Raw genomic sequence first — 288,358 nt, forward strand, 5'->3', positions numbered from 1 at the left:
CAACGCTCAGCAGAGCACCAGGAGAGCGAAACAAGTCCTGTTCTTCCCTCCCATCCACAGTCCGCTAACTCCACAACAAAACAGCTTCTTCAGCCTCCAGTAGACTCAGGATTAGACCCAGACGCGCGGACATTTGTCCACATCCTCGGAAATGCCCCCCTCCTCTTCCAGCAGCCCCACCCACACTAAATAACTCCTCCAACAGGAATCATTTTAAACAAGTGTCCCTGAAATAAAACGGACTAATTCCATGCCCTACGTAACTCTCAGGCTGAACCCTTCCGTTGGTCAGGGTTAACTATAGGTGGTGCGTCCTAGCTGTCTACGTTGCAGCATGCAAGCCAGTGTAATCGATATGAAGAGCAAGCTGTTGCCTATCCAACAGATTCCACCTCGCGATGCAACTGACAAGTCCAAAGGAACAGCAGAAGTCGATACAGTTCGGCATCAGTGACATCACAGGAGTTACCAGTCAGCGTTGAACTGCCTTAGGGTCTCCAACTCTGGATTTTTCCCTCGGGGTTTACTTTGGAAACCTTCCCCATGAGTGGGTATAGACACAAGGAAGTGCAGGTTTGAAATCAGAGTCCAACCATGGCTGACAAACCCCATCTGCCTGCAGCAAATGGTTTCAAAGCACCAGTAACCCAAATTTGCCCCTTCTCATTAGTAGAAATGGTTCTGCCATGGTAACTAGCTAAACCACGCAAAGCCCAGGAGCTAGACTTGGTTGTCAGAGGCTGTTTGAGACTCCTGCGTTGGGAGCATTTAATAGGTGGTGGGAGTTCACTCCTACTACCCCAACCTTCCCCAGCTACGACAGCCTTCAGGAACCAAATACTAATATAGCATTGAACACTTTCTTTCTCACTGTTATAAGATTACTGAACAATCCCCTAGCACAATAAGATGGACTCAAGACTTCACAATCTACCCTGTTACTGCTTTGCACCCATGGAAGGGAGAAGCGAAAGTCAGATGCATCAGAAATACAGTGAAGTTTAAAAAAAATTATGATTGAGCCCCATTCGGGGATCAGCTATTCTGGATTAGGAACTGTGAAATGAATAGGATTTGATTAGAGAGCTTAAGGTAAAGGAACCCTTAGGAGACAGTAATTATAGTTTGGTAGATTTATAATATAATAATGTTATAATAGAATTTAAATCATGATGAGAGATTTGTAATATACAGTGATCATAATATGATAAGATTCACCCTGCAATTTGAGAGGGAGAAGCTAAAGTCAGATGTGTCAGTGTTACAGTGGAGTAAAGGGAATTCCAGAGGCATGAGAGAGGAGCTGGCCAAAGCTGACTGGAAGGGGACCTATCAGGGATGATGACAGAGCAGTGATGGCTGTAGCTCCTGGAAGCAATCAGGAGGCAGAGGATAGATACATTCCAAAGTAGTATTCTAAAGGCAGTATGACCCAACTGTGGCTGACGAGGCAAGTCAAAGCCCACCGTGAAAGCAAAAGAGAGGACATACAATAATAGAGAAAATATTAGAGGGAAATTAGAGGATTGGAAAGCTTTTAAAAACCAACAGGAGACAATTAAAAAGCCATTATGTGGGAAAGCATGAAGGTGAGCTAGCCAATAATATCAGAGAGGATACCAGAAGTTTTTTCAGATATATAAAAAGTGAAAGAGAGGCAAGGGTGAGTATTGGACCACTGGAAAATGACGCAGGAGATACTGTAATGGGGGGAGGGGGCAAGGAAATGGTGGACAGACTGAGTAAGTATTTCGCATCAGTCTTCACTGAGGAAGACACTGGCAGTGTGCCAAATGTTCAAGAGTGTTAGGGGACATAACTGAGTGCTATTACTAAGGAGAAGGTGCTTGGGAAACTGAATGGTCTGAATGTAGATAAGTGAGTGCTGAAGGTAGATGAACGGAGTCCCCCAGTTTCCTCCCACAGTCCCACAGCCAGTTGATAGGTTAATTGTCCCGTGGTTACGCTCAGATTAAATGTGGGGGTTACTGGGTGGCGTGGCTCAAAGGGCCTATTCCACACTGTACCCTAATAAATAAATAAACAAGTCACCTGAACCAAATGGACTATGCCCCAAGGGTTCTGAAACAGGCAGCTGAAGAGATTGCAGAGGCACTAATGATCTTTCAAGATTCAATAGATTCTGGAATGGTTCCAGAAGACTGGAAAATTGCAAATGTCACTCCGGTCTTCAAGAAGGAAAGGTGACTGAAGAAAGGAAAATTACAGTCTGACCTCAGTGGTTGGAAAGATGTTGGAGCCTCAAGTACCCCGATGTTTAGGGTACTGGGAGACACAGACCATAGTCACCTTAAGGGAAGATCTTGCTTGACAAATCTGTTTGGAATTCTTTGAGGAAGTAACAAGCAGGATAGACAAAGGAGAATCAGCGGATTTCCAGAAGGTCTTTAACAAGGTGCCACACAAGAGGCTACTTAGCAAGGTAAGAGCTCACGGTATTACAGGAAAGATACTAACATTTGCTGATTGGCAGGAGGCAAAGAGTGGGAATTAAGGGGACCTTTTCTGATCGGCTGCCAGTGACTAGTGGTGTTCTGCAGGGTTCGGTGTTGGGACTGCTTCTTTGTACATTAGATGTCAATGATTTGGATGACCGATGGTTTTGTGGCCAAATTTGTGGACGATGCGAAGATAGGTGGAGAGACATAGTGTTGAGAAAGCAGGGAAGCTGAAGGACTTGGACAGATTAGGAGAATGGGCAAACAAATGACAGACAGAATCCAGTGGTAGAAGGAACAGTGTGGACTATTTCCTAAATGGGGAGGAAATTCAAAAACCCAAGTTGCACAGGGACCTGGGAGTCCTCCTGCAGGATTCCGCGATGGTCAACTTGGAGGCTGAGTCGGTGGTGAGGAAAGCGAATGCAATGCTAGCTTTCATTTCAAAAGGACCAGAATATACAAACGAGGATGTAATGCTGAGGCTTTATAAGGCCCTGGTGAGGCCTCACCTGGAGTATTCTGAGCAGTTTTGAGCCCCTTATCTAAGAAAGGATGTGCTGACATTGGAGAGGATTCAGAGGTGTTTTCAGGAACAAAAGACTTATCATTTGAGGAGCATTTGATGGTTCTGGGTTTGCACTTGCTGGAATTTAGAAGAAATGGGGGGGGGGGATCTCATTGAAACCTATCGAATATTGAAAGGCCTATAACAGAGTAGATGTTTCCTACAGCGGGGGAAGCTAGGGCCAGACGGACAGCCTCAGAACTGAGGGATGTCCACTTAAAACAGATGAGGAGAAATTTCTTTAACCAGAGGGTGGTGAATCTGTGGAATTCATTGGTACAGACAACGGTGAGGACCGAGTCACTGAGTTTATCTAAAATGAAGGTTAAAAGATTCTCAATTAGTCAGGATGTCAAAGATCACAGGGAGAAAGCAGGAGAATGGGGTTGATAGTTATGATGGAATGGCAGAGCGGACTCGATGAGTGCAATGGCCTAATTTGCTCCCATGTTTCATGGTTTTAAAAATTACACAAAAATTGAAAATCAAAAAAAAAAATTTGGGACCTCAGACAATAAAATTGCAGATAGCTGAACCCAAAATGAATTCACAATGGTGAAAGTCAACATGAAGGGGCTGAGCAAAGAGACTTGTCTGCCCACATGACATTTACAACACAGAAGCTACCGATTGGCCCATCGAGCTCATACTAGTGCCCAGAGCCGTCCCAACAGTCCCACTTAGTTCCCCCCGAAAGTGAATCTCTTCCACACGGCAGTCGCTGCCCCATTCCTCCTGCCCCTATGTACATTAGGGGCAGCATCCAATGAGTTTCCCAGCGTGTCTTTGGGACGTGGACAGAAAGCAGAGCACCAGGGGTGGGAGTAGTGTGGCCCACGGAGTCACAGGGGGGACAGGACAGAGAACCTGGGTCCTAACAATCCACTACTAACCTGTCTGTGACATTGGGGGTTTGACAGGAGGTGAGAGATGGAGTGTAGAATGTTAACAGTTACTGTCTGGACTAGGGCCCTGTAACTCCTTGTTCTACACGGTTCCTGAAGGTTGTTAGAGCCGGGGTGGAAACGGGGACAAGCTCCCAACTGTGTGTGTTTCAAACGGCCTCTGATAACCAAGTCCAGCTCCCGGCCTTCACGTGTGCTTAGTTACTAGGCCTGGCGGAACTCTTTCCACTGACAGGAGGGGGGCACAGGTGGGTTACTGGCGCCTTAAAACCAGTTGCTTCGGGCAGATGGGGCTTGTCAGCCATTGCAGGTAAAGTCTCTGATCTCAGACCTCTGCTGTCCTGCACTGTACCGCTCATGGGAAAGGCTTCAGGAGCAAACCCAGAGCAAAAACCTGGAGCTGGAGTCCCTAAGGCAGTCGTACATCGAGTTCAACTCCTGCGACACTACTGGTGCCAGACTGTATCAGCTTCTGCCATTCCTTTGGATTCATCAACTGCGTAGAGAGAAGGGAGCCTGCTCCAAGGGACCGGCTTGCTCTCCATTATCGTACTGCCCTGGACTGTGTGCCGACTTAAGACAGCTAGGACACAACATCTGTGGTCAACATTGACCAAGAGAGGCCTCCATTCTCGAACATTCCCCACCCACCCCTCATCCCCCGAACCGGGTCTCCCTGTGAACATCCCACCCTCAGTTGTCTTATGTCTTCCCATAATATAACACCTCACACTTACCCAAATCAAACTGCAGGGCAGAAATGGCTAATACCAGGGACATCATTTTAAGGTGATTGGAGGAAAGCATGGGGGGTGGGGTTGGGAAAGATGGCAGAGGTAAGTTTTTTGTTTCACACAGTAAGTGGTTGATTCGCGGTAGTTAAGGGTGTTTCAGATACATTCCCAAATCAAAAGCCATGCATGAACCAGGAGGTCTGTAGTCTGCTGGGGGGCCAGATCTGTGGCTTTCAAGCCTGGGAATCCACGACTACACAAAGAGGCCAGGTACAACTTACACCAGGCTATCTGAAACACAAAACAATTCTGATCGAGGTCAGAGGTGGAATCGGATGCACGTCAACTCTGGCTGGGCTTGCAGGCCTCACTAACTACAAAGCAAAACCTATCATGATGCTTTAATCCCAGATGAGCCGAACGCCTTTTATACTTTGAAAGGGAGAATAAAACTACAGTCCACCCTCCTTATCCGCGGGGAACTGGTTCCAGGACCCCCCCCCCCCGCGGATACCAAAAAACTCTGATGCTCAAGTCCCTTGTTTAGCCTGTCTCAGTGCGGTGGACTTTAGGACCTGGCAACGCAGCTCTGAATCCGCAGTTTCTGTTCACGAAAATAATCACGATCACTATTGAAAATAAAGTGGAAATAATAAAGCGATCGGAAAGAGGTGAAACGCCATTGGTCATTGGAAAAGCGTTAGGCTACAGTGGATCAATGATCGGAACAATTTTGTTGAAGCATGTGAAAGACCCTGCCCTGATGAAAGCTACAATTATTACTAAGCAATACAGTGGTTTAATTATTGAAATACATACGTTTCTTAAGTGTTTTATCTGCATAGAAAGGTAACATATTTACTATATACTAAGACAAACATTTGACTAACTGACGCTAAATAATACCAGATGTACCTGTTCCGACTTAATGAAGAACACAGGAACAGAACTAGTTCATAACCCGGGGACTGCCTGTACTTTAAAATCATCTCTAGATTACTTATAATATCTAATACAATGTAATAACGACAAGAAAAAATAGTCTGTACGTGTTCAAACAATGAGTGCCGGAGAGAGAACTTGCGGGTTTTCCCGATCGGCAGTTGGTTGAACCCGCGGATAAGGACTGTACAGCTATAAGAGTTCCTGCAGCATCTGGTGACCGTGACCTCTGTCTTGGAGGCCTACGTCAGAATGTCCTTCAAGAGTGTGAACCCTCGCAGGGCATCATGCCTCGATAGACTACCGGGTACGGCTCTGAAAACCTGCACTAACCATTTGCCTGGGGCGTTCAACCTCTCACTGCTACAGTTATACCAGTGCCCAGGAAGAACAGGGTGAGCTGCCTTAACCACAATCGTCTACGGTCATGACTTGAATGAACTCCTGACTCAGCAAGGACCTGGACCCACTGCAATTTGCGCATCGTCACAGAAGGTCTACAGCGGATACGATCTCATTAGCTCTTCACGTGAGCTTGGATCACTTGGACAATACGAATACTTACAACAGGTTGCTATTCAGCTCAGCGTTTAATACAATCGTTCCTACAGTCCTGATGGCAAAGCCTCTGCAACCAGATCCTCGACTTCCTAACTGGAAGACCATAATCTGTGCGGATTAGTGATAACGTCTCCTCCTCACTGACGATCAACACTGGAGCACCTCAGGGGTGTGTGCTTAGCCCACTGCTCTGCTGTCTCCATACCCATGACTGTGTTGCTAGCCAGCTCAAATGCCCTCTATAAATTTGCTGATGATACAATTATTGTTGGCAGAATCTCAGATGGTGATGAGAGGAGCGAAATAGATCACATACACAACATCAGTAATACCAAAGAATTGATTGTGGACCTCAAGAAGGATAAGACGAGGGATCCCTCATCAATCAAGTCATCATTTTGTATTGTCATTTCAACCATAACTGCTGGTACACAGTAAAAACGGGACAACATTTTTCAGGACCATGGTGCTACATGAAACAATACAAAAACTACACTGAACTACGTAAAAACAACACAGAAAAAAACTACACTAGACTACAGACCTACACAGGACTGCATAAAGTGCACAAAACAGTGCAGGCATCACAATAAATAATAAACAAGACAATAGGCACAGTAGAGAGCAGTAAGTTGGTGTCAGTCCATTCTCTGGGTATTGAGGAGTCTGATAGCTTGGGGGAAGAAACTGTTACATAGTCTGGTCGTGAGAGCCTGAATGTTTCGGTGCCTTTTCCCAGACGGCAGGAGGGAGAAGATTTTGTATGAGGGGTGCGTGGGGTCCTTCATAATGCTGTTTGCTTTGCAGGTGCAGCGTGTAGTGTAAATGTCCGTGATGGCGGGAAGAGAGACCCTGATGATCTTCTCAGCTGACCTCACTATCCACTGCAGTGTCTTGCGATCCGAGATGGTGCAATTTCCGAACCAGGCAGTGATGCAGCTGCTCAGGATGCTCTCAATACAACCCCTGTAGAATGTGATGAGGATGGGGGGTGGGAGATAGACTTTCCTCAGACTTTGCAGAAAGTAGAGTTGGATCAGAAATGGAAAGAGTGAGCAGTTTCAAGTTCCTAGGTTCAACATCTTTGAGTATCTAACCTGGGCCCAACATTATCAAAGAAGAATTGACAGTGACTATATTTCATTAGGAGTTTGAGGAGATTTGGTAAGTTACCAAAAACACTGAAATGTCTATAGATTTACCGTGGAAAGCATTCTAACATGGGGGGGGGGGGGGGGGGGAGGGGTGTCGCTGCACAGGATCAGAATAAGCAGCAGGAAGTTGTGAAATCAATCAGCTCCAACATGGGTACTAGCCTGCCCAGCATCCATGAGATCTTCAAAAAGGTGGCATCCATCATCCAGGGCATTCCCTCTTCTCACTGCTGCCGTCAGGGAGGAGGTACAGGAACCTGAAGGCACACACTCAGCGATTCAGGAACAGCTTCTTCCCCTCCGGATTTATGAATGGACATTGACCCCATGAACACCAACTCACTATTGTTTCCTTGTTTGCCCTACTTAACTTTTCATATTTCTTACTGTAATTTTATAGTTTTATGTATTACAATGTACAGCTACCGCAAAACAACAAATTTTGATTCTGATAAAGAGATCTGGACAAATATTTTAAAACTGATGGCCATTACTGGAAATGGAGTTGAAGTATAGGTGGACCGACTACCTTCCCCCCCCCCCTTGCCAACAGTCATCAGAAACGTGTCTCTCTCCCCCCACCCCCACATACACAACCTCTTGCCTTCTCACGCCCTCCCCCCGTGTTCCTGTGCTCACAACCAGCCGTCTGTCCGTCCGTCCGTCCCCCTACACGCCCTGAATCCCCTGTTCCGGTTCCCTACCCCGTCTCCTTGATCCCCAATCCCAAAGCTATTCCTGATTACTTTTCCTCCCACCTGCCCTCCCCGGCTACTTCTAAACCTCCCCCCCCAGCTCCTCACCCTCCTACACCTAGTTCCTTGCCCCTCTCTTCAAACTTCTCACCCCCTACTGCTTGACACCGCCCCTCTTCACTTCTATTCCTCCTTACCGTTGGGCCCGGCGCTCCGGGGAATTCGTCAGGTCGCTTCAGCAATCCCGAAGGCGATGTAGTGGAGGGAGGACGGTGGGAAGCGTTCGGGGTAGGAGACAAAGTTGGTCCGGTACCGCAACTTCGGAAAAAGTTCAGAAATTCCAACGCCCGACGGGCAACTTACCCGGAAGTCGGCCGAGGGTCCGCTCAGTGACGCCAGTGCGCCGCCTGCTGGTCCCTGCCGCAGTTGCACCACACCGCACTGAATAGCAAGGAGCGCGTCAAAGTCCAAGTCCAGTTTATTGTCAAATCCGCAAAAACATGTCAGCACAGGTGCAACTTGCATCAGCACATAGTACCAGATGTACAACATTTAAAAGAAAACATAAATTAAACTAATTTATACTTTTTACTCGAACAAAAAAAAAACAAAGCCCACGATATCTGGTAACCACGATACCAACTGAACGAATTCCCTGCACATGGTCCCTCTCCCTCCATTCATTGCCTGTTCATGTACCTGGCTAAATTTCTCTTAAATGTTGCTATCGAATGTGCTTGTATTAATGTCTTCTTTTGCACAGCATTTACCTCAATATCTAGAGTAATTTATGTATAATTTATGTTATGTGTTGTCTGACTTACGCCTATGACACCGCTCTAACCGTACCTCGCCGTACTTCTGCACAAAAAACAATAAACACTCCTCCCGGACAGCACAGGTTCCGGACTCCTCCTATTCTGTGCGGCATACAACAAAACATCGTGCTTTAAAACTACACCCTCTACTATTTGACATTCTCACCTTGGGAAAAAGTCTCTGCCCCAAATGTGCGTCTCATTATTTTATAAACTTCTGGAGTCAGAGGACAGATATGTTCTCTAGCTCACCCCGTCCATCCGAACCATCAAACGCGCATTAATGACACTCGATAATCCAAGATCTCAGCTTCAGAATAGAAGGGCGTTCCTTTAGAACAGAGATGCGGAGGAATTTCTTTAGCCAGAGGGTGGAGAATTAGTTCATTGCCACAGGCGGCTGTGGAGACCAAGTCACTAAGTACATGTAAAGCGGAGGTCGATGGGCTCTTGATTAGTAAGTGCGTCAGAGATTCTGGGGAGAAGGCAGGAGAATGGGGTTGAGAGGGAAAATAAATCAGCCAGGATGGAATGGCGGAGCAGACTCGATGGGCCGAATGGTTTTTGGTCTTATTCCAACACTTCTCGCCGCCCTCGTAACCAACCACCCCGCCCGCAGGCAGTAATTTCATCTCAGCTCCTCTCCTCTCTCCCTCACAAACACGAAAAAACTCCGCAGATGCTGGGAATCCAAAGCAATCCACACACAGAATGCCGGAGGAACTCAGCAGGTCAGGCAGCGTCTATGGAAAAGAGTAAACAGTCGACCTTTCAGGCCGAGACCCTTCATCGGGACCGGGAAAGGAGAGAAGTCAGAGTAAGAAGATGGGGGGGGGGGGCAGTACAAGGCGGTAGGTGACGGGTGAAACCAGGAAAGGGGGAGGGAGAGGGGTAAAGAGCTGGGAAGTTGATTGGTGAAAGAGATAAAGGGCTGGAGGAGGGGGGATCTGATAGGAGAGGGGTAGAAGATCACGGAAGAAAGGAAAGGGGAGGTAAGGAGATTAGGTGAGAGAGGGAAACGGGAATCAGGGATGGGCAATGTAGAGGATGCCATGGACTGACGTGTCGGAATGGAAATGCGAATGCGAAGTAGAATAAAAAATGGGTACCCACCGGGAAGTCCCACTTCTTGTGGCCGGTGGAGGGAAGCGACCTCCCGATATACTTCCTAATTTTAGGCACCTCTCAACCGAAAAACGTTTCTTACCATCCTCTCTATATACCTCATAATCCGTTATACTTCCAATCAGATTCTCCCACTGACAAAGGTTCGCCATCCCGAGATGTTCACTTTCCATATCCCACTGATGTTTGTTCCAGAGTTCCAGTATCTACATTTAAAAAAAAATTGTTCCTCCTGTGCTCCGAGGAAAAGGAACCCGACCCCTCTGTTCCCTCCGGGCAGCGGACGCGTTCCCCCTCCTCATTACATTTCGGCCCTACCCGAGGATCGTCACCTTGTCTGGTGAAGAGGCTTGTGAGTTCCAGCGATCTGGCGCTTAGCTCCTGGAAGGGTCACCCAGGGATCCACCAACGGTGGAGCTGGCGGAAGATGACACATTAAATGCAGGGAAACCTCCTCGGGTCAACTTGCCACTAGACCCTGACCCTGGTCTGTCAACGACCCCGCACAGCCCTTCTCCATTAGCATCCCGGTTATGTCGATCCCGACCGGGCTCAACAGCCACTAGAGCACCCAGCAATAGACAACCCCCTTGGAACATCATACTCGACCCGAGTATTCCCTCTGCCGCGCTACCACATCCACTCATACCACGCTAGCGTGGTGACCAGAACTGCGCACAATGCTTCGACTGTGGTCTAATGTTTTAGAAAGTTGTACTATAACTTCCCTGCAGCTGCACTCTATCCCCGGCTAATTTCATCTACCCTCAGGGATCGTTGGACACCAAGTCCCGGTTCTTCCTTAAAGCACTTTATTGACCCGAGTGAGAAATTCTTTCATTACAGCAGTAAAACACATTTAGCAGTGTGCAGACTTAATAAAGTACATAATAATATACCAATGTGCAATTATAATGTATGAAGTAATCAGACAGAGACTATTGCCCTCTGATGTGTTCTCCTGTCGCACAGAGATAACTGTATATGCTTATTGTAACGATCCTTGTGACAGCGGAGCTGAATGAGTCTGTTCGCTCCGCCGCTTATTCAGTCTGTCATGGAGAGGATGTGCCTGATTGTCCATCATGGATGACAGTTTGTTTAGGGACCTCTCCATCACTAACTCAAAACAGTCCGGGTTGCATCCAAGGACGGATGGGATGAGTTGTTATTCCCTCTGGTCCCGCCAGGTTCGGACAGAGACAAGTCCCTTCAAATTCCATCACTTCACACTGAACAGAATTACCCCTATTATTGGTAATTTATTAATGTTTATTAACTAATGTTTTTAATTAATGGTTTATTGTCGCGTGATACCAGATACTGTAGAATCAATAAAAGACCGCGCCCAAGAGGACGGACAAACTATCAATGCACAAAAGACAACAAATTGCAAATCCAAAAAGGAATGATAAATAAGCAATAAGTATCGAGAATAAATACTCAGGGACCAAAGAGCTTTAACGTGCGCGGCTATTCCCTAAACTGCCAACCCTCATCCTGTCCCGTGGGAACGCATTAGGCATATTGGGTATTACGAAATATGGTGGATTTTGGCCCAGTTGTGGAGAAACCAAAAAAAATGTGACTGGCAAGTTCCAAAAAAACCAAATGTACAGGTAGATTTTCTAACAGGAATACAAAGAAACAGCGCCACCGGCTGTCGGGAGTTGCATTGTATTTAAAATGTACAGTGCGCTGGGGCCTCATTTCACCATGAAAGGCGCTACAGAAATGTAAACCTTTACATAACACGTTGACAAAATATACACCTCGGCGGTGAGAATTATCACACAGAATAGGACGGCCATTTGGTCCACGACGCCGTGCCAATTTATACTGAATGTCCTCCTATACATCATCCACACTCCCCATTGTCTTCACATTCTTAAATTTCACCCAACTGCCTGCTTCTACCGCTCAGTAACCTATTCTGCACAAAAAAAAACCTTGCCCCTCACGCTGCCTTTAAATTTCCCTTCCCTAACTGATTTTTGACACGTCTACTCTGGGGAAAAGATTCTGTCTGCCTACCTTATCTATACCTCTCAATTTTAAGAACCTCAGCCAGGTCTCTCAGCCCCAATGCTTTAGGGCAGGAGTTCCCAAACTTCTTTATGCCATGAACTCCTACAATCAACCGAGGGGTCCCTGAACCCCAGCTCTATGGCGAACCCAAGTTTATTCATATTTTTATTATAGCTCTTACCCTTTAATCCAGGCAACACCTGGTAAACCTCAGAATTAGCTTTACCTCTGACATGAAATTTGCTGTTTCGCTTGACAGTACTGTGAAATACATCACAGCTCAGAAACAGGCTTTTTGGCCCTTCTTTTTTCTGCCTATCCCACTGACCTGCACCTGGCCCATATCCCTCCACACCCTCTCATCCAGGTACCTGTCCAAGTTTTTCGTAAATGTTAAAAGTGAGCCCACATTAACCACTTCATCTGGCAGCTCATTCCACACTCCCACCACTCTCTGTGTGAAAAAGCCCCACCCCATCTTCCCTTTAAACTTTTCCCCCTTCACCCTTAACCCATGTCCTCTGGTTTTTTTCTCCTCTAGCCTCAGTGGAAAAAGCCTGCTTGCATTCACTCTATCTCTAGCCATCATAATTTTACATACCTCTATCAAATCTCCCCTCATTCTTCTACACTGTATTTTTACATAACAGTAAAAATATTTTAAAAAAACTAATTCAAAAAGAGAGCAAAATAGCGAGGTTGTGTTCAGGGACCACTGACAAATTTAGTTGTTCCTAAAACATTGAGTGTGTGCCTTCACTCTCTTGTACCTTTTCCCTGATGGTAATCTTTGGCAGTGTAGTTGTTAGCCCAATGGTTTACAGTACAAGTGACCCAGGTTCAATTCCTGCTGCTGCCTGTACGTGTACCATATGGGTTTCCTCTGTGTGTTCCAGCTTCCTCCCACATAAAGACATATCAGTTGATAAGTTAATTGATCATTGTAAATTATCTTATGATTAGGGTAGCGTTAAATTGGGGAATTGCTGGGCAGCCTGGCTCCAAAGCTTATGTCTCAATATACAAAATTAAAGATGTTTAAAACTTCACATCTCAATTCTGAACGGATTCCACAACCCAAGAACTCACTTGCAATGACTCTACAACTCGTGTTCTCAATTTTATTTATTTATTCATTACTGCTTTCAGCTTTTGCATCAGTCTTTGCTTATGTGTAGTTTTCATTGATTCTATTGGACTTCTTTATTCTACTGCAAATACCTGAAAGAAAATGAATTTCAGGTTTTATGGTGACAATATACTTTGATAATAAATATAATTTGAACTTGCTTTTTTGTCAGCTCCGTAAGTTTTTATTTTGGAATACCAAGGCCACATGTGGATGTAAATATTGCTAATATTTATTTCCTCTAATACACATTACTGATGAGATTCAGTTGTGCACACAGTAGTAATGCACGGACGGCCCCCGGTGAAGTATTGAACTGGCTGGAATGTGTATTGGAATAGCCAGGGCTCATGTAACAGTAGAGAATGTGAGGTATCCACTGTCCCGAGGTAGGATGTAGAACATTTACAAGACCATGCAAAATTCCCCACAGTCCTGGCTTCAGACAACCCTCAAGAAACAAACCAGTCATTTACTGAATTGCATAATGGTTCAGATGGATTGCTGAGCTTTTCAAATGTTTAGAAAGTTCTGGTCACCTACCTACAGGAAAGATGTCAAGTTCTGTTCATTTAGAAATTCAACTATATAAGCTACAAGGCTGGACAAACTTTGTTTGCTCTGGAGCACCAGAAGCTGACAGGTGAACTGACAGAAGTTGTAATGAGAGGCATAGATAGGGTAGATAGTCAAAATCTCCATATTTGGTGTATTGAGAGATGTTTTGGGCCCCATATCCAAGGAAGGACGTGATGGAGTTAGAGGTGGTTTTTGAGAACAATACTGGGAATAAAACAGTTAACGTATGACAATCGTTTGCTGGCTCTAGGCCTGTACTCACTGTGGGGGGTGGGGGAAGAGAATCTCATTGAAACCTATCCAACATTGAAAAGCTTGGATAGAATGAACACGGACAGGATGTTTTCAATAGTGGGACCAAAGGGCACATCATCAGAATAAAGGGATGTCCCTTTAGAACAGAGATGAGGATAAATTTCTTTAGCAAAAGGGTGGTGATTCTGTAGACAGAGATCTGTGAATGTCAGTTATTGGGTATATTTAAAGCAGAGGTTAATAGGTACTCAAGACAGCAAAGGTTACAAGGAGAATGGGACTTTGAGGGGACTGATGAAAGCGACTCAATGGCCTAATTCTGCTCCCATGTCTTATGGTCTTATTCCCAAAGTAGAAACGGCAAATACCAGAGAGCATAGCTTTGTGGTGAGAGGGAGGGTTTGACACAGATGTATGAGGGAAGTTTATTTTCTACAGAGAGGGGTAGGTACCTGGATCAGGTCAGGGCAGGTGGTGGAAGAGGGTACAACAGAAACACATGAAAGGCTCGTGAAGGTACAGACTCGTGAATAGCAGGGAAGGTGGGATAGATCATATGCGGAGTTTAAATTGGCATCGAGGTCAGCACAAACACTGTGGGCTGAAGGGCCTGTTGTACTCTGTTCTATGTAATACTGTATTAATTTGACAGAAACGCTGAGTGTCTCTCTCTGCAGGTGCTGCCCGACCTGCTGGACACCCACAGCACTGTCCAAATTTCTTGCGGATTTCCAGCATCCACAGCTCTTAAATTGTCAAACAGTCTTCTTCATACAGATTGTTAGAAACAGTCTTCACCTGGTTCCTTAGCTGAAAAACCAGCTTCGAACTGAAAAGTGTAAAAGAACTGAAGGTGTCCAAGTCTGAAACAAAATTCAGAAAATTCCAAAAGTGCTCAGGTCAGACTTCATCCTTGAGACAAAAAAAAGCCTCCCCACCTGAAGCACAGCGGGTTTCTCTTCCAACAGAAGCAGCCCGACCCACTGAGTATTTCTAGCTTTGTCTATTTAGTTGCAAACAAGGGCATGCAGCAGCCAACTGTAGGTGAATTTCCTCCAACGGAGTTGCTTCCATGTTACCGTATCATTCAAGTATTTCCATAGGTAGCAGTCCAAATGCCTCAACATCAACCCAGTGTAAATCTCTCGAGATCTCAGATTACGCAGGAGGCCGTTCAGGGAGGTTTCTGGTCCGATACTGAGCCAGCCTGGTCCACAGAGTGCTTCCATCAATTCCAGAATCAGCTCACCAACTCTTTTAGTTCCTAGATCAGTTCAAGCTGAGGCACCCAGAGCCACGTTGAGGCCCCCAAGTTCAAGCTCAAAGGTTGATTGATATAATTTATTTACACATCTCCACACAGGATGGTCCAGCCTGTGTATTTGTCTTGGAGTAACCCCGGAGGTAATGTTTCCTGTCTCTCTACTGATCTTTTAGCTGTCCAGATGTTGATATTATTTCCAATTTACGGCGAGTGAAATATTTTCATCAGGAAATTCCCAATTGTCGACAGTGATCCAGGTCCAGACAGCTTCATTCCAAGATCAACAACAGTGGACGAGGGATAGAGGGGACAGCCAGTGCTTTTCTCCCAAGGAAGCAGTAGCCAATACCAGAGGACATCCTTTTAATGTGAGCAGAGGACAGATTAGGGTAAAGGTCAAAGTAGTTTTCTTTTTAAAACACACAGAAAGTGGAAGGCATGTGGAATGTACCACTGAGGTAGTGGTAGGGGCTGATATGGAAATTTAAGGAACTCTTGGATAGGCACATGGACCATGTGAGGGAAGGGTTAAATTAATTGTGCAGTAGGTTAAAAGGACAGCACAACATGTACAGTTCTATTCCAGCAGCGGGAGAGGAGGCATGCCAATCACCCTGGAAACACGTGAGATGGCTGATAGTGGAAATATGGAGCAGAGAGCAGAGGCGCTGGAGGAACTCAGCTGGTCAGTCAGCATCTGTGGAAGGAAATGGACAAAAGAGATCTTGACCTGAAACGCTGACTGGTCATTTCCCTCCACAGACGCTGCCTGATCTGCTGAATTTCTCCAGCACCCTTGCAAGTCACAACAACCACTCTGACTGTTTGGGGTGGGTGAGACTAGCGGGGGAAGTGGTTTTTCTGGAGGAATATGGGGATGGTGATAGGAAAGCGGACAGGTTCATTAATGATTTTCGAAATATAGCGAGCAGTGCAGCAACCCACTGATTTTACCCCAGCCTAATCGCGTGGCCATTTACAATGACCAATTAACCTACTAACAGGTAGGTGGGAAGAAACCAGAGCACCCGGAGGAAACATGCACACGGATAGAACAAGACGTATAAATTCCTTACAGAGGACGCCAGGATTGAACTCTAAAGTTCCAAAGTGTAATAACACCACGCTAACCACAACACTAATTGGCACCCCATACCTTACAGTGGCGTGGGACAGGATTAGACGGGTCGAGTGGCCTCATCCTGTTCCCCTTTTGCTGGGGGGCCGGGGGTGACAGGATAACATGAAACAGGGTCACTCGTGTCGGTCTGGCTGCACTGTGGGCTTCAGGGCAGCGGCAGCGCCGCTATCTCGGCGCAGAGCCGTGAGAAGTGCTCGGCCGGCAGCTGCTGCTCGCCGATGGTCCGCAGCGCCGACTCCTCGGTCAGGCTCTCGAAGTGCCGGGCCGTCTTGACGGGCAGGAAGCCGGCCAGCTCGCAGACGGCCACGTTGAAGGCCGACTCGTCCTTGGCGCCGAAGCAGGGTGTGCGCGGCCACACGATGAGCCGCACGCCGTCCCGGCTCTCGGGCTCGGGCGGCCGGCGCCCCAGCGGGCAGCCGCGGCTCACCAGCAGGTTGTGGGCGAGCGAGCGGCGCAGCAGCAGGTCGCTGACGGCGAGCAGCGCGTCCGCCGCCTGGGCACGGTCGCGGGCTCGGCCGTCCGAGTAAAGCACCAGGCCCCGGGTGTAGTGGCCGCACAGCCGGTGGAGCCGGGCCCCGACTCCGGCCTCGCCCAGCGGCTCGGTGGGCACAGACTCCACCTGCAGCCGGTGCGGCAGGTAGAAGCCGTGCAGGTGCAGGTGGTTGACGGAGGCGAAGGCGCCCAGGCTGTTGAAGCCGACCCGGAAGGCGGGCTCGGAGCTCAGGAAGACCAGCTCGAGGGCCCGGAGCACCGCGGCTCGAGTCTGGGCCTGCGGCAGCAGCAGCTCGGGCTCGGGTAGCAGCAGGACGTGGCCGTAGGCCAGGGGGCTGACGTTGATTATCAACAGGGCCTCCGCACCCAGGTCGGAATCCCCGCCCGCCGGCTCGGCATCCCCGGCCTCGGGACTCCGGCTCCGGCGCAGCCGGAAGAGGAGCTCCCGGCGCGGGACGCGGCTGAAGTTGAAGCGCTGCGGGTCGAAGGGCTGCCGCACGCTGAGGATCTCCTGCGGCTTGCGGCGCTCGGTGGCCCGCCGGACGTTGAGCTGCGCCAGCAGGCGGCACCTCCCCGGCAGCTCCCGGACCGGCAGCTCGGGCCCCCACAGCCGGTAACGGAAGCAGCCGGCTCGCATCCTCCGCTCCCAGGCCGAGCGCAGCGCCTTGTCGAGGCGGGACTCGGGCCGCGCTCCATCCCAGCGGATGCCGCTCCGCAGCAGGTCTCGCTCCGTGTAGACGAAGGCAGCCTCGGGCTCCGGCTCAGGCCCAGGCCCCGGTCTTTCCTGCTCTTCCTCTCCCATCAGAGCGGCTCCCGGACCGGGCTCGCAGCGCGCCGCCAGCCCGCGACGTCATCGCCGCGCCGCCAGTTTCCATAGTTTCCAGGTTCGCCCAAGGCAGCGCCTGCGCACTCTCCCAGCGGGAATTCAAACTGTTCGGGGTTGCGTCGGACAGAAACGGACCTTCGGCCCTCCACGTATGTGCTAGTCTCTCCCCTCTACATCTGCTTTTAAATGTCTGTCTGACTGTCCCTTAAACGCAGTGACTACCTTTCAGTTACTCCGTGGAAAATAAACTTCCCCTTCAGATCCCTCTTAAAACTCCTTCTCACCTTAAACTTATGCACTCTTGTTACTGATATCCTCACCCTCCTTGTCTCTTATTTTATAAACCTCTGTTAGCTCTTCCCCTCAGCTACAAGGAAAGCAACTGTAACCTATTCGGGCTCTTCTCGGAGCTGAAAAACTCCACCCCACACTCTCTCTAGCGCAGGGGTTCCCAAACTGTTTTTATGCCAGTGAACCAATACCGTTAAGCAAGGGGTCCATGGACCCCGGGTTGGGAACCCCTGCATGCTGACATGCGGTGGGTCCTCTGCACTCTCCCTCAATATCGAACAGAACATGGTGTCAGAAACGGTGTTTGTCGAACTGGTGCTCGTTATTGGTTACAGCTCAGCATTTAATACCTTCATCCCCTCAAAACTAATCAATAAGCTCCAAGACCTTGGTCCCAATACCTTCTTGTGCCACGGATCCTCAATTTTCCTGTTTGCAGACCCCAGTCAGTTCGGATTGGCAAAAACATTTCCTTCATGGTCTCCATCAGTACTGGTGTACCACAGGGCTGTGTGCTTAATCCCCTGTTCTACTGACTTTACACTTATGACTGTGGCTAAGCACTGCTCCAATACTGTATTCCAGTTTGTTGACAACACCACTGTTGTGGGCCGATTCAAAGGTGGTGATGAATCAGCATTCAGGTGGGAGATGGAATATTTGGCTGAGTGGTGTCATAACAACAACTTCTCACTCAATGTCATCAAGACCAAGGAACTGATTGTAGACTTCAGGAGAGGGAAACCAGATGCCCATGAGCCAGTCCTCATTGGAGGATCAGAGGTGGAGAGGGTTAGTAACTTTAAATTCCTGGGTGTTACTATTTCAGAGGTTCTTTGACAAACTTTTATAGATGTGTATTGACTGGCTGCATCACAGCCTGGTGTGGAAACACCAAAGCCTTTGAGTAGAAAATCCTACAAAAGGTAGTGGATTCGGCCCAGTACATCACCGATAAAGCCCTCACAACCATTGAGCACATCTACATGAAACACTTGTAGAAAAGCAGCATCCATCATTAGAGATCCCCACCACCAGGAGGTCATCACTGGTTTCTCAATGGTACCATCAGGTAGAAGGTACAGGAGCCTTATAACTCTCACCACCAGGTTCAAGCACAGTTACCACCCCACAACATCAAGCTCTTGAACAAAAGGGGATAGCTACACTCAATTGCTCATCCACTGAGATTGAGAACCAATGATCTCACTTTAAGGACTCTATCTCATGACCTCATATTATTTATTGCTATTTATCAGTATTTGTATTTGCACATTTTGTTGTCGTCTGCACTCTGGTTGATCTTTCATTGGTCCTGTTGTTACTTTTCTATAGATTTGTTGAGTATGCCCGTAGGAAAATGAATCTCAGGGTTGAATGTAGTGACACATTTGTACTGTGATAATAAAATTAACTTTTTATTACTTTTTGAATGATGGTTGGTGCCAGATGGGGTGGTTTGAGTCTGATTGCCTGGGATTTTCATGCACAACTGTGTCTTGAGTTTACAGAGAATGATGCAAAAAATACAAACATCCAATGAGTGACAGTTCTGTGGGTACAGGAGAGAGCTAATAAAGTGGCCACTGAGTGTCCACTCTCTCTAAATGATGCACACACGTGGAGGCACAACCACAACCACACACAGTCTTACCCACATCCTCTTCCTCCTGATTCCAATCCCTTCTGATAATAACATTTACTTTGAAGTGAGATCCCCAACAAGAATTTACTGTTCTTGTTCACTGGCATCTATGAAAAATATCCAGAGACTTGTCAACATAAACTGCCTATGCTAGTACACAACCATGGGGAGTGAGCTGGGAAAGGGACAGGGTTGCTAGGCAACACCTTTGAATTCCATCCAGAAGTGAATAGATTGTAATGATCTGCAGGCCACTAGCCTGGAGAAGGGGGTGGGGGGGGGGGAGGAAGAGGGGGAGAGAGAGAGGGATGGAGGGGGGAAGAGAGAGAGGGAGGGGGAGGGAGAGAGAGAGAGAGGGAGAGAGAGAGAGACAAGTCAGTCAAATTCTCAGGGAGAGAAAGGAAGCCTTTTGTAATCCAAGTAAATAACTAAAAAAAATAGGAAAATTGAACAAATACCTTCAGCACCTACATCTACTTACATAATAAAGCCCTGTGAGACAGTTGATTTCTCTGAACCAGGGGACTTTGAAAGATTTAGGATTTCAAGCAATCTCACTCAGGCTTCAGAAGAGCATCAAGTAAGCACACTGGTATACTGCATAGGTGACAAAACAGATGACATCAAGGGTGGATTAGGACTGACAGATCCTCATAAAAAGCAGTACAAAACAGTGCAGGACAAATTCAAAGACTATTTCACAGGAAAGTGAAATGTGACATTCAAGAGGGCAAAGTTCCACTCCAGAAAACAGGGGCCAGATAAAAGAGTAAGTGAGTTCATCTCAGCATCGTACATCCTGTCAGAAAACTGTACATATGGAAATATGAGAGATGAACTCATTAGAGACAGGACTGGTGTTGGGTTACTTCAAACCAAATTGTCAGAGAGACTTCAGTTACAGGTAAATCACACACTAGAGAAAGCTATTACTATGACCAGGCAGAGTGAGAATGTCACTCAGGCACGAAAATGATGCTGAGGTAAAGCTAGAGGCTGTACAAAAAGAAAGCTACAAACAAGGTGCACTCTAAAAGAATACAGAAAGATGCCAATAGAGTTCAGCTCAAACAAACAGACAAGCAAAACAAAGAGCAAGTAAAATGTCCATCTGCAGTAGATTCAGCAAGTCTCCATTCCACATTGAAGAGCTCTGTCCAGTAAAAGAAGTGAAATGACTCCAAAGCAATAGAATTGGTCTTTTTTTAAAAATCAGTGACACTCAAAAACAGTTCTTCAGGAAGTCAAAGAAGATTCTTCTTCGGCTGTCTATCGATTTTTGATGATGACTGAGGCCTGGGCAGGGTTGTATGGGAGACCGGCAGTTGCCCAAGCTGCAGGCCTTCCCCTCTCCACGCCACCGATGTTGTCCAAGGGAAGGACACTAGGACCCACGCAGCTTGGCACCAGTGTCGTCACAGAGCAATGTGTGGTTAGGTGCCTTGCTCAAGGACTCGGCACACTGCCTCAACTGAGGCTCGAACCAGTGACCTTCAGATCACTGTCTGTAGTGAGATGCTGAAGATGTTCTATAGGTCGGTTGTGGAGAGTGCCCTCTTCTTTGTGGTGGCGTGTTGGGGAGGAAGCATTAAGAAGAGGGACGCCTCACGTCTTAATAAGCTGGTAAGGAAGGCGGGCTCTGTCGTGGGCAGAGTACTGGAGAGTTTAACATCGGTAGCTGAGCGAAGGGCGCTGAGTAGGCTACAGTCAATTATGGAAAACTCTGAACATCCTCTACATAGCACCATCCAGAGACAGAGAAGCAGTTTCAGCGACAGGTTACTATCGATGCAATGCTCCTCAGACAGGATGAAGAGGTCAATACTCCCCAATGCCATTAGGCTTTACAATTCAACCGCCAGGACTTAAGAACTTTTTAAAAGCTATTATTAATGCTTTTTGAGATAGTGATTTAGATGCATATCATATTTTTTACTGGGTTAAGTATTGTATGTAATTAGTTTTGCTACAACAAGTGTATGGGACATTGGAAAAAAAGTTGAATTTCCCCATGGGGATGAATAAAGTATCTATCTATCTAAACCGATGCCTTAACCACTTGGCCACGCACCACTTTCCTTGGCATGGTAAACTAGCTGGGAAAGTTCATTCCAGATTTGGCAAAGAAAACAAAGCCACTATGTTACCTCCTCTCTCAGAGAAACGTGTGGACCTGAGACGCACCACAGGAGAAGTCATTCTCATCACTTAAAGCAGAGCTTATTTCTCTGCCAACATTAGCATTCTTTGATCCAAACAAAGCAGCCAAGGTCTCAGCAGGCAAATTGGCAGGAGTTTGGGAGTGCTCATGTGAGACTGCAGTGGTGTATGGAAACCTGTAGCATATGCATCGAGACCACTGAGTCCTTCTGAACAGTGTTGCATCCAAATCGAGAAGGAGATGCTGGGGGCTTGTGAGAACTTCACCTGCTACTTAATAGGCAATAATTTCCCATTTGAACAGACCACAAACCACTTGTCAGCCTCCTCCACTCAAAACACTTGGATGACTTTCCTCCACGTCTGCAAAGATTCAGAACGAGTCTTAAGTGATACGTAATGATGTTGAACATGTCCCTGGCAAATCTTTCATTACACCAGACACTGTCGAGGATGCCATGCAAAAGACAGTGGACAGAAGCTGACTCTGTCCTCATGGAAGACACCAACATCTACTTAGCTCAGCTACGTGAAAGCTTTCCTGCAACACAGAGTAAACTGGATGAAATTCACGCTGAACTGAGAAAGGACCAAATCTGCAGCAAGGTCGTGCAATACAGTGAGCATGGATGGCCAGCTGTTCCAATAGGAGATCTCGAATCAGACCTTACTGGCTCGAAACCATTTGCTGCTAAAAGGCTCCTGACTCATCATTCCTGCTTCTATGCACAGCTAACGTCATCAGTCAAGTCCACCAAGGACATCAAGGCATTGAAAAATGTTGCCTAAGAGCAAGAAATCCGTGTGGTGGCCTGGTGTGAGCTCACAGCTGGGAGATGATGTAATGTGAAACATGCAGAAAACTGCACAAAATCATGCTGAATTCCCACAGAATTCCCAGACTTCCCACGGAAAATTGCAGGCACAGACAAAAATCTTCTCACTGTGGATTACAATTCATGGAATGTTGAGGTGTCCAAGCTGTCCTCTTCATTGTCAGCAGGAGTTATACAGCACCTGAAAGCCATATTTGTTCACCATGGAATACCAGAGACACTTGTATCAGACAACAGTCCACAGTTCAGCTGCTCAGAATTCGAAGCCTTTGCTAGAGACTATGAGCTCAAACTCCAGACAAGCATTTCACAGTACTTACAGGCAGATGGAGAAGCAGAAAGAACAATGCAAAGTGTCTCCTACTGAAAACAAAAGCCCCTACAAAACAATGCTAGCTCAATGCTCCACACATCTGTGGTGAACTACATATACCTGTCTGGACACGCCCCCTGATGACTGCTCCTGTGGCTCCTCCCACAGACCCCTGTATAAAGGTGTTGGAGGTCTGAGCCCGGCCTCTCAGTCTCCAGGATGTAGTATGGTGGTCACTCACTGCTTGTTCCTTCTTCCAGTCAATAAAAGCTGATACCTCGCTTTTACGTCTCAGAGTGAGTTATTGATGGTGCATCAACATCTTGCGAAATGTTACAGTCCATCAGAGCTGTTGGTGGGCTGGAGAATGAGAACAAGCCTGACTTTTCTTCCTTCCCTTTCCAACCTCACTTACCAGACTTAGACAAAGTGAGAAATTTTGAGACAAAATTTTGGGAAAACAAAGAGCATGTACGATCTCAGATACTGAGCAAAGTCTTTGTTGCCACTCTGGAGAGGTGAAGCTGTTTGGGTTTCAGACAAATCCATCAAAGGAACAATAGTCCAGCAGCATGATCGTTTGTGGTCAGACATCACAAGGTGAAATCAGGTTGAACACGCGTGCGCTTGTGTGCCTTCAAAGTCCACGAAAGGTAAAGGAAGAACTAGAGTGGCCTGATCTTTATGACAAGCACCACGTGGCAGCACCTGTTCAAGGATCTCCATCCACTCCAACACTTCCAGAAACCTACACCTGATATGGTCATTCACTTGTCCCACCACAGACATATTCTCCATAGCCTAACAGCTTAGAGCAAGTGACTAATAATCCTCTCACTTTGCCCGAGTGTTCAGGCAGTCCACCCTGACCTCCATTAGATTTTTTTAAAAAGAGTTCTAATGTTGAAAACGTTCCTGAAACTGAGATTGTTCTTTAAAAGATGGTGAAAAAGGAGGATAACAAAGAGAGCGACAGTTATAATGTTAGCAATTCTTTATAGTTTATGTAAGGAACATAACCAGAATCAGATGACGTGAATTTTGTCCAGTTCCGTGCTCTGGTTAAAGTGAACTGAATCGCTCAATTTCAGTGACTATAAATTCGATGCAGTTCAAGAAGTACGTACCTAGTTTTTCTTTTTTTCGTGGGTGGGGGGGGGAAGGAATTAGTGGTAGTTAACATAGGAGGAGTTCACATATTGTACAAAGACGCTATGAGGTTCAGTTAGGTTCCTGCATACTGGCGTCCTTGTGTGCTCCGTACGATCCCTCAATAACAAACACCAGTTTGTTGTATTCCATATACCTTCACCACTTTAGCACGATGCATGAAAAACTTACTTGTAGCAGAATCATCGGCAGTTTACATTCACGAAATAAATCTTTACAACAAAACGCAATTAGAAGAGAAATGTTCATTGTAATGCAAATTGTTAATGTTTGCGAGCAGTATATCCTATATATATAATATATATTTTAGATATATATATATTCTGCATATCCTATATTTTAAATATAGTGAATAAATGACCCGATCAAAACCAGAATCGGTCTGGGTCAGTAAGCTTGTGTTCAATAGGAAACTCCCTTGAACCAATGGAGATCGACTTGCTGTGCAGCAACCAATAAAAACGAGCTTCACCTCACTACGTATGCAATTAACATACCACGCTCAAGACCACCAATGAAAAAACGAAGCCCTTGGACTTGATCAGACTGAGCGTCCGGTTGTCATGGTTACGAGAGGAGCCGCGGCTGCGGTGAGGCCTGGTCGGTGGGGCGGGTGAGTGTGCATCAGGTTAGTGTGGTCCGGGTCTCCGTTAAACCCGGAGATCGGTGCTGGGTGTCTGCCCCGCGGAGGCCTCTGCGGTTCCCCGTCTCCCGCCTCAGCTCCACGACAAGGCGGCCCAGGGAGCCCTAGCAACCGACCTGTTAGCTGGACCGGGTTAATTACAGCGGATAAACCAGTAAACCTCCCAAAAGATTTAATTCTTGTACGATAACAATTTCGAAGAGGTTGCTATGGGCTTTAATATTCATTATGAATGCATATTTCAACATGGAAATCACTGTCTCCGCGTTAAAAAAAAGTCTTAAATTGGGTAGAAGGGGGGAAAACGATCAAGCACGGTCACATTAAAACAGATGACCATAAAATGCAGTGTAAACACTGGTTAGAAGCATGCAGATGATAACGAGATTGAATCTTCAATTTACACATGTTCAAATTTGTAAATCAAAAGTTACAGAAAATGTCAGACATAGCAGGTCGGGCAGCATCTATGGAGAGGAATAAGCAGTTTATGTTTTGGGCTGAGTTCTGATGAAGGGTCTCAACCTGTAATTTTGACTTTATTCATCTCCACTGGTGCTTCCTGACCTGTTGACTTCCTCCATCATTTGAAATATGAAAGGATTTGAGAACTTGGTCAAGAATTTTAAAATAACAGCATTTTGTAAGCAGAAGACAATGTGGTCACAAGACTGATGGATGAAAATTAGCCCAGTGTCGAAAATACATCCAGCTTATAAGAAGGATGTGTGTTGGGTGTGCAGTGCAAATGTCAGGTCTAAGGAATTGTTCTGCAAGTTAGGGAGTTGCACAGATCTATAGGGGAGGACTGGAGCTCCCTTGGTTATGAATGAAGGCCTATTGCTCAAACATCTATATCAGTTGGATTTAAAAATAAATCTCAGGGTATTACATGGTGATCTATAAATAATAAATTTACTTTGAAATTTGAAAAAAATCAACAATTACAGAGAAGAGAGAATTGTATAAAAATAAAGTTAGAAATATAGATATAGAATAACTGTGGAAAAAATACAGGAACACTAGCAAGTATTTATGATGTAAACAGCTTTATAAAAGATCTCCTTCTTCTTAGCCCATCACCCCTTCTAGGGCACAGGCCGCGACAGCAACTTGTCTTGAGTCCTCTGTCCTGGGCCAGTCTTTCAAATTATCCCCAGGTATAAAGATCATTCCTCTGCCATGGAAGAGGTCTTTGGAGCTTCTGTTGGCATTTCTGTAGCACTAGCTTTTTACGGGATGAGGTTGCTGACCCCATGCACAATCCTCCTCCTTTTGCAGCTGGGTTGGGACCATCCAGGGTGGAGTTATTATAAAAAATAGCACAAACAAAATGTGGGAGGAACTCAGCAGGTCAGGCAATGCCTATTTAAAAGAATAAGCAGCCAAGACCCCTCATCAGGACTGATGCGTTATGAAAGGTACACCTAGCTGATTAATCTTAAGTCAGAGGATCCTTATGTAAGTCTTTTTACTCTCTCTTACAAAGCCACCATGAATGCACCTGGAGGCAGGAGTGATTCTGAGGGAGATTCTGTTGAAGAAGAAGCAGAAAATGAAGAAGAAAGTCTATCTGAGGGGTCAGAGGATGAAACTGAATCAACTCCAAGTAAAGTAGATGTGACTAGAAACAGCCCAACAGCTCAGGAGTTGCAGCAAGAAGTGAGGGACGAAGAGGATCTTCACAAACAGGAACTCGACTTGCCCAAACAGAAAAGCAAAGAGAAGAACGTTAAAGAGGAGCCAGTCAAAAAGAAAAAGAAGAGGCGAAGGTATAGTCAGAATCAACTTTTATGAATACTTCATCAGGTCTTTTGTGCTTTTACCAATACAATTAAATGTTCCCCATTGATCTGACACTGCGTGAAATTTGTGAACACACCTCACATCAACTAAACACCAAACACTTAATCAGCACCAAACACGAGCAGTGAGGTAGTGTTCATCCATTCAATGGCCATTTAGAAATCAGATGGTAGAGGGGAGAATGCTCTTCATGAATCACTGACTGTGTGCCTTCAGGCTTCTGTGCCTCCTACCTGATGGTAACAATGAGAAGAGGGCATGCCCTGGGTGCTGGTGGGTTTTCAAAGGTTTCAAAAGTACATTTAACATCAGAGAAATGTATACAATATACATCCTGAAATGCTTTTTTCTTCACAACCATCCACAAAAACAGAGGAGTGCCCCCAAAGAATGAATGACAGTTCAATGTTAGAACCCCAAAGTCCTCCACAGCTCCCCTCCCTCCCGCGCATAAGCAGCAGCAAGCAACGAACACCCCTCCCCCCACAGGCAAAAAAAAAGCATCAGCACCTGCCACCAAGCACTCAAGTGTGAGCAAAGCTACAGCAAAGACACAGACTTGCAGTACCCCAAAGACTACTCGTTCACCTGGTATTCAGCATACCACAGGCTCTCTCTCTCCCTAATAAGGGAAAAAGAGATATCTCTGTTTCACAGTGAGAGGGGAGACATAACAAACAACTCAATGGTTTACGATGTTAAAAGTCCGTTGCATCGCTTTTTCTGAGCTCTGTGTGCAAAGATCTTGGGTCTCTAGGTGCACAGCTGTAGATCTTCTGAGTCTCCTGATGACACACTGATCTCCTGCTTTACACCTCTCTGCAGCTTACTGTGATGCTGTGCAGTACCACAGCGCCCCCCCCCTCATACCAGACAGTGATGCAGCCAGTCAGAATACTCTCCACGGTTCAGCTGTAGAAGTTTTTGAGTGTTTTAGGTGACAAATCAAATCTCCTCAAACTCCGGATGAAATATAGCTGCTGTCTTGCCTTCTTTATAGCTGCATCAATATGTTGGAATGAGGTTAGATCCTCAGAAATCTTGACACCCAGGAACTTGAAATTGCTCACTCTCTCCACTTCTGATCCCTCTATGTGGACTGGTATGTGTTCCTTTGTCTTATTCTTCCTGAAGTCCACAAACAGCTCTTTCGTCTTCCTGACGTTGAGTGCAAGCTTGTTATTGTAACACCACTCAACTAGCTGGTATATCTCGCTCCTGTATACTCTCTTGTCACTATCAGAGATTCTGTCAACAATGGTTGTATCATCAACAAATTTATAGATGGCTTTTGAGCTTTGCCTAGCCACACAGTTGCGGGTATAGAGAGAGCAGAGCAGTGGGCTAAGCAAACATCCCTGTGGTACGTCTGTGTTGATTGTCAGCAAGGTGGAGAAGTTATTACCAATCCGCACAGATTGTGATCTTCTGGTTAGGAAATCGAGGATCCACTTGCAAAGGGAGGTACAGTGGTCCAGGTTGCACCATATTTCAGTGATACTCCCTCATGGCAACCATTATAACTCGGATACACTATTTAAACCAGGCAGTCTATCACAGGGTTAATATTTCCACCGATGTGTCTCACTTGGGGCCACTCTGTTGCATAGACTAGCACAGCTTAGGGTCCTTGGGTTAATGCTATTGTCTTTCACTTCCTATCTCTTCTCTTTTGCAGGTCAATTGGCATCAATCTAATCAATTGCAAGTATGAAAGTGGTAAGTTCTAATGTAATTAAAATGTAATAGGCCAGGGAGACTTGCTCAGACCAGTTTTCTCCCTCCAATCTTATTCACCCTCCCTAGACACCATTTTAGGGTGAAATTCCTTTAGCATCATTCCATCTTGTGTCTGATGCACCATCGATAACTCTCGGAGACAGGAAGTGAATGATAGGCTTTTATTAGCAGCAAAAGGGAGCACGACATCTTGGAGACTGAGGGAGGAGCAGTGCCCCAATCGCCTTTATACAGGGGTCTGTGGGAGGAGCCACAGGAGCAGTCAGCAGAGGGGCGTGTCCAGACAGGTATACATAGTTTACCACAGTGTCATTAATCGTATGTGAGTTTTGATAGTGTGTGTCAATTAGCCTTTTCAACTTCGAGCTATTTTGTGAATCCCACTCCACATGTGGTGTTTCTGATGTCCAATGCAAGGACTGTTTGGCAAGAAATCATAATCTGCAGTTAATTCCATCACATCCACACTTCTCTGGCCAATAGAGTATCATCAGATAAAGAAATTTACAACTAATGTCTCCTGCTGGCTGCCACGGCTGTACTCTGTAAAAATTCAACACAGACCTGCAGATGTTTTGGTATCTAATTTCTAAACGTCCATTTTGGTTAGTATTCTGTTTCGATAGTTAAATCAACTTACCAAATGTGATAATGACTGATTCATTTCCATTGCTTAGAATTACTAAACCAGCTAGTAAATGCTTTAATGACATTTTCTCTTCTTGTCTCCTCCTTTCTTTACGCTTCAATCTTATGAGTATTTTGTTAACCATTTGTCTTTATTATTCCTTCACTTTTTGTAATTCTCTTTTTAGCTTTGTATCCTTCCCCAGTTGTCTGTGCCTCTCTGTCTGTGCCTCAACTGTCTCTTCATTACGATAGTTGGTTTATGTCTCCGCCCTGTATTCTAGTCCGCCGTGCAGCTCGTCGATATGGACTGAAGGAGGTTGGAGAGGATGAGGAATGGATATTGTACTGGACTGACACATCTGTTTCTCATGAGAGAGTTATGGAAATGAAGCGGTTTCAGGTCAGTGCACTGGGGAGAAAAAGAAGAAATTAACAAAATGTAATAGCAACACACACAAAATGGTGGAGGAACTCAGCAGCCCAGCCAGCATCTATGGAAAAGAGTAAACAGTTGATGTTTCAGGCTGAGACCCTTCATTGGGACTGGAAAGGAAGAGGTAAAGAGTCAGACTAAGTAGGTGGGAGTGAGGGGAGGAAGAAGTACAAGATGGCAGGTGATAGGTGAAACTGGAAGAGAGAGGGGTGAAGTAAAGAGCTGGGAAGTTGATTGGTGAAAGAGATAAAGGGCTGGAGGAGAGGGAATCTGATAGGAGAGGGTAGAAGACTATGGAAGAAAGGGAAGGGGGAGGAGATCCACAGGGAGTTGATGGACAGGTCAGGAGATAAGGTGAAAGAGGGAAATGGAAATAGGGGAAAGTTGAAGGAGAGGAGAAGGGGGCAATTACCAGAAGTTCAAGAAATCGATGTTCATGCCATCAGGTTGGAAGCTACCCAATAGGAATAGAAGGTGTTGCTCCTCCAACTTGAGTGTGGCCTCTTCGTGGCAATAGAGGAGGCCATGGACTAGCATGTCAGAATGGAAATGGGAAGTAGAATTGAAATGGATGGCCACCAGGAAATCTCACTTTTTATGGTGGATGGAGTGAAGGTGCTCAACGACGTGGTCTCCCAATCTACGTCAGATCTCACCGATATAAAGAAGACCAAACTGTGAAAACAGTTACAGTAGATGACCCCGACAGACTCGCAGGTGAAGTGTCGCCTTACCTGGAGGGACTGTTTGGGGCCCTGAATGGTAGTGAGGGAGGAGGTGTAGGGGCAGGTGTGACACTTGTTCCGGTTGCAAGGATAAGTACCAGGAGGGAGATTAATGGGGAGCGACGAGTGGACAGGGAGTCGCGTAAGGAGCGATCCCTGAGGAAAGCGGAAAGTGGAGGGGGGGAAGGGAAAGATGTGCTTGGTGGTGGGATCCTGTTGTAGATGGCGGAAGTTACTCTTTGTTGAACATCTTCTCTCCATCCACCATAAAAAGCAGGATTTCCTAATGGCCACCTATTTCAATTCCACTTCCCATTCCTATTCCAACACGTCATTCTACTTCTGCCATGATGAGGCCACACTCAGGTTGGAGGAGCAGCACTTTGTATTCTGTCTGGGTAGCCTCCAATCTGATGGCATGAACATTGATTTCTCCAACTTTCAGTAATTCTTTTTCCCCTCCAACTTCCTTTTTCTTCAATTCTCCACTCTGGCCTCTCACAGCACCCCCTGTCTATCACCATTCCCCATTCCTATTTCCCTCTCTTACCAACTACCTTGTCCTTCTTCCTCCCCTTCCCCCACCTTCTTAGTCTGGTTCCTTACCCCTTCCTTTCCAGTCCTGATCAAGGGTTTAGGCCCAAAACATTGTCTCTTCCACAGATGCTGCCTGGCCTGATGAGTTCCTCCAGCATTTTGTGTGTGTTGCTTTGGTTTTCCAGCATCTGCAGATTTTCTTGAGTTTCAAATGTAATAACTAATTTCAGATTAATGAGGTGTAGATATAGCACAGTGACGAGTGTCCCTCCACCTTCTCCTTGACCTGTAGTCTGAGCTATTATTAATGCTTTTTGAGATAGTGATTTAGATGCATATCATATTTTTTTTACTGAGTTAAGTATTGTATGTAATTAGTTTTGCTACAACAAGTGTATGGGACATTGGAAAAAAAGTTGAATTTCCCCATGGGGATGAATAAAGTATCTATCTATCTATCTATCTATCTATCTATATAAATATGGTCTGGGTTCTGATCATAGCTGATTTCTTCCCAGCCTTTCCTGCTCTCAATTCCTTTTATTTTTCATTCTCTGTTATGTGGTGGATGCAATCACTGATCTGTTTCAAATATTTCAATTTCTGCAGAAAATTAATCACTTTCCGGGAATGAGTGAGATTTGTAGGAAGGACCTACTGGCCAGGAATTTGAACAGGATGCTGAAACTCTTCCCAAAGGAATATAACATCTTCCCCCGTACATGGTGTTTACCTGCTGAGTGAGTGATCTTAAATGGGGTGTAGGTGATCTTCTAAAAGTTAAAGATCTGTGGCTAATTTTTTTAATCAAAAGAACCTTGTATTTATCCAGCGTCTCATCATATTTCTCAGCACACCTCACAACACTTCACAGACACAGAGAATTGGAAGCACACTCACCATTTTGTTACGTAAGCAAGTGCCCTTCAAGGTACCACAGAGTATCCAGTGGTTCACTGGGTCTTGTACTGGTATTTAAGGAATACAGTGGATTTCAGTTAATTGGGATACATTGAAACCGGTACATCTCAGCTTAATTAAGTGGTTGTCCCAATCAGCCGAAGTTTCATGGAAATGTTAAAAAGGTATAAAAAAGACAAACTACCATTGAACAGGGTAACAAATTATGTATTTAAATTAAATACACTTCAAATTAGAACACTATCAATACTACCATAGTACTTACTATGAAACTGTGTATTAGTTCCTAATGATTATCAACGGAGGAATTCATCCAGTATACGCTGCTGTATTCTTGTGATTGGCTGTTAATGAACAAAATCAGTGCACATAATGAACTGCCTTCATACAATGTTTTCGACAATTGTATCCTTTAAATCTTTCTTTTTGTTATAACATTCAAATGATTGTCAACACTTCCAAATTCTTCATAGTTCTTAATTTTTTGAAGTAGTGAAATCATTTAATTTTAACTCACAGCTGTTTCTCTCATCTCAAAGCCTGAATGCTTGAAACCATAGTGAGCAAAACGGTTCTGAATTGTCTTACAGCTTATTTCTTGCCAAGTATCTGTGACAAAGATAATTGCTTTTTGAACACAAACACATGTAACTGACGCTATTTAAAACTGTTCTCTGTAAGCATGGTGTAGAGTCTAACATCCACACAAATGCATGTGAAATGCTGGTTAGAAACTGTTCAACAACAGTCTCCTGTTCTTATTAAGTGGCATATGTTCACATAAATGATAGGAATCCCAACTATTTTCTTGATTAGTTTATGTTCTATAAGAGTTGTCCAAATAAACGGCTGTCCCGATTTAACCAATGGCCCACTGTATTGATCACCAGTAAACCACTGTATTGATTACCAGTTTTGGGAGCTGTTCCTGCTGATCATTAACCAATCACAATATGGCTGTGCTTGGGGGCAGTGTTATATTTTGTTGGAGCACCTGGGTGAGAGATATAGGTGGATTTGCATGATTCACTTCAGGAGAACTGATTGTTGTTTGACTGAACTGGTGTTTGATCCTCCTGGTTAGTACTCATCACATTTAATTGTGACCTACATCGATATTTAGACGTTTGTCACATGATCTTTGTACATTTTGTTTATATTCTGCACAGTTTTGGCGATTTTCAGGCCTACTGCAGGACGAGGAAGCCCAAGACGTATATATGTAAACCAGACTGTGGATGTCAGGGCCGCGGGATTTTCATTACCAGGAATCTAAAGGAGATTAAACATGGGGACCGAATGATCTGCCAACATTACATCTCCAAGGTATCACATTGCAGTAATAGCATAAAAGTAGGTCAGAAAAAGAGCGAATAAACATATTACTTCCACTCACCCCACAAACCTCCACATTTTCAACTTTCCTCTGTTGGTACTTAGTAATGAAACCTTTTAAATAACACAACATCGAAGTTTTCTACAATTAGAAGCCAGGAAATAGGATTAAGGTACACAGGTTTATTTCAAGAGCTATTAATGACACCAATGCCATGGGCCAGTGACTTCCTACAGTGCCTGTGATTCTGTGATCCTAACTATTACAAATATTAATTTCATGTCTCTATTCCAATAATGAATTATTCAAAATTCATTTTATTTCAATTTGGTCATTCATTATTCCTCCTTTGGATAAAATTGGATTCACTGTTCTTTGTAGCCTACTCTTCCCCTTGTCCTGCTGATGAAGTGTGGCCACTAGACCAACACTCGATGAACAGAGCAACACACACAAAATGCTGGATGAACTCAGCAGGTCAGGCAGGATTTTTGGAAATGTAGAAGGGTCTCCGCCTGAAACATTGATTGCTTATTGATTTCCATAGGTGTTGCCTGACCTGCTGAGTTCCTCCTGCATTTTGTATGCATTGCTGTGGATTTCCAGCATCTGTAGAATCTCTTGTTTACTGTTTCTGCAGGGCAGAAGTATTTTCTCTGTCATTTAAGCAATGTCTCTTATTATATGCTGTGGAGATGGTTGACAACAGATTTGCACTGTTAATCACTCTCTTAATAAAGTTTCTGTTGTTTCATTCACAGCCTTTCCTCATTGATGGTTTCAAATTTGACCTCCGTATTTATGTCTTGGTTACATCCTGTGACCCCTTTCGGATTTATATTTATAACGAAGGTCTGACAAGATTTGCAACAAGCAAGTACATTGAGCCCTCTAGCAACAACTTGGTAACTCGATTTCTGCCTTCATCATATTATGTCAAAGCATAATTTCTTTACTGGGGAGTTTTGCTTGTGTCCAAGCCTTCTGTCACAGTAAAATGACATTGCAGGGGAAAATAGACAATTCCTTTATTTTCCTGTGCCTTTCATTTTACAATAACTTATCACTGCTTTAAGATAGAAAATGTGCAAGCAAAGTGTGTCTTGCAACCTCCCACAAATACTGAACAGCACCTTTGGCCAAGAAGGGAAAAATGACCAAGGCACAAGATATTTCCTCTGCAATACACACAAAACGCCAGAGGAATTCAGCAGGTCAGGTAGCACCTGTGGAAATTAATAACCATTTTGGGCTGAGACGCTTCATCAAGTCTAGAAAGGAAGGGAGAAATGCCAGAATAAGAAGGTGGGGGAGGGAAAGAAGGCCAAACTAGAAAGTGATGGGTGAATCCAGGTGGGGTGGGGGGATGAAGGAAGAAGCTGGGAGGTGATGGGTAGGAAAGGCAAAGGGTTGGAGAAGAAGGAATCTGATGGGAGAGGAGAGTGGACCATGGGAGAAAGGAAGGAGGAGGGACACCAGGGGGAGGTGATCGGTAAGTGAGGAGAAAAGGTACGAAGTTTGAGTGGGGAATTGAAGAAGAGAGAAGTGGGAGGGGAAAAAGAATTACTGGAAGTTGGAGTAATCAGTGTTTATGCCATCAGGTTGAAGGTGCAGACGGAATACGAAGTGCTGCTCCTCCACCATGAGAGTGGCCTCATCATGGCAGAAAAGGAGGCCATGGACCCACATGTCAGAATGGGATTGGGGACTGGAAATGAAATGTTTGGCCGCTGGGAAATTCCACTTTTCTCCCATGTTTTGCAGCTTTGTGGTTTAATGTATAGAGTGACACCTCCATGAGTGAAGTAGTTTGGAAGTGCATCTTGGTGTGGGCCTAGTGGTGAGTTTGACACGTGGTAGAGACAACTACTTGAGATTTTCTTCTCAAGTTCAAGTTCAGATTTAATTGTCATCCAACTGCATACATGTATACATCTAAATGAAACAGCATTCCTTGAGGGTCAAGATGCAAAACACAGTACGTAGAGTCACACACAGCATGTAGTTACGGTAGCACATACACTCACAAAAGAATAATATTAACACAAGTCCCTGAGTGTCCTGGCCTGAAGGTTGATCGTGTATGGAATGTTGTCCTGGATCCATGTTTCTGCAAGAACAAGTACACAGCAGTTCCTCAGTTCGTGCTGGGTCAACTGCAAACAAATGCAACCCAGCTTGACTTTTAAAAAAAATATTTGTTTAGAGATACAGTGGGAATAGGCCCTTTCAGCCTTTTGAGCCATACCACCAGCAACCTCAAATCTAACCCTAGCCTAAACATGGAACAATTTACAATATCCAATTAACCTACTAATGGGTATGTGTTTGGACTGTGGGAGGAAACTGGAGCACCCAGAGGAAACCCACACATTCCATGGGGAGGACATACAAATTCCTTCCAGTTGGCACTGGGATTGAACTCCAAACTCTGACATCCTGAGTTGTAATAGCATCATGTTAATTGATGTGCTAACATGGCAACCCACAGAGCAAACACTGGAGAGCAGCATGGACAGGAGAGCTGGCCTGCGGGGGCTTTTCCCCAATCCTCTGTTCTCTCCTCGCCTGGGCTCCATTGCCTTTATTTTCATCTGGAAGATGGTAGATGTTACTGAGTAATTAGGCCACATGCTGTTGCTAGTTATCCCCCTTATTACAATATTTGGCCAACTGAAGATCTTAAATAATCCTGGAATTCTGCCAAGTTTTAATTTCTAACTCACTAATTTGTGCTCTCTATACTTTAGACCCCAAAAGTTTGGGAAGGTCTCTTTGAACTACTGTCACTCCCTTGGTGCATAAACTGTATTACTTAAAGTAGTTGATGGCATATGGCTTAATGCCGATGCAGTTAACATATCAGTTCGTGTTGTTTTTGGTTTGAGTGCAGCATTTGATACTGTAGATCACAGCTTTCTTGTAAAGCACCTCAGTGGGACAATGGGTAGGTCCTTCTGGTACCACCTTAAGCTAGCTTCAATCTCGTATAACAGGAAGAAAATTAAAATTCTTTTGTTAGCTGAGGTGATTATATGTCTAAAATCCATGACACTGTGTTTGGCGTGCTACAAAGATCAATTCTTGGCCCGTTGTTGTTCTCACTCTACGTGCTCCCAATAGGTCAGATTATTTCAAAATGTGGGGTGAATTACCACAGATATGCAGACAACACATGACTGTATTTGTCTATAACACCAGATGACCCTGAGGCTCTAAACTCTGGTCTGGTATCTTGCTAGCATTACAGAATGGATGAGCTCAAATTTCCTTAACCTAATTAAGGGGAAAAAAACAGAAATTTTGGTTATTGGTAGTAATAAAAAAAAAAGAATCTTGGAAATAAGCTTGATCAGCCAGCCTTCCAGACCAAGCCAGAAGTAAAACAATTTAGGCATTGTTATTGACTCTGAGCTAAATTATAAATCACATATTAACCATATTATTAAGACTGTGTTCTTTCATTTAAGAAACATTGAAAGAGTTTAATTTCTTATAACATCTCAAGATGCAGAAAAATTGATAAGCACTTTTGTTTTTAGCCGATTAGATTACTGTAACACACTCTTTTTAGGACTGCCAAAGAAAGCAGCTTGTTCAAAACACAGCAGCAAGAATCTGAATTTAATAAAAAATTGACAACCTTTTATCAGTTTTAGCATCATTACATTGGCTGCCTGTGTCCTTTAGGATCAACTTTAAAATACTCTTAATTGTGTATAAGACTCTGAGTAATCTAGCTCCTCTGTATATTTTGGAGTGTCTATCCCCTTACATCTCTAATCATGATCTTATATCCATGAATACTGATTTGCTTAGTGTTCCTACAGCCAATGGTATAAGAACTGGTAACGTGACCTTTTGCTCTTAAGTACCAAAAATCTGCAATACTGTACTGACTGAGAAATGCCGGGCTTGTACTGTGGATCGTTTCAAAATATTTCTGAAAATCTACGTTTTCAATGTGGCCTACTTACAGGATTACTTGGTGCCTGTTGATGTTGATTACATTTATATAATTGAATATATTCGATTACATTACATTATATAATGTTTGCCTTTACTTATGATTTTAAATTTTGTATCATATTTTTATGACTAATTTAGCTTTACAATCTATGTAAAGTACTTTGAGCCTGCATCTTAATGTATGAAAGATGTTATATGTATAAAAAAACTTATTGTTATTATTACTAATATTAGACAATGCATTCCAGGTCTACAGACAAAGATTTCCAGTTGCTACACTAGTGACTCAGTGGGAACATAGATTTAGCAGCTTGCATCGATAATAATTTACACTTTTATAGTTTGAATGATCCATGGTTTAGTCATGGTGCTGTCAGCATCACAATGAACAAGAATCAAAAGAGCTGGGAGCTATGATTCATTGGTGAAGATGCCCAAAGATAATCTCATTAGGACAAAAAGGTCATTAAGCTGAAACCTTGTGTCTTTTTTTTCAATCTCCACAAATGCCGTCTGATCTGACCAAATCCAGGAATTTGTGTTTTTTTTCAGATTCCCGGCATCTATAGAACAGGTGTATCAGTAGTTTGTTGATTTATAAATACTAGAGGTTATTTCATCACTCCTGATGAAGGGTCTCTGCCCAAAATGTTAATTATTTGTTCCCTTTCATATATGCTACCTGACCTGCTGAGTTCCTCCAGCATTTTGTGAGCGTTCCTCTAGACTTCCAGCATCTGCAGAATCTCTTGTTTTGAGAGATTATTTTAAACTGGCATTGAAAGAGATGCTAGGATAAGTGACCTAAAACATTGCAGACCCATTCCCCAATGGCAAAGGTGTGTAAGAGACTGGAACTGGAGGCATGCAGACATCTCCAAAGGTTAATGGACTGGAGAAGGTTACAGTGTTTGTAAGGAATGTGGGCATGAAGGGTGCTTGTAAAATACTTGTTTCAAATGATTGAAGTATGTTGTTGATGACAGGATGACATCTGTATGCACTTGACAAACTATGCTATCAACAGGCATAGCAAGAATTTCATCAGAGATGGCGACAGTGGCAGCAAAAGGTACTTAAATGGGTTGGGGAAAGAAATCTTAAAGTAAACCTTGTTTTCTTCACTATCGATATGTAGCATCATTATTGAAAACACTGGTTAAGGTAACTGGGCAAGTCATTGAGGGAATATGTGGCACCAGGTATCACTAATGACTGATTTAGACAGATCCCACAACACTTGTGGGCAACTAGCATAACACTTCAAAGCACCAATGATCAGGGTATAATTCTTGCCATAGTCTGTAAGGAGTCTGTACGTTCTTGCCGTGACCATGTGTATTTCTTCCGGTTCAGTTCTACATTTCAAAGATGAACGGGTTAGTAAGCTGTGGGGATGCTATGTTGCCGTTGGAATCAAGGCAACATTTGCGGGCTGCCCCAGCATGACCTTGGACTGTGTTGGTTGGTGACTCAATGACATGTTTCACTGTAGTATGTTTCAATGTAGATGTGACAAAAAAGGTAACCTTCATATCACTTAAAGTACAAAGTTTTAGTATTATTAAAGGAACTTCTGATAAATCTTAGGGTATAAATATGATGTTATTGTCCTATTTTCCGGTAAACCAATACAAATACCAGTTGTACTGTTGGTGCAATATGTTTCACAATCAATCATTCTTGTAATAGGAATTGTGTGACACCAGCAGTGAAGCCATGACAGTTTCACCTGGGTCACCTGGGACCATTTTATTCACCAATTGTAACGTCTTCAAAATAATTCTCAGTGGGAGCATAGCTGGAGTCTTTTAGCTCATTATAAAGATTAATTTATTTGTCACATGTACATCATAATATACAGGGAAATGCATCATTTGTGTCAAAGCAAATCAGCAAGGATCATGCTGGGGGAAGACTGCAAGTGTAACCACACTTCCAGCTCCAACATAGCATGGCCACAGCTCACTAACCCTAAACTATGCACCTTTGGAATGTGGGATGAAACTGGAGCACCTGAAGAAAACCCATGCAATCACAGGGGCAGCATACAAACTCCTTTTAGACAGCAGAGGGAATTGGCGATTGCGCTGGCGTTGTAATAGCATTACTCTAACTGTTACGTTACCTGCTGCCCCAAATCAGATAAAATTAAAAACTGGTACCTTTTTTACCAAACAACTGACCTGTAATTCCAGTCATACACTTCTTCTTCTTAAGCCCATCAACCCTGTTGGGGCCTACACCACCGGCAGCGGCTCACCAGAGTCCCCTGTCCCAGGCCATTCTTTCCAAGTGATCCCCATCTTCTTAGGTCCCTCCATTGCCAGGAATGAGACCTTTGGTGTTTCTCAGGATGGGATTGCCAGCCCCATGCCTAACCCTCCTTCTTTCGCATCCAGGCTTGGGACCATCCATGGAAAAGTTGCTCACACAGTTAGTTAATATCAAAAATATACCTATTGGTGCCTGATCTACAAGTTAATCATAGTGCAATCTTTATCCAGCTTTGTATTAATTCACCCATTCTGTGTTCTTTGTTGTACAGAAAGTTGTCTTCACTTAATAAGTGGTTGACAGATCATGGGTACAGCGTGCCAAAGGTCTGGACGGACATTGAGGATGTCATTGTTAAAACTCTAATCTCTGCCTACCCGATCTTAAAGCACAATTACCGAACCTGTTTCTCCAATCATTTCTGTGGCAGCGCCTGCTTTGAGATACTAGGGTTCGATATTTTGATGGACCGTAATTTGAAGCCGTGGCTCTTGGAGGTGGGTTTTAAGTGTGATAAACATGCACAAGCAATGTAAAATCTTATCTTATGGTGACCATTTTTGATTATATCAGATCAGAAATCAGACGTAGTAGAAAACAGGGTCTGACCTCTTACCTCTTCTCCTTACCTGCCTATCACCTCCCCCAGTGTCCCTCCTCCTTCCCTTCCTCCCATGGTCCACTCTCTTGTCAGATTCCTTCGTCTTCAATCCTTTTCCTTTTCTAACTGTAACACTTACCCAACAGGCTGGTATATGTCTAGGGGAAAAGGAGATCCAGCCACACACCAACCCCACCTCCCGTACACGCAAGGTGCTGTGGGAATCAAGTTTATGCCGCGCGTACCACACAATATCAAACTCACACCAGATACCGTTATGAAATACATTTTAAAGATTTTACTAAAACTAAAAGAGTACTATGCAATACAATATATATGAAAGAAAAGAAAAAAGTAAAAGGTGCCAACTTATCGAAGTTCAGTCAGTTTAGTGCACATCGTTGGAGCTCAACCATCGAACCATTCGACCCCTCGTCACTTTCCTCTGACCTCCACGTCCTCGCACCTGGGACCACACCAGTGGTCAACCAAGCAGTGCAGCGCACGTCCACCATCCTTGGTGTCTTCTTTCCGACTCCCCTGAAAAAACCGCGAAAACCCCCAAGCTCCCAACCTCACCAGACAAAATAACATTCCCCATTGGTTAACAAATGAATACAATCCCCATATCAGCAAGTCTAAAGCTAAATAACTGTGAGGCGAACACTTATCAGACAAAGAAGCATTCCCACTCTTAACAAACCAAAGAAGCCATTTTGAGTAACATACACAGGACATTGTACATAACTATCACCTCCCAGCTTTTTACTTTATTCCCCCCCCCTCCATCACCTACCAGGCTTCATCTATCACCTTGTTCTCTTTCCTCTATCTACCCCCACCCACTTACTTATTCTGGCATCTTCCCCCTTCCTTTCCAGTCCTGAAGAAGGGTCTTGGCCTGAAAGGTCGACTCTTTATTTCTCTTCATACCTGGTGAGTTTCCCCAGCTTTTTGTGTGTGTTGCTCTGGATTTTCAGCATCAGCGGAATCTTGTGTGTTTAGGATTATTTAGATATCCACAGACGCTCGTTGAACATACATTTTGTACTTCACCTGTGCAGTACTCTCTCAGTACTGCAGTGTAAGTCTGAGTCAAGTGCAATAGAATTGGTTTATTATTGTCACATGTAGCAAGATACAGTGAGGAGCTTGTCTTGCATACTGTTCCTACAGATCAGATCATTACACAGTGCACTGAGGTGGAACAAGGTAAAACAATAACAATGGAGAATAAAGTGAAACAGTCACAGAGAAAGTGCAGTTCAGGTGCAAGATCATGACAAGATAGATTGTGAGGTCAAGAGTCCATCTTATCGTACTAAGGAGCTGTTTAAGTCTCGTAATAGTGGGATAGAATCTTATCTTGAGCCTGATGGTACTGTAGGGTAATGTAATTGGTGGAAATGTACATAATTCACAACCACTGACATTGAGTTGGGGTTCACTTTAAGAGGCTGATCTGATGTGATGGCATAGTATGTGAAGTTCTGTTACTGGGCTTTATGTGTTCAGTGTTTCGAGTACAATAAATGTATTACATTTTTTTAAAAATATATAAAATGCCTCACATTGTTTTATTTGTGAAAATCTACATTGGTGGCCATGATGGAATTGTCCTAGAGCAGAGTTATTGGACATGTCAGCCAACAAAGTTGTTTTGAAACTGCCAGAGTTTTGGGAGCAAAATGCCGTTGCTTGGTTTGTAAAATTCCTATTGCGAGAAATCACTGCTGACAACACCAGATTTCTCTACGGGGTAGCATCGCTCAGCAACTCCATGGCCACCTGCCTGAACTTGATAAATACTGATTGCTGAAAACTCTCCTTGCCTGGCCTCCACAATGCTAAACTGTTGGAACTAATGGACTACATGCTGTCTCTCCTGGGAAATCGCCATCCTCATTTTATTTCTAAAGAACTCTTCATGCAGCAAATGCCTGTGAAGTTTGCATAACTCTTGCTAATGCACCCATGATGGACTATAGGGAGCTTGCTAAAATGGCGGATAGTCTGTACTCAGCCAGGCAGTGGTGCAACATTCCTCCTCCTTTTCCTGCCTCAATAAGCCCAGTCAGAAGGCCCCCAACATATGGATACCCACGGCTGGGAAACAGACAATGCCAGGCTCATTTTGGTACGAACGTGAGGAAGTGCAACTGCCTTGCAGCTTTGACAGAGCCAGTGCATCGGGACATCAGAGGTCTGTGCAGCTGCCAGATTCACCTGCTCTTCATTACGGACACCCTTTCAGGACGACGCTTCCTGTGTGACACGGGTGCTCAAGCGAGTGTGCTGTTGGCATCACCTACTGCTGAGAAGGCAAAGAGCAATGAAGCCTCACTGGAAGCCACCAATGGCAGCCGGATCAAGACCCACGGGACACGACAGGTGATGCTCTGCTTCAGTGGACGAAGTTACACATGGAACTTTGTCCTTGCTAAAGTGGCTAGACCTCTGCTCAGTGCAGATTTCCTGTGTGCCCCAGGACTATTAGTTGATCTTAAGAAATGCTAGTTTATTGATGTCAAGGGCTTTGGGTCGTCACTTCATTCCACGAGCTGCTGAACTTGTACTCCCCCTGTATAGTGTGCTTAAAGGCTATACCTTAATCAAGTGCTTGATTGATCAGTGGACATGACCAGTTTGATGACCCCAAACAAGCTCTTTCTAACGTGACCCTACTGGTGCACCTGCTCCCCAATGCATCTGTAGCCATGACTACTGACTCTTCAGACTATGCTGTGGGTTCTGTGCACGAGCAGCTGATCAGAGGCCTCTGGCGGTTGCTCACCTTCAGCCAGCAGCTCCATCCTCCTGAAAGTAAGTACAGCACATTTGACCGTGAGCCTCTCGACCTCAGTGTGGCAGCCCGCCATTTCACTGTGTTCATTGACCACAAACTGCTCATGCTCACAATGGCTAAAACAGCAGACCCTAGTCTGCACGGCAGCAATGCCACCTGGCCAACGTATCAGAGTTCACAACTGAAGCACAATATAACCAGGGGAAAAATAATGCCATGGCTGATTGCCTCTCACAGCAAGCCATTGAGGAGTTGACTATGCCAGCAAGGCAGCTGACCAGCTACTGACCCAGAGGTCTAGGCTTACCAAAAAGCAGTCACAGGCCTGTGGTTGGCTGACACTAAGTTTGGGGAATCTGGAATTTCTCTCCTGTACGATGTATCAACCGGATGCCCTCACCCCAAAGTGCCTGCAAACTGGAAGCGGACTGTTTTGACTCCGTACATGGCCTCCTGCACTCCAGAAGGCCTCCCAGAAACTGGTTGCATTAAAGTTTGTGGGGCACAGCCTTCGTAAGGACACGTGTGATTGGACTACTGCCTGTGTGGAGTGCCAACGGGCAAAAATTAACCATCATGTTCAGGCGCCATTGGCAACTTCTGAGATCCATGCGTGATGGTTTGACCACGTCAATGTGGACCTTGTTGGTCCTGTTTTATCTCCCTCTTCCCCCCCCCCCCCCCCCCCCAGCAGTTTCATACACCTCCTTACCACTGGGTGGCCAAAGATTGTCCCCCGAGCATCAATGACGGCCCCAGATGTGGCTCAGGTGTTCATCAGCACCTGGGTTACTCGTTTTGGCACCTCATCTGATACTTCCTGACTGTGGTCCCCAATTTATTTCAGACCTCTGGGCTTCGCTTGCCCAGAGCCTCAGTGTTAGGCTACATCACACAACGGTGTATCACCTGAAGTCCAATGAACCTATGCAAGCAGTTTCACCACTCTTTAAGGGCTGCTCTGAGGGCTACCCTGACAAATGAGTGTTGATCGTCTCCCGTGGGCCCTGCTGAGGCTTTGAACAGCTCCAAAAGAGGACCTGCATTTGTCCGTGGCTGAGTTGGTATATGGGCAGCCATTATGAGTGCCAGATGATTTTATTCCCAATGCCATGCTTGCCTGGTCAGCCTCTCACAGCAATCTACCCTCCTCAGTAAATTCAATGCCCTTTCACCTATTCCTACCTCCCGTCAGGGCACATTGCACTCTTGGGTTCCTGTTGACCTACATTCCGCCTCACTTGTTTTCATCTACCGTGAGGTATACCAATATCCCCTTAGGCCCCCTTATGATGGCTCGTTCCACGTTTTGGAACAGAGAAAAAAACTTTTATCATAGATAAGAGGGGTAAACTGAATGTATTTCGATAGATAGCCTTAAACTGGTCACCAAAATTTGGAGGAATCCACTACTGTGCCCCTGCCATCAAGGCATGACCATAATTATGTCTACACACATCAGGATGAGTCAGAGGCACCTGCTGTTCCTCCACCCGTGGAACATTGGATCTGAGCCAGGCAGCTCAGCCGAGCTCCAGACAGGCTCATACTATGGGTGTTAGTGAATTCTGGGGGCTGTGTAGGGTAATGTAATTGGTGGAAACGTACATAATTCACAACCATTGACATTGAGCTGGGGCTCACTTTAAGAGGCTGGTCTGACATGATGGTTTATTATGTAAAGTTCTGTTACTGCACCTTTTGTGTTCAGCAATGCAGTTACAATAAGAGTTGTTACAGTTTTTCTTAAACATAAAACACCCCACATGGTTTTATTTGTGAAAACGTACCATACTTGCTTTGAGGCTTTTGTATCATCTGCCCATTGGAAGAGGGGTTGAGAGAGACTGTCCAGCGTGAGTGAGGTCTATGATTATGCTGGCTGCTTTGCTGAAGTAGCGAGAAATGTAGACAGAGTCCACAGAGGGGAGGATGGTTTCTGGTGAGGGTCGACAGGGGCATGCCAAATTCCCGCATGCTCCTGACCGGGTAGAGGTGTTGCTAAGTGTTCTGGGCCGTGGTCTTTACGTGGTTCAACCAGGCCAGGCTCTTGGTGATGTTCACTCCTAGGAATCTGAAGCTCTTAGTTCTCTCAAGCTCAACACCGTAGATGTAGACAAGAGCAAAAAGTGCTACAATTTCTGGAGAAAACCCAGAACCCCATAACCTTAGCTCTTCCTGAGCCAAGCTGGTTTTGAGACCCGTGTGAATGATTGAGTCTTGGTTAAAATTATAATTTTTAAACAGGGAGATGAGGTCTATGGCTATCATGCATGCTTTGGGCAAATTAGGACATAGAACAGTTCTTTTAGCCTACAATATTGTGCCAAACCAATTCAATTTGGATTCAAATGGCTAATTAAACTAATCTCTTCCTACACAATGCCCATATCTTTCCATTTTCCACACAGTCGTATGTCTCTCAAAAGTCCTTAATGTCTCTGCTTTTACCACCACCCCAGGCAGTGCATTGCAGGCACCCACCACTCTCTGTGTGTTTAAAAAAAACTTGCCCCTTGCATCTCCTTCAAAGTTATACCTTCTCACCTTAAATGCATGCCCTTTGGTTTTAGACATTTCAGCCCTTGAAGAAAGATACTGTCTGTCTACTCTATTTAATCTTCTAAACCTCTGTCAGATCTCCCTTCAGCCTCTGCCGCTGCAGAGAAAACAACTCAAGGTTATCCAACCTCTCATTTTAGCACATCTGCTCTAATCCACACAATATTAATGGGGTAACCAGAACTGTATGCAGTACTCCAGATGCAGCCTAACTAAAGTTTTGTAAAGCTGCAACATAACTTACTGACTTTTGAACTCAATGCCTTGACTAATAAAGGCAAATATGCCATGTGCCTTCTTAACCAACCCGCGTAGCCACTTTCAGGGAGCTATGTACTTGCACTCTGCTCATCAACACTCTTAAGGATCTTGCCCTTAGCAGCGTACTGTGTCTTTGCATTTCACCTACTAAGGTGCAACACCTCACATTTGACGGGGTTAAGCTCCAAATATTCTAAAATAATAGAGGGTGAAAATTGAAGTTACTAATGCAGGTGCCAATAGGCCTTGGAGAGATTCTCAGTCTTGGAAAGAATTTTTTTGGTTGGGTAAAATTTGTTTGAGTAGAAACAAGAGCCATGATTTATTTACGTTGTATTGCAAAGGGTGATCGTTGTCCAACCTAAGGTGTAATGCTTAACGTATGCTAAGTCAATCAATCTTTTTTCAAAAGCAAAACAGCAAATACTGGATAATGATAATAAACACAAGGGATTCTGCATAGCTGGAAGTCCAGAACAACACACACAAAATGCTGAAGGAATTCAGCAGGTCAGGCTGCATTAATGGAGAGGAACAGCCAACGTTTCAGACTGAGACGCTTCTCAGTAGGTCAGTCAGCATATGTTGTGTGAGACATAGAAGTTAACATCTCAGATTAATAACATTTCAGCAAACCTGGGAAAACTAGTGAAGTAAGCAGAGAAGAGGCAGGAAGGGAAAACATTTTTAAAAAATACCTGTAATAGGATAGAGAGTGAGCACTGTTCCTTCTAAGGTGCGTGGCTGCGCAGTAACTGAATGCTCACACACACACATAACCTTTGTTGCTACGCAGCTAGAAAAGGTTTATAAAACATGAATGATTCTCTTTGTTGTACCGTGCTTCATTATACTCTTCCAATTAATAAATAAAATCAAAAGTGTGATTCTTCAGTTTTCATTCTAAATATTCATTTATGCATATTACAAAAAAAAATTTAATTTGCACTTTTTCAGGCCGTGTAAAAATTTCCTGTTTAGAGCAATGTCTTTGCAATGTTGGTCCATGCAGCTGTAAAAAAAAATAGAGGAAATGTTGAGAGTGAGGTAGACTGAATGATGCAGATAATGTTGGTTCCAGTTGAAAGAGGGTTCTGAAGGCTTGATACTTGCTGTTTATCTGTGTTACTTACTTAAGGCCATCAACCCTACTGGGGCAATGGCAGCCAACAACAGCTTGTCACAGTCCTTTGTTCGAGCCAGTCTTTCAAGTTGTCTCCCAGGTGTAGGCCATCTTAAGATTCTAACTCTCCCAGGGTGAGGTCTTTGGAGCTTCTGTTGCCGTTTCTGTATCTCTGGATTTTTATGGGATGGTATTGCTAGCCCCATGCTCTTTTCACAGCCGGGCTTGGGACTGTCCATGGTGGAATTAGTTAGTTTATCTGTCTGGTGGATGTTTTGAGCTGGGTGAGGATGGAGGAGAAAGGAAACAAAACAACACTGGAACTGTGAGGTGCATCTCTGCAGTGGTTGAAAATCAGAGATGGAAGAGAATGCTGCAAATATCCAACAGGTCAGGCAGCATCTGTGGAGAGAGGAAGAACTTGCACAATGATGATTTTTCATCAGAACTGGATAATTCTGACTATCTGAAGTCCATTGTAGAGTTTTTGGGCCTGGGGCATGCCTGGTTGAAACATGAGAAACTGTCAAACTTGCTTTGGACACAAACTTGCTGGAAGAACTCAACAGATCAGACCTGCTGAGTTCCTGCAGCATTTTGTGAGCACTGCTCTGAATTTCCAGCGTCTGCAGAACATTGTGTTTAAAACTTGAATCAGGTTTTATTGAAATAGAGTTGGAGGTCAAGAACAAGGATGTCAGAGTGGGAGTGGGATGGGGAATTGAAGTGGCAGGAATATTTGAGCCTTTTGGAGCAGAAACACAGAAATATAGAAAACCTACAGCACAATACAGGCCCTTCAGCCCACAATGCTGTGCCAAAAATGTCCTTACTTGAGAAGATACCTAGGGTTAGCCATAGCCCTCTATTTTCTGAGCTCCATATACCTGTACAGGAGATTCTTAAAAGACCCTATCGTATCTGCCTCCATCACCGTCGCCAGCAGCCCATTCCACACACTCACCACTCTCTGCGTAAAAATCTTACCCCTGACATCTCCTCTGTGCCTACTTCCAAGCACCTTAAAACTATGCCCTCTTGTGCTAGCCATTTCAGCCCTGGGAAAAAGCCTCTGACTATCCACACAATCAATGCCTCTCATCATCTTATACACCTCTATCAGGTCACCTCTCATTCTCCGTCTCTCCAAGGAGAAAAGGATGAGTTCACTCAACCTATTCTCATAAGGCATGCTCCCCAATCCAGGCAACATCCTTGTAAATCTCCTGTGTACCCTTTCTATGGCTTCCACATCCTTCCTCTAGTGAGGCGACCAGAACTGAGCACAGTACTCCAAGTGGGGTCTGACCAGGGTCCTATATAGCTGCAACATCACCTCTTGGCTCCTAGACTCAAGCCCACAATTGATGAAGGCCAATGCGCAGTATGCTTTCTTAACCACAGAGTCAACCTGCACAGCAGCCTTGGATGTCCTATGGACTCAGACCCCTAGATCCCTCTGATCCTCCACACTGCCAAGAGTCTATACTATATTCTGCCATCATATTTGACTTAGCAAAATGAATCACCTCACACTTACAGGTTGAACTCCATCTGCCACTTCTCAGCTCAGTTTTGCATCTTATCAATGTCCTGCTGTAACCTCTGTCAGCCCTCCACACTATCCACAACACCCCTAACCTTTGTGACATCAGCAAATTTACTAACCCATCCCTCCACTTCCTCATCCAGGTCATTTATAAAAATCACAAAGAGTAAGGGTCCCAGAACAGATCCCTGAGGCACTCCACTGGTGACCAACCTCCATGGAGAATATGACCCGTCTACAACCACTCTTTGTCTTTTGTGGGCAAGCCAGGTCTGGATTCACAAAGCAATTTCCCCTTGGATCCCATGCTTTCTCAATAAGCCTTGCCTGGGGTGCCTTGTCAAATGCCTTGCTGAAATCCACAGGCACTACATCTATGGCTCTACCTTCATCAATATGTTTAGTCACATCCTCAAAAAATTCAGTCAGGCTCATGAGGCACGACCTGCCTTTGACAAAACCATGTTGACTATTGTGCCTCTCTAAATATTCATAAATCCTGCCTCTCGGGATCTTCTCTATCAATTTACCAACCACTGAAGTAAGACTCACTGGTCTATAATTTCCCGGGCTCCGTTACCTCTCCCATCCCCATTGATGATGCAAAGATCATCACTGGAGGCTCAGCAATCTCCTCCCTCGCCTCCCACTGTAGCCTGAGGTACATCTAATCTGGTTCCAGTGACTTATCCAACTTGATGCTTTCCAAAAGCTCCTGCACATCCTCTTTCTTAATATCTACATGCTCAAGCTTTTCAGTCTGCTGTAAGTCATCCCTACAATCACCAAGATCCTTTTCCATAGTGAATACTGAAGCATTAAGTACCTCTGCCATCTCCTCTGGTTCCATACACACTTCTCCACTGTCACTCTTGATTGGTCCTATTCTCTCACGTCTTATCCTCTTGCTCTTAACGTAATTGCAGAATGCCTTGCGGTTTTCCTTAATCCTGTCTGCCAAGGCCTTCTCATGACCTCTTCTTGCTCTTACCTAGCTTTTTGAACCTTTCATAAGCTATTCTTCTTGACTAGATTTACAACAGCCTTTGTACACCATGGTTCCTGTACCCTACCATCCTTTCCCTGTCTCATTGGAATGTATCTATGCAGAACCTCACGCAAATATCCCCTGAACATTTGCCACATTTCTTCTGTACATTTCCCTGAGAACGTCTGTTTTCAATTAATGCTTCCAAGTTCCTACCTGATAGTCTCATAATTTCCCCTTACCCCAATTAAATGCTTTCCTAACTTGTCTGTTCCTATCCCTCTCCAACGCTATGGTAAAGGAGATAGAGTTGTGATCACTATCTCCAAAATACTCTCCCACTGAGAGATCTGACACCTGACCAGGCTCATTTCCTAATACCAGATAAAGTACAGCCTCTCCTCTTGTAGGCTTATTGTGTCAAGAAACCTTCTTGAACACACCTAACAAACTCCACCCATCTAAATCTCTTGCTTGAGGGACATGCCAATCGATATTTGGGAAATTAAAATCTCCCACCATGCCAACCCTGTTGTATCTTTCCAGAATCTGTCTCCCTATCTGCTCCTTGATGTTTCTGTTACGATTGGGTGGTCTATAAAAGAAACACTCAGTAGAGTTGTTGACGCCAGAACTGCAAAGTGTTTATATTGTGGAAAACCAAATGCCTATCGGGTAAAAACCAAATGTATAACAGATTAAAAAAAACAATTCATATTGGGTAAAAAAAAACAAATGCATATTTGGTTTTAAAAAATGCATATTGGGTAAATAAACCCAGACTATGGGCAGTTCACTAATCTGAAAGAAGCAGCACTAAGTCACTGAGTTTTGAATCACTGGATGTGGAAAGGGAAAAGATAAAGTTGCATTCTGTGATGTTGCACAGAAAGGTGCCATCACACGGTGAAGGTGTGTGATGGAAATGATCGGATAAACCGGGGGTCATGGAAAAATGCCACATTTGGAGTGGAGGGGAGAGGAAGATGAGTCTGGTGGTCTTGTCACCGATTAACTGGACTCATTTCTCAATCACACTTTATTTACTTGTGCACAAGGAGAACAGCACGGCCTCTGTCACCCACACTGTTCTGAACTCTGAACAGAGAAATGCTCTTTTTATACAGAATTGACTAGGAGCTACAGATATTTACCATTCACAATACTGGTGTTAAAAGTCAAAAGAAACTACAAGCCAACAACCGATAATACTTTGAAGTTAGTAAAGTAATTATCCCTTGGTGTGTTTTCCTTAAATCCTTCTGGTGCATTCTTATCTTGTCTCAGTAAGCCAAATGACTCTGGCCCCCTTCTATGAAAGAGGAAGCTATGCTCTTGAAAAACCTGTCTTAAAAGATGTTTCTTACCTGGGCTGACTGCTTAACTCTCGACTTGCGTCAACTTCCACAGTGGCCCCTTATTAAAAATTAGCATAAAATATGTATGATATTATGATTTAAGATAAGATTAGCATTATTTATCATGCATACATTGAAACATACAGTGAAATGTGTCGTTTGAGTCAAGAACCAACTCAGTCCAAGTATGTGCTGGGGGCAGCCTGCAAATATCACCGTGCTTTTGGTGCCATCATAACAAGCCCATAAACTTACTAACCCTAACCTGTGTGTCTTTGGAATGTGGGAGGAAACTGGAACACCAGGAGTAAACCCACAGGGTCATGGAGGGAATGTAAAACTCCCTACAGACGGCAATGGAAATTGAACCGTAATCGCTGACATGGTAAGCCATTGCAGAAACTGCTACACACCTGTGTCGAGTCTGCAGGCTGATGGGGTGGAAGGTGAGAACAAGTGGAATCCTTGTTCAGGGTGTGAAGTAGTGAGAGCTGAAGTATTGGGAACAGCGATGATTGGAAGCACTGTTGACTATGATGGATGGGAAGCCATGGTTAAGGGAGAGTGCACACATTTCAATAGGATTGCATTTGACAAGGACTGGTATAGGAAATTTCATATGTACTCATAATGATCAGCCTATTAATTATGTAGGTTGCTTAAGGGTTTATAGCTGGGCGGGGTTAAACTCCCACTACCTAATAAATGCTCCCAAAGGGATGTGTTTCAAATAGCTTTAGACAGCCAAGTCCAGTTCCTGGCTTAGTAGCTAAGTAACTCATGGAACCATTCCTTCTGACAGGAGAAGGGGCAAAGGTGTGTTACTGGCACCTTAAAACTAGTTGCTTTGTACAGTTGGGGCTTGTCAGCCGTGGTTGGAAGCTCATCTAGGAGAAGGAAAAGTCTGATCTCAAATCTCCACTACCTTGCGGCTATACCCACACATGGGGAAGACTTTGGGTGTAAACCCCAAGGAAAAATGCAGAGTTAGAATCCCTAAGGTAGTCCTATGTTGAATTCAATGCTGTCTGGCAACTCCTGCGATGCTGCTGGTTTCAAACTGTATCAGTCTCTGCCGTTCCCTTTTCATTCATCAGCTGCGTGGAGAGAGGGAGCCTGCTGCATGGGCAACAGCTTGCTCTCCAGATCATACCACCCTGGCTTATGCATCATGTGAACAGCCAGGACACAACATACAGAGTTAACTCCGACCAACAGAGGGTCTCAATTAATTATATATCAATGCCATGCCTATATTTTGCTTTCCAGGTAAACCACTCTCCCAGTTTCACTACTGATTCCAGGCTGGACAGAGAGGTGAAGGATAATCTTCTGTATGATACAATTTCTTTGATAAACCTTGGAGCAAACAACAAGCAAAAGGCGACGGAGGAAGAGAGGCGCAGGGTGCAGGAGCGCCTGTGGCAGCGTCACTTAACTCGTGAATCAAGGTAGAAAATCAGGAGTCCAGTGGGACCTGCCTTTTTTCACGTCCCCAGCTTCTTTCAACAACTAGGGCTAAAGTCAAAAGTTGAGAGACTTGGGGATCCATGTCGTTAGTTCCCTGGAAGTGGTAACATGGGTGGATACTGTGGTGAAGGTATATATAGTATGCTTGCCTAAAGAGGTTTACATTTAAAGTAAGAGCTAGAATGTTAATTTCGAAGTAAGTTTGTTATCAAGGTATGAGGGGTGATTGATAGGTTTGTGGCCCAAGGTAGAAGGAGATGAGTTATACAGCTCTCATTATATGCGCATGCAGTTCAACTGTTTGAGTGATTATGCAGAGAGTTTGAAGTTAATAACTCATCTCCTTCTACCGTAGGCCACAAACTTATCAATCACCCCTGATGAGTTATTAACTTCATAGTTCCCTGAAAGCAGCAACATAAGTGGATAGGGTGGTGAAGCTATATGGCATGCTTGCCTTCATAGCTCAGGACATGGAATGTAAGAGCTGAAATGTTCTGTTTAGGCCTTACTTGGTGTATTGTAGTCACCACACTAGAGCACATGTTTAAGGGACATTGAGACAGACTCTTAAATGAGCAAGATATAGGAAATGACCCTATGTGGGTAAATAGGGTTTATGTTGCTGAGCAAAGAAGATTGGATCTAGAGTGCCAAAACCCTGTTTCTGTGCTGTATAACCAGTGAAAGGTGCCTTGGCTGTAAGCTCTGATGTTTCTGAGCATTTCCTCTGTGCTCCTTGCTTGTTGGCTGACATGAAACCCCATGAAGAAATGTGAAATAAAATTTGATTTGGGATGTTTTGCAGTTTCAATGTCCAAAATGCCTTCCAACCACAAATTTTGAATTATAATTACTTCCATAATGTACATTGTTTGCGAGCCAGCTAGTCCAGATCTTTCATAGTCCAGTATCTTCAGTCAAACACTAACTCTCACCCTGGAGGCAAAGTGTCCTGGGGAGGAATTCTAATTATGTTTGCAATATTTTGGAACCAACAAGGTGAGATTAAAAGATAGAAAGATCAGGTTTATTTGTCACATGAACTGCAAAACATACGGTGATATGTATTGTTTGCATCAAAACCAAGGATGTGGTGGGGGCAGCCTGCAAGTGTCACCATGCTTCTGGCACCAGAGTAGCATACCCACAACTCACTAACCCTAACTCGTACATCTGGGAGGAAACTGGAGCACCTGGATGAAACCCACACGGTCACAGGGAGAACTCCTTACATATTGCAGTGAGAATTGAATCCCAATCAGTGATCACTGGCACTGTAACTAACCACTATGCTACTGTGCCATCCCTTTCCACTGCTATGTACCGTGTACCATGGAACATGGGTGCCTTGTGGAACTCTTTGCAGAAGCTGGGAGGAGGCTAACAGGGAGAGAGTTGGAGAGAGGATTGGCGAGGTGTTGCGTATATCAGGAATTACAGAGAGTTTGAGTGGCAGCTAACACGTCGTCTTCTCATTGGTGTATTGTGCTTTGAGTTAAAACTGTACATGCTACATTTTACTTTACATATAAATCATAATGCAAGAATTAAAATCCTGCAGTAGCTTTCCTGACCAGATATTCATGAATCAGTTGACTGGATGACACAGTCATTGGTTTTAATCTTACACAGATTCTTTATGTTCCTCACCTCCCACCCTAAAGGTGTAGCAAGAGCAGCAACTGTGTGCAACTTTCCCCTCCGTTTGACCACTTACACACGCCCTCCCATCCTCTCCCACTCTACTCCTTTAGTGGAAGACAAACATCAATAATTAAGAGATTTTGCAGATACTTGAAATCCAGAGCAACACACACAAAATGTTGAAGGAACTTAGCAGGTCAGGCAGCATCTATGGAAAGGAATAAACAGTTAACGTTTCAGGCCCAGACCCTTCATCAGGACTGATGACAGTCCTTCAGGAGGACAAACTGGCAGGTGATAGGTGAGACCATGTGAGGGGGAAATTGTTGGGTGGGGGGGATGAAGTGAGCAGCTGGGAGGTTGAAGAAGGAATCTAATGAGAGAGGAGAGTGTACCATGTGAGAAAGGGAAGGAGGCACCAGAGGAAAGTACATGAGGAGTCATGGTTTATTTTTTCATTTAGCGATACAGCGTGGAATAGGCCCTTCTGGCCCTTCGAACCACGCAGCCAGCGACCCTACAACCTGATTAACTCTAGCCTAGTCACGGGACAATTCACAATGACCAATTGTGACTCAGTCTTTGGACTGTGGGAAGAAACCAGAACTCTTGGGGAATACCCACAGATTCCACAGGGAGGATGTACAGAGACTCCTTACAGACGGCGCTGGAATTGAACTTCATACTCTAGAGTGTCCTGAGCTGTAATAGTGTAACACTAACCACTATGATACTGTGGCACCTTCTTATAGAACAGTACTGTCAAAAGTGTGGGGTATATGTATATAGCTAGGGTGCTTAAGATTTTTGTACAGTACTGTAGTAATTTTCTGTATTGCAATGTATTGCTGCAAAATAAAAAAAAATTCTTGACGTATGTGAGTGATGGTAAACCTGATTCTGATATGGGAAGTGGGCAGGGAGAGGTGTATCATGGTTGGGGAGAGGTGAGGGAATGGAAAACATCAGAGAGACATTCTGTAAACCAATTTTTGGGAATCGAATGACCTTGCCTGGTGTCTCAGGGCTGGGTGAGTCTGTACCCGTGCCACCCTGGCACTCCTTCTCTACCAGCTGTCCCACATCCCTCCCGCGGCACTCTGCCTGCATCATTCCCAACATCCTTTGCTCCTGCCAGATTTACAGACCTGCTCTCTGCTGCATGTTGACAAACTCAGTACTGTGTGAAAGTCTGAGGTACCCTCGCTGTATACATGTGCCTAAGATAGTTCCTAAGACACTGTGAAGATAGTTCATCTTCAATGCACAAAATCATTCTTTACAAACAGCTGGAGCACAGCTATCTTCAATATTACAGAAATGTACAAACTGATAGGAAGAATTTTTATGTCTATTTCAAAAAGAAAAAAAATTAAATTGAGTGTTGGTCCCTGCGGTGAACTACATATACCTGTCTGGACCCCCCCCCCCCCCCGCCCCCGGCTGACTGCTCCTGTGGCTCCTCCCACAGACCCCGGTATAAAGGCGATTGAGGCCTGAGCCCGGCCCTCAGTCTCCAGGATGTAGTATGGTGGTCAACTACTGCTTGTTCTTTCTTCCAGTCAATAAAAGCCAATATATTGATGCACCATCAGTCCCATAGAAATTAACACTGGAAATTAGTATTGGAGTAATGGAAATGAGTTGGCAGGTGAAGTAAACGGATGATATATTACTCTTCACTGTGGAGGTTATTTTCCCCTGTTGTCTTTGCTATAACAGCAGAGGAAATTAAACTTATTGCCTGAATTTTAATTCTGTATGTTAAAGAAGGGTGTAATAGATTGGAAAATAGCAAAGGCAACAGAGGAAATGACCCTCCATAGTGAAGAGTGATATAGAACCAATGGAAAGGAATAAACAGTTGATGTTTCAGGCCAAGACCCTTCCTCAGGACTGGAAAGGAAGGGGGAAGAAGAAACATTAAAAATTGTTATTCAATGTTATCTCAATTTCTACTTTCCAAATAGTGTGTGATGGCAGGCTGTTCAGTGATTTGTGGTCAATGTATAAACAATGCTGCTGAATCAAGAGAGGGAACCCTGAACCATTTTATCTTCCCGTCCCAGAGGCATTAAAGCCAATCGTACCTTCATTTATGCTGTTAACCAATTATACATTGTTCAGTAGATTATCTTGTAACCTGTCCAAGTAAAGATTTGAGATTGTTTAATGTTGTTCTTCAGTACACAAGTGTAATGGAAAAGAAAATGATGCAGCATAAAAACACACAATAAAAAGTAATTTTAAAAACATAATAAGTAACGTGATTGGAGTCTCCTGCAATTATGAAGAGACTGTACGGATGCTGCTTTGTAGAGAACTGATGATATTATAAAGCTCTCCCAGTGCGTCCTTGGTGTTAGCGCTTGGGAGGGGGAAGTGGATGGGGGGGGGGGTGCAGAATGTAGATGGTGATAATGAAACACTTTAAAAATAGTGCAATGAGCTGTTGCGCTTAAGAAAGAGTTTATCTTGGTTTTGGGGCGGGGTGGGGTGTGGGTATTGAGACAGCCAAGTAGAAATAGTGTAAATGGCTGAAATTGTTGACATGTTAGTGATGGTTGCAAGACAATGCTGTTTGACTCTATGACTATAAAAATATTTCAAAGCCTTGCTGGAGTTGATGAGAAAGCTGTCTTTTCCTCATCTCCTCATTTAACATCTTTTACCTCCACAGACGGGAGCAGTATGAAAACCAGCAGTCAGCCTGGCTCCAACAGGTGGAAAAATATGAGAAGCAACACCTGGGAGGTTTCCGTTTGATTTATCCACTGTCAGACTCCAAGAAATACGATGACTTTTTTAAACAGAGTGGATCACTTTTTCAGGAGACAGTCGCTTCCAGAGCAAGGGAAGAATGTGCCAGGTACTCCCAGCACATTAGAGGACAAAACCAATTGTGAGCAAGGAGGCATATGGGTTAATCGTCGATAATAGCTGGAAATATGGTGGGGTTTAGTTCTTTGGCAACAATAATGTTATTTGTATTCAATTTTAATTGAAGTACTGTAATTTCTGGACACTGGCTACAGATGTTTAATAATTAATGCAAAGACTCTCCAACCCAGTAGCCTTACAGGGTTTAGCGGTCTTCATCATTGCTATTCAACCAAGTACATATACTTATCCAGTGCCACAGATTCTCTAGAAATGGCTCATTTCCCTAATTATAATGCCCATCAAATTAGATACCAATGCCATTTATAGGACAAAATACTGTTTGTAACCAATACAAATATCTGCAGATCTTGGAAATCTGAAATAAAAACTCAAAATGCTGGAAATATTTAACAGGTCAGGGCAACATCCCTGGTGAGAGAACCAGAGAGAACACCTCAGGTTGATATGAACTCAGCAGGTCGGGCAGCATCCGTTGAAAGGAGCTGTCAACGTTGACTGAAACGTTGACTGCTCATTTCAACGGTTGCTGCCCGACCTGCTGAGTTCATCCAGCTTGTTTGTACGTCTTGATTTGACCACAGCATCTGCAGTGTACTTTGTGTTTACCTCAGGTTGATAAACTTTCGTCAATACTGCCCAATTTAGACTTGCTGCTTGTTCCTTTCACTCTGTTCTCCCTCCAGAGTGGTTCCTTTTGTCCACAATGTCACTCTTTTATCCACTGAACTGTGAAGCAAGACCCTAGAGCCCACTCCTACCCTTGAACAGTATCCGTGGAGGTCCATATTTCCATACATAGGATCAGAAGCAGGAGTCTTGGTTGTACTTTTAATCATAAACTCCAACTGTCAATTTTAACTCAAATTCAAAGTAAATTTATTGTCAAAGTACGCATATGTCTCCATGAACTACCTTGAGATTCATTTTATTGTGGGCATTTACAGAAAAATAAAGAAATACAATATAATTTATGAAAAACTATACATAAAGACTGACAAACAAATAATGTGCAAAAAAAGAAGTCAAACTGTGTAAATAAAACGTAAGTAATACTGAGAACATGGGTTGTGGAGTCATTGAAAGTGAGACTGTAGGTTGTGTGTAGTCAGTTCAGTGTTGAGGTCAGTTGATGGTTACCCTGCAACCATCAGGCTCCTGAACCAGTGTGGTAACTAACCCTGATGGCTGCAGGGTAATAATTTTTTCTGAACCTGGCGGTGTGGGACCTAAGGCTCTGCTCAGTCTGGCTGGGGCCAGTGACTTGTACATAGAGTTGGCTGTGGCAATGTGTCACATGCAAACTGTGGAACAGAATATGTCACAGAATTAGTTACCGGGTTCTGTGTGCTCAGGCAGCAGCTTGAAGAGATTCGACAGAAGAATGAACCCAAGGAGCTGGCAAAAGGAAGAAAAGTGAAGGATCCAAAGGACATCCATCTGCACGGCGAGTCAGGGGGTGAGGCTCCCGCACTGGACCGAGGCTTCAGGAAGTACAATCATTGCTTATCCATAAAGAAAGAGGTACCGTTCTTTCTGTTTTCCATTCTCAATTATCACAGTTTATTTCTTGTTTCCTCAATTGCTGTGCGTCTATGGTATCAAATTCAAGTTTATTGTCAGTCAGCTGTACACATGTATACAGCTAAATGAAACAACATTCTCCTGGGACCAAGATGCACAGCACAGTACATATATACAACACACAAAATAATATTAGCACAATAATATTAACAGATAATAAAACACATTCTGTAGATGTACAAGTTGACATAAAGTGCATATATTACATATAGTTCAGAATCACAGTTATTATCACCGGCATGTGTCGTGAAATTTGTTAACTTAGCAGCAGCAGTTCAATGCAATATATAATTTAGAAATAGTAATAATTGTAATAAATAAATCAATCAATTACAGAATATGTATATCGAAAAGATTAAAATCATACAAAAACTGAAATATATATTAAAAATTGAGGTCGTGTTCACAGGTTCAATGTCCATTTAGAAATCGGATAGCAGAGGGGAGAAGCTGTTCCTGAATCGCTGAGTGTGTACCTTCAGGCTTCTGTACCTCCTACCTGATGGTAACAGTGAGAAAAGGGCATGACCTGGGTGCTGGAGGTCCTTAATGATGGACACTGCCTTTCTGAGACACCGCTCCCTGAAGATGTCTTGGGTACTTTGTAGGCTAGTACCCAAGATAGAGCGGTCTAAATTTACGACCCTCCACAGCTTCTTTCGGTCCTGTGCAGTAGCCCTCTCCCCCCCCCCCCCATACCAGACAGTGATGCAGCCTGTCAGAATGCTCTCCACAGTACATCTATAGAAGTTTGTGAGTGTATTTGTTGACATATCAAATCACTTCAAACTCCTAATGAAGTATAGTCGCTGTTTTGCCTTCTTTATACCTGCATCGATATGTTGGGACCAGGTTAGATCCTCAGAGATCTTGACACCCAGGAACTTGAAACTGGTCACTCTATCCACTTCTGATCCCTCTATGAGGATTGGTATGTGTTCCTTCGTCTTACCCTTCCTGAAGTCCACAATCAGCTCTTCTGTCTTACTGACGCTGAGTGCAAGGTTGTTGGTTTGACTCCACTCCACTAGTCGGCATATCTCACTCCTGTACGCCCTCTCATTTCCATCTGAGATTCTACCAACAATGGTTAATATATAACAGTATAATGCTACTGACATTACACCTTGCTTGCAAGTGCAGGTTTAATTGTCATTCAACCATACACATGAATGCAGCCAAATGAAACAGCATTCCTCTGGGGCCAAGGTGCAAAACACAGTACCAACAGTCACACACAGCACATATAGGACATGTAATTACGATATCAGAAAAATATACAGTTACAAAACAAATGTTCCTGAGTGTTGTGACCTGTAGATTGCTGGTGTATGGATGCTGTCCCGGAGCCATGTTTCTGCAAGGACAGTCCATAGAATTTTCTTGTATCACACAGTGCAGCCACAGATGAACAAAATCCAGTTGGTCTTCCACTTGACTTTATTCACAGGAAGTTCAGCCTCACTAATTTGATTTAAGTCTTTGAAGAAGTAACTAACTATATTGATGAGGACAGCGTTCTCTACATGGTCTTTAGTAATCTCTTTGGCAAGGTTCTGCATTGTAGGCTGATCCAAATGGCTAGAGTCCACGTGATCCATGGTAGACCGATAAACTGAATCCTAAATTGGCTTGGTGATAGGAGGCAGAGTGTGCAACCATCGGTGTAATCCAAAATTGGTACTGGGACCCTTTACTTCAGTGATAGGCTATACATTTGCAACACTATTACTCCAGAGTTTGGAGTTCAATTCTGCCACCATCTGTAACAAGTTTGTGTATTCTTCCCGTGAATGCATGTGCTCCAGTTTCCTCCCACAGTACAAAGACGTACTGGGTAGTAGGTTAATTGGTCATTAGGCTGGGGGTAACTAGGTGGGTTGATAGGTGTTATGGTTCATTGGGCTGGAACGACCTGTTCCACACTGCGTCTCTGAATAAATAAAAATAATATTACACAACTTGGATGTGAATGTAGGAGATATGATTAGCAAGTTTGCATATGACATGTAAACCACAAGAACAGAGACATCATATTAGAACTTTATAAAGTATTGGTTATGCCGTGCCTAGAGAATTGTGCCCAAACAGCCTGATGATATTGTGTAGGAGAGTGAAAGTCATCACCAATTAACTGGACTCCCATTCGTTTCTCAATCACACTTTATTTTACTTGTGCATAAGGAGAAGAGTGTGCCTCTGTCACCACATTGTTCTGAATTCTGAACAGAGAAATACCATTTTTATACAGAATTGACTAGCAGGGTCAGATATTGATCATTTGGTAAACTATATGTCTGAATTCCTTAGCCATTCACAACTTCATGTTAAAAGCCAATACTGCAAGTGGACATCGATGATACCCTGAAGTTAGTAAAGCAGTTGTCCTTTAGTTGGTGTGCGTGTTTCGTATCCTTCTGTCTCATTCGTATCTTGTCTGCAGTGAGCCAACTGGCTTCGGGAATCTGCTGTGCAAAGGGAAGCGGTGCTCTTCGAAGTCCTTTCTTGCCTGGGTTGTCTACATCCTATCAGCAGTCTATCCTTGCCTGGATATTATGTTAACCCTTGCCTTAGCACAGCTTCCACATACTGTAAGCAGATACCATAATGTTATTGTGTTAAATCAAGTTGCATTAGAAGGAAGTAGTTGAATGTATGAAACAAACACTGGAGTTTATAGCTAACATTTGATTTGCTCTATCCTTGCAGAGTTAGTGCAAGTAGTCACATCCACAAACTTGTGAATGAATTCCCAAAAAGTGACTATCATGAATGTCTGCAATTCATGCCTGTTGCTGTTGAGGCTAATGTTATCTGATTTTAGTTAATTGACCTGACATTTTAATATTTTCCAGTCCTGAAACCTGTATGAGTGATAAATGATATGTGAACATGCCATATTGAAACAGTATTTATGAATGCTGCTGGTGTATAGGCTATCTACCTACCACTAGAAAATGCATGACCTGTAATTTTGCCTTGGTCTTTACCTGGATTGAGATCTTAAAGGCTTTACTTGTTACACGTACATTGAAACATACAGTGAAATGCATCTTTTGCGTCAATGGCCAGCACAGTCCGAGGATGTGCTGGGGGCAGCCTGCAAGTGTCACCACACTTCTGGCGCCAACATGGCGTGCCCACAACTCATTAACCCTAACCTGTACATCTTCTGGAACATTGGAAGACCCAGAGGAAGCCTGCATGGTGTTGTGGAGAACATACAAACTCTTTACTGATAGCGGTGGGAATTGAACCCCGATTACTGATCACTAGTACTGTAAAGCATTGCACCAACTACTAGGTTGCCATGCCGCCCTGAATCCATAATCTAAGCTGACTCGCTAGTACAGCACTGAAGGGGTTTTACATTAGAAGTGGCAGCTTTCTAATATTGAATTAGTTAAGGGACCATTTACCCTCTCTGATTCAACTATATCAGAGAAGATCATGAGATACCTCCTGATGTCCTGATCAACAATCAGCCCCTAATCACCATCACTACTCGTAGCCATGACTTTGCTGCTGTCTGTGAGACCTTGCTGTGTGAAAATTGGTTGCAGCATGTCCAGCATTACCACAGCAACCACATTTCAAAGATGCCTGTACAGCTGGAACGTTACAGAGCAGTGAAAGGCAGCACTGTGACTATAAGATAATACTTGCTACCTTTATTCTGCACCTGGATCTTGATCTCTGTGCTCCTGATGTGTTAATATGTGTTGTAACCATTCTGTTAGTGCCATGGGATTTATCTTGTCTATTTGGTTTGAGAATGATAGTTGGTGGGAGAGTGGTGTCATGGGCCATCTGCATTCAGTCATACCTGTCTCTCACCAGCCACAATGAAGGAAGGGTTGTTAACTGGGCAGATGGATTCTCTTCCGTTGTTGCTCTGCACTTTCTAGCAGGAATTGTTAATACTGATAGAAGCCGAGAATCCTGAAGCCTTTTTACTTTTCTTTCTTACTCAGTCAACTGCAATGGCCCAATTGAAATAGCTCATTTGGAACAAATTGGCTAGATGATAAAGTACATTTGGTCCCAGGACAGGTAGATCTGAGCTTTGCTTCATTGAGAATAAACAATAAAGCCTTGCACAAACTTTTTAAATCCATGTTTGTATGATCTCAAGCTGTAGATATTCACATATCATGTTCTGAGATTCCGGTGACATCATCGTCCAGAATGGCAGCTTCAGTCAATAGCTCCTTCGGAAAAACGCATATTTTGCCCCGTTAATCCATCAAATATAAGATCTTTAGAAAACATTTGAATTGATAAGGGGGGCAAGAATGGGGAAAAAGAATGGAGATAAAAAAAGCATCATTGTGGAGCCCATGGACGAGAGGGGTGCAGCGAGTGGCTCTCCTACCCGAACGTGTGGTAGTGAGGCTGACGATGAGCCTCATTCAGGCGAAGCGGCAAATTTGATAAAAATTCTGGAAGAGATACGGGATTCCAAAAAGACATAAAACAGCAACTAAATGATATCAAGTCAGAGCTCGCCAACGTCAATCAAACAATAGCGGTGGCAGAGACACGAACTGAGAAGGTGGAAGATAGCATGCAAAACATGGAACGGATACTAAGTAAGACGATAAAAATATTAAATCAACAAGAAAGAAAACTGCTTGACCAGGAGGGAAGATCATGGCGGAAAAATATCAGGTTATATAATATTCCTGAAGGAGCGGAGTGTTTGTCTATGATGGAGTTTGTAGGAAAGTTGCTGCGGGACGCGCTGGAGATTCCTTCGACTATGGAGCTTGAAATTGAGAGGGTGCATCGTGCGCTGACCCCAAGGCCTACTGGAGACAGAGAAGATAAGTCACATTCAATAGTAATTAGATTCCTTCAATACAATGCCAAGGCAGAGATTCTACAAAGGGCCTACGGAAAGAAGAGGCTGTTTTTGGATGGGAAATTAATATATTTCAATCAAGATTACCCCCTGGCAGTCCTGCAGAAATGTAAAGAATACTCTGAAGTAAAGCGAATATTAAAGAAAGGAAAGATTAGATTCCAAACTCTGTACCCTGCTAAACTGCGAGTGTTTTATAAAGATGGGATCCAACTGTATCAGACAGTGGAAGAGGCGACTACAGACATGAAGGCCACAGGGTTGCCCGTCAGTGTGATCAAACTGAGGGAAAGCCTGGCTGAGCAATTATCCCGCTCTGCTTGGGTAATAGTGAGAGAATCAAGAAAGAAGGGGACGGGAGGAGGGTGAGAGAAGTATATCAGGAAGAGACTGTGAGTTTTCCGAAGACAGCCCGCATCCCCTCCAGAAGAGCCATAAGGTTTGGCTAACTTTAAAAGTGATGATAAGCTAAACAGAAGCGAAAATAGATGGTGCTATACTTATCTGAAGAAATACTTACTATAATGTGGATTTATATTACTCAATTACTCTTTTTTATTCATTCATTCACTCCTTTTTCTCCACCTAAACGAGAATATATATATATATAGTAAGAATGTAATGGACATAGGTTTGTTCACTTACTTTTATGGGTACTGCAATGGGGGCCCTCAACTCACAGGTAGGAGGGGCTATCCCCCACGGCTAGACGTTTCCTCTAGCTCAACCCAGGGTCATCTACTAGAGACCTCAGCCTTGGAATCACACCTTCGTTGCCTTTTTTAAATTATTTGCGTTTCTTGGTTCTTATTTGTTCAGGGAGTAGATCGATTAAGTTTTATTCTGCTAATTTCAATGATATATTGACAGATAATTACACATGGCTAAGGACAAAGTAAAATTAATTTCTTTTAATATCAATGGATTGTTAAATCCAATCAAACACAGTAAAATTCTATCCAAAATGAAAAAAAGAACAAGCCCATGTAGTATATTTACAGGAAACTCACTTAAGTGATAATGAGCATGGAAAACAAAAGCGAATGGGCTTCACTAATTTGTTTTTCTCCTCATATAAATCAGGACATAGCAGAGGAGTTGCTATTCTTATCTCAAGCAAGCTAAATTTTGAAAAAGGATTCTAAATGGGAGATAGAGAGGACAGATATATCCTGGTAAAGGGGAATATAGACAGAATTTCATTCAGTTACTCTATTGAATATATACGCACCCCCAGGAAGTGATACTCGTTTCTTTCAGAAAATTACTAATATTATGGTAACGGAAACAGAAGGTCTCTTGATATGTGGGGGAGACTTAAATTTACAATTACAACCAAAGTTAGACTCTTCCAATAGAAAAACCTATGAAACAAAATCCTTACATAAGAAAGTTAATACGCTTTTTGAGGATATTGGTCTAATTGATATACGGAGGGACCTTTTCTCCAACAGAAGGAACAACAGAACAACTCATTATTCTGCCCCCCTTTCTGTATATACAATAATAGATTATTTCATAACATTTGGAAAAGACAAAGACAAAATAAACACCTGTGAAATTGGGACAACAGATGTAAGTGACCATGCACCTTTTATTTATCTGTTGATTTTGACCTACAGCCAAAGAATACTATTTGGAAACTAAATTCAAATCTACTCAATGATCCATACTTTAAGGAACAAACTAAAAAAGAAATTGGTCTTTATTTAGAATTCAATGATAATGCAGAGGTTTCACCTCCCATTCTATGGGATATGAAGGCTGTCTTAAGAGGGAAAATTATAGCGGTATCTTCATATAAGAAAAAAAAAGGAATAAAACATTAGAGGAATTACAAAATAGGCTGAAAGAACTAGAAAAAAAACACAAATTGAATTTGGCACAGAGATGCTCTTCTGTTGTAACGCATGATTATCTGAGTTACTGTTACGTTCCTGTCAGCTTGAACCAGTCTGGCCAGTCTCCCCTGATCTCTCTGATTAACAAGGCATTTTTTGCCTAATGAAAGCCACTCACTGCATGTTTTTTTTGTTTTTTTTTGCCCTAGTCAATGTAAACTATAGAGACTGTTATGTATGAAATTATCAGGAAATCTGAGGTACTCAAAAACAATCATTCCATGGTCAAAGTCACTTAGATCACATTTCTTTCCCATTCTGATATTTGATCTGAACAACAACTGAACCTCTAGACCAAGTCTGCATGCTTTTATGCATTGAGTTGTTGAAACATGACTAACGAGCTGGTGTACAAGTGCACCTAATCAAGTGACCACTGGGTGTAAATGTGTCTTTGAGGTGTTTTTGGTTGCCATGTGTGTTCTGAATGGGAGTACTTGTATCCAATAACCTCGCCCACTATGGGTAAAATAATTGCTGGAAAACTCCATAAAAGGAACATCAGGAATAGATTTCTTCCATGAAAGATGTTAAATGATACCTTTTTAATTCTGTTGTAGGTCACACAGCAATGGTTGCCAATGCGTGCTCATCTCATTCACCTCTGTCGACTGACTTTTCAGGATCTCTCGCAAGCCAGACTAATTTAAATGCATCTGCTCCTAGCCCTCCATAATAAAGATGTTTAATAAAGAACTCAATGAGTAGTAGTTCTATTTTAAATTGTTCTGTCTTTCACATTGACCAAAATGTCAGCAAACACTTGGAAACAACCTAATGATATGATGGCAACACGAGTGAATCTGCAGATGCTGGAAATAAATAAAAACACAAAATACTGGCAGAACTCAGCAGGCCAGACAACATCTATGGGAGGAGGTAGTGACAACATTTCGGGCCGAAACCCTTCATCAGGAGGGTTTGACTATATGATGAACTATATGAGACTCCTAATGAAGGGTTTCGGCCCAAAACGTTGGCACTACCTCCTCCCATAGATGCTGTCTGGCCTGCTGAGTACTGCCAGCATTTTGTATTTCTAATGATATGATATTTGGATTAGTATATCCAAGTTGAATTGTATTTCAACATTTTGCTTAACATCAACTAGGAGACTACCTCCATTGGTACCACGTAAAACCCGTTAAAAAAAGTCGTATGTTAGGATTCACACCAGAACTTTCCGAAGGTCATTCAGAAGTAAATGTCTCAAGGCATTTGAAAAGGGACTGAGTAGACTAGGTTTCTGTTCTCCAGAGTTTAGAAAGCTGGGAGGTGACATGGTGGAAATTCTTGGAGTATTCTTGTATTCTTGGAGGGTCACTGGGGGAGAATGTTTCTCTTGCTGAAAGAGTCTCAAAACTGGGATAAGCCATTTGGGATTGGGGTCCAGCACATTTTCCATGGAGAGGGTGGCAAATCTTTGGAATTCTGTGTCCTGAAGCACTGTGGATGCTTGGCCACTGAGTGCATTCATAACTAGAATCAAAAGATTAGGAATATTGGAGGAAACAAAGAATTTTGGGATGAGACAGATGGTACAGTGGATTCTGGTTAATACAGGCAGCCGCTTATTTGGGACAACTATTAAAGGACAAAAACTAATTGAGAATATAACTGCGATTCTCTTAATTTGTTTGGGACACTATGCTGCTTAATTAGGCAGGAAACTGTTGCTGAATAAGTTTTAACTAGCATTAGTTGTATGTACTTGTGTGGCTGTTAACACTATACCGTGCTTAGAGTGAACAGTTTTAAAATAGCATCAGTTACGTGCGTTTGTGTTCAAAAAGTAGTGATTTTTTTGTCACTGATAGTTGGTGAGAAATAAGCACAAGTTGATTCAAAGCTGCTTCAACAGGTTAGGAACTACAAAGATTTTGAAGGTATCTACAATCATCTTGAATGTTACAATGAAAATGAAGATTTGGAGGATGCAATCATCAATAGCATTGTATGAAGACAGTCCTTTAACTGCACTTGATGTCTGGGCTGATGTTATTCATTGAGTACACTGGATGAATTTTTCTGTCAGTAACTACCAAGTGTTCTAATTTGTTCTCTATTTCATTGTAATACATAATTTGTTACTTAGTTGGTCCTTTTTAACTATTTTCATGAAACTTCGACCTGTTGGGCCTCCACTTAATTCAGCCAAAATGTACTTGTCTCGATGTGTCCCAATTAACCGAATCCACTGTATTTGAGAGAGGAGATCTTGTTGAATAGCAGAACAGGAATGAGGGGCTGAATGGCTTATTCATGCTCTTATTCTGACCCATTCATGAACTGTTCTAAGTGTGCAGGCTATTGATACCTTTCCTCTAACTGAATTCCTAGTGACTTGTTGCACCTTGTTTGGTGGCGTAATGTTCTATTTTGTTGCACATTGTTTTTACAGGAAGCCATAGACAGTATGAAGCCACTGGAAATCATCGATGAGGAGGAGTTGCAGCGACTCAGTAGTCTGCTGCACCGGGAGAACCTTCTCCGGGCTCTGGGTGTCATCGAGCAAGTTTACCGGGTTTTGCGGAACACTTCGGGTGTTAGTGGAACCGTTCAGACTGCCCCTTCAGATGGTACTAACAAGAATAAAGTGAGTTGCACTGTGTGAAAGAGTTAGTGGTTAACCTTTCAACTTGCTGACCTTGGTCCTACCAGACATCTGGGTGTGTGGTGCCATGAGTTTTGGGGATGACGGTCTGCGAGCGACTGCATTATTTGACACTTTATTTGTGTTAACTTGCCGGTTGAGTCAGTGGTAAGAAAGGTTAGCATTCATTTTGAGAGGAATAGAATGCTAAGCTGAGGCTTTATAAGGCACTGGTGAGGCCCCACTTGGAGTATTGTGAGCAGTTTTGGGTCCCCTATATAAGTATGGTTGTTCTGCCATTGGAGAGAGTTAAGAGGAGGTTCACGAGAATTAACATTAACGTATGAGGAGCATTTAATGGCTCAGGGCCTGTACTCGCTGGAGATTTAAATAATGAAGGGGAACTCATTGGAACTTATTTAATATTGAAAGGCCTTGATAGAGTTGACATGGAAAAGATGATTCGTATAGTGGAGGAGTCTAGCATCAGAGGACACACCCTTAGTAAAAAAGGATGTCCCTTTAGAACAAGGATGAGGAGGAATTTCTTTAGCCAGTGGTGAATCTGTGGAATTAATTACCATAGACAGCTGTGGGGGGGGGGGCCCAAGTCATTTGTGTATATTTAAAGCGGAGGTTGATAGGTTGATTAGTAGGGTTAGGGGAGAAAGGAAGGAGAATGGGTTTGAGAGGTGTAATCAGTCAGCCATGATGGAACAGTGGAGCAGACTTGATGGGTTGAATGGCCTACTTATAGTGATAGTGCCCAACAGTGGTGTTAAGATTGAAAATAGATTTATTTGACGTTAGTTGTGTTACTGCAGGTAAAGCTAATTCTAGTTCCCTGCATCCACTCCATGTGCTAAATGTCATTGGTGTGACTGCAGACCAGGTTTTAACTGGTTCTTAAGGATGCTGACAAGATTCATACCATGCTCAATCCTAGTCCCCTTTGAAGATGACTGAGGACAGTTTGGCCAGCATCCCAGTGTTCCAGGCTCCAGGCTCAGTTAAAATGAGCACCCATACCCTGAGCCTATCACAGCTAAAATTGATTCTGGCCATTGATAGAGAAAAAGCAAGTAAAGGTGAATTTCTCTTTTCTTTCACGGTGCAAAACTCTTCATACTTTTTTCAGGAACATCCTAATATTATAACGCTCCAAGAGGACCATAATCTTGTGGTTAGGTTTGGAGGCTTGTGTGCCTCAATGGCCTCGAGAGCTACATTGGCTAGAGTCAGGGCCAACCAGATACCAGACCATGATGCAATTAGTCAGGATGCTTCCAACAGTACATCTGTAGAAGTCTGAGTATTTGGTGACAAGCTGAACATTCTTGACCTCCTAAGGAAGTAAAGGCATTCGACAATAAGATGAACAAAGGGAATAATTTGTAAATAGCACCTTGGATAATTACAAGTAGCTGTATCCATCTGGTATGGAGGGCCCACTACACAAAATTGGAAAAAGCTGCAAGAAGTTGTAAACTCAGCCAGCTCCATCATGGACGCAAGAATGTAATGTTGAAGATTTATAAGGCATTGGTGAGGCCTCACTTGGAGTATTGTGAGCAGTTTTGGGCCTCTTATCTAAGAAACAATGTGCTGATGTTGGAGAGAGTTCAAAGGAGGTTAACAAAATGTTTCTGATTGAAAGGCTTATCACATGGGGAGTGTTTGATGGCTCTGGGCCTGTACTCACTGGACTTAAGAAGAACCTCATTAAAACCTATTGAATATTGAAAGGCGTTGACAGAGTGGATGTGGAGAGGGTGTTTTCTATGGTGGGAGAGCAGAGGACACAACCTCAGAATAGAAGGACATCCATTTCGAATGGAGTTGAGGAGGAATTTCTAGCAAGAGTGATAAATCTGTGGAATTTGTTGCCACAGCCAGCTGTGGAGGCCAAGTTATTGGGTATATTTAAGGCAGAGTTTGATGATTCTTGATTGGTCAGGTCATGAAGAGATACAGAGAGAATGCGGGAGACTGGGACTGAGAGGGAAAATCGATTAGCCATGGTGAAATGGCGGAGCACACTCAATGGGCCAAGTGGCTTAATTTGGCTCCTATATTTTATGGTCTTCTGGTCTTCTCATTGCTACCATTAAGGAGTTTCTGCAGCATGAAGACATACACTCAGTGATTCAGGGACAACTTCTTCCCCTCCACCATCAGATTTCAGAATGGACAATGAACCCATGTATATTACCTCAGTATTTCTCCTCTTTTTGCACTACTGATTTAATTATATATATATATATAATTAAATTCTATTAAATAAGTAGTGCAAAAAGAGGAAAAAATACTAAGGGAGTGTTCATTGTCCATTCAGTAATTATAATATACTTATTGTAATTTATCATTATTATTATTTATTGCAATGTACTGCTGCTGCAAAACAACAAATTTCATGATATAAGCCAATGATATTAAACCTGATTCTGATTCTAGCTTTGGTTTGATTTCATTTAGTTTGTCTGCAGAGTTTGTTTGTTTATTGATTTTGCTCTTTCTACATGTTTCTTTAATTTTTCAGTCTTTAATTTGCCCGAGCACACAGCGATCCAACCAGATGATGGAAGAGCTGGAGTACGTCAGCTCCAGTGCCTTGACAGGAAAGAATAGCACAACAGAGCTGGGAGTTCTCAATCCCACAACAGTTAACTGGTCGACACTGCTGTCTCCCCATGGCCAGGCTCCTGGGAATAACAACCGGAAAGGGACCCTGAATCCTGGAAATGGGTTCCCACTCCACCGCTTTCAGAATCGCTTTCCTGTCCGTAGGGGTCTGACGTGGGTGGGTGGAAATCAGTTACCAGTGTCACTTGAAGCCATTGCAGTGAGGACTGCTAGCTCCTCGGAGTTACGGCTCAATGCAGTTTCAGCCTATCCTCGTTCAGTGAGTGCCAAGCTAGTACCTGGTGAGAAAGTGATGCCTTTGTTTTCATATGAGATTGTTGCATAGACTGATAGAAAATTTATGACAGTCCATTCAGCCCATCATCTCTGTACTGGTTGGAAAGAGCTCCCAGTCTGATCTCAACTCCAGTGCTTGGTCTGTGGCACTGAAAGTCACAGGTTCTTGAATTGGAAGGCATCAGAGGTTATGGGGTCGAGAATAAATTAGCCATGATGGAATGGCACAGCAGACTCAATGAGACCATCGTTCCTATGTCTTATGGTTTTAGGTTCACAATTTCTGCCACCTTCCTGTTTCAATATTTCAAAAGGATAACATTTTCTTTGTGACTCTGTCTTTTTCTGTAATTTTCCTTCTTACAGCACTTCCCAGAATATGTAACACCCAACCTTTCACTTCTTCCATTTCCACTATTCTCACCCCAAACTTCACTATTAGGCACTTTGCCTCAGTTATCTGAGAGCACTAAGACCCTTATTCCTGATGCTTCTTTAGTGACACTCTGTCTTGAAAAACATGTATACACTCTTAAGGTGCGATGCCAGCTATGGTCAAATAGCCCACTACTTCCTTTACACCAGGTACATGGGGAGGATGTGGAGTTACATGCTGGATATTTGGTACTTCAAACAGTATGGAAAACTGAGAAATGTTCTAGGTCTGACAATTAACCAATGGTACAGGACACTGATCCAGATATTGGTCTCTGTGCAGATTCAGTGTGGAACTGGGAAAGTAGTTTTTTTAAGGTTGCTCATGACAATGACTCTTTCTAGTTGGGTGAAACGAGTGTAAATGAAAATTTTATCCTTGGTGACGTACACGGAACATTAAATACAGTAAAACTCCAATAATCTGTTATCCAACTGTTAAGAAATCCAGATGGTTCGGCACTGAAATCACCAGGCAGGATTTCTGTGCTCCCTTTAAACTTACTCTGGGTGGTGGGGTGGAGAGGCATCTCTGCCAAAGGAGGTGTAAGGTGCTCCTTCCCTCTGCTAGCCTACAAGTCACCCTTGTGCAACATGTAGCAATTACTTAGCACCCTCCACCCCCAAATCAGGATCACGTGAAGCCATGGGGGCAGGTGGTGGATGGTTGTATGAGTAGCTGGTGCAGATCATAAGTCCTGGTTATGTGACCACTGATGCCAGTCAGACAATCTCTGAAGAGCATTAATAACGTCTGGGGTCACCCATCTTGTAATGACACTGCCCAGAAGAAGGCACTGGCAAACCACTTCTGTAGAAAAATGAGACCATGATTGCCTAGGTCATACAACATAACACATAATGATGATGATTTGAACTTACTGGTTTCACTGGCAAATTTATTATACTACTACAATGCATTTTTAAAAAATTAATTTTATTTAAATAGTGCATTCAAAATATGTTGGAATATTAATTGGAATAGCATTGAGGAACTCAGCAGGTCAGGCAGCATCTATGGAAATGAATAAATAGTTGACATTTCAGGCTGAGACCCTTCTTCAGGACCAGATGAAGGGCAGGCCAGCCCCAATGAAGGATCTTGGCCTGAACCATAGAACATTTCGGCACAGAAACAGGCCTTTTGGCCCTTCTTGGCTCTGCCAAACCATTTTTCTGCCTAGTCCCACTGACCTGCACCTGGCCCATATCCCTCCATACACCTCTCATCCATGTACCTGTCCAAGTTTTTCTTAACTGTTAAAAGTGAGCCCGCATTTACCACTTCATCTGACAGCTCATTCCACACTCCCACCACTCTCTGTGTGAAGAAGCCCCCACCCAATGTTCCCTTTAAACTTTCCACCCTTCACCCTTAACCCATGTCCTCTGGTTTTTTTCTCTCCCCTAGCCTCAGTGGAAAAAGCCTGCTTGCATTCACTCTATCTATACCCATCATAATTTTATATACCTCTATCAAACCTCCCCTCATTCTTCTATGCTCCAGGGAATAAAGTCCTAACCTATTTAACCTTCTCTGTAACTCAGTTTCTCAAGTCCCAGCAACATCCTTGTAAACCTTCTCTGCACTCTTTCAACCTTATTAATATTCTTCCTATAATTCGGTGACCAAAATTGCACACAATACTCCAAGTTCGCCCTCACCAATGCCTTATACAACCTCACCATAACATTCCAACTCTTATACTCAATACTTTGATTTATAAAGGCCAATGTACCAAAAGCTTTCTTTACAACCCTATCTACCTGTGACGCCATCTTTAGAGAACTTCATATCTGTATTCCCAGATCCCTCTGTTCTACTGCACACCTCAGTGCCCTACCATTCACCTTGTATGTTCTACCTTGGTTTTTCCTTCTAAAGTGCAATACTTGTCTGTATTAAACTCCATCTGCCATTTTTCAGTCCATTTTTCCAGCTGGTCTAAATCCCTCTGCAAGCTTTGAAAACCTTCCTCACTGTCCACTACACCTCCAATCTTTGTATCATCAGCAAATTTGTTGATCCAATTTACCACATTATCATCCAGATCATTGATATAGTTGACAAATAACAGCACTGATTCCTGTGGCACACCACTAGTCACAAGCCTCCACTCAGAGAAGCAATCCTCCACTACCACTCTCTGACTTCTCCCATTAAGCCAATGTCTAATCCAATTTACTACCTCACCATGCGTACCTAGCGACTGAATCTTCCTAATTAACCTCCCATGCGGGACCTTGTCAAAGGCCTTACTGAAGCCCATGTAGACAACATCCACTGCCTTCCCTTCATCCACTTTCCTTGGAATCTCCTCAAAAAACTCTAATAGAAATGTCAACTGTTTATTAATTTATAGATGCTGCCAGACCTGCTGAGTTCATCCAGCATTTTGTGTGTGTTGCTCTGGATTTTCAGAGTCTCCAGAATCTCTTGTGTGCAGAAATCCTGCCTGTTCAGCACCACTGGTCCCGAGGGTGCCAGATTTCATTGTGTACCAACAGCTGTATTTGGCAAAGGCTCTGGGCTTTGGAAGTGGAGTACATTGCTCAAGCAATTTTCTCATCCCCTACCACCACTGTTCTCCCACCCTCCAACTTTTCTACCATATTTATGAAGATTTCTATCTTGTTGGGTGCAATGGCATCTGATATTTTGTGAGTATTAATTTATTTCAACCAATTTCCAAGCAGGAATGAGATTAATATGGCTTCCACCCACACCACAATTTTATTAATAACAATGGCAGAGTAGCAGTTAGCATAACACTGCTATAGATCAACCTGGGTTCAGTTACGCCATATGGAGTATGTATGTTCAACACGTGACCACTTGGGTTTCCTCTGGATGCTCCAGTGTCAATGTTCAAAGTAAATCTATTATCAAAGTACATATACATCACCATACACAATCTTGAGATTCATTTTTTTGTGGGCATACTCAGTGAATCCAAGAACCACAACAGAATCAAGGAAGACCGCACCCAACAGTGTGGACAAACAACCAATGTGAAAAAGATAACGAACTGTGCAAATACAAAAGAAAAAAAGTAATAATTAAAAATAAATAAACAATAAATATTGAGAACATGTTTCCTCCCACATTCCAAAGATTAATGGATTAGTAGGTTAATTGGTCACATGGGTGTAATTGGGCAACAGTCTCGTTGGGCTAGAAATACTTGTTACCATGCTGTCTCTAAATTCTTGTATTTACAAATCCAAGTACTACCTGTCTTTGTTAGCAATAAAAGTAACAAGAAAGATTTATCTATTCATTTGGTTGTTTTATTCCAGCCCTTCGAGCCACACTCACCCCAGCACTCCGGTTTAGCCCTATCCTAAGCATGGGACAATTTACAATGACGAATTAACCTACTAATCCGTACGTCTTTGGACTGTGAGGAAAACTTGAGCACCTGGAGCAAACCCACACTTGTCACAGGGAGGACGTAGACTCCTTACAGATGATGTTGGAATTGAACTCTGAACTCCAATGCCCCAAGCAGTACCCTTCGACTGAAGAGCAACTATTTCCTGCAAACTGCAGGTCCAAAGCAGAGGAGAAGGTGAGATGAGGTGAGGATAGAGGGGAAAGAGGATCCCACTGATTACAATATGCTTTTGTACAGAAAACTCTCTTCTGCAATCAAAAGTCTCGCGAGGGAGTGCCATGCTTTTGGGCTCAGGAAGCAGCCACAGCAGTGCGGTGAATGCAATGCGAGTGAATGGCATGGGCAGGGGTACCAGTGTGTGGCATATGAAGATGAATGCAGCCAATCCTAGCCCAGAGCTGATGGTGGTCTCAGCCCAAGCTCCCATGAACCAGCGAGCTCACCTAACAAGAAGAGCAAATCTCCTGAGCTTATTCCAGTCTGATAGCAGAAGGTAAATCTAAATGGTTTCAGATTCTGATTCATTTACATGGAAACATACGGTAAAATGTGTTATTTGTCTTAACAACCAACATAAACAAGGATGTGCTGGAAGCAGCCCACAAGTGTCCCCACACATTCTGGTGCCCACATAACATGCCCACACAGAACAACATAAGCAACAACAACAAAGCAGCAGGCAGCCCCTTTTCACCCCACCCACTGGCCATCCCCAGGCCTCCAAAGTGCAATGTGGTGCAGTGGTACTTGGTATAGACTGCCTTGAAGCTCTTTGATATCTGTGTTGGTTTATGTTTCTATTGTTTAGAAACATAGAAAACCTACAGCACGATACAGGCCCTTTGGCCCACGATACTGTGCCGAACATGTATACAGGTCAATCTTGGCTGTGTGGGAAAACAAACATGAAACGATGACCGCGACATTCAATTAATTCCGAGGTAGGTATAGATGTGTATTCTCATTATGGTATTCAGACTGATACAGGATACTAATAGAAAGATGTGGAAGTGGAAGGTATTGTCTAAGGTTAAAGCTTAAACAGTCATCTCCCCCACATGTTGACAAATAGAAATTAATCAAAAATATTGCTTAAATAAAGGTACAAAACAACAAAAGTAAGCATCTGCATTTTGTGTGTGTTGCTTCAGATTTCCAGCATCTGCAGAATCTCTTGTGTTTATTAGATGCTGGTTTTTTCCCCCTGGTAAGGAGAACTATAACCAGGGTCATAGTCTTAAAACAAAGGCATAGCTTTTCAGGGTTGAAATGAGAAGAAATGTCTTTACCCAGAGGGTGGTGAGTGTTTGGAATTCTCTATTCAAGGGCCTCAGTAACTTAAAGGAAGACTTTATAGATTTTTTTGATATTTGAGGAATCCAGAGATATAGAGTAGAAAAGGGTGCGAAGGTGAAAGATGGGCCGTGATGTTTTGAATGGTGAAGCAGGGATAAGATATAGAGATATAGAGTAGAAAAGGGTGCGAAGGTGAAAGATGGGCCATGATGTTTTGAATGGTGAAGCAGGGATAAGATATAGAGATATAGAGTAGAAAAGGGTGCGAAGGTGAAAGATGGGCCATGATGTTTTGAATGGTGAAGCAGGGATAAGGGACTGAGGAAACTACATTTTTTAATTTCTCTGTTCTGAACTGGAAAAACCATGTAAAATAATGGATCAGCTGTAGGTTTTATGGAGTAGATCATCAACAATTGTACTTGAAAATGAGTTTGACAAAGAGTAGAGGACCATCAAAACCCAGGGGAGACAGTAGAGGCTGATATATTAGAGATACTTAAGGGACTCTGAGAAAGTCACATGGATGATAGGAAGCTGAATGGTTGTGAAGGAAGAATTAGGTTGATAGTAGGTTAAAAGGTTGGCAGAACATTGTGAGCCAAAGTGCCTGTACTGTGCTGTAATGTTCTATGCCCTATGTACTTTAGGACATTGGTTGGTGGGTCACTGATAGATGGGCAAGGAGAGGTAATGAGGAGGAAAGAAATGTTACAGATCCAAAAGCTGGTAGAATTAAACTACCTTGTTTATTGTAACTATTGTTTTAAAAAAAGAAAATAAGTATGATGGATTATATTAGCAACTAGAGTTCCACACCATTGATCTGGAGACTTGAGACCCCTCATTGCAGTCCCATAGAGCCTGGCGATATTACTGCTGAAATGTTCTTTTTAGAGGTTTCTGCTCCCAATCCAAGGAATGATTATACACACACCCACAAAATGCTGGAGAAACTCAGCAAGTAGAGGTTGGCATGCTAGTGTAATAGTTACTATAATGCCTTACAGCACCACCTATTCTGGCTCAATTCCCACCACTGGTAAGGAGTTTGTAAATTCTCTCTGTAACAGCCTCCAGGTCTCCCATTTCCTCCCACATTCTAAATATGTACGGGCTAAGGTTAGTAAAATGTGGGCATGCCTTGTTACTTGTCAGCTGCCCTCAGTACATCCTTGGATTCTGTTGGTTCATGATTCAAAAGAATGCATTTCACTCTGCTTCAATGTACATGTGACAAATAAAACTAATAATTAAAACTACCTGCAAGAAAATTCTTTAATCAGGTGGCATCTATGAAAGGAAATAAGTAGATGGCATTTTAGGCTGAGACCCTTCATTAGGGCTAGTGCTGCTCAAGATTTCCAGCATCTGCAGAACCTCCTGTGCCACAGAAGGATGTAGCTGGGATAAAGGGAGGACAGCAGAGGTTCTCAGATTCCTGGGCTGGCAGATTTGTCGTATAAGGAGAGTTAAGTCTGTACCCTCTCGAGGTGGCTACACCATTTGTGAAGGTGATGCAGAGTTGGTATTTCCTCTGGGTGTGATGTACAGAATCAGCGGTTGCTGTCTCAAAATAAGGAGCCAGCCATCCAGCAGAGGATAGTGAATCCCTGAAATACATTCAGAATATATTTAAGTTTGAGATGTGTAGATTTTAGATATTAAAGGAATCAATGAGACTTGGGGGCAGTGCTGAGAGGCAAGAGTTCACCTCCCCCCCTCCCGTCCTTGCCTTTTTCCCATGGTCCACGCTCCTCTCCTATCAAATTCCTTCTGCTCCAGTCCTTTGCCTTTTCCACTTGCCATCTCCCAGCTGCTTACTTCATTCTCCGTCTTCCACAAACCTGGATTTACCTATCACCTTCCAACTTGTCCTCCTTCCCTTGTCCCCACCTTCTCATCTTAGCATCTATCCCCCTTCCATTCTTGTCCTAACAAAGGTCTTGGCCCAAAATGTGGACTATTTATTCATTTCCATAGATGTCGCCTGACCTGCTGAGTTCCTCCAGCATTTTTGTATCTGCTGCTCTAGATTTGCAGCATCTGCAGGATCTCTTGTGTTTTTGAGGTAAGAGTTCAAATATTATTCTGTCTGACACCAGAGTAAACATAAGGTACAATGTGGCCTACTTCTGTTCTCATTTCTTCTGCTGTTGTGAACTTTAGCTGCGAGTTGATCTGAACATCTTTGACCACCAGCCCCAGTTGTGTTCACACACCACTGAGATCAACTGCTCAGTCGTGACTCTGGCATGAGCAACTCTTCCAACCTGCACAGCCCATGGATTTGCCGATCACTAGTGACTCTGAACCTAGCGCAAAGAGTTTGAAGTATATTAGTCTCCTTACTGGGCTAGAAATCCCAGGGCAAAATGTGCTGATGAAGGGGCTTGGATTGACAGTTCATTCCTCTCCATAGATGCTGCCTGACTTACTGAGTTCCTCCAGCATGTTGCATGTGTTGATGGGTTTGGGTCTGTCTGGTCACTTGTGGCATCTTGTGGGGATCAGCATTCATGCATGTTTTCTTCTTGTTTGTGTAAGAATCTATGAAGAACAAGGTGCGGTTTTTCAATCCAAGTCTATTCTAATGTTCAACATACAGATTGGTTTCATAAACTTTAGTAGCCTCACATAACACACTTGCGGATAAAAAAAAAAGAAATTTCTGAATGATTAAAGTCCCCTTAAGATATAGGAGCAGAATTAGGCCTTTTGACCCATCGAGTCTGCTCCTCCATGCCATCATGGCTGATTTATTAAAGCCTCATCCTTGCTTTTATATTTTAGTTCTCTTTACAGGACAATTCAGCTGACACAGTGAGTGATGTTGGAGCTTTGGAAGGGTGCCAGAGTTTCCAAGTCAGTCTCAGAGCTGGGGCTAATCGCAGCCAGGTCCACAACACTGAACTACTCATAGAATGTGGCAACTAAATAAGTCGGGGTGTTGTTGGGGTCACTGCCTTTAACGTTGAGTCACATTCCCGGATCTGGCAAGTAAGACAGAAAACAAACTGTGCATAAATACATAATCATTTATTTACAAACAGACAAAAATGATCAAACATTTATGCTCCCCAAATTACAGAAACTACACAGTTAAATATTCAACAAATATGCTTAGTTAAAAGCATGCGCAGAGCATACCTTCCCAAAGGTTATGTGCATTGAACAAAGGAAGAGAGAGCAAGCCCCTTCCACGTGCTGTTTTATACCTGGGACATTTGAAACTACACACTAGGTGACTAAGCAATGGGAAAAGCAACTGCAGTTTCTAAACTAACCAATCAACAGAAGTGAGTAATGACGATCAAAAGAAGGCACCCCCCCCCCCCCAACCTAGTTTTTCATCTCATAAGGTGAGACACTGAGTGCCCAGTGGTAGGATAGTGGTTAAAATACTGTCCGAGCAGCCAGTGTTCTGCACTGTTGATCCAAAGGCGGGTTCAAATGCCTTGGTGGGAGCTCAGTAACTGAACCAAGTAATTGAATTAGTTCCAGTTTTGAAAAAAAACTGGGTTGCTGTCTGCCTTGCAGAGTTCCTACAGCATATTGTGTGTGTTGTAAATAATATGTTTAGGGGGATTTAGATTGCTGATGAGAAATTAACTCCCATTTTATTTTTAAAACAATATGGATGCGTTATCATAGTGGTTGTTAATGCACAGGAAATCCCGAGACCAGTTAGTATTGGAGGTCATGAGTTCAATTCCACTGCATCTGGCCAATTCAAGTCCAAGTAAACGTGGAAGAGAAGTCAGAGTAAATTTATTATCAAAGTATGTACGTGTCTCCATGGACTATCCCACAATTCATTTCCTTGCAGGCATTTATAGGAAAATGAAGAAACAGAATTTATGAAAATCTAAATAACAAAAACTGACAAACAACCAATGTGCAAAAGAATAAAATGTATGCAAATAATAAAAAAGAAAAGTTTTAATTTTCTCTACAAAGCTTGCCACTGGAAGTAGTGGCAAGTTCCCCAGACACCAAACCCAGCCCTGACTGTTGGCATCAGGTTTTTGTCCAATCTGTCTCACTAATATTCTGCAGGGAAAGAAATCTGCTCTCTTTACCAATAATCTACTGAAGGAACCCAGTGGCCAAAGCAACATCAGTGGAGGGAAAGGAATTTTTGATGTTTTGGATTAAGATTCTGCTTCAGGACTTGACCCCCACACATTAACAATTCTTCCTGCCATCCGCCACAGATATTTACTCAACCCACTAATTGTTGCTTCAGGTTCCAGCATCTGCTGTCTCTCATGTCTCCTGCTGTCTTTACCTGGTCTGACCTGCATTTGACTACACCATGTCCTGCTTTAATTTTAATTATCTCAGCTTATTCTGCAATAGTACCAAGATGGCCAAATGACATCTACATTCTATAACTGAATACATTAAACAAAGTGAAAGGTGTTTCTCCTATAGCTTCCCTGTACCATCACCAGCTTTTTAGGTAACATTTCAGTGACTATGCAACTACAGGATTAGCAAGAGTCAGGGCTGGATTTGGCTCCAGGGAACTTGCTCTAGTTGGTTCATACTTCCAGCAGAGCAGTGGCAAAGTAAAGCCTGGCAGAGAAACCTGGTCAAAGTAAATATATTATCGAAGTACATATACAGTACCTATAAAAAGTATTCACACTACCCCCCCAGACATTTTCATGTTTTATTGTTAAACAACATTGAATCACAGTGGATTTAATTTGTTTTTTTTTGACAGAAAAAGAAAATAGAAAAGCTCTTTCATGTCTAAGTGAAAACAGATCTCTGCAAAGTGATCTAAATTAATTACAAATATAAAACTCAAAATAATTGATTGCATAAGTATACACCAAATTATTACTGGTGCAGCCAATTGGTTTTAGAAATCACATATTTAGTTAAATGGAGTCAAGGTGTTTCAATTGATTGTAGTAAAAGTATATCTGTCTTTGGAAGATCTAACTGCTGGTGAGCCAATATCCTGGCAAAAACACATCACAAAGACAAAAAAAACACTTCAAGCAACTCTGCAAAGAGGTTATTGAAAAGCACAAGTCAGGAGGTGGATACAAGAAAATTTCCAAGTCACTGGATGTCCCTTGGAGTACAGTTAAATCAATCATCCAAAAAATGGAAAGAATATGGCACAGCTGTAAATCTGCCTAGAGCAGGCCGTCCTCAAAAACTAAGTGACTGTACAAGAAGGGGACTAGTGAGGGAGGCCACCAAGAAACCTATGACAACTCTGGAGGAGTTACAAGCTTCAGTGGCTGAGATGGGAGGGACTGTGTATGCAACAACTGTTGCCCGGGTGCTTCACCAGTCACAGCTTTATGGGAAAGTGGCAAAGAGAAAGCCACTGCTGAAAAAAACCTCACATGAAATCTCAGCTAGAGTTTGCCAGAAGGTATGTGGGAGTCTCCAAAGTCAGAGGAAAAAAGGTTCTATAGTCTGGTGAAACCAAAATTGAGCTTTGTGGTCAACAGTCTAAACGCTGTGTTTGGTAATAAGCCTCGTTATCAAGTGTGCTCGATGAGGGGTCACCAGTTGGGGGAAAAATACAGATGGTAAGCTGCAACAGCACATTAGTGCAAGGTATTTTGTTTAGTGCCAAATGAAAAAAATGCATGTTGTGAAGAAAATAAGTATTTACAAATAAACAAATGAAAACAAACGTACAAAAATTCACAAATATGCTGAGGTTTTCTCCAGGGCACATATGTAACTATTCACCAACCGTAAAATCCAACCTCCATTAGCAAAGCTAGACTGAAGGTTTAAAGCCGGTCTCGGCCTGAACCGTTGACTGTATTTTTTTCCCCATAGATGCTGCCTGGGCTGCTGAGCCCCTCAAGCATTTTGAGTGAGTGAGTGAGTGTGTGTGTGTGTGTGTGTGTGTGTGTGTGTGTGTGTGTGTGTGTGTGTGTGTGTGTGTGTGTGTGTGTGTGTGTGTGTGTGTGTGTGTGTGTGTGTGTGTGTGTGTGTGTGTGTGTGTGTGTGTGTGTGTGTGTGTGTGTGTGTTTGTGTTGCTGAGGGTTTAAATCTGCCTCCGCCTGGTCTAGAAGAAACAGAAAATTCTACTGTTGGTCTGGTGGGGGGGGGACATCACATGACTGGACCATAATTGTTTCAGATGCAGAATTAGGATATTTTAAACAGGGATTCTAACATGCTACTGTTTTGTTCCACAACAAATGCTAGTTAAACCCATACATGAGGTGTCCACATGCTCAGATGAATATAAAATGACAATGCCTCCCCACCAGTGGTGTTGTCTGTGTAGGGTGTATTGCGCCTGCTCCCACTAACCCAAACATTATTTTAGGACACCGCCAACTGTCCCTCTGGTCTTTTAGGGCCTTTCTCAGCAAACCGATGTAATGGTGTGAGTTAAAATAAATGAAACTGTTTGGAATGCCGGTGTCTAGAATCCTTATTTTTGTGAGTTATAAGCCAGTAGAGCACGTTAACTGAAGGGATTATTTTGAATAGCCAAGCTACTGATTGTTTTACCGTTGGGGTGTGTAAATGGTGAACTCACAAGAACTGCAGAACGGGAGGGCCAAGTGTGTGAACTACTGGGGGAACTGGACAAGGGACAGAATGAGGAGTGATTAACCTGCAAAGGGGCAAGATTAGCGGGAGAACTAACATCGCCAACCTGTTCTGTCACAACCACACATCATCAAAAACAGACCACCCCTACCGCGAAGCATGGTGGTGGGCTACATCATGCTGTGGGGATGCTTCACTGTAGCAGGCCCTGGAAGGCTTGTGAAAGTAGAGGGTAAAATTGATACAGCAAAATACAGGGAAATGTTGGAGGAAAACCTGATGCAGTCTACAAGAGAACTGCGACTTGAGAAGATTTGTTTATCAGCGAGACAATGACCCCAAGCATAAAACCAAAGCTACACAGGAATGGTTTAAAAACAACAAAGTTAATGTCCTGGAGTGGTCAGACCTCAATGCAATTGAGAATTTGTAGCTAGACTTGAAAAGGACTGTTCCCTCGTGATCCCCATGCAATCTGACAGAGCTTGAACAGCTTTGTAAAGAAGAATGGAGAAAAATTACAGTGTCCAGATGTACAAAGCTGATAGAGACCAATCCACACAGACTCAAGCTGTAATTGCTGCCAAAGGTGCATCTACTAAATACTGACTTTAAAGGGATGACTAATTATGCAATCAATTATTGAGTTTTATATTTGTAATTTATTTATATCACTTTGTAGAGATCTGTTTTTGCTTTGACATGAAAGTATTTTCTGTTGATTAGTGTCAAAAAAGCCAAATTAAATCCATTGCGATTCAACGCTATAAAGCATGAATACTTACAAGTGGGGCTGAATACTTTTTATAGACATTGTATGTCACCATTTTCAGCCCTGAGATTTATTTTCTTGTAGGTATTTCAGAATCAGAATCAGGTTTATTATCGCCGGCATGTGACGTGAAATTTGTTAACTTAGCAGCAGCAGTTCAATGCAATACATAATCTAGGAGACAGAGAGAAAAATAACAATGTTAAATAAAATAAAACATAATAATAAATAAACAAGTATATCAATTCTGTATATTGAATAGATTATTTAAAAATGTGCAAAAACAGAAATACTGTATATTAAAAAGTGAGGTATTTACAGGAAAATAAAAATTTACAATAGAATTTGTGGGAAAAATCTACATAAACACTGGCAATCAACTAATTTGCAAAAAAAGACAAATTACACAAATTAAAAGCGTGTGTATATATTGAGAGATAGATAGATAATACTGAGAACATGAGGTTTAGAGTTGTTGCTAGGTTGAATGAGTATATAGGTCATAGATTTAGCTCAGAGTTGTAGTGAGTGAAGTTATCCACACCAGTTCAGAAGCCTGATGGATGTAGGGTAATAACTGTTCCTGAACCTTGTGGTGTGGGATCTAAGGCTCCTGTACCCCCTTCCTGATGGCAGCAACGAGAAGAGAGTATGGCTTGGATGGTGGGGGTCCTTAATGATGGATGCTGCTTTCTTGTGACAGTGCTCCATGCAAATATACTCAATGGTGGGGATGGTTTTGTGGTGATGGACTGGGCTGTATGCATCACTTTCTGTAGACTTTTCTGTTCCTGGGCATTGGTGTTTCTATACCAGGCTGTGATGCAACCAGTTAGGATGCTCTTCACTGCACATCTATAGAATAACACTTTGAGATTGTCAGTAACAAGTTTTACCCATTCTTCCTTATCAGGCGGCTGAATTAATCTCAAGTAGCAGATCACTGCTGGATTCCCTTTCCATTTTCTTCAAGTCTGAGAACTTTTCTGCTACCTGATGAAGTTTTTGCCATTTAACATTGCCTCTCTGCGGGGAGGGTTTGAGGAAAAGTGCCCTGGGATTTGAGCATGGACTGAGAACAGAATAAAGCCTTTCCAGTTGGAGAATACGGCACTGGGTCTACAATGTGTGGCTGATGGGGAAGATGCAGTTTGTCTTTTTGTTAAGCAGAATCTATAATTGTTTTTCTAAATGTTGAACAAAAGAAGCTAATGAAATAAAAATGGTATGTTTTTTAATTGAAGTCTAAATAAAGTACTTGTTCTAGATTTTGGCTGTTCCCAGGCAAAGCATGAATTCTACTGCCCTCACTGTGCAATGAACTAAACAACTTCTCAACAATCACCTGAGATGGAAGCTTTGGTCAGGGTTTTTAATTAGGTCTTTTTATTGTGAAAAGATTTTAAGATAAAGAATGGACGGAGATGGGCGTCTTTCCACCATGCCTAACATTAAAAAAAAATCTAACCTACGCAGGAAACTATGCAAAAACAGCTTATGTATAGAAGTGATGTCCATAGAAAATGAGAGGCCAGAACACAAATCTTAATTCTGATGTATGGTAACAGAACCTGTAGCCGCTGTAGTGAGTTGTCATGAAGATCCATTCTTTATCCCTCAGGTAGTGGTGTTATCACTGTAACAGGGACATCATCAAGATGCGAGAAGATTGCAGTTTGATTCTTGCCTGTAAATCATAACCTGAAAAGGTTCTGCCGATGCTTGAAATCCAGAGGGGGGAATAAAACACAAAATGCTGGAGCAGCTCAGCAGGTAAGGCAGCATCTATGGAGTGGAATAAAACAGTTGACTTAGCAGTCCTTGTGCAGGATTCCCTAAACTTTAATTTGCAGGTTGAATCTGTGGTGAGGAAGGCAAATATGATATTAGTATTAATTTCAAGAAGACAAGGATGTAATGTTGAGACTTTATAAAGCACTGGTGAGGCCTCACTTGGCGTATTCTGAGCAGTTTTGGGCTCCTTATCTTAGAAAGGATGTGCTGACACTGGAGAGGGTTCAAAGGAGGTTCACGAAAATAATTCCAGGATTGAATGGCTTGTCATATAAAGAGCGTTTGATGGCTCTGGGTCTGTATTCACTGGAATTCAGAAGAATGAGGGGCGTCCTAATTGAAACCTATTGAATTGTGATAGGCCTTGATAGGGTGGATGTGGAGAGGATGGTTCCTATGGTGGGAAAGTCTAAGACCAGAGGGACAGACTCAGAATAGAGAGCCATTCTTTTAGAACAGAGATGAAGAGGAATTTCTTTAGGCAGAGAGTGGTGAATCTGTGGAATTCATTGCCACAGGCAGCTGTGAAGGCCAAGTCATTTGGTATATTTAAGGCAGAGGTTGATAGATTCTTGATTAGTCAGGGCACGAAGGGCTACGGAGAGAAGGCAGGAGACTGGGGTTGAGAGGGAGAATTAGATCAGCCATGATGAAATGGTGAAGCAGGCTCAATGGGCCAAATGGCCTAATTCTGCTCCTATGTCTTATGGCCTCAGTAGCATAGCTGTTAGCACGATGCTATTGTAAGGAGTTTCAGTATGCCTGTGTTATGTGGGGGTTTTCTCTGGGTACTCCAGTTTTCTCCTACAGTTCAAAGGGTAGGTTCATTGGTCATTGTAAACTGTCCTGTGATTGGGCTAGAGTGAAATCAGGATTGTGGTGTTTCTGGGTGGCTGAGTCCAAAGGGATGGAAGGGCTGTCTCACTAAATAAATGAAATAAACGTCAGGGCTGAAAACAAAGGGGGAAGACACTAGAATCAGAAACAACAAATCCTGCCCTTGTAAAGTCCAGATTCAAAATTATCCAAGGAACATTCATAAACACAAGAAATTCTGTACATGCTGGAAATCCAGAGTAACACAAACGAAATTCTGGAGAAACTCGGCAGGTCAGGTAGCATCCATGAAAAGGAATTAACAGTCGGCATTTTAGGCCGAGACTTTTCATTAGAATTGTTTATTCCTTTTCATAGATGCTGCTTGACCTGCTCAGTTCCTCCAGCATCTTGTGTGTGTTCATCTCTGATTCTCTATTTATATATAAGTAGCACAGGAGAATTGTAGTTTGGCTGTTGTGGATGACAAGATTGGACTTGGTTGGTGTCACTACTAGAGTACAAACCACTGTAGCTCTCTATTGGGGTTCTCACACAATTCAACTGGAGCAACAATAACTGACTGTTCCTTAATAACACAATAAATGTGAGAAACATTAGAGAGAAATAAATTAGTTTTGGCTGACTTACTGAGTACGTCCAGCATTTTGTGTGTGCTACTCAAGATTTCCAGCATCTACAGGATCTCTTGTGTTTTTGAGGTAAGAGATCAGCCATTATTCTGTCTGACACAAGAGTAAACATCAGGTACAATGTGGCCTACTTCTGTTCTCATTTCTTCTGCTGTTGTGAACTTTAGCTGCGAGTTGATCCGAACATCTTTGACCACCAGCTCCAGTTCACACACCACTGAGATCAACTGCTCAGTCGTGACTCTGGCAGTGAGCAACTCTTCCAACCTGCACAACCCACGGTTGGTGATCACCAGTGGCTCTGAATCTAGCCCAGAGAGTTTGAGGCATTAATCTCACTGTAGTGTTAATGTGACTCGGACACCGCAGTATATTAAACACACACGTTTATTCACCAGACTTCCATTTTACAAAACCCCCACGTTCTGACATCATACGCACTCTGACCTACGAATACTCACATAATACATTACATCCCCCTTCTCAAGTTTTTTTTTACAATACTGTGAATTACCAAAACAATGCCTCTAGGTATGACTTTCTAACAGTACAACAGCCATGACATAAACTAATAAAAATCTTAACTTCTTATACTGTATTTTACATTGTATCTTACAATACTAACAGCAGTATATTTTCTTTTACTAACATAGACTAATAAACCTTTTATTTCACACCTTGGAACTTATAACATGTGATTTTGTCTCAAACTGTGCAAGACTGTAGGTAGATCTAGTCTCTGTATCTAGCTGGAAGTTTGACTTGTCTCCCAGACCTTGTGCGATAGAACTGTGACTGTGCTTGTCCTTCAGAGTCAGTCTCTCGAGTAACCTTTGTGTCTGCATTTCCACCTCGGTCTGTCTGCGCCGAACTTTCACCGTCATTGTGTCGTGGGGTTTCGTCACACCCCTCACTCTTGGTGTCGTTTGTTTCCATGTCTGTATCCGTGGAAATGTCCTGTGTATCTGTACGTGGAAACACCCTCTCACCTGTCTTCAGCAGATGCTTCCTGATCCTCCTGTAGACTCTTCCATCCGGCGTGTGAACTATGAAGGATCTTGGTTGCTGATGCCTGTTCACAACCACAGCTGGCTGCCAAGTGTCTCCTCTCTGTATTCTGACATTTTCACCTATATGCAGATCTGGTAACTATCTTGTATGTCTGTCATAGTAGCTCTTTTGCTTTATTTGCTTGTACTTTAGCTTGTCATGTACTTGAGCATTACTTTCAGGAGTCAGTAGAGTTGTGGATGTTGGCAGCTTGGACTTCAGACGACGTCCCACCAACAGCTGTGCAGGAGAGAACCCCACACCCTCAATCGTTGTGTTGTGGTATTCAAGCAGAGCAATGTACGGGTCACTGTTGCTGCTTTGTGCCTTCTTAAGCATGTTCTTCACAGTTTGTACAGTTCTCTCTGCTTGTCCATTAGACTGAGCGTGCCCAGGACTGGAAGTAACATGTTAAAATTCCCAGCTTTCTGAAAACCCTCTGAACTTACCACTGGCATATTGTGGACCATTGTCACTGACGACAATATCTGGAATACCATGTCTTGCAAATGTCGACTTCATTGCGGTAATGACACCTAGACTGGACGTGTCAGTTAACTTGGTGATTTCTGGATATTTTGAATAGTAGTCCACACAAAGCAGATATTCTGCACCATTGTAGTGTAAGAGATCTGTGCCAAGCTTCTCCCATGGTCTTCCTGGTAGTGGGTGGGGAAGCAAAGGCTCTCTTGGATTGCTGTTTTTATTTTCATTACAGACAGCACACAGAGACACAATGTCCTCTATCTGAGTTGACATACCTGGCCAATAGAGAATGTCCCTTGCTCTTTCTTTACATTTCACTATCCCCAGGTGTGACTCATGAATTCTGTTGAGCATTTCCTGTCTCATTTGATTTGGTACTATGTTTTGCCGCTTTGAACATTAGTCCTGATACATAGCTACTTTCCTCTTTAAATGTCCAGTATTTTTGTATTTCTTTTGGAACATCTTTTCTTTCCGTTGGCCATCCATTCATTGTAATGTCTCTTAGCATTTGCATTTCAGGATCTTCTGCAGTCGCTTTCCTGAACATGTTCAACTTCTCCTCAGAGATGGGAAGCTGAGGTGTAACCCAGTTGACCTCCAGCTCTCTTCCTAGCAACTCTTCCTTTTGCTCTTTGAGGTAAGCACGGCTCAAAGCATCAGCGATGTACAGTTCTTTTCCTGGCTTATAGGTGACTGTGAGAGTGTACCTCTGTAGCCTGAGAAGCATCCTTTGTAGCCTCATAGGAGCTTGGTGAAGTGGCTTTTTGAAGATGCTCTCAAGTGGTTTGTGATCACTCTCAACCTGGATTTCTTTGCCATATACATACTGGTGGAACTTCTCACACCCATAAACTATGGCAAGTAATCCCTTCTCAATTTGAGCATATCGGCGTTGACAGTCTGTAAGTGCTCGTGACCCATACAGGCCTCCCATCCTGCAGTATAACAGCTCCTATTCCTTCCGAACTGGCATCCACAGACATTGTCACCGGTTTATTGACATCATAGAACTTGAGTGCTGGTGCATTGGTAACCAACTGCTTCAATGTGTCAAAACTTTTCTTTTGTTCATCTTCCCAATGCCATTCAGTGTTGCTCTCTAGTAGCTTTCAAAGTGGAGCACTGACCTCCAATAAGTTGGGAATGAACTTGGCAAGATACTGTATCATGCCCATGAACCTCAAAGGTCCTTGCTTGTCTTCAGGTGGTGGTAGCTGTACCACAGCCCTGACCTTTTCATTATCTGGTTTTAGCCCATCAGCGCTGAGTACGTGACCTATGTATTTGATCTCTGTAGTTCTGATCCTACATTTGCTTTAGTTCAGTTTTAGGTTGTATTCACGTGCTCTCTCCAGAAGCTTCCTCAGTCTCTGATCATGTTCCTCAATTGTGTCACCCCATATCAGCAAATCATCAATGATACTGACCACTCCATCCAGGCCTTCAATCATTTGTGCCACTGACCTCTGGAATACCTCTGATGCAGAAGAAATCCCAAAGGGTAGACGCAGGAAACGACATCTCCCTATGGGCGTGTTGAAAGTGCATAGTTTGGAACTTTCTTCATCCAGCTTGATCTGCCAGAAACCTTGATTTGCATCCAATACTGAAAAGTATTTTGCATTAGGCATGCGGGAGACAACCTCTTCAACCGTGAGCAGCGGACAGTGCTCTCTTTTGATGGCTCGGTTGAGATCTTGTGGATCCATGCAAATCCTAATCTTTTTCTCTGTGACCACTGTCACCATACTATTCACCCAGTCGGTCGGTTCTATTTCTCTCGTTATGACTCCCATCTGTTCCATTCTGTGTAGCTCCTCCACTACTCGATCCCTGAGAGCTACTGGAATCTTTCTCGGAGCATGCACGACTGGTGCAACAGTTGGATCAATCTGGATATGGTGTTCCCCTGGTAAACATCCTAGTCCAGAAAACAAGTCGGCAAAGTATTTGAGAAAGTCATTTTCTTTCTCAACACCATAGATTCGCTTCACCAGGCCTAGCTCTATGCATGTTGCTCTGCCTAGTATTGCCGAAACATGCTGTTGCACAATCTCACACTCTATCTTGTGTTTCTGTCCTTTATACACACAGGTGAGTGTTTTCTTTCCCAATGATGCTGTCTTGTGGCCAAAATATCCAACAAGCTTGCAGGTGGATTTTCCAAGTTTTCCTCTGATGTCCAGTGAGTTGAATGTTTCTGCTGACATTACATTGCACTTCGCCCCAGGGTCAAGCTTAAATGTCACATTCCTCCTGTTTATTGTCAGATCTTGAGTCCATTCATCTTCAACATCCATCTCTGCATTATTAATATTCTTGATGCATTCCTCCTGTTCCACTTCAATTGTTCCAATGAACATGTCACTGTTGCACTCACTCTGTTCCACAGCATGCATTTTCCTTGCTTGCTCCTGCGATTTGCACATCTTTGCAAAGTGATTTTTCTTTCTGCATAATTTGCATGTCTTACCAAAGACTGGACATTTTCTGTATCCATGTTTATAACCACATCTGTTGCAGTTAACTTCCTTTTGATTATCCTGTGGAGCTGGCTTTGTCCTACTCTTGTCAGTTCTCACAGCTTTTATTTTGTATACTTCAGTCTCTTCATTAAGCATTTTAACCTGACTCGACGTGATCTCGCTAGCACGGCACATATTAATCGCTTTTCCCAATGTAAGCTCCGCCTCTCAACAGCCTGCCTCTCACATGATCATCTCGTATGCCGCATACAATCCTGTCGCGTATTAAAGAATCATGCAGTTGTCCGAACTCTCAGTTTTTTACCTTGTTCTGCAAATCTGTTATGTAGGTGTCTATAGTCTCTGTCGGTCCCTGAGCCCTCGTAAAAAATGTGTCGAATGTACAGTAGGTTTTTTCTCGGTTCGCAGTAATCTTGAAACTTTTTCTTCAACACTTCAATTTTATCTCACTCACCCTCTTGGAAGACAAACGTGTTGCAAACCTTTATTGCCTCAGCTCCTGCTACATGCAGAAACGTAGCACATTGCACTTTCTCCGTCTTGTCATCTACGCCACTAGCAGTGCAAAACAGCTCAAACTGCTGGAGCCACACCTTCCAATTCTCAGCAATATTCCCTCGTAGGCTTAAACTCGACGGTGGCTGTAACTGTGACATCTTTTTACGTGTCTTCTCTTCCTTTCCTTTGCGCTTTCTTCTGACACCATGTAGCGTTAATGTGACTCGGACACCGCAGTATTAAACACACACGTTTATTCACCAGACTTCCATTTTACAAAACCCCCGCGTTCTGACGTCATACGCACTCTGACCTACGAATACTCACATAATACATTACACCCACTGGACTGAGAAATCACATGGAAAAACAGTGCTGATGAAGGTCTCAGCCTGAAATGTTGACTCTTTATTCCTCTCCATAGATGCTGCCTGACTTGCTCAGTTCCCCAGCATTTTGTGTGTGTGTTGCTCAAGATTTCCAGCATTTGCAGAATATTGTGTTTGGGGTTCTGTGCTCAGTGTAAATATTGTCAGCTAGCTGCCAAATGAACTTGAACTTGGGAGCAACATCCAATCTACTGGAGCAACTCAGCAGGTCAAGCAGCATCTGTGGGTGAAATATACCTGATGCAAGGGATTTTAATTCAAAACATCAACAATTCCTCCATTGCCACCCCCACAGATGCTGCTCAGCCTGATGATTTCCTCCAGCAGATTGTTGCTCCAGATTCCAGCATCTGCAGTCTATGTGTCTCTGGTTTAAACCTGGAGTGATCTCTTAAACAGCAGTGTTTGGGAAAGGGGCGACTTCCCGATAAATAAAAAATCTGATCTTTGTTTCTGAACACGTTGACCAGAGCATTTGCTACAATGGAAGTCAGAGTGGGTGGGTTGTGGGCAATCAGCCAGCTATCTGCTGATAAATGCAAATGTCTAATGGCAACAGGCCAGTGTCTGTGTTGTTTAACTGCAACAACATTCCGCATTCATGCTTTTTTTTGTCCTACTTATGTATCGCACGATCGGTGTGGATGGCACACAAACAAAAGCTTTTTCCTGTATTGTTAATACATGTAACAATACCAAACAAGTCAGTAAGGGGATTTGGGTCAAATTGGACCCTAAAAAGTTGAGAGAAGGTATGAAATACTTCCCGCCAAAACTTTTCAATTGTAGGGCAAAACCAAAACATATGAATTAAAGAGGCATCAGCAGAGTTGCATTTATTACAAAGTGGAGAAACATTCGGGTAAAAACTGGAGAGCTTCTGTTTAGAAATGTAAGCTCTATGAACCACTTTAAATTGTAGAAGAGAATGACGAGCACAGAAAGATGATTTATTAACCCGTTTAAGAATTTTATTCCATCTATCATCAGAAATCTGACAATTTAGGTCATCCTCCCAAGCATTTTTTATTTTATCTAAAAAGTCTTGTCTAGAATCAATCAACAAGTTATAGATACCGGTAATAGAACCATTAACAAAAGGTTTTAAATTTAAAAGATCATCCAGTAAATTTTTATCAGGACCTATAGGACTTTAAATACTCCTAACCTACAGGTTTTAGTTTTTACCTCTCTTTTAGCAAGAAGAGCAATCTTGCTTAAATGGAAGGAGTCTACCCCTCCTACACATCTTCAATGGCTACGTGATATTATGTCTTATTTAAATTTAGAAAAGATCCGCTGCTCAGTCTTAAATTCGAAACAATCTTTTTATGATATTTGGGGACCTTTCCTAAATTACTTTTCCAATTTATAAAGTTTAACAGTGCACAGACTTTTATGTATTTTATCTTCTCTTCTTAAGTGAATATGTTTTTTTTTCTAATTATCCATTGTCATCCATCAGCTTTTTTCTTTGGTAGTTGGTAGGGGGTTGACTTTTTTTATATATAAAAAATTTCTTTTATGATGTATGACCTATCTTTAAATTTTTGATTACAGAGTGGTATACCTTTATGTGTTATGCTATAACATTTTGATCAGTTTTATTACAATATATGAATGTACACAAGTTATGTTGAGATGTATCTATGTGTTGCACTCTGTAAATCTTTTTTCCTGAATAAAAATATTGTAAAAAGAAAGAAAGAATACATGTAACAATAATAAACTATAGCCAGTGCTGTGATCCCTCCCACCCCCAAATCCAGCTAATGAAGAGTGGCTACCTGGGGGACTAGAACCTCAGCCCGGTGGAGTGCCACGGCAGTGGATCTGGGACCAATTGAGCAGTGGAACGAATGTGCGTGGAGATTTGTTTCCCTTCTCTCGGCGGCTCAGTTCGAGGATCGGGCCAGATCCGGTCAGGGCCCGGTGTTGGTGATGTTGGTCTGGGCTGCGGTCCGGTGCGGAGGCCGGACGGGTGTTCGTGTTCCGATTGCCCGGCTCCGGCCCCAGGCGCAGTCTTCCCCCTTCCTGCGGGGTCTGGTGCCGAGCCGGGCGTTTAACGACGGGGAAAGAGAGGCCGAGCCTGCGGAGCAGGAACTGGAGGAGTTAATCAGGTTACAGTTGTCCCCAGTGCTTAACTACCTAACTAACCCATAACCAAGTTTAATAATAACTGCAACCAATGTTGACAGTAATTAATAATTACTGATATGAACTAATGGTGCATCCACTAATTAACCAGTATAATTAACTAATTAATCAAAATAATAATTAATCATTGATTCTGATGTTTTGATGTCGTTGAAAGGAGAACATTTAAAGAAAAACTTAATCACTAATAAACTTTTCTCGGGATTCCAGCTGGGTACTCGAAAAGACTTTCTTCGTCATTTACGCCGGGAAAACACCAGATCGTTTTTCGAAAAGACTTATACTCCTGTTTTTATGTTAAAAATTAAGCAGTGTATTAGTCTCCGGGGCTTTTTACCTTTGCGTTCTGGATGTGGATGAACTGCAGACACAGTTAAGGGTCAGAGATATTGTTAAGAGGCAGGATCAGATGGATTCAGACTGTCCCCAAGAACTGTCGCCCCTTGAACCCATTAACATTTTCTCCTCTCTTGTATATGTGTGTATATTGCAGAGAACACTTCCCAACAACGTGGTTAATTGGTTGCTGTAGATTGTCCCGTTATGTGAACTAAAAGGCAAAAGGAAAGAGAGGGGAGTTGATATGTGGGTGGGAGGGAATAAGTGACAGGGATATAGAGAGATGAATTGGATTATATGTTTGTTGTAGGAAGCCAGCAAGACCTAATGGCTCCAATTGTTTCTATTGGATTAAACTGTAGAATTGGTATTTTTCTTGTAGTTTCTTTCTTATGTTTGATTTTTTTTATATAATCACCTATATACATGTCATTGTTCAGTGAATTTTCCAGTAATCCTAGTATAGCTGTTTTTGTACTTCCCTGGAAGCTTCTTAAGTTTTGTTTTCTGTAGCAGGTGTCACCTCAGTTGATTCTGGCTATTTCATAGGTTAATTCATTGAGGCCTCTCTCGGTCAGGGTCGACCATGGATGTTGCGTCCTGGCTGTCTAGATACGCAAGCCTGGGCAGTAGGATATGGAGAGCAAGCTGTTGTCCATATCTCCATGCATCTGATGAACCCAAAGGAACAACAGTCTGGCACTAGCAGCGTCATAGGTGTTGCCAGTCGGCATTGAACTCAATGTAGGACTGCCTTAGGGACTCCAGCTCCGGATTTTTCCCTCGGGGTTTACTCCCTAAGCCCTCCCTGTAAGTGGGTATGGCTGCAACAGAGGTTTGAGAGTAGAGTTTTCCTTCTCCTAGATGAGCTGCCAACCATGGTTGATGAGCCCCATCTGCCTGAAGCGACTGGTTTTAAGGTGCAAGTAACCCACCTTTGCCCCTCCTCCTGTCAGTAGAAATGGTTCTGCCAGGCTTAGTAGCTAAGCCACACGTGGAGGCCAGGAGATGGACTTGGTTGCCAGAGGCTATTTGAGGCACACACCATTGGGAGCATTTAATAGGTCTTTTAAGCATTTAATAGAGCTTGTCACTATTACCACCCTCCCGGCTATAACAATCTTAAGGAACTGGTTAATTGTTATCACAAATTACTTGTGGTAATTTATACTATACTTCATGTATTATAAAACAAATTTCATGACATACATCAGTGATAATAAGCCTGATTCTGACCTTTGAAGGGCAGTAATGAACCAGATATGGTTTTAATGACACTCTAGTAGTTTCAAGGTCATTCTCTGAGACTGGCTTTAAACTCTTTCATAAACCCAATAGGCTCCTCTGAACTGCCAAAGTGTAAACAGTGGTAACCATGATAGGAGAATCATCCAAATGCATTCACTTAATTGCTTGTATAATTTATAACATTTGCAAAAGATGTGTAAGTGTATCTTTGAAAATATCACGCAGAACATTTCTCCCTCAACTTGCAGGGCTGAGAAGAATAAACAAAAAGCTATAAAATTCCGCCGGATTCAGGCGGAGTTTGGGAGTCGTGGAGCTCCGCCGAGAACTCTAACGACAGAAGCCCTGCAGCAAATCAGGTAAAACATGACTTGGCCAGTGCCTCTCAGTCAGGTTCTTGGATCTGGTGCAAATGAAAAGAGGTTAGGTTTATTTGTCACATATCCATCGAAACATACAATGAAACACATCATTTGTGTCAACAACCACCACAAAGGATTTGTGTATGGTACGCGCAGTATGGTAGCCTAGCAGTGTGACGTTAAAGTAAGTACATGTTTGGCACAGCATTGTGGGCCGAAGGGCCTGTATTGTGCTGTAGGTTTTCTATGCTATGGGCTTGGGTTCATTTCCTGCCGCCGTCTGTGAGGAGTTTGTACCTTCTCCCTATGACTGCACAGTTTCCTCTGGGTGCTCTGGTTTCCTCCCCATTCCAAAGATGTACAGGTTAGCAGGACAGTTGGTCACATGGGTGTAACTGGGCAGCATAGGCTCGCCGGGCTGGAAGGGCCTGTCACTGAGCTATATCTCCAAATAAATAAATAAGTGGTCAGGGGCAGTCCGCAAGTGTTGGCCATACTCCCAGCACCAACACACTAGCCCTAACCTGCATGTATTGGAATGTGGGAGGAAAGCAGAGCACCTGGAGGTAACCCACACAGTCACAAGGAAAACATACTAACCCATTACAGACAGTGGCGGAAGTCATCGGGGTCGCTAGTGCTATGCTAACTGTTACTTGGCTAGTGTCTCTCAGTCAGATACTTCAGAAAAGTGCAAGTGATATTTTGAGGCTTATTGACTAAGGTGAGGAAATATTCTGCTTGTTATTTTAGTACATTATGTCTGATCAATTTTGAGGGGTTTTTTTAGGTGTAAATGGAAAGGACTAACTAATGGAGAGAGGAAAACAGTAAAGATTTGCAAGGAGAATGGCTAGGTTCAATTCTGACCTCAGGTGCTGTCTGTGTGGAGTTTGCAGGTTCTCCCTGTGACTCAGTAGGTTTTCCCCAGGTCCCATAACCCATCAACTTGTGAGTTGGTGGGGTAATTGGTTGCTGTACATTGTCCCGTTATATGGATTAAAAGGCAATAGGAAAGAGAGGGGAGTTGATGGGTGTGTGAGAGGGAATAAGTGACGGGGATACAGAGAGATGTTTGTTGTATAGGAGCCAGCAAGACTCAATGGCTGCAATCTCCCCCTTTTGTGTGGTAGTAAGTGGGAAGAATGGGCAGTAATAGAACATTGCTGATAGATACATCTGCCCACTTAATCAATCCCTACCACTTAATCCCTTTATTTACATGAGACCATTCAATCCATCTTGTCTATGCTTGCTCCTAGCACAGCTGTCCATTGTCCCGTTCCTACTGTCCCTACTGCCTTTCATGTGCCTATCAAATCCTCTCATTCTTTTTGCCACTTGTTTACATTAGGGGTTAATTTACAGCAAGAAATTAATCTACCTCTAACATGCCTTCAGGATGTGGAGGAAACCAAAGCACCTGTTGAAAATCCTTGCAGTCGCGGGGATAACCTGCAAACTCCAGAGTGCACAGAAGATCACGTTTGAACTGTGGCTGCTGGAGGGAGCAGCCCTGCCTGCCGCATTACCACAGGGTCCCATATCGGTTTTTTACTCACCAGGTAACAGAGGCAGCAGACGGCATGTTAGCGTAGCGGTTAGTGCAGTTGCTTTATAGCATCAGTGATCAGGGTTCGGTTCCCACTGCTGTCTACAAGGAGTTTGTATGTTCTCCCCATGACTGTGAGGGTTTCTTCCAGATGCTCTGGTTTCCTCACACATTTCAAAGGTGTATGGTTAAAATTAGTAAGTTGTAAGCACGTTATGTTGGTGCCACTTGCATGGCAACATTTGCAGGCTGCCCCCAGCAAATCCTCAGGCTGTGTTGGTCGTTGACAGAATTAACACATTTTGATGTATATGACAAATACAGCTAATATTTGATAATCTTTACCAGTGTGATTAACCGATGGACTGATTCTCATGCATGCTGTCTGTGAACAATGTTAGTTTTCAGCCAGTGTAGATTACCTTCTGATGTATTTCAGGTTTTTGAAAGCGAGGTTTCCAGAGGAGTGGACTGTGTCTCAGCTGGCCGAGGGGTTCTCGGTGAGCGAGGATGTTATCCGTAGAATACTGAGGAACAAGTTTATCCCTTCGCCGGAAAGAAGAATGAAACAAGATGCAAAAGTAGCAGCAGCGATGCTGCCCCTCTCTCACAGAACAGAACAACCCCCTGTCAGGTTACCGGGCCCATCAGACCCAGGCAGATCCAAACTAGTCACGGATCAGCCACCTGTGCCCAGACTCTCTCAGGGGGCAGTCACACTTCCCGTACTCCCTGGCACCAGAACCAGGGAGGAGGAGGTGGGAGAAAGCAAACCCATTCAGCAGAGAATTAGTACAGACATCACTGATCAGGGTGTAATGAAGGTCAAAACGCAGAGGAAGGAAGCTGCTCGCAAGGAGAGGGACAGGTGCGGGAAAACCAGTGACATGTCTGATGTGGAGCAGCTTCCAGCTGGTGGAATCATGGATGAAGAATTGGAGAAATTCACAGCTGGAAGGCGGGAAAATCAAATGAACATTATACAGAGGGGCCGTGAATTTTATGACCAGGAAGGCAATTTCCTTTACAGAATTGATGAGCACCTGACTAATCCCAAACAGGAATCCTGACTTGTGCACTTGGTGTGCATCTGAAAGGGAGAGACCTGCCTGCCCATGGGGGTGTTCCCAAGTGGTTTACGACCAGTCATGTGATTTTTAACAATCATGCTGTTCTGTAGGAAACAAAGCCACCAATCTGCATTCAGCAAGATCCCACTGCAGCAGCAGCATGGTAATGAGCAGGTTATTTGTTAGTGATATTGTGTAAGGGGTAGAATTTCTGGACTCCAATGAAAACCTCTGTGGGATTGTAACGATGGAGCTTTATTTAGGTCTCAGACTGTGTGCCATAGACGTTTGGACCCACGGCAGCCTTGATTCGGAGGTAGGAGTTCTAATGCACAAATGAATCATCGAGTGACTGCTGTTTCTTCCTGATTCCCCCACCTGAGCAGCTGTCCACTTGATTGTGACCAGCTCCATAGTCGTGTTGAACGGACAGTTATTTTGTCACAGGTGTCTGGTCAGGACAGACCCAATCAGAAGGGTGGCCCCCACCGGGATGGAAATGTGGGGTCAGCCTTTTTCTGGGAATGACTGCATTGATTAAGATGGTGGGAGTTTGAACTGGCAAAGCAACAAATGTGCTGGGTATAAGGTGTGGAGACTGGGTAATGATATTGTGTGCTGTTTTCATTGCGAATAACTGCCTCACCCTGCACGCACCTGTAAACAAGATCATCTGCAATAAAAATCCTTGAAATGTTTCTGCTAATGTTCTCTGGTGAGTGTAATAAACTGAAATGAAAACCAATTCTTTAACAGCGTGGGCTCGTATTGAACAGGTTCTGTCAGAGTCTGTAGTGAAAAAAAGTTGTACTGTCTTGTCCTGTTCTCCGAAGTAGGCAGGTCCACAGACTCTGCCAGAGCAAACTGAAAGATACATGGAGTTGGTGTTCGAAATACCAGGCGATTTATTAAAAACTGGTGTGCAGCAGGAGGCCAGTCAAACCTGATCTACTTTAGTATGAATTTGGTACAGCTTTTACATTCTCAATTGACAAATAAAACTACATTTTGATAACAATGTGGCTACAGGAAGACTTAATTCAGTAATGGACTAGATCCTGATTGTAGAATAAAATGATTGTCTACGGATCTAACAGTAAATCCAGTTTTCTCATAGAATGGGTGCACTTTATAACAAAATTAACAACCCCCCCCCCCCCCCACCCCCGAGCCTTGGAAGCCATCACTGCCACATTCCATGTCTATATTTCCAGGCTTTATCTGCAGTTCCCTGTTACCACATTAGCACAACTCACATTCCCATTTACTGGTTACTAACCCTCACTATTCTTTCCTCTACAACAGGCTCCCACACTTCCTGCTTTTTTTGTGTCTTGGATGGGATGGCATGAGCCTGCAACTGCAGTTTGGATATTTGCTCCTAATCAGTGCGGATGGGGGCAAGTCAGTCCTGTGACCTCCATATTGGTATTCTCCTGGGTCTGGTCCAAGCCAAGTTTCTGTTCATGTCCAGGTGTCCCTGGAGAGGGAGAAGGTGGGCTCATTGGATCCCTTTCATGCCCAATGCACTTGGATAGTTGGGTTTGCATAAACAATAAAAAAAATTCTACAGATGGAATTACAGAGCCACACACACAAAATGCGTCAGGCAGTATCTATGGAGAGGAATAAACAATTGATATTTCAGGCCAAGACCCTCCATTTTGTGGAATATGCATTCAAGATGGCAATGGCACTTGCAGTAGTTGAACAGGATGGTTGAGTTGGAACAGGGACACTAGGATGTCGGATATTCAGTTTATGGAGTGCAGAATGAGTGAGGGTAACCAGGAACGTGCTGGAGCTGCCAGGTTTGCAGCAAATGAGGTGTGGGATGTGTTGGGGTTGTCAGTATTAATGTTAGTATGCTTTTTGTGTTATGCATTGACATATGGAGTATCTTCGCAGGTACAAAATAGCAGATTCAAGTTGCTTGGGAGCAGTACATTGCATAACAGTTAACACAAGACTTTACAGCACCAGCGACCACCAATCAGGGTTCCATTGCCACCAATATCTGTAAGGAGTTTGTACACTCTCCCCCAACCAGGTTGGTTTCCTCCCAAATTCCAAATGTAACTCTTGGTTCGGCTAGCTGCTTAATTTAGGGGAGGACAACCCTCGGCCTGGCCAAACTTAAGAAATCTTGTTTGGGTGGATCCTGTGCAATGTGTCCCATTACAAATCAATACCACGAAATAACAAACAGTGCACAATGTGATTAAATGATTGAGCTTTATAACTCTTAATTTGACTATATGGTTAGTAAAGAAACAAAAAAAAGGGCCCGTTCTCATGAAACAGTCTAATGAGCAACGTTGGAGCTCACGGATCAGTCCACTGGTTTCCTGTCGACCTCCTCAGAGCGTAGCCGACTCTTGGACCCTCGCTCCAAGTCCACTCCGTCTGGCAGTCCACTAACTCTCAATTTGCATCTTCTCTTTTCATCTCTCCCCGGCAAAAGACCGCAAAATCCTGCCTCCCAGACCCACAAGAAAGAACAACATCTGTCTCATTGGATAGCCCACATTCCAAAGCCCCATTATCTCTGGTCATTACCCAAACACTGCTGCTACAGAGAAACCATTACATTAGCAATGAAACCTTACAGTGCGTTACATAAAGATGTACAGTCAGGATCAGAGTTGTGGGCATCCTATTTTGGCGCAGGAAGCATGGCAACATTTGCAAGCTGCCTTCAGCACAATCCTCACTGATAAGATTTGAGGCAAACAATGCATTTCACTGTATGTTTCAATGTACATGTGATAAAGCTAACCTTTAATGCTGGCCTGGCATTCAGCAAGTCCATTCCTAATCTGGTTCTGGCCACAGCTCAATTTTCCTGCCTGCTTCTGTAACTCACCAAAAGAATAAACACAACATGCTGGGAATCTGGAGTGACACACAAAATGCTGGAGGAACTCAGCAGGGCAGGACTTGATGAAGGGTCTTGGCCCTCTCCATAGATGCTGCATGACCTGCTGAATTCCTCCAGCATTTTGTGTGTGTCACTCTGAAACAGAACATGTGGGAGATCTTCAGCAGGTCAGACAATATAAATGGCTAGAGTTAAAATTTTAGGTTGACTTTTCATCTGAACTAGAAAGTCAGAAATGTTTAAGTTGTAGAAGATCAGAGAGAACAATGGGAATTCATCTATGAAGGTTCTTGAAATGTTAATATCCTTTCTCTCCAAAGACACTACCTGCTCTGCAGAATGGAGCATCTGCATCTTTTGAATGAACCACCCCGGTTTCTCAGCTCTTTGGAGAATTGCAGTGATTCACGACCCTCACAGCAGAACTATCACCACATCCACGTTTTGATTAGCTGAAACCTTACTCTAAAATTTTCAAGTTTATAGTCACGGGCACACAGGCGCTAGGTATAAATGCCAATGAAAAGTACCTTCTCGCCGCAAATTAAGCACAATGTACATGGCAAAATGAACAATTTAAAATCATAACTTCGACTACGTTGCCAGCTACTCCCGCGGGGAACATCGGCCTGTTTCAGAAACATTATTTAGCACGGAAACGGACCAGCAGCCTAACCTGTCCAAACGGTCCATGTTAACCCGTCCTGTTATGTTTAAACAGAACCACTCTTCTAATCCGTGAGTATTTGTCTTTGCGGCTGCCCAATTTGCCATCTCCCACAAATGCCCTAGCAGACGCTGAATTGGCCGGTGTGCCGGTTAGGGAACAGAATGGAAATGCACCGAACCGCTGGTACGGGAGTGACCCTGTGATTCCCTGCACCGGATATCGGATACCACTGGCTCTCTGCTCCTCCCTGATGCTGGGCTCGACATGGCCTCGGACGTACATCGAATCCTCGATGCCGCCGATTTCGCAGCGAGAAAACACAGAAAACAGCGGCGCAAAGACCCGGAACAAACTCCATACATCAATCACCCCCTGGGTAAGGAAAGTGGGGCGGGTTCCGGCCCTTTGCAGACTCGCCGCCCTCGGCCAATCCCTAGTCACCGTTCACCCACCGTGGCTACAATTCATTTCCTCTTCCCCAAACGCAGAGGAGGCCCCCGCCCCGAGCCGTGTACTTACTCAAATTTTCGTTTAAATGTAATTGTACCTGCTTCAACCACTTCCTCTGGCAGCTCATTCCAGATTCTCACCACGCAACACCTAATAAAAAATTTTAAAAACACAATAAAAGGTGGACTTTGGGTCCCATTTAACTATTTCTCCTTTAACTTTAACCCTGTGCCATCTAGTTTTAGACTCCCCTACCAGGGATAAAGTCAGCAAACATTCACCGTATCTACTCCCGTCATGATTTTAAAAACCTCTAAAGTTATCCCCCAGCTTACAACGCTCCAAGGAAAAATAGTCCCAGCCTAGGGAAATTGCTGGAGAAAATTCTTAGGAAGAGGATAGATGAGCATTTGGAAACCCATGGTTTAATTAGGGAGAGCCAGCATGGCAGGTCGTGCCTTACCAACTTGATTGAGTTTTTTTGTTAAGGCAACAAGAGAGATTACCTAGCCCTTGCTTCCCTAACTTTGGGGAAAAGTTTGTGTGCATTCATCCTGTTTATGTCTCTCATAATCGTATGCACTTGAAATCACTTCTCAGTCTCCTATGCTCCAAGCAATAAAGTCATAGCTGTCCCAACCTCTCCTTTGACCTATTTCCTCAAGACTTGGCAACATACGTGTAAGTATTTTCTGCATTCTTTCCAGCTTAATGGCATCTTTCCTATAGCGGGGTGACCAAAACTGAACACAAGCCTCACCAACATCTTGTACACTTGCACTATAACATCCTAACTTCTCTACTCAGTGTCCTGACCAATGAAGAACAGTGTGCCAAAAATAGCAGATAATGAAGTTTCTCTAGAAATATCCTTTTTTCTTCTTAAAAATAATGAACTGGGAACTGAAAAGATAAAGAGGGGTTCCGTATAAACAGTGTAGCCTTTCCACATTATTATTCTTCGAAGAGGACCTTGAACCTATAACCCCTGCCTCAAGAGGTTAGCACTAGTGACCTACTTTAGAAGAGCTGTTGTTGTCTTAAGAGATGCAGTAAAGTTGTGCAGATCCCAGAGACAGTGAAAGCCAGGTGATCTATTTTGGCCACAGGGGTGATAAGCTGAGGGGCTCTCAGCAGTAACTCCTGCTAGAGAGGGAGCTTAACGTGTCTGGTTCAAGCACCTTTACAGCATTGGGCTAGAACTGTGATAGCTCTCCTGATTGAAAAAAAAACAATTATTGCCAGCTCTTTAGACTCCAACTGTGAGAGTGACAATTTGAGGGAAATTCCCAGAAAATACATGTGATTGTGAAATGATACACAAACTTTTTCTATCAGGAAGTTTTGATGAAGGGTTTTGGCCCAAAATGTCAACTGTTTTTTCCTTGTCATAGATGCTGCTCGACTTGCTGTGTGTTACTCTGGATTTCTGGCATCTGCAGAATATCTTGTGTTTAAGGGATTGCGAGTTTTTGTAACTCCCTATTTCAAAAGGCAATGGAAATAGTCTTTACATAATTTTAAGACTGAGGTAGATACCTGGTGTGGAAAATTACTGAAGGTAGGTGGAATTCAGTGCTGATGTTAGTCAGATCAGCCATGATCTTATTAAATGGTGGAGCAGGTTTGAAGGACCAGTTGTTTGTATTTTGGAATAAGTTTGGAGCTGTAGCAGATGAGATGGAGACTTGCTGAAGTGGTATGCAGTTAAATTTTCCCTACTGTATAGATTAGAGATAAAGGTTAGCTTTGTTTGCCACATGTACACAGAAACATACAGTGAAATCTGTCATTTATGTCAATGACCAACACAGTCTGAGGATGAGCTGGAGCAGCCTGTAAGTGTCACCATGTTTCCTGTGCCAACATAGCGAGACCACAATTTTTAACCCTTACCAATCCATTTGTGGGAGGAAATACACGCAATCACTAGCAGAACGTAGAAACTCCTTACATTGAGCAGCAGAATCTTTCAGCTGGTGCTGTAAAGCATTAGCACTATGTTAACCACCACACTACTGTGCTGCCAACACATTTGTCATATACTGTACATACAGAATGTTTACTTCAAGCAGTGAGATGTTAGCCCAGGCAGCGAGGTGTTAGCCCAGGCAGCGAGGAGTTAGCCCAGGCAGCGAGGAGTTAGCCCAGGCAGCGAGGAGTTAGCCCAGGCAGCGAGGTGTTAGCCCAGGCAGCGAGATGTTAGCCCAGGCAGCGAGATGTTAGCCCAGGCAGCAAGGTGTTAGCCCAGGCAGTGCAGGTCCCTTAGACAGACATGCTCATTTAGCTCATGAAATGAATCCCAGCTCACTGAAAAACTCTCCAATCAAAGGATTTCAAAGTACATTTATTATCAAAGAATGTATAAATCATACAAATTCAAGATTTGTTTGCTTACAGGCAGCCACAAAGCCCTCCATATTTGCAATTCTTTCTCCTTCACACATCCAGACTGATCCTGTCAAAGATTCGGCATATCATCTAAAACTTTGACCAAGTTCTATGGATATGTGGTGGAGAGTATATTGACTGGGTGCACCACAGCCTGGTAGTAGAAGCACCAATACCCTTGTATGGAAAAGCTTACCAACAGGAGTGGATACAGCCCAGTCCATCATGGGTAAAGCCCTCCCCACCATGCATCCACCATCAAGGAACCCCACTATTCAGGCCATGCACTCTTTCTGCTGCCATCAGGAAGAAGGTCCAGGAGCCTCCGGACCCACACCACCAGGTTCAGGAATATATATTACCCTTCAACCATTAGGCTCTTGAACCAGAGGGTATAACTTCACTCACCCCAACACTGAACTGTTCCCACAACCTATGTTCTCACTTTCAATGACTCTCCACCTCGTTATCTTGATATTTATTGCTAATTTTTAAAATTATTTATTTTTTTCTTCTTTTTATATTTGCAGAATGTTGTCTTTTACTCATTGGTTGTTTGTTTGTCCTCCTGGGTGTGGTATTTCATTGATCCTTTGTGTTCCTTGTATTTACTGTAAATGCCCACAAGAGAATGAATGTCAGAGTTGTGTATGGTGAAATATATGTACTTTGATAATAAATTTACTTTGAATTTTGAATTTTGAATGATCCTTGCTTCCATTGCTCTTTCTGAGTCCCAACCCACAATCTCAGTGTACTTCACAACTGCATAAGTTGAATAGACGATGTCTTCTACAATGATACTTTAACATTTTTATACCCTTCTCATTGTAATTTGAATGCCTGCCAGTGAGATTGCTGAGATTTATTTTTCTATCTGTTTAAAGGTGTTTCCCGAATCCTGTCACATGAAGCTGGAGTTACAGATGTGGTCATCTTGCAGGTAAATGTATTGCAGGTGTTTTTTACTCCCACTGAGCCCATCTTGGCTGCTTAAAGAATTTTAGAAGACTGTTGTCCAGCATTGACAAACAGCTCCCCTTATAAATTACAGAGACATTTTGGCAGAGTAACAGGCCATTCACTCCAGAGGTCTCTGCTGTGCACTTGCAAGTTGTGCCTCACACAAACTTCCCCTCTGAGCCTAAAGATCTGTGATTAACCTGATAGAAACTACTTTATGTATTTCATGCTGCTGAATTGTTTGGTAACATTTTATTGTAAGACTCAATCCTGGGAAGTTACAGTCAATCGTATCACAATCGTCTCTAACTTCAGTATCATGATATCATAGCAGTTGGTGTAGCACTGTTACAGTGCCAGCGACCCAGGATCAATTCAGCTGCTGCCTGTAAGGAGTTTGTATGTTCTCTCCATGACCACATGGGATTCCTCTGGGTGCTTTGGTTTCCTCCCACATTCCAAAATGTACGGATTAGGAGGATCAGGCAGGTGTAATTGGGTGATGCGGGCTCATTGGGCCGGAAAGGCCTATTATTGTGCTGTATCTTTAAATAAAATAAAAATAATGCAAGGCATTACAGGATAAATAAATGACAGTGTTTGGAGCAATGAACCTCTCATCAGAGCTGAATGTGTCACCAACCATGCGTTAACCGGGTTGGGACTGGGTTGCCTGTCATTGACTGAAGATAATTCAGCTGGCAGGACCTTCTTGTGCTCTTTCTCAAGGCGGCACTTCTCCATGACACTGTTGAGGATACTGACACCACACTAGAGGAGATCGAGGAGCAGTTTGGAGAGAAGGTTCGGAGTATCGTTGCTGAGGTGACGGATGATAAGTCACTTTCGAAGGCGGCACGGAAGAAGCTTCAGATCCAGCACGCACCTCACTGCAGCCGTGAAGCCAAACTGGTGAAACTGGCGGACAAACTGTACAATCTGCGGGATCTCAAACGCTGCACACCCAAAGGTCAGTGCCATTCTAACTCCGACACGGTCTGGGTATAAGTCTGGATCACTGTCTCTGAGCATGTCTCAATGAGGCCACTCTCAGTTTGGAGGACCAACACCTCATATTCCATCTGGGTAGCGTCCAACCTCACAGCATGAACACTGATTTCTCTAACTTCCAGCAATTTCTCCCCCATCCTCCTTTTTCCACTCCCCATTCCGGCTCCCCTCTTAGCCCTTCTCTTCCCCTCACCTGCCCATCAACTCTGGTTCCTTTTCTCCCATGTTCCACTCTCCTTTCCTATCAGTCCTCTTCTTCAGTCCTTTACCTCTTTCACCCGTCAGCTTCCAGGTTCTCATTTCAACCCCTCCCCCATGCACCTACCTTCCCCCTTGCCTGGTCTCATTTATCACCTTCTAGCTTGTACTCCATTCCAGCCCCCACCTTCTTATTCTGTTTTCTTCCCCCTTCTTTTCCAGTCCCGATGAAGGGTCTTGGCCCGAAACATCGACTGTTTATTCCTCTCCATAGATGCTGCCTGACCTGCTGAATTCCTCCAGCATTTTGTGTGTGTGTTGCTCTGGAATCTCTTGTGTTTAAGCAAAACAGGTTGGATTTGTCCACAGAAGTGTCCCTGCAGCAAAATGTCTAGCACAGAGCAGTGTGATAATATGGCAGGGGGCCATTCTGAAAGGAATGGATTGTACCAGAGGGTTAAGGAACCTCTATCTCACCTGACTTCCGTTGAATCATCATTCAGGGTGGACAGAGGAAAGAGTTGAAGAATATTTCATCTGGGCTTCCAAAGTAGTTGCTGGACTCCGAGGAACCAGTCAAGCCTTAGAAAGCAGCTTGGACGCACTGTTCAAAGAAAGAAACATTTTTACTCGGTAATGGGCCCTGCTGTCTTTTTCAGTGAACATACAATAAGGATCGTTTACTGTAAGATGAATAAATTAAAATATCTATCTTGTCCTGAGGTAAAACTAAATATTGAGGAATGTGCATGGTCTCAATTTTTCTTCCTGATGTTTGTCCTTAGACTGAGTAAACTGGTACTGTGAATTCTTCTCTGCTAAAATCTATTTGAAATAAATGTTGGTTATTTAGTTTGACTCACTGTGTTGTGTCGTTTCACTGAAATGATTCTTCATGATTTGATTGTAAAGAGTAAATAAGTGGCCCCTCTTAAAAGTTTATCTTTCATTTTTCACCATCAAAGATCTCGGTAGGTGGGTGTTATTTGACTGGAGGGCTTTTCAGAAACTATTTCTGTAAAGCTTTAAAACCTCTCCAGGTTTGATCTTCCTGTGGTAAACTATGTATACCTGTCTGGACACGCCCCTCTGCTGACTGCTCCTGTGGCTCCTCCCGCAGACCCCTGTATAAAGGCGATTGGAGGCACTGCTTCTCCCTCAGTCTCCAGGATGTTGTGTGGTGGTCTCTTGCTGCTAATTGTGGTCTCTTGCAGCTAATAAAAACCTATCGTTCACCTCCCGTCTCCGAGAGTTATTGATGGTGCATCACTTCCACACAGTCAATTTTCACACATAAAAAATCAAAACACTGAAGTTTCTTAACAGTTTTTTTTGCTTTATGTGGAATGCGTTGTCTGCTTACACCCACATACAGTTGGCTGTGCTTCCTGATGCTCCTGTCTGCCCAGATGACATAGATTGGTGGAATGTAGTTCAACAAGGTTAGAGTGGTAGTTATCATCTTTCTCAACTTTGGGCCACGTGGTAGGTTAGATCATGTGGGATAAAAATTAGCTTGGTGGTGAGAGTTAGAGTGGTGGGGAAGGACTGTGCTGCAGACTGGAGGTCTGTGAGCAGTAGTGTGTTGTAGGAACTGGTGATGGGCCCACTGTTGTTTGTCATCCACATTAATGATTTGGTTGGAAATGTAGCTGACATGGTTAGTAAGTTTTGCAGATGACATCAAAATTGGTGTTATAGTGAAGAAGGTTTGCTAAGATTCCAACAGGATATAGATCAATTATGAAAATGGGCCAAGGAAGAGCAGATGTCCTTCTGTTCTGAGGCTGACTCTCCAACAATTGGAAATAAATAGATTTACAGTGCAAATTAATAAAATCATTCTAGGCATTCTTAGAGTAGGTTACATGGTTGGCACAACATTGTGGGCCGAAGAACCTGTAATGTGCTGTAGATTTCTAAGTTCCATGTGCATTGGAACATTAACTGTGTGTACGTGTCTGTTTCTCTCTCTCGCCTCAGTTGCTGCTGCGCCCACTCAGCTTTTTGGCATTTTCAAATTTTATGATTTCCAGCATCTGCAGTTTTTCTGAGAAATGTTGGTGACAGGGTAGAAAAAAATCAGTAAAATTAAAGATCTGGATTCTATGGCATCATTCCCACCCCCTTTTAGACATCACAAAGCCTTTACATCCAATTAAGTAGTTCTAACATGTAATCACTGACATGTGGGAACCTTAGAGATTAATTCAATTCTTGTGAAGAATTAACTGAAATGACAATGTTTTAGGGTGATTGAGGGATAAATACTGGCAGTTCACAGAGATATCTCTGTGAGAGATTAATTGGAAGTGTTGTGCTCCTCTCTTTGCAGTTGCTGCCTGACCTGTTGAGCATTTCCAGTGGGGTTTTTTTTCAGTCAGAGTTCCAGTATTTGCAACACACACAAAATGCTGGAGGAACTCAGCAAGTCAGGAAGCATCTATGGAGGGAAATGGTCAGTCGATGTTTTGGGCCAAGAGCTTTCTTAATGATTGGAGGAGGAAAACTTTCCTTAGGGAAGGCAGACCTTGAAGAGTCTTTGCATTTCAGCAGCAAAACTCCTGTCCAGTGCTGATGAAGGGTCTAAATCTGACATGTTGACTGTCAATTTGCTGTCATAGATGCTGCCTGACTTGCTGAGTTCAAGAGTGCATGGTAACATTGTGGTTTGCATAATGCTTTGCTGCGCCAACAACTCATGTCCAATTACCACCACTGTTTGTAAGGAGTTTGTACGTTCCTCCTGTGACTGTGTGGGCTTACTCTGAATGCTCTGGTTTCCTCACATTACAAAGATATACAAGTTAAGGTTAGTACATTGAGGGCATGCTACGCTGGCGACACTTGCAGGCTGCTCCCAGCACATCCTTGGCATGAGTTGGGCGTTGATGCAATGACACGTTTCAACCTACATGTGACATATGCAGCGAATCTCTTCTCGTTCTCCAGCATTGTGTGTGTGTGTTGCTCAGGAGTTTCGGATTTGCAGTTTTTTGCTCAAAACCTGAATGTACTGCGTTCAGTGGTGGCGTGGTAATTTTGTTCCTCCTCCACAGAGGCTGCCTGACCTGCTGAATGTGAAAGATGGCTTTGACGGCGGGAGAGCAATCACTGAAGATGAGGCTGAGCCCCAGGCGAACGTGCAGCGGGAGCAGTCCATCCCACCGTGCTGGTTTACACCGGGCCTAGGAGAAGCCTGTTGCTAGGAGATGGGCGGCCGGAAGCGACTGCCGTAACCCGGAAGCGCTTTTGCGGAAAGATGGCGAGCCGCCGCGATGCCCCAGACCTGCCGGACTTTGACTTCTTGAAACGTCTCGCCCGGGACCAGTTGGTCTACTTGTTGGAGCAGGTGGGTGGAGGGGAGAGGGCAGCCGTCTCAGGGGCCTCGTCCGGTCACCTGATTAAGTGTGTCAGGAGAGGGGGAGTGTTGACGGGCAAAGGAGGGAGAGTGACAGGTACCAATCGGTCTGCGGTTAACGGAGGAGAGGTGTAACGGTGCGAGACGGGGTGATGGGAGAGAGTGGCAGTTTGGGGAAGCCGGGGATGACGCATTGGTGTAATGGAGGGAAATGGATGAAGGGAGATTAACGTGGGATGTAGATTACGGGGCATACTGACGGCAGCGAGATAGGCGAAGGGCTTGGTGATTGAAGGGAGATGGGTTGACTGGGAAAGAAAGGCGGGCTGGTGTAATGAAGGGAGGGAGAGTAACGGGTACTGATTTGAGCAGACTCATGAAATCGTTCACAGAGATAGAACTTTGGTTTCTTTGTCTGAATATCTGAATCACTCAGTGAGTTTCTTTTCTCATGGGATCTGCTTACTGTCAGTTACCGGGAAAGAAGGATTTGTTCATTGAATCTGCTCTGATGAGCCCACTGGACCGGATTGCAAATGTCTCCATCCTGAAGGTAGGGTGAAATCAAGTCTGAGACCCATCTGTTATCTCTGTACAAAAACATCATTTGTGACTATGACGCCATACCTTTCATGACCCATTACAACCAATTGCACCATCGTCTTCCCCTGGGATCCATCTATTTCAGCTTCATATCTTCTCCATTCCTCTCCACCATTGCTATGCATTTGGCTGCCTCTCCAGTACACCACTGGGACAACAATCTTTGCCTCTGTTGCTCTGTTGTCTGAGCTGGTCACCTGGTAAGTTGTGTATTAAAGACTGAAAGCATCCAGTGTAATGACAGCATGGAACAAATAGATCATCTGGCAATTGAATCCTCAGAAGCATGTAGATATTACTGCTTAACATTTGCCTCCCCATCAGCAGTTACAATTTATTTATTTAGTTAGAACTGTGCGGAACGAGCACTTCCAGCCCAATGATCAGCACTGTTCAGCAACCCACTTATTTAACCCAAGCCTAATCACAGGAGAATTTACAATGACCAGTTAACCTGCTAATCGGCCAGTGGTGTAGTAGCATCTGCACTGGACTTTGAGGCGAGTGGTCCTAGGTTTGAATCCGGTCAGCTCCTTGAACGCTTTCCGTCCCTGCTGGGTTGAGTGTCAAGCTGGCAACTTGGCCTTGTAGAAACAGACAAAATTGTTAAAGAAATGGCAAAGTTGTTGCCCGATGCGCCACAAGGCACGGAAAAGGACAACAATTAACTTACTAACTGGTATGATTTTGGACTGTGGGAGGAAACCTTAGTACTTGGAGGAAAACGACAGGGTTCACAGGGAGAACATACAAACCCCCTACAGGACACATTGGAATTGAACTCTGAACTCTGACGCTCGAGTTGTAATAGCTTTACACTAACCACTATTCTTCCATGGCTAATCCATGGTAAGAGACATATTGAGTGATGCTGACCTGACAGGGTGCCAGCTGAACGCACAAATTGATTTGTTGGTTTGATTTAATATTTCAGACATCAGCAAATGTCTGTGATCATTGTTGAATCGTTCCTTGCGTTTATTTCCAGGGTTTTCTAAAAGCAAAATATCATAGGTGCCGAAAATGTCAAATAAAATCAGAAAGTGTTAGAATTACTCAATATTTTAGACTGTTACGTACCTCGTAACTGGGTGTCTGACCAGCAGAGAAAGAAGAATCCGTTGGAGTCTGGTGGTACTATATTCAAAAGTGTTTATTAGTAAAATAAGCAAATCAATACCAATAATGCAAATATATAGATAACACACATTAGCAATAATAAACCTAAAAGTGTAGGAATAATAATAAGCAATAATAAACAAGCTCTATCGATGTCTGGGGGATAATGAATTGTCATAGAAAAGTACAAAGTTCAGTTCAGTTCACGCGTGCTGAGGTAGATATGGTTGTTGTGTTGTAATCGTTGGAGAGAGAGAGAGCAAGCGAGATGTAACAGCTACAGTCAGGCAAACCTTCCTTTGCGTTCTTGGTCCGTCGCGTCGTTGTGGCCATTCAGTTATGACCCCTCTGTCCTTCAGCTAGACCGTTCTTCTGTGGTGGACTCGTCACTCTGGCATGAGTGGACACACACACAAGTCCCCACCGGCCCTGCTATAACACTGTGAGTTTAACTGACCGGTCTCCAATGCCCCACACCTTCCCGTGGGTTCCAACACTCAATCAGTGTCCACTAGTGTGTCTCCTGGTGTGTCTGAAGGGTGTCTCTCCAGACCTGACTTTTATCCTTACTCACAGGGTCTCAGCTATCAATCAGTTTTGAATGGCTGTGTCCATCAAACCAGCCCATTCCAGCTGTCCACTGAGGAATGTTAATGAACAGAATGGTATAAGATAAATAACCCTCTCAGAAGTCATAATACGGTGAATCAACAAGACTCTGTCCCCTCTCTTATCTGTAGCAGATGTTCTTGCATGTTTCCTCCTCTCTCTCTCTCCCTCTCCCTCTCCCTCTCCCTCTCCCTCTCCCTCTCCCTCTCCCTCTCCCTCTCCCTCTCCCTCTCCCTCTCCCTCTCCTCCCCCTCCCCTCCCCTCCATAGCAACAGTAATGGCTTGTGATTCTCCCGGGGGAGGGGGGGGGAACATGGGCAACTCTGCACCCTTCTGCCCATCAGAGCTGTTCATCCTTCATAACAAGAGGCAGAAAGAATTAATGTTTCAGGATGATGATTTTCATTTGATCTGGGTAAGACCATTTGACCTAGGAGCAGAATTAGACCATTCGGCCAATCGAGTCTGCTCTGCCATTCCATCATGGCTGATTTATTATCCCTCTCAACTCCATTCTTCTGCCTTTTCCCTGTAGCCTTTGATGTCCTGATTAACCAAGAACCTGTTAGCCTCTGCTTTAAAGATACTCAGTGACTTAGCCTGCTCAGCTGTCTGTGGCAAAGAATTTTGCAGATTCACCACCCTCTGCCTAAAGAGTTTTTCCCTCATTTCTGTTCTAAATGGACATCCCTCCATTCTGAGGCTGTGCTCTCTGGTCTTAGACACCCCACTATAGGAGACATCGTCTCCACATGCACTCTGTCCGGACCTTTCAATAGAGATCCCCCCCCCCCCCCCCCCCGACTTTTCTAATGTTCCTGTGAGTACAGGCACAGAGCCATCAAATGCTCCTCATTCAATAACCCTTACTTTCCTGGGATATCTGTTCCTACATGTTATTCCTGAGATAATTCTCGAGAACCTCCTCTGGACTCTCCAATGTTAGCACATCCTTGTTTAGATAAAGTGCTCAAAACTTCACAATACTCCAAGTGTGGTCTGAGTAATGCCTTATAAAGCTTCAGCATTATATCCTTTTGTATTCTAGTCCTTTAGAAAAGAATACTAACATTGCATTTTCTTTCCTTACCACCAGCTTAACCTACAAATTAACAATTAGGGAATCCTACATGATAGCTCCCAAGTCCCTCTGCCCCTCTGATTTTTAAATTTTCTTCCCATTTATAAAGTAGTCCATGCCTTTGTTCCTTCTACCAAAGTGCATGACCATGCAAACTTGGCCACAAAAGCCATCAATTCCTTCATCCAAATCATTGACATACAATGTGAAAAGAAGTAGTCCCAACACTGAGTTGTTCAGCACATCACTAGTGACTGGCAGCCAACCAGAAAAGGCCCGTTCATTCCCACTCTTTGCCTCCTGCCAATCAGCCAATCCTCCAACCAAGCTAGTATCTTTCCTGTAATACCATGGGCTCTTATCTTGTCATAGGCCTTCTGAAAATCTAAAAAAAATCCAAATGAGTCTCCTCTATCCTGCCTGTTATTTCCTCAAAGAATTCCAACAGATCTGTCAGGCAAGATGTCCCCTTTAGAAAACCATGCTGACTTTGGCCTATTTTATCATGTGCCTTTATGTACCTCAAAACCTCATCCTTAATAATAGACTCCAACATCTTTCCAATCACTGAAGTCAGACTAACAGGCCTATAATTTTCTTTCTCATGCTCCCCCCACTTTAAGAAGTGGAGTGGCATTTGCAATTTACCGGTCCTCAGGAACAATTCCAGAATCTAGTGATTCTTGAAAGATCATTACTAATGCCTCCACAATCTCTTCAGCTACCCCTTTCAGAACCCTGGGGTGCAGTACATCTGGTTCAGATTAGTCAGTCTATTTGCTTCAGACTATTCAGCTTCCCTAGCACTTTCTCTTTAGTAATAACAATGGTACACATTTCTGTCCCCTGACCCTGTTGCATTTCTGGCGTTCTGCTGTTGTCTTCCACAGTGAAGGCTAATGCAAAGTACTTATTAAATTCACCTGCCATTTTTAGTTCCCCATTGCTCCATTATCATTTTCCAGCAGTCTGATATCCACTGTCATCTCTCTTTTATTCCTTGTATATCAGAAAAAAAACTTTTTGTATCTTCTTTTATATAATTGGCTAGCTTATCTTCTTATTTCATCTTTTCTCTCTTTAAGGTTTTTTAGTTGCCTTCTTTTGGTTTTTAAAAGCTCCCCAATCCTCTACTTTCCCACTAATTTTTGCTATATTATATGCCCTTTCTTTTGCTTTTATGCTGTCTTTGACTTCCCTAGTCAGGCATGGTTGCTCCATAGTCCATTTAGGATACTTCTACATCTTTAGGATGCATCTCTCCTGCACCTTCTGAATTCACCCCAGGAACACCAGCCATTGTTGTTCTGCCATCATCCCTGCCAATTTCCCCTTCCAATCAACTTTGGCCAGCTCCTCTCTCATGCCTCTGTAATTTCCTTTACTCCACTGTAAACCTGACTTCAGCTTCTCCCTCTCAAATTGCAGTGTGAATTCTATCTAAGGGTTCCTTTACCTTAAGCTTCCTAATCAAATCTGGATCATTATTTAATACACAATCTAGAATTACTCAAACACAAGCTGCTCTAAAAAGCCATCGTGTAGACCTTCTTCAAATGCCATCTCTTGGGATCCAGCTCTAGTTGGATTTTCCCAATCTATCTGCACAGTGAAATCCCCCATGATTATCATTATATTGCCTTTTATACATGACTTCTATCTCTTGTTTTAACTTGTACATCAAGTGCTGGCTACTGGTCAGAGGCCTATATATTACAACTTCCAGCTTTTCACCCTTGTAGTTTGTTAATTCTACCCACAAGGATTCTACATCTTCCGAATCTTATTCACTTTCCAAGGATTTGATTTCATTTTTTACCAGCAGAGCTAATCCACCCCCCCTACTTATTTGCCTGACTTTTTGATACAATGTGTGTTCTTCCCAATTATGATCTTCTTTAAGCCACAAATCAACAACACCCACATTATCTTTCGTGCCAGTCTCTAGCTGCGCTACAAAAATCATCTACCTTATTCTAAAAGGAATTAAAAATGTTTTAAGTGGGGGAGGACAGAAAGGAGTAAAAGGGAAGGTGTAGTTAGAGGAGTGTGTGTGAATGATACAAGTGATTTAGTGCCAATGAAAGAGGGAGCAATATGTGGTGAATAAAAGAGCATTGATTTCTCTAACTTCCATGTATTTCTCTGCCCTCTCCCATCTCTTTTTCCATTTTCCATTCCTGCTCCTTTTCTCGCTCCTTTCCTCACTCCTTCCCTGCCCATAACCTCACTCTAGTGCCACTTCTTCCCTTTCTCCCACCAACCACTCTCCTATCAAACTCCTCCTCCTTCAGCCCTTTGCCTTTTGCACCTATCACCTCCCAGCTTCTTTCTTTATTTCCACCCACCCACTTTCACCTTCACCTGATTTCATCTATTACTTGCCAGCTTGTACAACCCCACCACATTACTCTGGCTCTGCCCCCTTCCTTTCCAGTGCCGATGAAGGGTCTTGACCTGAAATGTTAACGCTTATTCCCTCTCCATCGATGCTGCCTGACTTACTGAGCTCCTCCAGCATTGTGTGTGTTGCAGAGGTGTGTGGGAGGAGGCGTGAATAAGAAGATGAATACAGTTCAAAGTGAATGGGAGGAAAAAGCCTGCACGCTGGTGAATTATGATACAAGACTGGAGTAATAATATCTGCAGATTCATAAACATGAGATTCTGCAAATGCTGGAAATCCAGAGCAACACACAGGGAATGCTGGAGGAACTCAGAAGGTAATCTGGGCACCACAGTGTTAGCTGTGGTAATAGTATTACAGCTTAGGGCATTTTGGAGTTCAGTTCATGTGCCGTTCTGTAAGGAGGCTCTCTGCGTCCTTGCTATGGAATGCTTAGGTGTTCCCAGATGCTCCGGTTTCTTCCCATAGTCCAAAGACATACTGCACAGGCTAACTGGGTCATTGTAATTGTCCGGTTAGAGTTAACGGGGTTGTGTTGCAGGAGTGGCGTGGCTGGAAGGGCCAACTCCACGCTGTGTCTCTAAATAAATAAATAATCTTAGGTCAGGCAGCATCCATGGAAATGGGTAAACAGTCGATGTTTTGAGCTGAGACCCTTCATCAAGGCTGAAAAGGAAGGGGGAATATATCGGAATAAAAAAGTGGGAGGAGGGGAAGGGGAACAAGCTAGAGGGTGATTGGTGAAGCCAGGTGGGTGAGGGAGGGGGGTGAAGTAAGAAGCTGCGAGGTAGGTGATGGGTGGGAAAGGTGAAGGGCTGGAGAAGAAAGAATCTGTTAGGCAAGGAGAGTGGACCATGGGAGAGGGGGAAGGAGGAGGGGCACAAAGGGGAGTTGATAGGTGGGTGAGGAGAAGAGGTAAAGAGGCCAGAGTGGGAAATAACAGAAAGGAGGGGGGAGAAAATTACTGAAGTACAAATTAATATTCGTAACATCAGGTTGGAGGCTATCTAGACGGAATATCAGTTGTTGCTCTTCCATCCTGAGAGTGCCTTTATCATGGCAGAAGAGGAGGCCATGTCGGAACTGGAATGGGCATTGGAATTGAAATGGTTGACCACTGGGAAATTCCTCCTTTTGTGGATGGAACGGAGGTGCTCCACAAAGCGGTTCCCCAATTTACGTCAGGACTCAGCGATATCTGGAGTGGTGGGGTTTAGCATTGAGTCTCAAGGACTGTAATGACCCAGTTAGAAGATGAGGTGCTGTTTCTCGAGTTCTTTTCAAAACATTTAGGTAGCTAAAGACAGAATGGCTGATGCCTTGATGGCAGAATGTTCATCAAGGACCCTCAGCATCCAGGTCATGCTCTCTTCTTCACTGCTGCCACAGGAGCCTCAGGACCCACACCAGCAGCTTCAGGAACAGTTAGCACTCTTGAACCAGAGGGGATAACTTCACTCACCCCATCACTGAACTGTTCCCAAAACCTATGGACTCACCTTCAAGAACTCTTCATCTCATGTTCTCAATATTTATTGCTTATCTATTTATTGTTATTATTTTCTTTTTGTATTTGCTTGGATGCGGTCTTTCATTGATTCTATTGTGTTTCTTGTGTTTACTGTGAATGCCCACAAGACAATGAATCTCAGGGTTGTATACAGTGGCATATATGCACTTTGATAATAAATTTACTTGGAACTTTACTGTTTTTCTGTTTTGCAGCAACACGATGTGGAGAAGCTGTACAAACTGGAAAATAAGGTGGTTCAGGCAGTCAGCGACCAGTGAGTACTGGGTCAGTGGAAAGTGGAGGGGTAGTTGGGAAGGGGATGGTGAAGTGGTGGCTGTCAGTGATGAGACAATGCCTTTCACTTCTCCCTAATGATATGAAATTGATCAACAGTGAAGCTTCACAGCAAATGTTCTTTCAGGGACTCGGTTCCAAAGAATGGCAGATGCAGTTTAACACAGATGAAGGGCGTTACGGTGGTGTAGTGGTTAGCATGACACTATTACAGCTCAGGGAGTCGGGGTTCAGAATTCAACACTCTGTAATTCCCTGTGAATGTGTGGCTTTCCTCCGGGTGTTCCGGTTTCCTCCCATAGTCCAAAAGGGATACTGGTTATTAGATTAATTGGTCATTGTAAATTCTCCCGTGATTAAGCTGAGGTTAAATCGGTGGGTTGCCGTTGGTGCAACTCAAAGACCTGAAAGAGCCTGTTGTGTGCTGTATCTCTAAATAAATAATTGTGAGGCATTGTATTTTGGGAAATTAAAACAGGACAGGAATTGCACTGTAAGTGGTAGGACCCTAGAGAGGTAGAACTGAGAGACCAAGTGCATAGTTCCCTGAAAGTGGCCATTCAGGTAGATAGAGTGCTGGACAACTCACTTGATTATGGCCATAGATAGTGTGTCCTGTTGCAACTGTACAGGTTCTTGGTGAAACCATGCTCGGAGTATTTTGTGCAGTTCTGGTTGCCCAGCTGTAGGAAGGATGTAATTTAGCTGGAAAGAGTGCCGAAAAGATTTTGTGAGGATGTTTCTGGGAGTGGAGGGCCTGAGTTATAAGGAGTGGCTGGATAGGCTGGGACTTTTTTCCCTGGAGTTAAAGAGGCTGAGGGGTGACTGTTTAGAGGTTTATAAAATCATGAGAGGAGTAGATAAGGTGAATGATCAGACTTTTTCCTGGGATAGGCGAGTCTAAAACTAGTGGGCAAAAGTTTAAGCTTAGAGGGGAAAAGATGAAAAGGTCATTTGAAGAACTTATTTTCACATAGAGGTGATGGGTGTATGGAACAAGTTGCCAGAGGAAGCGGTGGAGGTGGGTGCAGTTACAATTAGACATTTTGATAAATTACAGGGAAAGAAAGTAGTGGGTAGGCTGCAGGATGGGGCGCAAGCTGATGTTTGTCTCCATTTTGCTGATTAAAGCTCCTATGGTTCGACGATTAAAGGGAGATTGAAGCATCAAAGCAAAAACAGAGGGGGAATGCCAGCTGCCTGTCTTTTGATTGGTTGCTCTGTACTGGAGAGGGGGGAGCCTGCTGCTGCGCCTGGAGAGTGTGCCCAGGTTTTTTTCTGCGTTTTGGATGTGGACTTTGGACTGTAGGCTCTATTTTTCAGTCTTATTGTTTTTATATTCTATGTTTTTCGCCCAATCTTTTTGTATTTTTGTGTGGGGAGGGGTATTTGCAGGTCAATGTGCCTGTTTCATTTTTGTTTTTTTTTGGGAGGAGAGATTTGGGAGTTGATGTGCCTTGATCTGTTATTGTTTGTTTTCTCTTGCTGGGAAGGTGGGATTTGGGGTTGCTGATTGTTCTGCCTTTCTTTTCTTTCTTGGTTTCATGGCTACCCAGAGAATTGAAGAATTTCAGAGTTGTATGCTTTGATAATAAATGAAACTTTAAACCTTGTGAGACCTGGGCCAAATGCAAGCAAATGGGAGTAGCTCAGGTTGACATCTTGGTCAGCATGGATGCGCTAGACCGAAGGACCTGTTTTGTTTAACATACTACATAACTCTATGACGCTCAAATCCTGAATGTTTAATTAATATGTTGTATCCACCTTTTCTTTTGCAGATTATGTTTTCTTGTCCGTCCTCGGATTTCCAGTGTAAAGCATATAGCAGGTAAGATTGTTCAGAAGTGCTGATCAAAATAAACGTGAAATAGGTTTGGAACATCTCATGTTTCAGTTTGTGCTCTGGCCCTTGTATACCAATCTTGCCTAACCGTAGGTCATAGGGGCAGAATCATACCATTCAGCTCATTGAGTTTGCTTCAGCATTCTCCTGTCTTCTCCCCATAACCTTTGATGTCTCTACTAACCAAGAACCCATCAACCTCCGCTTTAAGTATACTGAATGACTTGGCCTCCACAGCAGTCTTTGGTAATGAATTCTACAGATTCACCACCATTTGGCTGAAGATATTCCTCCTCATCTCTGTTGTAAAGGAGTGTCCCTCTATTCCAGGGGTTCCGAACCTGGGGTCCACCACCCCCTTAATGGTATTGATCCATGGCATAAAAAAAAGGTTGGGAATGTCTGCTCTATTCTGAGGCTGTGTCCTCTGGTCCTGGACTCCCCCTCAGGAGACATCCTCTCCGCATCTAACTTACTAAGAACTGGAAGCCAAGTCATTGTGTATTGAGCAGTGGTGCCCTGGGGAAGAGGCGCTGGCTGTCCACTCGATCTATTCCTTTTAATACGATAAGGTCTTTTAAGAGGCTTTTAGATAGGTACATGGAACTTAGTAAAATAGAGGGCTATAGGTAAGTCTAGTAATTCCTAAGGTAGGGACATGTTTGGCACAACTTTGTGGGCCGAAGGGTCTGTGTTGTGCTGTAGGTTTTCTATGTTCTGTGTTTCTATGTATATTTAAAATGGAGGTTGATAGGTTCTTGATTACTAAGGGTGACAAAGATTATGGGGAGAAGACAGAAGAACGGATTTGAGAGGGATAATAAATCAGATTTGATCGAATGGTGGAGCAGACTCAGTGGCCAGATACCTGGTTGTGCTCTATGTCATATCATCCTCCGCTTCAGATATAACCAATGACAGCATCCGTGGCAATGAATTCCCCAGATTCACCACCCTCTGGCTAAAGAAATTCTTTCTTATCTCTGTTCTAAAGGGACGTACTTTTACAACAGTGTCTCATTCTTGGAGCTAAGTGGCGATGCAGTGCTGTTCTGAGGAGATTAGGTTTCCTTCCACAGGCAGCAGAAAAGCGCCTGACAGGTTTGATGGACCTTTGAGTTAGGGAGCTCACGTGGAGGATGAGTTTTGATTCTATATCTAGCCAGAGGGAGGAGCCGTGCGCGTGTGCAGCACACCAAGCAATTGCTGTGGTCACTTTACCTGTTGCATTCATTCTGTTAGGTTGCTGGAATACTTGTCAGCATTTGTAAAGAAAACAGAGGAAGACCAAAATGAAGCAAATTAAGAAGGCATACTGTTATACAGAATTGTACATGGTTCTCTAGCCTAGCGAAAAAAACAAAAAACAAAAGGACTTTCCACCTATCACCATCACAGAACCTTTGCAGTGGACTGCTTTTGAAAAGAAGTCCCTGTTTCATTGAAAAGGAGAGGAGTTGCGTTTCCACAGCAACTTTCACAGGTTACATCTCACATTGTTTCACAGTGAATTAGTTCTGCTTGGTTGTAATGTCAGGATTACAGCTTCCTCGATGGCTACAGCTGGAACTTCTGTTGTAATATAGGGAATACAGCTTCCTGAATGGCTACACCTGACAATTCTGTTCTTATTGATGCAACATATAAAACATACTATCTGGCTGTATAATGGCCTGTTATGGCAACTGCTCTGCATATAACTGCAAGAAACTGCAGAGAGTTCTGGACACAGTTCAGCACATAAAATAAACCACCTTCCCTCTCTGGATTTTATCTACACTTCTTGTTGCTTCAGTAAAACAGCCAGCATAATTATAGACCACACCCACTCCATACATTGTCTCTTCCCCCCTTTCCCTTCGGGCAGAGATTACAAATCCTGAAAGCACGTACCACAAGGCTCAAGGACAGCTTTTACCCCACTGTTATCAGACTCTTGAACTGACTTCTTATGCAATAAGATGGACTGTTGGCCTCACAATCTACGTCATTAGATTCTGGTCACCGAATTATAGGAAAGATATCAATAAATTAGAGAGAGTGCAGAGACGATTTACTAGGATGTTACCTGGGTTTCAGCACTTAAGTTACAGAGAAAGGTTGAACAAGTTAGGTCTCTATTCATTGGAGCGTAGAAGGTTGAGGGGGGATTTGATCGAGGTATTTAAAATGTTGAGAGGGATAGATAGAGTTGACGTGAATAGGCTGTTTCCATTGAGAGTAGGGGAGATTCAAACGAGAGGACATGATTTGACAGTTAGGGGGCAAAAGTTTAAGGGAAACACGAGGGGGTATTTCTTTACTCAGAGAGTGATAGCTGTGTGGAATGAGCTTCCTGTAGAAGTAGTAGAGGCCAGTTCAGTTGTGTCATTTAAGGTAAAATTGGATAGGTATATGGACAGGAAAGGAGTGGAGGGTTATGGGCTGAGTGCGGGTAGGTGGGACTAGGTGAGATTAAGAGTTCGGCACGGACTAGGAGGGCCGGAATGGCCTGTTTCTGTGCTGTGATTGTTATATGGTTATATGGTTATATTATGTTCTTGCACTTTGTTTACACTTTCTCTCTGTAGCTGTTAGACTTTATTCTACGTGTTCTAGTTTTACCTTGTTCTACCTCAGTGCACTGATCTGTATGAACAGTGTGCAAGACAAGCTTTTCACTGTATCTTGTTATATGTGGCGATAATAAAACAATACCAATATCAATAGCAAATTTTAATGATTGTTCATGAAATTATCCCCAAGCAAGAGGTAGGGGAAACTGCATTCACCAGAGTGTGTGGCCAACTTTAATGGAAGTCTCATCTTATGAGTAATTAATTAACAGACCAGACAAATCCAATTGTACTGCAAGCTTTTTCTTTGCTTTTGGTTATATTTTTTTCAGTCTGATTACAGCATTGGTGAATGTTAACAGAGTAAAGAATATGTATTTTTTCTTTCAGAGATTGTCAAAGCAGATAAAGTGGATAGCAGGTTGCGCAAATACAAGATCATCTTCACTCCTCAGAAGGTGAGCAGGCAGCACCTCAATTGTATTGGGTTAAGAGGGTCTGATGAGAGGGGTTCTCACTGAAACCTATCAAATAGTGAAAGGCCGAGATAGAGTGGACATGGAGAGGATGTTTGCAATAGTGGGGGTGTCTAAGACTAAGAGGCACAGCCTTAGAATAGAAGACTGTCCCTTTAGAGAACAGAGATGAGGTGGAATTTCTTTAGTGGCTGGTGAATCTGTGGAATTTGTTGCCATAGATGGTGCTAGAGGCCAAGTCATTGGGTATATTTAAAGCAGAAACTGATAAGTTCTTGATTAGTAAGGGTGTCAAAGGTTACTGTGAGAAGGCAGGAGAATGGAATTTAGAGGGATAATAAATCAGCTATGTTGGACTGGCAGAGCAGACCCGATGGGCTGAATGGCCTAATTCTGCTCCTATGTTTTATGGTGCTGTGGTCTATTATGTCTCAATAGGGAAACAAATATATGTTTAGGAGCTGAAGTAGGCCATTTGGCCCATCAAGTCGTCCCTGCCATTCAATCATGGTCTGATCCAATTCTTCCGGTCATCCCCACTCTCCTGCCTTCTCCCCATACCCTTTGATGCCTTGGCTAATCAAGAACCTATCTATCTCTGCCTTAAATACATTCAATGACTTGATCTCCACAGCTGATCGTGGCAACAAATTCCACAAATTTACCACCCTCTGACTAAAGTAATTTCTCCACATCTCTGTTCTAAATGGACATCCTTCAATCCTGAAGTCGTGCCCCCTTGTCCTAGACTCCCTTACCATGGGAAACAACTTTGCCGTATCTAATCTGTTCAGGCCTTTTAACACTCGGAATGTTTCTATGAGATCCGCCCTCATTCTCCTGAACTCCATGGAGTATATCCCAAGAGCTGCCAGACGTTCCTCATACAGTAACCCTTTTATTCCTGGAATCATTCTCGTGAATCTTCTGAACCCTCTCCAATGTCAGTATATCCTTTCTAAAATAAGGAACCCAAAACTGCACTCAATACTCCGTGTGGTCTCACTTGTGCCTTATAGAACCTCAACATCATATCCCTGCTCTTATATTCTGTACCTCTACAAATGAATACCAACATTGCATTCACCTTCACCACCGACTCAACCTGGAGGTTAACCTTTAGGGTATCTTGCACATGGACTCCCTTTGCATCTCTGCATTTTGAATTCTCTCCCTTATCTAAATAGTAGTCTGCCCGTTTATTTCTTCCACCAAAGTGCATGACCATACACTTTCCAACATTGTATTTCATTTGCCACTTCTTTGCCCATTCTCCTAAATTATCTAGGTCTCTCTGCAGGCTCTCTGTTTCCTCAACACTACCGCTCTTCTTTGTGTCATCTTTGTGTATCTTTGTGTCATCGGCAAATCAGCCACAAATCTATTAATCCCATAGTCCAAATCATTGACATACATTGTAAAAAGCAGCAGTCCCAACACAGACCCCTGTGGAACTCCACTGGTGAATGGCAGCCAGCCAGAATAGGATCCTTTTATTCTCACTTAATGTTTTCTGCCAATCAGCCAATGTTTCACCCATGCTAGTAACTCCCCTATAATTGTATGAGTTCTTACCTTGCTAAGCAGCTTCATGTGCAGCACCTTGTCAAAGGCCTTCTGAAAATCCAAGTACACCACGTCTACTACATCTCCTTTGTCTACCCTTCTTATAATTTTGTCAAAAAGTTGCAGTAGGTTTGTCAGGCAGGATTTTCCTTTCCTTTCCTGGTCTTGTCATGTGCCTCCAGGTACACCGTAATCTCATCTCTTAACAATCAATTTCAACAACCTTCCAACCACTGATGTCAGGCTAACTGGTCTATAGTTTCCTTTCTGCTGTCTCTCACCCTTCTTAAATAGTGGAGTAACATTTGCAATTTTCCAATCATCCGGTACAATGCCAGAACCTATCAATTCTTGAAAGATCATTGTTAATGCCTCCATTTCCAGCTACTTCCTTCAGAACCCGAGGGTTCATTCCATCAGGTCCAGGAGATTTATCCACCCTCAGACCATTAAGCTTCCTGAGCACCTGCTCAGTTGTAATTTTCACTGCACATTCTTCACTTCCCTGACACTCTTGAATGTCTGGTATACTGTGGATGTCTTCCACTGTGAAGACCGGTGCAAAATACACATTCAGTTCCTCTGCCATCTCTGCGTCTCTCATTACAATACCTCCAGTGTCAATTTCTATTGGTTCTATACCTACCCTTAACTCTCTTTTATCCTTTATATACTTAAAAAAACTTTTAGTATATTCTTTGATATTAGTCACCAGCTTCCTTTCATAATTCATCTTTTCCTTCCTAATGTCCTTCTCAGTTTCCTTCTGCAAGTTTTTAAAAGCTTCCCAATCTTCTATCTTCCTGCTAGCTTTGGCTTCCTTGTATGCCCTCTCTTTTGCTTTTACTTTGGCTCTGACTTGTTAGCCATGGTAGTATCCTTCTTCCATTGGAAAATTTCTTCTTATTTGGAATATATACTGACTGGGAATGAAGTTAAACTCCCAGCAGGTGCTGATTTCCCAGAACAGGGATTTTGAAAACATTTTAGTGGTACCTTACAGATCCTCAGGATGCACCCCCCCCCCCCCCCCCCCCCACCAAAATACAATTTATAACTAATGGAACAGCCATTGTTGTGATCTGGCCAATTTTAACAGCAAGAAGGTCTGATAACGTCAGTGAAAACTTAATGGGAACATTAATGGAAACCTGAAAAAAAATGAACGTAAAGCCAAAAGGTTTGTTTGCTCCTTGTGTACCCTGTGCTCCTCTGCAAGGAAACTGCAGCCAGCTGCTCGGTAAAAAAAGCTTAAAATAGTGTGTTTTAAATGTTAGACTCGTGTTGAAATGGTTCTGTGGGGTGTGTAGCAAGATAAACACAACTGTGACCTTATTGAATCAGAATGAGGTTTAGCATCACTGGCATATGTCATGAAATTTGTTGATTTGCAGCAGCAGTACATTGCAATACATAATGCAAAATACCTTAAATTGCAGTAAGAAATATATATTTAAATTAAATAAGTAGTGCAAAAAGAAAGGAAAATAGTGAGGTAATGTACAGACCAACAGTGGTTGTATCATTGGCAAATTTATGGATGGTGCCTGTGCCTCGCTCAAGACTTCCTGTGATGATGATCAGAATGACTTCATTTTGTGATCTTGATTGAGGAAATTATATTGAACATTCCTGGAATATGGTCATGCCATTTCTTACGTCCAAAATATATGTCAGTCTGGCTCAATACTCATCTGAAAGGTAGCATCCTTCGGTATTGGCCTGGAACCTTCTGCTTAACTCTGTGAAGCAAAACATGAACCCACAATCTACTGACTCAGGAGCTGGGATTTCTGCTGGTGGAATGAACTGTAAAGTATGAAAACTACAATCCAGTCAGGGTTAGAGTTTGCTCATGATGCTCCTGTGATCAAGTAAGTACCAGGGGTTTGGTCTCTAAACTCATGTGTCAAGTTGCCAATTTAAAGCTGAGGCTTTATAAGGCATTGGTTAGACCACACTTGGAGTATTCTGAGCAGGTTTGAGACCCCTATCTAAACAATGGTGTGCTGGAATTGTGAGAGTATGCACAGAAAATCCACAGCCACCTTTGTGACACCAGGGACAAGTCATACATTTATACAAATCATAAGCGATTACAAGTCCACCCTGCACATCACTGACAGCGACGCCTCCCTTCCTGATAGGCTGAATGCTTTTTGTGCACGATTTGACCTATTTGAATGATGTAACATCGAGGGAAGCCCTCTCTCCTCTTGAGGAACAGGCACCCTGTCTGGCCGCAACCGAATTGAGGAGGACCCTAGCCACAGTGAACTTGTGCAAAACTGCAGGGCCAGACAACATACCTGGTCAGGTGCTGAGGGACTGTGTGGCCCAGCTAACAGAGGTCTTAACGGACATCTCTGAAACAGTTCAGTAATTCTGCAGGCTTCAAGGCTTCATTCTGGTGCCCAAGAGAGCAACGGTAACTGGGCTAAATGATTATCATCCAGTGGCACTGACTTCAACAATCATGAACTGCTTTGGCCAGTTGGTAATGGATCGTATAAAATCCCTCTTTCCAGCTCCATTGGACCCTTTCCAGTTCACCTACCACTCAAACCAGTGCACTGATGATGCCATAGCCTCGGCCCACCACTCCATCCTGCCCCACCTAGAAAATGATGACTTATGCGCCAGGATGTTGTTCATCGACTTCAGCTCAGCATTTAACATGATCATCCCTCAGTGACTAGTAGGCAAACTGTTCTCATTGGGACTCCAACACCCCTCTCTCTAACTGGAACTTGGACATTTTGTTGGAAAGACCCCAGTCAGCCTGAATTGGCAGCAACATCTCAAACTGCATCATGCAGAGCACTGCAGTTCACACTGCTGACTCACGAATGCACTGCCAGATCCTTTTCAAAATGCATCATCAATTACTACAGTGATTGAGTTGCGACACCAGGGACAAAGCATACAAATCATAAGCGATGGTGACAATGGTGAGTTGGCAAGAGTCTTGTCAAATGGTGCCAGAACAACAACAACATGAGTCTCAACTTGACTTAGACAAAAGAGACGATTATGGACGCAGGTTGACCACTCTATTGCACATCAATGGCTCTGCCATGGAGCAAGTGAAGAGCACTAATTTCCTTGGTGTGCATATAATGGACAAGTTAACCTAGACCCACATCTCCTCACTAGTCAAGAAGATGCAGCAGCATCTAAACTTTCTGAGGAGACTGAGAAGAGCAAGGCTCCCTGCCCCATTCTAACAACTTTTCTATATGCTCACCATCAGGACCGTTCTGAATGGCTGCATCATGTTGTACAGAAGCTGCAAGGTATCAGCCCACAAAACCCTACAGGGGACAATAAAAACCACCAAGAGGATCAGTAGGAGTCTCCCTTTCCCCTGTTTGTGACATTTACCAGGAGCATTGCAGACAAAGGGTGCAAAGCATTGTTGAGGATCCCTACCACCCGTCCCACTGCCATCAGGAAGGAAGTACAGGAGCATCAGGACTAGGACTGTCAGACTAGGTAACAGCTTCTTCCCTCAGGCTGTGAGACTAATGAATACCCTGCCACCACCGAGGTCTCGTCGCTAGGACAGCAAATTGCTTACTGTGCTGCACTTTACTACATGCATTTTGAATAATATTTTTTATTAACCTATTTATAGTGGTTACTTTTTGGTTTGTGTGCTGTGTGTGAAGTATGTTGTAAAGGTGCACAGTGGTCTGCAGGAACATTGTTTCGTTTGGCTGTATATATGTACAGTCAGATGACAAACTTAAACTTGATGATCCCAGGAATGAATGGGTTAACCTATGAGGAGCATTTGATGGCCTTGGGTCTCTACTTGCCCATTTTTAAGAATGAGGGGAGATCTCATTGTAACCTACTTAACATTGAAATGCTTATCAAGTGGATGTGGAGAGGATGTTCAAGATTCAAATACATTTATTATCAAAGAGTGCGTAAATTATATAATCTTGAGACTTGTTTGCTGACAGGTAGCCACAGAACAAGAAACCTGAAAGAACCAATTAAAAAATAAAAATAAAAGACCAACACTCAATGTGCAAGAGAAAGAAGATAAAAAGAATGTCATGCAAACAATTGAGGCCAACGACAGCATTCTGAACTAACAGTGAGTCCTCAGATCCGAACTGTGGAGCAGCCCAGAGGAGGCCCAAAGCCTCGTTATCAGTTCACCATATTAGCAGGGGCTGCCTTCATAGCCTCAGCGCCATGGAGATGACCATCGCAGACAATGAGCAAAATCAGCTCTTGTTCTAACTGCCGCTCTGTCTTTTCAGTCTACATTGAAATTGACTCAACAATGAAACAACAAAAGGCTCCGTGCCCTGGAGAAAGGAGCGTAGATCGCGGAGACCAAGCAAAATCAGCCCTCGTTTCCAATCTGGGCTGAGGTTTAAATTGTTTAAACAGTGCATTCATTGTACCTTGCACTAGGACCCAGGCACCGCGGCTGTGCATTGTTTCCTATAGTGGGGGTGGCGGGTGTCCTATGAACAGAGGGTCTCGGATGTCCCTTTAGAACAGAGATGAAAGGAATTTCTTTAGCCAGATGTTGGTGAATCAGTAAAATTTATAGCCACGGACAGAAATGGAGGTCAAGTCATTGGGTATATTTAAAGCAGAGGTTGATATGTTCTTGATTAGTCAAGGTGTCGAGTGTTATGTGGAGAAGGCAGGAGAATGGGGTTGAAAGGGAAAATAAATCAGCCATGATCAAATAATGGAGCAGATGGGCTGAATGGCTTAATTCTTATCCTATGTCTTATGGGAGATTTAATTAGTGTTTGCAGTCTGAGTGACACTACCTGATTGTAAGGAGTATAGTTCAGGAAAAACTGAGCCACATTCAGCTCGCCTAAGGTTTGTAAAGGGACTGACCTCAAATGAAATGATGACTCAATCATTCCACTCTGCTCTGCTTTCTTCTGAGTGGTGTTAGCCCAGTCTATAGTCACTGACCTGTTAGCATCATTAATCTGTATGAGTCCCAGTGAGTGAAACCAAGGGCACTCTTACAAGTTCCAGACAATGGACGTTTGCTGCTGTAGGAAGGCTTGGGCTGTATGGTCATATTCCCAGTCATCCCTGCTGAGTGTTCCATGTTTGTCTGGGGATCAGGTAACCCCTGGTGAGTACCTTCATTGTGATGGTGATGATCTGAACGGGGCCCAAAGCCATCCTTTTAGAGTCAGTTTAACCCGCCGGTATAAGCAGTAATTTCTCCAGGAAAATGCACTGAGTGGAGGACAGTCACACAAATTGAATGCTGTAATCTAATCTCATTCACCTCAAAATTTGGTCATGAGGATTGATTGACCATTGTCATCTTCACTCCTATCAGGCAGCCTAAACCTATGTAGTAAATACTGTTATATAACCATATAACAATAACAGCATGGAAACAGGCCATCTCGACCCTTCTAGTCCGTGCAGAACGCTTACTCTCACCTAATCCCACTGACTCGCACTCAGCCCATAACCCTCCATTCCTTTCCTGTCCATATACCTATCCAATTTTGCTTTAAATGACAATACCGAACCTGCCTCTACCACTTCTACTGGAAGCTCATTCCACACAGCTACCACTCTCTGAGGAAAGAAATTCCCCCTCGTGTTACCCTTAAACTTTTGCCCCCTAAGTCTCAACTCATGTCCTCTTGTTTGAATCTCCCCTACTCTCAATGGGAAAAGCCTAAACAGGTCAACTCTATCTATCCCCCTCATAATTTTAAATACCTCTATCAAGTGTCCCCTCAACCTTCTATGCTCCAAAGAATAAAGACCTAACTTGTTCAATCTTTCCCTGTAACTTAGGTGCTGAAACCCAGGTAACATTCTAGTAAGTCTTCTCTGTACTCTCTCTATTTTGTTGACATCTTTCCTATAATTCGGTGACCAGAACTGTACACAATACTCCAAATTCAGCCTTACCAATGCCTTGTACAATTTTAACATTACATCCCAACTCCTATATTCAATACTCTGATTTATAAAGGCCTTTTTTTTTCATTTTCAATCTTTTTTTTATTGATTTCCAAATAAAGAATATACAAATCGGAAGAGGAGTTTAACAAGTAGATAATATAAAAGACATATAAAAGATTGAAAATGAAATGAAAGGCCAACATATCAAAAGCTTTCTTCACCCTATCCACATGAGATTCCACCTTCAGGGAACTATGCACCATTATTCCTAGATCACTCTGTTCTACTGCATTCTTCCATGCCCTACCATTTACCACGTATGAATATTCTTCAACCACGCTAGGGTTTTGGAAACAGCAGTCACCAGGTCTATAATCTTCATCAGCCAAGGTCAAGGGCTGCAGCTTGTTAAGCACAGTCATTATTTTGGGAGAATACTCCACTAGACGATGGAGTTCAAAGCGACAGTGTGTTGGTATTCAATAGGTGCATTCAATAGGTCAGAGAAATGTATACCATATACATCCTGAAATCCTTTTTCTTCGCAAACATCCACGAAAACAGAGGAGTGCCCTTATTCAAGTGGTAGCTAGGAAATGTCCATCAATAGCCACATCTTGATAAGTAATATCTGACAGTATGGTGTCCGGTCTGTTAAACTCATGCACCTGGCAATGACACAAGCCTCTCCAGTATCAAGGGCATCTTCAAAAGGTGATGCCTCAAAAAGGTAGCATCTATCATTAAGGACCCTCATCATCTGGGACATTTCTGGGATACCTACTCTCTGGGAGTAGGTACGAGGGCTTGGATACATACTCAACATTTTAGAAACAGCTTCTTTCCCTGCTCCATCAGGTTTCTAAACAGTCCATGGACACTACCTCATCTTGCTCTCTTTTTCCATTACTTGTGAATATTGTAATTCATTGTATATTTTGTGTATTACACTGTACAGTACTATTATTATGGTTTGTATACCTCATACATACTTTGATAATAAGTGTACTTTGAACTTTGAAAACAACAAATTTCATGACAAGTGTCAGTGATGATGAATTTGATTTTGATAATATGGTGATGGAAATATATTGTAACCTATGTCAATATTTTTCAGTTCTATATGTGTGAGACAGTGCTGGAGGAGGAGGGAATCTTTGGAGGTAAGACTAGTTGCTTCTGTAAAATTGCACTGTCTGTTTTCTTGGCCAGGTGGCAGTACTGGGAAAGAAATGTTTGGGTCCCAGTTCTGTTTAAAGTAAGCACTACATTTCATGCTGTACTGAGGAGGCGCTATCTTGCTGAGGACACGTTAAACCAAGACCAAGTCTGGCTGTCCTCGTGTTTCAGTTATTAATGACAGATAACCCAGGTGAAGTCATTCAATTGAGCCAGAGCTGACAATAAACTATAACGTATGTTACTTTATGATCACTATGATCTTGCACTTTATTGTTTACCACATTGCACTTTTTTGGTAGCTTTTACACTTTATTTCTTATGGTTACCGTTTTAACTTATTTTAGCTCAGTACATTGGGCCATGATTTGATCTATATAAACAGTTGACCTATATAAACATGACAAGCTTTTCACTGTGGTTTTGGTGGAATTGCAATAATAAACCAATACCAACAGATGTCAGCATTTCTACTTTAAATTCCTTTAATGCATCCTCTCCAGTGGGAAGATGGAGGTGCCTCCTGTATTTAATAAGGTGGCCACTGAGTGTATCTTTGTGTCTTGTGCTGCTGTAACCTGTCCATTTCAAAGTTCGATGTGTGTTCAGAGATGCTCTTTTGCTCAACACTGTTGTAACACATGCTTATTTGAGTTACTGTTACCTTCTTATCAGCTTTAGCCAGTTTGGCCATTCTCCTTTGATCTCTCTCATTAATGAGGCATTTTTTCCCCACAGAACTACTCACTCACTTTCTGTTTATTGCACCATTCTCTGTAAACTAGACAGTGTTGTACATGAAAATGACAGGAGGTCTGCAGTTTCTGAGATATTCAAACCACCCCATCTGGCACCAACAATTATTCCATGGTCAAAGTCACTTATATCACATTTCTTCCCCATTCTGATGTTTAGTCTGAACAACAACTGAACCTCTTGACCATGTCTGCATGCTTTTTATGCATTGAGTTGCTACCACATGATTGGCTGATTAAATATTTAGATTAACAAGTAGTTGTACAGGTGCACCTAATAAAGTGGCCACTGAATGTAACTCTTTGGCTATGGCAGATTCTGATTTAAGGACTAAATCTGCAACTTGAACATTGTGGTCTGAATTGTATTTGCTGCCCCTGCCCTGTCATTTGGTTTTACTGGACGACTACATTTGGTTTTGATTTGTTTGCAAAACTATGGAAAGTTGACCATTCAAGGGTGAAATTCAAGAAAAGATCTAGCTCAGTACTTGGCAACTAGGAAACAATCAAAAGGAGAGGTGTGGGCTGTATGGGGTAGGTTTTATTCACACAAAGATTGGTGGGTACCTAGAGTGTGCTGCAATGGGTTGTTATGGAGGCAAATACAATAGAGGTGTTTAAAGGCTGTTGGATAGATACAGGAATCTGGAGAGAATGGATGGTATAGGCAGATGTACAGTGATTCCACTTAAATGGGATGTCGTTCAGTCGGGGCAGCCATTTAGTGGATCAACTCGCAATTCTCTTTGGTTTCTTTTGGACACTGTGCCGTTTAATTGAGGCAGGAGACTGTTGGCGAACGATTTCTAACTAGCATCAGACACATGCGTTTGCGTGGCTGTTAGACACTACATCATGCTTTGAGTGATCAGTTTTTAACTAGCGTCACTTGCGTGTGTTTGCGTTCAAAAAGCAATGATTTTTGTCACTGATAGTTGGTGAGAAATAAGCAGTAAAACAATTCAGAACTATTTTCCTCACTGCTGTTTCAAGCGTTCCGACTTAGGGATGCCAGAAGTGGCTGGGAGTGAAAATGAAGTGATTTCAATGCTTCAGCAGTTAGGAAATACAGAGAATTTGAAGGTATCAACAATCATTTTGAATGTTACAATGAAAATGAAGATTCATAGGAAGCATTTGTGCAAAGCATTATGTGAAGGCAGCCCGTTATCTGCACTACGTGTGTGCTGATTTTGTTCATGTACTGTCACAGCACATTAATTCCTTCATCAATAACTATCAGGAACTAACACAGAGTTTTATAGTACATAGAGATATTGGTAATGTTCTAATTTATTCTGTGTTTAATTTAAACACATAAGTTGTTACTCAGTTAAGCGGTAGCTTCTCTTTTTATTCCAATTAACAGGAACCCATTGTATTAGTTTAGGCATTCATTCATTACTAGGTTAATTAGGTCGACACAGCATTGTGAAGAGCCTGTTTCTGTGCTGGGCTGTTCTATGTTTTAATCTATAGTTGGTGTTTTTTAAGCATTTTGAAATCATTTTATGACTTGCTTTGTAGATGTGACATGTGACGAGTGGTCCTTTCACCTACTCCCCCTGGATGATGACATCATAAGCATGGAGTTGCCTGAGTACTTCCGTGACTATTTTTTGGTGAGCGGTGTGCTTTATGTTCTTGCCATTCCTACACACTCCTGTGTTCTCCTTGCCTAGAGCTCTTCAGGCAGCGAACTGACCTGAGGTGCTTCATTTGCGTGCTCTCAAACTGCCTGAGGTGGGTAAGGCAGGTGGAGGTAGGCTTCCAGCAGCATCTTAAGGAGGAGTGCTAAACCTATTTTGTTTGGCCTGCCCAGTTGTGATGGGTTATTAAATGACTGTAATACACTCAGTGGCCACTGTAGGTACCTAATAAAGTGGCCACTGGGTTTACATTTGTGATCTTCTGTTGCTGTAGCATGTGCTTGGGTAGGCTGCAAGTCTCACCATGCTTCCAGTGCCAACATAGCATGCCCACAACTTGCTAACCCTAACAGGTATGTCTTTGGAATGGGGGAAGAAACCCATGTAGTCATGGGGAGACCGTACAGACTTTAGCAGGAGTTGAACCCCATTCACCATCACTAGTTCGGTAGTGTTATGCTAACCACTGTACCACCATACTGCCCGATATGTCGTGTTCTAGGGTTGTGTGTTGTTGAGGTTCGGGCTCAGGCTGATGCAGAACCTGACCACTGTGTTTGCCCTCAGGAAGGTGACCACCGCTGGATATATACAGTGGCGAAGGCTTTGCACATACTGCACTCTCTGTTTGGACCATTCTCCAAGACCTACGGGATTGGCCGCTGTGCAAAGGTAATAGAACATGAAATTAGAATGAAAGTGGATCAACCCTAGAAATCTTATACAAGGGATATCATAAGACAAGCAGATAGAATACCATATGTCCGTTCATCTAGTAAACATTGTAACTTGTGCTAGTGAAGCTGATGGGCATTAACTCAGTGTTGTTTGCTACAGACGTTGGTCTGTTAGGATTCAGGTCTCAGACCTAAGCAACATCTAATCCCGTGACATCAGAATTAACCAGGATTTAGGTGTCAATTTAAATTATGTATTCAAGCCAAGTGGGCCATGAAGTCTCTGCCTTCTGATTATCAGTTGACAACATTAAATGCAGTTCTTTTGCCAGTGTAATCTGTCCTGCACAAGGACTTTTGATGATGACAAGGATTCTACATGCAATGAGGTTTCAGGAACTCTGTTCAGATTCTAGTGTGCATTGATTCACACATACATTAGGTTTTAAGTCAATTAGGGGCTTCAAGGTTATCTAGAAAATGGACATTTGCAGTATGAATTTCAGACAGAGTGTAGAGGGAGATTTATTTTGCACCTAACCTGTGTTGTCCTGCTCTCGCCCTCTTTGGAAGCTTTCGAGAGGGTGCGGAGGAGACCTACCAGGATGCTGCCCGGATTAGAGAGCATGTCTTATGAAGACAGACTGAGCGAACCAGGGCTTTTCTCTTTGGAGTGAAGGAGGATGAGAGGTGGCTTAATAGAGGTGACTTACAACAAGATAAGAGCCGAGCCATAGATGTACTGGACAGCCAGAGATTTTTTCACAGTGCGGAAATGGCTAATACGAGGGGGCAAAATTTTAAAATGATTGGAAGGAAGTGTGGGGGAATATTAGAATTGTTTTTTACATAAAGAGAGGTAGGTGTGTGGAGCACCATGCAGGAATGGTGGTAGAGGCAGATATATTAGGGACATTTAAGAGACTCCTTGATAAGCACATGGATGATAGAAAAATGGAGGACTCTGACAGATTGACCTTAGAGTAAATTATAAGGTTGGCACCACATTGTGGACCGTACAGACTACAGTGTTATAGTGTCCAATATTCCAGGATGAAGGGAATTTCAAACAATTTTTAACCTGTTGTGGCAATATTTTGGGACAGTGTAGAGGGTGTTTCTCTCCCTTGTATACACTGCATTTAGAATTCTTCTCTTTCCACTGTTTGTATTTGTGCTGTCACTCTCTCTTGTGATTTCACGTCTTGGTTCCTCGTTCACTGTCACCTCTTACTCTCTTTCTCCCTCTCCTTTTCCTTCTCTCACTTCTCATTGAGTTCTCTAATTTGCTCTTTCTTTCCTTACAAGTACTGTTTCTCATTATGCCCTTCGTACTCCTGCCCTGTTTTCACACCCACCTGTTCTCTTTCGTTTAGATGACCTACCAGTTGTGGAAAGAAATTGTGGAGGAGACTGAGGGTGAACCAAAACCACAGCAGGCCAGCATTGGTCGAGTTTTCTTCATTGACCGAGGTACAACAGCATTAAGTACAAAAAGCGATGACTTCCGTTAGAATCACAGCAGACCAAAACCCTTGCACTCCGCTGCAGCTTAAAAGTCACTAATGAATCACAAATATCTGGTGAATCTTTAGTATGTAATGCTCATGTTCATCAGTGATTAGGTGGATCTGTGCTTGGCCTGTAAAGAGTGTTCTTCCCACTCCCATAGTATCAGCATAGACTTGCCCATCCGCCTGTTGGGTGTTGTGTCTTCTCTACCTTATACGTAGGTTGAAGCACTAGAGACAAGCCAGGAAGCGGGACTCTCCTGCTGTGGGCCATGACTGAATCAGTATCAGGTTTATTATCACTGCCATATGTCATGAAATTTGTTATGTTTGTGGCAGCAATACATAAAATAAAGTACATGTTACAATAAGAAATGTATAAATAAGTAGTAGCGCAAAAATAGTGAGGTAACATTAATGGTTTCCCAGACCGTTCGGAAACCTGATGGTGGAGGGGAAGGAGCACTGAGTGTGTGTCTTCAAGCTCCTGTGCCTCCTCCCTGACTGTAGTATTGAGAAGAGGGCATGACGTGTGGTGGGGGTCCTGAATGATGGATGTCACCTTTTTGAAGATGTCATCTGTTCAGCCTCTGCGACTCATAGTGTGCCTCTATCAAATATACCTAGGTTAAAGGTACTTTTGAGCCCCAATTGGTCTAATCATTCATCTCCACATACATCCTAACACTGTAGACTGAATATTGTGGTCTTTTGCCAGAATCAGTGATAAACAACGCATCACCCAAAGAAAAGCTGACTGAATTCTACCCATCATAGCCAAGGGCATCAGAAATGGAAGCGGGATAGGCTATCTGGCCACAGACACACTAGTGCCAGCTGATGAAGTTTTCTGCTTCCATTTTCCCCCATGGATGCTAATGACAGTTGTGATATTACATACTGTCTTTCTGAACAAAATCACGTGTGTCTGTAGTCTTGGGGTCACTCCTCACAAGTGAGTGCAGATGCTGGAATCTGGAGCAACAAGCTGCTGGAGGAGCTACACCACCTGTGTGTGGCAAGGGAATTGTTGATGTTTCATGATGAGATATGATGCAGAGTTTGACCTTAAACATCGACATTTCCTCCCCCACAGATGCTGCTCAACCACTGGGTTCCTCCAGCAGATTGTTTATTACTGCTTACCATGTTAGTCAGTAAACCCACCATACTGCCAGTATTATGGAATTAGCAGTGACAGCATGGTAGCTTAATGCTATTGCAACACCAAAGACCTGGGTTCAATCCCTGCCAAGTCTGTAGGAGTTTGTAGTTTCTCCTCTCGATGGCTTGGTTTCCTCCGGGTGCTCCAGTTTCTCCCCATAGTTAAATGGTCATTGTAAATTGTGCTGTGACTAGCTTGGATTAATTAAGTCAGGGGATTGCTGAGCAGTGAGGCTCAAAGGGCCGATGGGCCTAATTCATACTGTATCTCAATAGATAAATAAATAAGATCGTCTGGAAATTTCATTTCCCGTTATTACCTTGTCAGGTTTCACATTCAGACACATGTGCTTTCTCTGCAGACGTGGATTACGTTACCACCATGTGTTCGCAAGTTGTGTATGAGGGACTTGTGGATGATGTATTCCGAATCAAATGCGGTGGGTGACTTTCCCCTGTACTGTGTATTATGTTCCATTGCCAGCTGTGAGCTCGCTACATATGGGAAGGCTGTTCCCTTTCCTCGCGGAATTGAGAGTGAACAATGGTGGGCAAAGAAGGATTGAGTAGGCCACGTGTTAGAGACTGAACCTTAATACTTGTGAAAGGTGTGCAGCCACCTTTTAGAGTACAAGACATCAACTGAATAAATTACATGGAAATACATAGACTCAGCTGCCACTTTATTAGGTACACCTGTACACTATTAATGCAAGTATCTAATCAGCCAATCCTGTGGCAGCAACTCAATGCATAAAAGCATGTAGACAAGGTCAAGGGGTTCACTTGTTGTTCAAACCAAATGTCAGAATGGGGAAGAAATTTGACCTAAGTGACTAATTGGCCATGCAATGATTGTTGGTGTCAGACTGGGTGGTTTGAGTATTTTAGAAACTGCTGATCATCTGGGATTTGCATGCACAGTAGTCTCTGGCGTTTACAGAGAATGGTGCAAAACAAAAAACATCCAGTGAGCGGCAGTTCTGTGGGCGAAAACTCCTTGTTAGTGAGAGAGGTCAGGGGAGAATGGCTAGACTGGCTCAAACTGACAGTAACCCAAATAGCCTCACATTACAACAGTGGTGTACAGCACACCACAAATATACTTGTATTGACCACTTTATTAGGTACAGGAGGAGCCTAACAAAGTGGTCACTGAGTGTACATGTACATGACAGAAGAGGACCAAGAAACTGATGATAAATGGCCACAGAGGCGTGATGTACTTCAGTTTGCCTCTAGGTTTCACCATTGTTGAAGATATCCCATCAGGAATTGTAAATGTTTCCCGGAGGGCTTACTTCAGATGCTTTGACTCATTGTCACACAGGGTGGTGCAGGACTGGGCCATTAGGCGTACGGACAATCATGTCTTTTTTCCAGTTAAATTATGAGCAAATAATAAAATTTAGTGATGTTAGGTGGAGAATTAAAATGAGTCAGAATATTGTGGTTGAGTGGGCAGGTTGGGCCTCAGTTTAAGATTGAGCCCAAAAGATGATGCCTTGGAAGTCAAACCATCTCTGTTAGATTAGGGTGTGGAATTGTAATCTTTCTTGTAATTTAACTTTCTTATACTTGCTTATAGTTTTTTTATATAATCACCTATTTATGTGTAATTATTCAGTAAATTTTCCAGTAATTGTGGTCTAGCAGATTCTGTATTTTTTTTAGAAGCTTCTCAGTTTTTTTGTTGCAGGTGTCACACAACTTATTTTATAGGTTAATTGTTGTCACTGGAATCTGGTTATCTCTACTCAGAGTATGAGGTAACCACGACTGCTTTTTCTTTGTTTTTGTCTTTGTTCGTTCTTTGCTCTTGTAACACTTAATAACGTGCTGTAACCACCCACTTTATGCCTCATTCTTGCCTTCTGAAGAACCTCCAAATGCAAATCACTATATCTAACATCTTTGACTGAAAGTTGTTTTTGAATGCTACCCATTGAACTGGTGTTGCGGAATGGGGTATTAAACTTTGCTATTCTGACACTCACAAATGAAGACAGTGATATGGATGAAAGGAGAGTTGTATCATGGCCTAGGTCAGTGTTTCCCTGGACAGACATGGGTAGAATGCTAGGTGACTGAATGGAATTAATTTCAGTTTGTTGTGTTGGTAGACTCTCAGACTGGATAGAAACATGAGGAGTCCCACTTTTCACCATGCTCTCTCACAGTGTCTTGAACTACAGGTCTAGAAAACAAATCTGCCTTCTCTAACAAATGAACTGGAATCTTTGATGAATTTCAGGGAGTGTGGACTTTGGCCCTGACGTAACACCTTCAGATAAAGGTGTGAAACTGTTACTGAACTCTCAGGATAAGGTGAGAGAAACCTTTAAATGGTCATGAAGCTAATACAGTCACTTCAAACTGCATTACAAACCAAGCATTTGATGGAGAAGTAATAGCTGTTTAACCTCTACACCTGACTGAAAAATAGTCTTGTTATGTATGCAAGGAGCAAGAACTAAATTGAGTATAATTTTTACTCAATCATGTTAGTAACAGTACATGCTGGGCAGCTTACAGTGTGGGAGCTACAAACCAGGCCTGCCGACTTGGAGTGGATGTTTCAAGTTGATGCGTATTCGGCCCATGCCCAAAAGAGAGTGCTTCCTGCACATAGGTGACCCTGTTGATTCACCATACAATTAATTGGCCACATGCACACTCGCCACTTTCTTGCAATTGATCTGATACAGTACAAGTCTAATACCACTGAAACTGTTGGATTTGTCACCCTTCCTCGTGTTTCCTTTCACCAGAGAAATGTCCAAAATACAACCTGGCAACTCTGTCCTATTCTGATTTATTGCTTGCTTGATTAAGTTCTGTCAGTGCCGATGTTCAGGAAGGAATGCTGTTAGAGGTGTCACATCACTGAGAAAATTCTGATTCTTCGGTATCAGTAACTTTTGGCATTTCATGGAATACTCCCCGGTAGCTCTAGAAGATAGAACAAAAAAACAAGGTGCTGCACAAACTCAGCAGATCAGGCAACATATGTGCAGGAAATCTCACTTCATTCCACCACCTGCTTCACCAATCATCTTCTAGCTTGTACTCCAGCACTCTCCCCCCCCCCCACACCATTCTTGCTTTTCCCCTTTCCTTTCCAGTCCTGATGAAGGGTCTCAGCCTGAAACATCGATTGTCTATTCATTTCCATAGATGCTGCCTGACCTGCTGATTTCCTCCAGCATTTTGTGTGTATTGCTCTGGATTATTCAGATCCTTCATCTGGACTCTGGACTGCTCCAGACACTAGGATTACTTTTAACCACTCAATGTCACATTTTTATTTTTGCTTTTTTTAAACTTGAGTTTAATGTTTTGGGCTGGTCAAGTTACAGATTAGGGTTTTGCCCTGCAAAAGTTATATTTTGACAGAACTGAGCAGAGCTGATGACTGCTTACCTCTAGTTATGTTGTTTAAAATTGATATTAAACCAGTCCTAAAGGAGTAATCACTAAGTGTGCAGGAGAAGTTAAAGGGAATGCCATGGATAGATGTTACAATGAGGATTGTGTTTTCTCAAGAATTATACTGTTCCCAGGAACCGTTTTTGGGCCAACACCTTTAATTCATTCATTCAGCACATCTTCTTGTCCCTTCTCCTGAAACATGCTAGATCATCTCTTGTATCCACTTCTACCCTCTGCTTTGGCAGAGTCTCTAAAAACTGAGACATTTTGAGTGAACAAGTTTGGGTCTTGTGATTGTTAGGCGATTGAAATGTGTTTCTTTTTTTAAAACTTTATCACGTATTTTCAAATCTCAGCAAGAAGTTAAATCTTTTATTTACACTTGTTGCTGGTTTTCCAGGTTTTCCAAGAGATTCGGAATGAACACTTCTCTAACGTGTTTGGGTTCTTGAGTCAGAAAGCAAGAAGGCTCCAAAAGCAATACGATGTGAGTATCAGTGGAGGAGAGTGGGAGGAACCTTTTGCATTTATGAACAGTATTTTGTTAGCATTTAAAGGTGTTCCTATTGAAACAAATGCACTGAAGGTCTGCATTAATACCTCTTTGAAGATAAGTTAGTGACTTTTACCAGCATCTTCCCAAATTCAGAGCGGAGTAGAGCTGGCAACGGGATTCTTGGCCTCCACTGAGATAACATTTAGTAACTTAAGCAGAGGGTGGAAATTTACGATTCCTTGTCAAGTGACTCTTGTTAGGATGAATGAGAAAGACACAGCCAGTATTTATTTAGAGATACAGCACAGTCACAGGCTCTTCCGGCTCAATGAGCCCACATCACCCAATTACACCCATCTGACCAATTAACCTGCTAAGCTGTACATATTTGAGCACCATGCGGTCAGGGAGAGAATGAAGAAAGAAAAAGCCCCTTCAGAAGTTATGGTGAAAATCTGGGAAAAGGAAAGGAGGGCATAGTCAGGGTGTGAATGAGCTTGGTTTGTTGTTCCACACAGAAACGCCAAGGGATGGACATTAAACAAATGAAGGACTTTGTGTCTCAAGAACTAAAGAGTTTGAAGCAGGAGCATCGATTACTGAGTCTTCGTAAGTACCTAAGGTCAGCCATCTTGTGATACACAGGGGCACTGTATTTTGTGGTTAATTGTTCGTGTCAGGATCTACACTGACTGAGAAAGTATCTCATTGTCAGAAGTGTAACCTCAGGCTGAGTGAGCAAAGACTATAACATTAGTCTATGGTGATAATATTATAGCCAGGTAATCACACCTGGATTAGGCACCACTGTCTTCGAAACATCATAAATTACATTCCATATTCTTTCACATTTTATTTTGAGCTGCTGTTTCCAACCAGTTGTTCATTTTGAATCTCTCCGAAACACTGTACAGCCAACAACAGGTGTAAATAAAAGATTCAATTTCTTTCTCGCGGAGATTTGAAAATGTGGTAAAGTTAGAAACAAGCATTCAGCTCATTGCTCCAGACTTGTCCGGCCAAAAGGTCGCAGCTTTTGGAGACGTTGCCAGAACAGAGGGTAGAAATGGATGCAAGAGTTGATCTAGTGAGTTTCAGGAGAATAGTCAAGAAGATACGGTGAATTAATTGAAGGTGCTGGCAAAAAAAAGGTTTCTGGGACCAGTACCATTCATGGAAAAAAAAACACTAATCCTCACTGTTACCTTTGACCACTCCTCCACAATTAGTGGTGTAATTACCAAGGCTCATAGATAGTGGAATTACTCAGTCTTCACCTTCTGGCTCTTAATACATTCCGTCCCTCCCCCTTCTCCTTTTATAGATGCAAAGCATCACAGCCTCTTATGGAAACAATGATGCCCAGGAATGGAAGAAGCTGCAGAAAGTGGTGGACACAGTCTAATCCATCCCTGGCAAAGCCCTCCCCAGCACTGAGCACATTAACATTGAGAGCTGCCGCAAAGAAAGCAGCATCCATCATCAAAGACCCCAGGCCAGGCTCTCTTCTCACTGGGCAGGAGGTACTGAAGCCTTCGATCCCATGCCACAAGGTTCAGGAGCGGTTGTTACCTTACAACCATCAGGCTCCATTCGGAACTAATTTTAAGACCAACAGACTCACTTTCAACGACAATTCACGTTCAGTATTATTTTCATTTTTACTGTTTGTCTTCTTTTGTACATTTGTTTGTCAGTCTGTGTATAGTTTCTGTAAAATTCTATTGTTTATTTTCTATGTATGCCTGCAAGAAAATTAATTTCAAGGTAGTATATGGTAACATATATGTACTTTAATAATAAATTTACTTTGAACTTTGAACCTTTCCAGTATCCCCTAAAAAAAAACCCAACTGGGTTTGGTTTATAATTAAAGTGTTAATAAACTCTGCTGTTTTAAACCCTTTGTTCCTTTTCCTCTCAGATATTGGAGCCTGTGAGTCGATCATGAAGAAGAAAACAAAGCAGGACTTTCAGGAGTTGCTGAAGTCTGAGCACGGTACAATTGAAAGAGAGGAGCTTCGTGTTTATTACGGCCAATCCTTTTGAAGGCCCAGGGTCCAGAAGGGTGATGCACAGTGGGAGGGAAGTTGGGTTGGTGAAGAAGCAGTGACAACTGACTCCAAGCTGGGACTTAGAAAGCCTGTAGCTATAAAAACATAGAACAGTACAGTGCAGTCTAGACCTTTGGTCCACAATGTTGTGCTGACCCTTTCAGATCACTTTAACCCTTCCCTTCTATATAGCCCTCCATTTTTCATTCATCCATGTGCTTATCTAAGGGTTTCATAAATGTCCCTAATGTATCTGCCTTCTCACATCACCTTAAAAATATTAGCTTTGGGAAAAGTCTTTGGCTATCTACTCTTTCCACACCTCTTGTCTTGTACACCTCTAACAAGCCACCACTCATTTTCTTTGTCCCAGAGAGAAAAGCCCTAGTTCACTCAATCTATCCTCATAAGACATTCTCTCTAATCCTGGCAGCATCTTGGTAAACTTCCTCTGCACTCTCTCTGAAGCTTCCATATCCTTCCTATAATGAAATGACCAGAACAGAAAACAATACTCAGTGCGTGGTCTACCCAGGGTTTTATAGAACTGCAACATTACCTCGTGAGTCTTGAATTTAATCCTCCAACTAATGAAGATCAACGTGCCATACCCTTTCTTAACAACTCTATCAACTTGTGCTGCAACTTTGAGGGATCTGTGGACGTGGACCCCAGGATCCCTCTGTGGGACCAGAAGCTGAGAGCTTCCGCAGTTGGAGCTTCCTGGGAAGAATGGGCTTAAGGAGGTGGTGCAGTATCTGCACAACTTCCAGAAGAGGTCACTCTACTGAAGCACTTCGTGAAAACCTGATTGCAAAGGGAAAAACTTGGATTTGGAAAGAATCTGCAAGAACTTGTTTGTATCAGAATTTACAGATGTATGAAAGAAACTTTACAGTGATAAATGTTTTCTCAAAAGCACAAGATATTCTGCAGATGCTGGAGATCTTGAGCAGCACGCACAAAATGGTGAAAGAACTCGGCAAGTCAGGCAGAATCCATGGAGGGGAATAAACAGTCAACTTTTTGGGCCCAGACCCTTCAACATGACTGTCAACATTGTGGGCCAAGCCCCTTCATCAGGATAGGTAAGTCCTGATAAATGGTCTTGGCCAGAAATGTCAATGGTTTATTCCTCTCCATGGAGTCTGCCTGACTTGCTGATTTCCTCCAGCATTTTGTGCATGCTGCTCCGAATGTTTTCTCCCCAAGACTATCAGCATTCATTGTCAGGGGTGTCTCATTTCAGAGGGATGGGGCAATAAATTCGGACTTTGTCAGTAATACCCAGACCACAAAGATGAAGAAAAAGTTAATGTTTTTGGTCATGTTGTATTGCCTGGAAATCATATCTGAACACATGTTCCAAAGGCTAATTTGAGTTTTATTCACTTATCAAATGTTGTTTGTTTGCCGTTAGTACTCAGTTTATTGACTAATTTCTCCTCCTCAGCACTGTTGGAAGGATTCGGGATCAGAGAGAGCATCAGCTGCATTGAGGAGCACATTAACAGGCAGGTACGTGTACCCAGTGTATGTGATTTGGGATGACTCCAGCACACAGTGTAGGCAAGTAGAAGTTCAACAGCTGAGGTCTGCCTGTTGCACAGCTCAGGAACTACTGAGTCACAGCCAGGCTAGGCACCGCTGCGACTCGAACCGTTCTGTTTCAATCACTTGTAAGTTCAGAAGGAATACTGAATTGAGTTACGCTGATAAAACAGATCAGGAAGTATGCTTGAATAGTAGGAAGTTTTCTGTTACAGATGTAATGTCCTTGTGAAATTGTAAGTGATTGTTCCATAAATAAATTGGAAAAGACATCAGATTAAGCAGAAACTAGTACTGGGCATGTTGTTTCACAATTGGGCTGAGGTAAATCTAAACTGCCTCAGATATACCCTGATGGTAAAGTCTCAGTTAAGAGTAGGTATCTCATTCTCTGAAGCTTAATTAGTTTTTTCACGAGAGCATAGCTGATGAGTTGTAACCTGCGCTCTGTATTCCCATCTACCCTCTGTATCCTTTCATGAGTCCTCTTGCTTGTCTTGTCAAGAATTTATCAATCCCTGCCTTAAAAATATGCCTTTTGGAGGAAAAACCGTTCTGGAAATTCTTAACCTACCAAGAGAGAAAATTGCCTTACTTAAATAATCATATGGACTCATTTAGGGACTATTAGTTATTGTCATTTCAGTTAAGACTACCTTTTGAAGGTTTGCTAAGACTTTAGCAGTTTGGTGAATAAGATCAGAATTGGGTTTATCAGCACTGACATATGTTGTGAAATTTGTTATTTTGTGGCAGAAGGACAGTGCAATATGTTCAAAAAATTACAAGTTGCACTAAGAAATATACTAAAAAAATAAACAAGTCACGTAAAAATGGAACAAAAAGTGAGGTAGTGTTCATGGAGTATTCAGAAATCTGATGGAAGAAGCTGTTCCTAAAACATTGAGTGTGTATCTTCAGCCTCCTGTCCCTGCTCCTTTATGGTAGCAAAGAGAAGAGTACATCCTGGATGATGAAGGTCCTCAATGATGGATGCCACTTCCTTGAAGTACCACCTCTTGAAGATGTAGATCATTGATTCACTGCTGGTGTATTAGGTGTGGGCAGGAGTCTTGTACTCCGTTGTTACTGCCCAAGTACCAACAGAATTGGCTTATAATAATGAGGAAAATAAGATTGGGTTCCCATTCCTGCTGGTCAGTGTCCTCCTGCACATAAGAAGAGACTAAAGTCAGGCTGTAATTTTTATCAGCCAATAGAGAAATACAGTGCAGAGAGAGCCATTCGACCGATCACATCCATGCTGATCTTTGTGGCCATCAACACCAATCTCATTTACTTGCGTTAGGTCCATACTCGTAAGTGTCTGTTCAAATGTATCTTAAATAGTGACTGAAAAGATCTCACATCAGAGGGACTTCAGCAAATACATCTTTGGCTGGATGTTAGAGAAAAGGAAACCCTCTAGCAGAGAATGACAGACTTCCACTGCAGGCATTTTGCATTGTAAAGCCTGTGTGCTAATATTTCCCATAAACAGCCCATTTGTTTCTGCTCTCTCCTGACTTGATTTTTCAGATTTCTCCCCTTGAGAGTCTTCGGCTGATGTGTCTGCTTTCACTAACAGAAAGTGGTGAGTCAGAAACCGTCGTAAATCATTCCATGAGTGGGGATGCAGTGCGGTAAAGTGCATATGGTTCCTAAGGCTGTCATAGCTGTGGAGGTGGGGGAGGGGGTTTATAGTGGGGACAAGCTCCCACTAACTATTAAATGCCCCCAATGGCGTGAATCTCAAATAGCCTCTGACAGCCAAGTCTAGCTCCTGACCTTCCCATGTTTATTGGTTACTAAGCCCAGTGGAACAGTTTCTACTGACAGGAGGAGGGGGCAAAGGTGGGTTACTGGCACTTTAAAACCAGTCGTTCTGGGCAGATCGGCCTTGTCAGCTGTGGTGGTCAGCTCATCTAGGAGAAGAAAATCTCTGATCTTGAAGCTATATCTACAGCCAGTTTCTCCCTTTTCCTTTAGAATACTGAACACAACCTTTAAATTCTCTGTGATTACAGACGTGGATCTTGTCAGATTAGTTTTTCTTTCAAATATTATCAGTTCACTGCAGAGGTTTGCTAAGTGTTACCATACAGAGTCAGGATTTCAGTGTTGTCAGTTCTGCTCTGATCACTGTCTTGTGTATTTGTATTTTCCACCAGGTCTGATTTCTAAAGATTATCGATCATTGAAAACACAATATCTGCAGGTAAGTAAAGGAAAAGATTACTGCTACAGGAACACTTGTGGGTGGGACATCTGGGATGTTTGGCAGCACTGGGAGGTTTATGGTGGGATTGTCCCTGCGATCCTACCACTCACGTGTTTGTGGATTGAGTGTGAAATGTTAACCAGAGAAAACTGAGTCACTAGCCTTTCCTTGATGATTTTAGGATCATTTATTTATTTATTGAGGTACAGTGCAGAGTAGACACTTCAGGCCCTTTGAGCTAGCAACCCCCAATTTAACCCTAGCCTAATCATGGGACAATTGACCATGACCAAACAACCTATTAACCCGTATGTCCTTGGACTGTGGGAAGAAACTAGAGCACCTGGAGAAAACCCATGCATTCCAAGGGGGAAATGTAAGGAATCCTTACAGATGATGTCAGAATTGAACTCCGAACTCCGACGGCCCAAGCTGTAATAGCGTTATGCTAACCGCTACGCTACTGTGGAACTCAGGTTTAAACTGGATAAAACCAATTAGAGTAAATGTGATGGTGTGGCAGGGAGAGGGAGAGACGCTGTGCGTGTGTGTGTGTGCATGTGTGTGTGTGCACGCGCGCTAGTGGAAGGAGAGACTGAGGAAGGGATTTTAATGGAGGAAGTGATGGCAAGGGGCATTAGGAAGGGGTGAGGAAAAAGTGCAGAGAAAGGAAAGAGTGAGGAAGAGTTTTAGAAAGCAGATGAAATTTGGGAGAATGTGGTGTGAAGGGAATGAGAAGAATGACAGAGGAAGAGCTGGGATACCTCAGATACCCCACAGACACTATCTCTGGAGTACATTTGCCTTTCCTAAAAGTGATGATAGGCTGATGCCCCTCATTGATGTGCTGGGAGTTCAACTGGGAAAAGTGTGAAATGATACTCTTTGGAAGTGATCCCTGAAATTCCCACAAGTTGATGGAGTGGTTAAGAAGGCGTATGGGGTGTTGGCCTTCATTAGTCGGGGAGAGCCACGAGGTAATATTACAGCTCTATAAAACTCCGGTTAGACCACACTAAAAATATTGTGTTCAGCTCTCATTGCATTATTGGAAGGATCTGGAAGCTTTAGATAGGGATTTACCAGGATGCTGTCTGGATTAGGGAGTGTATCTTACAAGGAGTCCACCGAGATGTAACACTGAGCGTCATAGGAAGTCATTCCTACCTGTGGCCATCAAACTTTACAACTCCTCCCTAGGAGTGTCAGACACCCTGAGCCAATAGGCTGGTCCTGGACTTATTTCCACTTGGCATGATTAACTTATTTTTATTTAATTATTTATGATTTTATATTGCTATATTTCTTCACTATTCTTGGTTGGTGCGGCTGCAATGAAACCCAATTTCCCTCGGAATCAATAAAGTATGTCTGTCTGTCTGAAAGATTGAGTGAGCTAGGGTTTTTCTCTTGGGAGCGAAGCAGGACAGGAGGTGATTTGAAAAGAGGCATTGACTGAATGAACTCCACCATGAACGGCCCCAAGCCAGGTTGCGACATAAGGAGGGTTGGGTGAGGGGCTAGCAAACCCATTCCGTAAAAAAAACACAGCTACAGAAACACCAACAGAAGCTCCAAAGACCTCAGCCCTTGTAGAGGAAAGGTCATCACCTAGAAGACATAGGAGGTCATGTGGTGAAGTGTAAGCCACAGGGCTGATCAACCTTCTATCGGCCCAGGACAGACTCTGGCGAGCTGCTGTCAGTGGCCTATGTCCCAGTAGAAGTGATGGTTTTAAGAAGAAGATGACAGGATGGACATTTTTCCCAGGGTGGAAATGGCTAATACGATAGGGCATGATTTTAAGATTGAAGGAAAGTGTAGGAAGGAATGTTAAAGATGGGTTTCTTACAGAGAGAGTGGGGGTGGCGGCATATACTTTAAGAACATTTAAGAGACTTGTAGATAGGCGGGTGGAGGGCTACATGGAAGGGAAGCATTAGATTGATCTTAGAGTAGACTAAAAGGCTGGCACAACATTTTGGGCCGAAGGGCCTATATTTTGCTGTAATGTTCCAGTGCTGTGCGATAGTGCTGTAGAATCATATTTAGATGACCAGGCTGGTGCAATGCTGAAATTACAGTTGTCAAAACTGTCATTTATATTACGGAGTTGCATACTAAACCCTTATCACCCCTGCTGAGGTATAGGCCGCCGACTGTGGCTCACCAGAGTCCTCAGTCCCAGGCCAATTTTTCAGGTTGTCTCCAGATGCAGCCCATCTTCTTGGTGTACCCTTCCTCTCCCAGGGACGAGGTCTTTGGAGCTTCTGCTGGTTTTTATGGAATGGTGGAGGTAAATCCATGTGGAACTGGTGACGATGCTATTAACGGGACACCACAGAAGACTCAACAGGCACCTCCAGTCATTTAATTGATACGGTAAATGTTAGATGAAATTGACACCCAGAAGCTGAGATACATGGCAGTGAAGTTGACATAGTGATTTGATACACAATCCAGCTTTAGTGTGATTGGAGCAAACGGCGAGTCACTGTACAGCTGACTTTGGCTTAACATCCATTATTGATCAGTGTGACATGGTGGAAATGTGCACCGCGTTATCCACGTCCTCACATAACATTATGAAACTTATTTATTTAGAGAAACAGTGCAGTACAGGCTCTTCTGGCCTTCTGAACTGCGCCACTCAACAACCCCCCCTATTTTACCCTAGCTTAATCACAGGACATTTACTATGACTGATTGATATAACTAACAATTAATATAATTCAAACTTTCTTACAGAAGACATCAGAACTGAACTCCGAACTCTGGCGGCCCAAGCTGTAATAGTGAGCACTAACCACTACGCTACTGTGGCGCCCTGATTTCATAAGTTGGCCTGTAATGAGTGGATTATAATGGGAACTTTAAGGACCTGACTTCTGGTTTACTCTGTCAGTAGTAACCACTTAATCCAATTGTAGAATGTTATAGTATTGACACAAAACTTCAGCAGGCCCATTGGCGAGTTTACCTTCGCTGCAGGTTTTGTTACAGATTAAGGTAATCTAATCTAATGGCTGTTTTGATTTGACTGGTCACTTTGGGCGGCACATTAGGGTGGTAGTTGGCGTAATGCTTTACTGCACCGACTGTAAGATTGGGGTTCAATTTCCCCTGCTGTCTGTAAGAAGTTTGTACGTTCTCCCCATGCCTGTGCGGGTTTCCTCCGGGTGCTCCAGTTTCCCCCCACGTTCCAAAGACATATGGTTAGGGTTAGTGAGTTGTGGGCATGCCATGTTGGCATCAGAAGCATGGTGACGCTTGTGGACCGAGTCCAGCACGTCCTTGGGTTGTGTTGGTCATTGAGGTAAATCATACCTTTCATTGTATGTTTTGATGTTCACGTAACAAACAAAGTTAATCTCTTAATCAGACTTATTTGTTGTTCTCTTCTGTAACGTGTATCCCCAGAGTTATGGATATGAACATCTCCTGACATTTGCCAACCTGAAACAAATAGGATTGCTGACAGAGCAGCAAACCGGAGAAACACTGACAGCGATGGAGAGCACCATGGGGAAGCTGGTGACAGACAAAGCAGTGGGTAAGGAGCCAAAGAGAACCAAATAGTCATCTCAGATCTCAGGTTCATTCAGTAACCTAAAGTGTGAGAAATTCTGAGTTTTATTTTCTCCCAACCTGGGTAGGGATTTGGGGAGAAGAAATTTGAAGGTAATTGTTTAAATAACCAATGGGGAGTTGTAGAATACTTTTTTATCTCCGTGAGAGATGTGGGAGTGGAGCTCACAGCCTGAGTGGGTGGTGGAGGTGGAAAGCGTCATCAGAAACAGAATCAGGTTTAATATCATTGACATATGTTGTGAAAATCGTTGTTTTGTGGCAGCAGTACAGTGTAATACATAAAAATCTATAAATTACAATAAGAAATATAACCATAAAATTAATAACTAGTGCAAAAAGAGAGCAAAAAAGGTGAGAGTAGTGCCCAGGGTTTGGCTCATGTCCATTCAGAAGGAATTAGCCTAGTGAATCTCTTTTGGATGACCTCCAATGCAGTTTATCTTGTACTCCAGGTGTGGCTTCGTCAATATCCTGAACAATTACATTAATGCTTCCCATGTTGTGTCCTTAAGCAAGGCAGTTAACAGCACATTGCTCTGCGATGACACCGGTGCCAAGCTGCTTGGGTCCTAGTGCCCTTCCCTTGGACAACTTCGGTGGCGTGGAGAGGGGAAGGCTTGCAGCTTGGGCAACTGCTGGTCTCCTATACAACCTTGCCCAGGCTTGCGCCCTGGAAACCTTCCAAGGCGCAGATCCATGGTCTCACGAGACTAACGGATGCCTATAACTGTTAGTAGAACATCATTTCTAGTCCTTTCCCTGTAGTTAGTGTCGATATGCACCGTGAAAACTGGATCCTCCCCCAATTGCATAAACATGAGTCCTTAACTCTGGCACTGTGCAGACAGACATCATAGCCCTTGGCACTCTGCCTTTGCTACAGAGGACAGTCTGTTTCCCCAGCTGAGCCACCTCCTGCAAATACTTGCATTACTCCTCCCTATGTATTTCCTTATATTGGGAGGTCAGTGGTAGTAAGGATGGGCAGCTTCAAGTTCTTGGGTGTCAACGTCTCACAGGATCTGTCCTGGGCCCATTAAATTGATGCAGGCTGTAAGAAGGCATGACAATGGCTTTACTTCATTTGGAGTTTGAAGAGGTTTGGTACGTTACTGAAGACTCCAGCAAATTTCTATGGATGTACCATGGAGAGCATTCTGACAGGCTGTATCACTGCCTAGTATGGAGGGGCCACTGCACAGGATTGAAAGAGTCTGCAGAGTGTAGGAGACTCAGCCAGCTACATGATGGGCACTCGCTCCCCTCCACGTGTTCAAAAGGCAATGCCACAAGAAGGCACCATCCATCATTAAGGTCCCTCATCACCCTCTCATGCCCTCTTTTCATTACTGCCATCAGGAGCTTGAAGATGCACATTTCACGTTTTTGGAACAGCTTCTTTCCTCCTGCTGTTGGATTTCTGAACAGTCCACAAACCCATGAATGGTACCTTGTTATTCCCCTTTTGCACTTCTTAAAAATTGTAACTTTCAGTTATTTTTTTTAATGACCTGCACTGTACTGCTGCCATGTTTCACAACATACAGTACGTCAGTGATAATAAACCTGTTCTGGTTATGATTCTGAAATTCAAGAAAACATGCACTTCCACACAGCTTTGCCCTGACACACATCCGTAGCCATGAATGCCGAGATAAGCACACACACGGTAATGACATGCATGGACAGCTGCACACTGTTAGGTTTTGTAACTCCAGAAACTAATCAAAAGAAAGACATTACTGCCAGGAATAACGAGTCTACTTTGTTTTACTTTAGTGAGGTGTGCACTTATGAGGCGGTGGTGTGATAACGTATGCCATTCACATACTTCTCACATATAACTCATAATGACACGTGTAAACAAAGAATGCTTAATTAAACAAATATATTTTATTACTCAAATATTACTGAAATATTAGATACACATCTGTGCTACACTGTCTTGATGGTCATATTTCAGTGATAAACCTGATTCTGATACTTTCACTTGTTTCACTGGTGATGTACTGCCTGGACTATGCTGAGCTGTGCTTGACACCAGCGTGATAGACTTTACTGGTATCTGACCATGTTCACGGAATCTCTAGTACTGAGCTGCCGCAGAAACCTGTTTATTAACCAGGCTTATCTGCATTGTGATGTTATATAATTAAGTAATATTAATTGTTTTAATTTTCAGGGAAGTTGACTGATGCCTTCTCATCTCTGGCCAGGAAAAGTAATTTCAGAGCCTTGAGCAAGCGGCTCAACCTGGTAAGGATCCAGACAAATGGTCTGCTGATTTGGGATGATGTTTAAAAGGAGATGTGCCAAACAGAGTGGATGGGTCCTGTTCGAACTTGTTGATCTAAGTTAAAGTGATGCTTTAGCTCAGTGACCCTTTGCTGGGGCTGAATGGAGGTTGCTGAGCATTCTTCGTTGACTGCAGCTGAGTATACATCTAAAGATACTTAAAATGAAAGAGTGGCTAGAGTACAGCTGCACAGAAACAGGTGCTTCAGCCCATCAAATTCATGCCAAACTGTTATTCTGCCTAGTTCCATTGACCCGCACCCAGAACATAGCCCTCCTTACCTGTCCCATTTTCATTGGTTTAATGTGATGGGTGGTTTGCAAATATTCTGATTTTCTTTTTAGTACTTGGATATTGTAAACCTGTCCAAACTCAATCTGCAATAGTGTGGAAATTAATTGCATCTAGAAGCATACTAATTTTTTAAAGTATATATTTTTTGGCCCCTAATGTTCAGGTAATTGTGGTAAGATACATTCCATCCATCTCTACACCTCGATGTATTTTCTGTATCAGAGCTTTTGGTGTCATCTCCCATCTCTTGACAGATACCCCGCACAGAGGAGGAATATGATTTGAAAGTGCCACGAGACATGGCCTATGTATTTAGTGGTGCTTACGTTCCACTGAGCTGTAAGATCATAGAACAGGTAAGTTGTGAACAATCTGGCTTTGAAGCCATACCTAAATAGTGAAGGGAATAAACCTGTCCAGTATTGTACATGTGGAAGGCTAATCCTGAAATAATGCCCTATTTAACTGATTCATACAAGGCTGTATTTGAAATGTACTTCTTTGATTTAATCTGTTAGTGTGTATCTCTCTGAGTGTGGAGTACCGCATAGGACTACCACTTCGTAGATGCTCCTGGCTCACTTCGGATTCCCAGTACTTCTAGCTCTGGTTTACCATTATCATTGTTCTAACTGGCCTACTCAAAACTAACCACACCTTTTTGTTCCCCATCTGCATTGCCCCTTCCTCCAGCTCCCTATATCCTTGTCCATCGTCAAAAAGGCACAATCTTCTTCTCAACTTGTGTTTAATCATGCTCTCCACGTATCTAATACTTCAAAGGTACTTTCCCTTCTCTCTGTTCATAGTGTTCCACCGGACAGTCTGCTGTGATATGTGAATGCATGGTGCTCTCTCCTCCCCTCTCTCTCTCACTAGACCCAGGTTCAGCACAGCATAATTTTGTGTTGTCAGGTGCTGGAACGTGACAGCTGGGCAGGAATGGAGGAAGTGTCGCGTTTATTAAACAGCAGTGAATTTGTCACCTTTGGTAAGTGTTTGATAGATCTGGACTGGGCTGTCTCTAGAATGCGTCATGCTCTTAATATCGGTTTCTGCCCATTATCTTGTAGAACTAGTAGGGTACACATTGAGGGCATTAGCGCCCACCTCGCAACTCCTCTCTGACTTTGAAACACAAGAGATTCTGCAGATGCTGGGAATCTTGAGCAACTCACACAAAATGCTGGAGTAACTCAGTAGGTCAAGCAGCATGAATGTTTATTTCCCTCCATAGAGGATGCTGCCTGACCTGCTGAGCTCATCCAGCATCTTGTGTGTGTCGCTTTCTGACTCTTTACACTTTATATACTGTATGGGTAGCTCTTGTAGATGGCAGAATTGGACTTGGTTGGTGTCTCCAATTAATTATATATTTATTTACTTGTTTATTATTATTTGTTGTTGTATTTGCACAGTGTGTCTTTTGCACATTGGCTGCTTGTAAGTCTTTGTGTGTAGTTTTCCATGGATTCTATTGTATTTCTGTGAATACCTGCAAGAAAATGAACTTCAGCTTAGCATTCGGTGACATATACGTATATTGATAATAAATTTGTGTTGAAGTTTGAACCACTGGAGTACAGTACAGCTTTCTGCTGGGGTTCACACATGGTTCCAAACTATACCCATGACAGCTATAGTTTCTTGGATGCTTGTGTTTATGTTGGCGGATTTATTTCTCTTGAGAAGATGGTAGAGAAATGTTGCGGTTTGGGCAATTGTGTATTCTTGAACTAAATGTGTTCTTGGGATGTTGGGAAGGGAGCTAGGGGTCAGGCATTACTGAAGTGAAATAAAGAACTACCAGTCCCCAAAAAAATTGGTTGAGACACAAGAAATGCTAGAAATCATGGGCAACAGAGACAAAATGCTGGAAGAACTTCACAGGTCTGGCCACATCAATGGAGAGAAGTGAACAGTTGACGTTTTGGCCTGAAATGTTGACTGTTTATTCCCCTCCATTGATGCTGTTTACCTCTTGAGTTCCTTCAGCATTTTGTGTGTGTTGCAGTGGAAATGGTGAAGTTACTGGAGCTACATCTGTGGAAATTAAGTTCAATAAATATGGAATAAAAAGCTAATCACAGCACTGGTGACCATGAAAATACTGCAGGTTTGTTAAAAATCTCATTCTCTTGGTTGTTAATGCAGAGGATGCATTTCACTGTATGTTCAATGTACATGTGATAAATAGATGAATCTGAGAATCTGCCAACCTTTTCTGGCCTTTTTGTAACTCCAGACACTCAGCAACATGGCTGTCTGACGAAGACAGCAATCCCCTGGGCAGCTTCATCAAAACCTCGCACACATGATGGACATTATGTGTCCTGATCTTACGTTGTGGTCTCTGATGTTCTGTTCTTGTCTCTTTCTCCAGAGAGAACCGATGACGCAGCATCCAGCAGCAGTGGACAGCGGGTCATTCTCGTGCTTTTTCTGGGAGGCTGCACCTTCTCAGAAATCGCTGCACTGAGGTTCCTGGGCAAAGAGAAAGGTAACGAGAGTTGCAATTACTCTTTTGGAGGAACTCAGCAAATCAGTGGGCGTCTGTGGAGGCAAAGGAGTAGCTGACATTACAGGCCAGGCCCTGCATCAAAATGCAAAATGTTAACTATTCCTTTGCCACCTGACCTGCTGAGTCCCTCCAGAAAATTGCTTTTTTGACAAGAGTTAGCTTGGGTCAGCAAATAGATATCTTTCCCCACTTCTGAGTGAGAAGCTGTGGTTTAAATGATATATGATAGAGGGAGTGTACTTCTGTAATAGTGAATTATAAGGGTTGGGGAAAGCAATTAGCTTTGTTTGTCACATACACATCAAAACATACAGTGAGATGCATTGTTTGCATCAACATCCATCATAGTCTGAGAATGTGCTGTGGGCAGCCTACAAGTGTCATCACACTTTTGATGTCAGCATAGTCTTTTGAATGTCCCCATGTGGTCACGGAGGGAGCGTACAAACTCTTAAAGACAGCAAGGGGAATTGAGCCTGCATCTCACACACTGTAATAGCTGCTACGTTGACCTGGATTGTCATCAGAGCCACCGGTACTGTGCCCCTCCTGGTACACTGTAGGGGAGTGTAAGACCCACAAGGAACCTGTGCTGTTAGAAGCTTCCAGATTCAGTCTCTGGTCTGCACTGAATCTGCACCAGAACAGAATGGTGGCTGATACAATTGGTTAATTCCAGTTCCAGAAGGAAAACATGAATTAATGTAATTCCTAGGAAAAAACACAGATGCCCTGAGGAAAACATACCATGTTGCATTGCTGTGATTGGGAACGCTCTGCCTGAAAGGGTGATGGAAACAGATTCAGCAGGAACTTTCAGTGAATAACTTCTAAAACAAAGTCACACAAGATTAGATGCTTGAGATAATTTGGTTAGTTCCTCAAAAGGTCAGCGTGTGTATGATACCTGGTGAGTAGGGGTGGAGCAGGAGGGGATTCACCCATTCCCACTCCTATTTATATATAGTGAGGGTACCTCAGACTTTTGCACAGGACTGTATATAGTCGTGAAATTTGTTGTTTTGCAGCAGCAATACAGTGCAATACAAAAAATTACTATACATTACAGTAAGAAATATAAACAAGTAGTGCAAAAACTGACCTAGTGTCATGGGTTCCTGGACCATTTAGAAATCTGATGGCAGAGGGAAAGAAGCTGTGCTTAAACCGTTGAATGTGGATTTTCAGGCTCCTGTACTTGCTCCATGATGGTAGCAATGAGAAGAGATTGGTGAGGGTCCCTTCTTGAGGAATTGCCTTTTGAAAAGGGTGGGGAGACTATGCTGGAGCTGGCTGAGTTTACAACTCTCTGCAGCTTTTTCTAATCCTGTGCATTGGGGCCGCCATACTGGGTGATGATTGTCAGAATGCTCTCTCCAGTGCATTTGTAAAATGGCCAATCACGAGGCAAGAACCAGTGGACAATCTGCATGTATGGAACTGTGCTATAACGCAACTCAGTGGTTTGACTTAGAGACAGGAAAGGAAATTAAAATGATATTTTATGCTAATATTTGACTTTAACTGAACATTTTCTTGTTTATCTTATACAGGATATAAGTTTGTTTTTGTTACCACGGCAATCACAAACAGTTTTCGGATGCTGGAATCTCTGTTGGAAACACACGTGTAAAAATGCGTCAGCCATTTCCAAGCAAGGCCTCAGTGAAGGAAATGTGCAGAGGATGGTGGGGGAGGGGTGGGTTGATGAGACTGCTTAAAACTAGTAATAAATGCAAAAGCAAAATCTCCCTTGACCCCTTCTTAAGTCAGCTGGATGGAGTCTTAGCAGTGAAAGTCAAGTTCTGAAGGAACTTTGGACATGGCCCGAGTATCTCCATCTTGGCTACCCTCTTGGTGCCTATAAGTTGGATACACAGTGTGAGTAAAGAGCTCAGTTTAATTACCTCCAATTCTTTAATAGGTAGTCAGAAGAATTTATGAATGCAACTTCTGTTTCAGGGAGCGCACGATATAGAGTGATAAACAAGGTGCAATTACTTGGGCAGAAACCTTGAAAGAACTGGATTTGAATAGCAGCAAACAGAAACATGAGGAAATAGGAACTGGCCTCTCAAAGTGGCTCTGTCATTCACTAAGTCTGTGGCTGAATTGCCTGATCCCAGAATCTGTGACTGCCCTATACACCATTGGGACAAACTTTAGGATCAGCTTAAGTTTGGAGATCAGAAACATAAACACCTCTTTATTTAGCACCTGAAGTCTTCATTTACAATGAAGTGTTGCTGGGGATTATTCCTTTGGAATATGATGTAGATCAGTTTGGGCACAAGAAGCTGCCACAGATCCTCACCAGCTAATCTGGTTTTGATGAAATGATGTTTGAGGGATAAATGTCTGCTTGACACTGGGTGATATCCCTGCTTTTCACTTTGAATAGTGGTGGAGTAGGGCTGCTTCACTAAATCTTTGATCACAGAGGTGATAGGATATCAAAACCTAATACAACAAATCATTCACTTTGATGCCAAGTGTAATTTATTTGATTTCAGAAAAATGTGCCAGAATATTTTACAGTAACGTGGTGTGGAGAGAGGAGAAATGATAGAGAAAAGTAATTTGTTTCATCTGAACCAAGGTCTTCAGTGAAACAGTCTGTTGTAATTCCATTTTCCTGCCCCGCTGTACTTATTCATTCCTCCTCTTAAAATCAAAATGTACAACAATATGAAATGTTAGATGTACCAGTTACCTATTCTGAATCAAACTCTAGCAGTTACAATAAGATGTGCGATCTCAGCACAACCAACAGGAATCATTGTCATGTTTCTGAGGACTTTTGTCTGTAGAGTGCTAGCTTTAAAACTATGAAATCACACTTTGCACTGATCTAAACTATTTTATGTACACAATGTGACAATAAAGAAAAAATGTTTTATTATACTTGATAGAGGCTGACATCTGAAATTCATTTCTCCAAAAGCTGGTTTAATTGAGGCCCTTTCCTTAGTGATTTAATGTCTCAGAAAGGCATCATCTGGAGCACTCCCTCAGTGTGGCTCAGTGGAACTTCAAGGCAACCACACCACTAGTTGAGTTGATGGAGACTGTCCCCCTCCACGCTATTGAGAAATGGCTGGTGTCTGCTGCCTCACCAGAGTAGGCACTACTCAAGCACAACTCATATCTTTAGGCTACTCAGTTTTGATGGATTTTCCATCAGCAAGTTTAAGGATGTGCCTGTTAAACTCCAGAAGGTAACATCAAATGTTAATCACAATTTCACATTTTCTTTATTATGAAATATTATGAAAATATTGAATATACTCATCTTAGGCAAAGGCTGACTTTGCCAGGAAAACTGGCTAAATCACCCAGAATTTTCAAGAATCAATTATTAGTATTTGCTCTAGTTCAGTGGGCTGAATCCCATGTGAAATATTTAAATATTTATCACCCACCTGCTCTTGCTCCACCCCTTTTCCTACTGGCTATCAGCACTGATGAAGGGTCTTGGCCCAAAACGTCAACTGAACTCTTTTCTGTCGATACTGCCTCGCCTACTGAGTTCCTCCAGCATTTTGTGTGTGTTGATCTGTGACATTTAACTATTTCCTCCATGCTGCTTGACCTCCTCCAACGTCATGCTCTTTGAAAAATTCAAACCTACCTTTTTCCAATTACTTATGATTTCAACTCTCCTTTGTTTTACACCACTACTTAAATATATTACATCTTTTGCTCAAAATATTACTATGCGATTGCTTTATAATCTTTCTATAGATAGAAAGATAGAATAAAGTTATGTCCCAAACAATGAAGTTTCTGGTGCTTAGCTTCGATCTGTACCTTACAGGGTTACCATATAACAATCACAGCACGGAAACAGGCCATTCCGGCCCTCCTAGTCCGTGCCGAACTCTTAATCTCACCTAGTCCCACCTACCCGCACTCAGCCCATAACCCTCCACTCCTTTCCTGTCCATATACCTATCCAATTTTACCTTAAATGACACAACTGAACTGGCCTCTACTACTTCTACAGGAAGCTCATTCCACACAGCTATCACTCTGAGTAAAGAAATACCCCCTCGTGTTTCCCTTAAACTTTTGTCCCCTAACTCTCAAATCATGTCCTCTCGTTTGAATCTCCCCGACTCTCAATGGAAACAGCCTATTCACGTCAACTCTATCTATCCCTCTCAAAATTTTAAATACCTCGGTCAAATCCCCCCTCAACCTTCTATGCTCCAATGAATAGAGACCTAACTTGTTCAACCTTTTTCTGTAACTTAAGTGCTGAAACCCAGGTAACATCCTAGTAAATCGTCTCTGCACTCTCTCTAATTTATTGATATCTTTCCTATAATTTGGTGACCAGAACTGTACACAATATTCCAAACTTGGCCTCACCAATGCCCTGTACAATTTCAACATTACATCCCAACTTCTGTACTCAATGCTCTGATTTATAAAGGCCAGCGTTCCAAAAGCCTTCTTCACCACCCTATCTACATGAGACTCCACCTTCAGGGAACTATGCACTGTTATTCCTAGATCTCTCTGTTCCACTGCATTCCTCAATGCCCTACCATTTACCCTGTATGTTCTATTTGGATTATTCCTGCCAAAATGTAGAACCTCACACTTCTCAGCATTAAACTCCATCTGCCAACGTCCAGCCCATTCTACTAACCGGCATAAATCTCCCTGCAAGCTTTGAAAACCCACCTCATTATCCACAACACCTCCTACCTTAGTATCATCGGCATACTTACTAATCCAATTTACCACCCCATCATCCAGATCATTTATGTACATTACAAACAACATTGGGCCCAAAACAGATCCCTGAGGCACCCCGCTAGTCACCGGCCTCCATCCCGATAAACAGTTATCCACCACTACTCTCTGGCATCTCCCATCTAGCCACTGTTGAATCAATTTTATTACTCCAGCATTAATACCTAACGACTGAACCTTCTTAACTAACCTTCCATGTGGAACTTTGTGCCTTTACCCCTACAGTGTGAAATCATAACCCCAAACAGCTTAAAAGTAAAATCGAAGCAGAAAATGCTGGAAATCAGCTTGTATCTGTGGGAAGAAAAACAAAGGCAGCGTATTTTTTTACTTTAGATATCCAAAAATTTTTCCCCCAGTTTAAGAATAGACCTTTCCTTTTAAAAATAACAAATCTTATTTGAAAGGTAGAACCCAAGGAAGCGCATTTTCGAAAGACAATTACGAATAAAAAACAGATACAGAGATTAACCAGGACCAAAATAAATGGGAGGAGGCGCATGCGCCTAGCGTTGTAGCAACGAGCTGGCATCAGATGAAGTCATCCGCCCTGACGTCACGGGCAGATAACCAATAAGAAGGCTGCATCGGTTGACCGTTGGAAAATTTGAACTGGAATAGAAGCAACGGCTGAAACGGTTTGAGAGCTGCGTGTAAACGGGCAGTGGTGTCGGTCATTGAGAGCCGCGAGTGGCCGGGCAGTGAGGGCGAGAGCGGAGACCGGGGCCGGACACGGAGAGCCAAGCCGGACACTGACAGAGCGAGTCGGTCGCTGAGAGCCGCGAGTGGTCGGGGCCGGACAGTGAGGGCGAGAGCGAAGACCGGGGCCGGACAGTGAGAGCCGCGAGAGCGAAGACCGGGGCCGGACAGTGAGGGCGTGAGCGGAGACCGGGGCCGGACAGTGAGAGCCGCGAGAGCGAAGACCGGGGCCGGACAGTGAGGGCGTGAGCGGAGACCGGGGCCGGACAGTGAGAGCCAAGCCGGACACTGACAGAGCGAGTCGGTCGCTGAGAGCCGCGAGTGACCGGGGCCGGACAGTGAGGGCGAGAGCGAAGACCGGGGCCGGACAGTGAGAGCCGCGAGTGGCCGGACAGTGAGGGCGTGAGCGGAGACCGGGGCCGGACACGGAGAGCCAAGCCGGACACTGACAGAGCGAGTCGGTCGCTGAGAGCCGCGAGTGGCCGGGGCCGGACAGTGAGGGCGAGAGCGAAGACCGGGGCTGGACAGTGAGAGCCGCGAGTGGCCGGACAGTGAGGGCGAGAGCGAAGACCGGGGCTGGACAGTGAGAGCCGCGAGTGGCCGGACAGTGAGGGCGTGAGCGGAGACCGGGGCCGGACAGTGAGAGCCGCGAGTGGCCGGGGAAAGACAGTGAGGGCGAGAGCGGAGACCGGCGGGAGAGGTCAGATACCGAGACAGGCCAGAGAACGGCGACAAAACATTGACCGAGGCCGGAGAGCCGGAAAATGGTGAGAAGAAGGTAAGTGGAGGGTCGATTCCCGATTCTCTTACCCTGCGGGCTTCCCGGGATGAAGCCACCGTTGCCCCAGTAACCGAGGGTGAAGCGGCCGCGGCCACTGGGTCTGGTGGCCGGGTGAAACAATCAATATTGCTGCCTTTGCACTGTTTAATCACCCCTCTGAATGGTCGGACGAGAAACTGACCTAAAGAACAAACTGGGTGTGTTATTCCAGCCAGTCGATGGCCCAGACTAGAATTCCAGAATAGGGCGTTGACTCAGTCTCTTACAGCTTTGTATGATACTAGACAACGGGGTGAGAGAAGGGTAGTGCAGTCAGATGTGACCAGAAGGAACATTAAATTTTCCTGAATTCTATTGGTATCGCTTTGCTTTGGAAATTGAAGAAGAAAACCGCAGTTTATTAAAGAAGAGCGATAGCTCCTCGTTTAATGAAGGACACTTTTGATGGCAACATTTCAGAATCAGACTTTAATCGCCAAGTACCTATGCACATACAAGGAATTTACTTCCGGCAGATGTTGTCTCTCTGCTCATAACAATAATAATGATAAATATAAATGAAAATATAGATTATACATACAGGTAGTGCAATCCAAGTAATAGTTAGTCGACAGTTAACCGGCAGTTAACTGTTCAGCAAAGTGACCGCAGTAGGGAAAAAACCTCTCCAGTGCCTATTAGTCTTAGTCTGGAGGGATCTGAAGCGCCTACCAGACGGAAGCAGATCAAACAGTCCGTGCGCAGGATGATCTGCCACCCTTGTGCCTCTTGTTGTCATTCTGGAGACGTGCAGACTTTCATCCCCCGTCACTTCATCTCTTCTGCTGTTTGTCTCTGACGTGCATTTCTCAGTTCGTTTGTCTCTTCCTCTCTCCTCCTCTTTCTGTGTCTGTTGTTGTCATTCTGGAGACGAGCATGCCTCTCCTCTGTCTCTTCTCTCATTTTTTAAATTGATTTTTTAATGCATTTCTACAAACCAACTACAAAGAAAAAAACCAACAGCAAAATGAGAATTAATACTGCAAAATAAACATATTAAAAATATAATTCATAACAATAAGAAAACAGCACCCAGAATAAAGTCATATAAAGTTAGTATTCTCCCCTCCCACCCACTGGAAACCTCCAGGCCAACCATTACATTGTGTTTATTAAAAAAAAACAATTCACACCCCCCCCAAACTGTAAATATAGTTTTTTTAAAAATGCCTGCTATGAAAACTATAATGTAATTTCCATCAAAAAGAAGCCATAAAACTTAGAGGGGAAAAAAGCTGAAAGTAAGGGATTAAGAAGAATAAACTTAATCTAAAGAGCTGTGAAAATAATCAAGAAAAGGTCCCCACATCTTTTGAAATTTTATGTCTGAGTTGAGAAGTGAGTAATAAATTTTTTCGAGATCTAAACAGGACATAATGTCATTAAGCCATTGAGCATGGGGTGGGTGGGGCAAATCTCTCCACTTAAGGAGAACTAAGTGTCTCTCCAAAAGAGATGCAAAAGATAATGTTCAGCATTTAGTCGGACTCAAATACATATCTACCTCACCCAAGGTACCAAAAAGGGCAATCAGAGGATTAGGTTCTAAGTAGCAATTAAGAATATGGGATAAGGAAGATAAAGAATGGTAGGGTGAAGGAACCGTGGGTGACAAGTGAAGTGGAAAATCTAGTCAGGTGGAAGAAGGCAGCATACATGAGGTTTAGGAAGCAAGGATCAGATGGGTCTATTGAGGAATATAGGGTAGCAAGAAAGGAGTTTAAGAAGGGGCTGAGAAGAGCAAGAAGGAGGCATGAGAAGGCCTTGGTGAGTAGGGTAAAGGAAAACCCCAAGGCATTCTTCAATTATGTGAAGAACAAAAGGATGACAGGAGTGAAGGTAGGACCGATCAGAGATAAGAGTGGGAAGATTTGCCTGGAGGCTGTGGAAGTGAGCGAGGTCCTCAATGAATACTTCTCTTCGGAATTCACCTCTGAGAGGGAACTTGATGACTGTGAGGACAATATGAGTGAGGTTGATGTTCTGGAGCATGTTGATATTAAGGGAGAGGAGGTGTTGGAGTTGTTAAAATACATTAGGACAGATAAGTCCCTGGGGCCTGATGGAATATTCCCCAGGCTGCTCTACGAGGCAAGGGAAGAGATTGCTGAACCCCTGGCTAGGATCTTTATGTCCTTGTTGTCCATGGGAATGGTACCGGAGGATTGGAGGGAGGCAAATGTTGTCCTCTTGTTCAAAAAATGTAGTAGGGATAGTCCAGGTAATTATAGACCAGTGAGCCTTACGTCTGTGGTGGGAAAGCTGTTGGAAAAGATTCTTAGAGATAGGATCTATGGGCATTTAGAGAATTGTGGTCTGATCAGGGACAGTCAGCATGGCTTTGTGAAGGGCAGATCGTGCCTAACAAGCCTGATAGAGTTCTTTGAGGAGGTGACCAGGCATATAGATGAGGGTAGTGCAGTGGATGTGAACTACATCAATTTTAGTAAGGCATTTGACAAGGTTCCACGTGGTAGGCTTATTCAGAAAGTCAGAAGGTATGGGATCCAGGAAAGTTTGGCCAGGTCGATTTAGAATTGGCTTGCCTGCAGAAGGCAGAGGGTCATGGTGGAGGGAGTGCATTTTGATTGGAGGGTTGTGACTAGTGGTGTCCCACAAGGATCTGTTCTGGGACCTCTACTTTTTGTGATTTTTATTAACGACCTGGATGTGGGGGTAGAAGGGTGGGTTGGCAAGTTTGCAGACGACACAAAGGTTGGTGGTGTTGTCAATAGTGTAGAGGATTGTCGAAGACTGCAGAGAGACATTGATAGGATGCAGAAGTGGGCTGAGAAGTGGCAGATGGAGTTCAACCCGGAGAAGTGTGAGGTGGTACACTTTGGAAGGACAAACTCCAAGGCAGAGTACAAAGTAAATGGCAGGATACTTGGTAGTGTGGAGGAGCAGAGGGATCTGGGGGTACATGTCCACAGATCCCTGAAAGTTGTCTCTCAGGTAGATAGGGTAGTTAAGAAAGCTTATGGGGTGTTAGCTTTCATAAGTCGAGGGATAGAGTTTAAGAGTCGCGAGGTAATGATGCAGCTCTATAAAACTTTGGTTAGGCCACAGTTGGAGTACTGCGTCCAGTTCTGGTCGTCTTACTATAGGAAGGATTTGGAAGCATTGGAAAGGGTACAGAGGAGATTTACCAGGATGCTGCCTGGTTTAGGGAGTATGGATTATGCTCAGAGATTAAGGGAGCTAGGGCTTTACTCTTTGGAGAGAAGGAGGATGAGAGGAGACATTTTAGAGGTATACAAGATATTAAGAGGAATAGACAGAGTGGACAGCCAGTGCCTCTTCCCCAGGGCACCACTGCTCAGTACAAGAGAATATGGCTTTAAGGTAAGGGGAGGGAAGTTCAAGGGGGATATTAGAGGAAGGTTTTTCACTCAGTGGTTGGTGTGTGGAATGCACTGCCTGAGTCAGTGGTGGAGGCAGATACACTAGTGAAGTTTAAGAGACTACTAGACAGGTACATGGAGGAATTTAAGGTGGGGGGTTATATGGGAGGCAGGGTTTGAGGGTCGGCTCAACATTGTGGGCCGAAGGGCCTGTAATGTGCTGTACTATTCTATGTTCTATGTAGGATGAAAAAACTACTCTCCAGAATTTCTCTAAACTAGGATAAGCGCAGTACATATGGGTAAGAGAAGCCTCGCCACCTTTACACTTGTCACAAACAGGGCTAATGTCAGGGTAAAACCGCTCCAATTTAATTTTAGACATGTGAGCCCTATGTACAACCTTGAACTGTAAAAGACAGTGGCGAGCACATAAAGAGGTTGAATTGTCTGACTTAAGAATTGAATCCCAAACTGCATCAGATAAAGAAATATTTAGATCATGCTCCCAGGCAGTTCTAATTTTATCAAAGGGGGCATGCCTCAATGTCACTAATTTATCATGAATAAAAGATATTCAGCCTTTGCCCAATGGATTAATATAAAGAAACAGGCCCATCACGTTTTTCTCAGACATCTCAGGAAAATTAGACCGTAAAGGGTTAATGAAATGCCTAATTTGAAGGTATCTAAAGAAATGGATATTAGATAGATTAAACTTTACAGAGAGTTGTTGAAAAGTTGCAAAACGATTGTCTATGAAAAGATTTACAATGCCCATGGGCATTCTGCCTAATGCCCATTCTATACCAATCATGAAATGCTAAGTCTTGCATAGAAGGTAGAAAAAGATGATTATGTAAGATAGGACTGGAGAGAGAGAAACCATGAAGGCCATTGAATTTTCTAAACAGAGCCCATATTCTCAGAGTATGTCTATTAAGAGGATTGACAATTAGTTAGGGCAGACTACAAAGAAGTGCAGAAATACAGATATTCTTAGTAGCGTTCAACTCCATTGCCACCAATTTTGGACAATCAGACTGGTTGTGAAAAAAAGACCAAAAAGTAAGCGAATATTAGCTGCCCAATAATATAAACGGAAGTTAGGTAAAGCCATACCACCTTTTTTAGATTTTTGAAGGTAAGCTTTATTGAGTCTAGAACGTTTGCCCTTCCATAGATAGGACAAAATGATAGAATCTAAGGAATCAAAAAAAGCTTTAGAAATAAAACTTGGTATAGATTGAAATAATATAAAAATTTAGGAAGGATATACATTTTAATAACATTAATACAACTTACCAGAGACATAGATAAGGGTGACCATTGTGTCAAACTCTGTTTTGTAGAATTTAAAAGATTAGCAAAATTTTCTTGAAAAAGATTCTTGAAAGACCTTGTTACTATAATACAAGGTAAGTAAATTGATTGTCAACTACTTTAAAAGGGAGGTCATGAAATACTAAAGCTTGTGCTTCTCTATTAATTGGGAAAAGTTCACTCTTGTGTAAATAAATTAAGTTTATAGCCGGAAAGCTGGCTGAATTGGTCGAGAAGTAAAGACAATGGGGGTAAGGAGGTGAATGGATTTGACACAAAAAGTAAGATCGTCGACAAAAAACTTTATGCTCAACACCTCCCCTCCAGATCCCCGTCAATTCAGGACAACTTTGAAACGCAATCGTCAGTGGCTGTATAGCCAAATCAAAAAGTAAGGGACTTAAAGGGCATCTTTGTCGGGTGTTAAGTTTAAGGCTAAAAGACTGGGATTGATGAGAGTTAGTTAGAACAGAAGCGGTGGGACATAAGTATAACAATTTAATCCATGAAATAAAACTTTGTCCATGATCAAATTTTTCTAAAACCGCAAAAAGGTAATTCACTCTACACAATCAAACATTTTCTCCGCATCAAGAGAAACAACATATTTGGGAGTCCCAATTGAGGGTGAATATAAAATATTAAATAAATGCCGTATATTAAAAAAGGGAAGATGACTTTTAATAAAACCGGTTTGGTCATCAGAAATAATAGAAAGTACAAAGGTCTCCAATTTATGAGCCAAAACTTTAGCCAAAGTTTTAACATCAACATTTAACAAAGAAATCGGCCTATACGAAGAACACTCTGTTGGATCTTTACCTTTTTTAGCTAAAAGAATAATACATGCCTCATTAAATGATGGTGATGATTTACCATGTTTAAACGAATCAGATAGAACTAAAAATAACTGAGATGGTGATAGTGAGGAAAATGATTTATAAAATTCTGCAGAGAACCCGTCAGGTCCAGGAGATTTGCCCGACTGCAGTGCAGAAATGGCAGAGGATATTCCTTCTAATGATAATGGCTCAATTGAGTTTAGCTTTAAAGTCAGAGGAGAACGAAGGAATATTCAGTCTATTTAAAAAAATGATCAACAGAAAAATTATCTTTTAAAGATTCGGAGGGATAAAGTCGAGAATAATAATCCTTAAATGAATTGTTAATTTCAGAATGATTCGAAGTAATATTCCCATTTTCCATTCGAATCTTTGTAATGTGTTGTTTAGCTTTAGAGTGTCTTAATTGGTCAACTAGGAACTTGCCGGATTTATCATCATGGATATAAAATCGGCTCTTGCTTTCAACTGGTTGGATGGAGATAAGGTCGAACTTAGTTTGAAGTTCTACTCGCTTCTTGTACAGTTCAGGATTTTTAATCTGGGCATAGTTGGTCTATTACTTTAATCTGACTGATCAAATCTAGTTACTTTGAATGAGTCTTTCTTTTAAGATTCGCTGTATAAGTAATTATTTGACCCCTCAGATATGCTTTCATAGTATCCCAGGCAATCTGGAATGAGATTTCAGATGACGTATTAGTGTTTAAGAAAAAAGTAATCTGGTCCTGATTTTTACAAAATCATCATCCGATAACAAAGTTGGATTAAAACGCCAATGTTTATTCATTTGAGGAAGACCAGAAAAATTTATAGACAAAGTAACTGGGGCACGATCCAAAATCAATATACTCTGATAATCACAAGAGTGAACTGATGGAATCAGCTGATTATTGATTAAAAAAATAATCAATTCTAGTAAAAGTATGGTGGACATGTGGAAAAAAGAGTAATCTCTCTCATTAGGATGGAAAAAAACCCACCATACATCAGAGATACCATAGTTAGAAAGGAAAGAATGAATAGATAGAACAGATTTACTTGGTAATCTAGGAACAGAGGACGATCGATCCAAAACTGGATCTAACCAACAATTGAAGTCACCGCCCAATATAAGAGAATATAAATTCAGATCAGGCAATAAAGAAAATAAATGTTCAAAAAAGTTCACATCATCTGAATTAGGAGCATATAGGTTAGCCAATACTATGTTAGTATTAAACAATTTCCCAGCGACAATCATAAAACGACCATTTGTGTCAGACACCTTGCTATGGAGCTCGAAGGGAACATTTTGATTAATAAAGATAGAACCCCCCCCCCCCCCCCCCCCGGGCTTTGGCTGGGAAGGTAGAATGGAAGTGCTGACTCACCCATCTTGACATAAGACGAGAATTGTCAAAACTTTGAATATGAGTTTCTTGCAAAAAAGCAATATCAGCTTTGAGTTAAGATGTGAAAACACCTTCCTCCTTTTAACAGGATGGTTCAATCCCTTTACATTCCAGCTTATAAAATTCAACGGAACTAACCATTGTCATTTAATAGAACGTAGAAAGTAGTAGGCATAAATAAAATCAAACATTTGATTAACCGTTCTGGAGCAAAAGTATAAGTCAAAAGAGTTAGGACAAAAAATTGTCCTGAATAACAGAGAATAAAAAAAACTGAATAATGTTGGCACTAGAGTACTCACCCCTCCCTCCAATCCCAAAACAAGATGGCTACTAAAAAAAAAGCAGCAAGGTCTTAAAAAAACCCCCCAAAATCCAACTTCCAGTTTCAAAACAATGTTGTAAGCTCCGTTTAACTAATAATACAGAAACTAGAGAACATGCACTACAAATCAAAATTGTATATATAAAAAAGAAACAATACCATCAAAAATATTAAGCTTAATTCAAAATAATAGTCCAGAATACTATACCTGCGAGAAACTGAAAACTGAAAAAATGCAGTAATTAAAAAGAAAACAGAGAAAAAAAAACCAAAGTACTTAACAGCCATTTTAAATAAAAATTAAACCAAATCTGATATAGTAAAATGGCTGGGAGACCTTCAGTAAATTTCTGAGCATCCATAACTGACTGCAACCAGAATTACACAGAGAGAGTCTAAGTCCACAAAAAAAAGTACTTATCAGCCATTATAGAAAGTCAAACCAAGTCTGATGTAGACGAAATAGCTGGGAGACCTTTAATAAATTTCTGAGCCTCCATAACCGACTTAAACCATTTGTGGCCCCAGTCTTGAGAGTTATTCAGAGATGGGCAAGGTTACGCAGAAAGGGTCTTAATCCACGATTATAAAACTCTTTCATAACATCTTTATACTCTGCATGCATCTTCAAAATTTGAGGAGCATAATCTTCAACTATGCGGATGATGTGACCCTGAAAATCCAGTTTTATCCTCAATAATCTTCCATAATCAGAAGATTTTCACTTGATATCGATGAAAGCATGAAATTACTGGACATGGCCTAGAACCCAGCTCAGATTTGGCTAAAAATGTACGGTGGGCTCGGAAGAATTTCCTTCCCGAAAACTTTGCAAAGAGGAAAAAAAATTCAACAGGGGATCCCCTTTCGACAGCCTCTGGCAAACCGAGAATCTGTAGATTATAACGCCTACTCTGGTTTTCAAGATCAATCATCTTGGAAGTTAACTTGGTGTTTTGCTCGGTCAGATTGGAACAGACAGCTTCTAGCTGTTGAACACGCCATTTTAAATCTTCAGAAGTTAACTCAATGTGAGATAGACGTTCGGCATGATCGTCCACTCTAGCGTTAATTTGATCCAATTTTGACTCTGACGAACTGAGAGATGACTTGTATTCAGACTTCAGATCAGATACAGTCTCCAGTCGATGCTGTTCCAAAACGGAGATCATCTCGGCAGTCAGAGAGGAAGAGGCTTCTTTTTTCCCAGGTTTAGGAAGCTTTGTGGCCATTGTAGAATAGGCGTATTTGCAGGCAGGTGGGAAAACAGGAGGTTAAAAAGTGCGGAGGTAAGAAAAGAAACAGAGCAAAAGTTTTAAGCGATTAAACAATTGCCATCTTACCCTTCTTTAATCTTTTTTGTCCTGACTCTTTGATCCTGGAATCGTGCAGCCCTGGCCTCATCCGATTCCTGATCTCTCCCTCTCCTTGCCACTTCCCGACAACATTTGGCATCATCTCTTGACCATAATGTCCCCCTTCTCTTTCCATGCAGCATAATTAGGCTGACCATATTTTTTTACCCTAATGCTGGATAGATAATATGAAGCAGTAACACCAAAGCCTCCAGGATGCTGATTATTCTTGATGATGTGGTTGGTGCTCTCCTAAATGGATGTGACTGCTGTCCTTTGACTGCAGCAAAGGGTTTGGTGGGTGTCTCGAAGTACGTCATTACAATAGACTTAATTATCTCTTATTGATGGGCGGCAATTAGATCTGTCCCAATCCTCACATTCTGATGGTGATTATCAGAATGTGACCACTCGAAATAGAGCTGCCCTGCCCTTTTGTTCCGGTTGGTGTCACTGCTGTGAGCATCGTGAGTCGCTTCTGAGACTGGCTGTGCGCATGGGTCATGGTGTCGCGTCGCGGTTTCCATCATGGCTGACATCGGCTCTCAGGTGAAAGCTTGATTTTGGCAAGTGAACAATTTTATGCAAATATATAACCCTGAACTTTGCCTGCCAAAAGTAGTGCCACTGTAATGCACCGTTTGTGCTAATTGGTCACAAACAGAGTACGGGAGGTTTCGTAGTATATAGATTGTATTAGCAGTAGCATTACTACTTTTTACAGCGTGTAAATGAATGTTTACAGTATGCAATGCGGTAGTCAACTATATATTTCTTTAGGCTCAGTTTCCTGCACTTGTTTTTAAAAGATAGTTTTGCAAAGTTAATTGTTAGTATGCTCAACAATGGTTAAACATTTTTTCCTAGTGAAATCAGTGAGGAATCAGGTTTAATATCACTGGCATATGTGGCTGCCTATAGGCAAACAAATCTCACGGTTGTATAATTTATGCATTCTTTAGTAATAAATGTACCTTGAAATATGTTATGAAATTTGTTGTTTTGTGAAGGCAGTATAGTGCAATACATAAAAACAATCAAATTACATTAAGTAGGATAAATATAAATAGGTTAAGGGGGAAAAGTTTAAAGGGAACTGGGGGGGGGGAGTTTCTTCACACAGAGAGTAGTGGGGGTGTGGAATGAGCTGCCAGATGAAGTGGTGAATGCAGGCTCAGTTTTAACATTTATGAAAAGCTTGGACAGGTACATGGATGAGAGGTGTATGGAGGGATATGGGCCGGTTGCAGGTCAGTGGGACTAGGCAGAAAAATGGTTTGGCACAGCCAAGAAGGGCCAAAAGGCCTGTTTGTGTGCTGTAATGTTCTATGGTTCTATTGAATCGTCACTATTTAAGGATACCGTATAAGAAATAAGAAGCATAGGCCATTCAGTCTTTGAGTTTGCTTTGCCATTCAGCAAAATGATGCCTTGTCTCCACAAGGGACTGATTTGTCCCTAAGCTTACAAAGGAAATAAGTTCTTAGAGAGCTTATTCCCCTTAGTTAGAAAATGGGCATAGTATTTACAGAAATAATTCCCCTTGCAACATTATGTTGCCACCAATTTCCCCAAAGGCTTTAACCTTGTTACATAAGAAATAGGAGCAGGAGTAGGCCACCTGGCCCATCGAACCTGCCCTGCCTTCAATAAGATCATGGCTGATCTGTCCGTAAACTCATCTCCACCTACCTGCCTTTTCCCCATAACCCTTAATTCCCTTACTGTGGAAAAGCCTATGTAATTGTTTCTTGAATATATTTAGTGAGGAAGCCTCAACTGCTTCCCTGGGCAGAGAATTCCACGGATTCATCACTCTCTGGGAGAAACAGGTTCTCCTCATCTCCCTCCTAAATCTTCTCCCCTGAATCTTGAGGCAACGTCCCCTAGTTCTAGTCTCACCTACCAATGGAAACAATTTTTCTACTTCTGTCTTATTTATCCCTTTCAAAATTTTGTATGTTTCTATAAGATCCCCTCTAATTCTTCTAAATTTCAGAGTATAGTCCCAGGCAACTCAATCTCTCCTCATAGGTTAACCCCTTCATCCCTGGAATCAACCTGGTGAACCTTCTCTGCGCTGTTTGCCTTCCATTTGCCTAACTAATTACATGTTGCACCTGCAAGCCATCTTTTTGCGATTCATGAACAAGCACTCCCATGTCCCTCTGCACAACAGCATGCAGCAATCTTTCACCATTTAAATAATAACTGGCTTTTCTATTATTCCTTACAAAGTGGATGATCTCTCACTTACCAATGTTGTATTCCATCTGCCAGACCTTGGCCCACTCATTTAACATATCTACAGTGACATGCAGAAGCTTGGGCACCCCTGGTCAAAATTTCTGTTACTGTGAATAGCTAAGTGAGTAAAAGATAACCTGATTTCCAAAAGGCATAAAGTTAAAGTTCTGGTCACCTCAGTATAGGAAGGATGTGGAAGCATTGGAAAGGGTACAGAGGAGATATACCAGGATGCTGCCTCGTTTAGAGAGTATGGATTATGATCAGAGATTAAGGGAGCTAGGGCTTTACTCTTTGGAGAGAAGGAGGATGAGAGGAGACATGATAGAGGTATACAAGATATTAAGAGGAATAGACAGAGTGGACAGCCAGCTCCTCTTCCCCAGGGCACCACTGCTCAGTACAAGAGGACATGGCTTTAAGGTAAGGGGAGGGAATTTCAAGGGGGATATTAGAGGAAGGTTTTTCACTCAAGAGAGTGGTTGGTGCGTGGAATGCACTGCCTGATTCAGTGGTGGGGGCAGATACACTAGTGAAGTTTAAGAGACTACTAGACAGGTACATGGAGGAATACAAGGTGGGGGGTTATACGGGAGGCAGGGTTTGAGGGTCGGCACAACATTGTGGGCCGAAGGGCCTGTAATGTGCTGTACTATTCTATGTTCTAAAGATGACAAATTTCTTTAATATTTTAAGCAAGATTACTCTTTTTATTTCCATCTTTTACAGTTTCAAAATAACAAAAAAGGAAAAGGGCCCGAAGCAAAAGTTTGGGCACCCTGTATGGTCAGTACTTAGTAACAGCCCCTTTGGCCGGTATCACAGCTTGTAAACGCTTTCTGTAGCCAGCTAAGAGTCTTTCAGTCCTTGTTTGTGGGATTTTTGCCCATTCTTCCTTGCAAAAGGCTTCTAGTTCTGTGAGATTCTTGGACCGTCTTATATGCATTGCTCTTTTGAGGTCTATCCACAGATTTTCGATGATGTTTAGGTCAGGGGACAGTGAGGGCCATGGCAAAACCTTCAGCTTGCGCCTCTTGAGGTAGTCCATTGTGGATTTTGAGATGTGTTTAGGATCATTTTACTAGCTGGCTGGTGGCATAGTGGCATCAGCACCAAAGTTCGGAGCAAAGGCTCCTGAGTTCAAATCCAGCTGGCTCCCTTGCACGCTTTCCATCTGTGCTGGGTTGAGTGTCGAGCTAGCAACTCAGCTTTGTAAAAACAAGAAAGCCTGCTAAAAAAAACAGTCAGACAGCGTCCCAATGTCTCTGCTCAGAGTTAAGGGCTTTCTTCTTCTTTCAGATCATTATCCTGTTGTAGAAGCCATCCTCTTTCCATCTTCAGCTTTTTTTTTTCACAGACGGTGTGATGTTTGCTTCCAGAATTTGCTGGTATTTAACTGAATTCATTTTCCCCTCTACCAGTGAAATGTTCCCCGTGCCACTGGCTGCAACATGATCGATCCGCCCCCATGCTTAACAGTTGGAGAGGTATTCTTTTCATGGAATTCTGCACCCTTTTTTCTCCAAACATACTTTTGCTTATTGCGGCCAAGAAGTTCTATTTTAACTTCATCAGTCTACAGGACTTGTTTCCAAAATGCATCAGGCTTGTTTAAACATTCCTTTGCAAACTTCTGACGCTGAATTTTGTGGTGAGGACACAGAAAAGGTTTTCTTCTGATGGCTCTTCCATGAAGGTCATATTTGTGTAGGTGTCGCTGCACAGTAGAATAGTGCACCACCACTCCAGAGTTTGCTAAATCTTCCTGAAGGTCTTTTGCAGTCAATCGGGGGTTTTGATTTGCCTATCTAGCAATCCTACAAGCAGTTCTCTCGGAAAGTTTTCTTGGTCTTCCAGACCTCAACTTGACATCCACCATTCCTGTTAACTGCTATTTCTTAATTACATTACGAACTGAGGAAACAGCTACCTGAAAATGCTTTGCTATCTTCTTATAGTCTTCTCCTGCTTTGTGGGCATCATTTATTTTAATTTTCAGAGTGCTAGGCAGCTGCTTAGAAGAGCCCATGGCTGCTGATTGTTGGGACAAGGTTTGAGGAGTCAGGGTATTTATAAAGCTTTGAAATTTGCATCACTTGGCCTTTCCTAACGATGACTGTGAACAAGCCATAACCCTAACAAGCTAATTAAGGTCTGAGACCTTGGTAAAAGGTAGCTGAGAGCTCAAATCTCTTGGGGTGCCCAAACTTTTGCATGGGGCTCCGTTCCTTTTTTTCACTCTAAAATTGTACAAAACAAAAATAATACACTAATCTTGCTTAAAATGTTGAAAAGAATGTTTCATCTTTAACTTTATGACTTTTGGAGATCATTTCATCTTTTACTCACTTAACTATTCACAGTAACAGAAATGTTGACCAGGGGTGCCCAAACTTTTGTATGCCACTGTATATCCCTCTGCAGACTCTCCACATCCTCAGTACAATTTGCTTTTCCACTCAGTTTAATGTAAATCAGCAAATTTTACTACACTACCACTCAGTCCCCTCTTCCAAATTATCAGTGTTGCTATGCCTTCATTGCTTTTCCCTTATCTTCAGCCCCTTTCCCGCTATGACCCCTCCCATTCCAAGTCTGTCAACCATGATATTCCAAGGACAGAGGCTTGGTTTATTTCTTATAGGGGTATGTAGGGGTTCACTGGTAACAGCAGCATTTATTGTACACCCCTAAAAGCTCCTCCCGTGATACTGCCCTGCTCTATTTCAGAAGCTCTTTCTTTCTCATAGAAAGATGGAGTGGTTATCTCACATTAAGAAGCTATTTGTTCTGCTGTGCTCATAATAGCTCTCTAGCAGAGCAAATTTCCAGTTCCAACTCTTGGTCATATTTCCATAGTCTAGCAGATTTTTCTACACTGTCTAAACAATTATCCTGTGAAAACCACAGTGAAACCTGCCTCCACCAGTGTACTTTATTCTGTCCTGATGTATCAAAATGACAAGTTGTGTCGTGGCTGGCATCCCTGTCAATAGTGCAATAATGTGGACCAAAAGAAGCAAAAACCATAGTTAGCAAACATCAGAAAGCATTGATACATAATAAACTCAACATCGATGCCACTTTTATGCCATACATGACACCTCATCAAAAGCCATCTGTAAATGTTCATGATAGAACTGCCTTATACTCATCAGCTCTATCAGCCTTCAATTCCTAATTCTGAATCTGCAGGTATTTTAAATATAATTAAATTTTGATGGTGTTTTCTACAATTGTGACAAATTCCTGATCCAATTTGAGTAAATTCAACAATGCTGAACTTTTTTGAATGCTTTTTCTGGTTTCCCAGTGGCTATTCCATCCCTGAGCTTTGAAGCTGCTTCATTGGCAGCACGCAGTGAAATAATGGGAATGTGATAGGCCTTTTTTAACTTTAGTCCTATACTCAGAAATATGAGAAATTTGTGGGATTTTTAACTGTGTAATCTGATCAGGCTGTTTGTGGAATTGTTTTCTGTTCTGAACTGAGCTATGGCCGAAATTCCAAGTCCACTTGTTAATATTTTGTGCATATCATGCATTCATTGTGTTCTCATCACAAATGAAACATTTCAACTCTTTTTACAGTGATGCACTGGCCACAGAGTCGGTCACCTGTCTCAATGCTGCACTTGCCCATCTTCGAAATATCTGGGAAGAAATTGGAATTCCAGAAGATCAAAGACTGCAGAGAACAGAAGTTGTTAAGAAGCATATTAAAGTAAGTAGCATATTGGTATTGGGAGTAAAAAAATCTTTGTAATTCGCAGTGTATTCTTATGAATAGCAAGGTTATGTGATAACATATAGTGCCGAGGCTGCCATGATCTGGACTGTCTGTTATTTCTTGCATGTGTAGGGCATGGCACCTCATCCTTCCAGTGACATAGTAATAGACCACAGGGCTGCATACTGCATTTTAAACTATTTTGTTAATATGTGCTGAATAACCAGCTATATTAAATATTGCCTTACTATGCCAGTGACAAGATAAGTGCGCTTTTGTTATAAATAGTTTGAAATTCACTTGGTGTTGCGCACTCTCTGATCTAGCTGGATTCTGGTCATGATGGACAAATTGCCTTTCCGTTTGTAGCATGTTTTTTTAATATATAAATCAGTCAATATGGATTTAACTTTTAAATCTTTTAAGGTGAATTGGCTGCACATTTTGTCATCTTTATATAAAAGAAATAGACGTAATGGAAATAAAATAGTACATCCTCTGTCAGTATTTATGTATCTTTTGGAGTGCCTTGGTTGATTTTAATTACAGTATGTATAAACTAGTACCAAAATCTTTTCAAGAAAAATCCGTTTGTCTCCTGTTTTCACACAGGGGCTACTGGATATGATGATTGCAGAGGAGGAAAATCTAAGGCAGCGGCTGAAAAAGAGCATTGAAGTGTGCCAGAAAGAGCTCCATGCAGTGTGTCAGGAGCTCAGTTTGGCTGTATGTCAGGTAAGTGCTAAAAGTCATCCCCCTCATCTTTTTGAAGATCTGGAGGGAGAAATAAGATTTTGTTGTTTTTTTTTACTCACCTGAGTAACAGTTTGAACTTGTATTTGTGACAGCCAGAAGAAAATTGCACAATGTTGCAGCTGGAAAAAGATCTGAGGACACGTTTGGAGGTTCTCTTAAAAGAGAAAAAAGAGAGAATGGCAAAATTAAAATCCCTTAAAGAACAAGATGAGGAGCTTTGTGATATTCTCTGTACTGCAAGTTATTCCATTGACATTGATGCTGTTCCCAGTATTGAACAGCTGGATGCATTTTGTGCGCACATTGCTTCACTTAATGAAGAAAAGGTAAAAAATATTTTGAGATATTATAGCAGGAATCCATATCCATATTGTCTATTAATATTTTAACCAATGCATACTTGGGTGTTTTGTGCCAGACATCCTTATGATCTATAATAGTTGAAATCTCCATGTTTGAGAGTTTGTTCAATTGTCTAACTTTCTTGATGCATGTCTAAGCATTATTCCTGACTTCTTCCACAAACTAGTTGAATATGGAATATTCAGTATAGTATGCTCTGAAAATCTGTTCTCCATAAAAGTACCATTGATGTTGAGCTAATTTTAAGTTTTATATGTTCACTAACCAACTAGATTTTTTTTTTTGAAAGGTATAAAGCTGGGTAAATTAGGCTGATTCATTTCTGAAATGGCTTGATTCAAGGTAGAGCTCACTTAAGAGGCTTAGTTGGGCCATCTACATTCCTGCAATAAGAATAAGAAGTGTTTAATCTGTCATAGAAATCACTAACATATTGGGTATAATTTTAACTTGTGTTTTGTACATGTACTGTTTATGTGTTACCCAGAACTGCTGAATTCCCTAATAGTTGTTTTGGTTTTAATTTTAGGAACGCAGAAGGGCTGATTTTGTGGCAACTAAGAAAAAAATAATCTTGTGCATGGATGAACTTGATCAGCTGCCTGACACTAGCTTTGAGAGAGATATTGTGTGTGAGGATGAGGATGCATTCTGTCTGTCTAATGAGAATATTATTGGTCTGAAAACATTACTTCAACAGGTGTGTAAATGCACTCAACAACTTGTATTGCTGATCTCATTATCTTGGACCATTTCAGAGTTCTTAAATATGTTTTATTTACCGTAGATTTCGCACTACAGAGCGCACCTGATTAAAAGCCGCTGGCTCTAATTTTAGAAATAAAATCAATTTTGTACTTGTACAGGCCGCACCGGATTTTCGGCCGCAGGTGTCCCACGTTGTAATATGAGATATTTACACAGAAAGATATTACACATGAGGATTTTTTAACTTTTAATTAAATCCATATGGTAACATAAACAAATACATATTGCAAATGCTTTTTTTCGAACCGTGCCTGTAACACGGCTACTTTTAAATATACGTTGCGTATACTTTTTTACTGAACAACATTCCAATATCTCCTAACGACTGGTAAAAAATATATATACTGCAGCCTACCAGGAAAAGTTATTGATCGCCTTTAACTTAAAAGCAGCGTTCGCTCAGATCTAATGCCGCTCGCGTAATGCGCTCCCCCCCTCCTTCCCGTTTATCGCAAACGGCATTTTTCCCACAAGACGCGGCGAAACCGGGTGTGACGTCATAGCATCCCGCGATGTAGTACAGAAAACAAATATAGTTAAAACACTTCTAACTTAGAAAATACTAACAAATGAATTACTAAGCGAAAATATTATAAACTAAATAACTGCCATAAAGGCAGCACAATGCTTTTCTTCGAGTGTTTTCCATGTTGATGAGGGTGAGTACAAATGACTGATTTACAATAATTTAATTGTGAAAGTGCGCTTGATTTATCGTACAATTTCATTGGACCTCTGTGAACTACTCATCAATTTTATTGGTCTACTGTTACGAGGCAAAATGTTTTTGGCGGCATGAAAAAAAATCATGTATTAGCCACACCGTAGTAAAGGCCGCAGAGTTCAAAGCTGTTTGAAATGTGGGAAAAAAGTAGCGGTTTATAATCCGACATCTATGGTATTTATTAAATTTTTAGAAAATTACAAAGAATAAATGTAATGATAAAATAGTAAGGGAGAGGAAAAATAATATTAACCCTCCCCCTCCCCTTAACCCTCCCCCTCCCCTTAACCCTCCCCCCCCCCTTAACCCTTGTCTAAAGAAAGAAAGAAGAGAAAGATTGCCTGGATATCAGAGGATCCCCACATGCTCCATGGAGTTCAAAATAATTTTAATTTTTATTTTTACTTTCCCCAATTACTTTATAATTTTATCTTCAAAGGACCTATGTATTTAATCCTATCTTTTGTAGGTATGGGAGTCAAATTTTCAAAAATATATCATATTCATTTCTTAGATTGTATGTAATTTTTTCAAGTGGTATACAACTATATATTTCATTATTCCAACGATCCGTAGTTAAATATAAATCAGATTTCCAAGTAACTGCGATAACTTTTTTGGCTACTGCCAATGCAATTTTTATAAATTTTTTCTGATACTTATTCAATTTAAGTTTCGGTATTGTCCCTTCAATGTCTCCTAATAAAAATAATATTGGACTATGTGGGAGTTGTACTCCAGTAATTTGTTCCAATAAAAGTCTTAGATTTATCCAAAATGATTGAATTTTAAAACAAGACCAAGTAGAATGTAAAACAAGTACCAATTTCTTGATTACATTGAAAACATTGGTCAGACATATTTGAATTTAATCTATTTATTTTCTGTGGTGTTATATATAATTGATGTAAAAAATTATATTGTACTAATCTAAGTCGAACATTTATTGTATTTATCATACTATCAGAACATAATCTTGACCAGCTTTTTCCATCAATTTTAATATTCAAATCAGATTCCCAATTTTGTCTTGATTTATGAATTCCTGATTTAATTGTCTGTTTTTGAATCAAATTGTACATGCAGGATGTAAATTTTTTAATTTTTCCTTTTTGAATTAATATTTCTATTTCACTAGGTTTTGGCATCAACATTGTTTGACCCAGCTTTTCTCGTAAATAAGCCTTTAATTGAAAATAACAGAAAAGAGTGTTTGATATTTTATATTTATTTTTTAATTGATCAAATGACATCAATATACCTCCTTCAAAACAATCACCTATATATTTAATCCCCTTTATATATAAATACTCGTTATATTTAACGAGTTGACCTCGTTAAGCAAAATGGTGTTGAAATCTGACCATTTGTAACTACTTTAGCTTGAGGATTAGTGTTTAAGGTTTTAATCCATTGTATAAAAGATTTTCCTAACTCATATTTTTCCAATACCTTAAATAAAAAATCCCATTCCAATCTATCAAATGCTTTTTCTGCATCCAAAGCAACTGCCACACTCATTTCCTCTTTTTTGTGCCAAATGAATTATACTAAGTAACCAGGTTATATTATCCATTGATTGTCTGTTTTTAATAAAAACCTGTTTGATCCATATGTATTAATTTTGGTAAATATTTAGATATTCTATTAGATAAAATTTTTGCTATTATTTTATAATCTGTATTCAACAAAGAAATAGGCCTATATGATGTTGGTTTTAAAGGATCTCTATCTTTTTTTGGCAATACAGTTATGATCACTGTTAAAAAAGATTGTGGGAGTTTATGCATTTTTCCACTTGATATATTAATTCCATAAAAAGAAGAATTAATTAATCTTGAAATTTTTTATAAAATTCAGGAGGAAAACCATCTTCTCCTGGGGATTTATTACTCTGAAGTGATCCTAAAGCTTCTTCAACCTCTTTTAATGTAAAGGGCATATCTAATCCTTTCTGTTCTTCCAAATTTAATTTTGGAAGGGTTATTTGTGATAAAAAAATTTATCTATCTCAGCAATCTTATTTTGTGATTCTGATTGATATAGTTCAGTATAAAATTTTTTTAAAGTTTTTTAAACAGAAATATTATGAATTAGGTGAAAGATCACATAAGATTCTTGCTTGGCAGCTGAAAACAGAACAGGCTTCTAAAACAATAAATGCAATTAGAACAAGTGCAAATAAGGTTACTTATAAACCTTTAGAAATTAATGAAACTTTAAAAAAAAATTTATACTGAACTATCTCAATATGTTTTTAAACTGTATTTTTAGAACAATATGATGGCTGTGTTTCACTGAGAGGGATATTATTATTCCACAGAGAACTTGGTAACTCTTTGAATTGCACTGCTGGATCTGTTTAGGCTACTTAACATTGGAAGTAATTAAACTGCTTTTTATCTTGACCCACTAGTGAAATGTAATAACCTCTTTTCGTATCCAGCTAATGTTAGAAAGCTTTCTTTGGATTCATCGTTTCCATAAAGTTGTTGCAACTCTATGGAACGTGATTGACTGCCTGAACAGTTTTCCTGGAGCATTTCTGCTGTATATCATAGTTCAGTCTATGTTTGAAAAGATTTGTAATTTTCCAAGCGATGCTTTCGGAAATAACAAGTTATTTTAAATTTATTACTTTTAAAACACTGTGATTAACATTTGGGATCTGTGGGTAATTTTCTTAAACTGAAATGTTGTACTGCTTTAACTTGAAGTTCCATGTCAATCCTTTAAGAATGTAAGTTAAATGAATAGCTTTTGTGAGCTGGTCTGGTTGGTAGGAAAACTTCAGTAATTCTGAAGCATATTTGCTTTTAGCTGGAGATGAAGAGAACTCGGAATGAAGCAAAATGCTCGGAGTTGAGAAGTCAGATAATTAACCTGTGGGACTGGTTGAAAATTTCTGATGAAGAACGTAATGCTTTTGCCATAAACATGGTTGGATCCAGGGCTAAAACAATGCAAACAGTAAGTACATTTGCTGTTAAATGTTGAGGATAATGGTACTTGGCATTGTTAATAATATTTTCAGGTTGGGTGGGGGGTAGATGAGTGCTTAAGTGTAAAGTTGATGGCCTTAATTCACCTGAGGCATTAGATATCCTAAAGCTACTATGAGCTCTAAACAGGTACTAATATTTCATTATCATAATGCTATTAACAAAATTGATATTAAGTGTTGCCAATGTGGAGTCTAATTTCCTAATCATTGGATTTCTTGGCCAAATGTGTAAGTTGTTGTGTTTCTTTTTGAAAGAATTAGCACTGAATTGTTTTTCATACCAATCCACACTTTGTAGTGGAGTTAAGATGCACTTCTTGGAAAGCCACTGGGAAAATATTGATTGTTGTGATTCAGTTGCAGACAGAGTTGGAACGTCTTGAAGTCCTGAAATTACAAAACATGAAAAATGTGATTGAAGCTGTCCGACAAGAGCTGGTGTCCTACTGGGATAAATGTTTCTTCAGCTCTGAACAGCGACAAGCATTTGCTCCATATTATGAAGGTTCAACTTTTAATTTAAACATTTTACTGCTAAAGAATTTTTCTACTATACTGTGACTGCACTCCGAATTGTAGACTTTGGGTGATGGGTGTCAGACAACTTTAGTAACGGGGAATACAAATGGAGCATCCTATACTACTTGTTTATAATGCAACTTTATGCAGCAAATTGTTGGTATTTTAATTTATTTATTGTCCATTATACCACTGGTGTTTAGGGTAGCAGTGAAGGTTCTCCTCTGTCTGTCCTTGGCCATATAGAAAGAATCTTCAATGCTGTTTACGTGACAACCAGTAGAATGGTGGACCATTCTTACTCAGGTGTCTATCTTTTTACCCGTTGGGTATGGGTGACCCTACCAAGAGCCAAAGCACAAGCCCCTGACTTCAGCCAACATAGCCCTCTGGGTCATTGAGGCAAGCAAGCCTCCAAACCATATGACAGATTGTAGTCCTCTTGGAAGGAACTGCTGGTATGCTGAATGTTATTCCAAATGATAATTGTTTTGATTCATTTTTGTTAAAACTATAATTTTGAAGTGTAGCATTTTTGAAGAAGCTTTGAGACTGATTTTAGTTTGTTGTACGGTATTACTTGTTAAAATGTTCTTTTTGCTTCTCTCAAAAGAGGATTACACCGAAGACTTATTGCAGCTTCATAACTTGGAGCTGAATCGATTGAAGCAGTATTATCAAGCACATCAGCAACTATTTGAGGGTGTCTGGAAGTGGGAAGAAAATTGGCAGCTTTACTTGGGTTTTGAGGTGAGCAGCAAGAATTTCCTGTAAAAACACAATTAATTGTTCAGTGGAATACAGTATTGTTGAAATGCTCTTTGCAATCAGCATTGAAAAATACTGTCATGAAATCATAAGGCAGAGGAGCAGAATTAAGCAATTTGACCCATTGAGTCTGCTCTGCTATTCAACTGTAGTTGATTTTATTTATCCTTTAGAGCTCATTTTCTTATCATCTGGTAATCTTTGGTACCCTTATTAACCAAGAAATTAACTTCTACTTTAAATATTATCAATGACAGTCCCCAAGTTATTAATCTTAAGACATTATTACCATTGTTGTGGAAAAAAATTCTTTATAAAGTGCACTACTACCTGGAGAGCTCCTGTTTGGTTAGCTAGGTTGAAAGCAATTTTATTAAAGTAAACAATAACATTTTAGAATATTTTGCTTACAGAAAAAGGCATCGGACCCAAACCGGTTCACCAACCGAGGAGGCAACCTTTTAAAAGAGGAGAAGCAGAGAACCAAGCTGTACAAAATGCTGCCTAAAGTATGTATTTACCCTGAACAAATTGCAATCCACAATTCAAGTGTGAATTTAATGGTGAAGATGGGCAAAGTGGCATCAGCAGAGCCGTCTGTACATACGTGCAAAAGCAGGGGTAGCTGAAGTGACATGCTGAGATGCCTCGACCGTTCTACTGTCATTAAATCACGATGGAATAGCAGATAAAATTCAGTATTTTGACACTGTTTTCTCAATGACTGTAAGCTTTACAAATGAATAAGCCAGTGAGCCTTGCTGACCATCTCAAGCCTGTTCTACCATTTAATTGGGTAATTGATTTGTATCTCATCTGTTTACCTAGCTTTTGAATTTTCTATTCTTGATGCCATTAACAATTAAAAATAACCCTTGGCTTTAAATGTTCTATTGAAACTACATTTTTTTGTTGGAGGAGTTGTATACTTCTACATTTTCAATGGGAAATATTTCCTTGTTTACATCTTGTTTTTCTGATGGTGTTCTCTTGTACGGAAATTTAAACCTGTTCTAAGGAAACTTAAATGCTTGAATCAGATCCCCCTCTAAACTTGAGAAAATACATTCAGTAACTGTGCCTGGAATGGAGTCCTCCTGATGGTATCCGACCCAGGATATATTTAATTGAAGCATAACTTTTAAACGTTGTACTCCAGTTCCTGGTATATGAGCCACATTTCCTTTCAATTTTTTCATACGTGCAGGAGCTTTAAGGTGCTTGTGCCTAACAATTAGCCCCTACTACAGTATCTTGCCATTAATAACAGATGTAATTTTGTCCCATTTTGGATTTAGATTGGATATTTTGACACAGTTTGAATTGAAGACAATTGGCAGACTCTTAAGGGACAGCTGCATTCAATGTTTCACATCTTTCTGCAAAAGCACTAATAAATTGCTATATATTTCAGCTAGAAGAAGAGTTGAAAGTGCAGATCGAGGCCTGGGAGCAGGAGCATTCTTCACAATTTTTGGTTAACGGACAGAATTTTATGGATTATGTATCAGAGCAATGGGAGCAACATAAATTGGAGAAAGAGCGAGAGAAACAAGAGCGGGTAAGGCTATGCTGTGGTCAAATTTTTGTAGTATCAACATTTGTGTGATTGAGACAGATTTATCTGTTTAAATCCCTACCATTGTTGGTATTGAGTCAATACTTGAGGGATTGGATAATGAGAGTTTTCTCTCTCCAAAAACCTAATGATGACTATATTGCACATTTAATTGCCTCTCCAATATTGCCTTACATTAGGTTGTCAATTGCAGTCATTTTATTACATGAGGTCTAAAGTCTTTTTATCACTCATGAAACACTAGGTTCTAAAAGTAATGTAATCTGTACGTTCTAGGAAGCTCTTGTATGCCATAAGACAAATATGATGTATCAAAACCCTCAACGCGTTCCTGATTAGTGACTGATAGGGTTTTGTTTGTTCTGCAGCAACTGAAAAAGAATAGGCTGATTGAAGAAGAAATGCTGTATGGCAGTGCACCAAAAACTCCAAGCAAGCGAAGGGTTAATCCAGCCAATACACCAGGGAAGTTACGGAAGGTAATAGCTCTGAATATGCACACAACTGATAATAAGTACAGATCATTTTCAGCTTTAGGAATTTTTCCTTAACCCACAGTGATTGTTCATATGAAAATATTAACTACAGTTTGCTAACCTTAAGGCAATGTTTATTTTTATTTCATGATATCCATTGTCATTATTAATTATTTGCTGTGGTCTCTATTGTGCTAATTTAAAATTGGTACACATTCATTGTAATATTGCTATTAATAATTCCACATTTCTCTTGAGCTTCGGTTCTGCTATTGATACTAAAATCTAGATGTGCTTTTGACTTGATAGTCCCTGTGTTAATATCCTTTCCTGCTTTTGTCTTAGCTAAACGGTACATCGATTGCTAGTGCCACACCCAACAGCACCTTTCGCTCCGCTATTGGCAGTAGTATCTGTTTCTCACCAATCTCCCGACCCCCACTGTCTGGACGCAAGGTCAGTCACCAGCCTGCATGCTTTGTTTATCTGGCAAATTTATTTGATGCCTGAGCTATTAGTTTTACAGTTTTAAAGAACAAATGTCTTCTACGCTAACAATATACCATGAAATTTTAAATCGACGTGCCTCAATTGTATAAGTTCTGGCATTTCAAACAGCTGCTACTCTCTACCTTGGGTTAAGATGCATTGGTCTTAGCATTTGTTCAACAAAGAAACAAGAATGTGGTTTTCCTCCAGATTTGTGGGGCTGTGTTGGAAGAGATTTTGAAGCTATATTCTAGATTAATAACAAGCAAACTGCACTTTATTTACTTGTTTATTTAGACAAGAGTTGACTAGGGCATTTAGTCCTTCAAGCCACGTTGCCTAGCAGTCCCCTAATTTAATCCTAATCATGAGGAATTTATAATGTCTGATTAACCTATCACCAGTATGTCTTTGGACTGTGGGAGGATACCGCAGTACCCAGAGGCAATCCATGCAGTCACAAGGGGAATATGGAACTCTTTGCAGGGCACCAGTGGGAAGGAATGTATTGTGCAGTGCATTTTTTTCTAGATTCTGTGTTAGGCCTTTGTGTAGCAGTTGCAATGATTAACTCCAGCTTGTACATTGAACTATCCACTTGAAAAGGTACTACTTATTCTGTTCAATGCTTCACCCTGTTGTGTTAACTCAATACTTTTTCCAACAGAGCCCAAGATTAGATGGTAATATAGGATTATACTTTTTGCTGGTTTAAGTAGAGCATAAAAATGTCAAAAGGCCATAACTCTTGCTTTTCTAGTAACAACACCCAGAATCAAAGCGATTCCTTGTTATTACTGTTAGACTAATTCTCTTTCCTGTTTCTTCTTCAGCCAGGGCAATCTGTGCGCACACCAGGATATTCTGCTAAAAAACTCACACGCCAAGGTTTCAATGAAAGGAACAAAGAGAATATTTCTCATTTAAGTGCAACAGCAGTGAGTGGTGCGTCCATCGGCTTCTCCACGCAACGGAATAATCTCAGCGTAAATTCAGTTGCCACCACTTATTCTGAGTTTGCGGTAATTTCAACTTTTGCAGTCATCTACCAATCACTGTGGTAACCTGGTGCTGGAGGTTGGGGAACTTGAAGCAAAGGTGGGGGGAAGGTGGTCACAGAAATTACTCTTCATAATGAAAAGCAGTCAGTATTAGGTCAGAGTTGATAATTCAGCTTGCTTCCTTACTACAGCATTTCTTTATCAGTTAATAGTTTGCACAGCTCTAGCTTCTGACCTCTGAAGCTTTGATATTTGCATTGACAGCATGTTCTTGGGATGTAAATAAGCTAGAAGATTTTACCTTTAGCTGAGGTTCAACCACTCACCCTTGTTTACAATCTAATTCCAGTTCTTACGTAGAACGAGGCCTTTATCTTTGTTAAAATTCTTTTCTTGTAATTTTATTTCATTGGCTTTCTTTTACCACACACTGCATTCATATTGGCCATAGCATTAACTTTGATGGCACAAAATGACTGTGCCAAGCCAGTGGCCTTTGGGACTCCCTGGTAAAGGAAACCATTGAAACAGTTGACAGTTTGTCATTGAAGTGTCAGCTATAATCGATATCTGTACCCAGCTGGAAGCCCATGAGGAGTTTATTTGTCATATACACAGGGAAAACATTAGATCCTTTTCCCATTTGTTTCTTTTCAATACTATGGTGTTGCTTAAACCCTGCCCAACAATTTCTCATTTCTGTTCCTGTTTACTAGCATAGTTGGTGTCTAATAATTTGCAGATGGTAGCAAAAAAAAGTTCATCCTCCATTTACTCCAGGAGGCCTAATATTTGTTGTGTTTCTAGTTTGATTCAAATCCATTCTAGAAACCAGCACTGTTACACCTTGGTGGTGTGGTCCACAAAGAGGATTACTGAACTTTGTCTAAAATATAAACCAGATTTTGGATGGGAAAATTTACTTCAGAAAACTTGGTTGATATACTTCCACACAATTTTCCTCTGCTCTCCAATTTTAAGGTGTAGTGGTGTGGTGTTTGTGGTTCCTGGCTGTGTGCTGCCATTCTGCTGTACTGGTGGTCATGGCATATGTAGAATTGCCTTGTGTATTTGTGTTGTGTATGTGTGTGCTTAATCATATTGCATTACCAATCCTACCCAATAAAACCCTAATGTGTTCTTGTGTACTTCCTACAGTGGATACTTGTGGGAAGCAAATATTGATTACCTAGAGCCTTGGGCAATGTAAGTTTAGGCTGCTGGGAATCTAGTCTACTTTCTGCTCCAGCATTACCTCCAGATTCTGTACTGCCTTCTGAAAATGTGGCTCTGAAGGTGTAGATCAAATTCTAATTGGCAATTGTAAAATGTTGCACCATATTGGTAACGTGTGAAGAATACACATTAATGCAATCTAATATGCCCTGTTTAGAAGTGCAGATCATGAATAAAATCACTTGCTTTCTCACAGGAGATCTGATTATTCTTTTCTCCCCTAAATGTAGTTTAGATGTTGGAACTAATAATTTATCCAAAACTATTCAAAATTGTGCACTCTGGGTGGTAAAGATTATCAAAGACGCCTTACTCACCTTGCATGACTTTGATTTTCGTATAGGGAATTATTAGAGCTATGATTAAACAGACTAATGGCTTCATTTTCCACTTCACTGCTTAACTTTTTCTGGTTGTCTCATTCTGTGCTCTGAGAAGGTTCATGTCAGCAACAATTTTCTGGTGTTAATTAAATGCACTGACAAATTTGGTCAGGAGAATTGTAATTTCTATACCAGCGATTGGTAGATGGTCCTGCTTTAATGATTGGTGTGAATATTATGCTTAATATTTGGGTAAAAGTGCACTTGCAAAAATTCAGCTTTTCTCAGCTTTTCTCTGGGGATACTTCTGTGAACCCAGCAAAGCAAACGGTTTGAGTTCAGGCTGAGGAAGTAAAGGACTGTAGCAGTTCATGAAATTGCCTGAAGCCCTGTTCCACCAGGTTATATGACAACAGAATAGAATTTGTTCTAAGTCTCATGAATGGTTGGTCCCCTAGTACGATAAGATGTACATGTAAAAATAATACTCCAATTGGAATGTTTCAGTAAAGTATTTGAAGCTGAAAGGTTAGCTAATTTGGGATTCTAGGAAATTCCAAATTTCTATTACCTTTGGAAAATTATTTATTCTTAAATGGCCTTGCTCTGATTTTAAGACCCCTTGATTTAGATTCCCTGGCTGCAGAAATACCATTTCTCTTCTGCCCTGTCAAATTGTTATTAAAAATCTATCAATCCAATCACCCTCAACATGCTAGTAATAACTTTTTTAGTGAACGTCCCTGTATTTTAACTCGAGTTTGTAGTGAAGCTCTCCTGTAAAAGCACCCAAGATGAACTGTAATTGTTCTAATTTTTTCTTCTTCAAATCAACAATGTTTAAGTGATTGGGTGGGTGCAGGGCAGTTTTCTGGGATTATATAAATGAAATCTTTTTATTCTTAGTTAAATGGAATTTGTAATATTGGATTTGCAAGTTATAATTAATTACATCCCCCCCTCATAAAGTGTGAATATTTTTGATTCTTTCTACTGCTGAAAGATAGAACTTCCATTTCTTAAGACAAAGAAAAAATCTTACTTCACACTTCTCATTGATGTTCCATTTGGATCTATGATCTTCCCTTCTCCATTTTTAAATTTTGCACTCTCTATTGTTCAGTAATTTGAATGTCAAATTTGAAATAATTTCTTAAAATATTTGAACCAGTCAAAACATTATTTGTCTTTTTATACAGTGGATTCTGATTAACTGGGACAATTCAGAACCAGTACATTTTGGTTACCCCACTTAACCAAAGTTTCACGGAAATAGATGTAACAAAAAGATACTCTACTGTTTCACTCGTAACAAATTATGTATTTAAATGAAATACAGAATAAATTAGAACACTACCAATGCCACTACAGTACTATAAGACTCTATATTAGTTCCCAATAGTTATCAATGGAGGAATTCATTCAGTGTTTGCTGCCATGATTGACTGTAAACAAAATCAGCGCAGTTAATGGACTGACCATTGTATCTCCAGATCTTTATTTGTATTGTAGCATTCAAGATGGTTGGCATTACTGTCAAATTCTTCGTAGTTCCTAAGTTGGAGTTTTGAAATTTTCACTCCTGACTGTTTCTGGCTTTAGTGCTTGAAATACAGTCTTAAATTGTCTTGCTGCTTATTTCTTGACACCTATCAGTGACAAAAATCACTCCTTTTTGAACACAAAAGGATACAATTGATGTTTTTAAAAACTCTTTGCTCTAAACACTGTGTAGTGTCTAATGGCCATACAATGAACACAACTGAGGCTAGTTAGAAACTGTTCGTCAACAGTGTCCTGTCCTACTTAAGCAGCACAGTGTCCCAAATAAGCAAACATAATTCCAGCTTCTTTATCAATTAGATTTTGTTCTTTAAGAGTTGTCCCAAATAAGCAGCTGTCCCGATTAACTGATGGTCCAACTAACTGGAATCCACTGTATTGACATGTATGCTTATTGACAGAGCTTGATGGTCAGAGCTGTGCTGTAATCTAAGCTGTCTCCAACAAGCCACAGCTCAAAGAGCATGCCATTTAGTTTCTGATGTAGATATTGGCATCATACACCTCAGATTCCCATTTCTACTTTTTGGGTATTTAAAGTTATGTAATTCCTAACGTGTTCATGTCAAAGCTCTGAATATTGGGCAAGGTTTCTTCTGATTCATCTGAAAAATTTGATTGTCATATTTTAAAAGGCATTCTTGATCTTATTTTTGTTTTCTTGTTTTCCAGCGAGAGCTTTCAAAAGTTTCCAAATCTAATTGCCAGTCCCGAGTTCTCAATTCTACGACCACCAAAATCCAGACTTGAACTAGCCATGAGAAGCTGGAGAGGGCCACAACCGTGGAGAGTGCACAAAATGAACGTTACAGTAGAGCTGGCGTTTGCTCTTTATTACTTTAAACTGTAAATTGAGATGTGTGAAAAATACCACAGGTGAACAGGGAGTGGAAAATGTTACCTTGTCTATGCCATTGGAGTTGTCTCTGGCATTGAGCGTGGCTTCAAAGTTCACTAGGGGGGAAATATTTTTGTATGCGAAGAAATTTGAGAAATATCTTGAATAGTCTCAACCAGTGAAAATGAAGTTATTATACGATTCTTTCTGAGCTATCTTTTGGTGAGGGGAGGAAGAACTGTTATAAATTTGGTTTTCTCTCAAGATCATCTCGTGTAGCTTATTTTAAATTTTGGCAAGCTATTTTACATGACAGCATCTGGATGACAACTTGTGTTTCAAGAGGATCAAGAGTTAAAGTTAAAACACTTGATCCTCTTGATCTAATCTATTTGAGACTTCAAAGAGTTTGCGAACAGTCGAACTGATTGCTAGGTTTATGCTAAAAGATCCCAAAATTGTGATACTAAATTTGGTAATTTGAGTCTATGTGGGGAAAACTAAAGCGTATTTAGCAATATCCGTCTGTATAATTAGGTTCAGCTTTTCTTCTTATCAGTGTTAGCGAGGGATGAAAGCATGTAGTTGAATGGTAACTAGATTAGATTAAATCCAATTTATTTTACATTGGCTTGGGAGGCATAAAGTTAGTTTAAGGAAGGCCATGTATGGATATTATGTCTTAACCAACCTGTGGTTCACTGTGGTTATATTTTTCATATAATCTTGTGGCTTTAATAATACTTTAATCATATCCAGTTTTAAACAATTTTATTTCTGAACATTTAAATTGTGTGATTCTCTAAGCTAATCATGAATTTTGCACCTTTTTTGTCTTTTTCCTTATTTATTCATGTAATGGCCATCTCTTACTGTTAAAGTTAAGCAAATGTCATAACATGGTTATGAGCAGTGAGAGGAGCCTTTAAACACTAACTTTTATATCATAGTGTGCCTTAGAAAAGTTGTTAATTGCTACTGGTAGAATAATCTTTATGTCTGATCTGGCACAATGCTTGTCTCATACTGTTCATGGCTGAAGGTACGCTTTTATTCCACCTTGGGATCAAAATTAGCAATCCAAGATCAGGCTTTAAGCTTGAATTAAGTTGGAAAAAATAGGAGATTCTTGCATTTGTTTTTTTTTTCTTTGTTGAAAACAACCTGCCATTTTAAAATGGTGGAGAAAGAAAGGATGTGTAAAATGTAGCTTTTTTAAAAAAGTATATAGTTGTTCCTTTTTGAACTTCTGTGGTGTCCCATCAGATTAGGTCTAATGAATTTTTAGACCTTGCCATGGAACTGCCTGCTGTTTTCTCATCTGACATTCAGGTAGTATGTGGAAATACCACTCGCACTTTTTGTCAGTGGAGGTGTTTGAGCATATGAGAGGAAAATCTATTTCTTGCGGTGTTGGCCAAACTGGCTAAGGGATCTGACCTGATGTGGCTAGGACTATTTTTAAAGTCAAGTTTGCTTTTAAACTAATCAGTATTAACTTAAAATATGAAATTTGCCAATCTGACTTGAGTTCCAAATTTAAAGTATTTCAGAGCTGCTGATTGGTTGCAAGGGTACTAGGCTGTCAGTTACCAAGCTGTCAAAGTACTACAGAAGAGAACACAAATTCATCAGCAAAGAAGTGGCATACTTAAGTATTCTTCTGCCTTCTTTCCCCGTTGATATTGCTATAGAGAAAAGTGAGAGCCCTGGCAATTTTAAGCATTTTTGCTTCATTATTTAAACCTAGAAATAATTGTACAGTCAGAGCTTCTAGACAAATTAAGGTTTTATGATTTGTGATCCAGTATCTCTGCCATCTACAAACTGTCTTTCTCCTTTATAATATTGGCAGACTATGGGACTTCATAAATGTTCAAATTTTCCTTCCAGCAATTAGGAGGTTAATATATTGAGCACTATCTCTTCTAGTAAAAAATTATAAATCTTTTTGTAAACTTTATGGAAATCTGGTTATGGTCATGTATCAGCTGAAACTTCGCAGTTTGTACTGAGTTTCAGTCAATGGTGCTAGGAATCACCTTCGCCTTCAATGTTCTGAGCTACTCTGATATCAATTAGAAATTCTCCGGTTAATCAGTGTAATGTGTACTTGCTGAGCACCTTGCATCCAAACCTGAGGAAAGGCATTCGAGGTACTGTGGGGTTGAGGTGCACAAAGTCTGTAATTGATAACATTTTACACTGAAATGTTAGTCTTCCTACCACTGTTTAAATTGTACAGTGTTGTGTAATAAATAGGCAAAGTAATCCTTATTGACTACTCATTTATTCTGCAACATGGATCAACTGTTCTTATGCCTGTAATGATTTTGATTGATACATACGAATTGGTTTGACAACTTTGTGTGGGTTTGTGTAACAACTGCTACAAGGGCAACACTAACAATTGAACTCCAGTTGAAATATGACTCCAGGAACATAATGTACTACACCCAATCTGTATATTTTATTGTAATCATTTATGGTTGCAAAGGTGCAGGGAATTTGCAGGTGCAAGAAATTCTGATGCTGTTGGAAATCTTGAGCAGCACACAATGCTGGGGGAGCTCAGGAAGTCGGGCAGCATGTATGGAGGGAAATAAACAATTGTTTTGGGTCAAGCCATGTCATGAACCACCCCTTTCCAAAGTCGCTGCAGAAAACAAGCTTATACTAGGATTGTGTATTAAGAGTCTTTGCTGTCTTTTTTTTCTCCCAATGTTATAGTACCTGCTTTTTCACTTTTTAAAGAAAATAGTGTAAAGAGTGCACAGATGGAATGAAAGGTGTAATAGAGTACTCAAGACCTGGGACAACTTTATGCACAATATTTATAATTTATCATGAATCACTGCGAAATGAAAGGTCTACTAATGTTGTACTATGTACATGTTAATTTGAATTATCCTGACTTTCATAAAAGGTATTGCATAGTCCAGCTCTATATCATGATTGGGTTGCCTTATTTAGATCATAAAGCGATAGGAACAGAATTGGGCCATTTGGCCCATTGAGTTTGTTCCACCTTTCCATCATAGCTGATTTAATTATCCCTCTCAAAGCAATCTCCTGCCTTCTCCCCATTATCTTTAACACCCTTACTAATCAAGAATCTGTCAACCTCAGCTTTAAATATATTTAATGACTTGTCCTCCAAAGCTGACAGTGGAAATGAATACCACAGACTTACTATGTTCTGGCTAAAGAAATTTCTCATCTGTTCTAAAACCATGTCCTTGTACTCTAGGCTGAACTTTCTGGTCCAAGACTCACCAGCTATAGGAAACATATTCTCCATGTCCACTCTATCTAGGCTTTTCAATATTCAGTGGGTTTGAACCAAGGCTGGATAACTGACTTGATTGCCAACACAATTTCACTACTTCCTAATACTTACAGGAACTCATCCTTACTCTCACCATCCCTAACTTTTGCCACGGCTTCCCCAGTACTGTAAATTATAGGAGCAGAATTTAGGCCATTTCATCATGGCTGATCCAATCTTCCTCTTAGCTCCAATCTCTTCCATTCTCCCTGTATCCCTTCATGACCTGACCAATTAAGAATCTATCACCCTCTGCTTTAAATGTAACATGACCACTTGTCCCTCTTCAGGGTTTTTGCAGTAGCTCCAAGACATACATTACTTTTGTACCAGATGCTATCTTTATCTTTTGTACCAGAATACTTAGTCTTCTTACCCCACAGAAATATTTGCAATTGAATCCCCCCCCATGAAATATATTAGGTATACCTCATCATTGCAAATATCTAATTTGCCAATCATGTAGAAGCAACTCAATGCATAAAAGTATGAAGACATGGTCAAGAGGTTCAGAATGGGGAAGAAATGTGATCTAAGTGACTTTGACCATGGAATAAGTTTTTTTTTAGCCAGATAGGTTTGAGTGTCTCAAACTGCTGATCTTCTGAGATTTGCGTACACACAAGTCTCTGGAATTTACAGAGAATGGTGCTTTATTAAAAACAAAACATCCAATGAGTGGGAGTTCTGTGGGTGAAGCCTTGTTAATGAGAAGCCAGAGGAGAATGAGGAGACTGGTTTCAAGCTGACAAGAGGGGAAAAATAACTCAAATAACCAAGTGTTACACCAGTGGTGTGCAGAAGAGCATCGCTGAACGTATGTTGAACCTTGAAGTGGATGAAACAAAAGACCACAAACTTACAGGATTGCACTCAGCTGCTTCTTTATTAGATACTTCCTGGACCTACTAAATTGGACACTGAATGTAGTTCTCCCAACCTCTTCCTCCCCTGTTGTGAAGCAGGTCCCTCCATGGTGCCAATAACTTGTATGTTGTTGCTTTTCCCTGGAAATCTACTGCACTTGTGTCTTTTCTCACCCACGCCCAACAGATTTCAAGGTGATGTACCTGTTTGCAAATGGGATGAACTAACACAAGCTGGCAACTCAGCCTTTTGGGGTGACCACCTTGCTAAGCAGCTCTGGCTCCATGATACCAGTAGTTGAAGGTGGACATAAAATGTAGAACGACACAGCCCATTGGCCCATGAGGTTAATCCTACTTTATAATCTACCCTTACGATCATTCTCACCCTCTTGATAGCCCTCCATTTTTCTATCATTCATGTACCTAATGATTTTAAATGTTCCTAATGTATTTGCTTCAACCACAATCCTGGCATTTCTTTCCACACACCCACCATCTCCATAAAATACTTACCTCTGATAACCTCCATATACTTTCCTCCAATTACCTTAAAATTATGCCCCTCATTTGATTTCCGTCCTGGGAAAAAGTCACTAGCTATCCATTCTATCCATACCTTTTATCATCTTGTACACCTCTATCACATCACCTCTCATCCTCCTTTGTTCCAGAGAGAAAAGTCCTATGTCGCTCAGCCTATTCTCATAAGACTCAAGTTTCCACTCCTCTGTCAAACTAGTCTAAGTTATTCCCAATGGCTCAGCAAACCTGCCCACAAGGATATTGGTTGCTCCTTTGTTCAGTGTCCCTTTTGTATATTTTCCCCAAGGTTAGTTATGCACACAGTATTCCAGTAGGCAACCCTATTCCTGTCGTGGTTCACCTACTTTCCAATGGTCATTTGAAATGGATAATGAACACTGGTAGTATCAGCAATATCCATACCCCAAGACTAAAACTGTAGGTCATGTTATCCCCATGAAAGAGTGCAGTACTATTGATAAAGCAGAATAATAAAGCCTTGTTATGTCATCCAATAATGTGAAAGAGTTTTTGGCATAGTGGAATGTCAATTTGCCAACATTCAAGTCGTCATGGTATCTGAGGCTGCTTTCACTGGACTGGCTAATGAATCAAGCTGGTTTTGGTTTCTCCTCTTGTCTCTCAAAGCCAAAGAGCTTTGCAGAATGACTGGTTCCCACTGCATTATTTATACAGTAATAAGTACTCTGCATTGTATCTGAAACGTACCGGTCTAGGCTGATAATGGATTGGAGTTTGGAAGCTCTTTACGTGCTATGTTCTCAGATTCCAGACCCAATTTAATGATTAAATGCGACGTTTGAATGAGTGTCTTTTGAACTCTATGATGGACTGGCTGCACTGATTAATTTGTCTTTGTCTACTGGACCTGTACGTATCTGGCTCAGAGTTTTCAGTTTCAGTTTGTTTAATTATCCACACTGACTGTGGGGAATGCCACGTGGGTGGCTGGCTTTAGAGAAAACTCATCAGTGAAAGAGGTCTAAAGTAATGCTACAGGTCAGAAGTTCCTAAATCATTTAGTGTGCCTGTTCAACGTCATTACATTTCTTTGTTCTAGACCCAATGGAGAAGAGGGAGAAGCACAGATGTTTCATGTCTGGGAACTGGGGAAGCCATGGCAAAAGTTAGGGATGGTGAGAGTAAGGATGAGTTCCTGTAAGTATTAGGAAGTAGTGAAATTGTGTTCTCCCGACCTTGCTGTAAAAAGAAAAGTGTGTGAAATGTCTCAGAGTTTAATTCAGTCCACAGAGCATATATATTTAAGCTGAGTTCATTGGAATCAGCAGGTAGGTAAGCGGGTGAAATGATGAAGCACTGGAATAACTGTAGTTAGTAACATGTACCAAGTGCTGGAGGGACTCAGCAGTTCAGGCGGCATCTATGGCAATGAGTAAATGATTGATGATTTGGGCTGAAACCCTTCATCAGAACTGGAAATGAAGGAGGAAGATGCCAGAATAAAAAGGGGAAGAGAGGAAGGAGGATAGCTAGAAAGTGATAGGTAAAGCCAGGTGGGTGGGAAATGTAAAGGGTCGGAATAGCAAGGAGAGTGGACCATGGGAGAAAGGGAACGGGGGCACCGGGGGAGGTGATAGGCAGTGAGGAGAGGTAGGGGACGGATTGTGGAATAGAAGAGCAAGGGGGGAGTCTAATTACCCGGTAAGGGAATTCATTACCATTGGACAAGAACAAGTGGTTGTGCAGAATTTCTGTTTGATAGGTTGTAAGATCCCACATGAAGGTACAGACATCACTAGAGTACCCTAATGGAGAGTTAACAACACACAGAGTAAGGTAAAAGGTAAAAATATGATGTCAATTTTAAAAGCTTGATTAGAATAATTGTTAGTAATTTCACCCCAGGATGTCTGTGGAAATCTGACCTCCCTGTGGTTGATGGAAACTTGCGTGAAAGAAGCTGTGAACTGCAGTCAGGAGGAGAGGGAGAGAGAGAGGTTCATTCAAATGAAGATTATTGTACTGGACGTTACCAGGTAATGAAATAAGACCTTGATGAATTCTTCTCTTGCCTGTCTGCTTTTATTAGTGAGCTTCCAACAATTTTATATTAGGACAAGTTTAAGAGATGGGGAAACGAATAAAGCTGATGTGTTGAATAAAGACTGTAGGTTAAAGTTGCACTTGGCATTGTTATACGTGAGAGTTCTGCCATTTTAGTGCAAGCAATAGTTCAAATCTTGTTGCTAATGGCTGACACTACAATTTCAATCCAGAAGTGATGCTGCATCCTCTGAAGTTGACATGAGAGCCTTATTTTTCTGTCATTACCTTTCAGTAACCACATTCAACAACTCTTTAAAATATTCTTACAGTTTTCGAGAAAAGTGTTTGAAAACTATAGGTAAAATGTTCAAGGGTACAACATAATGAGTTTTAGTCTCCTAATTCCATTCTGAAAATAGTTTAGGATGCAGCAAAATTTGGTTGTAGATTTTTTTATAACACAGATGTTGATCTTTTTCTATCTCTAAACCTAAACTTGTGTGAACCTTTGCTCACACCTTGTCCTGTCAACCCAGGACCCAGGTACCCTCTGTATTCCTTTTTGCAAAACTTATTTCTTTTGGTATTGTATAATAATTTTATATCTTTGCACTTACTGCTGCCACAAAACTTCTGAAAACTCCAGTGTCTGAAAAGCATTAGGATAGATAAGTCACTGAGGCTAGACGGGTTACACCCCAGGTTACTTGGGAAGTAATTACTGAGTGTTAATGATCTTTGCATCCTCCCTGGCTACAAGTGTTGTATCAGAGGAATGGAGGATGGCAAATGTTGTTCCATTGTTCAAAAAAGATCATAGGAATGATCCGAATGATATAATTTTGTGGCAAGCTAATGAGGACTCTTAGGGACAAGATTTCTGAGCATTTGGTGAAGTATAGTCTTATTATGGATATTCTGCATGGCTTTGTGAAGGGCAGACCATGCCTCTTGAGCACACTGAGCTTTTCAAGGAGGTAACAAAGCAAATTAAAGGTAGATCACTGGACGTGGTGTATATGTACAAGGTTCCCCATGGTAGGCTCATCCTACCTTGGGGCATGAATGTCATGGACACTTGGATATATAGATTCAGAATTGGTTTGCCCACAGAAGGCAGATGGTGATAATAGATAAAGTATTTTGCCTGGAGGTCAGAGGCCAGTGGTGTTCCGAAAGGGATCTGTTCTGAGACCTTTGCTCTATGGATTTTTATAAATGACTTGGATGAGGAAGTGGAGGAGTAGATTAGTAAGTTTGCAGATGACATGAAGGTTGGAGGTGTTGTGGATAATGTAGAAGGTTGTCAATGGGATGAAGAGCTGGATGGAGAAGTGGCGATAGAGTTCAATCTGGTGAAGTGTGAAGCGATGCACTCTGGAAAGTCAAGCTTGAAGACCGAGTACAAGGTTAATAGATTATTTGCAGCATGAAGGAACAGATGGATCTGGGGTCCAAGAACTTGTATCTCTCTAAACTGTCATGCAAGTTGATTGGGTTGTTAAGAAAGTGTATCGAGTGTTGGCCTTCATTAGTTAGTTCAAGAGTCATGAGGTAATGTTGTAGCTCTATACAACTCTGCTTAGACCACAGATGAAGTTTTGTGTACAGTTCTGGTGCCTCATTGTAGGAAGGGTCTGAGAGGATGCAGAGGATATTTATCAAGATGCTGCTTGGATTTGCGAGCATATCATATGAGGATAGGTTGAGTGAGATAGGGCCTTTCTCTTTGGAGGGAAGGAAGATAAGAGGTAACTTAATGTAGAGGTATATAAGATTAAGAAGTGTGCACAGAGTGGCTTTTTTACAGGGCAGCAATGGCCAATACCTGAGCACTTACAAACAATAATGGATAAGGCCCAGTCCATCGTGGGCATATCTACACAAAGCGTTATCACAGGAAAGGAACATCAATCATTTGGGACCCCCGCCACTCAGGACAAGCTCTCTTCTCACTGCTGCCATCAGGAAGAAGGTACAGGAGCCTCAAGAGTCACACCTCCCAGATTCAGGAACTACCCCTCAACCATCAGGCTCTTGAACCAAAGGGTTCAACTTTACTCACCCCAACACTGACTTGTTTCTGCAACCAATGGACTCACTTTCAAGGAAATTTAATCTCATGTTCTTGATATTTATGGCTTATTTATTTATTATTATTTATTTCAATTTGTAGTTGCACAGTTTGTTGTCTTAAAGTGGATGAGCTTGAGGCTCAATTGGAAATTGGCAGGTATGATGTTGAAGGAGTAACAGACATGGCTGCAAGAGGACCAGGGCTGGGAAATGAATATTCAAAGGTATATGTCCTATTGAAAGGACAGACAGGTGGGCAGAGGTGGCTCTGTTGGTGAGGAATGAAATTCAGTCCCTTGCGAGGGTTGACGTAGAATCAGGAGATGTAGAGTCAGTATGGTTAGAACTGAGAAATTGTAAGGGCAAAAAGACCCTAATGGGAGTGATCTACAGGCCCCCAAATAGTAGCCTGGATATAGGGTGTAAGATGAATCAAGAGTTAAAATTGGCATGTCACAAAGGTAATGCTATGGTTGTTATGGGGGATTTCAACATGCAGGTAGACTGGGAAAATCAGGTTGCTTCTGGACCCCAAGAAAGGGAGTTTGTGGAGTGCCTCCGAGATGGATTCTTAGAGCAGCTTGTACTGGAGCCTACTAGGGAGAAGGCAATTCTGGATCTAGTGTGGTAATGAACCGGATTTGATAAGGGAACTCGAGGTAAAGGAGCCAATAGGAGGTAGTGATCATAATATGATAAGCTTTAATCTTTAATTTGAGAGGGAGAAGGGAAAATCGGAAGTGTCAGTATTACAGTTGAACAAAGGAGCCATGAGGGAGGAGCTGGCCAAAGTTGACTGGAAGGATACCCTAGCAGGGATGACAGTGGAACAACAATGGCAGGTATTTCTGAGAATAGTACAGAAGGTGCAGGATCAGTTCATTCCAAAGAGGAAGAAAGATTCTAAGGGGAGTAGGGGGCGACTGTGGCTAACAAGGGAAGTCAAGGACAGTATAAAAATAAAAGAGAAGAAGTATAACATAGCAAAGGTGAGCAGGAAGCCAGAGGACTGGGAAACTTTTAAAGAGCAACAGAAGATTACTAAAAAGGCAATATGGGGAGAAAAGATGAGATACGAAGGTAAGCTAGCCAAGATAAAGGAGGATAGTAAAAGCTTCTTTAGGTACGTGAAGAGGAAAAAAATTAGCTAAGACCAAAGTTGGGCCCTTGAAGACAGAAACAGGTGAATTTATTAAGGGGAACAAGGCAGACGAGTTGAACAGGTACTTCGGGTCTGTCTTCACTAGGGAAGACACAAACAATCTCCCAGATGTAATAGTGGCCAGAGGACCTAGGGTAATGGAGGAACTGAAGGAAATTCACATTAGGCAGAAAATAGTGTTGGGTAGATTGATGGGACTGAAGGCTGATAAATCCCCAGGGCCTGATGGTCAGGAGGTGGCTCTAGAAATCATGGATGCATTGGTAATCATTTTCCAATGTTCTATAGATTCAGGATCAGTTCCTGTGGATTGGAGGGTAGCTAATGTTATTCCAGTTTTTAAGAAAGGAGGGAGAGAGAAAACAGGGAATTATAGACCAGTTAGCCTGACATCAGTGGTGGGGAAGATGCTGGAGTCAATTATAAAAGATGAAATAACGGCACATTTGGATAGCAGTAACAGGATCGGTCCGAGTCAGCATAGATTTACGAAGGGGAAATCATGCTTGACTAACCTTCTGGAATTTTTTGAGGATGTAACTATGAAAATGGACAAGAGAGAGCTAGTGGATATGTACCTGGACTTTCAGAAAGCCTTTAATGTCCCACATAGGAGATTAGTGGGCAAAATTAGAGCACATGATATTGGGGGTAGGGTACTGACATGGATAAAAAATTGGTTGGCAGACAGGAAACAAAGAGTTAGGGATTAACGGGTCCCTTTCAGAATGGCAGGCAGTGACTAGTGGGGTACCGCAAGGCTCGGTGCTGGGACCGCAGCTATTTACAATATACATTAATGATTTAGATGAAGGGATTAAAAGTAACATTAGCAAATTTGCAGATGACACAAAGCTGGGTGGCAGTGTGAAATTTGAGGAGGATGTTATGAGAATGCAGGGTGACTTGAACAGGTTGGGTGAGTGGGCATTTGCATGCCAGATGTAGTTTAATATGGATAAATGTGAGGTTATCCACTTTAGTGGCAAGAACAGGAAGGCAGATTACTATCTGCATGGTGTCAAATTAGGAAAAGGGGAAGTACAACAAGATCTAGGTGTCCTTGTTCATCAGTCATTGAAAGTAATCATGCAGGTACAGCAGGTAGTGAAGAAAGCTAATGGCATGTTGGCCTTCATAACAAGGGGAGTTGAGTATAGGAGCAAAGAGGCCCTTCTGCAGTTGTACAGGGCCCTGGTGAGACCCCACCTGGAGTATTGTGTTCGGTTTTGGTCTCCAAATTTGAGGAAGGACATTCTTGCTATTGAGGTGAGTGCAGCATAGGTTCATGACGTTAATTCCTGGGATGGCGGGACTGGAATACGTTGAAAGATTGGAACGACTGGGCTTGTATACACTGGAATTTAGAAGTATGAGAGGGGATCTGATTGAAACATATAAGATTACTAAGGGATTGGACACGCTAGAGGCAGGAAACATGTTCCCGATGTTGGGGGAGTCCAGAACCAGAGGCCACAGTTTAAGAATGAGGGGTAGGCCATTTAGAACAGAGTTGAGGAAAAACTTTTTTACCCAGAGAGTTGTGGGTCTATGGAATGCTCTGCCTCAGAAGGCAGTGGAGGCCAATTCTCTGGATGCTTTCAAGAAAGAGTTAGATAGAGCTCTTAAAGATAGCGGAGTCAAGGGATATGAGGAGAAGGCAGGAACAGGGTACTGATTGTGGATGATCACAGTGAATGGCAGTGCTGGCTTGAAGGGCCGAATGGCCTACTCCTGCACCTACTGTCTGTTGTCCTTTGCAGACTGGTTGAATGCTCAAGTTGGTGTGGTCTTTCATTGATTCTATTATGGTTATTATCTTATTATGGATTCATTGAGCATGCCCACAAGAAAATGAATCTCAGAATTGTATATGGTGGCATATGTGCTTTGATAATAAATTTACTTTGGACTTGGAAGCTTAGGGGAGAGGTCAGAGGTAGAAATTTTGCACACAGTAGTGGATGTCTGGAACCCATTGCCCAAATGATAGTGGAGTCTGATGCATTAGGGACATTTAAGACACTTTGATAAGCACATGGATGTAAGAAAAAGGAGTGTTTTTGGCTTTCTAGGAGGGAATGGTTAGATTGATCATGAAGTAGTGTACATTGGTCGACACAATGAAGGATTCACACTTTGCTATGTTGCTCTAAGTTCTAAAACAACAAATTTCACATCAGTTAAGTGGTTCTGATTATTCTGGGTCTCATTTGATTTTAGAATTAGAGGAATCTGTTTTCATATCCACACATGGTCTTGCCAAATCCAGCTCCTGGCCTTCATGTGTGGCTTAGCTACTAAGCCTGGCAGGTCCATTTCTACTGACAGGAGGAGGGCCAAAGGCGGGTATTGGCTCCTTAAAACCAGTCACTTCAGGCAAATAGGGCTCGTCAGCCGTGGTTGGCAGCTCATCTAAGAGAAGGGAAACTCTGATTTCAGACCACTGCTACCCTGCGGCTACACCCACCCGTGGGGGAGGCTTCAGGAGTAAATCCTGAGGAAAAATCCGGAGTTGAAGCCTCTAAGTAGTGTCAATCTCTGTCATTCCTTTGGGATACATCAGCTGCTTGGAGAGTGGGAGCCTGCTGCATGGGCAACAGCTTGCTCTCCATATCGTACTCCCCTGGCTTGACAGCTTGGATGCATCACCTATAGTCAACCTGAATCAATGGAGGGCCAGACCATATCAGTTCACGGCAGAAAACTTTTTGTTACAGAGTGAGATGAAAGAAATTGTACCAGGGAATAAGGAAATGGAAGAAAAATTATATGAACAATTTGTGTTTCATCGCGGAAGAAGGCACTGTAAACATTCTAGAAATAATGAACGGGATACAAATTTCAAGCAAATTGAAAAGTTTGAAGAAATTGGTTTAAAGCTGTACAACAAAGCTCAATAATCCAACCTTAAGAGATTCTGCAGATGCTGGAAATCCAGAGCAACACACCCAAAATGCTGGAGGAACACAGCAGGTTAGGCAGCGTCTTGGAGGGGAATAAGCAGTTGATGTGTCTTTTGTGTTAATAACCAGATGTTCTGGTGCCAAGATTTCGTGCCCACATGACAATTGTTTGAACAATGCACACCCAACAAATTGGCATGTTCATCAGAAACTTCATACATGATATACAGGCACAACATTCATCTCAGCCCAACACATCAACTGTTTATTCCTGTTGAGTTCTTGCAGTGTTTCTGTGCATTGCTTAATAATCCAAAGCACTTGGACTTTGGTGCTGGACTGGCAGCTTTTCAGGATCTTTCAGTAGCAGGTGTCATGCCTATTTTATAGGTTAATTGTTATCACTGGAATTTTTATTTATCTTGACCGTTTTTCCTTTCTTTTGTGTTTTCTCAGCTCCCTATTTTTCGTTTCTAATTTTTGTAACGTAATAAAATGGCCGTAAGGAACAAGATCTCCATTCTCGATTTCCGAAAAACGAAAGTATCAGGATCCAATACTACTTCTCTTCTCTTACCTATTACTTCCTTGCATCAGAGTGTTACACATAAGGTTAACCTAAGATGACTCCTTTCTGTTGTGGTTGCACTGGTGTCTCAGGAGAATCAGACCGACCCCAATCCCCTACAGCATCTGAAAGTTTAGGGAGGTTGTTAAGCCTGATCTCCTCCTCAGAGAGATCTGCTATAACAGGTGTAGGGCTCTCAGTACCAGTAACCGTGATGTTAACTGTTCAGGCTAACACAATGGCTTCTCTGTATTGTTGTAATGAAATGGCTTCTCTGTAATGTTATTTAATGCTGTAATGGGTTTCTGTATCTGGAATGTTTGGGTTATGACTGCAGATAAGGGGGGGGGGGGGGAGCTAATCAATGGAGAATTGTTATGCGCTATCTTGTATGTGTGAGCTGAGCGGGAGTTCGCGGTCTTTTTCGGGAGGCAAACTAGGAGGACGGACGTGTGAGGAGCAGATAGCGGTTCCAGGGTGGCAGATACTGGATGTCAGAGGTTCGGACGGTGGCTGAAGGCTCGGAAGGTCGTTGTGGATGGAACCCGAGGCGTGAGCTCCAACGTATTAAAATATTGTGCACAAAGTGATAAATTTACTGATTTGGCACCTTTAGGTCATCTGTTTCTACTAACCTATCACTAAGAAATAACTATAAAGTTGCAATTATTTACTCTGGTGTATTGTCTGGTATTTGTGTTGCGAGTGTGTACTGGGGGGCATTACACCGTATTTACACCGACGTATCGCACTATTGGCGGGGCGACGGCAGTTCACCCTAGGTGAACGGGGGTAAATTGGGGGCACAGATGCTACACAGGATTCAGATTTATCACTAGCACATCGGAACATAGGTAAAATGCGTCTTCTGTGTTAATTACAGCATGTTCTGGTGCCGTGATGGTGTGGTCACATGACAATTATTTTAGCAACAAATTGGCATGCTCATCAGTAATTTCATACATGATATCCAGGTACAACATTCATGCCATGTTAATGAGGGAATGTCACAAAGTTAGTACTTCACACCTGAGATTAAACATTAAAGATTAGCTTTATTTGTTGTATGTACGTGGAATCATGCAGAAAAATGCATTGTTTTGTGTCAATGGCTAACATGGTCCAAGGATGTCCTGGGGGCGGCCTGCAAGTGTCACTACACTTATGACGCAATCTAGTATGCCCACAACTTATTAACCCTAACCTGTCTGTCTACGGAATGTGGGAGGAAACCAGAGCACCCAGAGGAAACCCACACGCTCACAGGGAGAACGTATAAGTTCCTTACAGACAGTGGCAGGAATTGAACCTTGATCTTACAGCTGGCATTGTTCCCTCTAAACTGCATGAGTGCGTGGCTGCGCGGTAACTGAAATGCTCCCGTGCACAAGGCCCTTGTTGCCGTGCAGTTAGGACTTCCTAAACATTTAAAGGGCCACGCAGTTTTCAGGCCATGTAAAGATTCCCTGCTCAGTGCAATGGTTGGTCCACGCAGTGTAAATAGGGGGAAAGTTGGTCGTTACACTATGTTGGTGCTGTCCTACCAAGGACCAAGTTACGAAAGCACTTGTAAACAGGCTGAAGCTATTTACAAATGTGAATGGCCAGAACTGGAGACGTGCAGAGACTGGAGCAGTTTATGGGGCATGACAGGATTAAATAGTAGAGAATTTAAGGGAATGAGATCGCTCCAGACAATCCCTGACCCTGTCTAGTTCTTCAATGTGTGACCAATGAGCAACCATTTGAAGACCGTAGCAAGTGCTAAATAAAATAATGAGGGTTCCGATTTGCCTGTTTAAGTGGAGGCCTTGAATTTGATGTTGGAAGCATTTTGATCAAGGAAGTGGATGATCATGTTGGCAGTGTCTGTGTGTTTCTGCATAGGTGTTGGACGGGCGGTCACAGCAGTGAGAGTCGTGGTTGTGGACCTGAGACCTGAAGGCCAGATTTCCCTGTGGGGAGAGCTCCCTTCCCCCTGAAGCAATGGCATTTCCCTCGGCCCTTGTGCTGACCTTCCTGCTGCTGGCGTCCACTCACAGCACAGGTAAGAGTAAACAGTTCAACTTCTCAGTTCTGTACTCTAGAACAGACGGCCGAGGGGCAAGCATCTTAAACTTTAAAAGAAAGTCTCATCCCTGGACATCAATATGAGAAAGTCACCAGGAAACCAATAAGTTCAAGTTCAAGTTTAATTGTCATTCAACCTTGCACAGGTATACAGTTAAATGAAACAGCATTCCTCTGGGGCCAAGGTGTAGAACACGGTACATACTGCACTGTCACACACATCCAGTGCAGTCACTACATGAATAATGTTAACACAAGCCCCTGAGTGGCGTGGCCTGAAGAAAGGGCTTGGTCCAAATTGTCTTTTCCATAGATGCTGTCTGGCTTGCTGAGTTCATCGAGAATTTTATAACCATATAACAATTACAGCAAGGAAACAGGCCATCTTGGCCCTTCTAGTCCGTGCCGAACACTTACTCTCACCTAGTCCCACTGACCCGCACTCAGCCCATAACCCTCCATTCCTTTCCTGTCCATATACCTATCCAATTTTACTTTAAATGACAATACTGAACCTGCCTCTACCACTTCTACTGGAAGCTCGTTCCACACAGCTACCACTCTCTGAGTAAAGAAATTCCCCCTTCGTGTTACCCTTAAACTTTTGCCCCCTAACTCTCAACTCGTGTCCTCTTGTTTGAAACTGCCCTACTCTCAATGGAAAAAGCCTATCCACGTCAACTCTGTCTATCCCCCTCATAATTTTAAATACCTCTATCGTCCCCCCTCAACCTTCTACGCTCCAAAGAATAAAGACCTAACTTGTTCAACCTTTCCCTGTAACTTAGGTGCTGAAACCCAGGTAACATTCTAGTAAATCTTCTCTGTACTCTCTCTATTTTGTTGACATCCTATAATTCGGTGACCAGAACTGTACACAATACTCCAAATTTGGCCTTACCAATGCCTTGTACAATTTTAACATTACATCCCAACTCCTATACTCAATGCTCTGATTTATAAAGGCCAGCATACCAAAAGCTTTCTTCACCACCCTATCCACATGGGATTCCACCTTCAGGGAACTATGCACCATTATTCCTAGATCACTCTGTTCTACTGCATTCCCCAATGCCTTACCATTTACCATGTATGTCCTATTTTGATTAGTCCTACCAAAATGTAGCACCTCACACTTATCAGCATTAAACTCCATCTGCCATCTTCCAGTCCACTCTTCTAACTGGCCTAAATCTGCAAGCTTTGAAAACTTACTTCATCATCCACAACACCACCTATCTTAGTATCATCTGCATACTGACTAATCCAATTTACCACCCCATCATCCAGATCATTAATGTATATGACAAACAACATTGGACCCAGTACAGATCCCTGAGGAACACCACTAGTCACCGGCCTCCAACCTGACAAACAGTTATCTACCACTACTCTCTGGCATCTCCCATCTAGCCACTGTTGAATCCATTTTACTACTTGTGTAGTAAGTGTCAATATTAATACCTAACGACTGAACCTTCCTAACTAACCTTTCATGTGGAACCTTGTCAAAGGCCTTACTGAAGTCCATATAGACAACATCCACTGCTTTACCCTCGTCAACTTACCTCGTAACCCCTTCAAAAAATTCAATAAGATTTGTCAAACATGACCTTCCACGCACAAATCCATGTTGATTGTTCCCAATCAGACCCTGTCTATCCAGATAATTATATATACCATCTCTAAGAATACTTTCCATTAATTTACCCACCACTGATATCAAACTGACAGGCCTATAATTGATAGGTTTACGCTTAGAACCCTTTTTAAACAATGGAACCACATGAGCAATACGCCAATCCTCCGGCACCATCCGGGTTTCTAATGACATTTGAAATATTGCTGTCGGAGCCCCTGCTATTTCTACACTAACTTCCCTCAAGGTCGTAAGGAATATCCTGTCAGGACCTGGAGATTTATCCACTTTTATATTCCTTAAAAGTGCCAGTACTTCCTCTTCTTTTATCGTCATAGTTTCCATAACTTTCCTACTTGTTTCCCTTACCTTACACAATTCAATATCCTTCTCCTTAGTGAATACCGAAGAAAAGAAATTGTTCAAAATCTCCCCCATCTCTTTCGGTTCCACACATGGCTGTCCAAAGCTATAGTGTCCATAGCTGTTGTGTGTGATGCTTTGGATTTCCAGAGTCTGCAGACTTTCTCGTGTTTATGGCCTGAAGATTGACAGTTTGGCATGAAGTGTGAGGTGCTTGTACAATGTTACTGCCACTGTTTGTTATAATACAGCGAGCAGTCGTATAATTATGTGAAACAGCAGCAATAACAGATGAGAAGTGACCAGTGCAGGGTGAGAGTGCGTCCGTGAGTTGGGGAGTGAGTGGGGGGACAGGGCATTCACAGGGTGTACGTGTGTGTTGGGGGGCAGCAGGGTGTTAAGAAGTCTAACGGCCTGGGGAAGAAGCTGTTACCCAGCCTGACAGCCCTGGCTTGGAATTTGTTCCCACAGAGGGTGGTTTTGGGTGAATAGTAAACAAATGAGAGAGGAGTTGAAAGATTTAAATGAGGAAAGACAGGACAAGTTGGGAGTGAAGCAGATATGCTGATGTGGACCAGGTGGATTGAACAGACTGCTTCTGTGCTTCGTATCTGTGAGAGCACAAGTAAATAGGATCAGTAGTGTACTGCTCAGCCACTTGTGTCTTAACCATCATTCAGTACAATGCCCTCTGTGCCAATTCCCCACTGTCCTTGATATTAAGTGCTGAGGTACAGCAGGTCCATAGTTCACTGAAACTGGCTACGCAACTGGATAAGGCGGTAAAGAAGGCATACGTCACGCTTGTCTTTGTCGGTAGATGATCTGGGTATCAGAGTAAGGAAGTTGGGCTGTGGCCATATGAAAGATTAGCCAGACCGCACGTGGAGGACCATGTGCATTTCTGGTTTCCCTGTTATCGAAAGGATGTGTGAAAAGGAGAAGGATGTTGCCTGCGTTAGAGCTATAAGGAGAATTTGGACTAACTCTGGCTGTTCTCCTTAGAATGGAAGCTGAGAGGGAACCAGACAGAGGTTTTGAGATCATAAGAGGCATAAAATCTTTTAATGTCTTTCTAATCAGAGTCAGAATCTTTTCCAGCAGGGTAGAAGTGTCAAACACCAGAGGTCATGTTTTTCAAGTTGGAGGGGGAGGGTTAATGGTGATGTGAGGGGAAGAACTTGTGGTCAAGATGGCACCTGCGTACAATGCTCCTTTGGTCGACGTCTGCAAAGATCATGAGAACATATTTTTCATTTCTTTTATGTATTTTACATTTGTTTCACATCTTGAATGTAATTCTGGAACTGTTAGAGCATGCATTTTGCTGTTTGGAGATCGTTTGGGTGCACGATCCGATGTTTGACCCCATTTCACTAATTAAAGCAACGAAGGTGATTGAAACATCAAGGCAAGTTTGGAAATCGCTTGGGTGTTCCAGTGGTCTGCGGTCTCCAAGAGGATTCCAGGAGGCAGAGGCAGTGTCTGCAAACCTTGTAACAGGCAGGCTGGGATGCAAGCCAATCTTTGGCTCCATTTCACTGACTGAAGTGACAAGGGAGACTGAGGCATCGAAGTGAGCGGAGAGGGTGAGCGCTGGCTGCTTGCCAATTGATCGGTTACTCTGTAACAGAGAGGGGAGAGCCTGCTGTTGTGCCCAGAGAGTGTTGCCCAGGTTTTTTCTGCGTTTTGGATGTGGACTTTGGAGTACAGACTCTTTCTTTCAGTCTTATAGTATTTATATTCTGTGCTTTATCGCCCAATCTACTCGTTCTTTTTTTTTGTGAGGAGGAGGGCTTTGAGAGTCGATGTTCCTGATCCATTTTGTTCATTTGGTTTTTTTTGTGTGTGGGAGGAGGGATTTGGGGGTCAATAGGTCTGTTCCGTTTTGATCTTTTTCTTTCATGAGGAGGTGGGATTTTGGGGGTTGATGATTATGCCGCCTTTCTTTTCCATCTTGGCTTCGTGGAGAATTGAAGAATTTCGGAGTTGTATAATTTGATAATAAACTTTTGAAGTTCATTTACACAGAGTTTTAGGTTTCTGGAGTGGGCTACCAGGGGCAGCAGTGGAATTAGAGTTTAAGAGGCTTTTAGATAGATGGATATGAACTGAACGGTACATAGGAGGAGGGTATTTCGTCTAAAGCAGCATCAGGATTGGAACAGCATTGTTTTCATGTTATACGTCAGTGACTTGGTTGAGAGAATTCAGGGCTTTATCTGCAAACTGGGCCACAATACAAAGATAGGTGGGAAAGAACTACACTGAACACCACTGGGCTCTGGTTTGATGTTTGATAAGTTATGTGTGTCCGCTCACTTTTTGCCTGTTTGTGCAATTAGTTTTTTTTTGCACATTGGGTGTTTGATTTTTTTTGTTTGAGCGGGTTCCATGGTGTTTTATGTTTTGTGGCTGCCTGCAGGAGGACAAATCTCAGAGTTATATTTTATACAGATACTTTGATAATAGATGTTCATTGAATAGTTGGAAGCAGAGTGTCTGCAGAAGGTCTTGGACAGATTAGGAGAATGGGTAAAGAAGTGGCTGATGGAATACAGTGCAGGGAAGTGCACGGTCATGCACTTTGATAAAAGTGGGGAGGAAATTTAAAAATCAGAGGTACAAAGGGACTTGGGAGTCCTAGTGCAGGATTCCTTAAAGGTTAGCTTACAGGTTGAGTTGGAAGGCAATGTTGGCATTGCAATTCAAGAGGACTAGAATGCAAGAGCAACAATGAGATTCTGAGGCTGCATGAGGCACTTGGAGCATGGTGAGCAGTTTGGGGCCCCTTATCTAAGTAAAGACAATCTGGCATTGGAGAGGGTCCAGAGAAGGTTAACGAGCAATGTTCCTTTTAATTTTCTTCACAGCTGTGCAGACCAAACATTGCTCAGAGCAGGAAATGTTTACATGGCCTGAAAACTGCATGGCACCTTAATAAAACATTATGTAAAAGGAAAATCTGGCTGCGTGGCAACAAAGGCTATGTACCTGGGAGCATTTCAGTTGGTGCGTGGCACAGCTTAGAGTGAACAGTGTTCACAAGAATGATTCCAGGAATGAAAGGGTTAACATATGAAGAGTGTTTGAGGACTCTGAGCTTATACTCACTATAATTTAGAAGAATGAGTGGGGACCTCATTGAAACCTAACGAGTTTTTAAAGGCCTAGACAGTGGCTTTGGAGAGGATGTTTTCTCTCGGAAGAGGGGTCATCTATTTAAAACACAGATGAGAAAGAATTCCTTTAGCCAGAGGGTGGTGAATTTGTGGAATTCATTGTCACAGATGGCTGTGGAGGCCAAGTCATTGAGTATATTTAAAGCAGAGGCTGATAGGTTATTGATTAGTCAGGGAGAAGGCAGGAGAATGGGGTTGAAAGGGATAATTATTCAGCCATGATGAAATGGCAGAGCAAACTCAATGGGCCATGTGGCCTAATTCTGCTCCTATGTGGACTGACTGGTCCAGTGCTGTACTGTTCTATATCAAATATACTCAATGATCAGATCAATAATTCAGATTGAGGGGAAGTAGTGATTCCAAGAAGCCATAGATAATGTCACTGCTCTTCCAATAGCTGCCAAAAGGCATCCACCTGAGAGAGCAGACTACCGATTCAGCATCTGATCATGAGGCTATGAGGCACTTCCACGGTGCCGCCCAGTTAATGCCACCTGCAGTCCTGGACTTGGATCCAGGAATGGGCCAGGAAATGTGACCTCTTGCAGAGGGAAGTGTTGACTTTTGAGGGAGGACCAAGATCGAAGCCCCCCAACTCAGTAGGGCAGGTAAGGTCTCCTGGTTGCTTGTTTGATTATTCTGAACAAGGGAAAGATTACTCATGTATGGTAAAGGAGTTTGCAGAACCCAATTTGAGATGTATGGAATATTGTGTGTACAGTACAGAAACAGATCATTCAGCCCTTTGTAGCCATGCCAACCTTTGCCCATCTACACTCATCCCATTTGCCCAGATTGGTTCATGCCTATTTAAACATCTTCTAAATGCATCTTAAATGGAGTAATCATATCTAGGTGTACCACCTTCTCCGACAACCAGTTCCAGATATCAACAGCACACGATACTAAAGCCCATTGGCTACCGGCAGTAGCTCACCAGAGACCTGGGCCAGAGTTGTCTCCAGTTGTAGCTCATCTTCTTGGTGTATCCTTTCTCCCTTAGGGATGAGGTCTTTGGAGCTCCTGTTGGTGTTTCTGTAGTACTGGGATTTTGCAGGATGGGGATGCTAGCCCCATGTCCAAACCTTCTCCTTTCACAGATGGTCTTGAGTCTGTCCACCGGTGGGGTTAACAACATCCTGTGCCTATGTTTTAAAAAAAACACAAAAATCTCTTCAAATTTCCTTTAAAACTTTTTCCCCTCACCTCTACCTTGCTATTGTGAAAGCCCTACCACTTGGTGGGAGTGTTGAAAGATTGGACTACTTATCCTGCCTTTGCTCCAAGGAAAATAAGTCCAGCTTTACAAATCTCTCTCCATACCTAAAGTCCTCCATTCCTGGTGTAATTCATTTGCACTCCCTCCTGTCTCGCCCTCCCCCTGTGCAGTCAGCCTTTCTTTAGAGTAGTAACCAGTGTAGTACTAATACACCAAGTGCTGTCCAATTAGTGTTTTGTAAAATTGCAAAACTTTAGCCCAACCTATGAAATCCATCATTCCACATGGAGTTAGTGGCCACTTTATTAGATACACCTGTACATCTGCTTGTTAATGTAAACATATAATCAACCAATCATATGGCAGCAACTCAATGCATGAAAACATAGACATAGTCAGGAGCTCAGTTGTTGTTCAGACCAAACATCAGAATGGGGAAGAAATGTGATCTAGGTGACTTTCACCCTGGAATGTTTGTTGTTGTCAGATGGAGTGGTTTGAGGATGGCAGAAACTGCAGTTTTCCTGGTAATTTTAAGTACAACAGTCTCTAGCGTTTACAGAGAAACAAAAAACCATCCAGTGAGTGGCTGTTCTGTGGGTGAAAGCTCCTCGTTAATGAGAGAGGTCAGAGGAGAATGGCTAGATTTACAAGTTGACTGGAAGGTGATGGTAACTCAAGTAACCAGAAGAGTGTCTCCGAATGCACTAGTTGAACCTTGAAGTGGATGGGCTACAACAGCAGAAGACCACGAGTGGCTATTTTATTAGATACAGGAGGTAGGTCATAAAGTCGCCACTGAGCCCTTTGTCAAATTCAGAATGGCTGGGCAACTGGGAGCTGAGATTAGCACCGACGATCGTGTCCACTCTAACCGCTAAATGTTGATGCTTGATTTAATAGGTAATGGGAGTAATCGGTACGTGGCGCTGTTAAAGGATGTTGCACACTTATTAGAAGGAGAAATGGACCCAATCCCTGCCCCTGCAAGATCAGGCTCCAAAGATTCCAAAAGGATTCGGACTGTAATCTCCAGTTTGATGGGCGGACTCAGAACTTTCAGTGCTCTACCTCAACGAAACGTGGCCTCTTTTCTTAATAAACGTGCACTGGACAGTAAACGACTCTCTGCCTTTCTCTACAACATCTCCCTGTATTTGCAAAGCAACAATCCTCAGTATCCGGCGGCGTCAGAAGACTTCACACCCAACACGCTGGATCCCGAAGAGGTGGAGAATGGGCCTCCGCCCAGAGCCACGCTGGAACTAAGGGACCTCTTTGTTTCTTTGCGGGCCAGCCAGGACCTGGACAATCTCACTGAACTTGTGCAGAGTATCCTGGACTTACTGACCAACCGCCATCTGCTCAGGTGGATTTTTCAGACGGACAACTGGGAGGTTCTGGCTGGACTGATTGAAACTCTTACCCAGACGTTATTCAGCGGGACTTACGCACAAGCCAAAGCCAGTATTCAGGAGTTAATCTGCTCCTTAATCGGAGAGAGAGATTGCATCATTAATGTAGGGTGGCTTGAAAATCTAGGCAAGCTCCTCAACTGGAAAAACTGGAAATCAGTGGTGAACTTCCAGCCCTACGGCCCGCCTCCCGGCAATGAACAATTCCGACCGTGGATTGAGCCTCAAGCGTCCGGGAGCGACAGGAATCCTGCTAACGTGGTTGAGAACGCTAGCACTGCGCAGAGCCTTCTGCAGATCCTCTCCAAACCCAGTGGGAGGAGAGGCGGTGCCGAGGGTGCACCCCTGCTGAATCGATCCCGGCACACCTGGGCGGAGGACGCCTTGTGGGGTGGGCTGCAAGAGCTGAGGCAGAGTATTTTGCGCAAGGTCGGGACCTCCATCTACACGAATTTCAAGAGGAAGGTAGCACGGATGACGGCCTCCCTGGTAAATGAGGTTTCATCCGTTATTGGAATCCCGCAATCAGGTCAAAATGGGAAGTGTTCTCCAGGTAGGTGGCGTTCATAGTGGGGAGGAGGCTGAACAGTAAGTGGGACTGTCTCCCATTGCCAGAGACACTGCCCTGATGCAGGGTTTTAACCCAAAACATCAAAAACGCTCCATACTCACCCCTAACTTGTCCCGCTGACTTCAGCACCCGCATCCCTGAAACTGATGTCTCTGTTTGGCTCTCTACAACAGGAACTGTGCTCTTTTTAAAAGCCCTTACTGTGATGATCCACTGCCATTTCACCTCCGCTGCCTCGCGGCTGCACCCGGCTTTGGGTGTAAACCGCGAGGAGAAATCCGGAGCTGGGGTCGCTGAGGCAGTCCCACGTTGAGTTTAGCGCTGGCTGGCTGCTGTTCCTTTGGGTGGAGAAGCGGCGCCGCCCGCATGGGAAATGGGTTGCTCTCCATATTGCACAACCCTATGGACACAACATCCATGGTCAACCCCGACCAACAAACGGCCTCAATTTATCATTTCTTGTTTATCGTCTTTTCTTTCTATCTATGACACCTCATTCCTTTATCCATGTAGTGAACATTCAAACTTGCTGACGCCCCCGAGCTGTACCAGGGTTGTACTGAAGCCGGCGCTACTGATGCGTTCCGCGTGTATCATGCCTTCAGCCAGTCGGACTGCATTTTAAATGGGTTTTTTTGCTTCTCTTGTAGGGAACTTACGGCAACTCCTCTTATGGTAAGTGTATCATTCTCCATGATCAATCCTTCAGTCCAGATGCTCTCTGTGCATTTGATGATTCCGAACACGAAGTGACAGGGGCCAGCTTGCAGCCTCGAGTCTCGCCAGCGGCCAGGACACCGTCAAAGGGCGATGCATCAAAAAGACATCTTCTGTCACTAAGGACCCCCATCACCCAGGACGTGCCCTCTTCTCAGTCCTACCATCAGGAAGGAGACACAGAAGCCTGAGGACACACTCGATGTTTCGGGAACAGCTTTTTCCCCTCCGCCATCAGCATTCTAAATGGACAATGAACCCACGAACCGCACTGTTTTCCTTCCTCTTTGCAATGCTTATTTAATGTCGTAGTTTTTAATGTGTATTTTGTTGTAATTTATGGTTTTTAAGTTATGTATTGCAATGTACTGCCGTTTCGCAACGTTTGCAGGTGATATCAAACATGATACTGATACAGAGTAAAAAAAAAACTTTGACAGCCCAAAGGTCGCCTTCCCCCTGTTCCACTGTCAAACAAGGTCTGGGATTCTATCCCCTCTTGTCCTCACCCACTGCTGACTGGTATCTCCCATTCCTGTGGTGAGATGCTTCATCAAATGACACCCAGGCATCGTGGTGCAGTGCGTGGAGCCGCTGACACCTGCCCACCGGAGGCGCAACGATCGGCAGGCCCGACCACATCCCCGCAGTCGGGTCTGAGCATGGGTGTTTTCTGGGGGAGAATCGCTGACGGGGAGAGTTCGGAGATTAGCGGCCGAGACAGGAAGTTGGAGAAAGACGGGCCGAGTGGTCCATTCCACTCCACTTCGCGGCGTTTAATGTTTTGGTGGTTATTTGGCCGTGTGTGTGAATGCTGGTGAGTGGAGATCTCCCCCAGACCCGAGAACGAACTCGTCCCCGGGTCCTGGAGATTATCCACCCCACCCCTCCACTCACTCACTCACTCTCTGTTCCATTCCTGTTTCCCGTCCAGGGGCATCAAGAACAATATCTCCTGGGACACGTCCATCCTGGGATTCAGCTCCCCAGGGATTTTGAAGGCGACTCCCTTCCTCTCCTGTGGGCGAGGGAACAAAGGGCCGAGAAAGCCGCGCCAAGTGTCCAGCAGGTCGGAGCAGGTGGCCGCAGCCGGCGGGGGCACCCCTTCGAACATCGGCAGTCTGGAAACCGTTTGCAATGACTCCAGCCCCAGGCTTCCAGGGGTGTCCAACTTCACCGCCTACCTCTACTGCAACCTCTTCAACCGGAGCGGCGGCTACAGCCGGCCGCCACCCGACCTCCGCTCCGCCTGCTCAGACGCCGCCTGGTATCTGTCGGTGGCGGAGGAGGATCTGTACTGGGCGCAGCTCTGCAGATTGTTCTACCCCTCCGAGTTCGCTTCCAGCGTCTGCAACGAAGGGTCCTTTCGGAGCGCTCAGGATCTCGGCCGAGCCTGGCTTCTGCCCCTCTGCTCGGGGTTGCAGGGGGGTTCCGGGAATGCCAACCTTTCCGCCGGTCCTTGCCGCCGGGAGCCCGACGGCCAGCCTGAATATTTGCGGCAGTGCGTGCCCCCAGAGTCTCTGCAGAAACTCTGCTCTAACCACAGCTGGTGGCGCGGCGAGAGCGCTCCGCGGTTTCTGGTTGACCTTTGCAGCCAGTTGAGCGGGTCGAGGTGGCTGGGGTTTAATCCGGCTTCTCTCGCCCAATTCTGCTCGCGAGTGAAGCTCGGGGAAGAAGTGAACGTGAACCAGACTTGGATCGACCAGGTATGCTGGTGGCTGTCCGCCGTCTCACCGGGAGCGCACGGCGGAGGTGCCAACTGCGCACGGGTGTTTGAGTATTGGGGCGCCCTGGACAATGCTGAAGACTGCATCTTCGGGTACATCAAGCTACTCTGCTCCAACGACACTGCCGAGGGCGTCTCGTACAAACTGATCTGTGCAGCTTTGTCCCCTGCCGTGGAGAAGTCAACTGACCTGTCCCGCTCCTGCACCCGTCCATTTGAGCTGTCCAACGTCACGGGCTGGGATTTGCACCAGTGCATCCTTGCAAATGCCACCGCTCACGTCCACAATCTCTGCACCAACGGCACGTCCCGGGAACTGGGGGCCAGCAGTAGCTTCTGCCGGCAGCTTGACCAAGCGAGGAGGGCGCTGGATATCGTGTTGGCTGGAGATGAGCCCTTGGCCTGCGATTATAACTCATGGTCTCTCGACACGTTCTCGGATGGCGTCCTCGTTGCGAGGTGCCGAGATCTGGACGCCGACGGCTTCAAGAAGACTGTTTGCCGAAACTCCACGGTATATCAATGGATCTCACAGGAACAACCCCGGATTGTAGATTACTGCTCGGAGCCCGCTGCCCCGGGAAGGGATGAGTGTTTTTCCCGGTTTTGGCTCGATCTTCTCCCTGAGCCTTTGAGCATCAACACGACTCAACTGTGTGAGAACCCGGCGGCCTTCCTGAAAGATCTACTGAATGAGTTCAACAATTGCGATGACCAAACCTTCGACTGGATTTCAGGCGCCAGCTACATTCTTCGAGTCTTCCACCAGCTCCTGGGGCCTCCCGCGCTCGATCACACCGAAGAGGAGGTCCAAGAGGTCTTGAGCGAAGCCATTCTCCTTTCCAGTTTGTTGGACAATTCTTCTTTCTGGATTGCCTTCAACCCCAATGCGTCAGTCAGCATCTTGCAGACTGTGGACAATTTTCTGAAGGAGGAAACGGACGCAGCTCTCAAGAAGGACCTTCTCAATTGTTTCAGTGTAAGTGTTGCCCGAGCGAAGTGTACAAACTAGCGACTCTTTTCACCCCGGCCCATGTGCGGTAAGAAGAATGATCTCTGGCTCACTGTTCCCTGCGTGTCCCTCTCTGTACACTCATAACCACCCCACCCCCATACACACAATCACAGAGAGAGATACCACTCGCCTACGGTCGGTCAGCCCCCTTCCAGGACAGGCCTTCAATGTCCAGTGGTCTTATAGACAATGGGTCTCTGACTTTCCCAGTGGGTTTCAGGCTCAGACCTGTGTTCCTCTTAAACAAGGTCACATTCACGTTCCTGACCTCGTCGCTCATCCCTCCCGCACTTACTGACAGACACGAGTTTCAGTTTGGATAGCATCATGTACCCCTCTTTCTGGTATTCCTTTATCTAATCGCCCCCTCCCCGTTTCCTCTTTGATTTCTTTCTCCCTGCGAAATCTCCAAGACCTCTGTGATATGTAGCGGCTAATTTGCACACAGCAAGGTCCCACATCGTCTTGACCATGGTTAGGGTATCAGAAAGAAATGTTAATCTGACCTCAGCTGCTTTGTCTCCTCAGCCGGTGCTCTGGGATCTGTTACAGAGTGAGAACGAGTCACCAGCTCTGCGAGTCCTTTTTCAGGTACCAGAATATTTCAAACCCGAAGTGGTGCAGTATTTTAGAATTCAGATGATGGGCGTGTACTGTCTGACGTAGGCAGCGCTGAATCATGCCTGATTGAAGCTGGGAGTTTACTGACCAAGGGTACACATTGTATTGAAAGGCAGGCAGAAAGGCAGAGGGGTGGTGTTGCTCTGTTGCTTAAAAAAATGATATCAAATCATTAGAAAGGGGTGACATAGGGTCAGAAGGTGTTGAATCATTATGCATAGAGCTAGGAAACCGCAGCAGTAAGGATGTGGTCTGCAAATTACAATGCGAGATAGAAAACGCAGTGTTACAATAGTCATGGGGGATTTCAATATGACGCTAGATTGGCAAAATTAGGTTGGTGCTGGATTCCAAGATGAGGAATTTCTAGAGTGCCTGTGAGATGGATTTTGACAGCAGTTCCTGGTTGAGCCTTCTAGAGGATCTGCTATTCTGGATTGGGTGTTGTGCAATGAACCAGAATTGATTAGCGAGCTCAAGGTAAAAGAATGTGGGGATCTCATTGAAACCTACCGAATGTTGAAAGGACTAGATAGGGTGGATGTGGAGAGGATGTGGTGAGGGAACTAGAGAGCACAACCTCAAAATTGAGGGGTGACCTTTTACAGCGGAGGTAAGGAGGGATATTTTTAGCCGGAGAATAGTGAACCTGTGGTATGCTCTGCCCCAGACTGTGGTGGAGGCCAAGTCCATAGATAGATTTAAGATGGAAGTTGATTGTTTCCTGATCGGTCAGGCCACCAAAGGATATGGGGAGAAGGCTGTATGGGGATGAGTGGGATCCCGGATCAGCCTTAATGGAATGGAGCAGACTCGATGGGCTGAATGGCCCTATTTTGCTCTTATGTCTTATGGTTTAATCCGTAGGGGCAAGTGATTGTAATACTGATTTCACCCTGAAATTTGAGAAGGGGAAGCTAAAGTCAGATGAATCAGTATTACAGTGGAGTAAAGGGAATTACAGAGGCATGAGAGAGGAACTGGCCAGAATTGATTTGAAAGGAACACTGGCAGGGAAGACAGCAGAGCAGCAATGGCTGGAATTTCTGGAAGCAATTTGGAAGGCACAGGATAAATTCATCCCAAAGAGGAAGAAGACACAACCATGGATAACAAGAGAAGTCAAAGCCAACATCAAAACCAAAGAGAGGGCATATGGAGTAAAAATTAGTGGAAAGTTGGGGGATTGGGAAGCTTTTAGAAGCCAAAAGACGGCAACTAAAAGGTAAGTTAAAGATGGAATACAAAAGTAGGCTAGCCAATAATATTAAAGATTATACCAAAAGTTTCTTCAGATACATAAAGTGTAAAAGAGAGGTGAGAGCAGATATCGGAATTGAATAAGTATTTTGCATCAGTCTTCTCTGTGAAACAAACTAGCAATTTGGTGGAAGTTCTAGATGTCAGGGATCATGAAGTGTGTGAAGTTACCTAACTAGAGAGAAGGTCCTTGGGGAACTGAAAAATCTGAAGGCTGATAAGTCACTGGACATCCAAGGGTTCAGAAAAAGGTGGCTGAAGAGATTGTGGAGGCATTAGTAATGATCTTTCAAACATCACGAGGTTCTGGAAGACTGGAAAGTTGCAAATGTCGCTCCACTCTTCAAGAAGGGAGCGAGGCAGAAGAAAGGAAACTATAGGCTAGTTAGGCTGACCTCAGTTGTTGGGAAGATGTTGGAGTTGATTATTAAGGATGAAGTGGAGACGCATGTTAAAATAAGCCATAGAGAGCATGGTTTCCTCAAGGGAAAATCTTGCTTGACAAATCTGTTGGAATTCTTTGAGGGAATAACAAGTGGGATAGACAAAGGAGAATCAATGGATGTTGTGTACTTGGATTTTCAGATGGCCTTTGACAAGGTGTGTCATATGAGGCTGCTTAACAAGCTAGAAGCCCATGGTATTACAGGAAAGATTCCAGCATGGATAAAGCAGTGGCTGATTGGCAGGAGACAGAATGGGAATAAAAGGAGCCTTTTCTGGTTGGCTGCCGGTGACTAGTGGTGTTCGGTGTTGTGACTGTTTCTTTTTACATTATATGCCAATGAGTTGGATGATGGAATTTGATAGCTTTATTGCAAAGTTTGCAGACAATATGAAGATAGGTGGAGGGGCAGGTAGTTTTGAGGAATTAGAGAGGCTACGGTAGGACTTAGACAGGTTAGAATAGGTAAAGAAAAGGCAGATGCGATACAGTGTTGGGAAGTGTATGGTCATGCACTCTGGTGGAAGAAATGAAAGAGTTGTCTATTTTCTAAATGGAGAGAAAATGCAAAAAACTGAGGTGTAAAGGGACTTGGGAGTCCTTGTGCTGGATTCCCTGAAGGTTAATTTGTAGGTTGAGCCTGTGGTGCAGAAGGCAAATGCAATGTTAGCGTTCATTTCAAGAGGACTAGAATATAAAAGCAAGGATGTAATATTGAAACTTTATAAAGCACTATTGAGGCCGTACTTGGAGTATTGTGAGCAGTTTTGGGTCCCTTAGAACAAATTTGCTGAAACTGGAGAGAGTTCGAAGGAGGTTCACAAAAATTATTCCAGGATTGAATGGCTTGTCATATGAAGAGTGTTTGATGGCTCTGGGCCTGTATTCGCTGGAATTCAGAAGAATGAAGGGTGAGACCTTATTGAAACCTATCAAATGGTGAAAGGCCTTAATAGAGTGGATGTGGAGAGGATGTTTCCTATGGTGGAGGAGTCTAAGACCAGAGGACACAGCTTCGAAATAGAGGGACATCCTTTTAGAACAGAGATGAGGAATTTCTTTAGCCAGAGAGTGGTGAATCAATGGAATTTGTTACCACAGACAGCTGTGGAGGCCAAGTCTTTATGTATATTTAAGGCAGAGGTTGATAGGTTCTTGATTGGTCAGGGCATGAAAGGAATACGGGGAGAAGGCAGGAGAATGGGGCTGAGAGGAAAATTGGATCAGCCATGATGAAATGTTGGAGCAGACTCGATGGGCCAAATGGCCTAATTCTGCTCCTGTATCTTATGGCCTTATAAACCTGGTTTGTTCACAAGCTGCCTTCATGTTTATCAGTTGGAATCCTTTTCCCACCTTTGTTCAATATCGGCTAGGACACTGTGGGATGGGACATGTGAAAGCTTTAGATAATGACAGTGACGTCACTTATGCCCAACTGCAAAGACCACGGTTCCAGCTTAATGCCTCATCATGTCTATGTCAATGCCGTAACTAACGACAGGGTTGAGCCCACAAACCTTTGGTCTTTCCGGCCTAATGAGCCTGCGCTGCCCAATTACACCCATGTGACCAACAAATGTACTAACCAGCTCGTCTTTGGAATGCGAGAGAAAGTCGGGGCATGTGGAGGGAACCCAGTCACGGGGAGAATGTGCAAACTTCTTGCAGAGAGTGGCGGGAATTGAGGCTGGGTTGCTGGTTCTGTAAGAGTGTTACACTAAACGTGACGTTACCATGCGCCTCAGCTGGGCCCGTGGAGGGAGGGTAGTACAACGCCCTTCAGGGTGTGGGAGAACTCCATGTGTGGGGACGGAGCGTTGCTGGAGCAGCTTGGCCTACAGTTGCAATGACGGATTCTTTTCTTGGTCTTCTTCCTTCCAGGAGTACCTGCACATGCCCCAGGAGAATTTCCAGAAGCTGCTTATGTCAGCCGAAAGTGACGCTGTCAAGAAGCTGCTCTCCTACATGCACAGGACGTGGCATCAGTTTCAGGTGGGCACCGAGTGGGCGTGCACTAGTTACCCGATGGGCTTACATTAGGTTGAAGATTCAGATTTGTTTATCACGTGTACAGTGGTACATACAGTGAAGGCGTCGTTTGCATTAACAACCAACGCTCTCGAGGATGTTGTGGGGGCAGCCCACAAGCGGTGCCACATTCTGGCGCCAGCATAGTGTGCCCGCTATGCTCGGCAGAGCAAAACAACAACAGCAAAGCGAGCCCCGTTTCTCCCTCCCTCCCACGCACACACAGTCACGGGCAGCCCTCCAGCCCCGTCCTGAATCCTTACTGGGGGAGAATGCTTAACCAGGCCCACAGAGAAGCAGTGCAGAGAGCTCCTGAAACTAACCTTACAACCAGTGACACCACAGATAATAAAAGTTAACATTATTTACTTGAGGATCAGATGGGAACCGGGAACAAGTGGCAAGCAGCTTTAGTAATTTTATTGGTCTTACACTTTCACTCATCGCCCATAACTTCAGCTAGTAGAATTATTAACGCTACCCAGTTCTGGAGTTTGGATTTTCACATCCAAGACGAGATGTACTTGCCACTGAGGGAGCTCAGTGAAGCTTACGCAGTTGATTTCTGGGATGGTGGGTCTATCACATGAAGTGAGATCGTGTCTATCGGTCTGTGTTCAGTGACGTGATGGAGAAGAATGAGAGGGGGATCTCGCTGGATAAGTACAAAGTTCGGACAGGCCCGATTGGATAACCCTTGCTTGGGTGGAGGGAGGAGGAGATTAGAATGAGGAGTGATGGTCTCGGGATAGGTGGTAGGACTGAGGTGAATAAATTCTTCACCCAGAGGGTGATGAGCCTATGGATTCTCTGCCACAGAAGGTGGTAATGATCAGAAGGAGATGGGGAGATTTCTGGACACAAAACAGTAAAAGGGCTTCAGGGGAGCATGAATATATTATTGAGGGATATCAGTCATGATTGAACTGAATGAGACAGCAGAGCTGAAGAGCTAAATGGCCACCTCCTGTTCCAATTTATGTTTCTATGATATGGTACCCCTAGACTTCCAGCAAGGGATTGACGAAGAGACTTGAGTCGTAGAGTATCACAGTAGAAAACAGGCCATTCAGCCCATCTAATCCACATGGAATATCACAGTAGAGGAATAGGCCATTCAGCCCATCTTGTCCACATTTTAGTTGTGCCTGCCTCTAGCATCTCATTCCGCATGCCCACTACTGTCAAGTGCTACCTTTCAGATCCTCTTTAAAATTTTCTCTAGATGTCTTCACTACATTATCAGGTATTCTGAATCAGCACCTAGAACCAAACCCCTTAATTGCTCTGTTCGGTTTTTGGGGCGAGACAGATTTATGTCTGGGTCCGACCAAATGCCGAATACTATCCTTTGCCTCTCTCCTGGCTAGACGCTTGATCCTCCTTAGATGGAGAGATGTTGCCCCGCCCACACATGCGCAATGGCTTAACGATATTATGGCCTGCTTGGACCTCGAAAAAATTCATTATTCAGTTCTTAATTTGGATCTAAAGTTCCATAAGGTCTGGGGACCTTTTATCGACTACTTTCATAACCTTCCTCTTGACTAGGGTTTTTTTTCTTTTTTTTTCTTTTCGGTCCCTTGCTTTCAGCTCCCTTTTTTTTCTGGTAGTAGGCATTATTATCCTCTGTTGCTAAGTGTATTTACAGTCTGGGAGTTTGACTGTCCGGACTTATACTCTCTATATTGTGTGGTGGTTGGTCTGGAATTGTTGTTTTTTCTTGTGTTGTGGGGTTTGGGGAGGACACTAAGCTTACTTGTCTTTAATTTAGGTGCTTTTTTGTTAAATTCTCTTCCTTTGTAGCATATTGTTATTGTACGCTTAATTTTGCACTGTATTAATGCTCCTCATTGGGATTTGGGGTTTTTAATTTGTAAAATGTTTTGAAAAACTAATAAAAAAATGTTTAAACATTTTCTCTGCTCACTTTAAACTTTGGCCCTCTAATTTTAGACTCTCCAACCATTCTCCTTATCTATGTCCCCCTTGATTTTCTATCCCCCTAAAAGGTTACCTCTCAGCCTGCAGGGGGAAAAATTCCACTGTAGCTTCTCCTTATGTCATCAAAATTGAAGACCATGGATAAGAGGGATGATAGCACTATCGTTGAGGTGTCCCAGTAACGCAACGGTTACAGCTCTATTGTAACGGTAGCACTATTACAGCTCGAAGCGTCGGAGTTCATTTACGGCGCCGCCTGTGAGGAGTTTGTATGTCCTCCCCACGAATACATGGGCTTCCTCCCAATTCCAAAGACCACTGGTTAGTAAGTTAATTGGTCATTGTAAACTGTCCTGTGATTAGGCGAGGGTTAAACAGGTGGGTGGCTGGGCGGTGTGGCCTGTTCCACACTGTATCTCGAAATGAAAACAAGATAACTTGTCTGAAGAGTTGACACTGATCCTCAGAATAGAGGGAAGCAGTGAGTGGAGTTCCTCAGGGTCACGGCTTCTGTTCGTGCTCGTGGACTTGGATGTACAGATTTAAAGAAAAGTTGAAGATTTACTTTATTCGTCAAATGCACTCGGAACCATACGGGGAAAGGCGCCTTTTGCGTCCACGACCAACACAGTCCGAGGGTGTGGTGGGAAAACGTCATCATGTTTCCAGCGCCAACTTATGCCCACAACTTGATAACCCTGAGCTGTACGTCTTTGTCCTGTGAGATGAGATTGGAGCAGCCCGAGGAAACCCACGTGGCCACGGGGAGAATGTAGGAACTCCCGACACAGAGCGGTGGGAACTGAACACCCCCACCCCGAGCGCTGTAAAACATTACGCTGCCACGCCACCACGAAACTCCTCCTCATCTCTGTTCTGAATGGGCGTCCCTCTATTTTGAGGCTGTGCCCTCTGGTCCTGGACTCCCCCACCAAAGTGTCCAGATGAATTGGTGGTCAGGAAACTGTTCCCATTGGTGAGTGTCGGGGTCCCAAATTCATGCCAGGGAAGCAGGTTGTAAATCAGAGGGAGTGGGATGTGTCAGGAGGTGGGGGTTGTCAGGTATGTCAGGTCAGATGGGAACGGCCTCCTGTCAGTATGTAACTAGTGCAGAAGTGGGAATCTGTTGAGATAAGAGTCAGTACGAACTGGACACAGATCTGGTTCTTCATTTTCCCCTCACGATATTCCCATGTCTTCTCTCTGCAGCGTCCATGATTGTAGCCATCTTGCCCCCTGTAGGTTTCCTGGCGCGATGAGCCGGCTCTGGAAACTCTCACCGCTTCCTTTCTGCACAAGTTTCCGCGGGTGACGCCCGAGCTCTTCGTGGATCTGTCGCAGTTCATCCCTTTCATGACGGTCTCTGATATCCAGGGATTCCCGGTCTCGCTGCTCCTGAACGACAGCGTGTGAGTTCACCACCCGCTCCACACCGGCACGGTCCGCGGTTTGACTCGCTGCGCCTCTTCACTGAACGGGCTCCCGGCGGTGAGGCAGTGTCCCTCTTGCCTCACACTTCCACAGCTGGGCCTGCGCTCCAGTGTGGTGCTGAGAGTGTGCCCCATGGTGGGAGGATGTGATATCGGGGCACATCCTGGTGGGAGAGTGGGAGAGCGCCGCTGGATGGTGGGGTTGGGGCTGCTGGGGAAGTCCCACAAGGGGAGAGGCTGGTGTTGGGGGCACTGGGGGAGTCTCGCTCACTGTGCAGTGGGAGGGTGGGTTGGGGGCTGGGAGAGTCTTGTGAGGGGGAGGGTTGGGACTTGTAGGTATCCGACACATCACAAACACAAAAGGGTTGGGGAGGTACCATGAACATGACCACAGGGGCCCAGTGGGACAAGGAAGAGAATCGGAGGGGTTTGGGATAACTGGAGGACACAAAATAGGAGATGATTTTGCTGATGGCCAGAGGGGACCAGATGGTGGGACAGGAGCATCTTGTTGGGTTGTGGCTCCAGCTGGAGTTATGTATCCAAGTCTCGATTCCACATCTGGGACTCTGAGGGACGTATCCCAAAGTTCCACATCTGGGACTGTGAGGGACATATCCCAGAGTTCCACATCTGGGACTCTGAGGAACGTATCCCAGGGTTCCACATCTGGGACTGTGAGGGAAGTATCCCAGAGTTCCACATCTGGGACTGTGAGGGACGTATCCCAGGGTTCCACATCTGGGACTGCGAGGGACGTATCCCAGGGTTCCACATCTGGGACTGCGAGGGACGTATCCCAGAGTTCCACATCTGGGACTCTGAGGGATGTATCCCAGAGTTCCACATCTGGGACTGCGAGGGACGTATCCCAGAGTTCCACATCTGGGGCTGAGGGACCTATCCCAGAGTTCCACATCTGGGACTGAGGGAACTATTCCAGTCAGAGTTCCACATCTGGGACTGTGAGGGACGTATCCCAGAGTTCCACATCTGGGACTGCGAGGGACGTATCCCAGAGTTCCACATCTGGGACTGCGAGAGACGTATCCCAGAGTTCCACATCTGGGACTGCGAGGGACGTATCCCAGAGTTCCACATCTGGGACTGCGAGGGACGTATCCCAGAGTTCCACATCTGGGACTGCGAGGGACGTATCCCAGAGATCCACATCTGGGGCTGAGGGACGTATCCCAGTCAGAGATACACATCTGGGACTGCGAGGGACGTATCCCAGTCAGAGATCCACATCTGGGACTGTGAGGGACATATCCCAGAGTTCCACATCTGGGACTGTGGGTATGTATCCCAGTCAGAGTTCCACAATTGGGACTGTGAGGGACATATCCCAGAGTTCCACATCTGGGGCTGAGGGACCTATCCCAGTCAGAGTTCCACATCTGGGACTGAGGGACCTATTCCAGTCAGAGTTCCACATCTGGGACTGAGGGACCCATTCCAGTCAGAGTTCCACATCTGGGACTGAGGGACCTATTCCAGTCAGAGTTTCACATCTGGGTCTGAGGGACCTATTCCAGTCCGTGTTCCACATCTGGGACTGCGAGGTTCCTATTCCAGTCCGTGTTCCACATCAGGGGCTGAGGGACCTATTCCAGTCCGTGTTCCACATCTGGGACTGAGGGACCTTTTCCAGTCAGAGTTTCACATCTGGGTCTGAGGGACCTATTCCAGTCAGAGTTCCACATCAGGGGCTGAGGGACCTATTCCAGTCAGAGTTCCACATCTGGGACTGAGGGACCTATTCCAGTCAGAGTTTCACATCTGGGTCTGAGGGACCTATTCCAGTCCGTGTTCCACATCTGGGACTGCGAGGTTCCTATTCCAGTCCGTGTTCCACATCTGGGACTGAGGGACCTTTTCCAGTCAGAGTTCCACATCTGGGACTGAAGGACCTATTCCAGTCAGAGTTCCACATCTGGGACTGAGGGACCTATTCCAGTCAGAGTTCCACATCTGGGACTGAGGGAACTATTCCAGTCTGAGTTCCACATCTGGGACTGAGGGACCTATTCCAGTCCGTGTTCCACATCTGGGACTGCGAGGGACCTATTCCAGTCAGAGTTCCACATCTGGGACTGAGGGACCTATTCCAGTCAGAGTTCCACATCTGGGACTGAGGGACCTATTCCAGTCAGAGTTCCACATCTGGGACTGAGGGACCTATTCCAGTCAGAGTTCCACATCAGGGGCTGAGGGACCTATTCCAGTCAGAGTTCCACATCTGGGACTGAGGGACCTATTCCAGTCAGAGTTTCACATCTGGGTCTGAGGGACCTATTCCAGTCCGTGTTCCACATCTGGGACTGCGAGGTTCCTATTCCAGTCCGTGTTCCACATCTGGGACTGAGGGACCTTTTCCAGTCAGAGTTCCACATCTGGGACTGAGGGACCTATTCCAGTCAGAGTTCCACATCTGGGACTGAGGGACCTATTCCAGTCAGAGTTCCACATCTGGGACTGAGGGACCTATTCCAGTCAGAGTTCCACATCTGGGACTGAGGGAACTATTCCAGTCTGAGTTCCACATCTGGGACTGAGGGACCTATCCCAGTCAGAGTTCCACATCTGGGACTGAGGGACCTATTCCAGTCTGAGTTCCACATCTGGGACTGAGGGACCTATTCCAGTCAGAGTTCCACATCTGGGACTGAGGGACCTATCCCAGTCAGAGTTCCACATCTGGGACTGAGGGACCTATTCCAGTCTGAGTTCCACATCTGGGACTGAGGGACCTATTCCAGTCAGAGTTCCACATCTGGGACTGAGGGACCTATTCCAGTCAGAGTTCCACATCTGGGACTGAGGGACCTATTCCAGTCAGAGTTCCACATCTGGGACTGAGGGAACTATTCCAGTCAGAGTTCCACATCTGGGACTGAGGGACCTATCCCAGTCAGAGTTCCACATCTGGGACTGAGGGACCTATTCCAGTCTGAGTTCCACATCTGGGACTGAGGGACCTATTCCAGTCTGAGTTCCACATCTGGGACTGAGGGACCTATTCCAGTCCGTGTTCCACATCTGGGACTGAGGGACGTATTCCAGTCCATGTTCCACATCTGGGACTGAGGGACGTATTCCAGTCTGAGTTCCACATCTGGGACTGAGGGACCTATTCCAGTCTGAGTTCCACATCTGGGACTGAGGGACCTATCCCAGTCAGAGTTCCACATCTGGGACTGTGAGGTTCCTATTCCAGTCTGAGTTCCACATCTGGGACTGAGGGACCTATTCCAGTCTGTTCCACATCTGGGACTGAGGGACGTATTCCAGTCAGAGTTTCACATCTGGGACTGCGAGGTTCCTATTCCAGTCAGAGTTCCACATCTGGGACTGAGGGACCTATCCCAGTCAGAGTTCCACATCTGGGACTGCGAGGTTCCTATTCCAGTCAGAGTTCCACACCTGGGACTGAGGGACCTATTCCAGTCAGAGTTCCACATCTGGGACTGAGGGACCTATCCCAGTCATTCCACATCTGGGACTGAGGGACCTATTCCAGTCAGAGTTCCACATCTGGGACTGAGGGACATATTCCAGTCAGAGTTCCACATCTGGGACTGAGGGACCTATTCCAGTCTGTGTTCCACATCTGGGACTGAGGGACCTATTCCAGTCAGAGTTCCACATCTGGGACTGAGGGACCTATTCCAGTCCGTGTTCCACATCTGGGACTGCGAGGGACCTATTCCAGTCAGAGTTCCACATCTGGGACTGCGGGACCTATTCCAGTCTGTGTTCCACATCTGGGACTGAGGGACCTATTCCAGTCTGTGTTCCACATCTGGGACTGCGAGGTTCCTATTCCAGTCAGAGTTCCACATCTGGGACTGAGGGACCTATTCCAGTCAGAGTTCCACATCTGGGACTGCGAGGGACGTATCCCAGAGTTCCACATCTGGGACTGCGAGGGACGTATCCCAGAGTTCCACATCTGGGACTGTGAGGGAAGTATCCCAGTTCCACATCTGGGACTGCGAGGGACGTATCCCAGAGTTCCACATCTGGGGCTGAGGGACCTATCCCAGAGTTCCACATCTGGGACTGCGAGGGACGTATCCCAGAGTTCCACATCTGGGACTGCGAGGGACGTATCCCAGAGTTCCACATCTGGGACTGCGAGGGACGTATCCCAGAGTTCCACATCTGGGACTGCGAGGGACGTATCCCAGAGATCCACATCTGGGGCTGAGGGACGTATCCCAGTCAGAGATACACATCTGGGACTGCGAGGGACGTATCCCAGTCAGAGATCCACATCTGGGACTGTGGGTATGTATCCCAGTCAGAGTTCCACAATTGGGACTGTGAGGGACATATCCCAGAGTTCCACATCTGGGGCTGAGGGACCTATCCCAGTCAGAGTTCCACATCTGGGACTGAGGGACCTATTCCAGTCAGAGTTCCACATCTGGGACTGAGGGACCCATTCCAGTCAGAGTTCCACATCTGGGACTGAGGGACCTATTCCAGTCAGAGTTTCACATCTGGGTCTGAGGGACCTATTCCAGTCCGTGTTCCACATCTGGGACTGCGAGGTTCCTATTCCAGTCCGTGTTCCACATCAGGGGCTGAGGGACCTATTCCAGTCCGTGTTCCACATCAGGGGCTGAGGGACCTATTCCAGTCCGTGTTCCACATCTGGGACTGCGAGGTTCCTATTCCAGTCCGTGTTCCACATCTGGGACTGAGGGACCTTTTCCAGTCAGAGTTCCACATCTGGGACTGAGGGACCTATTCCAGTCAGAGTTCCACATCTGGGACTGAGGGACCTATTCCAGTCAGAGTTCCACATCTGGGACTGAGGGACCTATTCCAGTCTGAGTTCCACATCTGGGACTGAGGGACCTATTCCAGTCCGTGTTCCACATCTGGGACTGAGGGACCTATTCCAGTCAGAGTTCCACATCTGGGACTGAGGGACCTATTCCAGTCAGAGTTCCACATCTGGGACTGAGGGACCTATTCCAGTCTGAGTTCCACATCTGGGACTGAGGGACCTATTCCAGTCCGTGTTCCACATCTGGGACTGAGGGACGTATTCCAGTCCATGTTCCACATCTGGGACTGAGGGACGTATTCCAGTCTGAGTTCCACATCTGGGACTGAGGGACCTATTCCAGTCTGAGTTCCACATCTGGGACTGAGGGACCTATTCCAGTCTGTTCCACATCTGGGACTGAGGGACGTATTCCAGTCAGAGTTTCACATCTGGGACTGCGAGGTTCCTATTCCAGTCAGAGTTCCACATCTGGGACTGAGGGACCTATCCCAGTCAGAGTTCCACATCTGGGACTGCGAGGTTCCTATTCCAGTCAGAGTTCCACACCTGGGACTGAGGGACCTATTCCAGTCCGTGTTCCACATCTGGGACTGAGGGACCTATCCCAGTCATTCCACATCTGGGACTGAGGGACCTATTCAAGTCAGAGTTCCACATCTGGGACTGAGGGACCTATTCCAGTCAGAGTTCCACATCTGGGACTGAGGGACCTATTCCAGTCCGTGTTCCACATCTGGGACTGAGGGACCTATTCCAGTCTGTTCCACATCTGGGACTGAGGGACCTATTCCAGTCAGAGTTCCACATCTGGGACTGAGGGACCTATTCCAGTCAGAGTTCCACATCTGGGACTGCGGGACCTATTCCAGTCTGTGTTCCACATCTGGGACTGAGGGACCTATTCCAGTCCGTGTTCCACATCTGGGACTGAGGGACGTATTCCAGTCAGAGTTCCACATCTGGGACTGCGAGGTTCCTATTCCAGTCAGAGTTCCACATCTGGGACTGAGGGACCTATCCCAGTCAGAGTTCCACATCTGGGACTGTGAGGTTCCTATTCCAGTCAGAGTTCCACACCTGGGACTGAGGGACCTATTCCAGTCAGAATTCCACATCTGGGACTGAGGGACCTATTCCAGTCAGAGTTCCACATCTGGGACTGCGAGGTTCCTATTCCAGTCAGAGTTCCACATCTGGGACTGAGGGACCTATTCCAGTCTGTGTTCCACATCTGGGACTGCGAGGTTCCTATTCCAGTCAGAGTTCCACATCTGGGACTGAGGGACCTATTCCAGTCTGTGTTCCACATCTGGGACTGAGGAACCTATTCCAGTCAGAGTTCCACATCTGGGACTGAGGGACGTATTCCAGTCAGAGTTCCACATCTGGGACTGAGGGACCTATTCCAGTCCGTGTTCCACATCTGGGACTGAGGGACCTATTCCAGTCTGTGTTCCACATCTGGGACTGCGAGATTCCTATTCCAGTCAGAGTTCCACATCTGGGACTGAGGAACCTATTCCAGTCCGTGTTCCACATCTGGGACTGAGGGACCTATTCCAGTCAGAGTTCCACATCTGGGACTGCGAGGGACCTGTTTCAGTCAGAGTTCCACATCTGGGACTGAGGGACCTATTCCAGTCTGTGTTCCACATCTGGGACTGAGGGACCTATTCCAGTCTGTGATCCACATCTGGGACTGAGGGACCTATTCCAGTCAGAGTTCCACATCTGGGACTGAGGGACGTATTCCAGTCAGAGTTCCACATCTGGGACTGAGGGATGTATTCTAGTCAGAGTTCCACATCTGGGACTGAGGGACCTATTCCAGTCCGTGTTCCACATCTGGGACTGAGGGATGTATTCCAGTCAGAGATCCACATCTGGGACCCAGATGTGAAACTCTGACTGGAATAGGTCCCTCAGTCCCAGATGTGGAACTCTGACTGGAATGGGTCCCTCAGTCCCAGATGTGGAACTCTGACTGGAATAGGTCCCTCAGTCCCAGATGTGGAACTCTGACTGGGATAGGTCCCTCAGCCCCAGATGTGGAACTCTGGGATATGTCCCTCACAGTCCCAATTGTGGAACTCTGACTGGGATACATACCCACAGTCCCAGATGTGGATCTCTGACTGGGATACGTCCCTCGCAGTCCCAGATGTGTATCTCTGACTGGGATACGTCCCTCAGCCCCAGATGTGGATCTCTGGGATACGTCCCTCGCAGTCCCAGATGTGGAACTCTGGGATACGTCCCTCGCAGTCCCAGATGTGGAACTCTGGGATACGTCCCTCGCAGTCCCAGATGTGGAACTCTGGGATACGTCCCTCGCAGTCCCAGATGTGGAACTCTGGGATAGGTCCCTCAGCCCCAGATGTGGAACTCTGGGATACGTCCCTCGCAGTCCCAGATGTGGAACTGGGATACTTCCCTCACAGTCCCAGATGTGGAACTCTGGGATACGTCCCTCGCAGTCCCAGATGTGGAACTCTGGGATACGTCCCAGAGTTCCACATCTGGGGCTGAGGGACCTATCCCAGAGTTCCACATCTGGGACTGCGAGGGACGTATCCCAGAGTTCCACATCTGGGACTGCGAGGGACGTATCCCAGAGTTCCACATCTGGGACTGCGAGGGACGTATCCCAGAGTTCCACATCTGGGACTGCGAGGGACGTATCCCAGAGATCCACATCTGGGGCTGAGGGACGTATCCCAGTCAGAGATACACATCTGGGACTGCGAGGGACGTATCCCAGTCAGAGATCCACATCTGGGACTGTGGGTATGTATCCCAGTCAGAGTTCCACAATTGGGACTGTGAGGGACATATCCCAGAGTTCCACATCTGGGGCTGAGGGACCTATCCCAGTCAGAGTTCCACATCTGGGACTGAGGGACCTATTCCAGTCAGAGTTCCACATCTGGGACTGAGGGACCCATTCCAGTCAGAGTTCCACATCTGGGACTGAGGGACCTATTCCAGTCAGAGTTTCACATCTGGGTCTGAGGGACCTATTCCAGTCCGTGTTCCACATCTGGGACTGCGAGGTTCCTATTCCAGTCCGTGTTCCACATCAGGGGCTGAGGGACCTATTCCAGTCCGTGTTCCACATCAGGGGCTGAGGGACCTATTCCAGTCCGTGTTCCACATCTGGGACTGCGAGGTTCCTATTCCAGTCCGTGTTCCACATCTGGGACTGAGGGACCTTTTCCAGTCAGAGTTCCACATCTGGGACTGAGGGACCTATTCCAGTCAGAGTTCCACATCTGGGACTGAGGGACCTATTCCAGTCAGAGTTCCACATCTGGGACTGAGGGACCTATTCCAGTCTGAGTTCCACATCTGGGACTGAGGGACCTATTCCAGTCCGTGTTCCACATCTGGGACTGAGGGACCTATTCCAGTCAGAGTTCCACATCTGGGACTGAGGGACCTATTCCAGTCAGAGTTCCACATCTGGGACTGAGGGACCTATTCCAGTCTGAGTTCCACATCTGGGACTGAGGGACCTATTCCAGTCCGTGTTCCACATCTGGGACTGAGGGACGTATTCCAGTCCATGTTCCACATCTGGGACTGAGGGACGTATTCCAGTCTGAGTTCCACATCTGGGACTGAGGGACCTATTCCAGTCTGAGTTCCACATCTGGGACTGAGGGACCTATTCCAGTCTGTTCCACATCTGGGACTGAGGGACGTATTCCAGTCAGAGTTTCACATCTGGGACTGCGAGGTTCCTATTCCAGTCAGAGTTCCACATCTGGGACTGAGGGACCTATCCCAGTCAGAGTTCCACATCTGGGACTGCGAGGTTCCTATTCCAGTCAGAGTTCCACACCTGGGACTGAGGGACCTATTCCAGTCCGTGTTCCACATCTGGGACTGAGGGACCTATCCCAGTCATTCCACATCTGGGACTGAGGGACCTATTCAAGTCAGAGTTCCACATCTGGGACTGAGGGACCTATTCCAGTCAGAGTTCCACATCTGGGACTGAGGGACCTATTCCAGTCCGTGTTCCACATCTGGGACTGAGGGACCTATTCCAGTCTGTTCCACATCTGGGACTGAGGGACCTATTCCAGTCAGAGTTCCACATCTGGGACTGAGGGACCTATTCCAGTCAGAGTTCCACATCTGGGACTGCGGGACCTATTCCAGTCTGTGTTCCACATCTGGGACTGAGGGACCTATTCCAGTCCGTGTTCCACATCTGGGACTGAGGGACGTATTCCAGTCAGAGTTCCACATCTGGGACTGCGAGGTTCCTATTCCAGTCAGAGTTCCACATCTGGGACTGAGGGACCTATCCCAGTCAGAGTTCCACATCTGGGACTGTGAGGTTCCTATTCCAGTCAGAGTTCCACACCTGGGACTGAGGGACCTATTCCAGTCAGAATTCCACATCTGGGACTGAGGGACCTATTCCAGTCAGAGTTCCACATCTGGGACTGCGAGGTTCCTATTCCAGTCAGAGTTCCACATCTGGGACTGAGGGACCTATTCCAGTCTGTGTTCCACATCTGGGACTGCGAGGTTCCTATTCCAGTCAGAGTTCCACATCTGGGACTGAGGGACCTATTCCAGTCTGTGTTCCACATCTGGGACTGAGGAACCTATTCCAGTCAGAGTTCCACATCTGGGACTGAGGGACGTATTCCAGTCAGAGTTCCACATCTGGGACTGAGGGACCTATTCCAGTCCGTGTTCCACATCTGGGACTGAGGGACCTATTCCAGTCTGTGTTCCACATCTGGGACTGCGAGATTCCTATTCCAGTCAGAGTTCCACATCTGGGACTGAGGAACCTATTCCAGTCCGTGTTCCACATCTGGGACTGAGGGACCTATTCCAGTCAGAGTTCCACATCTGGGACTGCGAGGGACCTGTTTCAGTCAGAGTTCCACATCTGGGACTGAGGGACCTATTCCAGTCTGTGTTCCACATCTGGGACTGAGGGACCTATTCCAGTCTGTGATCCACATCTGGGACTGAGGGACCTATTCCAGTCAGAGTTCCACATCTGGGACTGAGGGACCTATTCCAGTCTGAGTTCCACATCTGGGACTGAGGGACGTATTCCAGTCAGAGTTCCACATCTGGGACTGAGGGATGTATTCTAGTCAGAGTTCCACATCTGGGACTGAGGGACCTATTCCAGTCCGTGTTCCACATCTGGGACTGAGGGATGTATTCCAGTCAGAGATCCACATCTGGGACTGTGGATATGTATCCCAGTCACGGTTCGATATCTGAAAGGATGAAAGGAGATTGTTGTTAACATTCATCTGGAGTAACATCTTTGGTGGAGATAGGAATGATCTGCTCACCTGGAGCAAAGGACATAAATTGCTGAAGGAACTCAGCAGGAAATAATTCCTTTCCACCATTCCATCATGGCACATTCTGCAGATTTTCACCTGACGCCCTGACTAATCAAGAATCCATTAAACTCCACTTTAAAAATACCCAGTGGTTTGTTCTCCACAGCCGTCTGTGGCCGCTCTGAAGTGGGCTCCTGCGGGTGTGGGGTTTGTCGTGGTTCTCACAGGTGGGGGGGGTTCATGCTTCACCCCCACTCCCCCCGCCTCCTGCTGGAGGCTGAGCCAGTTGGTCTCCGTAATCAGTGCTGCCTATCGCCGGGATGGTGGATGACACGGTGACGTGTGGGGAGGGGACGGGCGCAATGGGATTTCACCTCCACCCTCCGCTGATCTGCCCTTGCAGGCTGGCCGCCATCCAGGACCACAGTGCGGAAATGAAAGCCGGTCAGAAGGCCATCTTTGCCAGGAGGATGCTGAGCACCTTCGGACAGGTGGGCTCCTGGCCCCCACGCCTCCTGAGGTCAGTCTGGGCACTCCTTCCCTACCTGCCCACCGGTCAATTCCAGCAGCTGATGGCCAGACAGGTGAGGGAGGGGAGTGGGAATAGGGGTGGTGGGGCAAAAGGAGTGGTCAGGTAGGGAGAGGGATTGGGAGGGGAGTTGGAGAATGGGGAAGTGAGGATGGTGGGCGAGGGGATTGGTGATGGGGAAGGGGAGGATGGCCTTTGGTGTTTATTGGCAAGCGGGGCTGGAGTGAAGAGGTCCACTCACGTCTCCAGCTCTGGGTGTGAAGTGCAGGCTGACATATCTTACATCAAATGTCAATGGATGGACATCAGGAGCTGGGATCCACCCCAGGATAACGGGACAATTATTGTCCCCTTTCTTCCTCCCACCTCTGCACTCGCACGGTCGCGTGGTTCAGAGTTCAATTCCAGCATCCTCTGTATGGAATTTGTACGTCTACGCCCTGAGCTGTGGGGTTTCCTCTGGGGGCTCCAGTTCCCTCCCACAGTCCAAAGACACACCGGCTAGCAGGTTAATTGGTCATTGTAAATTCCCTGTGATTAGGCTTGGGTTAAATCGGGTTGCTGGGTAGCACAGCTCGTAGGCCCAGAAGGGCCTGTCCCCCGATGTATCCCTCAGTAACCAAATAAATAAATCAATGCTCCCCCCCCTCCACACTCACTGTTGCCGTGGAGATGGGCTGCCCTCCGCCCCCCCCTGCACTCACCGTTGCCAGGGAGATGGGCTGCCCTCCGCTCGGGCCTGAGCTTGGCAGCTCCCCGACAGGAGGGGAGGGGCGGTGTGAGGTCTCTTCCGGAGAAAGGGTAGTGAGGGCTGATGTGTGTTAGGGAGGGTACGAGAGGCAGGGGAAGGTGGGTGTGAAGCAGGGCTGACTTGTCTCGGAGGGTGGGCAGGAGGGGGTGTCTCCTGGGGTATACTGAGGTGTGGGAGGTGGAAAAGGTGGATGGGGGGAGGAGGGAGGGTGTGAGGCTGTGCCCGGGCAGGTGGAGTTGGGGGAACGGGATCTCCAGGGTTCTCGCTGCCTGTCCCCCTCCTGTTCCAGCTGTCTTCGGTGAGTGATCTACTGGGGAACAGCAGCCTGGATCTACCCCGGGCCCGACACGTACTCCGCACCATCATCAACTTCAGCCGGAGCCTGTCCAGCGGCCAGCTCGAGAGGTAATTCTTCCCGGAACCAACGTCCACCTGGATTCGATCTCTCTTTTTGCCCGTGGAGACGCTCACAGTGACCTCCTGTCTTTCGACCCCTCTGCCTCACCCCGGGGGAGGGGTGGTGGGTGGGGAGCAGCTCCAGGAGGCTGCTTTCACCCTTCAGGTCCTCCCGGCACAACCTCCACGTGACCCGTTAACCTGCTGACCCATAGCTATCTGGTATGCGGGGGGAAACCAGGGCAGTTGTACCTACAGACAGAGGTGGATTTGAACTGGCTCCCCCCTGCTGTAATGGTGCTACACAGCAGATCCAGGGAGGGTGAGATGAATTTTCCACCTATCACCTCCCAGCTTCTTACTTCATCCCTCTTCTCCCACACCCCCACTCCTGGCTTCCCCTATCACCTGCCAGTTTGTACTCCTCCCACTCCCCCCACTTCCTTACTCTGGCTTCTTCCCCCCTCCCTTCCAGTCCTGATGAAGGGTCTCAGCCCGAAATGTCAACTGTTTATTCCTCTTCCTAGATGTTGCCTAACCTGCTGAGTTCCTCCAGCTTTTTGTGTGTCTCCATTTTCAAATCCTTCCATTGCCTCAGCTTCACCATCTCAAATCTGCCAACGTTCCTCTCCATTTCCTGCTTGTCTTCTTGTGTTAGAGGTTCCACGCTTTGAGGTGCTGGATCGGTGCTCATGGTGGGTTCTGCTCTTTGGGGTGGATGCTGTATCTGTACCTAGAGGTGCTACCAGACCCTCTTCCCTGGCAGGAAGCTTCTCCAAGGCTGCAGGAACAAGGCCAGAAGCCAGTCAATTCCCATTCCTTTTCCAGGCTCGGTCGATTGGTTTGCTTCGCCAGTCAGTCAGACCTCCAGATGCTGCTTGCTGCCCAGCCCCAGGCAGACGTGGTCTCCAGCGCGCTCTTGGATTGCATCAGTGATGGCACCATTGAACCCAGCAGTGGGGTGAGTTCCCCAGCAGATCCTCAGCACCAGCATTATCCTGATCGGAGTAGTGGGGCATCATTGCAGAACGTCGTGGAATGGATTTACAGAAGAGCTGTCCAGAAGATTGTCAAAGTCTGCAGCATAACCTCAACCAGCTTGTAAACCAGGCTGGAAAAAGGCGGATAGAACTTAATGTGGATAAGTGTGAGGTGTTGCACTTTGAGAGGACAAACCATGGTAGGACTTGCACGGTGAGTAGTAAGGCACTGAGGTGTGCGGAAGAACAGAGGGACCTGGGAATACAGATCCCAGAAAGTAGCATCGCAGGTAGATAGGGGCAGAAAAAGTTTTTGGCACATTGGCCTTCATAAATCAAGGCCCTGAGAACAGGAGTTGTGATGTTACGTTGAAGCTGTATAGGACATTAGTGAGGCCTGATTTGGAGTGTGGTCACCTGCATACTGGAAAGCTGTAAATGAGATTGAAAGAGTGCAGAGCAATGTTACCAGGACCTGAGGATCTGAGTTGTAGGGAAAGGTTGAACAGGCTAGGAGCTCAGGAAAATGAGAGGAGAAATGATAGAAATTGCACAATTGAGGGGCATAGATAGGCTTTTTTCTTTGAGGTTGAGTGAATCTAGTCTAACCCTCAGGCTCGCCCAGCTCGTGTTCGTCTAGGAGAAACAGCCAAACTGGGGAATCACCTTTGTGTGGATGCTGTGTAATGTACCCTCAGTTATAAACCCACAACACAAAATATCAGACAGTACACCATATGCAATTAAATGATTGAACTTTATGAATTTTAATCTGAATATAGAGTTAGTAATGAAAATTAAAAAAGGACCCAGTTCAAGTCAAAAGTTCACGGTGGAGCTCACTCAGTTGTCATTCTTCCACCATCGGTCTCCTCCGACCATCGCTGACCTTTGGACCCTCAGATCCCAGTCCACTCCGTCCAGTGGTCTACCAGCTCTCGCCACACGCGTCTTCCCTCTTCATCTCTCCTTGACAGAAGTCCACACAAAAAACATCTTCCCAGATTCACAAGACACAGCAACAGTCTCTTACTGGCTAACATGCATCCTGTTAACGCCAGTCATAACCCAAACATTGCTGCTACAGAGAAACCATTACCTCAGCAGTGAACGCCATTATACAGTGTGCCCCAGGGCTCAGAACAGCCCCAAAGGGACTGAAGGCTCCTGGTGCAGAGTCTTGATTTGAAATGCATCTCACACCTTTGGGCTCTGTAGATGCTGCCTGACCCTCTGGTCGTTTCACTATTCTGTTCCAAAGAAGCCATAACATTAGCAGTGAAACCTTACAGTGCGTTACACTAGAACTGGAGGTCATAGGTTTAGGGTGAAAGGTGAAATATTTAAGGGAACCTGGGGGCGGTGGAGAGGGGGGTGAAGTGCAGGATATCTTCTTCACTCAGAGGGTGATGTGAGTGTGGAACAAGCTGGCAATGAATGTGATGGTTGTAGGTTTGATTTGAGCATTTAAGGGTAGTTTGGATAGGTACACGGATGCAGGGGGGATGGAGGGCTATGGTCCAGGTGCAGGTTGAACAGTACTAGGCAGAAGACCAGGTTGGCATTGACTAGATGGACTGGATGGCCTGTTTATGTACTGTAGTGTTCTATCACTCGATAACACCAGAGATTCTGCAGGTGCTCTACACACAAAATGCTAAAGGAACTCAGGCAATACTTATAGAGGGATATACAGTTGATATTGTTTCAGACTGAAACCCTTTGTCAGGTCTGGAGAATTCTTCCGGAATATTTGGCTTTTTTTGCTTTTCATAGGATCTTAGAGCACCACAGCCCTTTGGCCCAACAAGACCATCGTGTGCATCCACCTAGTCCCAGTTTACTGCATTTGGCCCATAAGTCTTTCCAAATGCTTGTGTTTTGTTTTCAGCCTGTGTACCCAAGAGAAAGGTATCAGGATAGTAAGCTGTCCTTGATGGGCTGAATGGCCATTCCCTGGCCAATGGTTGCACTTGGTTACAGTGAAGCACGGTTCGAGGCTGAGTATTAAGTTCCTTCTCCTTGTCTGTGCCCCAGAGCTCAGACCAGCCCCAAAGGGACTGAAGGCTCCTGGTGCAGAATCTTGATTTGAAATGCATCTCACACCTTCTGGCTCTGCAGATGCTGCCTGACCCTCTGGTCCTTTCACTGTTCTGTTCCTAATGGTGTTACTCTCCCAGCAAAGAGTGGAGAGCTGGTGTTCATTGAAGCAAAAGGTTAAGGTTGCTTAGTCTAGCATTAATGTCAAGAAGTATGTCCTCATTCGCAAGGGAGAGGGAGGGGTGAGGTGGGTGTACTGCGGAAATCTGAAATTCTCTTCCCAAAGATCTCAAAACACTGAGTTCAAGAGCCATGGGGTGATGTTTGCAGCTCCAACTAGACCATATTCAACAGTTCAAAGTACATTGATTATCGAAGTACATATATGTCACCACATACAACCCTGAGATTCACTTTCTGGCAGGCATACTCCATAAATCCAAGAACCATCATAGAATCAATGAAAGACTGCATCCAACAGGGCAAGCAACCAGTGTGCAAAAGAAAAAAAAAGAAATAATAAATAATTAAACAATAAATATTGGGAAGAGTCCTTGAAAGTGAGTTCATAAGTTGTGGGAACAGTTCATGATGGGGCAAGTGAAATTGAGCAAAGTTGTCCCCACTGATTCAAGGGCCTGATGATAACTGTTCCAGAACCCGGTGGTGCGAGTCCTGAAGCTCCTGTACCAACAGCAGCGAGGAGAGAGCGTGGCCTGGGTGGTGGGGGTCCTAAACGGTGGCTGTGCTCTGTGTAACTGTGTTCAATGGTGGGGAGGGCTTTACCCCTGAGGACTTTATCTGTGATCCATTACCCTCTGTGCGATTTTCCGTTCAAGGGCATTGGTGTTTCCATACCTGGATATTGTGTTCACTATAGGAAGGATGTGGAAGCTTTAGAGAGAGTGCAGAGGAGATTTACCAGGATGCTGCCTGGATTAGAGAGGGTGCAGAGGAGATTTACCAGGATGCTGCCTGGATTAGAGAGGGTGCAGAGGAGATTTACCAGGATGCTGCCTGGATTAGAGAGAGTGCAGAGGAGATTTACCAGGATGCTGCCTGGATTGGAGAGCTTGCCTCATAAGGACATGAGCAAGGTAGGGCTTTTCTCTTTGGAGTGGAGGAGGATGAAAAGAGACTTGATAAAGGTGTACAAAATGATGAGGCATAGATTGAGTGGACAGCCAGGAACCTTTTCCCAGGGCAGAAATGGCTAATATGAGAGGGCATAATTTTAAGGTGATTGGAGGAAAGTATAGGGGGCTATGTAAGAGGTAAGGATTTTGCACAGAGAGGGGTGGGGATGTGGAAAACGCTGCCGGAGATGGTGGTAGAGGCGGATACGTTCAAGGCATTTAAGAAACTCATAGAATGGATGATAAAACTGTGGAGGGCTATGCGTGACGGAAGGGCTAGATTGAAGTGAGAGTTGTTAAAAAGTCGGCATGACGTGTAGGCCAAAGGACCCGTGCTGTGCTGTGCTGTGCTCTAATGTTCTGTGTTCGAAACACTGAAGTTTGAGGACCAAGGCACTTTTGTTGAGCAATGGCACTGAGGAACAAGGGATGGTAAACACAAACAAGATTGGGTTGGCCCATGTCACGTATTGATGTGAAAACATTGCTCCAGAGGGCTGAATGGCCTCTGTTCCCAATTCCCTCTGCATTATCTCACTAGATTCCACGTTAGCTGTCCACTCGACGTCTAGTTACTGTGCAGAGAACCTGTGGGTGAGGGAGAGAATTCTCTCCCAGGTATTGGAAAGGCTCAAGTTCATGTTTAGTGTCATGTAGATGTATACCACCAAATGAAACAACGTTCCTCTGGACCAGGGTGCACAACACTGCACATCTAGCTCACACACACAAAGTGAAGTCACCACAAATAAATTAGCAAATGAGAAGGTGCATTTACAGCACAAGTTTAAAAAGTAAACAGTATAAAGCTACCGGCACCTCACACGTGATGAGACCTGGGTGGTAGCAGGGAGTTCAGTAGTCTCACGTTCTGGGGAAAGAAACTTTCCCATCCTAACAGCTCTTGTCCTAATGCAACGTTATCTCCTGCCTGAAGGTAGGGGTCAAAGATATTGTTGGACAGACGGGAGAGATCAGTGACAACAGAAATGTGTGCAAACCACGTGTGTGTCCTTTCTAAAGGCAGCCATACTGGCTAGATGTTGGAAGTTAATTTCTGGGAGAAAGTGGCAGGGTGGATGCTGGTGGTCACTGTCCCAGGTCAGCCGAGGACTGGTCACAGATGTTGGGTAGGTTCAGGATAATCCATGGAGTTCTGGTTACTGAAACCAGAAAGGGATGTAGGGAGCAGATGGGAAATTGGATGAGGCAAAGATCTTACTGGGTGGGAGTGTTGTGTGGAGGCTCCTATTCGACACTTCCCTATATTGGAGTTTCTGCCTTCATTCTGGGGTGAAGGTCATGGACTTGGAGGAGTGGGTCTGCTGGGTGTGTGACCTGTCCCTGCTGTTTTCTCTTGCGTTTAGACTGCCCACCTTTTGGTGACCCACCTGCGGGGTCAGAACGTGAGTGTACTAACCCACCAGGACCGGGTAGCCCTCGGTGGGATCCTACCTGTTCTCGGCGTGGCTTTTCTTCAAAACCTGTCCGCTCATCAAAGGTTAGCTGTCATCTCTGGACTTGACCCTGCATCAATCACTACTGCCCAGGTCAGTTCCTGTGTGTGTGTGTGTGTGTGTGTGTGTGTGTGTGTGTGTGTGTGTGTGTGTGTGTGTGTGTGTGTGTGTGTGTGTGTGTGTGTGTGTGTGTGTGTGTGTGTGTGTGTGTGTGTGTGTGTGTGTGTGTGTGTGTGTGTGTGTGTGTGTATTCCAGATTGGGGGGGGGGGGGGTGTCAGGATTTACAGGGAGAATGCCCCTGATTTTCACCTACTGAGGTCCTGGTGCTTGAGAGAGGAAATGAGGTTCAACATCTCAACTGAAGTGGAGGGAGGTTCAATGGCTCAGCAGTTGGTGCTAATGTCGGAGACCTGGGTTCGATCCTGACATCGGATGCTGTCTATGTGGAGTTTGAACGTTCTCCGTCTGACTTGCACTCTAAGTGTGTCCAGGTTGGGAGCTTACTTAGTCATCATAAGACATAGGATCAGAATTAGGCCACTCAGCCCATCAAATTTGCTCCACCATTCCTTTATAGCGAATTTATTATCCCTCCCAACTCCATTCTCCTGCCTTCTCCCCGTGACCTTTGACACCCTTACTAATGAAGAACCTGTTAACCTCCGCTTTAAATATACTCAATGACTTGGCTGTCACAGCTGTTGGTGGCAATGAACTCCACACATTGCTCACCTTCCGCCTAAAGAAATTTCTCTGCCTGCTGTAGGTGAATTTCAAAAACAAATGTTTTGGTGACCCACCTGTAGAGTCAGAACATGAGTGCACCAACCCATCAGGACCGGGATGCTCTCGGTGGGATCCTACCTGTTCTTGATGTGGCTTCTGTTCAGAACCTGTCCGCTCACCAAAGGTTAGCTGTCATCTCCGGACTTGACTCCAAGGTGAAATTGACGGGCATGGATATTCTGGAGCAGGAGTGGGATTAATGGCATTGCTCCTTAGGGGACAGTATGGATCTGACGGGTTAAATGGCTTCTTTCTGTGTCGACATAAGTACAAGACAGATGGCTGATGGCTTAGCACTCCCTCCATTGCTTGCTGGCAGATGGCTGGACAATTTGTCTTTGGTCATCTGGGTCATCAGCCACTATTGGAGGTGAGGGACGGTGGTGGGAGTTAAATCCAGATTTCTGGCTTTTCGTTAATCACCATGCTAACCTACAAACGGGCTGCACGTTGTAAAGAGGAGGGAAGGTTCTTCAGTTCCAAACAGGTCGTCACTATTTTGTGTCTGTGAGTGTGCGTTTGTGCGTGTGTGTGTGGATGTGACACTTCCAGGTGATGAAATAAACCACATTACACCCATCCCATTCCCCATGAGAAACAGCAGAAGTCTGGACAGAAGATGGGTGTGGGCAGTTGTATCTGCAGCGCTGCCACCTTGTGGAGATGGGAGGAAGGACGGGAAACCCAGTGACCAAGTTCAGCAGACATCAAATTAAACTTGGTGGTGGGTAACGAGCAGTTAGTGACTCGGTCCTTAATAAGATTATTTTTACTTTTTCAAACTGTTTGTAGGCTGATCAGCTTGTGACGGAGATTATTCAGGATAATAACGTAAGTATCCAGCTATTCTGATTTTTAAACAGAAAAACAACATTTCATTCTCATATCTGGTGGGATTGGTGCAGTCCAACAGGGCACTTGATAACCTGGTGTCTCATCAGACACTGATAGCATGTGTCTGACACAGAGGGCAGCTCCTTCTTTACCGTCCCATTTCACACTCCCAGGGTCAGACACTGAGTGAGGCTCCCTCTCCACACCATCCCATCACACACTCCCGGGGTCAAACACAGAGTGAAGCTCCCATCACACAATCCCATGGTCAGATACAGAGTGAAGCTTCTTTTACACCATCCCATCACCCACTCCCGGGGTTAGACACAAAGTGAATCTCCCTCCACACCATCCCATCACCCACTCCCGGGGTCAGACACAGAGTGAATCTCCCTCCACACCATCCCATCACACACTCCCGGGGTCAAACACAGAGTGAAGCTCCCATCACACAATCCCATGGTCAGATACAGAGTGAAGCTTCTTTTACACCATCCCATCACCCACTCCCGGGGTCAGACACAGAGTGAATCTCCCTCCACACCATTCCATCACCCACTCCCGGGGTCAGACACAGAATGAAGCTCCCTCCACACCACCCCATCACACACTCCCGGGGTCAGACACAGAGTGAAGCTCCCTCCACACCATCCCATCACCCACTCCCGGGGTCAGACACAGAGTGAATCTCCCTCCACACCACCCCATCACCCACTCCCGGGGTCAGACACAGAGTGAAGCTCCCTCCACACCACCCCATCACACACTCCCGGGGTCAGACACAGAGTGAAGGTCCCTCCACACCACCCCATCACACACTCCCGGGGTCAGACACAGAATGAAGCTCCCATCACACAATCCCATGGTCAGATACAGAGTGAAGCTTCTTTTACACCATCCCATCACACACTCCCGGGGTCAAACACAAAGTGTAGCTCCCTCTCTACAGCGTCCCATCACACACTCCCGGGGTCAGACACAGAATGAAGCTCCCATCACACAATCCCATGGTCAGATACAGAGTGAAGCTTCTTTTACACCATCCCATCACCCACTCCCGGGGTCAGACACAAAGTGAATCTCCCTCCACACCATCCCATCACCCACTCCCGGGGTCAGACACAGAGTGAATCTCCCTCCACACCATTCCATCACCCACTCCCGGGGTCAGACACAGAATGAAGCTCCCTCCACACCACCCCATCACACACTCCCGGGGTCAGACACAGAGTGAAGGTCCCTCCACACCATCCCATCACCCACTCCCGGGGTCAGACACAGAGTGAATCTCCCTCCACACCATCCCATCACCCACTCCCGGGGTCAGACACAGAGTGAATCTCCCTCCACACCATCCCATCACCCACTCCCGGGGTCAGACACAGAGTGAATCTCCCTCCACACCATCCCATCACCCACTCCCGGGGTTAGACACAAAGTGAATCTCCCTCCACACCATCCCATCACACACTCCCGGGGTCAAACACAGAGTGAAGCTCCCATCACACAATCCCATGGTCAGATACAGAGTGAAGCTTCTTTTACACCATCCCATCACCCACTCCCGGGGTCAGACACAAAGTGAATCTCCCTCCACACCATCCCATCACCCACTCCCGGGGTCAGACACAGAGTGAATCTCCCTCCACACCATTCCATCACCCACTCCCGGGGTCAGACACAGAATGAAGCTCCCTCCACACCACCCCATCACACACTCCGGGGGTCAGACACAGAGTGAAGGTCCCTCCACACCATCCCATCACCCACTCCCGGGGTCAGACACAGAGTGAATCTCCCTCCACACCATCCCATCACCCACTCCCGGGGTCAGACACAGAGTGAAGCTCCCTCCACACCACCCCATCACACACTCCCGGGGTCAAACACAGAGTGTAGCTCCCTCTCTACAGCGTCCCATCACACACTCCCGGGGTCAGACACAGAATGAAGCTCCCATCACACAATCCCATGGTCAGATACAGAGTGAAGCTTCTTTTACACCATCCCATCGAACACTCCAGGGGTCAGATGCAGAACCAAGCTCGCTCTACACCATCCCGTCACACAATCCTGAGGTCAGACAGAATGGAGCTCACTCTACACCGTCTCATCACATATTTTTGAGGTTAGATATTGAGTGAAGCTTTCTCCACACTGTCCCACCACACGTGCTAAAAGAAGAACACCACGAGTTAGATACAAAGTTTTGAAGGTAATTGAATGAAACCTGCAGTGGTGAATCAACCCTTCATGCATGCTACCTAGTCTGACATTTTTTGATTTTACTTTGACACCCTACTGTTCACTTTAATTCTGAATATTAACAGCAATTCGGGAAGAGACGTAGATAGCAGTCAGGGTGAAGCTGACCTACAAATGTTCAGGAAGGGGTGGAGGATGTAATCCTGAGAATGTACCAGCTTATTGCAAGGGTAAAAGGAGATAGTAGACGTGTCTTTTGATGTTATGTACTGAAAGTTGTGTGATACTTGGACCTTGTTGAACATTCTAGGTGTCCGTGGACGCCCTCTGCCATCTTGGACAACTGCTGCCTGGCTTGAGTCCATCTGCCCTGCAGCGCCTTCCAGCCCGGGTTTTGGCCAGAGCCTGCGCCTGCTTCCACCCTTTCCTGGTTCAGCTCTCTTCCACCCAGAAAGCTGTGATTCTGGACGCTCTCCGGGTAGGACTATCTGCAAACTCATCCCAATAGCACGGGGGGAGGTCAGGGATCCTTCTTGCCTCATTGATCAAGATGCAAAGTGTTGGTGATTGAGAATTGCCGTCTCTATTCAACAGCCTTGGAGTTGTCCCAGGGCTAACCTCCCTAAGCTGAGTCAGCCTAAATCATCGACACACCCTACTCTGTGTTTGGATCAATACTGTTTGGGGAATTGTGTGATGGGACAGAATAGAGGGAGCTTCACTCTGTGTCTGATCCCGGGAGTGTGTGATGGGACGGTGTGGAGGGAGCTTCACTCTGTGTCTGACCCCGGGAGTGTGTGATGGGACGGTGTGGAGGGAGCTTCACTGTGTGTCTGAGCCCGGGAGTGTGTGATGGGACGGTGCGGAGGGAGCTTCACTCTGTGTCTGACCCCGGGAGTGTGTGATGGGGTGGTGTGGAGGGAGTTTCACTCTGTGTCTGACCCCGGGAGTGTGTGATGGGACGGTGTGGAGGGACCTTCACTCTGTGTCTGACCCCGGGAGTGTGTGATGGGACGGTGTGGAGGGAGCTTCACTCTGTGTCTGACCCCAGGAGTGTGTGATGGGACGGTGTGGAGGGAGCTTCACTCTGTGTCTGACCCCGGGAGTGTGTGATGGGACGGTGTGGAGGGAGCTTCACTCTGTGTCTGACCCCGGGAGTGTGTGATGGGACGATGTGGAGGGAGCTTCACTCTGTGTCTGACCCCGGGAGTTTGTGATGGGGTGGTGTGGAGGGAGCTTCACTCTGTGTCTGACCCTGGGAGTGTGTGATGGGAAGGTGTGGAGAGAGCTTCAATCTGTGTCTGACACGGGGAGTGTGTGATGTGATGGTGTGGAGGGAGCTTCACTCTGTTTCTGACCCCGGGAGTGGGTGATGTGATGGTGTGGAGGGAGTTTCACTCTGTGTCTGACACGGGGAGTGTGTGACTGACTCCCTCTGTCTCTGGATCTTTTCCTCATACTCTGTCAAGTGTTGAGTGTCGAAACTCCTCGCACAAAACTGGACCCTCCCATGAACGTTGCACAGAGAGATCCCAGTGTGGTTCCTGAGCCCCCCATTGTGGTCAGAAGCATTCTCGCTTTCTCTGCCTGGATCCTCTCTCAGCTGTGGATGTCAATCCAAGGGATAGTTGCCTAAAACCTGCACGTCATGTTATTGTGCTGTTACTCTCAATGGAGAGGTGGCACGGCAGTGTAGGGGTTAATGTAACACCATTACTGCACCAACGACCTGGTCTCATTCCTGCCACTGTCTGTGACCCTGTGGGTTTCCTCCTGGTGCTCCAGTTTCCTCCTAGATGTACTGGTTAGTATTTTAATTGGTCACATGGGTGTAATTGAGTCTTTTGGGTCTGGAAGATCTGTTTCCATGCCTTTATATCATAGAACACTGAACACTACAGGTGTAACTCTGCAATTGATGGTCCCAAACCCAGCTAAAAAAGGAGGGTTGGACGTGGGGCCAGCAACCCCATCCCATAAAAACACAGTGCTACAAAGACCTCATTCCTGTGGAGGGAAGGAGACACCAGGGCTACACCTGGGAAAGCAGGACAGAGGACTCCAGTGAGCTGCTGTCAGCAGCCCATGCCCCAGTACGAATGATGAGCTGCAGAGGAAGCAGCCATTACGTGCATATCTCTAGCAAAAGATTTGTACCAACTACAGTTTGCATCCGATCCTTGCCCCACTCATTTCCCCTCTTCTGTATCTGTTTGCTTTCCTGTTCCCTCCCCCCACTCTTCACTTTTCTCTCTGGCTCTCGTGGGATTTAAAAGCAACAGTCTTTGCACACAGCCCTCAGTCAGACACTTTTCAGCTAATGAATGCACCGAGAAAGGGACGTTCTTTGTAGCATGGGACCAAAGGCGTCAAAGTACAACAGTACTTGCCGTGGGCACTGAAGGCTCTTGCCTGGTCTTGCCCTGCCTGTCTCAAAGGGCCAGAACCATCCGTATATTTGCCACCTCCATGGGTATATTGATTCCTTTAGTTTTGGGGACTTCGCTTTTTGGGCTTTTTATTATTTCCTGATTGTAACATTTATAATGTCTCTGCTGCAAATACCGAAATGTTTATGGACAGGCAGAGATAGAGGAGCTGGTCAGAATCTTTTCTCTCCCAAATGGAGGGGCATCTAAACAAGCATAGGGTGAGTGGAGGGCATTTAAGGGGGATCAGAGGAGTAAATATACTCAGTGGCCACTTTGTTAAGTAAATCTGGTTGAGAATTCTGAACAGTTTTGGGCCCCTCATTTTAGAAAAGATGTGCTGGCATTGGAGAGGGTCCAGAGGAGGTTCACAAGGATGATTCCAGGAATGGAAGGGTTATCATGCATGGAATGTTTGATGGCTTTGGGTCTGTACTCACTGGAATTTAGAAGGACGGTGGAGGGAGGGGGGAGATCTCATTGAAATCTCATTGAAGAGTAGATGTGGAAAGGATGTTTCCCGTGGTGGGAGAATCTAGGACAAGAAGGTACAGCCTCAGGATAGAGGGGCGTCCTTTCAAAACAGAGATGTGGAGAAATCTCTTTAGCCAGAGGGTGGTGAATTTGTGGAATTTGTTACTACAGCTGTGGAGGCCAAGTTGTTGGGTGTATTTAAGGCAGAACTTGATAGGTTTTTGATTGGACACAGCATCATAGATTACAGGGAAAAGACCAGGAAGTGGGGCTGAGGAGGGAAAAAGGATCAGCCATGTTTGAATGGCGGAGCAGATTCGATGGGCCAAATGGCCTAATTCTACTCTTGTGTCTTATGTTCTATAACACTTACCCAACAGGCTGGTATATGTCTAGGGGAAAAGGAGATCCAGCCACACATCAACCCCACCTCCCATACACGCAGGTGCTGTGAGAATCGAGTTTATGCCTCGCGCCCGCCCACAATATCAAACACACAACAAATACCGTTATGAAATACACTTTAAAGAGTTTACTAAAATTAAAAGAGTATTAGACAATACAATATATATGCAAGGAGAAAAACAAAAGGCGCCAACTTATCAAAGTTCAGTCAGTTTAGTGCACATCGTTGGAGCTCAACCTTCGAACCATCCGACCCCTCATCGCTTGCCTCTGACCTCCACGTCTTCGCACCTGGGACCACCCCCCGGTGGTCTTCCGAGCAGTGCAGCGCACGTCCACCTTCCTCGCCGTCTTCCTCCCGACTCTCTCCACACCAAAAGCCCGCGAAAACCCCTCCCCCAAGTTCCCAGCCTCACAAGACACAATAACATCCCCCATTGATTAACAAATGAATACAATTACCGTATCAGCAAGTATAAAGCTAAACAACGGCGAGAGAAACACTTATCAGACAAAGAAGCATTCCTACTCTTAACAAACCAAAGAAGCCATTTTGAGTAACATACACAGGACATTGTACATTCTCTCCCCACCAGCAAATGTCATGCCCTCATGGCATTACTAGAGTTCCCCAAAGCTTCTTGCAACACACAAAACCCAACCCAGGTGCAGAAAGCAGTGACATAACTACCCAGAGCAGTAGAAATCACACTCGGTTCTCCTGGTACCACATATGTCAACCGCTCCGGGGGGCGCCTAATCCTCTGAGATCTCCATACCCCTTCTGCCCCACTGGGCTCCCTCTTCACCTGCGAACCCACTGTCTCGGACACCCCAGGTCTACCTGACAGACCCTCACCCCCTTCCTCACGGGGGTCCTCCCTCACCTGAGATCCCTCCGGCTCACGCTCGGGTTCCACCCTCTCTCCCACCAACGTTGGCTGCCTCTCCATCTGACCCTCAAGACCTTCCCTCCTCTCACCCAAGTCAGTATGGGAAGGGCCAGGAGCCTCCTCTCCTGGTACTGGAGCACCAGCGAATGGGAACAGGGGCCACTCATCTGAGTCGTCATCTTCCGAATCAGTAGCCATTCCCGGGTTAGGGACCCGTCCCCACTCTTCAGCAGCGGCCTCTTCCCTCGGTCCGCGCCCTCGCAGAGTCCTTGTACTAGGCATAACCTCCCACTCTGGCTCCGTATCCACCTGCACCGCTTGACCCAGCGGCAGCAGGTGATTCCAATGGAGTACCTTGATAGGCCCTTTCCCATCCTCAGGTTTCACCCGGTAAACTGGCAGGTTCGGCATCTGGCTCTCTATTACATAGGGGCTGGCCGCCCATCGATCTGCCAAATTGTGCTTACCAGGGAGTCCCAAATTCCGTAAAAGGACCCGGTCGCCGGGCAATAATTGAACAAACTTCACCTTTCGATCATACCGCATCTTATTCCTCTGGTTTTGTTTGGTAGCCGCCGCCTCGGCCAACTCGTACGCCCGCTGTAACTCCCTCTTCATGTCAGACACATACTTTAGATGGGACTTCCCGGGTAATTCACCCACTTCACCCCCAAAACACAAGTCAATGGGCAACCTCGCTTCCCGCCCGAACATCAGATAATAGGGCGAATATCCTGTAGCATCATTGCGAGTACAATTGTAACAGTGAACCAATTGTCCAATATGATGACTCCATCTACTTTTCTGCCCAATCTCCAGCGTCCCGAGCATATCCAACAGGGTCCTGTTGAACCTCTCTGGCTGCGGATCTCCCTGTGGGTGATACGGGGTAGTCCTGGATTTCTCAACCCCAAGCATAGTCAGTAATTCATGAATAAGGCGGCTCTCAAAGTCCCACCCCTGATCGCTATGGATTCGCCTGGGAAGGCCGTAATGAACAAAATACTTCTCCCATAACACCTTCGCCACTGTCGTCGTCCTCTGATCCTTAGTGGGAAATGCCTGAGCATAGCGAGTGTAATGATCGGTGATGACTAAGACATTCGCAGTGTTGCTGGTGTCAGGCTCAATCGACAGGAAATCCATACGTACCAGGTCCAGAGGTCCCGCACTCTGCAAGTGCGACAGTGGAGCCGCCGACGCTGGCAGGGTCTTCCTCCGGATGCAACGACTGCATCCCCTACAGTATTCTTCGACTTCCCCCCTCATCCGGGGCCAGTAGAACCGGTCTTTGAGTAATCCATAGGTCTTTTCCACCCCCAAGTGTCCAGAATCATCATGTAGGGCCTGGAGTACAGCCTGCCGATACTCCTCCGGCAGGACCAGTTGCCAACAGTGGGGTTGGTCTGGAGGCGCCGTTACCCGGTACAAGATTTGGTTCTTTAACTTCAACCGAGACCACTCCTTCAACAACAGGGGCACGAATGGGTGTTTCGCCTTCTCAGCCAACGCCCCATCCCCCCTCTCGACTGCTCTCCACACTGTGCCAATGCCCGGGTCATTTTGCTGAGCAGCTGCCACTTCCCCCGGACTCAGTTCCGGCAACTGTTTAGTCTGCAGTGCGGTCAGGTCACAGTAAGCAAGGGGTATGGCGTCGTCAAAACCCCCCAAATGGTCCACGGCTCGTTCCAGCCTCCCTCTTCCCTCGGCCTTCACGGTGATAGCAAACTGACACATCGCCTTCACTCCAGGGGCAGGGACACTCTCCCACTCTTCATCCCTCTCCTGTTCCCCCGGCTCCCGATGAGACAAAGCATCCGCATCAACATTCCTGCTTCCGGGCCGGTACCTCAGGCTGAAATCATATACCGACAAGGCCGCCAGCCACCGATGTCCTGTGGCATCCAGCTTCGCCGAAGTCAAAATATAAGTGAGAGGATTGTTATCCGTTCTCACCTCAAACTTGGCTCCGAATAGGTAATCGCCCAACTTGTCCACCACCGCCCACTTCAGCGCCAGGAACTCCAACTTGTGAGTGGGATAGTTTCTCTCCGAGGGCGACAAGCTTCGGCTGACAAAGGCGTACCGGCCTCAATGCTTTGCCATGCTCCTGGTACAGAACAGCCCCGAGACCCTCTCGACTGGCATCCGTGTGCAGCACATATGGCTTCTGGGGATCGGCAAAAGCCAACACCGGGGCCTGGGTCAGTGCCCTTTTCAAAGATCTGAACGCCTCTTCACATTGATCATCCCATCTCGAGCCAAAAGGTTCCGCCGGGTTCCAGTATCCTCCAGCGTCCTGCCTCTGGTCCCCCGTCCTTTTCTTTCCCACCGGGGGATAGCCACACAACAGCTGAGTCAACGAGTGACACACTTTGGCGTATCCTTTCACAAATCGCCAGTAATACCCACAGAACCCCAAAAATGAGTGCAGAGCGCCCACTTTCTGGGGTCTCGGCCAGGTGGTCACGGCCTCTATCTTGGTTGGATCAGTAGCCACTCCCTCTCGCGAAATGATATGGCCAACGTAGCTAACCGACGACTTGCAGAACTGGCATTTGTCCAGGGAAAGCTTCAACCCTTCTTCATTAAGCCGGCCCAACACCTTCAACAGCCTCTCCTCATTTTCCTCCAAAGTCGATCCAAACACTATCAAATCGTCCAGGTACACCAGCACCTCTAACAGATTCATACCCCCCACAGTTCTCTCCATGAGCCTCTGGAAGGTGGCTGGGGCTCCCGATATGCCTTGGGGCATTCGTTCGAACTGAAAGAACCCCAGCGGGCAGATAAAAGCGGTCTTCTCTTTATCGGCCGCACTCATCGGGATCTGGTAATACCCACTTCTTAAATCCAGCACACTGAACCACTTAGCACCGCTCAGGCAGGCCAGCGCATCCTCGACTCTTGGGACAGTATATTGATCAGGGACAGTTCGCCGATTCAACGTCCTGTAGTCAACACACATACGCACTCGCCCATTCTTCTTCCGTGCCACCACTATTGGGGACGCATCAGGACTTCGGGACTCAGCTATGATTCCGGCCTCCTTCAACTTGCACAAGTGCTGCCGCACGTCCTCAACATCTGCCGGAGCCAGCCGCCGGGATCTCTCTCGGAACGGGGTGGTCCTCCGTCACCCGGATGGTGTGGCGAGTGCTTTTGGAGCAGCCAACATCAAACTCACCCAGAGAAAAAACAGCTTCCATCTTCAGCATCTTCTCCACTAGCCTGTGTTTCCACTCCGGCGACACAGGGGAATCCCCGAAGTTAAAGACTTCAGCGGTCAGCTCCCTTCGATGCTCTGATCCCTCCCCGTTAGGGGTCCTCACTGGTGCGCTAGACATTACCATCACCGGGAACAGATGTGCCAGCGGCATTCCCCTCTTAAAGGTGATTTCTCTTGCCGTGGTGTTCCTGACACTTATAGCTATACGCCTCGCATGTACCACCCCTGGTCTCTGCACTTTGGGCCTCACCAGTGCCCCCACCGGAAATCGTGTCTCCCCTTCAAGATTGTCCGGGGCGTCTACTAACAGGGCTTCGCCCGTCGGCACTCCTGGGAATCTGGGGGTCCCCATCACTGGTGCTACCTCCCCTGGTCGGATCACCTTGGGCCTCGCCTGCGTACACCACACCGTCCCTCGTTTACACTCCGGGTCCAGCCCTAGGGAGGCAACCCCTTCTTCGAACACTGCTCGAAACACTGGATGCACCGAGAGGGTCTCCAGAAAGTCTTCCCCCCGTTTCTCCTTACAAGTTCCCAGGAGCCGTCGCACAACAGGGGAATTAGTCCCCACCAGGAGGGCAGCACCACCGGTTTCCACCGGGTCAGGACACACCAACACCAACGTCTCAATAGCTTCGGACACTCCCACATCGCCCTCCGAGAACTCCAATCTCACCGATAGGTACCCATCGTACGGGTAGTCACCCTCGCTCACACCCCAAATCTGCAGGGCATCAAATGGGGTTACGGATAAATGCTTCAGATATTGGTTGTAGAAAGACCGGTACAATAAGGTCACCTGCGATCCCGTATCAAGAACAGCTTTTGCGTAAACTCCCTCTATCCATAGACCCACACTGGCACGGGGTCCTACCAGCCCATCCAGAATAGAGGTGTGGGCACCCGGTGGTCCCCTGGCTGATCTCTGGGAACGTGTTCCTCCAGAGGCTCCAGTCCGTTCCCTCACTGAGCCTCTCCTAAGTTTCCCGACACCTCTCCCTTCTTAGTCGCAGGGGGGCTTGTCCTTCGCGGAACTCCTTGTCTCTCACAATCCCACCTAAAGTGTCCCTCCTCTCCACAGCTATAGCACACCCTCGGCCGCCCACAGTCCCGCCTGAAATGCCCCTCTTTCCCACAGTTAAAGCACACGCTGCCTGCCGCCCCTCCTCTCCCAGGACGACTCCCACTCCCAACCCACTGCACTGGTCGCCCCTGAGAGTGGGTACCTCCTCTGTCCTTCCCCTCCAGAGGGGGGTCCCTACTCCGCTGGGGGTTGTCAGTCCTCCACCCAGCCACCACTTCCTGTATCACTGAGGATCGCTCCTGGTGGCCCACGCCCCTTTTCCGCCCCAACGCTCTCTCTTCCTCCCGCACCTCTCTAATCAGTTGCCCAAACGATGGAGGGGGGCCTTTCCTATAAGCCTGCCGGATAGTCCACGCCACCTTGTCCTCCTCCAGAGAGCCACTGAATAACTGACTCATCCTCACGCTAGCCACGTCAGGCGCCTTCACTACCCCCTGGCGCCGCAGCCCCGAGAGCATCCCCTCCATCCTAAATATGTACTCGGAGAGCTTTTCCCCTCTCCATTGTTCCAGGCGTTGGAACTCTGCTAAAAGCAGCCAGGGTTCCCCTGACAACCCAAACGCTCCCTCCAAAACTTCTATACATTCCTCCACTGAGGCCCCAGGCTTCTCCGCTTTCAACTCCCGAACTGTTTTGGCTGCTAAACCCCTCAAACTTCCCACCAATCGCTGCCGCTTCTCCTCCTCCGAGCCTGGCCACTCCTCTAACATCAAAGACGTATGCTCGATCCAGGTCTCATAGTCCACCTCCCCGTCCGGAGTAGGCTTGGCTCCGGAGAACACCCCCAGCTTCAGCCGTGGCCTCTCGGCCACTCCCACTAGGGAGTTAAGTGCGGCTGCCAGCTCCGAGGCATCCCCACTACCTGGGGGGCGGGGCCTAGTCACGACTCCCTCCTCCCTCCGCTAGTGCCTGCCACCTCTCCGGGGTTTTCTTCTAGCTCTAGCTCCTCCTCCGATGTCTCCTCAGCCTCATCCTTGGAGAGAGTGTGGAGCCCCCACAGCCCCTCCTCCCCGGTACACTGACCATCGTCGGCAGTTCCAACGTCCTGACATCAGCACTCGTACGAACCAACACCCAGCTAGACTCCACCTCTTTACCACACCGTCTAGCTACCAATTCTACCTGCCCAATACTCTTTACCAAACTTAACCCCCACACTAACGCATCTCCCGAAACTCGAAAATCCACTCCGCTCACTACGCATGCATACTGCACCAGTACACCTTCAAATTCGCACCAGCTAACAATCTTATCTCTGTCCATCTCCGCTCTGCTGCCTGCGCGATTCCACAGCCCCTGACAATCCAATCCCGGATGAGCCCCCACAAATGTAACACTTACCCAACAGGCTGGTATACGTCTAGGGGAAAAGGAGATCCAGCCACACACCAACCCCACCTCCCGTACACGCAGGTGCTGTGAGAATCGAGTTTATGCCTCGTGCCCGCCCACAATATCAAACCCACAACAAAAACTGTTATGAAATACACTTTAAAGAGTTTACTAAAATTAAAAGAGTATTAGACAATACAATATATATGCAAAGAAAAAAACAAAAGGCGCCAACTTATCAAAGTTCAGTCAGTTTAGTGCACATTGTTGGAGCTCAACCTTCGAACCATTCGACCCCTCGTCGCTTGCCTCCGACCTCCACGTTTTTGCACCTTGGACTCCCCGGTGGTCTTCCGAGCAGTGCAGCGCACGTCCACCTTCCTTGCTGTCTTCCTCCCGACTCTCTCCACACCAAAAGCCCGCGAAAACCCCTCCCCCAAGTTCCCAGCCTCACAAGACACAATAACATTCCCCATTGATTAACAAATGAATACAATTACCATATCAGCAAGTATAAAGCTAAACAATGGCGAGAGAAACACTTATCAGACAAAGAAGCATCCCTACTCTTAACAAACCAAAGAAGCCATTTTGAGTAACATACACAGGACATTGTACAGTTCTTAATGCAAACACCTATTCGGCCAATCATGTGGCAGCCACTCAATGCTTAAAAGCATGCAGACATTGTCAAGAGGCTCTGTTGTTGTTCAAGCCAAACATCAGAATGGGGAAGAAATGTGATCTGAGTGACTTTGAGCATGGAATGATTATTGGTGCCAGACAGGGTAGTTTGAGTATCTCAGACAAGTGTGCACCCTCTGCACCTGCAGCTTATAGAATATATTAAAAATAATCTTAAGCAGAGCTTGAGAGAGATTAACTTTCATTTTGTCACACTACCGTTGTTTAGTGTGGTGAGGGGTGGTTAACGCAATGGCCAGCCTCTGTGCATGGTGGGATTGTTCCCCATCTACAGTTATTTCCCTAGTATGTGAAAATATGCTCGGGGAAATTGGGGAGAACTTCAGGGATCTAGAAACCAATACAAAGGGAATGAGGTTGTAGTGAGCCACAGGAATGAGGTTATAAATTCCACCCACAGGGACATACTTTCCATCTTGCTGGTGACAGGTACAACACCCCAATGATGGTAACATTTGACTCTCTGCAGATGGAAGGCGATGACGGGAGGCAGCTCACCCGGTTTGGCTGTCTGATTCCATTCGTTCCCTTGAAGGACCTGATCTTTGACCCTGAGGACTTTCTGGGAAACGACAGCCTCCTCAGGGAGTGGAAGTGGTCACTGCAGCAGGTGGGTGGGGTTTACACGGTGCTGTGTAGGAGCTCCTTGCTTTCGGCTCTCGTCATCCCCACGCTTTGTACTCTGAAACACCAGCTCTCTATCAGTCCCCTAATTAAGGGATTTTGTTTCCCCAGCGTATCCTCGGACTGTTGGTCGTTGATGCAAGTGATCCATTTCACTGTATGTTTCGATGTACGTGTGATGAATCCCAATCTAATTGGCCTGTATTTCTGAATCTAATTACTCCAATGAAGACTTTAACAGTCAGATAGGCAAGACGCTCACTCACTGTTTTCGTAACAGCTTCTTCGACTCCACCATCACATTTCTGAATGGAGCATGAACACTACCTCACTATTGTGCTCTTTTTCAACTACTTTATTTTTCATATTCCTTAGTGTAAGTTACAAGTTATTTTTAGATATTGAACTGTAAAGCAATAAATTTCATGACATGTATCATTGGGATCTCTTCTGGGGAAGGTACGGCCTGTACAAAAGGGATGGGTTACACCTGAACCCTAGGCAGACCAATATCCTTGTGGGCAGGTTTACTAGAGTTGTTCGGGAGGGTTTCACAGGGGAATGGGAACGGAGTGATAGTGCTGAGGGTGAGGTTGTTGGTTTGCAGTGAGACTGTCAGCAAGGAGTGGCTAATGATCGGGCAAAAGTGCAGTCAGCAAGCTGAGTTACAATGTAAAAGGTGAGTAAATGGAGTTCAACCCGGAGAAGTGTGAGGTGGTACACTTTGGAAGGACAAACTCCAAGGCAGAGTACAAAGTAATTAGCAGGATACTTGGTAGTGTGGAGGAGCAGAGGGTTCTGGGGGTACATGTCCACAGATCCCTGAAAGTTGCCTCACAGGTAGATAGGGTAGTTAGGAAAGCTTATGGGGTGTTAGCTTTCATAAGTTGAGGGATAGAGTTTAAGAGACGTGATGTAATGATGCAGCTCTATAAAACTCTGGTTAGGCCACACTTGGAGTACTGTGTCCAGTTCTGGTCGTCTTACTATAGGAAGGATGTGGAAACATTGGAAAGGGTACAGAGGAGATTTACCAGGATGCTGCCTGGTTTAGAGAGTATGGATTATGATCAGAGATTAAGGGAGCTAGGGCTTTACTCTTTGGAGAGAAGGAGGATGAGAGGAGACATGATAGAGGTGTACAAGATATTAAGAGGAATAGATAGAGTGGATAGCCAGTGCCTCTTCCCCAGGGCACCACTGCTCAGTACAAGAGGACATGGCTTTAAGGTAAGGGGAGGGAAGTTCAAGGGGGATATTAGAGGAAGGTTTTTCACTCCGAGAGTGGTTGGTGCGTGGAATGCACTGCCTGAGTCAGTGGTGGAGGCAGATACACTAGTGAAGTTTAAGAGACTACTAGACAAGTATATGGAGGAATTTAAGGTGGGGGGGGGTTATATGGGAAGCAGGGTTTGAGGGTCGGCACAACATTGTGGGCCGAAGGGCCTGTGCTGTGTTATTCTATGTTCTATGTTATTAAAATCGAGAAGGGTGAATACAGGACTGAAGGAGTTACATTTGAATGCTGCAGTATATGGAATAAGGGAGATGATCTTGTAGCATAGTACAGATTGGCATGTATGATGTAGTGGGCATCACTTAATTGTGGTTGAAAGAAGATTATAGCTGGAAGGATACATGTTGTATTGATAGGATCGGGAAGAAGGCAGAGGAGGTGGCGTGGCTTTGTTGTTAAAAAATGAAATCAAATCATTAGAAAGAGGTGCCATATGGTTGGAAGGTGTTGAATCATTGTGGGGAGAGCTAAGGAACTGCAAGGGTAAAAAGCCCTGATCGGGAGTTATATACTGACCCCCAAGCAGTAGCAAAGGTGTGGTCTACAAATTACAATGGGAGATAGAAAACGCGTGTCAAAAGGGCAATATTACAATAGTCACGGGGGATTTCAATATGCAGATAGATTGGGAAAATCAGGCTGGTGCTGGATCGCAAGAAGGGAAATTTCTAGAATGCCTGCGAGATGGCTTTTTACAGCAGCTCATGGCTAAGCCCACTAGGGGATCTTCTGGATTGGATGTTGTGCAAGGAATTGGAATTGATGAGAGAGCTTAAGGTAGAGGAGCCCTCAGGGGTAAGTGATCGTAATGTGATAGAATTCAAGCTGCAATTTGAGGAGGAGAAGTTAAAGTCGGATATATTGGTATTACAGTGGAGTAGAGGGAATTAAAGAGGCACGCAGGAGGAGTTGGCCAAACTTAATTTGGAAAAGAACACTGACAGGGCTGACAGCAGAGCTGGAATGGTCGGAATATCTGGGAGCAATTCTGAAGGCACAGGATATATACATCACAAAGAGGAAAAAGTATTCGGAAGGCAGGATGACACAGCCATGGCTGAAAAGAGAAGTCAAAGTCAACATAAAAGCTAAAGAGCAAAAAATAGTGTGAAGTTAGAGGATTGGGAAGCTTTTCAAAACCATCAGAAGGCAACTAAAAAAAAGTCATAAAGGTGGAAAAGATGGAATACGAAGGATTCCGTTCCCACCCTCGCCCCCGTCTCCCATCCCCACCCTGGTCTCCTGCCCTCCCCCCCCCATTTCCAACCCCTTTGTCTGCCCAGGAGGGAGGCACTGGTGGAGTATGTCATCAATACTCTAACCCCACCATTGCTTTTGTTACTACAGCAGAGTTGGATGGGCTGGGAGAGGGGTTTTAGGGATGTTGCCCATGATTGGTCTGTATTTCTGAATCTTATCACTGCATTTAAAAGGCACTCAGACAGGGAAATCATTTAAGACCAGAAGGCGGAGCCGCAGAATTAGGCCGGTCACCCTCTGGTGTCCGCTCGTTCATTCAGTCATTGCTGATCTCAGTCCTGCCTTCTCGCTGTAACACTCGACAGTCTTACTAATCAAGAACCTATTGTCCTCCATTTTAAATGTACCCAATGATTGGGCCTCTTCAGCCGCACATTCATCATCATCTGGCTAAAGCAATTCCTCCTCATCTCTGACCTAAAGAGACATCCTTGTGTTAAGCGGAACAAGTGCTACACCCGCCCTTACACTTCCTCCCTCACCACCATTCAGGGCCCCAGACAGTCCTTCCAGGTGAGGCGACACTTCACCTGTGAGTCGGCCGGTGTGGTATACTGCGTCCGGTGCTCCCGGTGTGGCCTTTTATATATTGGTGAGACCCGACACAGACTGGGAGACCGTTTCACTGAATACCTACGCTCTGTCTACCAGAGAAAGCAGGATCTCCCAGTGGCCACACATTTTAATTCCACGTCCCATTCCCATTCTGATATGTCTATCCATGGCCTCCTCTACTGTCAAGATGAAGCCACACTCAGGTTGGAGGAACAACACCTTATATACCGGCTGGGTAGCCTCCAACCTGATGGCATGAACATTGACTTCTCTAACTTCTGTTAATGCCCCTCCTCCCCTTCTTACCCCATCCCTGATATATTTAGTTTTTTTCCCCCCTTTCCTTTTTTTTCTCTCTCTCTGCCCATCACTCTGCCTGTTCTCCATCTCTCTCTGGTGCTCCCCTCCCCCTTTCTCCTGAGGCCTCCCGTCCCATGATCCTTTCCCTTCTCTAGCTCTGTATCCCTTTTGCCAATCACCTTTCCGGCTCTCAGCTTCACCCCACCCCCGGTCTTCTATCTTTTTGCATTTTCCCCTCCCCCACCTACTTTCAAATCACTTACTATCTTTCCTTTCAGTTAGTCCTGACGAAGGGTCTCGGGCCGAAACGTCGACAGTGCTTCTCCCTATAGATGCTGCCTGACCTGCTGCGTTCCAGCAGCATTTTGTGTGTGTTGCTTGAATTTCCAGCATCTGCAGATTTCCTCGTGTTAGACATCCTTGTGTCCTGAGGCTGTGCCACCTGGCCCGAGACCTTTCTGCTATTGGGGACATCCTTTCCACATCCACTCTATCTAGGCCTTTCAATATGAACCTAAAGCAGGCAAATAGGACTGATGTAGGCAGACTGTATTGTAACCATGGAGGTGATCATGTTCTGTGCTGGACAAATCTGTCCCTCAGTCCTTTTTCTCTCCTGGAGTCTTGTCACTGGGTGTACATAGAGAGTGTCTGCTGCAATGTCTAAAGCAGTGGAAGCCCCTTGTGAGAGCGTATTGTCTCTTCATTATAAAACTTTCTCCTTTTATTCTAGGCCCAGTTTATTTTCAAGAAACTTCGGGATGTGTCCAACGTAACAACCAGTTCCCTTCTGTGAGTATAAATGAAAGTGCATTGGTGGGGAGGGATTTCAAACATTTGGGGTTACTGATGGCATGAACATTGATTTTTTCCTTCTGGTAATTTTTTTCTCTCCCCGATCTCTCTCTTCTGTTCCCTCCTCTGGCCTCTTACCTCTTCTTCTCACCTACCTATCACTTCCCCTGGTGCCTCGGCTTCTTCCCTTTCTCCCATGGTCTGCAGTCCGCTCCCGTCAGATTCCTTCTTCTCCAGTCTTTCCTTTCCCACCCCCCCCCCCCCTAGCTTCTTGTCCTACCCCACCCGCACCTTTTTATTCTGGCATCTTTCCCCTTCTTTTCCAGTCCTGATGAAGAGTCATGGCCCAAAATGTCTTCTGTTTATTCATTTCCGATGACACTGGCCAGCATTTTGGGTGTGTTGCTCTGGATTTCCAGCATCTGCAGGATCTCTTGTTGATGATTTCGGGTTACTGCGCTTTTCCGTTGGGTGGGCTTTGTGGGATGGGGTGGGTGGTGCTGGGGAGAGGTTGCAGTTTGTTCTAGCAGGGACCTGGCTCTGTTACAATCACGGGAACTGGAGAGACCTCAGCTGGATCTTGGTTGAAGGTTTGATCGGGCAGAGAACACCTGACAGTGCACATTTCAAAGTAATTTTATTTCTCAAAGTGCAAGTGTGCCACCTAAGTCTGGATAGCTTGAAGGGCCGAGCCTCATTTCATGCGGTCGTTGGCTGTGCTGGGTGCCCATTGTTGGCTGGTTCTGTGAGTTAACACTGTTTTCCTCCGCCAGGTCTTTGGGGAATGTGGCCAGAGGGGCAGATTGTGAAGCTCTCCGGCAGCAAGCTGCAGATTCCGATTTCTTGGCCGCTGTTGTGCTTCTTAGTCAGCTACACGGTGGAATCAGGCAGTCTCTGGTACAGTTAAAGACCTGAACATAACCAATCGCTTCACCCCGTGTTGTGTAAACAATGAGCCCATTGGCAGTCTCTGGTACAGTTAAAGACCTGAACATAACCAATCGCTTCACCCCGTGTTGTGTAAACAATGAGCCCATTGGCAGTCTCTGGTACAGTTAAAGACCTGAACATAACCAATCGCTTCACCCCGTGTTGTGTAAACAATGAGCCCATTGGCAGTCTCTGGTACAGTTAAAGACCTGAACATAACCAATCGCTTCACCCCGTGTTGTGTAAACAATGAGCCCATTGGCAGTCTCTGGTACAGTTAAAGACCTGAACATAACCAATCGCTTCACCCCGTGTTGTGTAAACAATGAGCCCATTGGCAGTCTCTGGTACAGTTAAAGACCTGAACATAACCAATCGCTTCACCCCGTGTTGTGTAAACAATGAGCTCATTGGCAGTCTCTGGTACAGTTGAAGACCTGAACATAACCAATCGCTTCACCCCGTGTTGTGTAAACAATGAGCCCATTGGCAGTCTCTGGTACAGTTAAAGACCTGAACATAACCAATCGCTTCACCCCGTGTTGTGTAAACAATGAGCCCATTGGCAGTCTCTGGTACAGTTAAAGACCTGAACATAACCAATCGCTTCACCCCGTGTTGTGTAAACAATGAGCCCATTGGCAGTCTCTGGTACAGTTAAAGACCTGAACATAACCAATCGCTTCACCCCGTGTTGTGTAAACAATGAGCCCATTGGCAGTCTCTGGTACAGTTAAAGACCTGAACATAACCAATCGCTTCACCCCGTGTTGTGTAAACAATGAGCCCATTGGCAGTCTCTGGTACAGTTAAAGACCTGAACATAACCAATCGCTTCACCCCGTGTTGTGTAAACAATGAGCCCATTGGTTCAGCAGCTTAGACCAGCCAATAGGCAAACGGGAGTCCAAACAATGTCCGAGTGCTAATTCTGAATCAGCCCATCGGTCTCACTGGTGTTCACAGCAGTCAGATTACTTTCATCTCTATTAGTATAAAGTTAAGCTTATTGTCTTCTGGGACTAGGCAGAAAAATGGTTCGGCACAGCCAAGAAGGGCCAAAAGGCCTGTTTCTGTGCTGTAATGTTCTATGGTTCTATGTACGCACTGTTACAGTGTTGTGACCGGCATGGTAACATAACGTTTGGCAGAATGCGCCAGTGATCGAGGTTCAATTTTGCCTGTATATTCTCCCCGTCACCACTTGGGTTTCCTCTGGGTGCTCCGGTTTCCTCCCACGTCCCAAAGGCGTACAGGTCAGTAAGTTAATTAGTGGGTGTAATCGGGTAGAGTGGGTTCGTTGGATTGGAAGGTTACTGTGTTGATGAATCAGGAGTTGTGTTGGGGCCCGACCTAATCCCTCCCTGAGAGGCGTTAGTAACCACAAGAACAGACATTCTGTGTTCACCAATAGGGAGAATCAAGATCAGCTTTATCTGTCGCACGTTCGGTGAAACGCATCATTTTGGGTCATTCGGAGGATGTGCTGGGCTCAGCCCACAAGACTCACCAGGCGTCCAGTGCTGGTCACTACCTGTGATCTTTGTCTTTGGAATGGATGAGGAAACCGGAACACCCAGAGGAAAATCACGCGGCCACGAGGAGAATCTGCAAACTTCTCACAGTCAGTAGTGAGAATCAAGCCCTGCTTGTTCATTATCAGTCTTGAGACTAAATAAGGAAGATCGGTGACTGGGAGGCACCGATGCAGAGCTGTTGGCCAAGGAAGCAGAGTATTAGCAAAATCATCTGGAGAAAAAAGAATGGCAGTTTATATAGCCCTCTCTGTATCCTTTAAAACAAATCCCAAGACAGTTTACAACCACTTAATAGATTTAGAGAAGTTCTCTCAAACATAGGAAATACAATAGACTATCTTTGGATAACCGGTCCCATGTCTGATAATGAGTAAATCATCTGGTTCTGTCAGGTTGTTTGAGAGCTAAATATTACCCCAGGCATTGAACAGCCGTCTCCTCTTAAAAACAACTTCTTAGGAACCGTTACATTCACCTGACAGAGCAGGTAGATCATCATTTAATGATCCACAGTGCAGTGCCCTGTTGGCACCACACCCAGGCTGCCGACACTCTGGAGTAAGTCCAGAACTTGCAGTGTTGCATCCGAGACAGGAGAAGGGACCCTGGGGCAGAGAGAAAACGCTTGTTATCCAGTAGAAATGACAAAAAGCATGCTTCTCATTCAATTAAAAAGCTGGAGGTACGCTTCACGTCAGCCAGCATCGAGGGAGGGGAGTCGGCCCTTCATCAGATCTGAGCCTCGGCCCGAAATGTCGACTGTTTATTCCTCTCCATTGACGCTGTCTGACCTGCTGCATTCCTCCAGCATTTTGTGAGTGTTGCTCAAGGATTAGCTTTGTTTGCTGTATGCATTTACATGTATTAGGAATTTGCCGTGGTAAATTGGCACAACATACAACGATCTTAATCAATTACAGTGTTACATAAGATATAAAGCAGAGGTTAAAGTAAAGGTTGATTTGAAATAAAATAAGTACCAGCATGTATATACCGTCATTATGAAAAGTGGTTTAAAGTGTCTGTTGTGCGTTGAAGGGGGTGGGGGGTAATAGAGGGGTGTGTGGGGAGGGGGTCTGCAGTTTCTCATTCCGATCACTGAGTGCTGGGGCCAATGTGCCTCTCTGTCCTCTCCAACTCGAGTGCGCTCTCCTTTCCTGCCTACCCCTCTCCCCTCTACTCTCTGTGTAACCAGACATCCTGCTCCCTCTGTTACAGCACAAGTGCATTATCAGGGAACTCAGACGGTGGCCCGGAAAATTCCAGAACAACGTCCTGCTGATGGGCCCAGAGGTCGTGGCTGAATTACCGTGAGTTTCTGCATTGTTTACCACCCTGTCTCCTCCACAGTCCGTCACATCACCTCTGACGGGCCTCCCTACCCCTGGTGTGGGCTCCAGCGTACCTCGTTCTCCTTTAAATTCATTCTGTTAGTGCGACGGTGCCAACTTCTATTGTCCATCTTTAGGTGAACAACGTTGGTCATCTGGAATCACACACAGACCATTTGGGGTAAAGACAGCTGACTTTCTCCAAAGGACATCCGTGACCCAGGTGGCCTTTAACAATCTAGAGCAGCACACACAAAGTGCTGGAGGAACTCGGCAAGTCAGGCAGCATTTGTGGAGAGGAATAAACAGTCGACCTTCTGAAAAGTCTTGGCCTAAAATGTCGACTGTTTTTTCACTTCCATCGATGCTGCCTGACCTGCTGAGCTCCTCCAGCATTGTGTGTGCGTTGCTCTGGATTTCCAGTGTCTGCAGAATCTCTTGAGTTTATTGCCAGTCCTTCGTACTCTGTCACTTTCGTTTCAAGGATCAACTTTATTCACCATACACATTTACATAGATTAGGAATTTACAGTGACATGCAACAAAAAACAACATTCAGCCATAATAAAGAATTATATAAAAATAAAGTTGGAGATTAAAGCAAGGATTTAGATAAAATGTTGTTAAATACATAAATACCAGCATGCATTTACAATGTAAACAGCATTATAAAAATGATTTGGAAGTGTTTTCAGTGCAATGCAGTGATGTGGGAGGGTGTGGGGGTGTTAACTAGAATGGTTGATCAGATAACTAACTGCCTGGGGGAAGAAGCTTTTAAAATGGCATGACGTTTTTTTTTGTTTTAATATCCCTATAGTGTTTTCCAGAAAGGAGCTTTTGGAAAATGCAGTTTGCAGGGTGGGTAGTGTCCACAAAGGTTTTCCTGCCTGCTTCTTTATCCTGCACACACATACTGCGGTGATAGCCAATGAGCTTTTGCTGACCAGATGGTCCACTGTCGTTTCCCACCCTCACTGGTAGCGCTCCCTTTGTGTGTACCCTTTCCCCTTTACCGTCCACCTCCGTGTGATGACCTCGGTCATTGTGACTCAGCCGACATCAATAGCCCGTTGTGAAGTGTCTCAGCAGTTGTCCTGTGCAAATTTGCTGTTGAATTTCATCAGCCCCCGTGGCCTGTAGAACTGCCGGGGCCATTTACGCAAACCCTTTGGCAGTGAGTGAGCCGGCCGGCAGTGTTTCTGGATCGGCCAGCTCGTGTTTAATTGTTGAGCCTGGATTGTGCTTCTTCAGTTTCACACACTTTTCCACACCCCCACCCTTGTATTCACCCCCTCTCAACACCCATGTCTTCATGAAGCGATTACCTCCCAGGAAGCAGGAATAATAACAAAAGCACTAAATGCTGGACAGGCCAGGCCAGGTGAGAGTCAGGCTGGGAGCTTCTGTCAAAATTTACACAAGAAAGCACTCCTTGGACACCTGAGTGTGAAAACACTGCATTTGTGTAGCACCTGGAGGTGCTCGAAAGTGCTGTACTGTGACAGAGTTGTCACCGTTCAGAATCAGATTTATTATCACTGACTTGTATGACGTGAATTTTTTTGTTTTGTCGCGGCAGTACAGCGCAAAAACATAAACTTACTATAAATGGCAAAAGCTGCCATAATGAAGAGTTGTTCAAGGACTATTCAGAAATCTGGTGGAGGGGACAAAACTGTTCCTAAATTGCTGAGTGTGAGTCTTCTGGCTCCTGTACCTCTTCCCTGATGTAGTAACGAGAAGAGGGTTGTCCTGGATGGTGAGGGTCCTGCCTTCTGGAGACATGGCCTGTTGAAGATGTCCCCAGTGATTGGGAGGATGATGTAGGAAAACCAGCAGGCGCCCTGTACACAAGCTCCTGTGAACAGCAGTGCAGGAATGAATGGGTAACACTTTAGTTACGTGATTGAGACCAGAACTCTGAGGAGAACCTCCCTGCTTTCCTGGAAGTTAAATCCATAGGGTCTTTTCAGCCCTCTTATCATCACTGCCATCAGGAAGGAGGTACAGGAGCCTGAAGACACACAATTAATATTTTAGGGACAGTGTCCACCCTTTGCTATCAGATTCCCGAATAGCCTACGCACACTACCTCAACGTTTCCAGTAAGCTGGCGGCGTGCTCCGGTGCTAGTGGCTTCTACGAGGCCAGCCGAAGATGTTGGAACTGGATGGTGCGGATGGTGTCGCTGTCTGTAACAGAATCAGTGCACGAAGGCGGTGTACAGTAACAGTGAGTGACCGTCATGGTCACTTGTGATCGCAAAATCCTGTTGGCCATCGTTAATGTGGAATGCTGCAAATATGATTTGCTGATTTATTGGTGGGCGGCAGGGGAGCTGTGTGACCTCGGTCGTAGGGAGGACTAAGCCTCGAGCTGTGGAGAGAGGCGTTGGAGACCGTACACTCCACTGGAGTGCCGGGGACAGTGTGGCGCACCGTCCAAATTAGAGTCGACGATCCGATTTCCCCCCCCCCGCCCCAGTGTTCACTTGGCAGAAAACAAGCCGTATTGGGTCCAAATGCAAACTGCTGCATTATTCATTGACTCAGGGTCTTGGACGAGATATTTTTGTGCGACTGTATTTTACTGCTGTCCTGTGTGTGCTATATGTGCCTTGTGCTGTGTCTGACTGCAGGTTTTATGTTTTGTATCTTGGCCCTGAAGGACCACTGTTTTGTCTGGCTGGAATTCAAGGATGGTTGGATGTCAGTTAAACTTGAACTTGGAAGATTTTGGCTCTCGTGTTGCACTATTTATTTACTTTTTATTTATTATTGTAATTAACAGTAATTTTCTGTATTGCATTTTACTGCTGCTGCAAGGTAACAAATTTCACAGCGTAAGTCAGTGATATTACACCTAATTCTGATTCTCTTTCTTTGTGCTTTCAGTCTGAAGATCATGAACAGTCTTCCCAATGATTCAGTGAGGACCATCCTACGTCAATTGACGAGACACCCCTTGCATCTGCTGGACCTGCTGCCCCACAAACGCAGTTACTTGGCAGAGAGAGCCCTCCATCTCCTGGTAGGTTTCTCACCACCCTAAGCTGATTCACCCCTTTATTTCCCTTCTCCACCCTCTCCTCACCTGAGGGGGTAAATTTTAAAAGGAACCTAGGGCCAACTTTATTACTCATAGGGTAATGGGAATGTGGAAAGAGTTGGGTACAATTACAAAGCTGAAAAATCATTTGGGTGTGTTCATGGATGGGGAGGGGTTAGAGGGATGTGGGCCAAATGAAGGCGAATGGGACTGGCTCAGGTAGACAACTTGGGTAGCATGGACAAGTTGGGCTGAAGGGCCTGTATGACTCGATGCATGCCATCTGCTGTTTGTTACGTTCTTGTTATGAGAGTGTTTGCGTGCCATGTGTGTGTTCTGTGTCAAGTGGGTGAAGCCAGTGGCAGCAGAACATTGTGTGTGTGAACAGAGTCTGTGTGCAGAAAATGTCCGTAGGCTGTGTCAGGCCTGGGTTTAACCTATCTACTACAGCTGAGAACTTGAACTGTTGATGCAGTTGACTGTGTTCTTATTGACAGGGAGTTGGAGCTGAGGATGAAATTTCCGGAGAGGTTCTGGACAGCCTGGGACCTCTTGTCGCCTTCATTGAAGAAGAGAAGGTCAAACACATCAACCGGCCGGACCTGCTACTTCGCCTGGATGAGGTCAAAAGTTACTGCATCCCTGAGCAAAATAGGAAGTCATTTGGTTGGCTGTTGACCAAACAAGATGTGCTGGGGTAGGCTTACAAGCAAGGTGTGAACACCTCCTCCCCACCCACCACCTCCCTGTCCCAATCCATTGCATCTGACGGACACAGATGCTGGAAATCTGGATCAACACGTACACATTCTTCATTCCATGGAGTACTGTCTTCTCCAATCAGATTTCTCCTTCCTCAGCCCTTTGCCTTCCCCACCAATAGCTTCCAGATTCCCACTTTATTCTCTTCTCCCTCTCCCACACCCACCTACCTTCTCTTTGTTGTGTGTGTGTGTGTGTGTGTGTGTGTGTGTGTGTGTAATTTTTCAATGATTCCATTCCATTTCTCTGTTCCACTGTGAATGCAGACAAGAAGTTAAATCTCAAGGTTGTATATGACAACATACTGTATATTTTGGCAATTAATTGCAGTGGGACCCTCTGCAATTTGCCTGTGGCCACAATAGGTTTATGGCAGAAACAATCTCAATGGCTCCTCATGTGGCCTTAGATCACCTGGACAATACAAACACCTGTCAGGATGCTGTTCGTTGACTATAGCTTACTGTTCAACACCATTATTCCCACAGTCCTGATTGAAAAGCTGCAGAATCTGGGCCTCTGTACCTTCCTCTGCAATCGGATCCTCGATTTTCTAACCAGAAGACCACAAGCTCTGTGGATTGGTGATAATATCTCCTTCTTGCTGACGATCAACACCAACGCTACAGGGGTGTGTGTGTAGCCTGCTGCTCTACTCTCTGTACACCCATGGTTGTGTGGCTAGGCAGAGCTCAAATGCCATCTATAAGTTTGCTGATGATACAACCATTGTTGGTAGAATCTTAGATGGAGACGAGAGCGTACAGGAGCGAGATATACCAGCTGGTGGAGTGGTGTCACAGCAACAACTTGGCACTCAGCGTCAGCAAGACGAAAGAGCTGATTGTGGACTTCAGGAAGGGTAAGACAAGGAAACACAAATCAGAAGTGGAGAGAGCGAGCGATTTCAAGATCTCTGAGGATCTAACCTGGTCCCAAAATATCAATACAGTTATAAAGAAGGAAAGACGGTGGCTATATTTCATTAGGAATTTGAAGAGATTTGGTTTGACACCCAAAACACTTGACAACCTCTAGATTTATGGTAGAGCGCATTCTGACAGGCTGCATCACTGTCTGGGATGGGGTGGGGGTGGGGTGAGCGTTCTGACAGGCTGCAGCACTGTCTGGGATGGGGTGGGGGTGGGGTGAGCGTTCGGACAGGCTGCATCGCTGTCTGGGATGGGGGTGGGGTGAGCGTTCTGACAGGCTGCATCGCTGTCTGGGATGGGGTGGGGGTGGGGTGAGCGTTCTGACAGGCTGCAGCACTGTCTGGGATGGGGTGGGGGTGGGAGGAACGTTCTGACAGGCTGCATCACTGTCTGGGATGGGGGTGGGGGTGGGGTGAGCGTTCTGACAGGCTGCATCGCTGTCTGGGGTGGGATGGGGGTGGGGTGAGCGTTCTGACTGGCTGCATCACTGTCTGGGATGGGGTGGGGTGAGCGTTCTGACAGGCTGCATCACTGTCTGGGATGGGATGGGGTGGTGGTGGGGTGGGCGTTCTGACAGGCTGCATCACTGTCTGGGATGGGATGGGGGTGGGGTGAGCGTTCTGACAGGCTGCATCACTGTCTGGGATGGGGTGGGGGTGGGGTGAGCGTTCTGACAGGCTGCATCACTGTCTGGGGTGCGGGTGGTGTGAGCGTCCTGACAGGCTGCATCACTGTCTGGGATGGGGTGGGGGTGGGAGGAACGTTCTGACAGGCTGCATCACTGTCTGGGGTGGGGGTGGGGTGAATGTTCTGACAGGCTGCATCACTGTCTGGGATGGGGGTGGGGGTGGGGTGAGCGTTCTGACAGGCTGCATCACTGTCTGGGGTGGGGTGGGGGTGGGGTGAGCGTTCTGACAGGCTGCATCACTGTCTGGGATGGGGGTGGGGGTGGGGTGAGCGTTCTGACAGGCTGCATCACTGTCTGGGATGGGGTGGGGGTGGGGTGAGTGTTCTGACAGGCTGCATCACTGTCTGGGATGGGGGTGGGGTGAGCATTCTGACAGGCTGCATCACTGTCTGGGATGGGGGTGGGGGTGGGGTGAGCGTTCTGACAGGCTGCATCACTGTCTGGGGTGGGGTGGGGGTGGGGTGAGCGTTCTGACAGGCTGCATCACTGTCTGGGATGGGGTGGGGGTGGGGTGAGCGTTCTGACAGGCTGCATCACTGTCTGGGATGGGGTGGGGGTGGGGTGAGCGTTCTGACAGGCTGCATCATTGTCTGGGGTGGGGGTGGGGTGAGCGTTCTGACAGGCTGCATCACTGTCTGGGATGGGGTGGGGGTGGGGTGAGCGTTCTGACAGGCTGCATCACTGTCTGGGATGGGGTGGGGGTGGGGTGAGTGTTCTGACAGGCTGCATCACTGTCTGGGATGGGATGGGGTGGGGGTGGGGTGAGCGTTCTGACAGGCTGCATCACTGTCTGGGATGGGGTGGGGGTGGGGTGAGCGTTCTGACAGGCTGCATCACTGTCTGGGATGGGGTGGGGGTGGGGTGAGTGTTCTGACAGGCTGCATCACTGTCTGGGGTGGGGGTGGGGTGAGCGTTCTGACAGGCTGCATCACTGTCTGGGATGGGGTGGGGGTGGGGTGAGTGTTCTGACAGGCTGCATCACTGTCTGGGATGGGATGGGGTGGGGGTGGGGTGAGCGTTCTGACAGGCTGCATCACTGTCTGGGGTGGGGTGGGGGTGGGGTGAGCGTCCTGACAGGCTGCATCACTGTCTGGGATGGGGTGGGGGTGGGAGGAACGTTCTGACAGGCTGCATCGCTGTCTGGGATGGGGTGGGGGTGGGAGGAACGTTCTGACAGGCTGCATCACTGTCTGGGATGGGGTGGGGGTGGGGGTGAGTGTTCTGACAGGCTGCATCACTGTCTGGGATGGGGTGGGGGTGGGGTGAGCGTCCTGACAGGCTGCATCACTGTCTGGGGTGGGGGTGGGGTGAGCGTTCTGACAGGCTGCATCGCTGTCTGGGATGGGGTGGGGGTGGGAGGAACGTTCTGACAGGCTGCATCACTGTCTGGGATGGGGTGGGGGTGGGGTGGGCGTTCTGACAGGCTGCATCACTGTCTGGGATGGGGTGGGGGTGGGGTGAACGTTCTGACAGGCTGCATCGCTGTCTGGGATGGGGTGGGGGTGGGAGGAACGTTCTGACAGGCTGCATCACTGTCTGGGATGGGGTGGGGGTGGGGTGGGCGTTCTGACAGGCTGCATCGCTGTCTGGGATGGGGTGGGGGTGGGGTGAGTGTTCTGACAGGCTGCATCACTGTCTGGGATGGGGTGGGGGTGGGGTGCCACTGCACAGGACTGAAAGAAGCAACAGGAAGTTGTAAAATTAATCATCTCCATCTTGGATACTAGCCTCCGTAGTATCCAAGATATCTTCAAGCAGTGATACCTCAGAAAGGTGGCATCTATTACTGAGGACCTCAATCACCCTTTTCTCACTGTTACCATCAGGTAGGAGGTACAGAAGCCTGAAGGCACACACTCAATGATTCAGGAACAGCTTCTTCCCCTCTGTCATCCAATTCCTAAATGGACATTGAACCTGTGAACACTACCTCACTTTTTTCGATATAATATTTCTGTTTTTGCACTATTTTTAATTTAACTATTTAATGTACATATACTCACTGTAACTGGTTTCTCTTTCTATACTATCATGTATTGCATTGAACTGCTGCTGCTAAGTTAACAAATTTCACGCCACATGCTGGTGATAATAAACCTGATTCTGATTCTAAATTTAGTTTTGAACTTTGAACTCCACCTCACCTGCATTCACCTGTTTGTACTCCTCTCTTTCCCTGATCATTTTATTTCTGGTTTCTGCCTCTTTCCTTTCAAGATTAAAGTTTGTTTAATGCCGTTTCTTGTACACGAGTGTAGAGGGGAACAAAATAATGGATCCAGTGCAGCACAAAAAAACACACAGAGAAGGAACACAATAGTAAAAGAATACACAATAAATACGAATGCATCAGATTGTTTGTATACTTAGGTTGATTGTATGTCTGTGAAGTGACGCTAGACCAGTCCTGAAGAAGGGTCTCGGCCCAAAAAGCTGACTGTTTATTCCGCTCCATAGATGCTGCCTGACCTGCTGAGTTCCCCTACTATCCTGTGTGTGTTGATGCTACTTGAAGTAATCCTCTCACAACTGAATAGCCTGAGTAACTCATGTCCACAGAGCTGTACGCCGGTGTCTGTTAACATCTTTAAGGTTCAAAATAAATTTACAATAATAAAATCCAGGAAAGATCACACCAAGCTGGCCATTCAACCAGAGTGCAAGAGACAACAAACTGCAAATACAAACAAAATTATAATAATATTTAAATAAGCAATAAATATCAAGAACATGAGGCAAAGAGTCCTTGAAAGTGAACCCACTGGCTGTGGGAACATTTCAATGATGGGGCGGGTGAAACTATCCCCTTTGGTTCAGGAGCCTGATGGTTGAGGGGTAATAACTGTTCCTGAACCTGGTGATGTGGGACCTGAGGCTCATTGTGGTGAGTGAAGTTATCCACACTGGTTCAGGAGCCTGATGGTTGAGGGGTAATAACTGTTCCTGAACCTGGTGGTGTGGGACCTGAGGCTCATTGTGGTGAGTGAAGTTATCCACACTGGTTCAGGAGCCTGATGGTTGTGGGGTAATAACTGTTCCTGAACCTGGTGATGTGGGACCTGAGGCTCATTGTGGTGAGTGAAGTTATCCACACTGGTTTAGAAGCCTGATGGTTGAGGGGTAATAACTGTTCCTGAACCTGGTGATGTGGGACCTGAGGCTCATTGTGGTGAGTGAAGTTATCCACACTGGTTCAGAAGCCTGATGGTTGAGGGGTAATAACTGTTCCTGAACCTGGTGATGTGGGACCTGAGGCTCATTGTGGTGAGTGAAGTTATCCACACTGGTTCAGAAGCCTGATGGTTGAGGGGTAATAACTGTTCCTGAACCTGGTGATGTGGGACCTGAGGCTCATTGTGGTGAGTGAAGTTATCCACACTGGTTTAGAAGCCTGATGGTTGAGGGGTAATAACTGTTCCTGAACTAGCCAGTGTGAGTCCTAAGGCTTCTGTAGCACCTTCCTGATGGCAGCAGTGAGAAGAAAGCATGTCCTGGATGGTGATGGTCCCTGATAATGTATGCTGCTCTCCTGTGACAACACCTTGTGCACAATGGTGGGGAGGACTTCACTCATGATGGTCTGGGTCATTTCCACAACGATTGCAGGGTTTTCTGTTTAAGAGCATTGATGTTTCCGTACCAGGCTGTGATGCAGCCAGTCATTATACTCTCCACTACACATCCGTAGAAGCTTGACAAAGTTTTAAATGTCATGCCAAAACTCTACGAACTCCTAAGTAAGTAGAGGCACTAATGTGCTGGGCCCAGGACAGGTCTTCTGAAATACCATGGAGTTTAAATTTTCTGACCTTTTCCATCTCTGATTCTCTAATGAGAACTGGCATATGGACATCTGGTTTTCTCCTCCTGAACTCAATAATCAGTCCCACTCAGCCAGATTTTCAATCTCCCTCCTATATGCTGATTCATCACCACCTTCAGCCAGCGACACTGGCGTCATCAGCAAACTTGAATACGGCATTGGAGCTGTGGTTAGCCACGCAGTCATAAATGTAAAGCGAGAAGAGCAGAGGGCTAAGTACACATCCCTATGCTGACAGAGAGAGTGGGGGAGATGTTGTTGCCAATCCAACCTGTCTGCGTTCTACAAGTGAGGAAATCAAGGATCCAATCGCACAAGAAGATACTGAGGCCATGGACTTGAAGCTTATTGATTAGTTTTGAGCTGATGATGGTGTTGAATGCTGAGCTGTAGTTGATAAAGAGCATCCTGATGTGTGCATCGTTGCTGTCCGGAGGTACCGAGGTTGAGTGAAGAGCCTATGAGATGACGTCTGCTGTGGACCTGTTGCTCTGATGGGAAAATTGGAGTGGATACAAATCGCTTCTCAGGCAGGAGTTGATATGTGTCATCGTCAAACTCTCAAAACATTTCATCACTGAGGATGTAAGCACTACTGGATGACGGTCATTGAGACAGATCACCATGATCTTCTTGGGCACCTCCGTAATTGAAGCTTTCTTGAAGTAGGTGAGTACCTCAGACTGCCAAAGCAAGTGGTTAAAGATTTCAGTGGAAACTCCGGTCTTTCGTACTTGGCTTGGTAACCCATCTGGGCGAGATGCTCACACATCAGCCTCAGAGACTGAAATCACCGGGTTATCAGGGGCTGGGCGAGTTTCTGATGGTTCCTCAATGTTTTGAGGTTCGACGTGTTGTGCTTTCGGAGATGCTGTTCTGCACATCATGTTTGTAACGCGGTTGTTTGAGATACTGCCACCTCTTGTCGGCTTGAGCCTGTCTGGCCATTCTCCTCTGGCCTCTCTCATTAACAAGGTTTTTTCGCTCACAGAACTGCCACTCAATGGATGTTTTTTGGGGGTTTTTTTGCACCATTCTCTGCAAATTCTAGAGACTGTTGAGCGTGAAAATTCCAGGAAATCAGCAGTTTCGGAGATAAACTATCCAGTCTGACGCCAACAATCATTCCACAGTCAACGTCACTTAGATCACATTTTTCCCCCATTCTGATGTTTGGTCTGAAAACCATGTCTGCATGTATTGAGCTGCTGTCACATGACTGGCTGAGTAGATACTTGCATTAACGAGCAGGTGGCCACTGAGTGTATGTCACTGTAATCTACCTTGCGATTCACTTTATTGCAGGCACTTGCAGGAAAATAAGGAAATAAAACAGAATTTATGAAAAACTATACATAAGCAAAGGTGGAAAAACAGCCAATTTGCAATAGAAGAGAAACTGTGTAAATAAAAAATACATAAGTAATACTGAGAACAGGAGCTGTGGAGTCCTTGAAAGTGGGAATTATCAGGATGTGGAATTAGATCATCATTGTGATGAGTGAAGTTATCCACGCAGGTTCAGGGCCCTGATGGTTGTAGAGCCTCCTGCCCGATGGTAGTAGTGAAAAGAGACCCTGGCCTGGATGGTGGGGGTTCTGATGATGGATGCTGCTTTCTTTTGGCAGCGCTCCTTGTAAATGTACTCAATTATTAGTAAGGAAACAATCTGCATTTCTGTGGCTGTTTTAGCATGACAGGACAGCCCAAGGTGCTTCACGTGAGTAAAAGCACCTAGTATTTTCAGTAAACTAACTAAATTGTACACTGAACTGCACACGATATTCGGGCATTTGACCCGCTAAAGAGCAAGGTGATCTTAACGGAGAAAAGGCATGAGAGACAAGCATTAGGGAGGGAGTGCTAGAGGCAACTGACAATAATTACAAGCAGTGATGAAATTACATTTGGGGATGAATACGAGGCGAGGATTGGAGGGGAGATGAGGATGTAGGGCTGGAGGAGATTGTAAGGAGGTGAGATCATGGATAGATTTGTCTAATGAAATGTGAATTTTGTTTCATTTATTCTACAGGGATACTTCAGGCTGGAGTGTACAGCAGATAGAATACATAGGTAGACTTGTCTTCACCCTTCCACCTGAGGATATACACAGGCTGCCAAAGGTAGGGATGAAGGAGAGGGAAAAAGGACATCTTGAGGAAGCCCTATAAATTACACTCAGTTGTAAAGGAGTGGAACCCATTCTGATCTTCTGCTGCTGTAGAAGGCCGACTTGTTGTGCTTTCAGAGATACTCTATAGCACACCACTGTTGTAACGTGTGGTTGGGTTACTGTTGCCTTCCTATCAGCTTGAACTAGTCTGGCCTGTTGTGCATGGAAGTCCCTGGAGTTCAGCAGCTTCTCAGATACTCAAACCACCCTGTCTGGCACCAACAATCATTCTACACTCAAAAATCACTTAAATCACATTTCTTGCCCATTCTGATGTTTGGTCTGAACAACAACTGAACCTCTTCACCATGTCTGCATGCTTTTATACATTGAGTTGCTGTCACATGATAGGCTGATTAGATATTTGCATTAATGAGCAGGTGTACCTAATAAAGTGGGCACTGAGTTCATTTCTGTATTAGTATTAGACATACAGTAAACTCCACCAACTTAATCATTTGTTCCTCTATTTTGATTAGCAACGCATGCATTTAAGGATCCTTGTCCCTGTTTTTAACCCTTCACTGGTCTTGTGTTGTGCCCCACCCTATTGCTGTAATCTCCTCCAGTTGCCCAGCCCTCTGAGGCTTGCTGTAGCTCATTCCATCTTCCCAGTGTCCCACTAGCTGCTTTCATCCCTGGGAATTCCCATAGTTCCATCCCTAAAGCCCTTCAATTCTCTCTTTAGCCGCTCTTATAAACACAAAAAAAAACCACACAGGAATAGTAGACCACGACCCTTCAAACCTATTCCAATGGCTTGTGCCTCTGACAGCCAAGTCTAACTCATGGCCTTCACGTGTGGCTTAGCTACTAAACCCAGCTGCCTACACTGGCCTCAATCTTTCTTCTGTGTTAAATCCTCAGGTCCCTGGTCTGAAGGGATGCCTCTGTTGGTCAGGGTTGACCATGAATGTTGTGTCTTAGCTGTCAGTAGTGTCAGCTCCAGACTTTCCATCAGGGTTTACTTCCCTATGAGTTGGAATAGCTGCAAGGCAGTGGAGATTTGAGATCAGAGCTTTCCTTCTCCTTGATGAGCTGCCAAACTTGGCTAATGAGTCTCATCTGCCTGAAAAGCTTGTTTAAGGTGTCAGTAACCTGGCTTTGCTCCTTCTGTCAGTAGAAATAGTTCCACTGGGTTAAGTAGCTGAGCCACCTGTGAAGGCCAGGAGCTGTACGATTGTCAGAGGCACATGCCATTGGGAGCAATTAACAGGTAGTGGGGGCTTGTCTTCACTACTCCTTTCACCTCCCTCCCCAACTATGACATCTTTAAGCAACCTCCCCAATCTATCTCTTCTTTAAATACCCGCTCATCCAGCCTCCTGGGAGAAGAAATGGTTACACAGCCCCATCTATCTCTTCTTTAAATACCCGCTCATCCAGCCTCCTGGGAGAAGAAATGGTTAGACAGCCCCATCTATCTCTTCTTTAAATACCCTGCTAATCCAGCCTCCTGGGACAAGAAATGGTTATACAGCCCCATCTATCTTGTAACTGTGTTCTCTGGTTCGTGGCTCTTTCACTAATGGAAATATTTCTTCGTCTGCCTACATGGCTTCTTAAGACCCAATGCTTTGAAAAGATCTCTACTTATTCGTTTAGACTTTGGACAGCACAGATCTACTTTTTAGCTGAATGTGATGGGACAACCCTGTCATCCCAGGAATTCACCTGATGAACCTCTTCTGGTCTGGGGCAGAGGTTGACAGTGATGAATGGGGTTGGTGAGATGGAGTGAGGGTAAAGGGTGGGTCAGGGGTAAAAGGGAGAGATAGGGGCAGGGTAAAATGGGTTGTTGGGCATGGATATTAACAGGTAGTGTAGGGGGTAAAGGCAGTGTTTGTGGTGGGGCAGGGGTTTAACGTGCATGTGGTTGAGGAGTGCAGAGACATTTAGAGGTGGAGGTGATCTGGGGGGAATAGTGTAAAGGGTGAGGTGCAAGGGACTGGGCATAGATGGATAGTAGAGGGGTAGAGAGAAAGTGGAGAGGTGGTTGTGGGGGGTGTTAGCGGTGTGGCTAAAGTCTGGGTTTGGGAGAAGGTTTCCTCATCCTCTTTGCCACCACATCCTCTCCAAAGTCAGTTCTTCTGGATTGCTGCATTCTTCTGGAGATTCTGGTGGAGGTATCAGAGATAGCTGTGGGCTATGTGCTGGCAGAAGGGATTAGCTGCCACTGTGGGAAAAGTTGTCAGACCACCATGTCACTGAGCTCTCTGTAACAGTTCAGAATTTCACCGGTGTGTTCCTGAGGTTGTGCCGGGGTCTACAGTAGTGGCGGGTCAGGACAGGATCTTGTATTGCTTCCTCTCATTTCCCTACCGTGCTCCTGGTAGGTGGTGCTGACCCCCGAGACGGTGGAGATGGTGCTGAGCAGCGAGCGACGCTGGGGGCTGAGCCTAGTGGGCAGGCTGTGCCGGGGGCAGCAGAGTCTCTCGGACCGCACCTCCCTCCTCAGCAAGAAGCAGAGCCTGGCAGTGAACGCCGTCAAGAGCATCGTGAAGAGGCGGAGAGGTCAGCCTGGGTACCCCTGCACCAGCAGTAGGGTCGGGGATTGGGGTGTGAGTAACAGGGCTGGTCCTTCTACAGTGATCTCCAGTGCTGGGAAAACCTGCCAGTGCTTAGCGTCTGGTCTGAAGTCTGGTTGAAGTGTGCCGGCCCATCAAATATGACGTGGATGTCGGGGAACAAGGTTACACTTCTAGCCTATCCCTAAATGGGACAGTGGGCCGAACAACATCCATCACCCGATATGGTCCATGTGAAAGTTCCCCATAAGGCTGTTCGGAATGTCTATATTTCCTTATGCCATTCAGCCCATCTGAAATGCTGGCTCACTGACTATCCCATTCCTCGGCAAATTTTCTGTGGCTCCCACCTCTCCCACAACCCCCGTCCCCCCATCGGCTGCCCCCTGCTCTCACACTGTCGGCTGCCACTCTCCTCCACCCCCCTCCCCCGTCAGCTGCCCCCTGTCGGCTGTCCTCCCCCAACCCCCCCATTGGCTACTCCCTTCCCCTCTTTGGCTGCCCTCCCCTCCTGTCTGTCAGCTGCTTCGATCCCACTAAATGCCTCCCCCAATTCCCATCAATTCTTCTCCACCCTCCATTCCTATCAACCACCCCTCCCCCTTCCCCGATTCTTCCATTTGCCTACTCGAGGGCCAAGTAGGAGCAGCCCATTGGCTGGGCAGCACTTTGAGGGTGGGGGTTGGGGGGGTAAGGGTGTTGGAGTCAGGATTCGGAGCCAGAGATAGTGAATGACTGGCAGTATATTTCCAAGTTGGGGTGGGGGTGGGACGGGGTGGGGGGGGGGGTCTGTGGTCGTAACCCCTGCACCCACTGCCCTGGTCCTTTGCAATGGCAGGACTGTTTCCTTTGCTTCCACCTAGAGGGCGTCCCTGACTGCATTGACATCAAAGCAACGTTCCCTGCTGCTTGGAGCTCTGGCCAGCTCACCGGGATGACGGACAGCGAGTTTGCTGACTGTTTGGAAGTTCTCTCCGGCGACCCGGACCTGTCTGCGGAGCAGCGGAGGATACTGGTGACCAAGGCCAAGAACGTGAGTCTGCGTGTCACCCAGAGCAGGACCGGTGTTTGTTAGAGGACAGGGGTGCTGGTGGATTGTGGGGGTCACTAAGGTTGTCATAGTCAGAGGGTTGTGGGTCTATGTCTCAAATAGCCTCTGACAACCATGTCCAGCTCCTGAACTTCACGTGTGGTTTAGTGACCAAGTCCGGTGGAAGCACTTCAACTGACAGGAGAAGAGGCCAAGGCATATTACCGGTGCTTTAAAACCAGTCGCTCTGGGCGGTGGGGCTCATCAAGAGCAGAAGGAAAACTCTGATCTCAAAGCTCCGCTGCCTTGCAGCTAAACCCACTCATGGGGAGTAAACCCCGAGGAAAAATCTGGAGCTGGAGTCCCTTTGTTGAGTTCGACACTGGCTGGCAACTCCTGCGAAGCCGCTGGTGCCAAATTGTATTGGTCTTTGCCTTTCCTTTGGCTTCATCACCTGCGTGGAGAGAGCGAGCCTGCTGCATGGGCAACAGCTCACTCTCCATATCGTACTGTCCTGGCTTGTGTGCTGGCTTGCCTACAACATCCAGGACACAACATTCATGGTTGACTTTCACTGGTGTATTGTGGAAGGTGGGGCAGAGGAAGGATGATGAGTTGTTCTCTGGGAGGGGGAGAGTTGGGTGGGTTGAATCAGGGTGAGGGGGCAGTGGTGATAAGTTGAGAACTGGGGTTGTGAGTGGGGATGAGGTGAGCAAAAGCCAGGATAAGGAAGGGAGTGAGGTGGGATGATGAGTGATGGACAGGGAGACAGGCTCAGTAGCGTAAGAGAGTGGATGAGGTGCGGGATGTGAGCCATTTACTTTATTTATTTAGAGATACAGTGTGGAAAAGGCACTTTCAACCCTTTGAGCCGCACTGCCCAGCAGCCCACTGATTTAACCCTAACCTAATCACGGGACAATTTTCAACGGTATGTCTTCGGACTGTGAGAGAAAACCAGAGCACCCGTAGGATACCCACGTGCACACGGGAAGGATTGTGCATACTTGCTTGAATTGAACTCTGAACTGTGGTTCCCCGAGCTGGAATGGTGTTTCATTAACCAACTACACTACAGTGGTGCCCCATAGTCGTGTTGGAGGAGGGAGACGGGGCGGGCATCTGAGGCCCCCGTTGGTCGGGGGTGACCATGGTCCTAGCTGTCTAGATTGTTGGTGCAGGGTGCCAGTGCACGAGCCAGGACGGTACGATATGGAGAGCAAGCTGTTGTCCATTCAGCAGGCTTCTCCACTCCATGTAGCTGATGAATGCAAAGGAACAGAGACTGATACAGTTTGGTAGCAGGGGCATCGCAGGAGCTGCCAGGCAGTGGAGGTTTGAGATCAGAGTTTACCTTCTAGATGAGTGCCAACCACGGCTGATGAGCCCCATCTGTCTGGGCGTGGGGATTGGGCGTCAGGTATCTAGACTCACTTCGTTTGAAAATGTGGAGTCCACAGTCCCACTCTATCCTTCTCCCACTATAGGCAAGTTTATTCCTATCTTTAATATGTCATTAATTGTAAGCTCCACCAAATCAGGAATTCATATATTCCTCTGGATCTATCCTGCTTTGTTTTAATCCAAACCCAGTTCTTCCCGATCATATCAATTTACAATTAGGTTTTTTTTGGTCTTGAGCACATTGAAACGTACAGTGAAATGCGTTGTTTGTGTCAGCAACCGACACGGTCCGAGGATGTGCTGGGGGAAGCTTGCAAGCATTACCGTCCATCTGTGCCAAGATAACCTCCCCACAATTTATTAATCCTAATGTGGGAGGAAAGTGGGGTACCCAGAGGAAGCACGTAGTCATAGGGAGAATGTATACACTGCTCATAGACAGGGACAGGATTGAACCCAGATCACTGATGTCCCCTCTCTGATCCCACTTGATCAGCTTCTTCCCCCTGTCCCCATCTTAATGAATTCTAGGCCAGACATGTCATCAACTGCTCTGTGCGACCTCTGCTCCATGCTCATTCCTTTACCTTGGAGTCTTCACCCCTTTCTTCCATCCCAAATTCCTGATCCACTTGGACCTCTCCCTCTGGCTTCTTAGCCTCAGTAGATCTGTTGACCACCCTGATGTTTCCTGTCCCCTCGCGTGCTCTGATCTACCCCCCTCTGAACCCTGAAGGTGTCCACTCACGACGGGCAAAATGCTGGAAATGGTAGATTGTGTGTTTCCTGCACTCTCAGAACTCAAACATTTCTTTGCTTGAGCTGCCAGTTGCCACCCTGCTCACACTTTCACAGAGTTCATCACTGGTTCTTCCCTTCCCTTCCTTGATCCCCCAATCTTCATCTCAGGGATAGACTAGCCTCAAATATCTAGTATGAACCCACAGTCACCCACGACCATCTCAGCTCTTTATCACACCCAGTCTCCTGTAAGAATTCCACTCCATTCTCCTGGTTCCTCCATCTCCATCATTCTTGCTCTGTTGGTGAGTCTTCCCATGCAGGTGCCTCTTTCTTTCTTCCCGAACCACGACTTTCCTCTACACCATCGCTAATAAAGTCTTTGACCGAATGGTGAATTCCACAGCCTCAGGGAACTTGCTCTTTCTTTTCTGCCTGGGTCAGAATGGATCAGGTCACTGTGTAATGTCTGATGAGTGGGATTAATGTGGATGTGAGGGTCAGCCTCAGCATGCTGGGCTGAAGGGCCTATTTCAGTGCTGTGTGACTCCAGTGAGGATGTCTGGTCTGACGGATGATCAGGTGGGCATATTTTCGAGCTAACGTTGAGCATTGCAACAGACCCGAGAAGCAAAGCTGCTTCCCCTGGGAGCAGAGAAGGTTTGATGCAATGGTTCCAGATCATGGCCGTAGAGTAAAGATGGTAGCCCTGGTAAGCCTAATGTTACTATAGTTCCAGAGATTGGCAATCCAGATTTAATTCCCACCACTGTCTCTAACGAGGTTGTTCCTTCTCCCTGTGACCACGTGTGATTCATCCGACATTCCAAAGAAGTGTGGATTAAGGTTAGTAGACGTGGGCATGCCACGTTGATGCCAGAAGCCTGGCGACATATGCGGGCAGCCCCCAGCATATCCTCACAGATCTGACTTGATGTAAACGACGCATTTCACTGTATGTTTCAAAGGATCTTGGGCCAAGATCTTTAATCTGGACTGGAATGGAAGAGGGCTAATTCCTTTCCATTGATGCTACCTGGCCTGCTAAGTTTCTCCAGCATTTTGTGTGTGTTGCTCTGGATGGTCAGCATCTGCAGGATCTCTTGTGTTTGTAATAACGTGCAGTTCTCTGTAGCACAATCTCAGGCAAATTCCTCTCCCAAAGGCGTCAGGCGAGCTGTGATGGGCAGAATGGCCTCTTTTGGCATTGTAGGATTCAGTGATTCTGTAAAGAGTGAGAATAATTGGGACAAAGGTGTTGGTGCAGACTGATCGAAGTTCAAGGTAAATTTACTATCGAAGTATTTGTATGTCACCGTATACTATCTGGAGACTCATTTCCTTGCTGCATGTGCAGGAAAATAAAGAAACACAACAGAATTTATGGAAAGCTATACATAAACGCAGAACCAATGTGCAAGTGAAGACAAATTTTGCTAATTTTAAAAAATATGCTGAGAACATGAGCAGTAGATTGTAGAATGTGTTCGGAGTTGAGGTGAGTGAAGCTATCTGCCCTGGTTCAGGAGCTGATGTTTGTAGGGTAATAATGGTTCCTGAACCTGCTGGGGGCTTTTATGCCTCCTACCCGATGACAGTAGTGAGACAGATGGTGGGTGGATGCTTTCTTTTGGCAGAGGTCCCTGTAAATGTCCTCACTGGTGGAGAGGGCTATTAATAGGGCAACAATAATTTGCATTTCTTTGTGAGCGAAGCTATCCATGCTGGTTCAGGAGCCTGATGGTTGTAGGTACATGGTGGTGGAACAGAGCTAATAATTGTCCAGAACCCATTTCCCATATCATCCATGTTCCCTCCTGAGCATGCAGATCCTGAATTAGCTCTGGAGCCTGAGCTGTGACTGGGTCTGTGAGATTTCATTGGCCCGTGTTTCATTCAGCTTCTGGAAAACAGACGATGAACGCTGACTTCTCTAAATGACAGGAAGCAATTTGCTTCAATTAGCTGCTTATCATTGGCGATGTTATCTGCAGTGATCATCAGGAATTTTGGATGTGCACAGGCACGAGTAGCCACATAGAAACATCCTTATTTATTTAGCGATACATCACAGTAACGGGCCCAACAAGCTCAGAGTCCAGTCCTCAATCCAATTGAAAATTTGTGGCTGGACATGAAAAGGGTTGTTCAATCACAATCCCTTTGCAATCTGACAGAGCTTGAGCAGTTTTGTAAAGAAGAATGGGGAAAGAGACCTATCCACAGGGACTCAAGCCTGTAATTGCTGTCAAAGGTGTGAATCTACTAAATACAGACTTGAAAGGGGGGGGGGGGAGAGTAGTAATTATGCAATTAATTATTTTGTGTTTAATAATAATAAATTTAGACCAATTTGTAGAAAATTGTTTTCACTTTGACATGAAAGAGTCTTTTCTGTTGATCAATGTCAAAACAGCCAAATTAAATCCATTGTGATTGAATGTTATAAAACAATAAAACATGAAAAATTCCAAGGAGGGTGAATGCTTTTTATAGGCTCTGTATATACACGGCTGTACTCAGCTACTTGTACATTGTGTTTTATATTTATTATTGATTTGTATGCTTATTGTGTCTTTTTTATGCTACATTCCATCCTGAGTAACAATAATTTCATTTTCCTTTACGCTTGTTTACTGAAGAATGACAATAAACAATCTTGAGTCTTTCGGTCTCGCCTGAAAAGAATGATACTCTTGCGATAAGAAAGCGTGCAGTGAAGGTTCACCAGATCAGTTTCCAGAAATACCCTTGGGGGAGAGGCCGAGCAGATTAAGTTATGCTGTCTTGAATTTAGAAAACTGAGAGGTGTGAACTGCACAAAATTCGTGGAGAATTTTGATGCAGGGATGACATTTCCCGAGAAGCAAGGGTCAAAGTCTCAAAATAGTGGTATAGACATTCAGGACAGAGATGAGAAGGAATTTCTTGACCCAGTCTTTAAAGTTCTCCACCCAGGAGAGCAACGGAGGTTCAGTTTATCCGAGGCATATATTCCGGTTTAAGATGGCACTAGTGAAACAGAGACCACAGAAACAACTTGACTAACTACTATTTTAATCTGACTTTTTTTCTGGAAACCAATCACTGCAATCAATAGCCTGCATCTTCCCTTCAGGGTTGAGCTTTTGACCCGGCGTTTAGCAGTGTGAACTGGAGTTTTGAAGGTGCAGAACGGGTGTGGTGTGTGTATGGGCTGAATCAAGGCAGCAGGGCCCTGGCCTGAGAGTGGGGAACGAGCCAATGTCTAGCCATTCCCGAGCAGACTTGGAGCTGAATCAGGCGAGGCAGAGTCGAGGCGACAGGGCCCTGGCCTGAGAGTGGGGAACGAGCCAATGTCTAGCCATTCCCGAGCAGACTTGGAGCTGAATCAGGCGAGGCAGAGTCGAGGCGACAGGGCCCTGGCCTGAGAGTGGGGAACGAGCCAATGTCTAGCCATTCCCGAGCAGACTTGGAGCTGAATCAGGCGAGGCAGAGTCGAGGCGACAGGGCCCTGGCCTGAGAGTGGGGAACGAGCCAATGTCTAGCCATTCCCGAGCAGACTTGGAGCTGAATCAGGCGAGGCAGAGTCGAGGCGACAGGGCCCTGGCCTGAGAGTGGGGAACGAGCCAATGTCTAGCCATTCCCGAGCAGACTTGGAGCTGAATCAGGCGAGGCAGAGTCGAGGTGACAGGGCCCTGGCCTGAGAGTGGGGAGCGAGCCAATGTCTAGCCATTCCCGAGCAGACTTGGAGCTGAGGCAGAGTCGAGGCGACAGGGCCCTGGCCTGAGAGTGGGGAACGAGCCAATGTCTAGCCATTCCCGAGCAGACTTGGAGCTGAATCAGGCGAGGCAGAGTCGAGGCGACAGGGCCCTGGCCTGAGAGTGGGGAACGAGCCAATGTCTAGCCATTCCCGAGCAGACTTGGAGCTGAATCAGGCGAGGCAGAGTCGAGGCGACAGGGCCCTGGCCTGAGAGTGGGGAACGAGCCAATGTCTAGCCATTCCCGAGCAGACTTGGAGCTGAATCAGGCGAGGCAGAGTCGAGGCGACAGGGCCCTGGCCTGAGAGTGGGGAACGAGCCAATGTCTAGCCATTCCCGAGCAGACTTGGAGCTGAATCAGGCGAGGCAGAGTCGAGGCGACAGGGCCCTGGCCTGAGAGTGGGGAACGAGCCAATGTCTAGCCATTCCCGAGCAGACTTGGAGCTGAATCAGGCGAGGCAGAGTCGAGGTGACAGGGCCCTGGCCTGAGAGTGGGGAGCGAGCCAATGTCTAGCCATTCCCGAGCAGACTTGGAGCTGAGGCAGAGTCGAGGCGACAGGGCCCTGGCCTGAGAGTGGGGAACGAGCCAATGTCTAGCCATTCCCGAGCAGACTTGGAGCTGAATCAGGCGAGGCAGAGTCGAGGTGACAGGGCCCTGGCCTGAGAGTGGGGAGCGAGCCAATGTCTAGCCATTCCCGAGCAGACTTGGAGCTGAATCAGGCGAGGCAGAGTCGAGGTGACAGGCCAAGGCCTGAGAGCGAGCGGTGGCTGTTGTTTGGCTGGTTTAAGCGCCAGGCCAGATTGAAAAGTTTGGGGAGTCAGGGCCCGAGGCAAAGGACGGGCTTGTGTTCAGCTCACTGCCTGGTGAGCTTTACTCATCTCTGCACTGAACAGAGGCTGTGGCCTGCAACTAATAGACTCCTGGATCAGTTGTGGCTGTGGACTCACTTTTGTAAACTTCATTCTGAACGTTATTTGCTTACTTTTATTGTTTGCATGATTTGTTTTCTGTTTTGTGCATTTTGAATGTTTGACAATCTTTTAAAATAGGTTTCTTTGTTTTATGGCTGCCTATAAGGAGATGAAGCTCAAGTTGATTATATCATAAATACTTTGATAATAAATGTACTTTGAACTTTGTGATTTTTAGATCATAAAGTTTATTGTCATTCAATCATGCACCTATAGTGGTGGAATTGGATAAAATCCCCAGGCTGTTGGAAGAGCATCTGGGATGTCATGAGGGAGATGCTTGTGTGAAGAGGTCTTGCATAAATGCTGGAGTTGATGGGTTTGGGATTCTCTTATTACCTTCTCTCTGTTATCTGTTATTAGTTGTACGGGCCAGTGAGATCAATGAAACGCTGGCAGGTTCTGCAGCTGGGTAGAGCTGTCACTCAGCTCAGCGGCCGAGACCTACAGTCCCTGGACCTGCTGGACCTGGGTATTCTCTCATTCCTGGGAGAGATGGATGAATGGAGTGTGAAACAGGTAACGCTTGGCCTTCTTCCTCTGTGTGTATCTTCCGTTTAATCTCCTCTCAAGAATGTAGGTAGTTATTTGACCTCAAAGGACATTTTGGTCTCATCTACTGCCTTTGGGCCAGACATGTATGTGGTTTTGTTTCAGGCTGTGAGGCTTGGGAACTGGCGGGCTTGCCTCGCAGTTCCTTCATCCCTGGCACAGGCGACGACCGGATCTGCTCAGCAGACTAGTGATAACTGTGGGATCTCTAAGCATTGGGAATTGTGCCTGGTGACTACCTGGTCAGGGAGGGGTGCAACCAAGATGTG

General features: G+C 44.5%; 7 protein-coding genes and 1 long non-coding RNA gene across 11 annotated transcripts in view; 6 read left to right on the top strand and 2 right to left on the bottom strand.

Annotated features, from left to right (window-relative positions):
• Positions 1–9,077: 9,077 nt before the first annotated feature.
• Positions 9,078–17,740, bottom strand: gdpgp1 (GDP-D-glucose phosphorylase 1). The gene is made up of 3 exons (XM_073024786.1): positions 16,373–17,740; positions 10,044–10,167; positions 9,078–9,167 (listed from the first exon to the last, which is right to left on the bottom strand). Exon 1 carries the CDS (start codon positions 17,649–17,651, stop codon positions 16,503–16,505), a length of 1,149 nt encoding a protein of 382 aa, XP_072880887.1. The 5' UTR covers positions 17,652–17,740; the 3' UTR covers positions 9,078–9,167; positions 10,044–10,167; positions 16,373–16,502.
• A 6,859-nt stretch (positions 17,741–24,599) lies between these two features.
• LOC140714075 (tubulin polyglutamylase ttll6-like) lies at positions 24,600–83,904 on the top strand. The gene is made up of 16 exons (XM_073024788.1): positions 24,600–24,703; positions 26,223–26,505; positions 28,218–28,258; positions 29,191–29,309; positions 31,214–31,344; positions 32,695–32,851; positions 33,623–33,766; positions 37,817–37,902; positions 39,379–39,604; positions 51,625–51,806; positions 56,153–56,341; positions 57,729–57,897; positions 67,124–67,318; positions 69,855–70,239; positions 74,305–74,560; positions 83,598–83,904. The coding sequence occupies exons 2-16, from the start codon at positions 26,228–26,230 to the stop codon at positions 83,608–83,610; spliced, it is 2,571 nt and encodes an 856-aa protein (XP_072880889.1). The 5' UTR covers positions 24,600–24,703; positions 26,223–26,227; the 3' UTR covers positions 83,611–83,904.
• LOC140714077 (uncharacterized) lies at positions 75,900–84,700 on the bottom strand. The gene is made up of 3 exons (XR_012095822.1): positions 84,256–84,700; positions 82,698–82,858; positions 75,900–78,356 (listed from the first exon to the last, which is right to left on the bottom strand). It is a non-coding gene; the product is annotated as an uncharacterized lncRNA (long non-coding RNA).
• A 7,954-nt stretch (positions 84,701–92,654) lies between these two features.
• Positions 92,655–98,285, top strand: ngrn (neugrin, neurite outgrowth associated). Its single transcript, XM_073024789.1, has 3 exons — positions 92,655–92,979; positions 94,852–94,962; positions 96,957–98,285. The coding sequence occupies exons 1-3, from the start codon at positions 92,801–92,803 to the stop codon at positions 97,585–97,587; spliced, it is 921 nt and encodes a 306-aa protein (XP_072880890.1). The 5' UTR covers positions 92,655–92,800; the 3' UTR covers positions 97,588–98,285.
• A 2,923-nt stretch (positions 98,286–101,208) lies between these two features.
• Positions 101,209–109,244, top strand: hddc3 (HD domain containing 3). 2 transcript variants are annotated; one of them, XM_073024791.1, is made up of 5 exons: positions 101,209–101,514; positions 104,867–104,922; positions 105,672–105,912; positions 106,655–106,784; positions 107,127–107,386. In XM_073024791.1, the coding sequence occupies exons 1-5, from the start codon at positions 101,403–101,405 to the stop codon at positions 107,170–107,172; spliced, it is 585 nt and encodes a 194-aa protein (XP_072880892.1). In that variant the 5' UTR covers positions 101,209–101,402; the 3' UTR covers positions 107,173–107,386. The 2 variants fall into 2 exon arrangements, with proteins under 2 accessions (XP_072880892.1, XP_072880893.1); XM_073024792.1 differs by lacking the exon at positions 107,127–107,386 and adding an exon at positions 109,211–109,244 and having other exon boundaries at positions 101,210–101,514.
• Positions 109,245–109,352: 108 nt separating this feature from the next.
• vps33b (VPS33B late endosome and lysosome associated) lies at positions 109,353–157,804 on the top strand. Its single transcript, XM_073024790.1, has 23 exons — positions 109,353–109,503; positions 109,985–110,065; positions 117,057–117,118; positions 118,920–118,969; positions 121,930–121,997; positions 130,624–130,669; positions 132,971–133,065; positions 133,660–133,764; positions 135,146–135,242; positions 136,807–136,884; positions 138,699–138,772; positions 140,277–140,363; positions 140,891–140,981; positions 142,297–142,371; positions 143,880–143,944; positions 145,517–145,571; positions 146,149–146,195; positions 149,619–149,751; positions 151,972–152,045; positions 152,634–152,735; positions 153,295–153,370; positions 154,763–154,879; positions 156,454–157,804. The coding sequence occupies exons 1-23, from the start codon at positions 109,414–109,416 to the stop codon at positions 156,531–156,533; spliced, it is 1,848 nt and encodes a 615-aa protein (XP_072880891.1). The 5' UTR covers positions 109,353–109,413; the 3' UTR covers positions 156,534–157,804.
• A 2,406-nt stretch (positions 157,805–160,210) lies between these two features.
• Positions 160,211–192,423, top strand: prc1b (protein regulator of cytokinesis 1b). 3 transcript variants are annotated; one of them, XM_073024794.1, is made up of 14 exons: positions 160,211–161,141; positions 175,605–175,737; positions 176,356–176,478; positions 176,592–176,825; positions 177,392–177,562; positions 181,175–181,324; positions 181,716–181,863; positions 182,491–182,627; positions 183,059–183,154; positions 184,060–184,206; positions 184,593–184,703; positions 185,046–185,156; positions 186,023–186,211; positions 189,985–192,423. In XM_073024794.1, the coding sequence occupies exons 1-14, from the start codon at positions 161,128–161,130 to the stop codon at positions 190,060–190,062; spliced, it is 1,842 nt and encodes a 613-aa protein (XP_072880895.1). In that variant the 5' UTR covers positions 160,211–161,127; the 3' UTR covers positions 190,063–192,423. The 3 variants fall into 3 exon arrangements, with proteins under 3 accessions (XP_072880895.1, XP_072880896.1, XP_072880897.1); XM_073024795.1 differs by having other exon boundaries at positions 186,023–186,175; XM_073024796.1 differs by having other exon boundaries at positions 160,212–161,141; positions 186,023–186,134.
• Positions 192,424–205,595: 13,172 nt separating this feature from the next.
• LOC140714511 (stereocilin) overlaps positions 205,596–288,358 on the top strand; it is a 109,587-nt gene continuing 26,824 nt past the window's right edge. Inside the window, exons 1-23 of the mRNA XM_073025805.1 lie at positions 205,596–205,656; positions 212,989–214,053; positions 214,722–214,746; positions 215,723–217,493; positions 218,058–218,120; positions 221,740–221,850; positions 225,073–225,239; positions 235,798–235,978; positions 236,964–237,079; positions 237,899–238,031; positions 242,594–242,776; positions 244,263–244,301; positions 246,820–246,987; positions 257,530–257,670; positions 261,830–261,888; positions 262,665–262,788; positions 265,578–265,669; positions 268,588–268,723; positions 269,239–269,438; positions 276,982–277,072; positions 279,459–279,636; positions 280,514–280,683; positions 287,901–288,056. Of these exons, the coding sequence (XP_072881906.1) occupies positions 205,596–205,656; positions 212,989–214,053; positions 214,722–214,746; positions 215,723–217,493; positions 218,058–218,120; positions 221,740–221,850; positions 225,073–225,239; positions 235,798–235,978; positions 236,964–237,079; positions 237,899–238,031; positions 242,594–242,776; positions 244,263–244,301; positions 246,820–246,987; positions 257,530–257,670; positions 261,830–261,888; positions 262,665–262,788; positions 265,578–265,669; positions 268,588–268,723; positions 269,239–269,438; positions 276,982–277,072; positions 279,459–279,636; positions 280,514–280,683; positions 287,901–288,056 (5,430 nt within the window). The remainder of the gene's footprint in view (positions 205,657–212,988; positions 214,054–214,721; positions 214,747–215,722; positions 217,494–218,057; positions 218,121–221,739; positions 221,851–225,072; positions 225,240–235,797; positions 235,979–236,963; positions 237,080–237,898; positions 238,032–242,593; positions 242,777–244,262; positions 244,302–246,819; positions 246,988–257,529; positions 257,671–261,829; positions 261,889–262,664; positions 262,789–265,577; positions 265,670–268,587; positions 268,724–269,238; positions 269,439–276,981; positions 277,073–279,458; positions 279,637–280,513; positions 280,684–287,900; positions 288,057–288,358) is intronic.

The sequence above is a fragment of the Hemitrygon akajei genome, chromosome 21 (genome assembly GCF_048418815.1).
Source record: "Hemitrygon akajei chromosome 21, sHemAka1.3, whole genome shotgun sequence".
Classification (NCBI taxonomy): Eukaryota; Metazoa; Chordata; class Chondrichthyes; order Myliobatiformes; family Dasyatidae; genus Hemitrygon; species Hemitrygon akajei.

What these genes read in the sequence shown, in the direction of transcription:
- gdpgp1 (XM_073024786.1), bottom strand. Translation starts at nt 17,651, where the DNA reads ATGGGAGAGGAAGAGCAGGAAAGACCGGGGCCTGGGCCTGAGCCGGAG.
- LOC140714075 (XM_073024788.1), top strand. Translation starts at nt 26,228, where the DNA reads ATGAATGCACCTGGAGGCAGGAGTGATTCTGAGGGAGATTCTGTTGAA. An exon ending in AAGAAAAAGAAGAGGCGAAG is followed by an intron (nt 26,506 to 28,217) that starts GTATAGTCAGAA and finishes TCTCTTTTGCAG; the next exon opens with GTCAATTGGCATCAATCTAA. An exon ending in ACATGGTGTTTACCTGCTGA is followed by an intron (nt 31,345 to 32,694) that starts GTGAGTGATCTT and finishes TATTCTGCACAG; the next exon opens with TTTTGGCGATTTTCAGGCCT.
- ngrn (XM_073024789.1), top strand. Translation starts at nt 92,801, where the DNA reads ATGTTGGTCTGGGCTGCGGTCCGGTGCGGAGGCCGGACGGGTGTTCGT. An exon ending in GAACTGGAGGAGTTAATCAG is followed by an intron (nt 92,980 to 94,851) that starts GTTACAGTTGTC and finishes CTCAACTTGCAG; the next exon opens with GGCTGAGAAGAATAAACAAA. An exon ending in GAAGCCCTGCAGCAAATCAG is followed by an intron (nt 94,963 to 96,956) that starts GTAAAACATGAC and finishes GATGTATTTCAG; the next exon opens with GTTTTTGAAAGCGAGGTTTC.
- hddc3 (XM_073024791.1), top strand. Translation starts at nt 101,403, where the DNA reads ATGGCCTCGGACGTACATCGAATCCTCGATGCCGCCGATTTCGCAGCG. An exon ending in CAGATGTGGTCATCTTGCAG is followed by an intron (nt 104,923 to 105,671) that starts GTAAATGTATTG and finishes CTCTTTCTCAAG; the next exon opens with GCGGCACTTCTCCATGACAC. An exon ending in CAAACGCTGCACACCCAAAG is followed by an intron (nt 105,913 to 106,654) that starts GTCAGTGCCATT and finishes ATCATCATTCAG; the next exon opens with GGTGGACAGAGGAAAGAGTT.
- vps33b (XM_073024790.1), top strand. Translation starts at nt 109,414, where the DNA reads ATGGCGAGCCGCCGCGATGCCCCAGACCTGCCGGACTTTGACTTCTTG. An exon ending in GCTTTCACTAACAGAAAGTG is followed by an intron (nt 145,572 to 146,148) that starts GTGAGTCAGAAA and finishes ATTTTCCACCAG; the next exon opens with GTCTGATTTCTAAAGATTAT. An exon ending in TGAGCAAGCGGCTCAACCTG is followed by an intron (nt 152,046 to 152,633) that starts GTAAGGATCCAG and finishes ATCTCTTGACAG; the next exon opens with ATACCCCGCACAGAGGAGGA.
- prc1b (XM_073024794.1), top strand. An exon ending in CTTCACTTAATGAAGAAAAG is followed by an intron (nt 176,826 to 177,391) that starts GTAAAAAATATT and finishes TTTTAATTTTAG; the next exon opens with GAACGCAGAAGGGCTGATTT. An exon ending in ATTTGCTCCATATTATGAAG is followed by an intron (nt 181,864 to 182,490) that starts GTTCAACTTTTA and finishes TTCTCTCAAAAG; the next exon opens with AGGATTACACCGAAGACTTA.